The sequence below is a fragment of the Cygnus olor genome, chromosome 2 (assembly GCF_009769625.2).
Source record: "Cygnus olor isolate bCygOlo1 chromosome 2, bCygOlo1.pri.v2, whole genome shotgun sequence".
Lineage (NCBI taxonomy): Eukaryota > Metazoa > Chordata > Aves > Anseriformes > Anatidae > Cygnus > Cygnus olor.
In genome coordinates, this window is record NC_049170.1 from 30784227 (window position 1) to 31035592 (window position 251366).

At 36.3% G+C, this 251366-nt stretch overlaps 1 protein-coding gene and 1 long non-coding RNA gene across 5 annotated transcripts; one reads left to right on the forward strand and one right to left on the reverse strand.

The window, feature by feature from the left end:
* Window positions 1-36278: 36278 nt before the first annotated feature.
* AGMO (alkylglycerol monooxygenase) lies at window positions 36279-233171 on the reverse strand. 3 transcript variants are annotated; one of them, XM_040548951.1, is made up of 14 exons: window positions 233017-233171; window positions 227334-227464; window positions 214985-215136; window positions 155526-155629; window positions 149605-149700; window positions 135994-136060; window positions 134413-134478; window positions 134212-134291; window positions 132943-133077; window positions 132293-132409; window positions 123867-123949; window positions 122631-122736; window positions 50502-50602; window positions 36279-36734 (listed from the first exon to the last, which is right to left on the reverse strand). In XM_040548951.1, exons 1-13 carry the CDS (start codon window positions 233143-233145, stop codon window positions 50543-50545), a joined length of 1326 nt encoding a protein of 441 aa, XP_040404885.1. In that variant the 5' UTR covers window positions 233146-233171; the 3' UTR covers window positions 36279-36734; window positions 50502-50542. The 3 variants fall into 3 exon arrangements, with proteins under 3 accessions (XP_040404885.1, XP_040404884.1, XP_040404886.1); XM_040548950.1 differs by lacking the exon at window positions 50502-50602; XM_040548952.1 differs by lacking the exons at window positions 36279-36734; window positions 50502-50602 and adding an exon at window positions 81966-82062.
* LOC121065839 lies at window positions 49358-56868 on the forward strand. Of its 2 annotated transcripts, XR_005817349.1 has the most exons (5): window positions 49358-49493; window positions 50508-50741; window positions 53355-53463; window positions 54106-55140; window positions 56545-56868. It is a non-coding gene; the product is annotated as an uncharacterized LOC121065839 (long non-coding RNA). The 2 variants fall into 2 exon arrangements; XR_005817348.1 differs by having other exon boundaries at window positions 53355-55140.
* Window positions 233172-251366: the final 18195 nt, after the last annotated feature.

Genomic DNA, 251366 nt, shown 5'->3' on the forward strand with positions numbered 1-251366 from the left:
GAAAGCATTGTCCAAACACTTCTTGAGCAGGCTTGGTGCTGTGACCACTTCTTTGGGGAACCTGTTCTAGTGGCCAACCACCAGTGAAGAACTTTTTCCTAACATACAACCTGAATCTCCCCGATGCAGCTTCATGCCATTCCCTCAGGTACTATAACTGGTCACCAGAGAGGAGAGACCACTGCCTGCCCCTCACCTCCCCCTCATAAGGGATCTGTAAGCCACCATGAGGTTTGCCCTCAGTCTCCTCTAGGCTGAACAAAGCAAGTGACCTCAGCGACTCCTCACATGTCTTCACCTCTAGACCCTTTGCCATCTTTGTAACTCTCCTTTGGACACTCTAACAGTTTTATGTCTTTCTGCAGCACACAAAGCTACACATAGTACTTGAGGTAAGACTGCACCAGTGAAGAGTAGAATAGAACAGTCATTTCCCTTGACCTGCTATCAATGCCATATCAACTGGGACCTCTCCAGATTCCCAAGACCACTGAAAATCAATTGAGATAGGTCTCATGATTACATCAGCCGGCCCTCTGGGTACGCTGGGATGATAATCCTGTTGAGTCCTGCGTGCTTATACACATCCAGCTAAAGTAGCAAATCCCACACAAGTTCAGGTTTATCATTACTTCAGTCGCAGTCCTCCAAACTGGGACCAACAGAGCCCATCATCAGTGTTGAAGACAGGTGAAAAAGGCATTAAACATCTCTCTCTACTTTGTCTGCATTCCTATTTGTGAGGTTACCACCCTCAATAAGTAATGGACCAATATTAACTCCGGTCTTCCTTTTGCTGTTAGCATACTTATAGAAAGTTGTTTTTTTTTTTTTTTTTTTTTTTTTTTTTTTTTTTTTTTTTTTTTTTTGTCCCCCACAGTACTGGCCAGCTTCAACCACATAAATTTTCTCCCTACAATTGTGCACAGCATCTCTGAGGTCCTCCCATATCATCCAACTTTGCTTCTAGTGACCATATACTTTCTGTCAACAGGCTGAGTATTTCTACCTGGGCACACCTCTCACAGGTGTGCTCACTGCTGCCGGTCACTGACAGGAAACTCAGGGACACTCTACAGAAACTCAGGGACACTCTACAGCCTGAGACCTGGATGGCCACATGTCCTTTCAGTTCTTTCAAATGTTGTCTGAACATTTGTGTGGGGACACACATACACGCCAGCTTAATCTGTTGATTAAAACTATTCAGGGACCATGAAGTGACATGTCTGTGCACAAGCATAGACTACAGTACAGGGCTCCCGTTAACATTATGATATAAAACTCCCACTCCCTTAACCTTAAGTGAGCAGTCTCATTTATGTATATTTTGTATAGTCAGAAAAATCATATATAGTCATCATATAAAATCATATATATTTATAAAAGTCATATAAAGTCATCATTCAAAAAAAAATCTTGGTTTCAAGACTGTACCACATCCTCTGCTACCATTAAAGATTGCTAGCAATCAGTAAGCTATCAGTAGCGGCAGGTGATCTGCTGCTGATTTTACTGAGGTAACCAGTAAAAATATCCAGCCGTTGAAGCTTTCTATTTGCAATTGTCTAAAGACAGCTGCCTAAATACTGAATGGACAACAGAACAGACTGGTCTTTTACTCAGGGAATGTGGATACTCCTAGACACAAGTGTCTTTGACAGCTCAAGAAAGATGTATATGATACTACGGTTCTTTCTCATAGGAAAGTTAACAAACGTTTAACTTATTTGAAGAGAGTAATAAAGGAATTGCAATAAAGACTTGTCTAAAGTTATGCCTGAATTCACTCACCACCTGGTATCCCTAATTATCTGATAACCATTGTTAAACATTGGGGGAGTTTAAGTTATAAGGACAAATCTAGATGAGGAAGTCATTCTTGATTCCACTGACTCAATACTAATAAATGAACATTTAGCCTAACTACCTCCCAATTCATCTATCACAGCAGCTACATGAATTTTGCTGAAGACGCCTATCTAATCTGTTAGTAACGATCTGGTAACATGCAATAAGAAAACTTCCAGTAAACCTTTTATTTAACTTTAGTTAATTATGTATACCCATCAGAAATGTGGGGGAGTTATGAAACCAGCAATAGGTAAGACAAATGAATTCTAATGTGAGTACAGTGAGAGTGGCACCTTCAGATGCTTCACTGCTCTACACCGTTCTTTTATTTGCCTGTGCAACACATCTGCATCAGCTCCAGCAGACTTCCAAATAGGATCATAATTTAGCTGTAAAGAGTTATTTTAAGCTGACTAAACCATTAAGACAGTTCCCAGCATATATTATTTATTAAAATGAAGGCAATGTTTTTCAGAAAATAACAGTGTTCCAACACGGAATAAGAACTGCTCTCTACAGAGAGAGACATTCAGCAGTCAAGATGTGTTGACACAGCTGCAGGACCTGGCAGCTGACCCAGTTTCATATGGCTCTGCTTTTTTCTTCCTCCTTCTCAAGATTTAGGGAAAAGTTTTGGACAGTTTCTCAACTGACCTGACTGTTTTTGCATGCACGTTGTTACAAGACTGCCACTGTCTGGCATAGACAGCTTTGGCCACTGTACTTCCAGTAGTGTTATGAAGTCAAACCAATGCCTGTATTTGAATATAAAGTTGGTTGTTAGCACATGACTAGGTCAAGAGTTGCATGAAGACAGATCAAGTAAGATGAAACACAGATGAATTAAATCATATGGGTGGAAGAGAACCATGAGAAACTCATATTGAGTTTGTTTAGCCAGATGCATCATTGATCTTTTACTTTCCTAAACATGAAAGCCTTTCGTGACAGATATACCATACAACTCAAACAGCACCATGAGAGGAGCAGGCAAAGAGGAAGAGGAGGAAAAGGACATATTTCAACACAGACTCACTAGGATTATGAAATGTTTGTTTTAATTCACTAGTGACCCACCATAACTATTTTGCCTGGAAAAGCACCAGATAAGAAGTAGCTCTAACAGAGCACATATTTTTAAGACAAATCTTCCTTTCCTTTTTGTGAAAAATGAATAATTACCTTATATGACAATCTCATGCTGCCAAGAGAAGCATAAAGAGACTCCAACAGTCAGACTTGTCCCCAAAGCAAAACTTGTAGTTTTCACCCCTCTTTAAAACTACCCCAAACACTTAACATTGTTGTGGCTTATCTTGGAATAATTTATAGAAGCTCCTCCAGAAAACATTCACTTTTATTACAAGGGAAAAAAGGGCAGAAGTTTTGTTCCTGTACCTTTTCAAATTTTAAACTATCCCAAATAGGAGCTACTGTAAGAGATGTATTATAATTAAAAGGGGGAAAAAGAATCTTTACTCCTGTTTTGAGTACTGGTTGATGAATTATTCATCCATAAACAACTGGAAAAAAAATGCACTAGAGTAACCATAAAAAGTAAGGTTCAAAGAAAAGATAGGAGGGTTTTTTAGAAACACTCCCTTGGTACAGATATTAAAAACTTCCTCCATAGCTACCAATTTTTATTTATTAATATTGGAATTTTTTCCTTCCATCCTGTTACATTCAACTGATTTTTGCAACATGTATTTGCAGGAAATTCTCTTATTTCTCACACCCTACTCCTTGACAAATCTTAAGCCAATAAAATTTGATTTAGCAACACTTGCAACAGGTCCTAAAATTTAACCAATAGCATGTCAAGTATTTAATAGATTATAATAGATTTCAATAATAAGTTTATATATTTTAGACACTATTACATAAGCTTCTTTATTTAATAGTGCTATGAAGCATTTTTTGTCACAACTAGAATCAACGCTTTTTCATTGACTTTTGAACTTCTATAACGCAAAATAAACATTCCACATTTGCTACATAACCAGAGCAAAAAAGGTGACAAATTCATAGTTCTCGGCAGCCTTATTAGTCCTGGAAACAGATTATTCTGGGGGGGGGGGAGGAGGGGGTAGTTCCTTCTGGGATCAAGTGAACAGGCCTCTTCTATACCCAAGTTTTCTGTTTCATATGCAGGCAATGAGAGAGTTAGATGTCTTTGAAGAGCTCTGAAAGAAAGTCCTGTATGGCTAAGTTATGTATGTCCTTCCTCACTTGGCAGGTGCAGAATTCCTGGCAGATTGCTAGCCCATCTTATCCATATGTCTACCTAATGGAACATATAAAAAAAACATAAGAACCAATAGGAAAGTCAATCATCCCTTACTATAACAGTCTCCCTCAGTCTAAGAATTAGAGATAAGATGCTGTTAAGATGCATGATAAAATGATGTTTCTAGCTTTCACTTAGTTGTGAGATAGCTGGGCACACTCCTTCTACACCTCAAGAAAGCATCCTCAAAAACTTCTGAAGATGGGCCAACAAGTAGTGAGCATTAGGGAGTCTTAGGGCCAGATCTAAGGCAAGCAATGAAGCTGATGGCAGCTTTATATCTTAAACAATTTTGCCCATCCTCTATCTCCTCTCCAAGGCCACAGAGCTGGAAGCATTATGGACAGTGGGGAAAAGGAGCAAGAGAAGCAACAACAGATTTGCCAGCAAGGACTCCAGAATCCAGAGTATCTCTTTCACATCGTATTATTTGAAATTATTTTTATGTCAGCTTTTTCCTCCTTTGACCCCAGAAGTCTTGAACTGCTAGTCCATACGCCTTTCTTGACACAATTCATCTATGCTCAGGCAGACACACATTCTCAAGAGAAAAAGGTAAACAATACTGTATTAATTTGTCCCAGTTTTTCAGAACTATTAAGTCATTTAAATCCATTTACTATTTGTATAATCCCTAGACTTTAGTTTCTAAAACTTTCTGCTACTGCAAATCACTCTGAGGCTCATCTATGCCTGTGCAGCTCACCTTGAATGCAATATAACCATTCCTTCAGGATCCCCCTCCCCGAAAGAAAGTAACATCTCAGTCTAAGGTGAGAGATAGGTGGAATTACTTCCCTCAAATATTTACATTAGATAGTCATCTTTTCTCTAACTTCTGATAATGGTCTCTACTCTAGCCTTAGTAATCCAAGCAGAATAAAAGGAATTAGATTAGGAGGAAAAAGATTACCCTGTTCTTCCTAAAGATGGACAGCAGCCCTAAACAAAACTCCAAGATTTATATATTTGAACTACATTTCCCTGTCCAAGTCTCTACCAGAGCAGGCTGTATCTGTCCATCTCCATAAAAAGACATTAAAAAAAGTGGATTACCAGGTAAAACTGTATACCTGGGATATTTTCGTACCAGACAGTATGGTATGAAGGGACTATATACCCAAAGAATCTAGATTTGTCTTATGCTCTTGGTGTTTCAGTGGGATTTTGGTAGACTGGGTCACACATTACAGTTTAAGTCAAAAGTCAAACATACCAACATTCTAAAGCTGATGGGAAATCACTGTACTTCACAGAACCCACAAAAGAAAAGAAATTTAAATAACCAGTTAGAGAGAATATGCATTTCATGTTAATTTTTAGAGCTTTTGGAAGATCAAGAGTATGTCAGATTTTTAATAGATGGGCTTTAGAAAACGCTAATAATAAAAAAAAAAAGTTTATTTTAACAGGGTTTATTTTAGCAGCAGAAAAACTGCTGTTTTGTCCCATGAGGATTGCAGCTCTGATGCTTCCTGAATAGATCTTGCCTTTCTAAAATTCTCTTAGCTAAAGCAGTTACAATACAGATTAAAGGCCCTAAAAATAGTAATTCAAAGGATACTTCTGAATTTTAATCTTTCTGATTCCCTCTCAAGGCAGTTAGCATGCAAGAGGACTCTCCTCTCTCTGGAGAGAGGATAAGGAGTGAAGCTGCTCTAAGAAAGCTTATGCCTGGACAGAATGATAATCCTGCAATCATTTTCTATATCTAATGAATCAATATAGCTATTTCTCATGCTTTAAAGTCAGAAAATAGGCTTGAATTAGGACTTCTCTGAACCACCTCCTCCCTTCAAAATGCTAAGCATTAAGACTCCTACTAAACAAGACATAAGGCATAGACCACCTTCAAATACATAATTAATGAAATACTTTCTCAGGGCTAGAAGTGGTTTCTATATACTAGAGAAAGAGTTTTAAAAAATAGCTTTCATACATAATTTTCTAGGTTAACTGCCTCTATTCCTGGAATTACATATATTTTTTAATTGAAGAGCAAATAATTCAGAACAGTAGTTACTATTAAGGTTATCTAAAAGGACAAACTAAACCTTCATTTAGAAATCTTTAAGGAATGGATAGTACTCACCTAGAATCTATACTTGCCCTTCTTTTCCTCTGCATATGTTGTTTGTACAATGCAAAACATAATCCTCTTTCTTCATCTTCACATAGGAGCAGAGAGGTTTTGATGGTTATAACTTATCTGAAGAGTTAATACCTTTCTTGTTGCTAAGAGCAGATATCACAATGTTGCAAGACTGTTGGTACTTTTCTTATTGCCTAAAAAACATCTCAGACAACTCTATGATTTTGAAACTGGAACTGATTTTTTGTTTTTAACCGACACTCCGAAATTGCCTTCTAACTGCCCTTTGATAATTGAACAACTAAGATGATGGATCTAAGGCACTAGAAGACAAGTATCTGGTCAGAAACAATTGTGTTTGAAGACATACCTCTCACCATTGTGAAAGGGACAATTCTGTAGAGCAGAGACACCAGAACCCTTAATAGGTATAAGTTTCTGGAGAATGTGATATTTTGTGCAGTAGCTTCTGAATCCCTTCTGTGGTAAAGCTTGGTATCTATTTATGGAATAATTCATTTGCCAAGGCCATGATATCCTGGAGCATGTAAGTAGTCTCAGGACAGGTGCTCCACCTTGGTTACTTCTCTTGGGTTTGCCTCTTCCGGTGTTTGCACCAAAACCACTACCCAAACACTCCAGTGATTCAGTGAGCAGAGAAACTTTTTCTGTACCAGAGACCATAGTCATTCAGCCAGCCTTACAGCTTGGGCTGTTATCAGATGGTTTCCTTTTTCAGACAATATACCAAGCAATAAACATAGCCTCATACATTGGGTCCAAACACCACAAAGATCTACCACTTCAGCAGTATGAATATGAAGTATCAAAGCCACAACAATTTCATATGGAGAGAATAATTTCCTTACATGTTGACTGATTATTTTAATTATTATGCTGAATATTATTAGGCAACTACTGAGAATTGATTTGGTTTATCTGCTTTACCTATATGCTAAATACACAAGTGAAGTTCCAGTCTTTCATCAGAACCACATGCTCCATTTATGACAACTTGGTTATTTTTGGATCTTTTCCAGTCTATGCATCTTGATTTTACAATTACGCTGCTGCTTTATATAGATCTCCTTTAGTTCTTGATGGACTACAGACATCCTGCTTGCTAGCCTATTATCCAGCTTCTTAACAGTTGCACTTGAAACCATTATTTCAGATGCACAAATATAGCAGTTGTCAACTCTTTCTCCAAATAAAGTTTTAACCTACCCTTTCTAAAACTACTTATTCTAAATACTTGAGAAACATTTTCTAATTAAAGAAAATAAAATACTTTAAGAACTGCACAGGAAGAGACAAATAGGCCAAAAAATATCTGTAGATATCTGTATATCTACAGATATCTGTAGCACGTCAAACTGAAAGGTCCCTCAAGTCCAATGCCTGCACAAAAAGGGACAAAAAACAAAACAAAAACAAACAAAAAAACACACAGCCAAACATAACATAGCTCTAATTTTTGAGAATTTCTTCTGTGGCTGGAATTTACTGTCTACCTGTTGGAGTTTGAAAAGAAAAAACCAATAACCTTAAGCTAGAAAGTCACTGGCATAGGTTCAACCAGAAGACAGGTCATAAGTTTTGTTTTCTGAACCACATTGAACCTAGCGTTCTGTTTACAAGAATTGCGCTCTCATTTCTGTTTGACAGGAGAAAGCAGATACCAACATGAGTAGTTTTTGAATTAGTTTTCAAACCAAAATAATAAATTATGCTAACTATACCATCCAAATTTATTTTGTGAAACATCCTATTGTTCCAAAATGCCAAGGGTTAATAGCAGCTGTACAAGAGGTTATGAGAATCTTCATATAATGTAAGTTTAGGCTGTAAAGAATCATTTGATATGAATTTTTCAATAAGAAATATGGCCATTTGTGAAAGGAACATTTATTAAGATGTTGCTTACAACCACAAAACCAAAGTGACCTCATCCTCCTGAGGAACACATGTTAGGTATCACCTTAATGACACGCATCACTTATGCAATTGCACTAATGGATGTAATTCCCATTAAATAAGAAGGAAATAAGGAGTGGGAGATAAAGGTAGCCCTCAAATGACTACTTAACAAAGAATAACAACTACTTTTATGCTAGTTCATATCAGCTGTCACCTTCATCTACTGGTTATAACTAGGTACAACCATACCCCACCCTTTCTTTTTTCCTAGAGTAACCAAAGATTTTAACAATAAATAATGAACATTAAAAAAAAAAAAAAGAGCTTACATGAAGTCATCAAAAAATTTTTATTTTTATTTTTATTTTTTTTCATTTTTCTGCAGAAAGCAGAGGATGAACTGCAGTATCATTCTTTGACGGTGGAAAAAAAAAAAAAGGCTTTAGTGTGAATCCTCAAGAAAGTTACCTGGTCTACTTCTGCCCTCTGGTAACCAGCCAAAAATGACTAAGAAGATTTAAACAAGAATGCATACTATGAAGTACTTTATTTCATAACTCTGAACCAAGTTGCAGAAGACCACTACAGCAGATGAGATGAGGAAAATAGTCTCAAAAGTCTAACAACTTCATTCACTGAGAATACTGAATTCATATCCCAGTAGCAGAGCATCACTCTGTTTCTGCCTTGTACTTTTAAAGAGTAAAATTACAATCCAAATTAAAATTAAATCCAAATTAAATCAATTTTTTGTTTGAACATTGTTTCATTGTTGCCTGAAGTGGTTTGGAAACATCTCCCAGTATTTTCTGGAGCAGTCATTCATAACTGAAGGCTCAGGAGCATGGCTACTTCTACAGCACAGCTCTATCATATATGGAGCTCCACAGTGAAGAATAAACTTTCATTTCTAATACGTTTTTTTCTTTCATAAAACAAACAAACAAACAAACAAACAACAACAACACTGGAATCTTCGGTACCACCGGCCTTTTTCCGGTGCACAGCCAGTAGTACATTCACTGTTACAGATCAAATGAGTCAAATCACAAGTCTTGCCTTATTGTTTCTGAAATTGCGAATTTTATATCTATCAGCTTCAACAACATCAAATATGGACTATCTTAGAGCCCTGTAGTGGATTCACATGCCAAGGTTTTGGTAGTGGGGGACTTCAGGGGTGGCTTCTGTGAGAAGAATCCAGACGCTGTCCCATGTTAGATAAGGGCCAGTTTCAGCCAGCTCCAAAGGGACCTGCTGCTGGCCAGAGACAAGCCAATAAGGAAGGTTGTTTAGGTCTCTGTGACAGCATGTTTAAGAAATGGAAAAAAACTTCCAGACAGCTACAGCTGGGAGAGTGAGGTGTGAGAAGCAGCTTCCAGCTCAGTGCAGCAGGAGGGCAGGAGGTGCTCCAGGCATGGAGCAGAAATTCCCCTGCAGGCTGTGGAGAGGCCCCCGGTGGAGCAGGCTGTCCCCCTGCAGCCCATGGGTCCCACATGGAGCAGATCTCCACGCTGCAGCCCGTGGAGGAGCCCCCGGTGGAGCAGGTGGATGTGGCCTGGAGGAGGCTGCGGCCCATGGAGAGCCCCCGCAGGAGCAGGCCCCGGGCCGGAGCTGCAGCCCGTGGAGAGGAGCCCATGCAGGAGCAGGGGGCCTGGGGGGAGCTGCTGCCCATGGGAGACCCATGCTGGAGCAGTTTGCTCCTGGGGGATGGACCCCGTGGTACGGAGCCATGTGGGAGCAGTTCTTGAAGAGCTGCTGCCTGTGGGCAGCCCCCGCAGGATCAGCTCAGGAAGGACAGCATCCCGTGGGAGGGACCCCACATGGAGCAGGGGTAGAGAGTGGCCGTGAAGGAATGGCAGATGAAAAGCATTATGGACTGACAACAACCCCCATTCCCCTGTGCCTACTGGGGGGACAAGATTGGGGAGGAGGGTGTTTAGTTTGCTTTTAGTTTCTCACTGTTCTAGTTTGATAGTGATAGGCAATAAATTATATTAATTTACCGACATTGAGTCTGTTCTGCCCAAGACAGTAATTCTTGAGTGATCTCCCTGTTGTTATCTCAACCCTTGAGCCCTTCCCATCATATTTTCACACCCCTTTTCCTTTGAGGAGTGGAAGCGAGAGAGTGGTTGTGGTACAGTTCTGCTGCCCAGCAGGGTAAAACTACCACAGAGCCTACCAACAGAAACTAGGGTATTTTTCAAATACAAGAAGAGTATTACGTACTCCTTTCATCTACATCTCAGGATTTTAATCTTGATCATCTTTCCAAAGGCAGGATAAAGGAATTATGAGAACAGTATCATACATTTTGTAATGAGGAAGTATTAATACCAGCTGTGAATGTATAGTTAAAGAAGTGAAATACCAGAACCTATTTTTCTTTTTTCCTTTTCATAAAATAAGGACTCAAGCACTTTTCCCCCCATTGCGACTTAAAAATGTTTATGAAAATATAAGATTGAACATGATTATCTATCATCTGACTTAACAGAATAATGGTTTCTCAACCTAATAAGGTGAACAGTAAAAACATAGTTGAAGTTCCCATCTCATTCTTTGATTTAAACCTGAACCTAAAACCGATACATTGTCACACTCTGGGGAAAGAAATAGAAAATTAATCTTCCATTGCTGTTATGCCTCTGTTAGCAGCAGGATATGAGGTCACACTGCTGCCTCAAAAACAATTGCTCAACCTCCTTCACCAAGTGCTGCATTCCTGCAGAGTATGAACAGCTTGTCTATGAAAGAAACTCTGGAAGCAATAGCTCTATAAATGCCTGGCCTGTGCTGTTAATAAGGTACATCAGCTGGCAAAAGGTTCTGCAGATGACTAAAGGCTATTGAACAGTAGTTTTCCAGCTTTTTAAAATTGTTCTCTCCCCCACCTTTCCCTTAGAGTTCACCCACAGACAGGCACAAATACAGAGAGAACCGTAAGTTCTCAGGCTGCAAGGTGCAAGATATAAAAACAAGGATTTAACGCCTACTTTCCTCCCTGCTGTCATCCTACAAGATGCAGGATATTGGGGGGGGGGGAGGGGAGGGCGGGGGAGAGGTGTCCATAGGTACCTGCAAAGCAAATACTGCAGCTACTGGCTCACTAACAAGGCTGGGTAGCACTTGAATACCACTATTAAAACCACCCTCAAAATTACTTCTATTTCTTCTGCAAGGTACACAGTATGTCTATTTTATCAAGCTGCTTCTGTGAAAGGCCCATAGGGAAGCCCAGAACAGCAGCTGTGACCGTGTTAGATTTACATAGCCCAAGTTCCTCCTTCTTCCTTTAAAAGGTTTCCACTTACCACCCTCACTGCAGCAGAAGTTAGAGGTCTGTGCAGCTGATAAACTGTCTAATATTGGCAATTTCCAACACCATCACTAAAACTTTTAGCTGCTAGGACTTAACAGCACATCTTGCAGACCATGTCAGAGAGTAAACAGGAATAGATAAGAACATGAAATCACCAAATCTGATTTCTCCCCACAGCCAAGAAAATAGTTTTGTTTTTTTTTGACATCTGAACCAACACAAAAGCAACTATAAATACAACACAAAAGCCTTACAGCAAGACTTTTATGTCTAAGAAGGACATAAAGGAACACAAACATATAATTCTAGAAAAATAATAAAACTTTGCTTTTTGTAAATCAACACCCAGGCTTCTCTTCCTGTCCACCAACCTGGGAGCTGGTCCAGGCTTCCCAGCCCTCAGTGCCAATGGCTAGTATTTTCCTTTCTCAAGTTTCTAGTCTTCATGCAGTTCCTTCTCTGTTTGTTCCCAGACTCTCAAATCAAACTGATTCTCAGATGAACCATTCTGGTCCAATTCCACAAATATCACTCTCCCACTACTCTAATTAAAAAATAAATAAGTAAATAAAAAAAAAGAGAAATCCCCTCCAATTCCAAATTTCAAACCTCTTCTCCAGAGCTGTCAGACTCTCACCTAATCCCCTAATGAATCCCTTTAGCACTTTTCTATCTGCAAAGAGAAACCAAGGAAGCTTTGTGCCTCAGAGTCTGGTCTTTAAGAAAGAGATGTTACATTTCTAGATCAATTTAAAGGATATAATTGTATAAGCACAATTTAATAATTATGAGTCATTGTGGATATAGAAAAAGTAAATCATGTTAGAGAAATCTGGTTACTTCTAAAAAACATTATTGGCCTCGATAAACCAACAAGCTTGACATAGCTGGATTTTTAAAAAGGTTCAGAGGAAATTCAGAATGATGGATCGTTGTTATCATTAAAACATTTTCCATGTGAGTGGAGTAAGTTTTTGTTAAAAATAGGCTTCAAACTTTTCTCCAATGTCAAGCACTTGTGTCCCTCTGTTCACATCTGAAGGTCAGTTTTCTTACATCTAACTCTTTCCAGTCCTTGACCTTTAGTTTTGTTGTTGTTGTTGTTGTTGTTGTTTGTTTTTTTTTTGGGGGGGGGAAGCACCTTCTTTTTCCTACAGAACTGTAATAACTTCAGTGAACTCCACATCTGATGCAGTTGTCTGCCTTCAGGGATCAGCAGTACTAACATACTAATCATTACTCAGAAAGACAGCAGATTGGAAGGAAAACAGAAAGGCAGCTGCTGAGAAGCAAAGTCCCACGGGGTTGTAGATTAACACCAGCAGATTTTCATATTTTATTCAGTGGTCTAGATAAAGCTATAATAAGTCAGATCATTAAATTTGCAGATGATACTAAAATAAGGGGAGTATTTAAGACTCGGAGGAATGTAAGTATAATACTGACATTAACAAAACAGGCTCAGTGGTGAGATAGGAAATTAAATGAGTATTCATTTAAAGTAATGAAAAGTGACACTCTTCAGTAAAAATAAGGCCCAGGATACATACTGAGACAACTTAAGCTATACTGAATTAATATGCACAGAGAGTTACAAGTTCTATTTTTATTACCATTCACATGCATACTCTTAGATGATAGTAACAATACATGGTCCCTACTCTAAACGGATAAAGGATTAATGCAGATAAAATAACAGTCACATAACACAGTAAGCCTAGATGCATATTCCAACAAGTATATTATATTCCAGCATATTCCAAAAAATGCTCCAGAGGACTGTAGCCCCCAATCAGTCTTTAGCAAGATTCATATGAATGACTGTGGACACTATTGCCACCATCTGTGGTTTTCTAGTAATACCCCCTCTGTAAATTTATGCTTGATTGCAGGCTACATCAAAATTCTACAGATAATTCTTGAGAGCATAAGTCCTCAGAATGAAAAAAAGTATATATATATATTCTTTATACAAGATATAGGAACAACTTATTTCTAAGAAAAGAGAAAACCACCAAATCTTTAAACCTCTCTCAACATTGCATAAGAATCACAGAATCATCTAGGTTGGAAGAGACCTCCAAGACCACCGAGTCCAACCTCTGACCTAACACTAACAAGTCCTCCACTAAACCATATCACTAAGCTCTATATCTAAACATCTTTTAAAGACCTCCAGGAATGGTGACTCAACCACTTCCCTGGGCAGCCTATTCCGATGCTTGACAACCCTTTCAGTAAAGAAGTTCTTCCTAATATCCAACCTAAAGAAGAACAGTCTAAAAGCAAAGAAAATAGAAGGAAAAAATGCAGAAGAAAGGATAAAAAAAAGAAAAAGCCAATCGAAAACCAAGAAGAAACCTCTAAGCAAGCTAAAGGACAGAATCACAGAATTACAGAATCGTCTAGGTTGGAAGAGACCTCCAAGATCACCCAGTCCAACCTCTGACCTAACACTAACAAGGCCTCCACTAAACCATATCACTAAGCTCAACATCTAAACGTCTCTTAAAGACCTCCAGGGATGGTGACTCAACTACTTCCCTGACCAGCCCATTCCAATGCCTAACAACCCTTTTAGTAAAGAAGTTCTTCATAATATCCAACCTAAACCTCCCCTGGTGCAACTTTAGCCCATTCCCCCTCGTCCTGCCACCAGGCACGTGGGAGAATAGACCAACCCCTACCTCGCTACAGCCTCCTTTAATGTACCTGTAGAGAGCGATAAGGTTGCCCCTGAGCCTCCTCTTCTCCAGGCTAAACAACCCCAGCTCCCTCAGCCGCTCCTCGTAAGACTTGTTCTCCAGACCCCTCACCAGCCTCGTCGCCCTTCTCTGGACTCTCTTGAGCACCTTGACGTCCTTCTTGTAGGAAGGGGCCCAAAACTGAACACAGTACTCAAGGTGCGGCCTCACCAGAGCCAAGTACAGGGGGACAATCACTTCCCTAGACCTGCTGGCCTCGCTGCTTCTTGTACAAGCCAGGATGCTGTTGGCCTTCTTGGCCACCTGAGCACACTGCTGACTCATATTCAGCCAACTATCAACCAGTACTCCCAGGTCCTTCTCTGGCAGGCAGCTTTCCAACCACTCATCTCCCAGCCTGTAGCTCTGCTTGGGGTTGTTACACCCCAGGTGCGGGACCCGGCACTTGGCCTTGTTCAACTTCATACAGATGACTTTAGCTCTAGTTCAGGACCTCAGCTCTAGTTCACTCAAACACAAAAAATAAAAAGAAAATCCCACACCACTAGAAACAGCAAAATCATTTTGCTTACATAACAACAACAAAAGTAAAAGCCAAAATTGTCTTCTATTAATACTGTTACAATAGCATATCATAATACCTACCTACAGAGTAGAATATTTTTTTTTTTCTATTACACCAGTAAAAAGCCTAGAAGAGAAAGAGAGAGATTCATAGACCCAAACCCCTCAGTTCACCTTGGTACAAAAGCAATCTTTAGTATTGAGGACAACAGGTTCCCCAGCTGTTCTCAGTTTATCCAAGTTCCTTCACCTAGCCCATTGATAGTCCCAATTAGGAACAAGTGCCCAGGTGCCAGCCTTAGACTTTTTGTTTTTTACAATTTTAAGAAGGAAATAGGAAGGAAAAACAATAGCACTGTTAACAGAGAGACATTGCCAAGGTCATGTGATTCATTTATCTAGGAGCTTAGCAACAACAGAAATCTGTGAAATACTGTAATAGTAATAAGCAAATGGATTAATGTAGCATCAAACAACATCTTGAAGGAGATCAAAGTAGTAAATAAAGTGAAACAGAGTGACAAGAATAAGAATAGGTTATTCAGTTTCTTGACAGTAAGAAACACTGCATCAATTGCAAATATCGCATATCTTAGAGCAACATAAGCAAAGAGAAGGGAAAGAAAAGGAAAACTAGCAAAGTTTTTCCTAAATTAATACGGATTAAAATAAATTTCCATTTCTTCTTCAATGCAACATCTTTGTTGGTGTCTTTCTTAAACAAATGACAAGAACTCTGATGTTTGTAAATAACGTTATTCTGAAGTGTTTAAACAAAACATAGAACAGTTACAGAATATAATGAGTTACTATTTAATATTCCCCGAAAACTAAATAATTCATCCAGCTCACACTGCAGGAAAAAAAAAAAAAAAAAAAAAAAGAAAAGAAAAGAAAAAGAAAAAGAAAAAGAAAAAGAAAAACAGTGAATCAACAGTGAATCATACCGGTAAGCAAGCTTTCTGATTTCAGTTTAGAACACACAATTTGATATGTTTGTGAAAAGAATGCATCACAGTAAGTGTATCAACATAAATCAATTCAGGAGTGATATATAAAGCATTACACCACATAAATAAAGCCCACAGTCTGTGATGTGAGCAGAATAGATCCTGCTATAATATCACAAGTTCTGAGTACTCAAGGCAAAGCCTCAGTTAAATACAAACTTATCAGAGAATAAAACAGTTATGAGCATGGTAGGTGTGAGGATGCCAGAATCACTTGTATTTGGTATATATGGGTATATCATCCTTCAGTAGTATCTCATTGCTGAAAGCACCAAATTCCATCTGCAAAAAAATTTTCAATATCAAGGTCATATTCCATATGAACGTATACAAGTGACAACATTGAAGCATTTAATTTAGAAACACTATTTCCCATGTAATCATGTAATGTCTCAGAAACAATAAATACATGCTAATGGCTACTTCTTAGTAGCAGCTACCGTGGAAGTCAAGAGAGGCCCCCAAACCTGAAATTTTAATTTCACCCCACTTTTATCTTTAGTGATACTGCCTCCATCAGTGCTCCTGTCCAACATACACACAATTGAGTTCAAAATTCCTGTTCTTTCTCATTTTGGTTTGGTTCAAATATGGGATAAGACCTTCAGGTTTTCTGCACTGAATGATACCCAGTCCAAGTGAGCTTTTGTTCAGCTGAATAATTCTGATTTTCTGCTTTCAAGAATTGATGAGAAAGTAAGTACATATTTCATTTTTTCTCTCAATTTATATTGTAAAATGGCACAAAATGCTGAAAATACTCTGTTCTGGACTAGAGGGAAAAGAAACTGATATTACAGGCAACTGATTATACTAGTAAGCAATTCCCAAACCTATACATTCAAATTTTCATTCTAGATTTATCAATGACTGATTTATCCATTGTACCTGTGTGCCTCTCAGTCATGTCCTAACCACATACCGGCACAAGACATGGCTTTCTCCTCTTCCTCCGTCCTCTGTCTCTATGGAGCAGAGAACCAAGTACACTGGCCTGAAAGCAACATTTCCTGCATCCCCAGTCTGAACAAGAATAATTAGAGTCTGTTAATTGCAGCTACCTCAGAATCTACAGATATGGATATACAGTTGTATTGTATCTTAGTCTTCACTTTGCTTCTTTGAGAGACGAATAATTTTGTAGTCTCAGAATAGCCTCATTGCCTTCTTCTGAGTGTAGATGATTTGAACTGTATATAGTATTATGGTATTATGGACAGGATCTCATCAATGTCTAATAAAAATAGAATTAATGCTGTTTAATCTGAACAGGGAATTTCTGACTTAATACCTTCCTGAATAAGTCCTTTCTCATTTACAGCCCTTTAGAGACCCCTGGAGCTGACTAGCAAGCCCAGGTCTTGATCATTTGTGTTTTGAGTTAACAGCAGATTTTTGTCGTTAGTCCTTCAGTGAATGGCATCAAAGTTCATATTATTAAATTTCAGCTATTCTATTTGTTAAGATTACATCTTTTTCTGTCTGTCTTTCATCTTTACCAGCTAATTTTCATTTGTGCACTCAAATATTGTGTGCCAAGGTAATTAGAGAAAACTTAAATAATATTAGCCCCAAGACTGAATTCTGAGGAGTTCTGCTACTAAATCATGGTTTTCTTTTTGTCAGTACCTAGGAAGACCAGAACATGTGCAGAGACCAAAATTTCCCTTCTACCGTAGTTGCTTAGGAAAAGTACAAGATTTTTGTGTTGAATAGCCCATGATAGATTTTTTTTCTTATTCCATAAATTCATCCATAAATCCAAATTAATTTTACTCATTTTTTATTTATAAAATTTTGTAGCAGTAAACTTCACAGTTATGTCAAGTGAAATAGTACTCCATTTTCTTTTGAACCTAAGTTTACAACTTTATTTGATGTTACCTGAATTTTCCAATATTAAAAAAGTTAATAGTTATCCCCTGTTGATGCCCTTTCTACTTGCGATTTCACAGAACACAATAGTCACATCATATTACAGAGCACAATCATATTTCCTTTCAGCAGGCTTTTCTTGAGGCTGTGTATTTAGTCATCCATTTTGTGTGTTTCTTTATATGCCTTACAATTCCTGCATTTATCATAATCTCTCCCAGTTTGGCTAACAATTTCCTATGTGACATCATATAAAATTGTTTGTTATAGTATTGATAGTAGAGATGTATTATGTTTTTCATGTGTAAGCAATCAGTTACTCCATGTAGATATGGTAGCAATTATCCTGACATTCTCACTTTGTTTAAGCATGCCACGTTTTATTCTACTTCCTCTTTAGCCTCCACATTTTCAATTTTTCTTTCTCTTTTTTTTTTCAACACTTTTGAATTCTATTGAGGTCAGGATAACGAGCATCAAATTAATTCAATCATATTCTCCTTTTATTTAATAGAAATATAGTGTTTGTTGTTTTCCAGTGTTGAAAGCATCCTTATTCCTTCATTATTTTGGAACAGAGAATAATGGGTGTCCAAAGGTGAACTCATTAAACATTCTTACTTTTGCTTCTAAGTTGTTATTTCCTTTTTCATATATTCAAACTCATGAACCATCCTCATTTTGCTTTTATGTTCTACATCTTCTTTTTAATTTAAAATTTAAACAAAACATTCATTTGGATTTCTAGACATACTTTTTGAATTTATTATTCCATCCCTTTTGCAACTTCTGAACTCAACATTTTGCAGCTCTCAACTGATCCTTTCTCATGTCTGACTTCCTAGACAAAGTTCTTTTTCCCATTCCTTTTAGATTTTCTCCTAGTATATGATTATTCATCAGTTTTCCTGTGTGTATATGTTCTTCCCTAGATTGTAGACTACACGTAATTTTTTCATTTTTGCTTTAAAGACATTTTTAACCATTCTTTGCCTCCTATCTGAGACATAAACAGTTTCTGAGTATAGCTGAGATCACCAAGATAAAGCTTCCTTAATTTATAAATATAAAACCAAATCATTAAATACAAAGTCCATTCCATATTTTCATAATGGCAGTTTAAGTTGTTCAATGACTGTACTATGAAGATAGAAAGACACTGAAACAGGACAGGCTGCAGCACCTCTGGTTGTATGACCTGTTTAGGAGGGATCATTACTTTGAGTGCAGTACCTTTCTAAAACATTGCATCAAAGTTGATCTGCTGTGTCAAAGCCAACATGCTATCCCTGCAGCCCAAAATACTGGGGAAATTGGGAAAATACTGGGAAAACAAGCAGCTAGGTGACTTTGTATGGAGCTGAGGTCCACCACACCTGAGAATAACACCTGTGGATTTAACAAGACAAGACAGACTGTGGCATTATTTCTCTGCCCTGTGCTCTCAGGCCACGATGTTAGAGCAGGTCCAGAGGAGTGCCACAAAGGTGATCAGAGGGCTGGAGCACCTCTCCTATGAAGACGGGCTGAGAGAGCTGGGGTTGTTCAGAGAAGAGAAGACTCCAGGGAGACCTTATAGAGGCCTTCCAGTAACTAAAGGGGGCCTACAGGAAAGCTGGGGAGGGACTCTTTATCAGGGAATGTAGTGACAGGTCAAGATGGAGTGGTTTTACACTGAAAGAGGTGTGATGTTTTTACCCTGATAGGCAGCTAAACTCCACCACAACCACTGTCTCACTCCCCGTCGTCAAAGAGGGGGAGAATTCTGGGGTGCATTCGAAAGATTGTTGCCAGCAGGTCAAGGGAGGTGATCCTCCCCCCCCTACTCAACCTTGGTGAGGCCACACCTGGAGTATTTTGTCCAGTTCTGGGCTCCCCATTACAAGAGGGACATGGAACTACTGGAGCAACTCCGGAGGAGGGATACAAAGATGATCAGAGGACTGGAGCACCTGTCATATGAGGACAGGCTGAGAGAACTGGGCCTGGAAAAGAGAAGACTGAGGGGAGACCTCATCAATGTGTACAAATATTTGAGGGGAGGGTGTCAAGAGGATGGAGCCAGTCTCTTTTCAGTTGTTCCCAGCAGCAGGGGAGGCAACAGGCACAAACTGAAGTACAGGAAGTTCCGGCTGAATATGAGGGGGCACTTCTTTACTGTGAGGGTGACAGAGCACTGGCACAGGCTGCCCAGGGAGATCATGGAGTCTCCTTCTCTGGAGATATTCAAAATCCGCCTGGATGCCATCCTGCACAATGTACTCTAGGTGATCCTGCTCAGCAGGGGGGTTGGACTAGATGATCTTCAGAGATCCCTTCCAACCCCTGCCATTCTGTGATTCTGAGAAGCTATGAAGAAAAAGGATTCAACGTTTGAGATGAGGACAGGGAGATCACTCACTCACAAAATACGGTCTTGGGCAGAACATATTCGATGTAGGTAAATTAATATAATTTATTGCCTATCACTATCAAACTAGAACAGTGAGAAACTAAAAGCAAACTAAACACCCTCCTCCCCAATCTTGTCTCCCCGGTAGGCACAGGGGAATGGGGGTTGTTGTCAGTCCATAATGCTTTTTATCTGCCATTCCTTCACGGCCACTCTCTGCCCCTGCTCCATGTGGGGTCCCTCCCACGGGATGCCGTCCTTCCTGAGCTGATCCTGCGGGGGCTGCCCACAGGCAGCAGCTCTTCAAGAACTGCTCCCACATGGCTCCGTACCACGGGGTCCATCCCCCAGGAGCAAACTGCTCCAGCATGGGTCTCCCATGGGCAGCAGCTCCCCCCAGGCCCCCTGCTCCTGCATGGGCTCCTCTCCACGGGCTGCAGCTCCGGCCCGGGGCCTGCTCCTGCGGGGGCTCTTCATGGGCCGCAGCCTCCTCCAGGCCACATCCACCTGCTCCACTGGGGGCTCCTCCACGGGCTGCAGTGTGGAGATCTGCTCCATGTGGGACCCACGGGCTGCAGGGGGACAGCCTGCTCCACCAGGGACCTCTCTACAGGCCGCAGGGGAACTGCTGCTACATGCCTGGAGCACCTCCTGCCCTCCTGCTGCACTGAGCTGGGGGGCTGCAGGGATGCTTCTCACACCTCGCTCTCCCAGCTGCTGTTGTCCAGAAGTTTTTTTCCCTTTCTGAACTTTGCTGTCCCAGAGACCCAAACAACATTGCTTACTGGCTGGGCTCTGGCCAGCGACAAGTCCCTTTTGGAATCATCTGGAACTGGCTTTTATCTAACTTGGTGCATCTTCTGGACTCTTCTCACATTGGTCACTCCTGTAGCTCCCTTGCTACCAACACCTGGCTAAGTAAATCCAGTCCAAGAGGGTAGGTTTAGATTAGATAGAAATTACTTGCTATTAGGGTGGTGAAGCACTGGAACAGGTTGCCCAGAGAAGCTGTGGATGCACTATCCCTGAAAGTGTTCAAGGCCAGGCTGGATGGGGCCCTAGGCAGCCTGATCTAGTGGATGGCATCCCTGCCTATGGAAGGGGGTTGGAAGCAGATGACCTTTAAGGTCCTTTCCAACCCAAGCAATTCTATTATTCTGTGATGTTCCAAGAAGCTTATAAGCACAGCTTTGTACAAGTACAGGCAGGAACATTTCTGAGCTTAATGCACCCAATTGTGTGATAGAAGAACAGTACTGAGAGGCTTAGGGACATGGTTTAGTGGGTGACATTGGTAGTAGGGTGATGGTTGGACCAGATGATCTTGAAGGTCTTTTCCAACTTTAATGAGTCTATGATTCTATGATTCTATTCAGAGTCTGCTTAGGAATGGTCAGCCATATTAAATCGCCTGGCTATACCAAAAACACATATATAAAAGTCCTCTGTGGTGTCCCTACATACTGGATATGTATTTGCTGGGTTCCCAGCACAGCACAGATTTTAGGGAGTTAGGTCTCATTTTAATTAAATAAATCTCTCCTTTAATGCTTAAATTTAGAGAAAGAAGCTTTTGTTTGTTTCTTCTCTTATTCTGTCCATGTATTCATTTCAACAATCAATGATCTTGAAAGCACTGTTAGATGGTCAAAAGTGATACTGCATCATTTGCTCAGTGAACTGATGTCACTGAAACTGCTTATGCAGTCAAATGGATACAGTACCAAAACACAGAGTTATTCTTCTCTAGCAGCATTTGTATAGAAAAGTCAAAATATACTGGCTAAAATACTTGATACTTTCCTGTACAGTCCTTTTATAGAGTCTTTTAAGACACCAAATTATATGATAGAATTCCTATTAAATAAATGAAAGGTGAGACGAATTTTGATATATTTTCATTATAAAAAGTATCTTTACAACGTCATTAATACTTTAGTTCTCCCTCAGGCTCTGTAAACGCTGAATAAGAGTGGAGAACATAATGCTGGCTGTAAAAATTGAACATTTCTCACCCAGCAGCAGGAGAAATGATTATATTATTTCTATGAGAATAGTAACTGAAGATATTATCAGTTGCTTTATTTGGTATAAGAGAGGGTTTATACAGAGGCTTGAAAAATATGCGGTTCAGAAAATAGTCAACCTGAGGCTTTATCAAGTACTCTTGCACTGAGATCATTTGAGTCAATTATGTTTGCTATTGTAAAACCACATTTCATCTCTTCATTTCATAGTAGGATCCCTGCCTGACTAGCTCCCTGACTGACTTATTATCACAATGGATTCAATAAGGTGTAAGCCACAGGGAAACTACCAACTGAAGGTGCACCAGGATAAATATGAGCAAAGACGTATCCTAAGATATGTGAAACAACACCAGGAAGAAGGGAAACATAACTAAAACCTTTAATTGTTTGGGAAAATAAGTTTCCTTTAAAAATTAGAATTAACTGAAATCAATTCATATGGGGAGAGGGGAAGGGAGGAGAGGGAAAGGAAAGGGAGAGGGAAACCAGCTACAAAACAAAATAAACAAAACAACAAAATCTGTAATCTGAGACAGCAGAAAAATCTGCTGCTTCTTTAATCCTTTGAAATTTTAAATTCTTTACCATGTCCCTGTGGAAAAGAAGAGATGGAAAAGGCCCCAAAGTCACAACCTCTAGCAAATAAACACATAACTTTAATATAATATCAGGGTCTTCTCAGCATTATGGTTGCGATGTCATGGAAAGGCATAGTCTGAGGAAAATAAGGCCTGTTTCTCTGGTGTGCACTCTGGCACAAACAGTACAGAAACAGGCTGTCCTGGTGACTGCATGCCACTACATAATCTCCTTGTACATTATGAATCTCCAAATTTCTCTCAGAGGTTTTGTGAAATAGTGTTATGCAGTACTGCCTACTATTGACACCAGGGACTTCATTCTAGACTGTTCCCATGGTACATGTACATTTTAAAAATGCAAATACACTGTCTAATTTATTGTAATGTAAATACATTGGTCACAATGGTTTTACATTACATCCATTTTCACTCTGAAAACAGAACTGTATCAGTGACCACTGGTGCTATTGTGATGTACAAAGTCTCTGGAAAAGTCCAAGACCTTTGCCCCATACTGACAATATAATCCAGAGCTGTGAACACGGGTTGCTTAGAAAAAAATTGAGCTGTTTTCATTATAAATACTGTGGAAGTTTTTGTTCCCCAACAGCACAGGCTTCAGTTGCTTGCCAAACCTTTGCTGACTGTCTTAACTGCTATTGTACCCACTCTATTAGAGTTGATCTTTCCCATGCTTTCAAAGTCTTGCATGTATCTACAATGGATTCAATAAAATTATGTATTTCTGAAAGAAACTTTGAAGTTACAGCTTTGGTTCATGACAGCTGGGTGAGTTTCTAAGCTCACCCATCATCAAAGAGAAAGAGGCATATTTTTGCCTCGAAACTAATGTGAACTCTTGCCCCTTTTATTCTTTTTTGCACTGGTATTTTCATTCTTGTATATGTTTTGATGACAGATATGTATCTGCTTTTGTTTTAACTGAAATTTTTAGTTGTCAAAAAAATTAGTTTTACTAATGTAGCTTTGGATTTTATTTTTATTTTTTTCCAGAAGAATATTCTTCAAAGCTCCAATAGATGTCACTATCAAAATATAAAAGAGAGCTGGTTGTGTAATGTAAATAGAAAGGCAGAAGGAAAGACTTACTCCCTGGACTGCTACAAATACCAACATGAGAGCAAAATTCATTAAGCTAGACATGGAATTGAGGAGCTGCCATCCAAACAGTTGCATGTCTTTTCATTCTTTAAACTCTCACTATTAGATCAATAATATCTATTGATTTCATAGAATATGAAAGACTGAACCTACTGAGAGCCTGAGTTAGTAAGCACTTTCCTGTTTGCTTTTTGCTCTTTCCTGATTCAACTACAATGAACGTCCTGTGTTTTCTTTAGCCCACTTTGTACATTACTGCAATATCTTTTAGAGGTGCTGTTTTTGCCTGTTATTTTGGATCATGTCTGGAGTAAACTGTCTTTGAAGCTTTACTACGGCTTTTGGAATGACATGTCAAAATATGATGGTGTTCCTTAAAATAGATAAGTAAAGCTTATGAGTAAAACAGTTTCAGAGTTATTTGCCCAAACTGCATAAATATTTCAACTTTTGTACTGAGCACACAGATACTTTGCACTCTCTGTCTAAACCCTAAAATTCTTGGGGAAAAAGAAAAAAAAAAAAAAAAAACACAACAACAACTTATTTTTGCGTGTGTGTGTGTGAATATTGAAACAGTTCATTGTTCTGAATCTCTTTTTAAAATGTTTGGAATAGTGTAGCAAAAACCTGTATAGTTACTCTTTTAGCTCTGCTACACAATGTTGAGATGACTGCACTAGCTCTACTGCCTTGGAAATCAAGCTACTTTAAAAAAAAAAAAAATCACGAATAGTTTGTAACCCTCTAATTCTTATGAATATACCTGTGAATAAGAGTCTTTCTGGCCTTAGGGGAAAAAAAAAAAAAAAAAAAGTACTAAAAAAAAAGTCTTTATAGGCCCATTGGTTGAATGCCTTTCTGATGAATTAGTAGGCCATTTTCACTGGTGTAAGTTTTGAAAACTGTACCACAAGATGTCAGTATCCAATGCAAACAGCTCCCATGTTCATGCCTGAAGGCGCTGTGTGCTCTGCTTGTGAACCTTGTTCCAGTTGGGAGTTATTTTGAGTAACAAATATGTCCAAAATGTTACTAGTATATTTACAAGCAATTGGCTGAAGGACTAAAGAGACAAAAGCAGCTGAATAAGTTGTAGAAAATGACTTGCCCATTACTTTTTTAGAAAGTTCTTTATCTGAAATCCTGCATCTGTAAATTAATTTAGACTCAGGCACTTGGACACTCAGACACTCTGCTAGTGACAAACTAGCTTCCGCTCCAGAGAACCTTTATATATTAATGCAAATATCTTTGCAATAAAATTCTGCCCTAAGCAACAGAACTTCAAATATGCCACTACACTTACCTTTTAAACCATTTCTTACAGGGAGTTTGGCTGAACCACAGTTTAATGAGCTTAGGATGTGAGGCATTTGAATGAGACAAAAAGGACAACCAACCAAACACAAAGGTCAGTAGAGCTACCCAATTTATATCAGCCAAGGATCAGGCTTTTCTTAGTACATCACCGTAGGAGTAGAACCATACTTCTGCTTCTTTCTCATCTGCATAAAAAAAGGGGGGGGGGGGGGGGGGAGGGGGGGAGGGTGGCAGTGGTGGTGGGTCAAAGACCAGCTTTGCTTTGGGCTAATGGGAACCTCCTGAAGATAAAAACATCAGCTCCTGCTGGAGACCACTAAGTATGAGCACACACACTCCAGCTATCAGGGCTTCTTCCCTCCAGAAATGACAGCACCTGAGCACATATAATCTAGAATTAGCTCTTACGGAACACAGCAAGGTGCTTTTTCATTTGTTTTTCACCTGCTGTTTCTTGTTAAGGGTGTTTCTCTTTTGTCTGTCATTAATCTTCTCTGATGTGCTACTAACAGCAGGAAATTTATGTGAGACTCCCTCCATCAGCTCTTTAGAGCAAAGTAGACCTCAGGTCCTCACACACAGTGCCTACACAGTTTACTTGGGTGACAGCCTCCAGAGATCTTGTAAAATGGGCAGCCAGAAAGCAGATAGAAATTGCACAGCATAATACTTCTTGACTTTTAAGAAAATCTTGCATGGGTAATCCATACCCAGGAATGTGATGCTAGGGTTCTCAGCTTATCTGACTGTCCCCATTTATGTAATTTTCCTGTAGAAGGTGTAAGCAAGACACCTTTCAAAGCATCCATTGAGAAAAAGTAAAAGTCAGCAACATCCAATACTGATTGCCACAGCACAGCAAAATCATTAACAGTATTCTATTGATCAGATCTTCTCAAACATTTGGAATACAGACTTTTATATAGCTTATAGCTCCATCCGTAGCTCTGAAAAGCTGAGGAGGAAAAAGGTTGATAGGACATCCAATGCAAAAAAAAAAAATTTCTCCAAACAAGCAAGTAAGTTGCAGAAAGAATTAAATATATATATACATATATATATATCTAGCTCAATTCTCTCTAATCAGAAGCTACTTTCTAGAGGAATAGAGTGCAAGAGGAACCCATGTAAAATTATTATTTTGCACCTTTTTAACCTTTGTGTCTGCTGCATATGCAGTCAGTAATAACTTGCAGGTTGTAACTGCAGTTACCCAGAAATACTAGAGAGTAGTCAAAAAAATATATGACTATGCCTCCTGGAAAACACAAAAATGTATTTACATATCCTATTCTGTGTGAATTCAGACATAAATCTCCACATTTTAGAGACCAAATATGTGTCTTCTAACCAGACATGCCCAAGGTCTCAGGCACTAATAATTCTGTTGCTCTGAAATCTCCCTAACAGGAAAATGGGTCTTATAGTTGAGTATTTTCCACAGAATATATTTAGACTACATAACTACATTTTCCATAAGTTCCAGAAAATCTTCCAGAAAAAACAAAAACATCCCAGTGCACATTTTTGGCAATTTTTACTGAGCTCAAACTGTGCAACTGAATTTGAAGTGTTGAGTTACTTTTACTAATATTAATAATACAGTGATCAATATTTTCTAGCTCTTATTAACAATACAACTGGTTATCAATGCTGTTTCCCCTTAAAATCTGACGGCAAGTCACCTCTGAATTTCTTCAATATACTGATAAAAATTAACAGTTACTTTTTGTTATGCTGCCTACAACTATACTATTTGTGAAACAGTATCTAGAGGAAATACTATTTTAACATTTTTTTCTTTCTGAAAAAAAAAAGAGAAAAGAAAAAAAAAAAGATTGTTTTAAATACTCTGCCTCTGCATGTATCAGCCAGAAGCGATTTCTGCTGATGATTTACAAGCCCTGTATATGAACCTGCACATACATTCTGTTAAATAGGAGAATTATGGTAGGTAATGTATTCATAAAGCACTTTAAATGGACATTGTTCATATCAGTTTCATTGGCCAGTGCTACATCTTGCCTAATCTCATTATCTTACTTATAAGTGCAACAGAACCTGACAGGACCATGAAGACATGCATTGCAAATACATCACACATGCTCAAATCCACCAGCATACCATTTCATCTTCTTCATTAAATTTTTCGTAGAAAAATCCCTGGTATGTATTAGAAGATCCATGTGCTTTATACTTACCTAAGGTATAGCGTGATGGAGAACTTGAACCAACTTCTTGAAACCGAATGAAAGAAAATAAAAATAAAAATAAAAATAAAAATAAAGTATAAATATAAATATAAATATAAATAATAAATCAATTGGGTGATTTCTTCAGACAGCCTCATGGTGATGAAAAAAAAGAATGATGGCATATGAAATGGCCAAAGGATTGCTTGCAGACCATCTTCTCTGGTGCACCTTTTCTTTTAAACTACTTTTGAATGAAAAAAAAAAAAAAAAAAGATAAAAATGGCTTTGTGCTATTAATTTCTGTGTGTTATAGACTTGGAACTGCCAACCTTCTGCTACATTCCCTGCCACAGCTTGCCTGTCTTCTGCCCCAACGGTGTTATAGACTTGGAACTGCCAACCTTCTGCTACATTCCCTGCCACAGCTTGCCTGTCTTCTGCCCCAACGGGAGCCTGCTGTAACCTGTGTTTTTTACCTCACTCTGCCACTCTCAATGCTCAAGTCCACCTCAGCTTCCTCGCCTGAAAACACTGAAGAAGGGAGACTGAACACCTTATCTTGCTTAGGCTGCTTGCTATGGTTAAGAACCATCTCTATGAATGCTCAGATGCCTCCCAGCCACACTCAGAGATGAGTTATTTTTCATGTAACATTGTAAGAGTTTGTGATTCCTCAGGGAAAATATTACAGGCTTCCACAAAGAGCTGCAAAGAGGGAGCTATTACTAGTGTACAGGAAGTTTCCATAGTCCTATAATACTCAGGACTATGCTAACTAAATCCTAACACAGGGCTCCCTTGCATGAAGAAATCCTAGAATAAAAAATTAATTGAGCAATAATTCTACTTCCATTGCACAAACCATTGTTCTTTGCTCTTCATTAACAAAGGCCATTTACACACATACTGCAGTCTAATTCCCAGTATGTGCTTCACTGTCAGTAGCTTTCTCTCCTGTATGAATGCTCAAAGGCAGGAAGGATTAACAAAAAAAAAAAAAAAAAAAAAAAAAAAAAAAAAAAAAAAAAAAAAGACTGATGCATCCTCCAAGCTGGACAGCTGATTTTCATGTTCTTGTTTTCCTTGGGTGGCATTGAACCCAAGGATGAGGACTGTATGAAATCCCTCCATTGTCAAAACCATCAGAAAATTGCAAATGGAAAGCATGGTCCTTCAGTTTTGGACTGGCCATCTGAAGTTTGAATTTCACCTTGCTAAAGAAGAACATTAGGTAAAATCTGTCCTAGCAGTTTCTCTATATTTCTGAAATGATCTCTACTTCCTAAATGGTATGGTGGTATGTATGCTAGAAATAACATAGGCATGAAGGTCCTCTTAGATTTTTCTCATGAATAACAGAAATACTGCTGACAAGGAAAAAAACTAAAGTATATATTTCATTATTATCTATGAAGATATGAATATATTACTCCTCCCTAATACTGTATTTCAGGGGAAATTTCTTATATAAAAGAAAATCAAAGGTGATCTGACTTCCAATGGCAAATGTTGCTGTTAGAATCTCAGAAACATCCCTTTCATTTCTTCCACCAGTCCCTGATCACCAGGCTTCCCTCTGTTAGACATCACTGTGAAATCCAGTTTGTGGCAATGGATAGGGAACTGGGAGTGTTTACAGTTTTCCAAAAGTAAGCGTGTTGCTATCTACATTGCTGCAGTATGTAACACCTTACCCTTTTTCAAAGCATTTTCTTGCTCTGTGATTAAAAGAAAAATAAAATCAGTGTTTTCAAAATGATTAATGGTAATGACTCAGCCACGAGTCATGAGTGGAGAGAAGGTAAAGGACTGTTAGATCTGAAATCACAAAAGCTAGTACTTGAAGCAAAGAAGTTATACTATTATCTTCAAATATCAGGCTCATGACCCCAATTCAGATAGACATCCAATAAAAGACATGATCACACACAGTCAAGTTAATAGGTTATTCTTCGATCTAAAAAGTGTAGTTCAATTGTCTTCATACAGTTTTTTTCTTTCTTGGCAAATATTTCTATAATGGCAATTTATGTGCTGATAAAGTACTTCAAGGTTTATGGAAAAATCTAAGTAGCAGAATCATCACAAGTTCCATAGTGTTCGAAATGTTCCATGATCTTCTTTATTCATTTAATCTCTTTTTAATCAAACATCATTGCTACTGGGCTGCCTTTTTCTGCTATAGTAAAATCAGCAGGCTAAAATATAGTGCATGAAAAACTACAGCAGCACATCCTGAGGCAGAGACAGCCAGTGACAGCTAAAGCACATCACCGAAGGGACAAAAAGTAGCTAGAAGGAATTAATACCAAAAAAAAAAAAAAAAAAAAAAAAAGGAGTAGAAACTGGGAAAAGGACAGTGCTGTTGCTGGAGTGGAAATAGGTAATGAACCATTCGAGGAAACTAGACAGACACATGAAATAAATTAATGTAACATTAACAATGTGTGAGCAATGTATTTTGTGTCTTGCTAGAACATAGTGGTGATGGAAATAAACAGTTATGAAAGTAATCACCTTTAGATAACTATGTTTGGATCTCACCTGTGATAAATATCACTTCTCTGTGGGTATGAAATGTACTTTTAGGTACCTCTAAATGTTAAAAAAAAAAAAAAAAAAAGATAAAATAAAATAATAGTAATAAAAAAGCAGGAGACTTTTCTTTTGCAATGATAAATAAATGAGAGAGAGAGGCAGAAAAACTGGAAGAACAAAGGAGGAAGCATTAAAAATATAGAAAGGGGAGGGAGGAGAGGATTCATTTTGTATCACTTTTCTTTGCCAAACCATAAACACAAGGACACTCAGCAGTTCATTCTTACTCAATGTTTCCACATTTTTCTGCTGTTTTCCATAGGTGGGGCAAAAACGACAAAGGACCAAGCCAAGTTTTCCATTGGCCCTGATATTAATATGGAAGTGCTGCTCCAATATGTGAGATATCTTATATTTGCTTTACCTTGCGGTTTGTATCTGAGTTTCAAACTCATTATTTTTTCTTGTTTCCTTTTTAGAAACACAAAACCCTGAAGTCCATAGTACGTCTCTTGTTTGCTTTGACCAGAACTGCTGAGAGGGAGAGGTAACACTATGACTTAGTTCTCTGCATGTGCAGAGAATTACTGAGGGTAGTTGGCCCTTGGAGTGCCTGTTCTGTGGCATAGCACTGGCTTTTGTGTTAATCCCAAACTAAACACAAGCCAAACAGGCCAAACACAAGCAGGGAATCAGGAAACCCAGGAAAACTCTGCCTCATGGTCGTTATATATTCTCATACTAAAACCAGAGGATTTATGGAAAAAGGAGAGACCAATAGTTTTTTCCCATGCAGCATTAGCTGTCCCAGGAGTTAAAAATCATTGGTCAACCCTCATGTAATTACTAGGGTGGTTTAAAAGAGAAAATATTTTAAAATATTACCTATTAAAATCTTATTATTTGCATCTTAGATTTTGAAACTTCTATGGCTCTTGTTTTCAATGGTTAGAAACATTTGTTAATGAATGCAGATAATTAAAATAAAATAAAATAAAATAAAAGCAACATTTACAAGATTCCAGGAGGCAGAGTTTTAAGAAACACTATGGGTAACATAGTTTGCATAACACAGCAAGATGCAGCAATGCTTTGAGTGTTCTCTGAAAGTTATTACTTTCCTTGATGAACTCCATGTCTGAGCCACAACTCTTTTTACCAGAAGTTAAAGAGCAAAGAAGAAAAGTCTGAACAACTCTTACCCTTTAGTGCCACTCAGCCTACCTGTGTCTAATCACATAACATTAAATCCTGAACAATCACAGAAATCTGTTTGCCTGTAAAGAGGAAACTTCAGAATAAGTCACCTGATCATCTCCTTTCTTTTAGATAATGGTTTAGGTAACAATGTCCATACTCCCACAGACTTGAGTGAAAACTGGAAACAGGAAAGACAAGAGAGAGGGATTCAAGTCCAGAGTATCTGGTATGTATAGCTTGCAGCTGTAACTTCCTCTGTCACTTTATCAATCAAAGGGCTCTGATTTTAACGTAACACAAAGAACACCATCTTAGCAGTTTACAGGAACAAGCCATTGTGCAACTACACTGCTTTTAATTAACGCACTGTACCAAAGCTTGAGTTGCAGGGAATCATTCTTGTTTCCATACAGGGAATGATCTGATCCTGAGGTCAGAAGCAAGGTTTTTGGTGGCTTGAATGGCACTGGGTCAGGACTCAAGTGAATACAGGATTCAGCTGCTTACTTCTGAATTTTCAGTGACTTGATATTGTTCTGTATGTAGTTTGGGATGTGCATGCATATTCCATGCATAGGGATGTGACCTTACAACAGCTGGAAAGAGTAGGGGAAATCACTCTTGCTGAAGGGGAAAAAAAAAAAGGAAAAAGAAAAGAAAAAAGCATCTATGTTTATCTATGGTTCTCTCCCAAAGATGTGTGCCACCAGGGAGTTTAACGACAAACAAAACCAAAAGGAAGTCTTGAGCAATACTGCAAATACTACAATTGTGATTGATGGGGTTTCTCACTTGGACATGGGGTTTATACTAGGGTTTTAGCCTGCAGGTTATTTGTGTTTCCAAGGATATGGAACAATGGCTCTCTAAAACAAAAAGTTACTTGCACAACATCTGTTAATTAAATATATATTTCACTAATACATATATTCACTAATACCCTCACATAAGTCAGTATAAGAAGGACATCAAGGCCCTGGAATGGGTCCAGAGAAGGGCTACGAAGCTGGTGAAGGGCCTGGAACACAAGTCCTATAAGGAGCGGCTGAGGGAACTGGGGTTGTTTAGTCTGGAGAAGAGGAAGGCTCAGGGGAGACCTTATTACTCTCTACAACTACCTGAAAGGAAGGTGTGGGGAGCTGGGGGTCAGCCTCTTCTCCCAGATAACTAGCAATAGGACTAGAGGGAATGTCTTCAAGTTGCACCAGGGGAGGTTTAGGTTGGAAATTAGGAGACATTTCTTCTCAGAAAGAGTAGTCAGGCATTGGAACGGGTTGCCCAGGGAAGTGGTGGAGTCACCTCCCTGGGGGTGTTCAAGGAAAGCTGGACCTGGTGCTTAGGGACATGGTTCAGTGGGTGACATTGGTAGTAGTACGACAGTTGGACCAGATGATCTCGAAGGTCTTTTCCAACCTTAATGATTCTATGATTTGACCCCATACAATTGTTCAAACTTCACAACATGGTCAAACACCAAATAAATAAGCAATGAAATCTTACAAATGTGAGGGGAGAAGGGTGGATTACCAAAATGCTACTAATATATTCCATTGATAAGCACTGTTTGTAGTTAGCATTTAATTCATTCAATTAACTGTATGTAATATATAATGATGTCTAATTTAATTCATTGTCCACCTAGCCTACAGAGCCTCCTGATTACTCAAAAACAGAGACCTTTGAGATGACTGTTTCAAACTATGTTGCGTCTATAAAGACAGTATAACTAGATCCAGTATTGGTATTAGGTGCCTAAAAAATTAAATAGTTTCTATTAAAAAATCATGATAAGCAACTTGACAGGCATATAGCTACCTATCACATAGTTAGTAGGAGAATGATGCAGTCAAGAGTGTTCCTATGAACCTCTCCATGAAACTTTCTCTTCTCTTGGAAAGGCAAACACCAGCTTCCATTCTGCAGCCAAAGATTTGCTTATACGTACCTGGTAGATGTTACTATAAAACACAGGAGTCTGGGACACCCACTAGAGGACCAGGCTCTTTGAATCTTCAGCCAGAGGAGTCACCCTCTCTGACTCTTGTGTTGTCCAGTATGCAATGGGAAGAATATTGTTTCTTTTGTGCACTTTGCTTTCAAATAACGCATACACAATGGCAGCAGTCATTGGAAGTAGGAAAATGGGGTTTGAAATACCTTTAAAAGAGGAAATGTATTGGGCCTCTGTTTTAATGACTAAGTTGCCTTCATCACCAATTTTTTATAAGGTATGCAGTCCTGTTAGATATGTCAGATGTTCCCAGTGATAGATTCCCCCACAAAATTTGGCCAAATTGGGGTGCCAAACAAACTGAGGAATGTTTCATTTCCAGATTCTCATCAAGCTGAGATATGAGACACTTTTAAGGTAGGAGAGTAAAGTTTCTGTAGAGCTCTGTCTCCCTAAGAAGGCTGTAGCAATGATATATTTAGATTATACTTCATGCCTGTATTTCATATATTTCATATATTAGAATTGATCCCATAAAAGTGCAACTGTATTCTCTGGAATAATACATTAGTTAAACTAGTGTTCCTTTTGTATTTGTCACTAGCTTATCTATGTATTTATTTATTTATTTATTTATTTGTAGGCAACTGATAGTAACTAGAGCAAGAAAATAGTGTTTTATGTAGTAGAATAGATCTATTAGATTAGGATCATTCTAAGGTCTAGGAAGAGAGCTTCAAAGAACATCTAGTCCAGCTGCCTGACCTCTTCAGGACTAATTAAGTATTAAAGCATATTAAAGCATATTAATGCGGCCTCACCTCAAGTACTGTGTGCAGTTCTGGGCACCACAGTACAAAAAGGACATTAAACTGTTGGAGAGTGTCCAGAGGAGGGGGACGAAGATGGTGAAGGGTCCAAAGGGGAAGACATATGGCGAGCGGCTGAGGTCACTGGGCCTTTTCAGCCTGGAAAAGAGGAGGCTGAGGGGGGACCTCATCGCAGTCTACAACTTCCTCGCGAGGGGGAGTGGAGGGGCAGGGTACCTATTCTCCATTACCACCAGTGATAGGACCCGCGGGAACAGTGTTAAGCTGAGGCAGGGGAAGTTTAGGCTGGACATCAGGAAGAGGTTTTTCACCAAGAGGGTGGTTGCACACTGGAACGGGCTCCCCAGTGAAGTAGTCACTGCACCAAGCCTGTCTGAATTTAAGAAGCGATTGGACTGTGCACTTAGTCAGTCTAAACTTTTGGGTAGACCTGTGCGGTGCCAGGAGTTGGACTTGATGATCCTTATAGGTCCCTTCCAACTCGGGATATTCTATGATTCTAATGAGGTCATTGTCCAAATACCTCTTGAACACTGACAGGCATAACGATATTTACATCTTAATCTGAATTTACCTTTAAAATCACATTACTTTAATTACTTCAAGTAAAAAATGGCATTCATTGGGATATCTTCATAATTAATTTAATTCAGATCCTCGTTATTATAATTTAAAGACCAGAATTTTAAATGCAGATTTTCTGTATATTCAATACATTTGGTAACACAGAATGTTGAAAGTCCACTGCAGGAAGTGATACAGAGACATATAGAGCTTTACCTTAGTTGACCAATTAATAGGCAGAAGATGCTAACTCATTATCCTGTTCCTGTCTTTTTGAAGAATTTATTGTGGTAAGAAAACTGACTTTCTGTATGATTCTTCATTATAGTACTCAGTCATGATATTAAATCGACCTCAAAATATTCCTGTGATGTTGCTATCATTATTACAAAATTTGAAAGCAGAGGTACACTAACTGATGGAGTAAATTAAACAGTTAGTTGATCATGTTGTGATGTTTGGAATCATATTCTGGAATTTTCTTAAATATCCTATAAAAATTTTGTAAGGAAAAGATTCCAGATGTTGTACTTTGATTATGGTGAGAGACATGATCAGTATCGATATCACCCCCATTCCACAGATGGGGAAATTCAAGCAAAGAGATAGTAAGTTTTGTGGTGTGTTAATCAGAAGATTATACTTCCACTATTAGTCCCAGAGGTATATAATTGTATTTATCCATTGGAAGGCATTGGAAGCTTACCGTTATGTGTAAATGATTGAATTAAACTTTTGAACAAGTATTTAAAATCTGATTTCTTCTAGGGCTTTCAAGGGCTATTTTTTTTTTTTTTTCATCTTATTATATAAAGTGAAGATCTACAAGTAAATATTTATACATACTGTCGGTTTAGGAAGGTATGATCCTTACTTTGCAGGTATTAGTACTTCTAATCGAAAAAACACTTGCTTTCTCAGTTAAATATTTCACGTTCTTTGAGCAAAATGCAAAGCAATAGACAGAAGTCACTTGATCTAAAAATGGAGTAACTTAAAACTTGGGTTTTAAAGTAAGCATTTATATAAAATTAGGCTGATATTATCACTAGACATTGGATCAATTTCATTTATACAACATCAATGCCTTTCTGATTATTTATTAGAAATATCCAATTATGTAGATAACGGCATCTGTTACAGCTAAAGACTGAAAATATTGGTTAATTAAAAATAGGATGGCTACATCTGAGAACACTGTTAGCATGCCATTAATATTCTAAAGGAAAATGGAATGGGAAAAACATAATTCAGGTATTATTACTAGTTTGAAGCATGCAAGACAGCCTACATTTTTTAGCTACTTGACTTTAAGCACTTCTAAAAGTCTTGGAGCCAAATAGAAGTTGGAACAGTGTGAGGAAAGAAAAACAACCCAGCTCCAGTATTTTTGCCAGTCCTGCCGTTTGGAGACTCCCTTTACCATTTATATTTAATTTTCCTATCTTAGTAGAAACCATCTTTCCAGCAGCTCCTGAAAGATGTGCATCTCCCCTGAGATCACCTCAGCAGGAAATTACCAGAAATTAAGGGCCCAGCCTTGCAAATATTTTGTCACATGAGTAACATTTGTCAATGGGATACTCATGTGCAAGTGCTGGCTCAATCAGTGTCTAAAGTTGGCAACTGCAGGTGTAGTCCTTAAATAATTCGGTCTAAACTGAAAGTCTGCATTATACAATGCATATATCAGCCAATTTTTCTGAAGATGTTTCAATTCATACTACTCTGAGTTATTTTATCATGCTGGTTTTATTCATTTTCTTGCCCCGACTATCCTCATGTAGCCGTATGTTATGAACACTGAATTGGGCATGACACTGAGATTCTAGTCTACTCCAATCATTATGGAAAAACTGACATTCACATATTTTTATGTTTAGGCTCAACAGAGAGACAGTCAGTCATTTTATATCAGGTTGCTAAAAACATGATTTTAATTATTCCTATTGTGAAAAATACTTTTCATATATGATTTAATACTAATAAAATTACTGTAAAATGTCATTAGTTTCACATGGTTTCTAAGACTTTTTGATCCCTTGAATGAAAAAATATGCTGTGAAAGAAAATTTTATTTAAATTGGGGGGTAAATTAAATATTTTTAAAACCCAGAAATAAATGCACTTTCCAATGAATCTTTCAAACCTTCATATAAAATCACAAATCTCTCTTATCATATGTGAAATGACTGCAATTCAGTAAGAGTCATAGCTGATTAATTCCAAGGAACTTAGAAGGTTATTCCAAAGTGCTGTATCCATAATTAAAGTGATGTTAGTTCTGTTCTTTCAGGGATGTTTATCTTTGGAAGAAGTGATCCGTTTCATAACTTGGGTTCCCCAGAATGCAGTGCAGAGGGAAAACAAGACCTATAATACAGAATTCAAAATGAGAAACATTGCATAACACTTTAAAAATATTTATCTGTAAACATAAATGGGTGAAAACACAGAAGTCTCAAGAGGAAAAATTACACAAGTTTTCTAGGCATACTTATAAATTCACTTCAGGAATATATGCTTTCTTTTTATAGTCCTTTCTATTGTGTACATTCTTGTTTTAATTTGTTCTTTCTGAATGGTACTAAAATAAGATAACTTGCAAAGTCTGCATAACCTTTCCTATTTTGTAATTGGGTCTGGATTCGGAGTACTCAGAGTCACTTATGATAAGACAGGGGAATAACACCAACTGTGGTAGAAAGAAGTAGGTGCAAAAATTTTTTGTTTGTTTGTTTGTTCGTTTGTTTTTTCAAGTCATGCCTGAAGATTGCTAACACTGCAAGTTGCATGGTAGTGTACAAATATCCAAAGTAGTCTTAAATATTGTTATGGTTTTGGCTGGAATAGAGTTAATTTTCTTCACAGTGGCTCACACAATGCTGTGTTTTGGATTTTTGATGAAAACAGTTGTGATAATACAGCAATGCTTTTAGTTGTTGCAGAGCAGTGCTTACATAGAAACAAGGACTTTCCTTGTGCTGCCTTGCCAGTGAGGAGGGTGGGAGTGCACAAGTTGCTGGGAGAGGACACAACCAGGACAGATGACACAGGCTGATCAGAGGAACATCCCACACCATATAGCATCATGCTCAGCAATAAAAGCTGTGGTGAAGGAGGAAGGAGGTGGGAACATTCAGCAATAGCATTTGTCTTCCCAAGAAACCATTACGCATGATGAGCCCTGCTTTCCTGGTAGTGGCTGAACACCTGCCTGCCAATGGGAAGCAGTGAATGAATTCCTTGGTTTGCATGCATGGCTTTTGTTTTACCTAATAAACTGTCTTTATCTCAACCCATAAGTTCTTGCACTTTTACTTTTCCGATTCTCTCCCTCATCCCACCTGGGGAGAGTGAGCAAACTGTTGCATGGTGCTTAGCTGCTAGGTTAAACCACAACAATAATATATGGCAAATGAAGTGTTCTAGCTGCAGTACTGTAGACAGGCATTTATTACCCAACCTACTATTTATGTCAAGATACAAAGTAGATTTGAAATAACTTAAAGACCTAATACTGTTTTTCTTGTCCTTGGCTCCATGCATCTTTTTGTTAGTCAATGAATTTTAATAACAGATTTATTATTTATTATTATTATCATCATTATTAATTTCTTTGTCCCAAATTACTTTGGGATAAGTACAAATATTTGCAGGGCTGAATCTAATTCAGGTAACAGTTTTGTCTAAAAAAAAAAAAAATCTAAAAAAAAAATAAATAACAGGATAACCATTTGTGTGCATGTATGTATGTGAAATGTTTCATTTTAATGTTTTTCAATGAAACTTCTTAATTTCACATTTGGAATAAAGTTCTCACTCAGAAAACTGCAAAAGTATGACAACTGTGTTTTACTGAAGTAAATGTGAATTAAACAAAACATTGCTCCCCTCCACTATGCCTTTGTGCGGCCCCACTTGGAGTACTGCATCTAGGTCTGGGGCCACCAGCACAAGAAGGACCCATTAAGGTGGGTCCAGAGAAGGGCCATTAAAATGATCAGAGCACCTCGTCTATGAAGAATGGCTGAGAGAGCTGGAGATGTTCAGCCTGGAGAAGGCTCTGGGGAGATCTCATTGCAGTTTTTCAATACTTAAAAGGGGCTTATAAAAAAAGATGGAAAGCAACATTTTTCATGAGCAGATAATGGTAGGACAAAGGAGAATTGTTTTAAACTGAAAGAGGGGAGATTTAGATTAGATGTTAGGAGGAACTTCTTCACTCAGAGGCACTGGAACAGGTACCTCAGAGAAGGTGTGGATGCCCCTATCCCTGAAGGTGTTCAAGACCAGGTTGGATGAGGCCCTGGGCAACCTGATCTACTGGGTGGCAGGGGGGTTGGAACTAGGTGATCTTTGAGGTCCCTTCCAACCTAAGCCATTCTATAATTCTATGATTCCATTTGTCCTGGAAGATATTTTTTCAAGGTGATTTTTTTGTTTGTTTGTTTGTTCGTTTCTTTGAAGGGACAGAGAAAATTTAAAATCAAAGGAATTTGGGGATCGAGTTATAATAATCCTTTTTTTCACGTTTATCTGCAATCAAAAGGTATTGACTAGGACAGCTCCAATTTTAACATTATCATTTAACAGTCAACATTCAAAAATGCATGGCCCAAAAATCTACTACTGTGCTCATCCGCACTCATCAAAGTACATGAGATCTGAATGTCCAAAATAAATAATAGATGACCATAATATCTAAAAGGTACTAATTCTGCATTCATTGAAGGCAATGTGATGGGATGAGATCTGATCCTCCTCAGAACCTATTTGGGACAGGTACAGCCTTCACATAATCTGTACAGTACATACTTAGTAGCATGAGATGGAAGTAACACAAAATAACAACTAAACACAATTCCATCAAATAAAATTAAATTCCCATTCAAACTTGATCAAGACAAATTCACCTTAACTACTCTAATTGAAGGTTTTAATTCTACTTGACCAAGGGTAGGCCAAGCAGTAAATGCTGTCTTTAAAACTTCTGATGACACTTGTCAGTGCTCATTTGTGGTCTCATTTTTAAGAAAGGCTCACAAAACTCTCACCAAAAGACTTGTTTATAAGAGTTTCAGACCTTCAGGTATGAAAGATTTAACATTTATTTTTCTATATATTATTGCAAGCACCTTGTAAAATTTGAGTAAAACACTGCGTGGTTCAATTTTTCATGTATGGAATGGAGAAACTTTTAAGTAGTGCTTCAGGCACATACTCTCCATGTTTTGTGAGATGCTTTATTTCTATACTGTGGTGCCCCTGTAGAGAAAAGCAATTACAAATAACTATCTGTATTTCTGATTTGTCTGTTATGTAACTAGGATCTGTGTGAATTGTCATCTAGATAAAACGACATATATAGCATATTCTGACTGTAGAAAAATTCTTTGTTGTGCTATCTCTAGAAGCAGATCTTATCTATTTGTCATAATTAGTACTTCTCTGAACCACTACTGAAGTCCTTTCATTCCTCACCTCAGAAAGATCACTCCTATCCCTGGAAGATGCATTAAATTTAGAAGTATTCCATTTTTCAGAAGAAGCGCATTTAAGCACATTTAATGACTGAGGCACAGGGCATTTGTAGGGGATTAATGACTGCTGGGAGATGATGATCACCTGAAAAAGCACAGCCATGGGCCATTAAGCCCAAGGAAATATCCTCAGCTAAAGATGGTTATTGCTATTAAATACTGAAAATGAAACAAAATAATAATAATAATAAAACAACATATTGGGTGAATTTTTGTTTTAAAGATAGAGTGAGGCAACTTCTTCTTTAATTAAATTTCTCATTGTGAATTTCTTAAAGTATGCAATCAGTGCCTGTGGGGGCATATTTCAAACTGCAGTTGTTATATCCAGAATGAAAAACCACATACTGCACACTGGATCTGCAGAACTAGTTTGGCTTCATGATTCTATAAAAGTATTGATTCACTGCCTATCAATGTCAGGACTGCCAGTACTCGATGGAAAGTAATGTGTTCATGAAACTATAATTCTGTAAGGTAGAGGGGGGTGGAGGAGCGGAACATCAGGGAAAAAAATTAAGGGGCCCCATCCTCCCTCACATGACAGCAGTTCTGGCCAGCTCTACTGCTATAATGCTGACCTATAGTGAGCAGAGCCAGCTGTACGGAGCTACCAAGCAGAAACTTGCTGTGGAGGTTGGAGTTCAGTTTCTTCTGATTGCTGCTACATAATTTAGAGTTGCAAGGTTTGAACCACTTGAATAAATGGTGCAATCACATGACGTCAGTAATGGGAAGTCAAGCTAACACATGCCAGAATTTTGAGCAGACAGGAGTGTGGGCAGCAGGAAGCAGCAGAAGAGCATTCCACCAGACAACCTGAACTATTTGTGACTTTTTTTTTTTTTTAAATGCACTAGGCAAACCATAGATCCTGAACCCTATATGCAGGTATTTTGAATTTCCCAGTTCAACATTCTGGCATCCTAACTGCAGTCTTTGTTTGTTTTCCCTTTAGAGTTATCTAAATTATTGTCACAGAAATTCTCTTTCTTTCCCATACTGTCCAAATCCACTAGTATTTGCCTCTTGAAAACAGTATTTATATATCAGTTTCCCAATTTAGTCAGTTTTGAAACTAAAAAGATAGAATTAAATAGTATACAGTCTTCTATTTTTACAATGAGAAAAGTTCCCCCACAAATATTATTCCATAACAGCAATAGTATATGGAACAGTTAAGCTTGAATGCAGAATTTCTCACAAGCGTATATCCAGGAAAGTTAAGCTCATAATGCAAACTTTTTACCACCTTAATGCAAGCACTTATTGCCTTTACCTCTTCAAATAACTACAAATTAATGATAGACTGTCCTTTAGGCCGCTGGAAGAGGGCAGTCCTCTTTAAAATATTTACATCACCTCCTTTCATACAGTTGTTCTGTTTCCAGACAGAAATAGAAATAATACTATTCACAAGAATAAAGCTACCTTAGTTAATGGACTGACTGCAGGACTGAGTCTGCTGTTCACAGGAAATCCCCACTGGAATGATGTAAGTTTATTAAGCTGTAAACTACTTTAAAATAATTATCTAAATTCAGGCACTCACTTCCATGTGACTAGCTTTGCTGATAATCACTAATGCTATTTTCTGCCATTTTCTCTTTGGTAATGGCTTTTGCAGATGAGTTGCCTTGACAGTGTTTTTTGTTTGTTTGTTTGTTTGTTTTTTATCTTGCAGATTTCATCTGGATAGAAGACTTCAGATATTAGTCAAGAAATAGAGACAAGTGTCCAAAGATAGCCTTGCATTAGGGAGGGGCTGAGGCTTTAACCACAAGACCTCAGAGATCCCTTCCAACCTAAATCATTCAATGTGTCTCTGACATTTCTCTGATTCCGCCCAGACATGTTCACTTCAAATTTCACTGCAGAGACAGTTTGCACCTGTCTGCACCTGCCCAACAAGTTGACTGTATTGGGGATACATGACATGTGAACAGACATGTTAATGAAATTGAATTATCTGAACACCTCTGTATTTGGTAAACTATTCCTAGCTCTGGAAAGGGGTCAGGAAAATCAGCACATCCACATCATTAGGTTGACTGATAGCATCAAAAAACGGACCTGGTACTGGCAAATGTGATAAATGATGAGCCCTCTCAAGCTGATGCTGCCAACTGTTTAACTGATACTGAAAATTAAACAAGACTAAGGTTCTTTTTATATTATTTATCTACAAATACAATCATGGCTTCTTCAAAGGCACTAGAAATAATTTTAATGAAAATTAAAAATTATTTTTAGGCTATCTGACACTGTTTCTGTGCTGAAATACACAAAGGAGATGGAAAATATGTGTCTCAGAAGTGGGGGAAGCAGTTCACTATTTCTAGATGTTTGGATTTGGGTGCATACATCTTCATTCTCAGTGCCATGTTTTGAAATGAGCAATCTGATGCTAGTAGAGAAATGCTATGGTATTAGCAGCAGATCCAGAAATCACTCGTCTTGTAGAGTGCACAGATCAAGAAGACGGCACTTACAAAAAAAGTTGTAATAACAATATTTGGAAAGGGAAAAAACTAAGAGCTGGGCTGCCTTTTTTTTTTTTTTTTTTTTTTTTTTTTTTTTTTTTTGTGAGGGAACTGTGGATAGAAGGCATCTACAGTAGCCTCACGGCACTCATTCGAGATTCCTGCAAAAGTAGCAGGATGTCAGGAAATTCTCCACAAGGGTTCATCATACACATTTAGATTGTTGGTGCAGCACACGTCTCAGATTCAACATGTCCCAGACATAGAACAGGGTGTGTATCAATAGATTGCTAGCACACACATGATTAAGCCAAGTATCTCCAACCCCCACAAAAGCATATTGGCAGTGGACTCATGGACTGGTTTCTTGCTAGTATGATATACCTCTTTAGTTTTATACTTCATTATTAGCAGATGATGAGAAAATAGTAGGGAAGCAATATATACATCTCATATCTATTCCGTTAAATGTTTTAATCATACTTCTTTTATTAAAATATGGTTTGAGACTCTAAAGCTAGATAATGCCCGAAAACGTAGGGCGCAAATCTCCCATACCTGAAAAGGATTATGTTATATACTCAGGAAAGACAAAGAAAGATATGAAGAAAGGATATTCTTCAGTTGCTTTCACAGCTGAGCACATCCTCACTATGAAATGAAATACACTGCAGAGATGCTTGAGTTAGCAAGGACATTCTAACTGCTAAGTGTCTCTCAGCACAGCACCAGGTTGACAGACTCTCCTGGCACTGCACCTGAGCTGGTAAATTGTATCCCTCAGCTAAACACACGGGGATTTTCACACAGGCAGAGCTATTGCAGTTCTATTTAGACCTGAGGCAGTTTATGTGCATCCAGCACGATATCTTGAATCCCACCACCACACTGCCTCTCAAAACATTTGTATGTGTATCCTATTGAATTGCTACCTATTATATTCCTTCCTTGGGTCAAAGAATAATCCACAGTCTATGCACTAGGATTAAGAAGGTTTTATCTCATTCCTGAAGAGACAAAACCAAAACCAAAACAAAACCCCAAAACCAGGAAGCTCTGCTGTCAGTCGTGAATAGGAACTTCAAAGCGTGTTAATAATCATTAAACCCTCACCTTACATAGAGCTAATGCAAGCTAGAGATGGTATCAACATTATACTCATTAACATATACATAAACTCTCTGCATGCTCTTCAGTACAAAAGTTGCCAAAATGTTTTACTGAAATATCTGAGAATACTTCCCACAATAAGTTACCTAATTTCACCCATAAATTCCTACATCATTCTAAAACATTTAGACTTTCTGAGTTGTTCTCTAAAGAACTCTGTTAAACAAAATAAATCTTTCTAGATGTTCAACAAACTTTTTAAAACAACTTCTGCACCAAGTGTGTTTCATTGCTTTTTAAAATGAATTCTAAGAAAATTTCCATAGTAATTATAAATTTTTGATCATCCTTTGAGCTTAAAAATCTCATAAAAGATGCAAACATATTATATCATTACACATTCCAGGTCATAGTATTATTTTATAATTTCTGTTTTGCATTCTTTTATATTGCTTTAGTTTCTAGGAAAAAAAAAAAAAAAATAAAGGATAATCTTAGTTCACAGTGTTATTCCCATGGTTCCCAACTTTGCCACTAACCATTGAATTGTACCATCATGTTGTTATTTCATATTTAACTTTTCAAATGATTAATTCTGGCAAACCACAACTTGCTTTCACTGTATTTGCTAGTCTTTATCATAAGTTAATTCTCAGCTCTATCTACTTATTAATCCTATCTTTATGTCCAGATGCATGTCAGAACACCTAGTGGCTTCATAATATTCCTAAAACCAAAACTATCAAAATCACATGAAAAACATATCACCTAAAAACATATGTCTGAAAACTGAATTTTGTAATTCTTTGCTTTTGCTTTCTGATTTTACTTGTAGTGGTTAGATTTCTTGTTTTCAAGGTTTTTAAATTAAAAATTGTGTGCTGATATACGAATCTGTGAGCTTCAGTTTCAAAAACATGACAACTAACGGCCCTGCTCAACCTAGAAACTTCTACCAATAACTAAACTTTTGCTAGAGAGTCCAGACACTGTGCCATCACTGAGGGAACTCCAGTACATACTCTGAACCCCTCTTGGCTGCTGCCATGTCAGCATCCAGCTCCATATCTTGTTCCTGATGAACAAGAGTGATGAGCATCAGCAGAATGGCTCAGTCTCTGGTGTTCTAATACTACCTAGATTTATCACACTAGACTAGGTTGAAGGGAGCACCGCTAGAAGGAAAATTAGTGAAATAATGTTTTTTATATTTTTAACAATACAGTACCAAAAAAACAAGTTCACAGATCAACAGTTTTAGAACTTAATTCAGACTTTCACCTTTTTCTATGTCTGTTTTTTCAGCTTTTTTTCCCTCAAATTTGAGAAACAACAGGTATAGAAATAATTTTGTTAATTACTGTATTTTAAATGAAGAAATTAAGCTTTCATAAAATTAAGAAGACAAATGTTAGAAATAACTCAATCTGTAAATATACTGGTTTAATGTTTTGACGGCCAATAGGTCAAATGAGATTGAAAAATTTATTAATAGCTGTTCATTGCAGAAGCAAAATATTTGAGATAGTCCCGTCTCAGTTTGGCAAAAGTTGTTGAGTTTATTTTTTTTTTAAAGATTTAAACAGGAAGTACACCCATTGAGATGAAATATCGCATTTACTTTTATGCCTGTCAGCTGCTGTGGCATAATTACATACACCCCATTGCATCATTTATAGCTCAAACACAAGTTGGAGTGTAAAAGAGATATCTGCAAAGAACTATTTCCTTTTATAAAATGTTATCTAAATTATACGTAAGGAACAGTTTTTCCTCCCTCACTGAAGAAACATGAATCTCATTCTCCTTTAATCAGCAGTTTCCTGCAGATATCTTATATTTAATCAATTTTAAATTGTTCTCTTTAGGCTTAAAAAAATGAATGCTTTTAAATTCAATACTCCATATAAGAAAGACTGGACATGTATATTGCTGTACATGATAAGAGTAAGGGTATTGTTTTTATACAGTCATAGGTTTAAGAAAAGTTAATATTGCTTAAAGTTAATAAAGTTAATAAAGTTAAAAGTTAATACTGCTTAATCCTTCAGTGGATTTTTTTTTCTTTACTTAAAACATGGGGCAAATTAATTTGAAAGAGCCTATGCAGGATGGACCTGTCCTTTATGCCTGCATCCTCACTTGAAAATATGGGAAAATTACAGCTACAACACAAAATGATTGTAGTTTGGACATAGAAGAAAAATTGATAATCATAACATTTCAAAATTTGGATCACCTATTACCTAGCTGTGTAATATTCACCTAATAAGTACCTACAAGGATAACTAAATCCGTGCAAGCCCTTCATTTTTATGTCAGTTTAATACTCCTTGACCTTGCAGGAAGAAGATTGTGTCTAATCTCTCCATCATTAGCAGGCATAAAATATTCTATGTTTCTATACAGATGGTGTCATTTCAGAGTGTAGATATTGTGCATAAGTGCCTTGAGTGTGGTGGTGAACAAGACCAAGAGCACTCTATCAAACCTTAGAGATCTGACAAAGGTGTCTGCAAAGTGGGAGAGTGGGAGATCTCTTAGTATACTAAATATGTTCTTGAGAGAAAGTTGACTAGGTACAAGCTCTGAAGTGGGAATACATCCGCTGTGTGAAAAATGAAAAAAAAAAAAAAAAAAAGAAAGAAATCTCTGCCCACAGACATTAGATCACTGACGGGAAAACTTTGCTGCAGATGTTGAAAAGAAGTGATGGGGAAGAGCTGGCTACTGTGACTAATGGCAAATATGAAAGAAAGGAGTAAGAATGTGCAGAGAGGGATAAAAAAAATGAGTGACAAGCAGAAGGGATTTCCAGTACAGTGGGGAAAAAAAAAAAAAAAGTATTCAAGGAAGACTGAGAGAGATCAAGGCAAAAAGTCATTTGAGACAAAGACTTCTTCTGAAAGCCAATACACTGTAAGGAGAAATTAATCCCTTCACTGAAACAATGGAGAGCATAGAAGGCTGTTCTCAGCATTTAAAAAGAAAATAAAGAAAAAAAAAAAAAGGTCTTTTGAGCAAAGGAAATATATTAATTGATACCCTAAAGGAAAAATTTCTCCACAGAAGATACATTTTCAAGTTAAAGATAGACAGAACACACCCATCCTGCTGGCCAACCGTCTATTGAGGCCAAAAACAGTAAAATGTGACAGTTTTTAAGTTCCAAGGAAAAGAGAAATGTTCTGAGGTCAGTCCAGCCCTCTGTCCATCACCGTACAAGGAAAACCAGATCTCTTTCTGACTGTGTGTCACTTTCTTGCCATACTCTCAACATACTCTTTCTGTGTTCTGGCTTGTTGCTTCTATTTTTGTCTGGAAAATTTCCATTCCCAAATCTCACTATCTTTTTTGATAATGTAAAAGTTGCTGTTGTGTTATTAACCACAACTATATTCAAATGGCCCAAGTCATTCACTACAGTAATGCAGAGAGGATCTTCCTACTCATTATGTCAAGCCATTGCAGTTGTGTTATTTAATTAGTCTATTAATAATAATAATAAAATGAATTGAATTGATTATTGTGCAGGAAAATCCATATGACTTTCCACTACGAAAACTAGGGGAATACAAGAAATGAAACTTCTACATAGAAGGTACAGAACTGACTGGAAGAAAAGATCTCCAAGAAAGGAAGAATCAATGAATCAATTATTATATCACAAAATGAAATGATTTAAGTGAAAAAATAGGCCCTTATATAACATTTCTAACATTAAAAAGCTATGGAAATATCCGTTTTTTTTTCTATTTCTTTCTGAAGCAAATGTGTAATTTAATAGAAATGAAAGGTACTATAATTAAGAAGAAGAAACCAAATGCACAAATATGAATGACAAATAATGTCATCAGACAATCAGAAAAAAAATAATAATGGAGATTTGGAGCAGCTCACAAACAAAACATTTCAACCATAAAGTGCTGATGCAAAAATATGCCAGTATCAGTGTGGAAGATATTAACAGGAGTGCTTCATGTTACACACAGTAATTGTTCCAGCCTACTCAAAGCTGATGAAGTCTTTAAGGAAAACCTAGATAAATTGGACATAGTCCTGAGGTAGAAGACAAACATGATAAAACATTTAGAACAGTTGACCTGTAGGAAAGCTTGAAGAAATTCTACTCTGCATCTTTGAAATAAAATAAAACTCAGGAGAAGCCAAATCTTCTGAAATATACAAGAGTAATACAGAAAGAAAAGATAAGAAGCTACTGCTCAAGGTAATAAAAACAAACAAACAAAATCTTTTTGAACTAAGGTTTTCATACATAATAACTAAACCCCTACTGCCTGGAAGGATGGTATAGCATTGGAATCAGCTATGTAAGGAAGCTGTGAAAGGTATATAAATGACAAGATAGGCATATGTCTATGGTGTAGCTGTACTTGATCCTTCTTTCAGTGCAGACTCCCTGCCAGACCAGTATTTCTGTTTATTCACAATGAATACAAAGGAACTCTTCATCTCAAACTAACATTTGCTAAGACCATCTACTTTGCCAACAGCAGTTAAGATGAGACTGCTTAGTGCACAGAGCAACCATTACTTAGTAAACATTTTTGCAATAACCAACCTTGTGCAAGACTTCACTGATTTAATTCTCAGATGTCATTGTTGCTTTAATAAGGGGATGAAAAGCAAATCTGCTTTCTGATTTTGGATAGGTTTGAACCTGCCATATCAGAGGATCATAGGATTATTACATTTAGAAATCATCTTGCATTGGCTTTTCAAATACTAGCTGCAAAGACTGGTGGCAGAAGCATGAGTTTGCTCACTCCAATTTATACACAGCATAGTCTCTGCACTAAAAATATGGGACTGCATAGTGAAAATCATCTGCTTCTAAGACTCTCAAAGAATCAAGCTATTATAGTGAAAGCCTGGGATGCTGGGATATTCAGTTTGCATTCTTTGAAAACATGATCCAGACATGATTAGACATCTTATGGCAAGACTCAGTCTTCACAGCTTCTTAGCTGCAAAACAGAGACAGTATTTCTATCTCCCTCCAAATAAGAAGTACTTTCCAGTCCCTGTCCTACTAAAAACTAAGAGTTTCATGAGTGAACTAGAGTAATGTTGAGAGGATAAAGACATATCAAAAAGACATAGATTTGGCACTTCATGATTTTTTTTCTGTGACAAGCTTTATATAAATAATTCTGAATCTATAGTATTTTTTTTTTCTCAACAATTATGTGCTTGAGTAAACACAATGGTCATCTTTAAAAATCAGATAATTGAGTGTATTTCTTATATGGCTCCAGCTATTGAGCAATCTTAGTTCCATAACTCATGGTGCTGACCACATGAAGAGCTAAAAATGGTGTGAGAAATTGTTTCCATCTCATGATTACGTTGTTTTAAAAAAGTCTCAAGTCACTGTATCATAAACAATTGCACAATGTTGAAAAAATATCAATCCAGACTTCAGTTCTATAGAAATATATCATTTTCCTAATCTAAGGATTTGTTGTGTCCCCCCTCCCCCCCAATGTCGAATCCTATATTAAGAAGGATGTTGTGCCCTAAATATGATTCTGTCTTGGAAAGGCTACTTGGTATTGTTTTATTTGTATGTCAAAGGGAGGACTGAAGTCTCAACAATTGTTAACCTCTCCCATGGTGTGCTAATAAAAGGTCAGAGGCCCACATGTGGCTTGCAGCCTGGGGAATTTCTCTCAATGTTCTGCCAGGGATGGGACCGCCCGAACAGATTCTCTCATAAGTTTTAAGCCATAAACTGCATCCAACTTGGCTCACTGTGCCAAAACTGGACCCAGGGGTATCCAAAGTCTTGGCTGATGGGAAAAAATGAGTGCTTCCTATGAAAGCCACAGCTGTTTTCCTGAGAGAGAGAGTGCACAGATGCTCAAGTATTTCTCTACTTTCCGTTTCTGACTACCTGTTCTGGCACCAGTTCCAAGAAAGGGGGAGGACAGAGGCAGGCATCCAGCTGCTTTCAGTAAGCCCTGGCAGCACAGGTACTGATTACCTAAACACTAAAAATGTTCAAAAAGCTTCTTTTCTTTTTTTTTTTTTTTTTTTTTTGTTTGTTTGTTTGGAGGGGAGGGGTGGGGAGGATTTCAAACTGTGAAATAGGTGAGAGCATGCACTAATGTTCCCATCTTCCCCTCTTGAGCAGAAATTTAGTGATCAGGATAAAGACCTTAATTATTAAAGCAGAGACTATTTAAGGAAAAAAAAAAAAGTGATGTATTTTGTTGAAAAGACATTACTTAGAAGTGGGTATTTTATATACATCTATAAATATATATATACAAAGGGAAATTCAAAGGTACATAGAAAATACATGTATCCTATGTATTTTCTAGAAAGATTAGTGTCCTCAGACTGTAGGCTGAATGCCATAATATAGATTTTATCTTGAACTGTAGGGTGATATTTATCTTGAGTGTAACTCTCTGAAGTCAAAAAAAATACATACGCAAAGTTAGATTTTGAAATGATTTTGCCCAGGATTGTATATAACATCACCTACCTCATAAATTCCATTGAAATCACATTACATAGTGATGTACATATAGTAACTGTTCAGTAATTATCCTTATTTTTTTTTTATATTTATTTTTTGTGCATACATATTGACGGTCAATGACTTTTTCATAGATATAGTAGGTCAAATGTCTATCCTTTTCTTCTGAACAGGTTGCAGATATGTTTTGTGGCCATTATAATGACTCCCTTCAACATTTTTCTCTAGTAGCACCTTTTGAAGTATTATATGTTTCTTAACTGGATAAATCTCCCAATTAAAGCTCAGCTAATTAATTTACATCAAATGGAGTAGTATATAGTTTTAGCTGATACGTAAAGAGCAGAACAGCACATAAATGTGTTCCTGGATTTAATGATTAGCCACTGCTCAGTGAATCAACAGAATCACTACCAGTTAAGCTTACAGTTCACCAGATCATTTGCTTTTAAGGACAGCTTTGTCATTCTCATGCACAGCTGCACCTGTTTTCTACCTGCAGCGCTCAGTGAGTGCCTGCTCCTTCTGTCACAATGTCTATGAAATGAAGAAACATCTGTCTGTCAACAGTGGAAACAAGCAGATGATCAAGGTTTTCTGTAAAAAGATGAAAAATTCTCTGGGAAAGAGCAGCTCTATAAAAGTGGTAATTCTTATCAGACAATCAAAAAGACATTCTTCCATAAGTCATCTGAATGATGTTTGCTTAAGGATTCACAGCAGGCTACTTGAACAGGTATGGACCAATCTTCCTAAGGGCTTTCCCTCTCCTTCTCATTATTCATCAACACTTTTTCATTTACATTCAGTCCCAACTTTTTTTTTTATGCTTTTGTTGACTTGATCACCACCCAGACAGCAGACACTTCAAGTCAGTCATCAAACTATGTTCTTGTACTAATGGCTAAACTGCTCTCTTAGCCAGTGCATTTCCCAGACACAGAAATAGCTTTGGTTTGACAATTCCTCCAAAGTATTCTTTAAGTGATTTTTCTGAGCTCTTACTTCAGACCAGAGGAGCTTTAAAGCTGATGAAGTCAAATCCAGCGTGGTAGATACACTATTTCTAAGCCATAAGGATAAGAAGTTAGATCCACTCTGAGTGGTGATCTCACAGCTCAGCCATGCAGGCTGTTGCTCCCCCCTTAGAGGTGGAAACCACTTGGCGAGATGGATCATGTACGAATTCTAGGAACAGAATAAGACTAAGTGTTTTCACCTGACCAAACTATGAGAAGTCAGTGAGTCTGAGCTGGTTAGAAAGTCACAAATTCAGTAAAAAAGTTACTGTACTTGAGCCACACATTGCCCAAAATTGTTCACATGGGGAAAGAGCTATGGGAATTTTGCTGCCTGTATCACTAACTTGAGTCTGCCCTGTCTCTCTTTCTCCCTTGCAACTCATTTATTGCACTTCCAAATGGATCAGTGTCTTTTTGTTTTCTTGTCCAAGCCTTTATAACACAGCATCTGTGTTGTAAAGCACTTAAAAGAGAGCGATAACCCTTTTTTTCTCCAAACTAAATGACGGTCTTCAAAATGTCGGGTGGTTTCACACAATATAAAGTGTCCCTGTGTGACAATAAGAATCAATGCCCTACTACCTATTTAAATAAGAATGTCATAATTTTCAGTTGTTTATTCAGGATCAAACAGGTTTTGTTAAAAGCTAACTAACGTAGGCAATAATATATGCTTATCTCTAGTTTTAGTTTAGTTATTTGCAATATTTTTGCTGTGCTAGCTTTTTCAATTATTTTGCTATCCTTCACCTAATAATGAATTGTTCCAATTTTTATTGAAAGTATCTTATTTTTTCTTTCAAGAACTGTCAGACTAAGTCTTTTGCAGTTACGCATATATCAGTCAAATCATACTTTCAGCAGCACTATAAAAACACAACACTACTTTTCTTTTTTGTTGAAAGCCAGCATACTGAATTACTGAATCATACAAAAAACGTGGAAAATAAATGTGTCATCATAAAAATCATTAAAGCAGGAGAATGAAAGGGGACAGGGTTATAGAAGCATAGACATATTTCTAACAAATTCATACATATGTGACATATGATCTAATCTTGCAACCTTTATTCACAAAAGTAATCTTACTGAAGTCTATAGGAGTACTCACATAAAAAAAAAAAAAAAAAAAAAAAAAAAAAAAAACAGGATTAACCCTGAAAGTCTGAAAGAAATCTACTTGTTTTTTTTCTGCTGTAAGAACAAATATTGCATCATAAAACAAATGATGTCCAGATGAGTAAAATAGCTTAGCAACAGGATAACCTTATAGAAGACTTACAGGCACATCCATAGTGATAACAGATAATAGGACCTGAAGAGAGACTATCAGAGACAATTTGGAGTATAGCATCTGAGTCTCCTCCCAGTTGTTAAAGATAGTATTGTCAGATCCCGCAGGAAGATTAGTCTGTATCTAAAGGGATTTACTACTGATATTATAATATCACCATCAGAGAGAATTGATTTTTGGAATAAAGGAGAAAATAAATCATTTAAAAAGTGACTTAAAAGCACTTCTAGCTGCCACTAGTAAGAGAAAATGAAATGAATGAGCTATGAATGAGATGAATATATGAATAAGCTTATTACAGGCTGCTGTATTATGTAAATGCATCCAGAAACAAAGAAGAACGTGAAGAACCAAACAAGTTTGGACACAGATGTTGTATTTTTGAATAAATAAACATGAGTTTTTCATTTGCTAAGCCCACACAATGATTTAATTTTAAACAGATAGGTTTGTTCTATCTGTAAGCTTTCCGTGGGACCATATTACAGGGCTGATTCTGATCTGGATCAACATGCTTAACTGTGCTCACCAGGCCATAAGCCATGGTGAAATAGTGGGCAAATGCAGCATAGGGTTGGCTCCCAGGGGATCTCTGCATCCACTCAGGGTGAGCTGGACCTGACATCTTCCACAGGCTGCTATGGAGGTGTGGCAAAGGCCACTTTGCAATGATATGCGTGTGTACAGTCTTCCAAAACAGTCCATGAAAGGCTTAATTGTAAAGTTCTTCTCCCTGACACATATATAACAAGGACCAGAAATAACTGCAAAATGGAAAATATATTTTTACTGTTTTTGTAATTTTGTCCAATGTTTTCTTAATCTTATGAATTCAAAGTCTGATGATTCCTCTGTGCATTTGTATTCATTACTGCAGTATGAGTAGCTGAAAAATATTAGATAAAGAAATAACTTTTATATATCTTTGACATATATGATTATGTTTTATTTTTTTGTTTTGTTTTTACTCTAGAATTGGTGAGAAAACTATGCAAACCATATCAGACCTATATTAATGATTTTATCTCCACAGTTCCACAATCCCTTTATGAAGCGTTTCACTGGGATATATTCATTTAAAGAACAAATCAAATATTCCAACCTGATGGTGTAAAAAACATAACCAGGGAGTTGTGCAGAAGGTGTGGTTGATTAAAAAGGAACCAAATGTGTAGTATGTCGAGTATCTGGAAGTGGGAAATAAGGATAAATGTAGAATTATCATTATTCTGTCAAAACATACTGAAGTTTACACATAGGATTGATCTGGCTGGAGCTTATTACAGACATGAGGAGTAGGGGACAATAATTTATTGATCCAAAAAATGTAACTATGGATTAGAGTCTGTTTTCTTCTTTTTGCATTGAAAAAATGCATTTGAAGCTGTTTGTTATGTTTGCAATGAAAAGTTAGCTATGTTTCTGTGAGGTATGTTTAGATTCATTTTCAGAAGAAATAATTTATTCAACAAATTTCAACTCTTCTGTTATACACAAATTTTATGGGACCAGAATGACCTCACAATAGATTTATTAATCAAAATTATTATTACCACCTTATTGTGGTGGTGTACTCCTCCTGCCCTGCTCCAACCTGACCTTTCACCCATACCCTTGCTTGGGGAATAACCATCGGTGGCAGCCGTGATAAATGCATATGGTTGTTATAGCAGAACTGGACTCAAGGTGGATTTGGGGAAGATAGATCCAAGGGCTAATGGTGCATGCACCAAACAAATATGGCTGATATACAAATATGATGTGATACTATTCAATCATCTTAGCCCATAAATAGAGGACAGCCCAGAGCCCACTGAGCTCTCCTGTACTGCAGCGGGCTTCATGACAGGATCTTACCCTTGAGCACGGACCCCTCTCAAGGTTACTTCTTGAGATCAAGAGATTCCTTACCTGAGGCAGATACTTGGTAAGTGACCAATAACTAGCTTGCTGAAACTTTGCAAGTAATTTGCTAAGCATGCTGAAACTTTGTAATCTTTGCTAAGTGATAAGATAAGGATTGATTTGATATAATCCTTTAGGCATAAACTGTTGAGTCTGGGATTGGGATGGGATGTGGTCACATCTAGATTCCTTGGAATTTGGATGGCAAAAGGGACTACTCCATTCTGAACCACATGACTCAATGTAAGGGGTCTTCCTGACACTTTCAATCTGAACCTGTCCTCTACTCAGTAAATAATTAAGTGACCTTGCCATCACAAATCTTGTTAATGCTGCTTTTACCATAAGAACTTTCTAAAATATCTGTCTTATTCATGATTAATCTTTGCTAAATCACTATTTTCTTCAATAAATATATTGCTGCTTCCCTTTTACAAGTGAAGTGCATAATTACTTTTGTGACACTTATGAATTCTTCTTTTCCTACAGATCAGTCCTGGTTTATTACAAATGGTTGATGTGTCTGCACCATATTATTAACTCTATTTTCTATTATATCTACGTTAAACATATGTCTAACCTTGTATGAAGATATCCTGTTGTATTCTAGCCGTCTACCATGTACAAGTTTGAAAAAGTGCTTGAAAATTTTTGGAAAGGCAGTCTCCAAGTAACCTCAAGGACTGCCTCTCGTCTCGAGTCCAGTTGAGAATATGTGGTGCATCAAGTCTAATACAACAACTTTTATAGCTAGTGACAACTAGGTAAAAGCATGCACAGGTTTAACAGTATCCAACCACCCTGATTCTCCAGCTGAAATAATCAGACATTTGCAGCTTTGTTGACTGGGAAAAATCTTTGGCATAAAGATATAACAAGACTTTAATTCCTATTTCTGAAGACATTGTAAACAGGTAATCCACTCTACTCTTATTGCTCTCTCACATAAAGCCTAGATGGGAGCAGCATCCTAGCATTGTCTGCATCTATGAGTTTATGTTTGTAGATATCCCATGTTAAGCTTACAAAAGTAGGAACAAAAAAACAGGCTCTTGGGACACATCACAAATAAACATATAAAGCCCAGTGAACACTTGCCTCGCCCAGTGAACACTTGCCTCATAGCAACATAGCAGCAATACAACTCTCATAACTTCATGCTTGCAGCTCTCCCAAAGAAAATGCTCCTTATTTTATAGCTCCATGGTTTTTGTTTTGTTCTTGTTGGTTGTTTTTTTACCTTTTTTTTTTTTTTTCACTGTTGTATTCACCATCTTGCTACTACACCACCAATAAAAATAAGCAGTAAAAAACTGCTGTTTTCAGCTCTCCCTTCTCCAATCATTTTATCTTGTCTCTCTCTCTTTAACCACAGCAGCCTGCCTCAATCTCTGCTGATACTCATGTACCAATGTTTGGTCTGGCATCCCACCTGCAGTAGGAACCACATGAATGGTTTTCTCATATAACAACCCATTCCCTCTCACACACCCAATTCCCATCCTGGACAGCATCCCATGAATACATAGATGGTAATAGCATATCAGAATAAATCATGGGGCAAAAGGTCAGAATGGATTTTAGCCTATGGAAATAGTATTAAAATTTATATACTCATAATGATCAGAGCCGACAGCTGGACTTTTCTTAGAGTACAAGAGCTCTCTATCCCCATTTGTAAGAAAACAAGCAGGGAAGGCAGAAAGCATGGCTGAGTCTGCTGGTCAAACTGATATGTAAGAAGAAAATGCACAGGCAGTGGAAGCAGGGACATGTGGCCTGGAAAGAGTACAGGGATGCTGTCTGGATGTGTACGGATGGGATCAGGAAAGCCAAGGCACAGATACAACTGAATTTGGCAAGAGATATGATGATTGACAAGAAAGGATTCTGTCGGTACACTGGCCAGAAAAGAAAGGCCAAGGAGTGTGTACCCCTTCTGATAAAGAAGAAAAGAGGACTGGTAACAGCAGACATAGAGAAGGCTGAGAAACTCAACAACTGCTTTGCCTCAGTCTTCACTTCCAGTCAGGCTTCCCATGGCTCTCATTTCCCTGAACCTATAGATGAGGGCTAGGGGAGCAAAGTCCGTCCCACTATAAGTGAAGAGCAGGTTCGAGTCCACTTGATGAAACTGAACAAATCTATGGGGCCTGATGACATGCATCCCAGGGTCCTGAGGGAACTGGCTGATGTAGCTGTCAAGCCACTCTCCATCATATTGGAAAAACTCTGGCAGTCAAGTGAAGTCCCTTGTGACTGGAAAAAGTGAAACATCACTCTTTTTTTTTTTTTTTTTTTTTTTTTTTTGAATGTAGAAAGGAAGATCTGGGAACTACAGACCAGTGAGCATCACCTCTGTGCCTGGAAAGGTCATGGAACATATCCTCCTGGAAACAAAGTTAAGTCACATGCAAGACAGGGACATGATATGAGACAGCCAGCACGGCTTCACCAAGGGGAAATCATGTGTGACCAGCCTGGTGCCCTTCTATGATGGAGTGACTGCATCAGTTGTCAAGGGAAGACTGTCCAATGTTATCTATCTGGACTTCTGCAAGGCCTTTGACGTGGTCCCACACAACATCCTTATCTCTAAATTAGACATGGATTTAAAGGGTGGACCATCTAGTGGATAAGGAATTGGCTGGATGGCCACATCCAGAGAGTTGCAGTCAATGGCTCTATGTCCAGGTGGAGGCCAGTGATGAGTGGTGTCTCTTAGGGGGGTCCATCCTGGGACCAGAACTGATATCTTTATCAATGAGATAGACAGTGGGATTAAGTGCACCCTCAGCAAACTTGCAGATGATGCCAAGCTGAGTGGTGCAGTAGATAAAACAGAGGGAAGGGATGCCATCCAAAGGGACCTGGACAAGCTTGAGAAGTGGTCTCACGTGAACTTAATGAGGTTCAATAAGTCCAAGTGCAAGGTGCTGCACCTGTGTCAGGGCAATCCCAGATATGAGTACAGACTGGGTGGATAACTTATTGAGAGCAGCCCTGCAGAGAAGTACTTGGGGGTTCTGGTGGATGAAAACCTTGAAAAGAGCCAGCAGTGCGCTTGCAGCCCAGAAGGCCAACTGCATCCTGGACTGCATCAACAGAAGAATGGCTAGTAGGTCAAGGGAGGGGATTGTGCGTCTCTACTCTGCCCTTGTGAGGCCTCAATTGGAGTGCTGTGTCCAGGCCTGGGAACCCCAGCACAATAAGGATGTGGATCTGTTAGAATGGGTCCAGAGGAGAACCACAAAGATGATCAGAGGGCTGGAGGATCTTTCCTATGAAGACAGGCTGAGTGATCTGGGGTTGTTCAGCCTGAAGAAAAGGTGGCTCTGGGGAGACCTGATTGCAGCCTTTCAGTACTTAAAAGGGGCTTATAAAAAAGATGGAAAGTGACTTTGTTACACTGACAGACAGGGGTAGAAAAAGGGGGAATTGTTTTAAATTAAAAGAGGAGAGATTTAGTTCAGAAAAATTCTTCACTCAGATGTAATGAGGCACTAGAACAGGTTGCCCAGTGAAGGTGTTGTGTCCCCATCCCTGGAGGTGTTCAAGGCCAGGCTGGATGAGGCCCAGGGCAATCTGATCTAGTGGGTGGCATGGGGTTTGGAACTAGGTGATCTTTAAGGTCACTTCCAACCCAAGCCATTCTAAGAATATTACTAAACTTCTTCCTAAGTGACGTGTTCTCTTTGAATATGGAAATTTCTTTATATTGGTATGTCATTAAAGACCTGGAGAAAAAATGACTAAACAGAACATTATAAATAAATATGCATACAATAGAAATACATTACATACATCAGTTCCACAATCTGAAACTCAAATTTACAGAAGTTACAGGGGATATGGGTATTAGAAACATATGGTTGGAAGAAGTTTCTGTATCGTCAATTTCAGTTCCCACAATGATAAGAAACCATATAAATAAATATTTTGTGTGGGCAAACGTATGGAACATAACACAAGCTAAAAATATTTCCCCAAATGCTTTGCTAAACTTTAATCTGTAATAAAATCACAAAATCTACAACCGTTATAGAACAAAAATATCAGGAAAGCCATTGTCACATACTAAGAAGCACACAGAGTGGAACTACAGATCCTCAAATTCCTGATTGTCAGAACCAGCTTTTACTCTTCATGCTCTGGCTAAAATCTAACAACACATTACAGAACAGAAATATATTTTCCACACAAGAATGTCTTAAGTGACTAATGTAGCTTTGGAATTTTCTGGGAGGAACATGTTATAAATTACATAGCATTATAGTAATTCACATCATTAATTTTTATATTTATTAATTCACATAAATTAATTAATTATCCCTCAGAGTATTTTTCTGGTTTCTGTAAATAATTGTGTGGCCTGCTAATCCATCACAAAAGATTTACCGTGTAGGTTTATTTGTGGAATGCTTAGCTGAAGCAGCAACTCGATATCATAGTGACAAATGCAGAAAAAACAATACCCTTCAAAAAAAGTGTGTGTTAGAAACATTTCCTTTAAGTTTTCTGTACAGATAAAATAGTAGTGCATAACAGAACTACAAGTAAAATAAAATAATAGCAATTTGCATAAACAGGTACAACATTTCAACAAAAAATGCATATAATAAACTTCAGGTATTAATCCTAAATCTTTTATCTTATGAGAAAAAAAAAAAATGATGCTAGTCATCTGAATGGTCAATTTAAAATGAGAAATTTGTTCCTTTCACATAAGAAAGGCTCGGGGAAACACACAGCCGTCCAGGTCTTGGGCTGCAGGGTGTGCCTGAGTCTTCTGTCGGTATCCGACAGCAGCGGCGAGGGGTATGCCTGTGGGAGGTGTGCCCAGGTTGAAGAGCTGCTCAGCCAGGTAGCGGAGCTTCGGGAGGAGGTGAGCAGGCTCAGAAGCATCAGAGAGTCAGAGAGGGAAATGGACTGGTGGAGGTGCTCTGCCCTCTCTCAGACAGACTCAAGCCTGCCATAGCACAAATGTCTCCTGCTACGCAGAAGACAAAAGTTTCCTCATCCCGCCAGGCAGCAGGAGGGGACCTAAGCCAAGGGGGGGAATGGAGGCAGGTTCCTGTTCGGGGGGGTAGGCGAGCCCTGTCCCTGCCCACCTCACCTTCCCATCTACCCTTATATAACAGGTACGAAGCTCTAGAACATGACAACCAGAACAACGAAGCAGGCGAAAGCCCATCCCGGTTGGTGAGGATGCCTAAGGCAAGGTCCCCTACCCCCCACATTGCTACATCAGCTCTCAAAAAAGAAAGAAGGGTTATTGTCATGGGGGACTCCCTTTTGAATGGGACAGAGGGCCCAATATGCTGACCGTACTCTACCCACAGGGAAGTCTGTTGCCTCCCTGGGGCTCGGGTGAGAGACTTCGCTAGGAAAGTCAAGCGCCTGGTACAGCCCACCGACTGCTACCCGCTACTGGTCTTTCAGGCTGGTAATGACGAGGTAGCAACAAGAAGTCCGAGAGCGATCAAAAGGGACTTTAGGGCTTTGGGGCGACTACTTAAAGGATCAGGGGCACAGGTTGTGTTTGCCTCTGTCCTTCCGATAGGAGGTGTCGAAGTTGACAAGCATGAAGTGGTTGAGTTTAGAATTTATGGTGACAGAAGGAAAACTGCCACCAAAACTTCAGCCCTGGATGTGGGGAAAGCAGACTTCAGGCTGCTCAGGGAATTAGTCAGCAAGGTCCCCTGGGAAACTGCTTTTGAAGGCATTGGTGTCCATCAGTGCTGGTCCATCTTTAAGCACTGCCTCCTAAAAGCTCAAGATCAGGTGATTCCAAAATATCAGAAGTCAGGCAAGCGGGGCAGAAGGCCGGCCTGGCTGACCAGGGATCTTCTACTGGAGCTAAGATGAAAAAAGAAAGTGTACGGCTGCTGGAAGGAGGGTCAGGCGACGATGAAGGAATATAGGGATGCTGTTCATGTTTGTAGGGAGAAAATTCATGTGGCCAAAGCCCAACTAGAGTTGAAGCTGGCCATGTCTGTGGGAGACAATAAAAAAGTTTTTTTTAGATATGTGAACGGAAAAAGGAGAACCAAAGAAAACATAGGTCCGCTACTAGATGGGGAGGGTCTCCTCACAGACTATGACATAGGCAAAGCAGAGACATTTAATGCCTTCTTCGCCTCTGTCTTCAACGCTGATGATGGGCTTCGGGACCCAGGGTACCCTGAGCTGGAGGACCATGACGGTGGGAATGACAAACTCCAAACCGACCCTGAACGTGCGCGGGATTTGCTGCTCCACCTGGATCCATACAAGTCCACGGGTCCGGATGGGATTCATCCCAGGGTGCTTAAAGAGCTGGCAGACGCCATCGCAGGACCTCTCTCAATTATTTTTCAATGATCTTGGGAATCTGGTGAGGTCCCATTCGACTGGAAGCTGGCAAATGTTGTGCCAATTTTCAACAAGGGTAAGAAAGAAGACCCTAGCAACTACAGGCCTGTCAGTCTCACGTCAGTGCCTGGTAAAATTAGGGAGAGGATGATCCTTGAAGTTATTGAAGCACACCTGGGGGACAATGTAGTCATTGGTCCCAGCCAACATGGGTTCATGAGGGGTAGGTCCTGCCTAACAAATTTGATTTCCTTTTATGATAAGATCACCCATCTAGTCAATCAAAGGAAACCAGCTGATGTGATCTTTTTGGACTTCAGCAAAGCTTTTAACATGGTTTCCCGTAGGATCCTACTGGACAAAATGTCCAGCATACAGCCAAACAAAAACATCATACGATGGGTGAGCAATTGGCTGACGGGCAGGGCTCAAAGGGTTGTGGTAAATGGGGCCACATCTGGCTGGCGGATGGTCACTAGTGGGGTCCCTCAAGGCTCCATTTTAGGGCCAGTCCTCTTCAATGTCTTTATAAATGATTTGGATGTAGGACTAGAAGGTGTTCTGAGCAAATTTGCCGACAACACTAAACTTGGAGGAGTTGTGGACTCGGATGAGGGTGGAAAGGCCTTGCAGAGAGATCTGGACCGATTGGAGAGCTGGGCGATCACCAACCACATGAAGTTTAACAAAAGCAAGTGCCGGGTCCTGCACCTGGGACGGGGCAACCCTGGCTATACGTACAGACTGGGCGATGAGACGCTGTAGAGCAGCCCTGCAGAGAGGGATCTGGGGGTTGTGGTTGACAGAAAGTTGAATATGAGCCAGCAGTGTGCCCTGGCAGCCAGGAGGGCCAACCGTATCCTGGGGTGCATCAAGCACAGCATTGCTAGTCGGTCGAGGGAAGTGATTGTCCCGCTCTACTCTGCGCTGGTGCGGCCTCACCTCGAGTACTGCGTGCAGTTCTGGGCACCACAGTACAAAAAGGACATTAAACTGTTGGAGAGTGTCCAGAGGAGGGCGACGAAGATGGTGAAGGGTCCAAAGGGGAAGACATATGGCGAGCGGCTGAGGTCACTGGGCCTTTTCAGCCTGGAAAAGAGGAGGCTGAGGGGGGACCTCATCACAGTCTACAACTTCCTCGCGAGGCGGAGTGGAGGGGCAGATGACCTATTCTCCATTATCATCAGTGATAGGACCCGTGGGAACGGTGTGAAGCTGAGGCAGGGGAAGTTTAGGCTGGACATCAGGAAGAGCTTCTTCACCGAGAGGGTGTTCGCACACTGGAACGGGCTCCCCAGTGAAGTAGTCACTGCACCAAGCCTGTCTGAATTTAAGAAGAGATTGGACTGTGCACTTAGTCACATGGTCTAAACTTTTGGGCAGACCTGTGCGGTGCCAGGAGTTGGACTTGATGATCCTTATGGGTCCCTTCCAACTCGGGACATTCTATGATAAGAAAACAGTATTGCGGTTCAAACTGATGACGGATCAGGTTGAAAAAAAAATGTTTAGAAAATCAGATATCATTTCATGAAACTGCAGAGGACTTTCTTTTCTAAAAAAAAGAAAAAAAATGTTTACAGATAGCTTAAAATAGGTGCATCTGGTAATGAAGTCCTTTTGGGAAGGTTAAATTCCGTTTACGGTTCCTTTCCCTGAGAAATCAATCTTGCCTGCTTGGCATTTTATAGAGTGGGTACTGTATTTTGTAAAGTACGTGAGAGTGGCATGCTGCAAAAGGTGATCACCTTTTCACATAATCACATAAACTAATCACTATTTAAGTCAGTTCCTGCAGGCTGGCACTTGAAGCTTGTTTTCATTTTGGGTTGCAGTTGAAACCTCTCTGTAACAAGTATAGAGAAAAATCTTATTTAAGTCTTTCCTGAATCTTAGGTTGGAAATCCTGGTATTCTACTGTTAAGAGTTTAGTTTTGGTTTAATGGTGAGCAACAGTTTATGAGTGAGGATATGGAAAATCTTGCCACTAGTCAGACTTTTTAGATACCTAACTAATCATTTGTGAAATGTAAGCACAGTGAAATTAATTGTCTGGAAATCTCATCTGAACATATTAGCTGCTTTTTATTTCCAGATGGTTAAAACTGTTAAATCATTTAGAATTTGCATCTTCATCTCATTTGTCTATATGTACATAAACATGTGTATCTTGTATGTAGATGTTACTATACACATATCTTTAGCTTTGTAAAATCGATACAAATGATGTAAAATCATAATAGCAATGTTTTGCATGAATTCCACATGGGATAAATGGCAACAAATACACACAACTGTGGAGAATTAAGCACCAATAATGAAAAATAAACAGTGATTAATTTTAGTGGTTTCAACTGTAATTATTTTATTTTTTTTAAATAAAAATCTTACCTTCTAATCTTAGCTATGAACTAAATAATGATGTTAATGGGATTGCATAAATCAAATTTATCCCTCATTTTATTCCCAATTCTCATTTACATGAACTCGGAAGTCCTGCCAGAATGACGAACATTTTATATTAAACACAATCAAAATGACCACTTTGGTAATGTAAACTTTCAAATGTTCTCAGTTCTGTATTTTTAAACATGCTCTGACCTGTTAGTTTGTCTGCATTGCCACCTGGAGGACCTCATGGCAAAATCAGGTCGATTTCCTTGGGTGAGATTCTGTGTTAAGGCTCTGGGAGTTCAAGCAGTCTCATACTGCAGAAGGAGACCCCCTCTGGTTCCCTGCTGCTCCTGGCTGAGGGAGAACTGAAACACTCCAAAGAGAGCCTTGAACATGTCTAGCTAGCCACGCTGGTTAGCGGTAAACCATGTAGACAGGAGATATCCTTCTCACTTCCCCTCCACTCTGCACTCTTTTCTTGTACTTGTTGGATTACTAATTGTTATATTACTATACACATTAGTATTTATATTATGTTAGTTGTCTTAATTATATAGGTCTGATAGTAGTTTGCAGTTAGCTACAATTTATGCATGTGTGATAAACTGAGAAAAAGAGGACATAGATCCTTGAAAGCTGCTGAAAGTAAAAACGAGAAGTTAAGGTCTCTAGTCCAGCTGGAACTACCTAACATAATGAAAATTAACTAGAAAAATTCAGTCAAGAAATTGGTTCTCTGGAAAAAAAATAAAAATAAAAATGAGAAAAACAAACAAACAAAAACCACAACACAACCTGAGGGAGATCGACAAATGGTTGCCTTTTGAAACTGGTGCTTAGTCTGAGGCCTTAGACTTACATAACAACCTAGAACAAGTGAGCACACTATCTGAGAGCATCAGTGATTTGAAGAATTTTGCATCTCTAGGTAAAATGAAACTTCAAAAACAGGCTGCAGAACACACTCAGGTAAGATGTCATATTTGAGAAGGAAAATAAGATTATGCTACTTTGAATGACTGTAAAGCCAAATCCTACATAAAGCTAAAGCAAAATGTTTACTCAAAAGTAATGCAAATAGAAGGACTTCACAGAAAGTTAGAGAATAATATGTGATAACAAGAGACAAACTTTTTTCTTTTTTTTTTTTTTTTCTTCACCAAAACTGCCATATTTGCAAAAAGCAAAGCATTTCAGAAAAGCCTTTTTCTATATGTCCCCTGAAAGAACGTAATACTCCGGACATATTTTGGTTGAACAAGCTTAGCTGGTCAAGATAGGTGTGATTCAGGGCAGACCAGTCACCCCACAGATCCAAGCCATGCTGTATTTGTGAAAGGAGTAGATGCTACCCAACACTCTGAGACAAGGCTGCTGCAATAGGGAAGAAAGTGTTTCAGAAGGAGGAGGAGGATCAGTACAAGTGAAGAATTCTCCATCAGAATTCTCCAGGAGATAACTACAACTAGTGGTGGAGTTGTAGTCACTGAAACCAGTTGCCCAGAGAGGCTGTGGAGTATCTTTCTCTGAAGATACTCAAAACCTGCCTGGATGCCATCCTGCACAATGTGCTCTAGGTGATCCTGCTCGGCAGGGGAGTTGGACTAGATGATCTTCAGAGGTCCAACCTCCACAATTCTGTGATTTTGAGTATTACTGTGAATAAAGAAAACTCTTATTAACCTTAAGCTGGACACTTGTACATAGTGTGATACCAGACGTCTGGAAGGAAAAAATTAGTCTTATTGAACATGGATTTAGACCTCATGCTATATACTGTGGGTGACTGTGAACTAGATGAAACAGAGAGCAAAATCTTGGAAAGTCAGAACAGAAGTCTTCAGCAGAAAACAGACAACCTGTTATAAGTAGGAAAACATGTCATACCCTAGGTAGCATTGAAAATTTCAGAAGAATAATTGGGAGAAAGGAAGTGAGACAGGAGGTGAGACAGGAAAAATCATGAAGGTATTAAAATAACAAGAAGGCTTTATCTCCAAAATGTGGAGAGACAAAAGAAATTACTAGCAGAGTGTTACTATGGAAGTTACCTCTTCTGCAAGAGGGCATTGTTTTGGCTGTCTTTCATAGTGTCTGTGCATGAAGAACCTCCCTGTGGCCTGGTGAGAGGCCTGTAAGGACACTTTCTGTTGCTCTTAACCAGAGTGGAGTATCTTTGGTTCTTGATCCTACCTCTTTTCCAAAACTAACAGGGACAGATACTGTTACTATGGCCAAAACCTGGTACCTGCATTGGAGTGCATAGGTTACATCTACACCAGTTCTCTTGGGAGACAAAGCACTAGTTGGAAGTGAGTGCTGCCAAGCTCCTCATGTTTCCACTATGTTTAAGTAACAGAGAATTAATTTCGATGTAAAAGTTTGTATCAAATACTTAGCTAATTAATTGCCAGTGTAAGCATACCATTCCTTTGTAGCAAAGACTCAGATTGATGGATGTGGAAGAAATTCTTGTCAAATATTCTATAGTCTTAAAGGACGATGGATGCAATATAAAACATGAAGAATATAAAATAAGAAAACCTCCATGCTCTGACAGAAAAAAAAAAAAGAAAAAAAAAGAATTCAGACGATGGAGGTGAACAGGAGAGATGTAGCACAGAATAAAGATTACAGCCTCCATGAAACAGTATGAGACAAACCAAGTTTAGCATTCTTTAGTTTGCTGTAACTACTAATCTGGTTTAGTATTATGCTGGATCCTCCTTATATTTCTTCTACAGATTTCTACACAGGAAATTAAAGTCTGTACTTACTGTATGTCTTTTTCTTAACCGTAACTGTCAGGGTTCTGTTAAATTCTCTTTCTTTAGCAAAAGAGTGATAAAAAATAACAAATCAATAAGCTGTTTGAGACAGATGTGGTGAAGGATTGATTTGGAGGCCAGAGATTGTTACCTACTGACAGGAACAACCTTTTTTTTTTTTTTTTTTTTTTTTTAAGTAGCGTACAGTAAGGGGACAGAGAAGCGCAGTTGGGAGGATCCCTGAGAAAAGCTTATACACTGGCTAGAGAGAGAGGAGACAATAATGGGGAGGGGGAAAAAAGGAAGAAAAGGAAAACGGAAAGCAGATAGAAGAGAGGTTACATGGGATGAACAACAAATAAAAAGACAAATAGATAAAAGGAAGGAAAATTAAGAAAAGAAGAAATAATAATGGAGAAATAAAATAGAAAATGGAAGATGATGAGAGAACTAAAAAAAAAAGTAATGGTTCATTCTAAAGGTGTGCATCCATTGAACAATAAGTAGATTAAAATGAAAAAAAATAGAGAGACTATCTTTATGTAGTGTGCATATATTTCTGCTGGTACCCTTCCAGAATAAGGGGTTTACTGGTGTTTAATAAGGCACAGGTGTATCATGCGGCTATGCGATCACCCAGCAGCAGATGTAGTCATTATTAGTGCTGTCCTGCTGCCTGCATATGGGTTACCGCAGGGTGCTCTAACCTGTTTTTTTTGTTTGTTTGTTTGTTTTTGCAAGGGCAGCAGTTTGTCTGCCATTTCATAAAACAAATTTCATTTGCTAGAAAAAGGGTTAAATTTAATGCAGTTAGACAGCTGAGCAGCTGCTTTCATGATTTAAATAAAAACAAGCTGAAATCCTTGCTGTCAGCTCAGTGATATATGACTCGTAATGGGATGTTTCCAACCTTTTCTTCCATATGGTCGCCTACGTTAGGTAATACACACAGCCTACAGTGCAACCAGCTTCCCAGAAAACATCTGGGGCCCATTCCTGCTCTGTTAGCTTCAGTGTTGCCTCCCACAAACACAGATGATTCATAGGACAACATCCCTTTGGTTAAGGATCAAATTAGGACGTTTCATTGATAATTTTATCATGTGTCCCAACTGGAGTTATGGGAAAATGGAACTCATTCAAAAAAAAGAGTTTCTCCACACATATCTTCACTCTCCTATCTGTAGTTGATAAAGTTAAGATTTCAGAAACAGGTTTTAATCACTGTTTAGGAAGAGGGGAAGGAAAAAAAAAAAGGACTAGCCTATCTCCTGTGAGGAATGCATTTCCGTTTGATTTCATCTTCTCTCTTGCCTAATTTTAGAGCATTCTCCCCTCCCCCTTAAAAATGTGTTTGCTGACAGGAAAATCATAACATAATACTTTTTTTTTCTGGAAGCTGAAATCAAAACCAATTTCTTTTATTGATAAGAGATTAGGATCTGCTGTAAGAAAATTATTTCATGTGTTAAAAAATATAATGGAATAAAGAGAAAATGGACAGCCTGCCCTGGAACTCATGCAGTGATACAGGTTTACTGCTAGAGGTCCTGTTAAGAAAAGACAAAACTGGCAAATATCAACCTACAACTTCTCTGGATTAAGTCCTCCAGATATTCATTCAGTAAACTGTTTAATTATCTGTTTTTGAGAATTAATGCCTTGGTTGGTATCTATTAGTTTAGTTTTTGTGGTCATACTTTTGAACATAAATGACTGATGATGCTGGTATTTATGCAGTAATTCATTGATTTGCACAGATGGTTGCCCACACCAATCAGTGGTCTTGTGTGAACATCTTTAAATCATATTTTCCAAAACAGTTCAAATTCAATATGAGTTGCTTTGGTGTGATGCATCACCCCATTATTATGAATTACAACAACATTAAAAAAAAAAAGGCAAACCAAAAAATAAACAACAAGAAAAAACAACACAACTGAGGCATGACACTTTCTGTCTAATCAGATTTCAAAATGTTATTTTTCCTCTCAGAATTTTAGTGAGTGACATAATGCACATAAGAAGGATAATTTAATTAGTTGATTATTATTAAATAATAAGACAGCAGCTTGCAAACGCATAGCTAGCTTCATTTAATATTGAAGCTTAATACTATTGTTTCAGATAAGTCAAAATGATATAAAAATGCCCAACAAAAATGAAGAACTTCTCAGAATGACTCTTTTTTTTTTTTTTTTTCTTTTCTTTAGCACATTTATATTCTGCCTGGGTACTAATATACCATTAAAATGTTTAAAAGAAAGGATCAGATTTTTGTCCACTCCTTATCCCAGAGATAAAATAACATAAAGCATAAAATGACAATATTTTCCCAGGGACAGAATCACACAAACACAGTCCTACATTGTGTTTCAAGAATCACACAGCTACTTTAGGATAGTACCGGGCCACTGACATATATATCAGGACAATCTGCTAGCACTGTGGAGATGCTGGGTCATGATCCTGCCCATAAGGAAACAAGAGACTGACTACTATAAGGCAGAGTGGATGTAACTAGAGACAGGCCTCCGTAACCTGAGCCTTTCAAGACTTTCTAAATCATGCTGGGGCTGGCGATGCTGGTGCCGGTGCAGACCAGAGTCAGTGCTAACAAAGACTTACAGCTGCCCGTGTCCCAGCTGCCAGTTCCATGATGTGCTCAAAGGATATGCAGCACACATTCTCACCCAGTGTGTAACTAGGATTTACAGAAAGAAAAATCAAGGGCTGCCTTTGTTTCAGAAAGTCTGGTTGCATTTTTTGTGCAAAGAGCTGCTGGTGCTTTTGTTTTACTGACACTTAGAAATTGCTGAACAGTTCAAATTGTGATTGGTTGTGCTATAAAATCTGCCATCTGACACCACGGGATGTTCTGGAGTGGTAAAAAAAAAATGTACATGAAAGAACAGATGGAAGGTTTGTTAGAAAGCTGTTACTTTTACTTGTAATTTACTTAAGTCATTTTTCCTCCCATTGACTCACACAAACTCAACGCTTGACTCACTCTTCTGTGAACTCAAACAGTGTTATGTTGACTTGTTGGCAAATAGAGAAACTCAAATTTACCAGCTCATAATCAGCAGCTCAACAAATTGTCTCAAACGATGTTATGGTAGGTATTATAGACAAGCTCTTTTCAGGTTTAAGAAAAAGCGTATCAGAATTTTTCATGTCATTTAGACTGCTGCAAGTAGTAGTATTCACGGCAGTCGTTTACCTTCCAGCTTTGAAGAAAGATATTTCACTTTCTCTCTAATAAATCATTCACTATCAAGGACTAAATGTAATTTAAATCACTTAATCTTTTTCTGCATGCGATGTTAATTTTTATCTCTTCATGGATGCACCTTTTATACTAATAAAACACAATATTATAGAAAAAAAGTGTAAAAATATAAAGTTTAAGTGTTTGTTATCAAATTCTAGCACTCATGCTATTGAGATAAGTATTATCTCCACCAGAAGTGACTTATCATATGGAATGTCAACATCTTATGATGCACAGAGAAATTCTTCCCAGTGAGTGTATCCTCCAGTGCATTGAATGTAAGGCTCCTGTATCTGGAGAACTAAAGTGGTAGAGATAGAAAGCAGAGTGACCATACCATTAGCAGTGGAAGTACTAAAAAGAAACTGATCAACTTTCACAGTATACGAGGAGATCCGAGTCAATGCTCATTCCTACACTGCTGATGCTTGGGAACAGCAAATCCCTTAAAATTCCACAGAAAGAAAGTGGTTGGACCAAGGCAAAGAGGTCTTGGGTGAAAAGAAAGTGTGATCTCAGAAAAGATAGGTCAAAAACCTCTTCCTTTTGTTCTTTGAGTCTCTGTCTCAAAAAGCATAGAGGACAAATAAGATACATGATAAATACTAATCTACCTGCTGAAAGTCAGATATGCTTACAGTAAGCCCCAATATATTTGTGGCCATCATCTTCAGCTTGCTTTACAGCTGCCTCAGTGACTGAAAAGCTTTATGGTGAACATCATGCCATTTCATGTCACTTCTACTTTAAGAACCTGAGTAAAATAATATTAACCTAAAGTTTAGGTAAAAACTTGTCCTGGTTTCAGGTAGGACAGAGTTAATATTCCTCCTAGTAGCTGGCAGGGTGCTATGTTTTGGATTAGAATGAGAAGAGCGCTGATAACATGCTGATGTTTTAATTGTTGTAGAGCAGTGCTTACACCAAGCCAAGGACTTTTCAGCTTCTCGCTCTGTCCTGCTAGCGAGCAGGCTAGGGATGCAGCAGGAGCTGGGAGGGGACAGACCCAGGACAGCTGACCCAAACTGGCCAAAGGGGTATTCCATACCATCTGACATCATGCTGAACAAGATATAGGGGTGGCTAGCCAGGGTGGAGGGGGGGCCGGCTGCTCGGGGATAGGCTGGGCATCGGTCAACGGGTGGTGAGCAATTGCATTGTGCATCACTTATTTTGTACACATTATTACTATTAATACTATTATTATTATTATTGTTATTATTATTATTATTGTTATTCTTTTCCCTGTCTTAATAAACTGTCTTTATCTCAACTCACAGACTTCACTTTCCCGTTTCTCTCCCCCATCCCGGAGAGGGAGGGGGGAGGGTGAGCGAACGGCTGTGTGGTGTTTGACTGCCAGCCGGGCTAAACCACAACAAAACTAAATCTAAAATATTTCTCCTTTGCATCTTTTCACTTATTTTTATATTATTTCATTATTCCTAGGAATCAGCCATGACAGAAGGTCAGAAGAAATACAAAAATTAAATTAAAAAAGAGAAACAAACAGCAACAAAAAAACACCAGAATGATGAAATAATGAACAATGAAAGCACAGATACGAACTTTTCTAATGGTGCTTAACGGTAAAAAGCCAAGACAGTGGAACTGCATATAAAGCACAAAAACATGCATTCAGGTAACTGAATGTATACAAAGCAAAAAGCATAACAATAAGACCTACTTTATTTTCCACATAAGAGGGTATGTAAAGTACCATATACACAGAACTTTTCTAAGTTTCTAAATTTCTAAGACAATTTAACCTATTTTACCAATGACCTAGCTTGAATGAAGAAATACTCTCATGAGGCAGAAAGCTTTTCCATGAAGAAAAATATCTATCTAAAGGATATCTGAAAGACCATTTAACTCAAAGAGGAATGATAAGCATGTCTTTCTCAGAAATATACATACATCTGCAATTCTTTAAGATTCAGCTACATGCACATAAGCACATGCAAAACTTGAAGCAGATGACAGATTTAGAATGTACGAAAGTAACCAGAAGGACCAGCAAACTAGAGAAAATTCCCTTTCTCTCTTGTGAAAATTAGTATGTTCCACAGGACTAAACCCTGAACTGACTCATGTCTGTAGTCCCACGCTCCTTAATGATACAATTCAAAGAGGTAACAGGGGACCAGGAACAGCAGCTTCTGAACACTCTTATTAATTTCTTGTTATTGTACACTGAGGTAAGCAACTGAAGTGAAGAAATGTAAAAATATTCTTCTCCTAGAATAACGAGTTCCAGCAACTTTTTTCATCCGCTTAATAGAGACTATGGTGCAAGAAACTTTGGCAGGAAGAGAGTTACCTAATCTGAAACATTCTGTTCCTGCCTGAAATGATTATCAGGATACTCACAGGCTATATTCCTTCATTTCTAATCCTTGAGATAATTATTTTCTTCATAAGAACAGATTTTTTTTTTTTTGAAGGCAAAGATCTATTTAGCGTGATTTGTCATATCACTAACAAAGCTCTCAGACTTTATATAGAATATAGATATTTTTCATAGTTTAAATAATTTCAGAGATAACCATAACTCACTGCATTAACCTTTGGACTTCCCAGCCCTGAAAAGTAATTTATGAAACACCCAGGGCCACAGTAACTTCACTGTCCCATAAACTGCTCTCAAAAGGTATATGTACAACCAGTTAAAAAGAATATAGTTCAAGACATGCTGGCTATATTCCCTTCTCTTTGATCACCACATCTTCATTATCAGGGTTGAGGTTTTGAAGGTGACCTTGAGTCATTTGCATTAGTCTATGATTCAATACATTTTTTCACTGATGTTTTATTTGCGCTGGTGAAGTTTGAAAAAGTAGCAATTTTCAGTACATGTTCAAAAGTTAATTACTCTGTTGTACTGAAGTTCATTATAACAGCCTAATTATCAGATAGATTCTTTATTTTCCCCATCTTACTTTTTCCCTCCCAATATAGATATTTTCTTGCTGATGCCTTTCAACATATAATATTGCAACCAAAATCCAGAGTACATAATTGGTTTTCCTTAGCAAGGTTAAGCATAATGATTCTTATTTCAAGGGAAAAAAAAAAAAGCAATAGAAAATATTACCATAAAAATGCTATTCACTAATAATATATGTTAATAGTGATAAACTACCTGCCTGGTAACTTAGTAAATGACACACAGAGTACGTATCCTGAAGCCTGGGAGTTCATAGCACTGTTGGGTGGAGAGACCAGGATACTTATGGGAGGGAACAGAGTCAGGAGTGTAGGAGATAATTCATGTCTGGGGAGGAGATGTACAGGATTTTTTATTTTTGGAAGATTTCTTGAGGATAGGAAAAGACTTCAGCAACAGGAAGGTCAGAAGGAAACAGCTGGCAGATAGGTATGGAATAATATTCTTGAAGCAGGCTTATGCAACAGATCCAGGATTGATCAAGTTAGAAGTTAAGGTCATAGTCCTGCCAGAAATAATATGCTTTAGTGAGAGGAAATGAACAGAAGACATGGGCACTTTACTCCGGTGCCTCAGAGAACCTTAACAATTACAACTGGGCATAAACAAACAAACAAAATCTTTTAAACATTTTTTGATTTTTTTTTTAAAAATAGAGTTCTGCCTTGCATGGACAACAATGGGAACTAGGAGCCAAACACCTGAAGCCATTTACACCCTCAGATACCCTGCCTGAGTTGTTCAGATTCCATAAGAAACACACGAATGTCTAAAAGTATCAAAGCAAAACAAACAAACAAACAAACAAAAACAACATTCATTAAAACAGGTAGGTAGACAGAGGTGAGAGGCACGTAAGCTGCTCAATAGAGACCGGCTTTCTTCTTAAAGATATAAAAGCAAAGGAAAATCTTTCTTAATCTTAACACTTTCAACTCTGAACTCTCTTTTGGATCTGAGTGCCTAAAAATGGCTACTCACCTTAAACAAAGTGTTGGAGATTATTGTACCTTCATGTGTTGTATCTGAACTTGACTGGTATGCATTTAAATGCATTTAAAATGCACCTCCCCAGGTGGCCAACTCCTAAGCTTTATGGACAGCTGTCCTCACAGCATTAAGCATGAACAAGGGCTGAGGGCAAGTGAAGAGTTTTGTTCTAATGCAGAAGCTGGATGTAGTTGCATGAAAAGTAGTCAGTTTCTTAAGTATATTTGTGAAAATATTTCTGGTGATATTGTGTACATGAACATATTTAAATACATTTAGACATCTGATAAAAATATCTTGAAGTTAGCATAATACATTTCCACACATTATATTTCCTTAAATTGAAAAGAGAACTAGTCATTTAGAAAGCAGTGACACTTACGCAGATTACTCTAGCATCCAAAATTTACCACATATGCATGCTCATCTGTCTAGAAGTTAATTTGAAATCTTTTAAGTGCATGTCAGAGAAAAAAAAATCAGGGGGTGATTTGGTGGGGTGGAGGGGGGTGAGAAAAAAAAATCATAGGCTTAATTAAGCACAATAATTTATTGAAAATAAAACAAATACAAGCAAACATCTTGTGTAATGAAAAGATGTTAGTCAACTTTGAGTTGATTGAATTTTTGCAAACCAATTAAAAGATTAATGTTTTAAAAAGCCTAAGACTGGAAGTAGATTGACTATTTCATTTTAAGCAGTGGTAATTTCTGTAGCTCAGGAGTAATGATGAGGTAGCTAGTGTAACTCAAATTTGAATGCAAAGTGTATTGTAGAAGCTCTATTTTGCATTCAAGACACTAAAATAATATAAACTGTATGACTGTAACATGGTGGAATTTGGCTCAGAATTTAAAAAAGAAACTCTCTCCATAATATGCAGTAAAGGATATCATATTTAAATAAGTTTAAGATGTTTTCAGTCTATTCCATTTTACTCAAGAAAGCATTTTTTCTCCAACACAACATAAAGAACTATATTTAAATAAGTTTAAGATGTCAGCCAGTCCATTCTGTTTTCCTTTAAAAAAAATATAATTCAACTGTCAGTAAAGACAATTATAATGTTTCTCAAAGTTCCCATCAATGAGAATAATGAAAATACTGTTCCTACAAGACCTATCCAACCAGAGAGGAAAAAAAACTACATTCTAACATGATAGACAGACAAAATTGCCTGTAAGAGTAAAATTAAAGGAGGAAGCAATATGATAGTTTCACAGGTTTTACACCATAATTAAATGCCAAATCAAATACATCTCATACTTTTTCAATCTGCCATTTTCAGATACCTAGAATAATATGACTCAGCAAAGTGTCACCTTTAGCATTTAAAAAAAGTTAAAAAAAAATTATTAACTCCTCCACACTCTCTCCCACACAATATTTTTTTCTGTACCTTCCTTGTTAGTAGCTAATCACAATTTGAAATCACAGTGCATTTTGTTACTCTGCCTGGCATGAGAATCTTATTATCATTCCCTGTATCATAGACTCTTGTAAGATTAAAACACCCCCTCCTCACAATAAAATAAAATTAAATTAAAAAATTCTTCTAAGATACAGGATATTCTTATAACAACTTAATACCTCATAAGGCATCTTGCATTTTATATTCACATCCTACACTTCACATACCTTAAAGTAATATCACGATACTTTTAGGCTACAGCAATACAGTACCTTTTAGAGCACTGAGGTGCTTTCTAAGAAAAAAGGATGTGTTCTAAAGGCACAAAATTAGTTCTACTGAAAGCAGAATATCTGAACCTGGGGAGAACCCATCACAGCTGCTGATCTCAGCCACATGAACTCAACAGATCATCATCATCTCCCTCTCATTCACTGCCATCTCTTATTTTAAAGCCTAGCCACAAACCACCCCTAATCTTTCATATGCACAATGAAATCAGCCTTTGTCCTTCCTTTACTTGCTTGAAAGGTGTATGTCCTATGCAGTACTTTCACTTTGTGATATGCATGCAATGCAACATCAGGTAACCTAAATATTCAATAGTTGTCTGGATTTTTTTTTATTATTATTTTTAGCTTTAGCAGAAACAGCATTTGCAACATTTCTTTCTCCTCAGGCCTCTCAGTACTAAAAGAGATGTCATAATGCAGCAAGAAGCCATGAGAGAGCAGTGGACTAAGATATGAGTCTCATAAAAAACAATCAGACAGAGTATTCTCAACAAGAAAAAAAAAAAAAAAAAAAAAGAAAAGCAAGTTTTAGAGGGAAGGTTCTTTTTAGTGAAATGAATCTAAATCCTAAAGAACTGTTTTACTATCTCTACGCCTTGTGGAATCTAAATCCTAAAGAACTGTTTTACTATCTCTACGCCTTGTGACTAAGTGCTTTTTACCTTGATTCTGGTGAGTGGGGAGGGAAAAAAAAAGCAACTGATTACTAATTTATTTTTTTTTTATCTGTGAGACTGAGTCAATATAGACATACATTGTACGAATTTATGGTGGTTGTGTGCTAACCTAAACAGCGTAGGCAATAATTTTTTCCTGACATGAAAGAAATTGATTTAGGTGCTCTGTCAATGCCACTGGACATGATAGTACTGCAAGTCGGTGATTAGGGACAATCCTGATGATTCTGAATAAATATTACTTCAGAATGGGCATGTACAGATGCTTTGAGACTTACACAGAAGAATATGTCTGAACTAAAATGCAGAAACCCTCCCTACAAAACAAACAAAACAAAACAAAAAAAAAAGGAAATTCTGCAGGCAGTTAGGGTGTCTGCAGTTCATGGTTTAAGAAACAATATATACTTTTCTCATCTTCAGATTAAGGAATGCTTTACAGGCATCTTTATAAACCAGAATGAACAAGGAAATTCAAAGGATTATATTAAAAAAATCCACCATCCCAGAAGAGGTATGGGACCTTCTGCTGCACTGCTAGAACTCCGGTCATTTGGAAATAGTTTGATAGACTGAATGATGTATTAGAAAGAAACATGGATTTATTTCATGCTCCTGCAGTGCTGAAACAGAGAATGGTTTTGTTAAGTAGGTGATTTTTCTACTCTAAAAGCCCAGTTTCATACTAAAAAAGGACCCATTTATGAACTCAGTTATACAGTCACAGACTCATTTCCTGTCTTTATATTTCCAGTTTGCTTTCAAAGTTATTCCCTTCTGCAATTTGCCTTTTAAAGGAATAAACTGCTATTGAAATTGTGGGGGCAGAAAAAAAAAAATCACATTTCCTCCAATGCACTTGTGAATTTCATTATATGTGAAAAGCAGTTTTTAGCTGCAGAAGCCAATATTGCTTAGAGGAAATCGAGTAGAGGGGCAGCTGGAGGTGAAAGGCTAGTGTATACTTTCCATGACCTGTCAAGCTGAAGCATACGCATGTGATGTAGGCCACTTGCAACGGAGTGAACCTAAAAAAGGTGGGAAGTTCTCCTGGTGTCAAGGGAAAAGCCTTAGAGAATGAGCTGAAAACATTTGCAACAAATTGGCAAAGTCATTTGAGTTCGATTTATGTCTTGTGTTTCAAAGTGGGTCAAGAATTCCCTACACCCCGTACATCTAATTTCCTTTCTCTTTAACTAAAAAAGGGCATTGATAGGAGTGTGAGGGAAGAGGAACTAAGTAGGAGGCAGTGAGTTTTTTGAAGGTAGAAAAGTGTATCCACTAGAAAAGAGAAAGCCTTCCCAAATACAGAATTTGTGGATAATTCAGACCACCAAAACTCAAACAAAAATAACCTCCCCCCAAAAAGACGTTTTTACAGAATGCTAAACTTCAAAAATATTAAATTTTCAAATTATTCCACTGGTACTAAATTCACTGCTAAAATATCAGGGATTAAATTTTATATCAGAAAGCAAAGAAACAGCATCCTAAATTTCCACAAATTCTTTATTTTTTTATTTTTTTTATTGCAAGAACTATGTGGCAAATTATAATTAGCAGCATTGCCTTTTATTCTACTTCATTTGGAACAGGAGAATTAGGGTAACATAGTTTATTTGTTTTATTCAGTGTGCTTTGATTGACCTTTTATTGATAGATTGATATTTTCCTAATGACTGCCACAGATTCTTAAAGGCCAATCGTCAAATTTTCTATTTTTTTTCTCTGCACGAGAAAAGGAGTACATAAAATGCCTTAATGATCTTCAATTTGCAAAGGTGTGCATCTTATCCTACAGATACAGTTTCTCATCATGATATTTTCATTTCAGTTAATTTCAAAGAATAAGTTAAACACAAGTTAATTGAGAGTAAAAACAAGTCCTGTCTCCTCTTTATCATTATAACTCTATAGATAGCTCTACCTGAAATAAACAATACAGCTTCTTCTTCTGTGCTTCAGCTGTATGTATACTGATTTTCTTTGGTTTCCAAAATCATTTCTGAAATGCTTCATGCATACAACCTTAGGAAGAAATTCTCAAAAAATATATTGAAATAGGAACTCAAGTCTGCAAATTTCAAAGTTTAGATTTGTATTTGCACCATCTTGATATTTTAATGCATATATTGTTTGCAGAGCAAGTATAGAAACCAGCAGATAAGAGACTTCCCTTAGCACATATGTTTTCACAATGCATCATACTTGATAGCTTCAACAAAGCTAGTTGTATTTTGACAAACTTCACCCACAGACACAGGTTCAGTGCATTTTATTTGTGACAAAATTGGACCATTTCTATTTGATTGATTATAACTATTATTAATGCTCAAATATATGTCTGCAAATTATACGAACGTTTTTTTCCACTCAGAAGCAACATTCAGGTGCCCAGAAAACTGATGGGGGTGAAACAAAGGCTACTCCTTGTAAGCATCAGCATTTTGGAGAAGTTCAGGGTTGTTTTATTAATTAAGATGAAATACTCATAAGAGATGGGAATGTCCATAGTAGAGCCAGCTCAACCACTTGTTTGTTGACATATCCTCAGAGACAGTGAAGTTGAGCATTTAGTGATACGCAAAAGATGCTAAGCAAAAATAGTATCAGATTCCAGCCTTAGAGAAAAAGAAAATCTGAGTCCTATACACACAAGAAAATAAAAAAGAGCATAAAAATCTTGAAAATAGGGCCAAAAGTGTCAGGTAATAGAGCAGCAACATGCTTTCACAGATCTCTGACTACCCTAGTCTTGGCCTAACTCCCAGCTTCAGAAGTTGGATCAAACTAACCGTCATTTTGCCAAAGCTGATGGAAGCTCTAAAAATGTAAATCTGAGCTGCAGTATAAAAGTGAAAGAATATTTCTTGCCTTATACAATTTTTTCAAAGCACATAAATCTTAAAATTAAATGCTGGGACTCTTTGCTCTGTTTGGGCTATGCAGCAGCCAAAATAGGTTACCAAAATTAATGGAAATAGGGCAGTAAGCTTTTTCAGGATTATAATGTGATGCAAGTGTTGGGTGGAGTGATGACAAGTCTACTGCTCCTCTAGATATCTATTTCATTTTTCTGCACTCAGAAGTTGCACATAGTTGTTCCATCTACAGAAGCCAACAAATTCATGCATCTAGATTTTCATGAAACACAATTTGTCAATCTACTCCAGCACTAATTATCATTTACTAAATCCTCACAACCAATCTTGTTTATATATTTATATATATATATATAATGTTGTATATGCATTAAAATATTAGGAAGCATAGTTTATGAAGGTAAATATCTTCTAAATTAGAGGCTATTGATAAGCATGTGCAACCCAAAACCCTGCAGATTTTTTTAAAAAGTTGGAAGGTTTAAAGTAGAAATGCAAAGTTGGTGGCTTACACTTACATGTGACTAAGGTGAGATACTAGGCTGAAAGAAAATTGCCCATTGCTGGGCAAATTTGACTTCTTTGTAACCTTCTGGGTCAAGTTATGGAAATACTAAGAAATGAAGGATGCCATACACAAGCGTTTTGACAAGAAGCATATAAGTGCATTAAGTGTGTTATATTATTGTGACATGAACATCGTAGTTAATTTATACAGAGTAAATCTAAGCTGTTTTGTACAGTAACAGCAGGTTTTACAAGAACAACTAATACTTAGTTTAATGACTGTCTAAGTTGGTAAACTGATCAAGACAACTTCAGCAAGACACTTATAAGATGTATATACAAAGCTATATATATTTTTTATATTATATATATATCAGATGTAATAAGACATTGTGTACACGCACTATACATGGAAAATATTTGCACGTAACCCAATATACTATATAGAAACCCTTTTTTATTTGGTTGTTTAAAACAAAAGAGAATTGAAGAACGTGTCCATGTGAATGCTTGTTTGCCTAGCATTATTCACTTCAACCCCAACACCTTGCCAATGAGTTATGATCTACTGCATCTTTTATAAAAATAAAAATCCTAATCCATTTTAATTTGGTTTATAATTTTTCCCTCGTTCTTACACATTAAGGTCTGTCCTATCCCTGGACTGTGGAAAATAGATTCTTGTATTCTTCTGGCATGATGGAATGGTGTGTAATGTTATGGTGAGCCTTAACAGGCATCTAGGTTTTATTGTAACACAAATATTAATAACATAGGGTGGTGGTGCTAAATCGGTAAACTGACTTTAACTGTTCTTGTTATATGAATCAATATATCAAAAGCTTGGGCTCATTTGTACTGAGTATGGTTTCCCAGAAGTAATGCCAGACTCTCTTGATCCTTTTTTTTTTTTTTTCCCTCCTTTTCCACTTGTTTTCTCTGTGAATAGCTAGGTAAGGAATGAAATGCTGACCCAGTTAAAACCTAAACCAACTCTCTCGGTCTGTTTGATAAGGTCTTCAAAATAGAATAGAAAACTCTGCTCCTCAGAGCCTGATTGCAATAAGGGACAAACTAACATGGAGGCGGAAGAATAGAGCATAATGTGACAAACTCAGTTGGATGTTTATAAGGGGGGGAAAGAAAAAAAAAAGCGAACTCTGGTCTCAGTTGGTATCAATATTGACTTTTTCCTGTACTTAGGAGGATGCTAAGATGCCGTGTTTTATCATAAGTATACTCTAAAAAGCAAATCTCCTGATCATCCTCACTTGCTGAGCTTTGATTCATATTGCACCTCCACAGTGTTAAAACTGGATTCCTCTGGGGTGAAACTCAACTGGAAGATGCCTTCTGGCAGGACACTCAATGCTCTCCAGCTTCCCTATTCCCAATAGGGAATTCAGTCTACCCACCAGTCTGCATTCAGTCTAAAGCAAAACATGCACAGTGCAAACTCAGATCCTCAGCACCAACCAGTTTGCTCTAGAGATTAGTTCCTATTGTGCTGCACTACTTTATAGCGCAGAGCTATATCACATAAGCACCCGCAAGAGAAACCCTAAGACCCATCAGTTGTAATGATGCCTCAAAACAAACAGTAAATCTTGCTTTCTGAAGCAAGTGCACAGTATAGTGAAGAACACCTATTATTTTTTGGAGGAAAACTAACAAAAACTACACTCTTTAAAAACAGAAAAAAGCATCGGACATGTAAGCAAATGCATTTCTTAGATGAAACTTCTCAAAAGCTTATTTTGTTTTCACCCTGGAAGCTTTGTATTCTAACTTTTGGGATCAAAATGGATAACTATGGAGTAAACAGAATAGAGAATGACATATCTTCTAGGAAATGTTTATAATATAAATTTACCTAGAAGTGTGATGTTGCTGACAAACGCTGGCAAAAAAAAATAATAATAATCAGTCATGAATTAGAAGATCAGTAACAGAACTTCTAGTGTGTTACCTCATTCATCCATGAAAGAGGAATACTCAGTGGTGAAAGCATAATTAATATCCTATTTCCTTTAGGGTCAATAAAACACAAGAATAATAAGAAATACTTGTAACATTGCCTTTCTACAGCTGAAAAAAAAAAAAAGATGAAATGGATTACTTTAAGATAGGAAAAATTATAACAAAGGATGCAAACACTTTTAACTCAGAATCATTCCATTTAAATGTCACTATTTTGAATAAACATTCCTTTTCTATTAAAAATGAAGAAATATTCATAATATTAGGTTAAATTATATTACTGTGATATCATATGCAACCAAAAAATATGTATGCCTCTGAAATTCCAGAAACAAACACTTTGAGCATTTCATTAATATTAGTTATAAATATTGGATATCTCTTCAAATTTATCTTAAAAAAATATGGAATTAAATTTTTGCATACAACACAAATACATTAAAACACATTCTGCAGTTACTTTAGTGTCTGAATATAGAACAGAATTAGTAGGATTGGTTAGGAGTGATTCATCCCTTGTTTTGGAAGCGTACATGAAAGATGAAGGTATACAATCCAGAAGTTCTGAACAAGGAGTGTTGAACAGCTGTGCTGTTCCCTCTCTCAGAAAAAAAAAAAAAAAAAAAAAAAAAGAAAAAAGTTCATATCCCACCCAGGGAGAAGAAATGACCCTGATAAAGAATGTAAGTGATCTTGTTTGACCTGTGACGCAAGACTAGTGCTGACCTCTACCGCCTAACCACAATACATGTTTTTTGTTATAAGATTGAGCAAGTGTGCATTGCTGAAAAGGAATGCAGGGAATACGAATGATGCTGAAAGTCAGGAGAATGAACTATTGATTGTGGAAGTGAAAGTGTGTTTGTACAGGCAGGTAAGAAAGGCAGAATGGATGATGAAGAAGAAACAGCAGGAAAAAATAAATAAAATAAATGTACACATAACAAAACCATTTCTATTCTAGAAAGAAATCAAAGAACATGACACTTCCTTGTTCCTTCCTCAGACTAACACTTCTCTTAATAAATTTTTAAAACTGATATTATAGCATTTAAAACAAAAACACAAATATTGTCCCATATAATTAAGAAAGTACCAAAATGTTAATCCTACTCTTTTAATTTGGTGATGTCAGCATCATCAGCATTCCATATTATTTATAAAACTCTTCAAATGATAAATTAAGTACTTCTTACCCAGCACATGCAGAGCATGATTAATCACTCTCATTCAGAAACCATCCATCCCATTCTTTTTTTTTTTCCTCTTTAAAATAAGCAAATACTCTTTATTTGCCAACAGCTGGATGCATTTTTTTTTTTCTAATATCAGCATAGAATAAAAACCCAATGTTCCTGAAAAAAAAATCACATGAAAGATTTTAATTGTCAGCTTTCTCACATGGTAACGTTAAAGTAAAATAACTTTCCACTGGCAATTTCCACAATGCAACTTTCTACCTGCAGGAAGCAGAACACTTGATATCCAGTCCTTATAACATATTGTCTGTGCAGGTGTTTTGCTAAATATGATTAATGCACCAAATGAAAAGCTGAAGTCAAATTTAATCCATGCAATCTCAAAGCACAAATCAATGCACTTTTTTCACATCCAAGAAGGATGATTTATTAAAGGAACTGTGGAAGGAAAGGAATTTATTAAACGAACTCACGCCAGCTGAAAATTTGGCCTGCAATTTTACATGTGACTAATAGAAAAATTAGAGAATATGCCAATAAATATAATTATATTGCTTTTTTTTTTTCAATAGAAACATTTTTCTTTAATCCTGAAATATAAGCACAGAGGACCAAGAACAAAAGAATAACACTGCCAGGTCTGATGTACAAATCCTGGTAATATGTGAAGCAATCACACAAAGAGAGTCTAACCTGTCAGCAGTCAATATGCAGTACATTTTTAGTAACAGTAAGAATATGTTTGGTGGAGTTGGATGACTCAAAAGACAGGAAATATAACATGGATCTTTACATCTTTGGGTCACAGGTTCAAATGCAACCCCAGGCTGGATTCACAGTGCAGTGCATAAAGTGCCTGCTTACAAATTTGAACCCAGATGCCATTTACTCTAAGAGTAAATTCTACCTTAAGAGGTATGGATGTAGAGGTGAAAAAAAAGATATTCAAAAGAAGGTCCAAGGGAACTAGGACACCCAGCAGGGAACTGCAGCCAGAGTTCCATAGCAAAATACCTTTTTTCTCCATAGAGTAAGCATTTCAATTCAAAGTGCAATTGCATACTTGCGTTCCTAACTGATGATCTCTAGTCTGGAGTCTATCTCCAGAGCCAGGTGTTCAAGGCACCTGAAGTGAGGTGCCCAACAACGGGGTGCCTCGAAGTATTGAGCAAGATTAGCTTGTTCTAAAATGTAGTCAGAGAAGCATGTGGTGATGTCTGTAAAACCTTTTACAAAGTCTGCCTCCAAAAAATTTGATAAACTCAACAGATAAATGGTTTAGGAAAATTACTTCAATTTTGTCCCCAGCTTAGGGGAGTTCACACCCATATTCATTATTTTTAATGTTCCAACTGCCATACTAAAATCTATCCTGAGAAAAAGAAAATGTTTTCTCATTCCTCCTGTTGAATTTATATCTCTATACAGGAATAGAATAAGAGAGTCAAGAAATGAGAGGAAACCTTTACCTGAAGAGGTGAACGTGACTCTACAGAGCACAAACTTGAGAAATCTCAATTCTAGTCCTAGCTCTTGTTGCTGTTTATGCAACTTCAGATTAAATTGACATTCACTAGGTAAAATACAGATAAAGTCTGCTGATTCAGGTACTTCTCTAGAAGTGTTATTTGTCTCTGCAGACAGAAAAAAGGAAAAAAAAAAAAAAAAGAATTGCACCTGGTTCTCTTTTTGCTTCCTGAACAACTTCTGTCATTCTTAACCTATTATAACCTATTATACCCAAGGGAAGAGAAGGAGAAGTACCAAGTGTGTGTGCTACAACAAAAAGGATGCTGCTGCATCTTGAAGGGATCTTGAACCCGTCAGTGTCACGAGCACATTCTGTAGAAGTATACTGGAATTGGGGTCCCCATGGTATAGACAGGGGAAGTTGGTCTTGGTCTCCAACAGAGTTACACATGCTCAGACTGCAGCAGGCCTCAGCAAGCAAAGCAGTTGAAATCTGGGTACTCTCAGCATAAATGAAGTTTTCAATGACAATTTTGTACTTAGCTGATTTGCATAGTCCCACTAGAGGTTGTAAAACCTTTAGCCATCAGCCTAGTCTAGCCTTCAGTTACCAATGTCTGAAGTTGCTGCCAACTGACAGAACATCAACAATTCATGAGGTGAACATAACTGTATTTGCAAAAAAATTCCCTACCAGTTCACATCTCTTCTTCTAAAAGAGGTTCTAAGCTTTCATCTGGATGGAAATAAGGCACACTGGCCATCTTAGTGTACAATGTTTTTTTAAGCCACATTTATTTCAGTATCTTCATTCAGTAGGTAGCCCAAGCATAAATATGCATGTGCTAAACAGAAAGTCTATAAATACCTGTGTGGTATTTGAGGAACAAGCTTACTTGTTTAGCTCTTTAAGTGAATACTTAATAACTTAATAACTACTAAGTTTATTCTGTATTATAATGTCGAAGTATAAAAATTAATACCGCTTGTAACACATCAGAAATTCTAATAAATAGACTGGCTCTAGAACAAAATTTTCAGGTTAAGGTGACTTTTAGTTCTGATATTTTGCAAGTGCAAATAATTGAAGGATTAAAATTTCATCAGCAATTACATGTAAGCATCATTAAATTTATATGAATGTCTGATTTCTGAGCACACTGAAATTCTCAGAGGCCCAAGTGATTTTAGTTGTTCCTTCACACTACATATTCCACTTTCTATTTCAACTATCCGCAAATCACTAAACAGATACAATACAGGAATAAATTTTCAGAAGTTAGCATCCTCCAAATTTTTCCCTTATTTGAAGTTGGTCTTTAAAAGTAGACTAGAATGTACACTGACATTGCATCACCACAGAAGGTTCAAACAAACTTAAAAAGCATTGAATTTTTCTAATAAATATTGAAAGAAAAGCAAAGTAAGTTACGTTGATGTTTCCTACGAGTTTCATCTTATAGGAATCACAGCCTGTGAATATCATCCATTTCTCTTTCTGAACCTCTCTTAGAAGTATCCAAACTTCATATTAACCCTATCCTGTTATTTCTCCAGCAAAATCTTGCCAGTGGATTTCTTCCTTCAGTGAGTCTGGAAACATTTCTTACAGTTACTCCTTCATATCTCAATGTGTTCTCTTTGTAAGATATTTTCCATAGCCATTGTATCAATTTAGTTGAATAGTAAAATATATTTAAAAAAAAAAAGAAAAGGCTTCAAAAATACTATGGTATGCTACCTTTCCCACTAAACATGTACTTCCTATCTTACAGCAGACCCCCCTGCTCTTGAAATTAATTAGTGTTCTTTGCTACAAAAGAAGGTAGCAACACAACAGCAACACAAGGGATTTTAAGAGTTTTTTCTGATTTTATCAAGTTCATCATCATTCAAATGTCAAAACAGCAATGTCTCTTTTTACACCATATTTTATATAATGTTAACTTCTTCTGCCCTAGGGACTTGCACAGACACCTCAGCCTGATCTCCAACAAATGCAATCAAAACTCTTGACATATCCTGAGGTTGAATCCATTAAAGTGTAAAGACTTTGACATTTTGGAGCATTCTCTTTATGTTACATTGACAAATGGAGGGGTTTTGTGTTTCATTGGTTAAGAGGGAGTCAGGTTTTAGTTATTTGAACCTGGGGTAACTTCATTCATGGATCAAAAAAAGACCTCTTGGGGCTTCCAAAATCTTAATTATTTTAGAGCTACAAGGCATGATTTGGTAGAGATTTGGGTAATGGGAAACATATTCTTCTGGGATCACTTCACTTTGGGGAGCTTTCCAGCTGTGAAACAGGCTCTCAAACTTAAAAGCTCTCCAAAGCTCTACCTGGCCCCAGGCCCAAATTTCCCTGTAACAAAAGTTGACTCGTAGAAGAACTAATGTAATGTATGCAACCAGAAAACTGCAACATTAAAGAACTGCTAAGATTTATGATAACACTAAAAGTTGTTACAGTGTTTTTAAAAGGTCCGCTTTTCACATTTAGGATCAGAAGACTGTCCATTTTTATATAATTGCCACATACCTAATTCCACATGCAAAAGTGACAGTTATTCTATTATACAAGGTATATAAGGAGGTTTGCACATGACAGTATTAACTTATTAAAATAAAGTGAAAGTTCCAGTTGTTATCATTCAGAACGATAAATATCATGGCTCTTTCTACTTTAGAACTGTTTTGCTAAACTCAGCTAGTACTCTGGAAAACAACTTGAATGCAAACGGCTCATTTATTAGTTAATGTAAACAAATAAATAATAACTTCATTGAAATCTCTGGGTGTCTGGCATTACTTCACATCATTTAAACAACACATTACTTTTGAGACAAACTTTTTACCAAAAAAATATGGAAGACAGGCCACTATTGAGCACACTAATAGTAATTTTACACTGTAAGTACATGTAATGTTAAGAGATCTGCCCCATAAAACTTGGGATATGAACAAAGTGGAATTTTCATTAAGAATTGTTTAAATTGAAAATGTTTCTATTGCTATCAGTATGAATTTTATAGGCTCAAATCTGTTTAGAAATGCACAGAAAACTTTAGGGGCCAGAACAGACATTCAGTCTAAAGTTCAGTTTGTGCTTCAATGTAATATACACACACACACACACAAAAAAAAAAAAAAAAAAAAAAGACTTAAAAACAACTGATGGAATTATGATGAAATTATATATATATATATATACATATATATATATACATATATATATATATATATATTTAAATATAAAAGAGCCATTAGGCTTGAGGAAATAGCACGTGTACTGAAATCAAACAAACAAATGACCAAATTCTGATGTTATGACCATCAGAAAAGCATGCCACAGGAGAAATCCTTCTTCTACCCCTTCTTCTGTTGAAGTCTATGGAAAGACTGTTTCATGACTCCACTTGATGTCTGCAGCCCACAACTCTCCTGTATTTAAGAACTTCACATCAACAGTCTTTCAGTGTCTCTATGATCTCTCCTCTAGTCCTCACCTAGAAAAGTCCTTCAAATCCTCTGTTCTACTCTGTAATGATGATTTTTGAAAAGATCCCTAGGACAATGACAATGGTTTAAATTCAGCACTATGAGTGACTTTGAAGAATATGAATAAGCAAGTATTCTCCTTTGATTCTGTCCTGGCCCTTCTTTTTCCTTAGTTACAATGTCACCTCCTTTTGTTAAAAAATCTTCACTTCTCTGGGAAAGCACACCAACTAGGTAACTGAACAGTAACAAAATCTAGCCACCTCACATTGTTTATATATACAGTAATGTTGGGGATCTGGAATACCTTTCAGAATAGAAAAAAGCAGAGGACAAGCTTACCCCAGGTCTGTCCAAGTGAAACCTGCCTGTCCTGAGAAAGAACAAATAAGAATTCGTTTTCCTTATCCTGCTTGAGACTGTGGTTCACTAAGATGAACATTTAGGTAGGAAACAGATTTATTGGCTTAGGAACAAATTGGGTTGTAAGCTGTCTCCTTGTGAAAGGATAGAGAAACAGCACAAATGAAAAATGCTCCTGGAATTGGTAGTGCTATAAAGTGTGGCATGCAGCCATGGGAATGCCTTTTTTCTATGCTCTCCTGCTCCGCAGGATCAGGGACATGGGGAAGGGAGGTTTCAGATGGTCAGGTATGTAATTCACTGGGCAACCTATATCTAAATGAGTTTATTAGTTTAGGTTTCTTTCTGAGCAGAAGTGGCTAGCCTGCTCTTGACAAAAGCTTATTAGAAAAAAATATATTTGTCAAGTGCCAGGACTGAGCCAGTAATCCAGGTTGCAGGCATCCTGTTCAGTGTCTCTATTTATGGTACAGTACATCTACAACCAAGATAAGCTGTCACAGAGAACTTAGAGCAGATTGTAAAAGCAAATATTGGTAATAAATCTAAAATCTCAAAACAGTACTATGTGGTTGTCTAGTACAGTTTTAAGAGGAATATTTAAATTATTTATTTAGTTTTAAACAAACATGTATAGACATTGAGAATAAGGGAATTCAGAATTCATTTTCAGAAAGGAGAAAAGTCTAGAATTGACTTGAGAGTCTTTGATAAGAAAGATATGGGACAGACCTTTGAAAGAAACAAAAGAGCATGGCATCTCATCTTCTTTGTGAGGCTGGAGGGGTGCTCTACATAGAAGCACTGACATATATGTGTGTTAACTGAGTAAAATAGAACATAACGAACAAGCAATATATGTAAATTGATATAAAAAATATTTGTAACATTAAAGTGAATTTATTTGACAACTGCCAGATTTCTTTTTTTTTGTTCTGCTCACTGCTTAAGATTAAGAACTTTAAGAAGGAACTATTTAGTAAAATCAAATGGTTTATCTAGCCCTGTATCCAATTTATAACAGTGGCCAAAAAAATAGTGCCTACATAAGAATATTAGCACAGGACAAACATACAGTGATATCTTTCTGGAACATCCTCCCAGCCTCCAGTGATTTCCAATCCAGAAAGCAAGGGGAAGATTTATTTGAAAGATGATTATTGCATGACTTCTATTGCTAGAGGCAATAGTTGATGTACTGAGACAGCTGCTTCATATACAGTCTAAATTCTAAAAATTATCTTCATTCAGTAAAAATTAGTATGTTAATGGAAATATTATTTCAGTGGCTGCAACTGCACTGCTCTGAGCATGCAGACACGGGAATGAAAGGTCTGTGCTGCATACACCACCCAACAGACATCCTTTATATCCTGACTTATGATCTCCTGGAACATTCACAGTCTACAGGGCAAGTAGGTCTGACCAGGAGCTTCAGAGATGCGCACAGACAACACAAGGTGCAGTCCCTGGGAACATTCACACCAGCTACCAAGAGCGGTGCTGAAGCTGCTCTTCACATAAGATGGACTTGCCTGTCACACAGACAAAGGTCCTGTTGGACTTGAGCCTCAACAAAACTTGCATGCCAAGTTCTATGAGTGAGACTGCACACGTGCAGGTTTTCTGCAGCCTGACACCAAGGAATCAGAGGACTGAGCAGTCACACAGCATGTCCCTATTCCTACAGTTACAACCACAGATGCTGCTGGTCCCTAGTCCCATTAACATGGGGAGTTATCCTAAGCCCTAGGGGTACTTCTGTTCTATCTAGGCTTGCTTTAAAAGAAAGTAATTATCATCAGCAGCACCATTAACATGTTATTGGTCATAAAGTTGAACAATTTCAATAGAGTTATCTTTAGATTTTGTTTCCCAGCATCTTGCACAGACATATTTTAAAAACTCCCAAGGAATTAATCCAGAAAGACAATTCCACAAACCATAAATTAGACCCGCAAGTGCTACTGAGAAGTCACTGTGTGTGTTGACCTGTCAGAGCTTGTGCAAGGTAAGAGCATTGTCCAGCAGTACCATGGGCAATACTCCTGGCCCTCTAGCAACTGGTGAAGGATCTCCAAAACCAATAAACCAATCCCAAAGAAAGAGCAAATGGACAGCCTTTTTTTTTTTTTTTTTTTTTTTTGGTGTGAACAGTTAAAAACATGTTTCTACTGCTATGCTACTATGCATATGTAGTTTCTATGGCTACTGAGGGAGCACCTAGCAACTGCATAACCCAAACTTTCACAAGTTGTGGAGGCCTAGACAGATTGTATCCATGTGTCCATGAATTTATTTCTTAACAAGACACTAGAATTTAATACATGAATTGTAAGAAGGGGAGAAGACACCACTGAAAACAATGAAAGAAATAAACAAAAAGAGCAAAATCAACAATAAAAACACTCTTGAGATTAAAAAAGAAAATAAGTGAGAGAGGAAGAGAGTTTGATGCCCCATGCATCAGTCAGTAATCAGTATTTTGCCAAAGTTGCCCTGCTTTGATGCAACATTATAAAGGTACGTGTTTCAATGAATGAAAATCAGGCTTATTTCAGCATTGCTTATACAAGCTGGCAACAAGGTTCTGCTAAATTGCAATAAGCCCTACCTAAACTGAAGTAAATGTGCCCAAACCAAGTTTTAGAGCAATATGAATTCAGCTGCTGCAAATTCTGTGTGCAGAAAAGCCTGAATGCAATATGCAGAACTATGACCAAAACTTGATTACTATTTCTCTTTGCCCATGCACATCAGCTTCAAACCAAGCCAAGATTCATGTTCACAATTTTATTCATGTTCACAAATATTATTAGAGAACAGTAGTCCCTCATCTTTAAAGGCTCTTGGTTCAAAACTTTCTCCTGGATTTTGTTTCAGGAGCTATAGGAAAGAGACTCAAGTGTCAGGTTGCATTTTCTGAAGGACTTCCTTACATCACAGGTAGCCACAGCAGGAGTCTTACAGACTATTGCTCCCTGACACTCTGATGTCACTTTTTTTTTTTTTTTTTTCCTACTTGAAAGAAGAGCAATAAAATCATTTAACCTGATCCACAGCACCTGTTGGACCACAGTTCTAGGTATGAAGTTTCTATAATTCAGGTATTTGAAATCAGCTTTTTACCAAGAACATATGGACAGCAAATTATACTATTCTGACAATAAAAAAAAAAAAAAAAAGTGTGTGTGTGTTATTCATCATTCTGTACAGCTCTATCTCAAACAAAGATAGAATTGTACAGCAAACCTGGACAGATCCATACACCCACAAGGGACCCCATCCTCCTTCAGCGGGTAAGAAAATTTTCATTTAAATAATGTTTGTAGTTGTGCTTATACTGAATACTCACATATCTTGAGCATTTGAATGCGACCAATGTACATAGCCATCTGTACCTTTTTTGTAGTCAAAACTGTAAATCATATTCCACAATGAAATAAATCATCACTCATTAGTTACATGTCCAATAAAATCTCTCTCTCTTCTCTCTCTGGGTAGTTCTTTCAGAAGCAGCTGCAGCAGAGAGCAGCTATGTACCTGTACAACTTGGCTTATGTTTGGTGGATCAGGTTTGGTTTTTATTTAAATATTTCTTTACTCCAAATTTTATTTAAACAAACATTAAAAGCTTTCAAAAAGATTCAGTTGTAGTAATTCAAATCCGTGGTTATTTGGGCTCCTTTTTAATGGGATGGTTACAAACACATTAGCAACAATTTTCTTTCTTTTCCCCTCCTCACTTATAATTGGAGAGCACTGTCCTAGGCATTGCTATGTGAGTGACCTCTGCCCCAGTGGTCATAGCGGAACAGTCAGATCTTTGTCCATTTTTCTTTTCAGCTATTGTGATGTACTTTCTAAGGTCATGCTCCATGTACAATTTCCTTTTCCCTTTTCTCGTATCTGCTCCTGCATGATTTCTCTCTTCTCACATAGAACTAAGAACTCAAATCATAGAATCTCTTTTGATGATTTTATGAGACAACTGCAAGTCTGCTAATACAAATCATGAAATATTGGTTTAGGGGCTATTTTGGAATGTTGGCATAATGATTATAAAAAAGCATAAATCATGCACTTAGATGTAACTATTCTGCAGCATTATGAATACAAACGCTTATAGGGATGTTATAACAAATTTACAAAAACTTTTGTTGTTTTAGACTTATTTTCTTACAGAAAGTTATTCCTATACCTTTTGATAAGCAAGCTGAGTCTTGCAGTCAAAAAAACGTTCAGCTAATAGTGACTTGAGGGACACTTGTAGGATCTGATTCTTCAGGAGTTACTCATGTACATAATGTTAATAACGTATGTAAACTTTTGCAGCAGCAAAACCTCAGTTTGTACATTATGCACATCACCTCATAAATTGTGTTGTACAAGCACCGTTTCCAGCATTTTCACATTTTTTTTTTTTTTTTTCAGCCCATTAACATACATTTTTGTTGGTCTCTAATACAGACACCTAAAAAAAAGACAGGCATTCACTTGCAGTGTGAATGTACACATGTGAGGGCTCCTTGGGCTGCAATTTGCTTGGTTCAATATGGAAAATCTGGCTGGGTTAAAAAAATCGTTTGGCCTTCAGCCTGAGAAGGTTTGGCAAAACTCGTGGTTTATAGAATTTCTGCTGCCTGCTGCTTGTGTTCCAGGCAGTCCAATGCTTCATAATCTTAAAGACTTCTGCTTTAGTAATTATTTTTACAGACTTCTTGATAATGCCAATTAGTTGATTCTCATATGATTTAGTCCTTACTGCTTATAAAATGACATTTAAAATTCAGTTCAGTAATAGATGGTGAGCTGCTCTGAATATTTTAGTTAGTTTACTCTGTACGTTTAACCTATGGTTAAAGTAAAATAATAAATAAATAAAAATAAATAAATACCTGCACAGATTTGGAACACATGAAAGTCTGCTGCCTTTGCTCAAGGAAACTAGAAAAATACTCAATGTGATACCGAATCTTCATAAAAGCCTGCATTTCTATTTCAAGTCAACTTTGCTTACAGGACCCTGACAAGAACAAGCTGTTATTATTGAAAACTATATCCAACATCTCTGCTGCTAAATAATTTATTTTATTCAGTATGAGGTTTACTATGAGCAACTGGCAAAATCCATACTATGAGTCTTGTTTATAACGTAAGATTTAAACTATAGTGACATTTTTGGGGGAAAAGAAGATTGAGCATGATCTAGCTTGTCCATTAAACTTTTTTACTATTCCATGATTTATTGATAGAGAAAGTGTTAAGGCAATAAGAAGGAATGATTCTCTTTATTTGTTTTTAGTGCTGGGGGCAACACAATTAAAATATGAAAATATAACTTGATGATTGGAATAAGAAGAAGGACTAATAAAGAAATAAAAAGTTTGTTTTCAAAAAACTTAGAAATTTAATAGTAAGATATCACGGAAAAATTATCTAAGGGGGAAAGCAATTAAGGAGTGTTTTTTTGTGCCCTAAAAGAAACAATATTAAGGATGTTAGTTTAAAAACAAAAACAAACTAAAAAAAAAGCACCTCATTATGGAAAAAGAATATTAAGGTTCTCTAAGTGACAAACTTTTCCTGATTCCAAACACATAATGGAATACAAAGGAAATATTGGAAACATACTATGACAAAAGGTCAAATAAACTATACATGTAGGTATATAAAACCTCAGAAATACTTACATAAAGTGTAACAAGCAGAATTGTTTGAAAAACAAATTCAATCAAAGAATAACACAGGAAAGGACAATAGAAAGAAAGAATTATTAAGCTTATATATTTTTTTAATTGTAAGAACAATTAAATATTGAAATACATTGCCTGGGGAGTCACCACCACTGAAGGTCTTTGGATTGGATTAGAAATACATCAGGATGTCTCTCAGGAAGAGTTATTGACCTTGTCATGGGGATGGCAGAAGGACTGGGGTCTTTTTCAGTGGTTCATCCAGCCCCACAGTCCAGCGTCCATTCCATCACTTCTGCATGGCACTCTGCACCCTTCAAACCTCAACCCTTCACCTCACTTACCCTGTTTCTAAGAACCTGTAGCTCTCTGTCATGGTCTTTTCAACATTACATGGAGGGTAGACCTGGTCCATCTCACTATATTGTATTGCTGTTGGTAAGGCAGGGAAAGAACTGGGCATGGGACATGAGGAGAACCTAATGAAACAACAGTCAAGGCCTAAACAGAATTGCAATTGGCAAGGAAACAAGGGAACTGAGTTTCTGTGATGAGTGTGTAGAAGGATAAACAGGGCGTGAATGCACAGGAAATACATTAATTAACATAAAATCACTGCTCACACAAAAGTGCAGTGCATTATCTTCACTAAACAGTGTTTTCCTTTTTAAATATCTGTTCAAAGATTTTATTAAAAGTTGGACTGCTGCTGAAAGAACTATGTCACGTTGCTATAGAATATAGTTGTTTGGTTTTTTTTAATTATTATTTTTCTGAAGGAATTGTTTGCAGTTTGCAAAAAGCCATCAATAAATAAACTATTTTTCCACAAGAGCAAAGGCCATCTGCTGCCTGAGGAAGCTCAAATCTGTTAGCATTGCCAACAAAGTAATATAGCAGTGATCACGACATGTTAATGTGATATTCCACCCAGATAATAAAACATGCATTACACTGTTTCACATAACTGTATTTTTCCTCATTTTTTTTTAACCCTTTTCAGAAAAGAAAAAAACAATTATATTTGGTGCCAAACAATGGAATTACAAAGGAATTTTTAAACAGGTGTAATATTTAACTGAAGGTTCCTGGTCTATGGTGACTCATAAAAAGGGCAAGTAATAGAGGGGGGGGGGGGGGGGGAAGGTTTTGTTGTTGTGTGCTATTTGAAATGCATTTTAAGTATCATTGAATCCCTAGGGGTGCAGTTGGCTAAAACTGCTGCTCATTTCTTAATTAATGCAGAAAACAGTGTGAGGCTAGAGGGCAATCTCAGGGTTGTTTGTATATTCCTGATCCTACCTCTCATCTGCTGCACAGAGTGGTGCCTCTAATGCTTTTTGACCAAGGAAGACAGCCAAGGCTGAAACTGGCAGGTTTCCCTACGACAAAGCTACTAAATACTAACTGCCTAAATTCTGTCTCGCTCTGAAGCAGCGGGACCCTGGAAGCCAGCAGAGTTTCCTGCCTTGCCCTGTCCCTGGGATTTGCTTATTCTTAGCTCTCCAAGGGATGTGGAAAGTCTCACAAGGTGATCAGTGTCATAAAGATTTTGGACGGCAGTCATGGAATCATTCCTGTCACTATTACTTAAACCATCTGCAGCTTGACAACACTTCTGTAGTTATAACTGCCCCTTAAGTAGGTGCAAGCCTGCAGAAGTTACTTTTATATGGCTGTCATTCTTGACTTTAGGAAAAGACTTCAATAACCTAATAATCTGAGAACCCTTCTGATAACAATGTCATAACTTCCAATTCCGTATGAAAGCTTCTTATAAGTAACATATATATTTGAAATCTGGCATGCATAAGATACTCATATTCACCTGTGTACCTACCATAAACTTTACTGTGAACAATGTAGTAAACAAAAGTTCACATTTTTGTCTGAAGTATGGACACATCCATCCATATTTGCCACTTGAGCTACATTACTGTGCAAATTAGATAATCAGTTTCCTACAGAAATCAGTTTTATTTGTTTATTTCCTGAATCAGATGGCAATTTCCTGTTTCCTTCTGTTTAATTGTGATCACTGATGGCTGATCTACATTGAATACCAGCACTTTTCACAAAACTTAAATTACTGTATTACCAGCAGATGTCTACTAGGAATTACCTGTGCCATTCTTGACTGCAAACATATAAAATCAGAAAGTCAAAGTTTTGTGGAAGACCAACATTTAGAGTTCGAATGAAAAAAAGCCTACAGTCCTCTAAATCTACATTAGAACTCCTTCCGTCATAGGTGCGTTTTGGTAAAAATAACAATAACAATCAGATATTATGCACAAGAATTTGAATGAGCATCACACCCCTTAAATTGACAAGTCCTTTCCACTCAAGGAAGCCCTGAACCAGCTATGGACTCTGTACAAAAACCTTCCGTGTATTTTTCTTTCTAGTTCATTCTTGAACTTTTGTAATCTTATAGGCTTCTGTCCTGTGAGACCTCCTAACCACAGTCTTCAGTACACAACCCACCACCTGGGTTGAAATTCAGTCTTTTTCAGTTTTTTTCCTCTTTTTTTTTTTCTGCTTTGTATGTGGAAAATTACTGGATTTTTTTTCTATTTTGTTATATTTAGACTACAGCCATTCTTAGATCTTTAATTCATGTTTTTACAGCATCTTATGAGAAGTTCCAAGGCCAAAGACACGTTTTGTCATTAACTACATCCTTTCACTTTTTTATTTTATTTATTTATTTTGTTCACCACATGACACATTAGCTTTAGTTGATGGTAAGCAGCCTAGAACTTCTTCATTTGTCTTTCCATGTAAGCAATGCGTTACAAGCTAAGGTCCATCACGAAACCTGGTAATAATAGCATGTATAAACTACATGCCCAGATATTTCTCATTGCCAAATGAGCTAACAATTGTGCCTCAGCTGTGGATTCCCTACAACTAGAGAGTTTTGTACAGCAGCCCTTTTAAATTCAAAAGTTTGAGAATTTGATGGGGAAAAAAAAAATCACAAACAGAACCGATTTTTAAATAGTACTAATTACGATGTACCAAATATTACTTCAGGTATTATTATTAATGATAATGCTTACATTTTGCATGTCTGAAAACTACAGAACATTCCAGAGTAGACAAAATTTGTAATTTTTAACAGAGGAATCAGTTTATTTTGCAAGATCCTGTAATACTTAATTCTTACATATTTTTCAAGTATTTTATTTTCTTAATCATAATATGGCAAAGCAGTTGTGATTACAAACATGTTTACTTTGAACCTGCAGTGCTAACCAATATATCAAGAAACATCAATATCTCTGCAACTGCTAGTAATTTGTGACACCACATCTATTTCTGTATTTTTGATAGGCAAACCAAACTCGGAAGTCTAGAGGCAAGAGAAAGGAAGACTGATAATCTTGTTCATCATTATGAAAACAAATACTAGTTCATTTTTTATTCATTTTCTATGATACTTACTGTACACTACATTCTTTGGTATATACATGTATGCCACTATACATGTTAAATATTTATCTATATTTTATCATATACATCTTACACATACATAAAAATACAGTAACACATATTAATTTCATTTGTAGGTTTATATCTTTGTTCTTTTTTGTTTTACCTATTCATCTCAAATGTGTATTTTTATTCATGATAGATGGGTATTCATTTCAGTAGGGAGTAAATAAATGACCTTCTCATCATACCTTTGATTTTTAAAACATTTCTTCACTATTTAACAAATGGTTCACCACATTTCAACTGAAGTGGAAAATGTTAGTGGTTTGATAAACGTATTTTACTATAACATTTAGCATTATGTATTCTCATGATTTATTTTATAATCTTACTGAATATGTTCAATTGAATTGCTAGAATTTATTGCAAAAAATAGCTAAATGTTTCTGTTTGAAATCCCTAAGATAAAATTTTATGAAAATACACATAGCATGTTTCCTGAAAAGTTTATCATATAGCAAACCTGAATAGAATTTTCTCCTAAAATTTGCTTCCTAATTTGTTCTTAGCCTTTGATGCAAGAAAGTCTCAGTTTGGTCACTGCATGAATGTTTAGGGTATACACTAGGTTGCAACATTTGAATAACTTCACAGAATCATTATCAACAAGAAAACTTATTGACAAAAAAAAAAAGCTTTCTATAAAGAACTGTCATTAAAGCATGTACTAAATTAAAAAATAAAATTCAGTTTATAATAATGATATAAGCCAATGGCTATAAGAGACATACTTTTGGAGAGTGGGAATGAGGGGCTTTGACTTGTGGAAGGACCTTCTAGTAGTTAGAGTCATTTCCTTTATATTAGATCTAAGCTTCATTTCATTTTTAATCCAAGTTTGGTTCCCACACCCTTTTATAACTAGCACGTGCTAATGGGACATTATAGGAAAAGGCTTATATGTCTCTCGGGGACAGCTCCAGGAAAAGGCTGTGATGACTTAAATTAGATGCCACTACACCAAATTACAGTCAACAATCTACCACAGAGATGTCTATGCTTTTTTTTTTTCCCCTCACCTTTTTGAAATGAAACTACATCTGCTATTCTGTCTTGTGTCATCAGCGCATTTGAAAATTCTCATCCTTCTATAAGCTAACTCAGGATTTTCGGGGGGGGGGGGGGGAGGGGGAATATACAGGTCTTTCTGTGAAAGCGATATATATGTATTTCACAGTATTGTCAAACCATTATTGTATGTAATGTACAAGTATGTAAAGTACAAGAAGGAAAAAAAAAAAAAAGCCTGATGGAACACCATCCAATGCATTTCCCAGTAAAGGAAGTCTTTACAAAGGTTCTTACTGCTCTCTTCATACCTCATTTCATTCAGTCACTTCTGGCTGTGCAAGTTGAGCGCAGATACAAACATTAGCCACATCAGTGACATAGTGGTTACACAATTCACAAGAAGATAACAACAGATACCATAACACCTATGCAATAAGTTCAAAGAAGGTCCCATTTTCAAAGGTAAAATACCAGTATTTTTACTGCCATACTGGCAAAGTAAGATGGGCACATAGCTACACACATCAGTTTTGCCCTCACCCTTTTATATTCAGAAATACTCCTCCTTCACTACCCTTTGAATTCTGCTGCTTGCATAAAGAGAAGGTATTATCTTTGTTTGCCTTTTTGTGCTCTACACTTTCTCCTTCCAAATCATCTCACAAGTGCTATGATTTTATTGTTCATTTCCTGTTGACTATAAAAATTTTCTCTCTGGAATTTTTTCATACTTTTTTTTTCCTTGTTTCCTTGCTAGCCTGTTCCACCTACCCCTGCCCTTTTGTACCTGCCTTGAGACTGTTGCTAGCTTGCAGATTATTTTTGAAAGGGCTACTCTTGTCCCCTCCCATCCCATGCCCTGAATAACTACTCTCAACTGACTTCTGTCCTTCTCAGCTAGGTTTACTATAGTTCAGCCAATACGTCCATTGCATTCAGTAGATTATTTCTTTTTAAATAGTAACGTTGCAGAACTATTACCATGATGTCAGTTCTCAGATAAAAGGTCCAAGCAGAGGTAAATTCTTTACATCTTTTCTTTCACTTTTTTTTTCCAGCATAAACAGCGTACTTTTTTTTGACTACAGAAATATTTTCCTTATTCTCCCACATTAACACAGAAATATGTACTTTCAATATGTAAGACGTACTAACCATTGCAGTTTCAAAACTATTGTCGTCAATTTAATATTTTCTTTGGTAAACTAATTTGTTAACTTGAAGTTCTGAAGTTTCTAACTACTAGACAAACCATGGCACAGCAATTTAGAGATAAAATAAGAGGGGAAAAATATCATTTGCTCTCCAAAAAATTTTATTTTGCATTTTGATCAGGAAAGCAAGAGGCATAAGACCTTTGTCTCCGTGGCCTTACTGTAACTTTAGTTCAATGGGATTCCAAGGAATACAGGAAGATTTATTAATCCCCCTAGGCCTGTATTTTTCCCCTCTTCAGCCTCTTGTAGGTGGGGTTGTCCATTTTCTAAAATCCTCTTAGTAGCTGAGGCAGTGGAATCTTAGGCTTTAGACTTAATAAAGGAATTCTTTTCCCTTGGGTTTGCAGCACTGAGAAGAGGTGTAAGTTCAAAACCAGAACGAATGGAATCATTTCACATCTTTCTTTATTATTATCCACTTCAGGTGACTAGAGAACACTGACAGTTGAGTCAATAACATGGCATCAGTACAAAAACAAGCATATTTCAGATACTAAACTATATACTAATTTACTAATGAGATTTTAATTTAAAATGACAATTTACTTCCATACTGCCACAGTGTATTGAAAAGATTTGTTTATACACCTAATGAACCGTAATTTAGAGAGCTGTATACGAGTGCATTACTCTGTGGAGCTCCTATGAGTTCTGCATCCCTATTTAAGTTTTACTGTACCAAGTGGTAATTAATTCTGGTCATTTACTTTGACAGCTTTGTGTCAGGCAGCCAGGTGTAATGTATAGCATATACAGAAAAGCTAAAACATTGAGATTTATATCACTGTACATTTAAAACATTAAAGTAGAAAATATTAAAAACATCTCTGATTTATGGTTGAAAAGGCAACAATATGGAGTTTTGTTCCTCTGTAACTCCCCCATGGACTTATGCCTAGATTTAACTGATTTGGATAGATAAATGGCAGGGGGGTTACTACAGAGATCCAAGAAAATGCAGTGCTTTAAAAGGACTTGATTCAGCTTCAAGTTCAGTGGCTATCATTCTGTGCCTGAGGTTAGATGTACATGCAAAGCCGTAAGCACAGTTAATTACCAAGAGTAGCAAAATTCTTCTGTCTTATTTTGCCATCTGTTTAATGCTTAATCACTAGGCTATTAACTAGTAGATTTTCAATATAGAATTTCTTTTCCTTAATGCATCTAGTAGTTATTCATACAGGGGTTAAGACACTTGTCTAGACATACCACAAGGCAGATTTGGTTCCTATCATTCTGTAATCAAACTGCTTACACCCTAATAGTTTTGGGTAGAGGAACTTGCAAAGCATATCAATAGTACTGTGACATTTCACTCTAAAGAAGACTCAGTAAATGTATACAGCTGCATTATTCCCTCTTCAGAAAATCTGTTCTTATTTATAAGATCATGGTCCAACTCCCTGCTCAAAATTTCCATCAGATGGCTCCATTAGGGCAGGAAGCTTGAATTTGTCTCAGTGGTGATTTTTCAGCCTGGGAATGCTGACTTAACGCCTCTGCTTGAGGCCACTATTCTCCACTTGAAAGGCCTGTGCCCCCAAACTGTTATCTATGACTCTTCCATCCTCCCAACAGCTCCCCTCCTGCTAATTTCAATTTCTGTTCTCACAGAACAGAAATTCAGAGACTTCATTATAACAATAATCTGGCACTAAGGGACATGATTAGTGATAGGACTCGGTAGGTCAGGTTTATGCTTGAATATGATGATCTTGAAGGTCTTTTCCAACCTAAATGATTATATGAATACTATCTAATACTGTTTGAATGATTCTCTGAGGACTTCCAGGGCAACTTCTACTTTTTACCTGCTTTCAGTACTTCCTCTCAGCCACAGTAAAGCATCTGCATGATCTATGAGAGGGACTAGTGTTATGGAGGTCACAGATTACTCCTTACAGAATTTTAACGCATCTTTGGCTGAAAATCATCTACTTAGCAAGAACAGTGACTATTAATATATTCATTTTGGGTAGACCTATCAGTTTACTATTTTGCCACAGTCAAGTTCTGCAGCAAAAATAAGGGTTTCAATAAGTATTATAAAAAGTCATACACTTTTTTTTTTTTCCCCGCATGAGCTTACAACATATAATGACAAACAAATTTACAGATTAGAGACAATTGCTGGCTTTGCTTTTAATATATGCCTTAGGCCAGCAACCATCTATAGGTTTCTGTTTGGCTAGCCCTTTACACACTGCTTCTGGAAGAGGCAGATCCTGAGAAAGGATTTAAAGGAGGCATTAGTAAGTAATAATTTAAAAGGTGAATTCAGTGAAAGAAAGGAGTGCATGGACAGAATGAATTCAAATGCAAACACTCAGGCATAGGCTCAAAATTGAACTCCCTTATGAAACAGGAGGTAATGGGATACTAACTCCATGCAGTGAGGCACACAGAATTTTAAGGGACCTGAATATTAAGGCAAGAAGTTTGAACTCTGCATGATTGGAGTTGGTGGAGGTTCAAGAAAAAAGTGGTATGATCACAGTTATCTGGCAAACATTACTACATCATAGTTAGCTCCCTTCAGGGAAAAAAAATAAATAAAAAAAAATCAAAATATTTTCTTGAATTAGATTTGGTGATTCTGGTTTGTGGGAACACAAGTATGAAGGGCACATCGAGCTCATGAGTGGTTGTCTTCCTCTCATGCTCTTCCTACAATCTTTTGAAAAATAAATCTATCAACACCACAGTAAATTAGTACTAATTTATATACACTTCCCAGCTGAAATCATCTGCTGATTATACATGATTACAAACACCTTTGTTTTAATAATGAAAATTACCTCAATGAATAAGATGTATGACACATCTCAATCCAGATTCACTAAAGTTATTTAGACAATGTGAACCTAAAGGTGGAGAAGATGAATCTGCTCCACAAGGCAAGGGAGATTGCTGTTAGAAACGAGTAAAGAAGCAATCATAAGCATTTATACAATTCCTACACTTAGATCTAAATTATTTCCTTGGATATTTACACTCCACACCTCTGAAATCCTTGGGAATTAACCAGCAACTGCTAGGGTCAAAACCCAGGTTCTGCTGATTTTAAGCACTGTGTTGTGTTAGTATGGTTAAATTTAGTTTACATCTGAATTTGGAAATAACAGAGTCTAGGGGAATTTCACATTCAGAGTTCTTGTCAGATTTGGCCCAGTTAATCCTTTAATTGGATGATGAACTTCCTAAGTATAAAAACAGAAACTGAACATATTTCTGATATAAGAACAAATGGGGAAAATAGTGTGTGCATAAAACTGGTAAAAATCAGTGGATTTAGATTTAGAAAATACTTCTAAAGTATTGAAAAAAAGGTTTTAAGGAGCTTTGTTCATTTTTGAATAGAAAATAGAAACCAGACACATTTAGCTACATTATTTTCCGTTAGTATGGATGATACAGCTGACAACATTTAATGAGTTTCCCCAAATTTATTTCAAAGTAGTGTTTTACAGCTTGAAATGAATACCAGTGCTGGCAGGTGTCAAGACTCAATAGCAATTTGCTTTCAGAGCAATGATGCAAATTACACACTTGAATTCTACAAAGAAAAGAACAGCAGTAAAATACGGAGTGACAGTACTATGAAGTTTGCAAGAAGTGTGACGGATCACTTCCTGATAGATCTGGTTTACCAAGCACAACAAAATCTTAGTGACTAGCACTGAATGCAAAGTGTACTTAAATTTTGCTATGAAACTGAACATGGTAGGAGCTGAAAAACTTACGTTTCCTTCTATTTCTGGACTCTAATGATTTTTTGCCCTGATTCAGCATTTTTTCTTGCATTCTTTTTACTAAACTGAATGCTGAAGAGCAACTTTTCCAACCCCTTCCTCACTCTCAAAATGATACAATAGAAATCGGTTAAATAGATAGTTCTTTTAGTTATGTTATAGCAATATTAAGATGAAGGTAAGGACCTACAAGTGAGAACTAGTGTAAAAACTGTATAATATATATAAAAGTAGTGCAAGTTTGTACCATTCTTAATAGTTTTTTAATACTAATACTTATTTGGATTTTTGTTTGAAAAATAATTCCATAAATACTTTCTCTGAAGAAGTAACAAGTCTGTAAGAGTTACTTGATATTTTTTAAAAATGTCTTATTAACCCTAAAAAAAATAGAAACAGCAGACATAATAAAGTTAAAAACACAGGGTGAGCAGGGGAGATAAGTAAGTGAATTCAGACATATAAAAGCTTCTCCATAGACAGAAAGCATTTTCAGCATTTCAGACCAGTAAGGTAACTGCCTTGTGTAAGGGCTCAGGTTAGTGGAAAAGAAAATATAGACTACAATCCAGCAAAGATTCAAAACACATGCTTAACTTCATGCACCTAAATAGTCCCATTAATGTGAAGTTAAGCATGTGTGCATGTCTTTGTAGGATCATACTCAAGTGATATCCCTTTGATGAACGTTGCTTCCTGTGTTAGCAGGGAAGAGTGTTTGATCAGGCCAGCATGGGGTTAAGCGCCCTTTATCTTTCACCTCTCCATTTAGAGGACCCTACTATGAAGGTGGGGGTGAGGATGAGGCTGAGAAGCAACATCCAGCCATGAAGGTATATAGATCAAATTTTGGTTATTTTAAGAAAGAGAGCCTCTAACACCACAGCGATTGCAGGTTGAGTTGTCGGATTTGTATTCTGTGGATTCCTGAGCTGCCTTGGGTTTCAGAGAAATTCTTAATTTTTTTTTCTTTTCAAATATTATACCTAATTATTAGTATGGAAGTAGCTCTGCTTTTTTGTTGTTTTTGTTTTTGTTTCTGTTTTTGTTTTGTTTTGGTCTCCAGATTAATCTTGTTGTGCTAAGAACATACCACTTATTTTATTTTCTCTTCCCCTCCAGCTATGATTAGAGGGCCATTTGTATTAATACCCACAACTCCTACCCTGCCCCCACTTTGGATTTTTATTGCAACAAGAGTGACTGCAAAATAGTTGTGTAATGTATCACACTAGAAAACTGTTAGCCTAAACTGAGCTCCAATACATTCCTGGCTTGTAGTTTCTTCAGGAGTGTTCACTACAATAAGACTAACAAAGCTGTCTCTGTGACATGTCAAACGTAGAGCTTTGTGTAGAATACAGAAGAGAAACAGGGAACTGCGTTTCTTCCTACCTTGTAACTTCCCATTGCTTAAGGCCATTCATGGTGTAATTGTAGAAGCTCTTTACAAATACAGTAATCATACCTAATAAACGCATTATAGCATGGGTATTCTTGGATGCACTTTCTATTCAGTTAAACTAAGACAAGAAAGATTCTATCATTTGCTTAGTCACTAATTTAGCAATAGGTTGGAATGGATCCTCTAAGTTCCTATTCTAGAAGTAAAGAGGTTGATTTTTTTTCCCCACCATTTTTATTGAAAATATATTTTGTTACACTTCTTCCAAACAGAAGTTTATGACTGTATATAGCTACTGCATTATATTCTGCCTTAGAAAGATGCATAACTTGAGTATATGTGCCACAAGGCTAAAACCACACATGCTTCATAAAATGAAAAAGTCAAAACATATGAAGTATATCAAGAGAGAATATGAAAGAAAAATTAACAAAAGGACAAAATGAATCCACCCTAGATCTTTTGGTGAAGAAAACCAACTCAGGTTTATTAATGGCTGCCAATATTCAGTGGCTATGAAAAATGTTGTCGATCCAGAATAGAAACAGAATAGAATAGTAAGATGAGAAGTAGAGTGAAAAAAAAAATAAAAAAAAATTAATTTATATTTTAATATTCCATATTTCTTTCTAACATTTAATATTCCATTCTAACAACAGTGGATTTGGATGCATTTAAGTAAGGAATTGTTATTAAAACTAACAACTGACTCATTATATATCACTTAAATTGTAGCATCACTGAATTACAGCTTGTGATTGCTTTGCATATTCCTAACTTTACAGCTAACACCCCTTTCCAGTTTTTATTATCATCTCATTACTCCCATTCTTCCTTTATGATGTTATGGTGACTAAAAAATATGTGACTAGAAAATACCAGTCTTTCATACTTCAATCCCTGACTTCCCCTGGGGGAGTGGATTACTGCATCATAATACTGGTATCTGTTAGTTAATGCTGTGGGCTCCTCTCAACTTCAAAGTAAAGATATTAAAGGCTCATTTTCCACTACAAGGCAGGTGTATTTTTATTAGCTCTTTTTCAAAATTGCTATGACTTCACTTGTGGATATCCCGCCAACAGCCATTATTGAAAGCTGGACTATAATTGCTAAGGAACATGCAATGTCTGAAGCACTAAACCAGTGTTACTGCAATCCTCCAACAACTGACTGAAACCAAGTGTTACATCATTAAAGCTGAATTACAACACACCCATGGCGTGTTTTCCATGTGTGCTATTTTAAACAATACTAGAGAAAAACCTGGCTATAAATTCACAGATCCCCAATTTGTTCAAAATTCATGAACAATGAGGGCTGTCTGACAGGCTCTGTTGGCTCTATTTTAGTCAGAAATGTCACGCACCATAATTAAATGTCTGTTTGGCTTTTATTGGAGATGGAAATGCTAGCTCTAGTTATAAATTTAAACAACCTGTCACAAGGGGAGACTCCACATTTGTATAGTTTAGGAAAGTTTAGCAATTGTAATTGCTCCAGGAAAGACAAATAAACTAATGGAAACTGTTCTATTTCTTAATTGGCTTTGCATAGGAAAAAAATAAGCTAATGTGGTTATGGTATAGCTTTCATCTGGTTTGGACCAACTTTGCTTTAGTAGAAAAAGTTAGTGCACCACTACTTTCCGTTGCTGTTGCTTAATTTTCACTGAGAAATTAACTGAAGAGTACAGTGATCACAACTTCTAGGTTAAGAGAAGATGCCATTGACAAGTGGCAACAAAATACCATCAGTCTTCCAGAAAAATGTTTAATTCGATTCAGCACTGTTCACCCTGGTGTTGTCCAAGTGGAAATATTTTGCCATCACACTGGTATGCAGAGGCTATTATAGTTTAAGCAAATCCTGCAATTTTTCTACTCAGCTTCAGAAATTTTACAGTGCCCAGATTCCAGTGGAAAATATTTGATCACTCAAATGCTTGGACAGAAATTTGTCACCTGGAATAGAAATCAGGGTAAACCTGCCAGCATCCTTATACAGACAGGCTCTGCAAATATATACTAGGCAAGATCTCTGCCAAATAACTTGTGTCTGGCCAATACCACCTTTCAAATAGTCTGTGAATACCAGTTGCCAATAAAGATTCATTATACCATGTATAGGTAAATATTATTTTAGCTTTTGCATCTACAGTTTTAAGCTTACACAGTAGCAATTCATTTGCTCTCCACATATTACCTGTCTGCTAGTTTTGGTGTAGCAGCCAATCACAATATTCACACTTCTCACTAGCAGCTAAACAATATTCCTCTTTTACTTAAAATAGATCACAGTCAGATGCGAATATTTCCAAGTTATGTTTTTCTCTAACAGACAAAGTCAGTACTATGGCTATTTAAAAATAGTAATATCATATGCAAGTTTTATTATCATGATCTAGAAGTCTTCCTGCTGCACTGCTTTTCATGAAGATAATCATTTCAGGTTCCAGAAATCAGGTTCCAGATAATCCAGAGGGACCTTGACAGGCTTAAGAGGTGGGCCTGTGCAAACCTCATGAGGTTCAACAAGGCCAAGTGCAAGGTTCTGCATCTAGGCTGGGACAATCCCAAACACAAATAATCTCTCTGTGTGGAGAATGGATTGAAAGTAGCCCTGAGGAGAAGGACCTAGGGGGTTGATGAGAAGCTCAACATGAGCCAGCAACATGCACTTGCAGCCCAGAAAGCCAACCATATCCTGGGCTGCATCAAAAGAAGAATGGCCAGCAGATTGAGGGATGTGATTCTCTCCCTCAGCTCTGCTCTCATGACACCCCACCTAGACTAGTGCGTTCAGCTCTGGGGCCCCCAGCACAAGAAGGACATGAAATGAGTCCAGAGCAGGGCCACAGAGATGATCAGAGGGCTGAAGCACCTCTTCTACGAAGACATGCTGAGGGAGCTGGGATTGGTCAGCCTGGAGAACAGAAGGCTCCAGGGAGACGTCATTGCAGCCTTCCAGTACCTAAAGGGGGCCTGCAGGAAAGCTGGGGAGGGACTCTTTGTCAGGGAGTGTAGGCATAAGACAAGGGAGAATGGCTTTAAACTAAAAGAGGGTAGATTTAGATTAGATATTAGGAAAAAAATATTTACTATGAGGGTGGTGAGGCACTAGAACAGGTTGCTGAGAGAAGGTGTGGAAGCCCCATCCCTGGAAGTGTTCAAGGCCAGAATGGATGTGGCTTTGGGCAACATAGTCTAGTGGCAGGTGTCCCTACCCATGGGAGAGAGATTAGAACTAGATGATCTTTAAAGTCCCTTCCAACCCAAACCATTCTGTGATTTCAGCTGGGTTCTATGATCTTTTGAGATCTAAGTTATGGAATCTAATCTATGTATGATGTCTTCTACTTCTGAAAGCACATGCATATATTAAATTAATGCATACACATACACGCTATCTCTACACTTGTTCACAGTGAAACTTTAGAACCATTCACCCAGGCATAAATCCTTGAGGGGGGAAAAATAAAATAAAATAAAAACAGTTTAGAAGTAGCGTGTAACATTTACTTTCACCATAAATGTTTGACTATAATTCTTTTTTACACTTTCATTCTCTCTCATTTAGAAGAAACACCAAATCAGATAAACTCCCTTCAGAATGCTCTTTTTCAAAACTACACCAAATTTACTGTTAAGAAACTCCTTAAGCATTTTGTGTAGATTTAATTTTCACCTAAGATTTACCAAATTTCACCTATTAGAACAATGTGAGAACAATCTTGTGAATAGCTATTGATGTCTGACTTCTAAAAATGCCATAGCAATACAATTTAGCAATAGTTTTTCCCATAACATTTTCCCATTTACCTGACAAACCATACTGCTTTCTCCTTTCCTTTCTATTACATCCTTTCACACAGCTTCATTTTCTCCCCTCCTCCCATAAGACTCCCAGTTTCCTCATGTCTCACTAGCAATCCAGTTAGTTTAAGCTCTCTCCTGAAACCTTTCTTTATTGTTCATATATTCTTTCATAGAGACAGTTTTTCCCCTCCCCTATGTACATATACGTGTACAAGCGTGTGTGTAGAGAGATAAGAAATTAAGTTTTGCCCAGACTATATATACTATATATTTTTATTCTATATATATGTCAGCGTCTATATATTCTAGCGTATACCAGGCGGGACAGCTAATGGCAAAGATTTAACTCCTTTTTGGCACCCTGATCTCTAAATCTTCTGGCTATTAATTTGTCATCAGCATTGTTTACTGTATTTTCACCACTACTTCAATTTATTCTGGTTTTTCCAGAGACAGTGCTGGCTGAAGAATAATTATGCCACACATAAATCCTCAGTTGATTATTTCTGACAATAGCAATAGTTTGTAGTATTAGAGCAATCTATTGCAGCATGACCAGGGATCACATTTGGTCCCAGTTGCCAGGAAATTTCATTTTCACGTGCTCCAAAATAAGTAAGTAAATAAGTCACATTACAGCAAACTCACCAAGAATAAATCTATTAATATCTATTGTATACCTGGACTTTTTCTTCAAATATATTTGTTTTTTCTTTTATTCAAAATATCTATTGTTTAGATCTTGTATAAATCTATAAAAGTCCATTTCATACCATTATGCTCAGTATGTACACCATTTTTTCTGCCATTATATGTGGCTTAGATACACCACTTTTTTTTTGTGCAAGCTATGTCCCTGTTTTGCGTTTGTAATCCTCTAGATAATATTACCTCCAACACAAACTCTATCATCTCCATGCATATTCCACTCTCTTTGCCAAGACTCTTCCCTTCTAAACCCTACAAACTACATTGCAGCCTTCCTGATATTTGTGTTTGATAGTCAGATTAGGTTACATATAGTTGAAATGATTTATATTCTCTGCTTTCAAACAAGTTTTCCCTCCTCCTTTCCCTATAAACCAGATATCATCACTGTTTGTCTGCCCATCTTGATTTCCATCTCTCCTGAGATCACCACATCCAGATGTGCAGATTCTTTCTAAATGATATACCTGAGATAATCACTCTTATTCATTCACACATACAGGATTCTCATCCAAACCCTTGTCTTCTCATATCTCCAGTATAAACATCTTAGCAAACAGAATTGCTATATCTCATTAATGCCTGCCCAGAATGCTCCTGAAAAAAAATTGTCTTAGTCCCTTTGGCAAACACTGGTAATATTGATGAAGTATAGCCACTTGCAGCCCAGTCTTTCATTAGTGCATTAAAATACTGATTTGCTGCTGTAGAGCGAAGGGGCAGCAAGATCTTCAATTTATTGATGATTTGGATGAAGGAATTGAGTGCACCCTCAGTAAGTTTGCAGAAAACAAGTTGGGTGGAAGTGTCGAGCTGCTAGAGGGTAGGAAGGCCCTGCAGAGGGACCTGGACAGGTTGGATCGATGGGCAGAGGCCAATGGGATTAGGTTCAACTTCGCTAAGTGCCAGGTCCTGCACTTTCGCCACAACAGCCCCATGCAACGCTACAGGCTTGGGGGAGAGTGGCTGGAAAGCTCTGCAGAGGAAAAGGACCTGGGGGTGCTGACTGATGCTCAGCTGAACATCAGCTGGCAGTGTGCCCAGGTGGCCAAGAAGGCCAATGGCATCCTGGCTTGTATCAGGAATAGTGTAGCCAGCAGGACCAGGAAGGTAATCGTCCCCTTGTACGATCTTGGCCTCTGGTGAGGCCGCACCTTGAGTACTGTGGTCAGTTTTGTGCCCCTCAGTACAAGAAGGAAACTGAGGCCCTGGAGCATGTCCAGAGAAGGGCTACGAAGCTGGTGAAGGGCCTGGAACACAAATCCGGTGAGGAGCGGCTGAGGAAACTGGGGTTGTTTAGTCTGGAGAAGAGGAGGCTCAGGGGAGACCTTACTGCTCTCTGCAACTACCTGAAAGGAAGGTGTGGGGAGCTGGGGGCCTGCCTCTTCTCACAGATAACTAGTGATAGGACTAGAGGGAACAGCCAGGGGAGGCTTAGGTTGAAAATTAGGAGACATTTCTTCTCAGAAAGAGTAGTCAGGGATTGGGACAGGTTGCCCAGGGAAGTGGTGGAGTCACCGTCCTTGGGGGTGTTTAAGGAAAGGTTGGATGTGGTACTTAGGGACCAGTATGGTTCAGTGGGTGACATTGGTAGTAGGGTGACAGTTGGACCAGATGATCTTGGAGATCTTTTCCAACCCTAATGATTCTATGTTTCAGGACCTCTTCAATACAGCAAGTGGCAAAAACATCCAAACAGTAAGAGTAATATCTCTAAAGCACTAAATTAACAGCAGAAAAGTGCTTTTCCCTCTAAATGGTTTGAAACAGAGAGAAAAAAAAAATCATACCTGGAAAGCATTTATTTTTAAACCTGATTGGCAAGGAAAATATTTTAGAGATGTTTATCTTAGAATGTAATAACATTTGTAAGGAGAATATAATTGTTTGCATTAAAGGGGGGATTTATTTACATTGATGATGCTACGTTTTTTCCTCTGTTATCTTAATGGTAAGAGCAAACTGAAACAGGAAAGCAAGTCACTGAACTACCAAATTTCATCTAATAACAAAGCAATCTATTCTTCCACTCAGCAACTTACTTCAAAGTGCATATACAACCAGAATTTTTCAATTTTTTAGCTCCCATTAAAATAAAACAATGAAGTGTTTCATGTGTTTCATGTAATGCTAAGCATTATTTTTAAGCTAAGCGGTATGAAAACGCTGCATGAGAATGAGCTCCAGAGAGCTGGCATTCCTTAAAAGGTACAGTACATGAGCAGTTACCATGCATAATTATATAATTACACTTGATGGCAGCAATAGCACATAGAGAAGACTATTAATAGCATGTACAATCTGAAGAAATCTCATGAAGATGAATATCTTCCAAAATATGAAAAAGTGGCATTTTGGTGCAGCATATTTTAGTTTTACATTTCAGCATGACAATTACCATGAAAGAAAGGATCAAAGCCAAATGGCACAGCTGGCAGCTTGAGAATAATTTAAGAGGTGTATGGCAATAGCTTTTTGGTTTCAGTAAGATGGACTGCATTAACTGTAATAGGGAAATGGTGAAGAAAAGTCATACAGCATTCTTACCTGGCATAAATACAGCATTAGTCGAAACTGCAGTTTTGACTACTTCAAAAAATTTGAAGGGGGAAAACTTAAGATAATGAATAAGAACAAAAGCAACATTTCCTCTGTACTTTGGGACAAAACACCAACCCAAAACTACATTAAGGCTTAAATCAGCAATTCAGGAACTCATGAACACTGAGAAATATAATAAGCACGTGCCTACAGTATATACAACCATGGTTCTTCAACCTTGTCTCCAAATTATAAAGAGATAATCTGTCTGCAAAGACATGACTATATACTTCAGAAATCAGGGCTGCTGGGCTCGAAGGATGTAATACAAGCTATGCAGGTAAAGCTCTCTAAACCCAAGGCTCTTCTCTCATTTCCTGTAATATACTTATTTAATAATATAGCAGGAATGGAATCACAGAAGCAACTTCTTTGAACCAGCTGTGCCCTGAATGGGCTGGAGATGGTCTACCAAGTCTTCCCACTGTCATTTTCTTTCATCCTGCTGTTGACCTGGCTAATATTTGAATATGCATTTTATTTTATTTTTCTCTCCCCCGGCAGTAATAATGCTACATTTGACTGTATACTTTATGGCCACCAATTTCTAAGTCTCCTTTCAAAGAAGACTGCACCTTGGCCTGAAGGGAAAAGTGTGGCCTGTCTTAGCAGTTTTCCTTCAAACAGATGGACATTTGGCAGAAGATCCATCTTTGTTTCTATTAAGCATAGCTTCAGTTCTTTGCAACTAAACTAACAGCACAGTTGCCTTTCTACTATAATTTTTCCAAGACTATTTGTATTCTAAAGACTGCCTAAAGGAGGAGGCAAACATTTGTCTGTACATGAACACTTCTGCAAATCAGAATCTCCACTGCCAAATGAATTATGGGTTCTCTGAAATTACTGGCATATAGGCCCAAATACATGCAGTCTAACACATGCAAATTTTACAGTTGCAATATGCTTTTGTGTGGTTTAACAGTATGTGTTACTGCACATTACAAAGCAAAATAAAATCACGAAGTCCACATAATTTCATCTATGCAAAGATCAAAATAAAACAGCAGAGGGGGTAAAGTAGTTAATAGGGGAGATATTATGTGGACTGTCCAGGAAAATGGAGAGTTTTGGTTGCATGCTGCTTTCACAGCTATTATTTTTGTTAGTTTTGCAATCCAATGCTATAGATTTTTATTTGATACTAATAAGTTCTGAAAGCCAGAGTTTACAAAGCCAAAAGAATAAACCTGGATCCACTAATGATCCTGTTTTCCCCGTTCTTAACTCTCCGCTAGCCAGAAGTTGAGCTGTCAGTGCTACTTCATTGGAAGGGGCAGATTTGATTCTTCCAGTGGATTGAGATTTTTCTAAGAACTTGGCAGAAATTAGCAAATTTATCACTTTAGAAGGCAATAGTCCAATTAGATACTTGAAAATGAAGTTAGGATGACATCAATTTATATAAAAAGAGAAGGATAATGGAATAAAGACAGAAATAAAAGTTGAAAACTAGACCCCTTCATTTAGGAAAGTCTCAAATATTTTTTCAGTGTTTATATAGATAGATTTAAAAGCATATGCCATTGTTATCATCCAACTGCACTTTCTAGACTTCTGTTCAGAGGTCATGGCAAATTATACCCAGTTGCCCCCTAATTTTTAGAACTTAGGGAGCTGTTATCTCAGTTGCTGATAAGTTGGTAACACATTTTTCTGTCTCATTTACAAGTCTGTGACAGCTGAATTCCTGCTTTTGACACATGATATGGTCTGGAGATGTGTTTTAATGAGGCCTAAATAATCCCAGAAGCTAATTAACACTTTCAATAGTATTTTTGAGATATTTGGAATGGGCTTGTTTTAGACCAATACAGTCATGAGGAGCAAAGACAACTCAATAAGATATTAGAATTAGACTCATACTATGCTAAAAAGTACTCAGTTGAAGCCCACAGAGAACTGAATACATACATATATATATATATATATATATATACACACACACACACACAAACACTAAAAAAAAAAGGCAATATTAAAAAATAAAAACAAAAGATAATTTGACTTCATTTGAAAGTTAGGAATAAGAAATGATCAGGTACTCAACTAGGATGATGACAGCTCTGTTCACCACTTATATATAATTGGAGTAGGCCCTTTTACATATGCAGAAAGACAGGTATCTGCCCCAAGATTTTATAATTAACTAGACTGTTTGAAGACAAAGGAAAATTAAGATAGGTTTGGAGATGCATAGGTATAAACCAATTCAGTTAACTGCCAGATTCCATTTCTTAACAGTCTGCTTAACCACCACTTTTTACCTAATATTTGACTGTTTTTTGTAGCCAACTTACATGAAGTCAACAAGAAGAGAAATAACTACATCTAGATTTGTAGTCACATGCAGATGTGCAATGAATTCTGGTAATAGCTAAGGACAAAATTTAGTAACCTTTTCTCCATAAAATCTAAAACGTTAAACCAAAACCAGCCATTTTCAACTGTGTATTAGCTTCTAATCAGAAAAATAAACAGTTTATTCTGGGCATTTCATGGGCTCCACATGAAGATAAACCAAATAAATTCTGTCAAGACAGATGTGATCACTGTTGGAGGGGAGATCTGTATTATTTTGCCTTAGTTTCAGGTAATATCTAGAACTTTGTATGTACTTTTATTTTTTTCCCCCATAACACCTATTTCCAACTTTTGAGTATACAAGGTGTTTTGTATGTTCTGCATTTGGGAATCAGTTGTTAAACACACCAGTTGCTAATCTTCTTTCATCAGGCAATTTTTATTTAGCATTGACAAGAAAAGGAAATTTTAAGACATTCTCTTTGACTTGCGTAATATTGAAATATAAAAAGAAATACAGTATTTTTGCTTTCTCTAGATTCCCTGACTCTAAACATCACAGAAAAGAGAATTCATACAAAAGAATGATAAAACAAGGCGGTAATAAAAAATAAATCACAGCACAGATAAAGTGAGCAGTAGATCAATAAGTACTATCTAGCTAGAATTTAGCATGCAACAGCCCAAACATCACAAACCAGTTTTCAGTGGTTATTTCAGGTGTTACTAACAAAGAGAGTCTCGATTTGTGCTGTTTTTCCTTTGATCTTCATTGAAAACTACTGTCAAAAATGGACTGTGCAAAAATGAATAAATAAATACAAATCCAATAATCAATTTTAATAAAATATACTATAGAATGTTTTAAGTTAATTTGTTCTTTCCTAAATACATGTGTTTATTTGGCTCTCCTATAACTTATATTACAGTCTGATTCTGTGGGTCCCACACAGCCATTATATTCCCCAAATGCCAAATATTCACAGCTGCCATGTTCCATTTACTCCTACAAAGTAAAATAGGACACTTACAGGAGGAATAAACTTGTACCTCCACCTCCCTTGCAAGACATATACATTTGGGTAGCCCTGCTTTGCCTGCCTTTTCTACAGTTAGGTTTTCTCTATTTAAATCTCATGCTTTTAACACTAATGCTGTTTTAAAATTTTAAAATTTAAAAATGCTTTTTACACTAGGCTTGTTCTTTGTGGCCACCTTGTATCTGCCAAACAGAGATTTATTCTGCATCAGAAATAGCTGGCTTAACTAAAGCTGTCATCTCCTAAAAGCTAATTCGAACCTTCTGCATGTTGTGTTGAGGATAAAATTCAAACTAAGTCATCTGCCTGCATGTTGTGTTGAGGATAAAATTCAAACTAAGTCATCTGCCTTCATGGTCTTGGTAATATAGGCACAGCTCCTCTCTGTTCGTAATTAGGACAGTTCCCACCTGCCAATTACAATGGTTTTGGTGGCAGGCTATCTGATTTTGGCAAGAACTCTACTAAGAAGTTTTCCACATTAGGTAGTCCTACTAAACACACCGATACATGAGAGTTCTATAGGTTAACAACAGCTATGCCACAGAGCCAATGCACACACTGGCCATACGTGGCGAGGCTTGGAGGCTCCTTTCTCCGGGGTGCTCTGCACAGCTGGGGGACACAGTCTGATGCATGCATTCAGGAGGCATCTTCTGCCTCTCCCCCAACATGTGCATGAGTGGGGAATCTCAGCAAGTAAGCCAGTGCCTCTCACTCCTCTTACCTTTGCCTTTGTCCCATTATGTTATGCTATACCTTAAATCAACTTTGAACATAAAATAAGTAAGAAAGTACAAACTGATCACACTGGCTCTGTCAAACAACATGAACCTGCTCTGACTGCATTTGCATCACCCCTACAGAATCCAAAGCAGGCAAGGTCCACCCCTATGCCTGTCTCTCACTCTAGTTTATGTACTGCTAAAATAGTAATGCAGAGATGCCTCAGTGCACGCACAGATGACTATACCACAAACAAGGAATCCTCCAAGAGACCTCTCACTGAAAGCACTTTTTTTTAGGCTGATTTTTTACTTCTCTTTAAAGTGAGAAAGATAATAATTACAGTACGGCTTCCCCTAATAGTGCTACCTCCACAGGATAAATCCAGGTATGAAACCAATGTATTTGTGTGTTAACAACAAAATTGCTGTTCTACTGGAGTCATAATTGCACAGACACGTATACCCATGTGGAGTAACTCAGTTGTCACCGGAGATTTATACGAATGAAGCAATTCACTGCTATGGAGAAGATTTCTATTATAATCCATGTGTTATTATGATGCAGAAAAGAATGCAGTTTGATGGGGTTTGTGGCATTCCTAGCTTTTAGAAAAATTATGCTTTGACTTACGAGCCAAACCAGTCTGCAATGCAAATCAGTGACAATGTGCATGAAATGGCACAATTTCATCTTTAGGACACTCAGATGTATAACTGAACATTAATAATTTCATTTGGCATGACTTATCTTTGAAATGTAAATGTTGCATACAGATACAAGACAATACCTAACTGCTTTGGACTCAGAATGGTCATAAAATAAACTTTAGAATTATCAATGTGAATGTTACCTTTCTATTTACTTATTTAGCAGTAGCTGAAAATGAAATGTAAAATTTTCAGACAGTATATGTCAATGTGTATATTTTTTGCACCTTTGCTTCATCTTTGACTACACACTTCTGATTTCTATTAAGTATGACTACCTTCTTGTCTTGTCAAGCAATTAAAGTGACAAAAGTAATAGCAGATGCCTCCTTCATAGTCAAAACTACAGCAAGCAGGCCATAGCTTGCATTTTATTACAACCAGTCTATACAGCCTAATAATTGCAAGATAATTGAAAAGATCCTGATAATAAACAACCGGTTTACTTTTTTCAGACAAAATAAATATATAGCCCAATTTGGGCTTCATTTTAAAGACACATTAGATGGTTTCCAACTTGTCTTGATTTTTGTTTTATTTTATGATTGTAAATAAACCCTGGAAAATTCCTTCACCGATTTTACCACCTGAAACTGCAGCTGTTGGCTGACACTATCAAAGCCTCGCAATTCCGAACTCACGTGCAAATCTCATCAAGTGCAGACACTTCTAATTGATTCCAGAAGTTTTTCTTTTGCTAAGATCAGCGGGCAGAAGAAGAATAATGAGCAGCTTTTAAGCAGAGGGGGAGGGTGTTGAGGCTCAGGGAGTAGAGATTTTAAAAGCTCCAGCTTGACTGCTCTGCCAGAAATGCGGAGCAATTTTACGGTCAATTGGCCAAAGCATCTGGAACTATACATCATAGTCTGCAGTTGATGGTGGTGAAGCCGTCTCTCAAACTGGCTAAATCTAAAATCAGTAACGACTCTGCTGTCACACCTAAGTGGAAACTAACTTAATCTACTGCCAGATTTTACTGTGACTTTTTCTAAGGGACATTATTCCTTTCAGGGTAGTTGTCAGGAATATTAAAAGTCCAGTCCACTGCGTGGTATAGCAGACTTTTCTGAATGAGTCTAACATAGAAAATACAGATTACAACTCGTGTTTATTTAATTCCATGTGTGTTGACAAGGCTTTTTATCATAAGGCAGTAGTTTCCTTCTATCCCCAGCTTCATTTCTAAAATACATTTCAAATACGCCAGCCAATCTAGTTAGAGCACAGAGACTGCCTAAATGCTGAGGTCGTAAATCATAGCATAGGGCATGGAGCTTTCACCTTAATGGAAACCAAATATAGGATATGCTGCACTTTGAAATGTGGCACAGATGATCATAATGAGCGACCAAGGAAAAATGCTACAGAGCAGAAAACTATCGTTGATGTGGAAATAAGTTCTTATGAGTAAATGTTTGTTTTAAGTCAGTACTCATAAGTCAGTATTCTGATGCTGGTAAATTACACTAAGAAACAAGTGAGGTAACAGCAAGTCTTTGTATGGTGAAAGGAGAAGTAAGTTGTGTGGCAATATATCACATTAAGAAGGACTGCTGTGGAATGCAGAGTACAGTGCAAATCAGTTCTTTAATAAACAGATATTATGTATTTCATCCAGACAAATTAGCTGATATGCTTGTAAGAAATACAAGAATTGCACAGAAGACCAGAGAAGCAGTCCATTTGCTACAGAATACTGTCTCCAAAAACGTTTGGAACAGCTGCATCTACAGAGTTTAGATATTCTGGAGGAGTAAATAAATAATTTGACCACAAAGAAGTTCATTTCTGTTTTCATTGGTTAATGGTTGAATTATGCCCTGCAGCACAAGACTCTATATATCTTCCACAGTTGGTTATTTTTGTCATGCAACACATGCCCATGAGAAATGGAAAACAAGTACTTCATTTAAAATATCACACAGGTATACATCCTCCCTTTTTCTCTCTTTTCCCCAGTGAAAGTTGTCCCAGATCTTTATCCTTCCTACCCGTAAGTAAATACATGACTGCAGACGCTTTCATAGCCAGGCAGCCCAGGAGGCTGCAGTGTAGAAGGGGTCTGGATGAACAGACTTACTCTCAGATTAAAAGACTTAGTCAAAACAAAGGTAAAAGATAAACAAGAACATCAAAATAGACATCTGTATTGTTCTCCAGCTCCTAGATCCTAGTCCTTTAGCTTAAGAGTCTCAGTACTGACTTGCTACTACTATGTGAGTTGGTGAAAATATTCAAGACAAGAGTTCCAACAACATGTCAATGGCTCTCATTTCTACTCATTGCTCCTCATTAGTATTACTGTCAAATAACAGCCAGTGCTTGACCAAAATCAGCTCATGGAATATGCTGGCTGATGCCAAACCAGAGCAGTTGGATGGAAACTCTTTGAAGAGGTGTACCATCATCACAGATTTATTTTTAACACACATATTGTGCCTGCTGAACTGTCACATAACTGAATGCACAAGCAATGTTTTCTGCTACCTCCAGGTGGTTAGGAGATCCCAGGCCCAGTCTGACTAAAAAAGATTTGGCATTAGTAACACACATGATCCTCACATTACACAGGCATGAAATAATCAGCCTAAAGAAAACTAACTAGTATAGGATGTTGCAGCACAGACTGTTGAACAGAAACACATTAGCCTCTCAGCTTGCTGTTTATATCCAGTCAAATAGAATATCTCTGTCCTTATCACCAAGGTATCCTGTGACCTCCACCCAAAAAAAGAATTCGCACAAGATCTAAGTTCATCAAACTCATGTTCCTTAAACACCACGTCTTTCAAAAACCAAAACAAACAAAAAATAACAACGCAAAAGAACAGAGAGCCTGCTCCTTTTGCATAACCATCAATATGAAATATATACAGCACAAGGAACTGAAAATACATGCTGACAAATGTGCAGAGTTCCACCTCCCATAAGAAGAAACAATTACTTTTCTAACTCTAGTAACTTCTAATCGTTGTCTTTGCAAAAATGGAAGAACACCAAGAGAGAACTCTCTTGGAAGGGCTACAAATATAATAGTAATGAGAATTATACATTTAAACAATAGGAACAACTAGATAATTTTCATACTGAACCAAGACTAGTAATCACATTATTTAATATATAATTTCAAAGCATGGAATATCACATTTATTAGTGCTTGAACACAGTAAACAATCATAAAAAGATTACAGCTTTACCAAAAACAACAATTCTTCTTTCTTACCCATCTTTAGCTGCATTTTACTTCCACCTTTCATTGGTCTTACCATTACAAAACTTTCTTGCTCCAAAGGAAGTTGCATCAACTGACTTACATGAAGATAAACCTTTGGCTGCATTAGTCAGAGAAGCCTGGTGACCGAATTAGCTGGGTAGTTTGGGTGAGGCTGGAGCAAGAGGGAGGAGCTGCTTCTCCTGATGGAATTGCAGGTGTTGGCTGCTTTTTTCACAGCCACCTGTGCTAATTTAAGGACAAAATGGGAAAGGCTCCCTTCTTCTTTGCTCTGCTCTTCTCTCCTCTCTCTCCTAGTTTTCTCTCATTTCTGTATTTTCTTTTTCATTTTAACTCGGTAGGTCTTCCTCCCATGCTGTAGTTCTGATAATTGTTAGATGTGTTTATGAACTGCTCTAATTCACTAAAATGGCAGAAGGCTATTTGCAGGACTAGAGGTGAGGCAAGAATGAGTTAAGAATTAGCTGTTTGTATCATCGGATTTTGTGAAACTCTCCACTTAGATGACTACAAAACTGTACCTTCATCAAATCCCATAACAGGCAATCATTTGAAGTTTTAATCACTTTTTTTTTTTTAATAGTTAAAAATAGTATTTGCTTCCGAAATCTTATCTAGTGGTTATAAAATATTAATGAGGAATGCAAGTTTATGAAGAAAAAGGTCACAAGAAAAACAATATGTACTAACAGGAGTCACATAATTTTTCACTAACAATTCAACATAATGTATGGAAAAAATTGTTCTTGCGCTTTTCTGCTGTGATGTGCATGATTAACTTAAGAATGTTGGGACAGAATTATTTGTTAAATTCTAGACACACTGAGTACTGCCATCATGCCTCTTGCAGTTTATTTTATTTTTCTTTATCCCTAAGTGCACTAAAATACACATATATTCAAAAAAAAAAGTCAACATAAATTCTTTTACATGGTGTCCTATATTCATTATTATTGTCCATGAATATTGGACTACGAATGAATTGTTTTTTGGTAACAAATAAGAATGATGAAGTAAGAAGAACATTATTTAAATATATTACTGACCATAAGTACTAAAAATGTAACATTAAGAAGATCAAAGTCAGTTAAATTTGAATGTATATTAAAGATGGAATATGTATAGATGGAGGAAAAGAAAGATTAAATAAATGGTTTATTTCCTACCTCTCAAAAATTGCAATTGGATTTGAAAGAGAAGTAGAGCAAAGGAAGTTGAAAACCAAGCAGATAAAAATTACCAGGAAAAATGCAGCAAAAATTTGCTTATGAACCTCACAAGATGTTCCGAGTTATCTACACTATTATGTTTAATTATGAAGGGTAGATAACCTCTCTAAATGTTAAACAGAAACAATTTTTAGGAAAAATTTTATACATAATTTCCAGAAAAAAAAATCATTTATTATGCTTTCTAGTATCTGCTGATTCAAAATGATCACATCAATAATAATTGAAAATATTAATATTTCAATACTTTTCAACATTAATTGAAAAATTTATAGTAGTTTCCCTACTGTTACAAGAATCTTTTCTTGTAAATACCATTATACCAATACTGCTGTCCATAGCAACTTTCCTACCCTGAATCCAAAAATTGAATAATGTATTGACAGCACATGAGCAAAACCCAGGACAGTAAATCAGTTATTTAAGATGGGAGACTTTTTAATGTCATCATAAACATCACTAAAGCTTATTAACATTACATTAAATGCAACTCTCTAGCACTAACATATTGGAATTCTTCAGAAGCATTATTTATTCTGGTTGCATTAAGAGCAAACAATTTGGAAGACACCTATTTATTAAGTATTTTCAAACAAAACAATGTGAGCATGTTTCTCCTGTTTCTCATTTTAAATGAACTACCTAGTCAGTGCCAAACAAGGCACTAAAAAGAGTCACAGAGAAATACAAATATAAAGAAGAGAAAAAAAAATACACAATAAATCAGAGGAAGGTACCTCTGAAAGAGGGAACGGATAGGGAGGGCAAAAAGGTTAAGATTTTAATGACAGATACAAATAAAGAACAGAATAAGAAATATTTTATTTTCTTCAAGACAGAATAGGAAACCATCTAGCTTCCTCCAAACAATAGAAATAACAACCTGAAAATTTTGCTCCTACTCCTTTCATAGTAAGAGAGCCATTCATGCATACGCAACTCAGCAAGGCAATAAATACAGCTTTTTTTTTTTTTTTTGTAATTTAGAGGGTATATTTAACATATAACTCTTCGCAATTTCAGTTAGAATACCTTAGTACCTAAAGTCAGAGCTAGTACTATAGAATTAATTGCCAAATATTAAAAGTCTTTGCATCAAGTCTATCTGCTAGTCAGTAAATCCTAAAAGCATTTTCCAAAAGATATTTAAGCAAGTAAAATCTTTAAAATATCTGCTGAGTTCTGGCAGACTCTTATCAGAGGAATTCAAGAACTCTGATTTACACACCAAGTTTTGACAAAATAACAATATTGGGGAAAAAAATAATTCTTGATTAGTGGCATTTGTCTGGCTTTAAATATTGTCCAATAATTATTGTTTCCTGTCCAAAGAAAAAAGAAAAAAAAAACCCTACATAAGTATAGTGTTTTTTTTCCATTCTCCTATTGCCTGACCTCAGAGAAAAGCAGGAGAACCAGCACCACTACCAGAAATCTATTAGAAAAGTTATCAGCAGCTATTAATTTTGGAGCTGTTTCAAGTCAAAAGAATCCTTTTGAGTTCCACCAGTAATAGGTCTGATTCTTGATCCTTATTATTGATTTTATTTTTCTGGTTTTAATCCAAAGGTTAACTTTCTGATAACAGTTCTACTAGTCTAGCAAGGTTCATAACCTTGTTGACAACCAACTTTGCTGCTGACCAGCAGTAGGTATCTTGGGAATGTCATTCAGATCAGAATCATAGTAATGATTCAGTGTTATCCAACTCAGATTATATTAAAAGAATTGTTTTAATATGAATTACCAATTTTGCTGGAAAAACAGAAACAAAAACAAAAACCTACCAACAGTGTAGATTAAAAAGCAAAAGTCACAAACAGGATAAAAATACGTCCTATGAACACAAAAATAACCATACCTAATAAGATAAAAGGTCTATTTAATCCAGTATCCTATCTTTATCAATGGCTAAAAGTCTGTTCCTGATGTACTGTATAAGTACAGAGTGATATATTTGGTATTTAAAACTTTTCCAGCCTCCAAATTTCTTCAGATTTGTTCCAGCGAAATGTGAGTTAATCAATTCAACTTCAGGAACAGACTTCTGGTATTCCGGTCAACCCATATAGCAATAATACAGTATTTTTGCAAGGACATATAAAGAAACAGTTTTCTGACTGTTTTTCAACGTACATGGGCTGTAGCAAAGAAAACAATAATTTTCTTAAAAGTAAATGGCAGAAAGGAATAAGGAAATAAGAAAAAAAAACAATATTATATTCAAATAAGGTAATAGAAATAAAGAAACGAAATGTAAATTTGTAATGTTATCATTTTTTTTTCCTAAAACAGAATGAATCATAGAATAGCTCAGATTAGAAGGGACCTTAAAGATCATCTAGTTCCAAACCCCCTGCCATAGGCAGGGATGCCATAAAAATAATAACAATAATAATATAGGATCATCAGTATAGATACTTAGAAGTTAATGTCTTACTTCATATGCACAGTCCAACAAAGAAAGCTGATTCCTTAAGTAGCCAAGTTTGTATACACCTAAGAAGACTGAGCAGCGGATGATTTCCAGAATTCCTGCTTTGGGCCTAAGAACAAGAAATAATTCATGTTAATGTTCTATCTTTTCTTCTTTGTTGATTTGAGTGAAATAGAGGATGTAAAAATAGTCTGTGATGTCCTGCACTTGCATCAAGTCACCTCTCTTAACCTTACATTTTTACAGCATATGGATTTTACGTTCAGCTAGAACACTAAATTTGCTGTGAGAATACATATATGCAAAGAATATATGTGAACTCACACAAGTGTAAATGTGTCTTTTGAAAAATTACAACAGCAAAATTCTGAAAATTGCTACCTGAATAGCTCAGAATCTTTTCATTGGTCTATTTCTGTAAATTTCTACTAATTCACTTTACTAAGACTGTTAATACAGATCTCTGGTATATTGACAGACTTTTACCCATCCTGAAATAAACTTTCAGTAGATACAAGCAAAAGGTATTCCTTTCCGAGAAAATAAAATAAAATAGAAAAAATAGTAGGTGCAAAAGAAGGAGTGGCACAACAGTGAAGGTTCTATTACACATTTCTATTTTAGCAGGGCAAACAGTTTCTCTGTAGGAAATTGTAGTTGTTATTTACTTTTCTGTAGTGTCACAGTGCCTATATGGACTACTTCCTTAGTGTACATCTCACTGAGCTGTTGTTTTTCTTAAGCTCCAATTTGATTTGAAACCATAATGACTAAATTTAGTCTAAAGTCAAAGATTTAGACTAAGGTCTATCCCTCACATGTGTTTGAGTCTAGTCTTAGCTATACCATGCACTTTTCATATACTGTCAGCCTATCTGCCACCCACGGCATGCTACATGGGACGGACACAATATGTCTGAGCTTAAACGGCCTTGGGCCAGTCTTCAAGCCATTTTGACATGCCAAAATCTCAAAACCAGAGATAATGACCCAACAAATGCTAGCAAATTTGAGCATATGAGCAACCAGGGCTGCAATATAAATATGGCCATTAATTGCTATTGGAGCACTCCTAGTTATTATTTGTGTTATCTTCTAGTCAACAGATAGAAACATATATGCCAGAGTACATCTATAGTTCTTTATCAATACATTTTTTGACACACTTGAGATTTCCATATAATAACAAATAATGCTTAAAAACAGAAGAAAAAAAAAACAAAAACTTTTGTCTCTTGCCTGTTCTCCATAAGAAATCCAAAAGAGGTCAGGGACAGAATGATAAAGAAAATTCTCAGCAGAATAGTTCCCTGTGATAACACCTTCAAAAAAAAAAAAAAAAGTAGAAAAATATTAATTTAGACTAATTTGCTGAAGAGAAACTAAATTTAACAGAACAGCTTCAGCTTCCTCACTCAGTGATGTTAATGTCCACTCACTCACTTTTGATGTAATTTGTTGTTTTATTTTACAAAGATTTTCAGTAAACACCTTTATAGTTGCCACTATTTCCAAAATAATAATTAAGATATATCCTTCTGTACTATGTGTTTTCCTGAAGTTACTTAATTCCCTTATGCCTTTGTCCGAGAGGAAACAGTCATATCTCTAAGTTAAAACCACCTCAGCCCTGTTCTTTTTCTTCATCTTACGTTACTGTCTTTACAATTGCTACCTATGAATCCCAATGAATACAAAACAAACAAACATAAAAAAAAAAATATATTGGTGAGACTAAGAATTCAAATGATGTGACAACATAACCATATTTTAACAAGAAACAACACTGATATTACAAGAAACAACATTGATATTGTCCCTTCGTGACAACTCAACACTTGTTTCCCAGTTCAGCAAAACTCTTCAGTTCACACCATTGACTTTAATCAAACTTAAAACTTTTAAACTTTAACATGCATTTGGACAAATAGCAGCATGAGGATTTATGTCTTTAACATTTACATCTAAGTTATTTTGAAAAGCCTTTGTTTTTTTCACTGAAACAACAACAATACAGAACTAGTGGATTTTGCTGAGTTATAAGGAAACCTTTCTAGTTTGAATAGTTTTATGAACAGCATCTTGTACTTCAAGATTACAGGCATTGAAAAAATAAAAATCTGTGAATGTCTGCCTTAATTTCAATAAACTCCACTTTGTGACAAGCCCGCTTTCCTTCAGTGGTGGCCCCTACCTCTCGAAGAGATCTAAGGTAAGTATCTGTGAGTGTGGGAGGCCACAGGAGAATAATCTCAAATTTTACAGCTGTGTGAACTTACAGTGCCCATGTTTGCAAAACACATCAAACCATATGCTCAGGCTGGGTAGGGTTCTGTTTTAAAGAAGAATCACAAGCACCTACTTGGATATCCTTAACAAATGGTAACTGAACAAAGAAAACAGCATCCCAGTAACATGCACACTAAACAGCAGTCTCAATAGTTTACAAGCCAGAACACACTTCTCACAAATGACACCTGTCAAGTCACTCTATTGCACAGATTTATACAAGGATAGATCAAATTCATTACTGGATTGCTCCACTTACAGTCCATTCCATCCTTCATTATGATAAACTTACAAAACCTCAAACTGATGATTACTATTGTTGTCTACTTAGATGAAGACTTGAAGAAAGGATACACTACACTTTTCTTACACTCACCCTGGGCATCTGCTATTGGTCACCACAGAAGACAGGATATTTCTAGAATCCAAAAATTCTACAGCTCTCCTAAGGTTAAAAGATTTTCTGTTGTTAACATGAAGCAATATGCGTTGAAGTGACAAAACTTTTAATTTTTTTCTTTTTTTTTTTCTTTTTTTTCTTTTTCTTTCTTTTTTTTTTTCTTTCTTGTTATAAAAATAAGCACAGACTCTATTTAAGTTTAATAAAAAGAGTAGTTCTTAAACTGATCATCTAGCCACAGTAAGTTCAACTCCCACTTCAGCTTCCTGTAAAAACTGGGTCATACAAAAATTCAAGAAGTAAAGCAAGCAAAGAAAAACATGATTTGGCACAGACATAAGGGAACTCACCCATAAATTTCTTAGAAATGCTTTGTTATGTTTTTCAATGACTGTTTCTTGTCAGATAAAGGAATTTGCCGGGGAACTGGGACTGGAATTCAAGATTTTTTCCTCTTTAGAGACTGTCCTCACTTTTCAGTTGTAGAATTGCACCTTTTTTTTAAAACCAGTCCTGGCCAGGTGGGTCTGATTTTGTTTTGTGTTTCCAGTGCAATGCACTAGCTTCTACAGACTATCTTTAAAATGTCCCTAGACTGATAGGGCATTGTTCTGAGGAAAGGAACATAAGGCCTTAGGTAACAAGAGAACTGAATATCAAATACAAATTTTGAGGATGCCATGTAATTTTTGAAGAGTTCATGTAGTTGCTACTTTACAATATATGGTTAAAATCACACTTTACAGAAAAGGAATGATCTCTGCAATGGTTTTGAAAAAAAAATGTTAATGTTTGTCTTCAGGGAAGGACCCAACAGCACCTGTTGTGAATGAATATGAGTGTCTCCAAGTTCCAGTTTTAAAAAGCTGTGTATTTTCACACTTTTCTGACCTTCCACTGTTTCTGAGTTGGCCAGCATTAGACAAACAGCTAAGTCCTAGGCATCTGGGTTTCCTTGTTATTCCAATTTCAGAAAACTAAGGTGCTGATTAAGTCTACCTTTCTTTAAATAACTGGAGTGCCTAAAACCCTGTTATTAATTTAAGCTTTCTGTGTACTCAGTGGAGAGAGTGCATTTACTGAATGATTGTTTCTTGCCATTAGCTAGAAAGTAAGCATAGAGGTGAAAGTAGGTATAGCAGGCTAAACTTTCCTAGATTGAGCCTTGCATTTGAGTGGGTGATAGAAACACTTCTCCAAAATAGACACATTTTGGGCATATTTTTATTGGTGTTTTCTCTCAGAACTTCTTTTTTTTTTTCCTTCCCTAAAAGATATTTTAATTTCCATTTCTAAAAAAAAAAAAAAAAAAAAAAAAAAAAAAAAAAAAAAAAACACAAAATAGACTCTCAGAGTTAACATCTTTGCAGGAAACAATAAATTTTTTTATTATTCATTTTTGGTGGATTATTCATTTTTGATGGATTTTTATTCATTTTTGATGGATCTTGATAAGCTTGATAATGTTGACACTGTAATATAGTAATTCAGATTGCAGCTTTCTCTCCACAATGAAATAAAGGAGTGAATTCAAGAATTTGGACCATGAACATGCAAACTTCACTTACTCAAACAGTCTCTCTAAGACGTGCAAAACTAGAGCTTGAAATTATCATTTGACTCACCAAATTTATCTAACCACAGAAGAAAAAAATACACAGATGAAAAAATGGAGACAAAATGAAAAAATTGAAATTAAGTTTTAAACATGGATTAATTTCCATGATTAATTAATTTCTCAGTTTCCAGGACAAAAAAAAAAAAAAAAAAAAAAGGAACAGAAATACATTTTAATGTATATCAATAGAAGCAGAAAAACAACTGAAATAATCTTATGATTTAGGAAAATAAAATTCAAATATAAACAACCTTTTATCTTTTAGGTTAAAATGCTATGTGAGGTTCTTTGATTATTTTGAACTACCAGAGCCAGGTATGACCATATTTTATGGATTCTCTTTTTGAGGTCAATTTCTGTTTATCTCCCTTTTCAGACACTCACTTCAGAACCACAAGATTTTGAATGGTAGCCATTTATAAAATTTCTTATAGTTCAATACCATCTGTGTCTCAGAATGTGAAAGACTGAAGGAATCTAAAGTGCAACCTGCAGTTATTTGCAATCTCATCAAACTCACACAAATGCATAACAATGTAAAATCTTGGTACTGTGATGCAGCCTTCAACTTCCTAAGTCCTTTGCCTTCTGAAGGCTGAGGGGTGAGGCATCAAGCCTTACTGGGAACTGTGAAGGTAGAAGGTGTAAGTTACTCTTCACTATAGATACATGTATCATACTCACATGGAAGAAAAAAAAAAAAAAGCGTGCAATGTTTGTTCATTTGTGTCCTAGTCAGGGACTACCAAGAAATTTGTGGTGAAATCCACCACAATGCCATTTGGGAGTAGGAAGAGTAGGTATATTGTGGCAAATATAGAAAAGCTATCTGGAAACAGCTACAGTTTTGTGAGTTGGGGTCGAGCTCAAAAATCTCCACGAATCTTCTCCCAGAATATCACTATCCATCTTTTTTGGCTAACAGGCAACATTCTTAAACTATTAACAACCAACTAATGTTTAAAATAACAAAATAAAATAATATAAATAAAATAAATAAAATAAAATAGCGTTATAATGACACTTCTTCATACTCAAGAGTTTTGGAGATGTATTTGAATTTTGCTCTTCAGTTGGCTCTAAGCCAATGATGGCACTGGAAAGCAGATCTGGCAGCATTTTCAGCAATAGATATCTTGCCAACTAGTCTGTCTGCAGATTTACCCATTGGAGAAAGGGAACTGCCATCACCTGAAGGAACTTTTACTGAAACACAGACATTTGGTGCAAGTTTGCAAACAGCAAACCAATCATACGGCATACATATCTATTTATTAGTTTGCTTTCCTAACTTGCTCTTTACAGTTCCAGTGGTATAGTTACATACTGTCTTGATTCTCGTATTTATTTTCAAATTTGTATCACCCTATGAACTGGATGCTGGCAGCTGTGACATCCATTTTCCAGGCCTTACTCTACCAAAATCAACATTAGTCAGTAGATTATATCACTAAACTAAACATCTTATATTAAATCTACACACTGCAAGTTGCACTGTGAAAAGAATGTGCTTTTTACACCTTTGTTAGTACTAGCATTTTCAACCCACTTAAACATTATTTGAATGGATGTATATATAAAACAAATGAATATTTATATACTGGAGTATTTGCATAAACAGAGAAGCCTGTTGGACCACAGTTACAAGTCAGCCACAACTTTGCAATGTGGTTATTGGCTGTAATCAAACAGAAAAAAATATTTTTGTTGGATTTTGATTCCATTGAAAGCTCTAAAAAATATTTTGGAGCCTTAAAAAAGAAGGAGGGTTACAGAATTTTGGGAAGTTTACATTGCTTTTAACTGACAGATTATCACAGCATGTATATAAATAGAGAGAGAGAAAAAAAATCTGTTTAACCAAGGAAATATGCCATTCCAAATGTGCATTTCGATGTAAATTGAAAGATTCCAAAATGACTTTTATATTTCAAAGGACTCAGATTGTTTTATTCCTACTGAAGAATAAATAACATGAATGCATTTTCTCATCCTATTCTCTTCAGTGGTTCAACAGAAAAAGATGTCAGGACATTTCATAATTTATCAGGTGCCCTGCTGTCATATATCAGATACTTTCAACATTCAAATGATACATGTTAATACAATGCTATGGAACCTGTGTTCTTAGGTGTCTTTGTATGCATTTTATTTTAACTGAGAATTCCTAAAAAAAAAAAAAAGAATTCTTAGCAATATTACTTACATGATACTTGTTGATGTCCTATTGATTGGATATATTAATTTTGTTCTCAACTTTCAAGAGACCTATCTTATCACTTACTAGTTTTTGTCTAATTGAAACTGCTCTTATATTCATAGCTTTATAATCATAGTAAATGTTATAGTATCTATCAACAATAAAAAAAGACACTGCAAAAAGTGTTTAAGGTATACTTCACTTTGATTTATGTGATACATACAGTTCCGGAGCTATGAGACTTTTGCTTTGAATGTACCGCAGTTTTACACTCCTAGCACTCTCTCTGGGACTGATCCAAATCCCATTATTTCAATGAGCTTTGGATCAGATCTAGATGTGCAGAACTCAGAAGTATTTTTTTATTCTCTGGATGTAGTACAGATTGCTATATAGAAAATAAACACTGTATATGCTCTCCTGTGGAAAATATATATTTGTTCTTTCTTGTTTTGCTCTTTTTCTATGTTAAAAATGTAGTTCATTCAGACTGAAGGTATACAGTTGCTCTTTGCATATAGAGAAACTTAACACTTCTACAGGGCCTGAGACCAAACACGGAGCAACTGTAATCACTTGAGAAATGTAATAACTGTGTGCTGCATCTTATGGCTATTATGAAATGGAACTTATACCTAAAAATGAGGAAAACAGTTAGCTTTCTCCATTTATGGAGCTATGCCACAGTTATGACATAATTCATAGCCAGACAGAAAGTTCCAGTTGTATCCATAGACATTTCATAATTCAGTGTAGTGGAAAACTGATATTGAAGAATGTTTTTTGCCAAGTAAAGTTATTCATACACAAGCTTCCTTCTCATGACAGCTTCCTCACTGTACTGTAGAGCAATGCTGGAACTCTGTCTTGGGACCAGCACTTTCTACACCCACGCCAAAGGTTTATGTCCTGAGATGAGGTGCTTCCAGTCCCCTGTGCTCTCCTTATCCTTACTGCCTTATTACCCCACAGTTTTCAGCAGAGAATTTTCTAGTTGTTTTGCTACAATAAGTTTATACATGGTGGATGTATACTTTTCCGCTCTGTATTTGCAAGAATTTAATGATCATCTGGGCTTTGGGTGCATTTTTCAACTTCCCTTATTACTATTCTTAAACAGCTGCAGTTATCAGCAGAGAAAATAATTTGGACCATCCATTTTTTCCTTCTCAGACCAGAAAAAAATACAAAAGGAGAAAAGAAAAATTATGAAAAAACTCATGAACAGACTCCTTAGTTCTTGCCATTAAAAGCAGTATCAACAAAGTAAAGAAAACAAACAAGCAAACAACAAAACACTTGATTTGATCCCTAGAAAAACATGACTTGCTGATCATATGCAGGACTCTAGAAGCATATCCTGAAAATCTTGCAAAGGCTTTTCTCGATGTATGAACACTGGAATTAAGTGCATTGTACACCTTTTTTATTTGGGAGGTATTAATGCTCACCTTTGGATTAATTTCCTGTCTTCAGAAATTTCTCAGAATAGACTAAACTTCAGATGGTTTAGTAATCTCTAAATTCCTTGCAGTTGTGGTGTGACTTTTTATAGAGATGAACATGATGTGTAGAATATTTTAATGTTAATCAGAAGAGAGTTCCTGAGCTACCTTTTGTGTTCTTTCGGAATGCTATATAAAATGCTTTTTAAACATTTCTCAAAACCAGCATTGTTGTACTGGTTTGATGTGCAACTCAGAACATGTCTAACCTAAACAAACAAACAAACAAACAAATAAATAAGTGGCCTGCTGCCATGTCTTCCATTATTGCACATAAAGACCCTTCTCATTGCCCTTCTTGCAATGGGATGTGAGAATTTCTGAGTTGAAACTTCAACATTCAGACAAGGCTTCTGAAAACTTGGCAATACTTTGGAATCCTTTGAACATGTTTAGATACGCAAAATAGACTTACTTCCAGAAATCCGCCTGGACAGATTCAGACATGTCATTCAAGGCATCAGGGCACAGCAAGAGGAGCTGCTCCCCACACAAGCGGCATAGTGGCCAGCAGCAGTCCAGTGGGCTGGGCCATGGAGTCAGGGAAAAGGTCACAATCCAGCAAGGTAGGTAGGGGACAGTAATTGCCATTGGCCAAGGGCCAGAGATTGCTGGGAAAGCATGCAGGGATGAGGCAGGTCCACGGTCCAGCAGAGGCTGATAACCCCAGGGGGCCCTCAATGCCTTGACTGCAGGCCTGTGGCAATGTCTGTGACACAACAAAAAGACCGCTACTTAACCAAGCAGGAATGGGAAAGAATATAAGAAGGGCAAAGGACATTTTATTAAATGTATGGAGTTTGTGGTGGCTTTGGTAGGCTTTTGACTGATTTCAGGGACACTAGGTTTATGCATTCAAATTATGCTAGTTAACTAAAAGATTTTCCCTTTAGTAAAGTAGAAAGAGTTTTCAAGGAAGGAAGAATGAAAAGGTAGTTGGAAAGGTGTGTTAATATCTCACTTCTTGTAGGTGGAGAAGGCCTCATAGTGCACCTTCAGAGACCACACATAGGGTAACCGTGTTGTGTTACTAGCGAGATCCTGTCAGCCCAAACCCGTGGTGGGAAATAAGTCCCTCTCCCTGCACTTCTGTCAATGCTGTTGCACATTCAATACTGGAAGAGCAATTTGCCCCAAGGCAGTGGTCCGCTAACTCTGAACTCATGCTGAAGATTCCTACCTGCAAGCACCACAAGACCTTTGCAATCCTCCTTCTAAAGCTTGGACAATATTGGAATCCAGAAATGTGACCAACCTTGATATCTTAAAACCTATATAGCTTTAAGTCTGAGATATATTCTTCCTTTCATGAGGTCCTAAAACCTGAAGCAGACGCGTACCTTTTCTGCAGAACATTTATTATTTTTAATTGAATTGCTTAACTTAAGCACATGCATCTGTAAATGGTTAATAAAGTTATTAAATATTTTAATTAACATGTTAATGCATATATAATGTTATATTATTATATATTTAGCCATTTATTATTATACTTTTTACATACTTTATTTATGATTATAATAGTTAATATATGATACAGGCCTTAGAGTTTCTTTATTAGAGGACTTAGATTATGCTTTATTATTTAAATATGTCATGAGTCATATTACTGTCAGCATGAGATGCTATTACTCAAAGATATGAATTACTTACAGTCACAGTAGCAAGAAGGTCAATATACAGCTCCATTATCACTGCAAAATGCACTACTGCATAGCAATTAAGGTAAGCTGGTACTCTTGGGTTGAATGGAACTTCTTTTCCAGTGATCTGTATGAAGCAAAGCAGATAACAGCCTTCAACATTGACACAATCCAGCCTGATATTCCTTAGTATTCTTTGTAATTACAAACACAAAAGGGTTAAGGGACATAGATAATTGCTCAGAGATAATCTACCTTCAAATACATGTAATACCTAGTGTGAGACAGAATTTAAATATGTGTGCATGTATGTTCACAGCTGAAAGAAAAAGAGAAATGACCTTACTCTATAGAACTATTTTGGAAATCTCTTTAGGAAATGAATAACGAAAAGATAAACGAGAAGATACATTTTTTCCTTAAAATAAAATAAAATAATAAAATAAAATAATAATAATATTAGTAATAATAATAGTAATAATAAAAAGTAAAACATTCATTTCCTTCAGTTTCTTTTCCCATTTCATCTTCCCCTATGCTTTATGACTGATAATTTGCTAATTTAAAATAGCATGTGTAGAGTTTTTAACATTGATCCAGTAGCATTAAGAGGTCCAAGTAAATTACACAAAACTGAAAGCCTCTGCATGTTATATTTACCACTGGGATTTCCTCAGGAAGGCCAAGTCTAGGTTTGCCTGGTCCCCAGCCTGGCCCTTTGAATAGGACAGAAAGCTTATTGCAAAATCCAGGTGTGGCCCAAAACGTGTTCCAAATATGAGCCAAGGGACGTAACTGAAAAAAAGAGCAAGTGATTTTTCAGTGTTAGTAAAATAAAATTTAGTAAAACATTATATTTTACTCATTCTTAGCTTTCAAATAAAAGGTTTTGAAAGTCTGTAAAGAGAATAAATTAAAACGAGAAGTTCAGAAAACCTGACTGAAATAGGCAAGGGCTGTATCAGGCCCTTGGTTCATAGTGAGAATTATGATGACTTCTGCTCAGAGGAAATTTTCACTTTCTTGTAAGCAATCCATAGTATTTAATGGTATTTTGTATAGCTCTATTTATGGTGGTTTTAAACTAGAATTTTGTTACTGGGACCTTGACATGATATACTCTCAATTCCTAAATTCCTTAGCTTCTGTCTGGAACATATATAATTGCACAGACTGTGGCCATCCTTCCAGCATCCAGCCCAGACACCCCTTTGGGTAGAATCTCATTCACTGAGATACCTCATGGGGTATGAAAAGTCCCCATGAAGAAAATGGGGACTTATTTACTCCTCAGTCTCTGAGGTTTTTATGGAGAATTTTTATCCAGCTGAAGAGGAGCCTGGACCAAGAATTCCACCAAGAAACATCATACTAAGATTTTTTTCTTCATTTTTAAACTGCATTCAAACTGTGTTACAGCTTTTGTTGAAACCATGATATATAATGCTGTCAACACAAATCATTCTGTAGTATCTTGAAGAGGAAATATTCAATACAGATAAAAATAGATAGTAAAGATATCACACCATGGGATTATTTATGAAATAGTAGTATTTAGAGAAGACATAAACAACAGTGTTTTTTTTTTTTTTTTTCCATCTGTGCTTCTCTGCATATTGCTCTGTGAATGGCAAACTGGACATCATTCAGTGGGTAAATCACAGACCTGTTACATCTCCATCATAATTAGTTAATAATTTTACTGTATTGTACTTTCATTATGGCTCTACATGCTCTATATATGTTCAATGCAGCGAGTGGAATTTTTTTTTTTGTAATGAAATAATTAAGATTAATAAATGAAGATAGATTAACTGACTTGTGCAGCAATACAGAGTTAACCTCAATTGTGCCTAAGAGAGGAGTTTTTCTGAACATCAGTGGCTGTTGAAAATACCAGTCAGTGATACAAACTGATACAAACTGCACCTGGAGCAGAATGGGTTCGAATGAATTTACTGGATGTGTTAAGCCATATACAACTTTAGCATCTTCTGCTTCAAATGTTCCTGAAGGAAAAAAAAAAAAAAAAAAAGAGCAACCAACAATCAAATTAAAAGTATACTTATTTTTGTTTGACAAACTAACTAAAGATAAGGAAGAACATTTTTGTTTGTTTGTTTTACCTACCAAATATCCTGTCCCAGATAATGAGTGTGCCACCATAATTTTTGTCAATGCAGTAACGATTTCTGCCTGTAATGAAAATCATTGGCAAGTCATTCCATATATAAGAATATGTGTGACTTAAATATGAAGGGAAATCTTAGCATCAACTTCTAATCTAGTTTTAAGTTGTAGTAGGTTAGCTACCTTTTATGTGTCTATAAAATGTCTTTTTTCTTATTAGGCATATAACTCTCTTTCTACTCAGATTCAAATATACAGATCAAATGTGTCATATCCCAAATTTCTGTGAAATAAAAAGATTTATTTGGAAAGTAAATTTAGCTAAAATATATATTTAAAAAAGGAAAATTGAAGAGCAAACAAAAAAATCACCTCACCAATTTATACCTAAGCAAATATATACCAGATATATTTATGCACAATCATCTCATTAATGGCTTTCGTCTATGTTCTATGTCATGTGTCTGATCCTGTCTTTATTATTAACTTCAAGATGATCCTTTTATCTATTTGCTAGGGAATGCATTTGTATATGAGCCATCCTATCAAAAGTATGAGAAAACCCTCATTGCTTACACTGCTTAAATACCCCCAACTTCGCGGAGTTTGTTTGGAACAACTGTACAACACTTGATCAGCTCTAGAGTGATTCTGCTCAACTCTGATCGGGATCAGGCTCAGAGGATTAGTCTGGATTTACAGCAGAGCAAACAAGAGCAGAGTGTCTCCCTCCAGGATTACCAGTACTTGTGCAAATTTTAAGGATTAGACACTTACAGCACCACAGTCTTTTTAAAGAGTCTACAGTGCCATAAACACTTTACACACGGAGGATATAATAAATATTAATAACATCCTCTGTACATATGACTGCATTTGAGTCTGTTTCAAATTATTTTGCTCTTCCATGCTGCTATTACATTTCTCCTTGTTATCTATGCACGCTGAATGAGCTAATGGCATCTATGAAACCCACTCTTATTCCACAGCTATGTTCCTGGCATTTTTTATGATGCATTGGAGTTATTAATCAAATTTAGATGTTCAGTACTGTCTTTAATGGTTCTGAATATTGATGGAAAGTCATATCAGCTGCCATATACAAGTGTGAAGTGATATTTTTCAAAAATTCAGACAGTTGGAACTAAATTCCACTAAAACATTTAACAGCTCTACTTCGAAAAGAAAAACGTATTTTTGCATATTTAGTGTTTGAATTTGAATGCAAGAGCATCTGTTATTGATCGATAAGATGATCATGTTTTAGCAGTCAGGGAAGTTGAGATATTTTTCTATCATTCCTCATATTTGCAAGTGTTTAACTACTTTGTTCAAAATCTTCAAATTATCTCATGTTACCTAGGCTTAACTTCTGCTCGGTAATTTATCTCAAATGTAAAGATTTAAAAACTAAATTTAATTTCTAAAAACATTTTTTCTTTTAATACTGTGCAATTTCTAACATAAGAAAGGCTATTTTTGAAGCAATGATCAAAATTAAAATTCTTGTATAAAACTAAAATAAAATTTTAAATCTTTTTTATTACAGTACAAAAACTGACCATGAGAAAAAACACTTACCATGATGAACTCTGTGATGACTGGGAGTGTTAAGAATCCACTCCAAAGGACCAATATTGGTGACAACCTGGAAAACAAGTAACGTTTATATAAGTTTGAAAATACTGTATAAAATCAATAGGAAAGAGGGAAAAGAGGAGGATGAAAGGCATATAGAAGATGTTTATCTTCAGGAGACTTGCCTCAAAAGATGAGAATGCAAATTTTTTGCCTCAACCTTTTCACTGTGTGAGCTACAATGATTTTCAACAACAAAAAAGTGAAATCTAGTTAAATGAAAGTTAAATTATATATATTTTTTTTGATCAAGCATCATATTTTCTTTTTATCTTTTATTATTACTTCATGATTCTATACAGATCATTTCACTCACAATATTTATCTGTATCCATTGGCACTGTTCAAGTTCCAGTGTAAGTCTTTAAGACGTGAACACTCTGCCTCACAAAATGGCTGGCACTGACCCAGAAACAACCACTTCTTCCTTCAGTACCTTTGACTGCTTGTCAATACCCTTCTTTTACCCAAGCAGAAGCAGCACAACAAACCTCATTAGGGAACTGATACTATTTTTTTTCTTTTAAAATCAGTTTAACTGGATCAGTTCCTGAATCTGATCCAATATATGATCACAAATACTCACATGAGTTAGAGGTGTAAGAAAGTAGCAGCAGCAACTTAGACCAGTATAAATTCATAGTGAACCTGCAAGCTAAGTCAACGATTCAACAGTACAAGAAATCCAGCCTTGATCCTTTTAGTAACAGACCAGAAAGTGTTGATTGCCATAAACTCACTCTAATGATTCAAGTATTGTCAGAAAATGCTGATGAGTTAAGTTTGTATGAGCAGGGTTTTGTGCTAAATGAGGTATTTGCCTGTATTATGGAGCCAGAGGAAAGCTAGCATTAACTTCAAATCTTTTACTTTGGTTAGCTCAATAAAAGCATGTGGATACCCAGACATAGCAACTATTCCTTAATCCAAAACACAGAACTATCAGTCAAAAATAGATGCAATCACTGGATGAGTAAAAAGTGTTTGTGGTCAGAATATATCACAAAATGGTATCTATTTGCCATGTCTGGTTATGACCATAATGTCTTTCAATTAGAAGAGAAATAATAAAAAATAAAATAAAATAAAATAAAATAAAATAAAATACTTACACACTTATACCTTAGGAAACAAAACACAGAACTTACCACTTTAAAAAAATAATAATTATAATTTTAATACTCATCCTGTAGACATGAGTGATCTGTAATATATAAATAGAGATAATATTGGCAGGTAACACACTAAGTAGATAGGCAGCCACTCATTACTCACGAGAGCAGGCCTGTTCTTTTAAATAACTAAACATACAAAGATTTTATTCATATAAAATTTACTGGTAAAAGTTCTAAAAGATACCAGTTCCATTTCTGTCTACTTTCAGTTCCATTTGTGCAAGAGAAAGTAGATCTGGACTCAAAAAGTAGACACAGGACATTTCATCACATGAATTTAAATCTTTGTGAATAAAGCAAATATAATAATTAAATGAATAAACAATTTTGTTTATATTTGCCTTTCATAACATAAAAATAACTTCTAATTATCAGGTTAAGCAGAACATTTTTGTAAAGAAAGGAGTATAGAAATGAGAAGATTCTTCAGAAAGAGAGAACTGTAACATCTGGAGCATCTGTCTCAAAATCCTGCACACATTGGCTGGAAAAGCAGAACACTGGGACAAGTTTGTTTTGTTTTGTTTAAATCAGAAGCCAAGGACAACATAAATAGGGCCATTTGTATTTCTCAATACTCCCTCAAAATAAGTTCAAGCTTTAAAAGACCACCTAAAGGTGAGAAACAATTCATCATTCATGCTAGCTTAATTTCCCTCCTCTCTCAAGCAGAAAATCCCACTGTTTTAAACTACGTGAGATGTAACCACTAAATTAATTTAATGAGATGAATGTCTTGGATTGAACTACAGTCCAACACCTAAGAGAACAAGGATTTATCTCTAAGACTGCACCTAACTTTGACCTACTTGGTTTCAGTATATTTTTAGCTAACTATTTAAACAACTTTTTTTTTTTTCTTGGTAAATATAAACTAAATCTATGCCAGGAGTGCAGAGAATCACTAAGAGATAGCAGTCTTCACTTTTAGCCTACAGGTAAATTATAATAAATGTCCTCAGAATGAATGCCTTGAAGTATTCAATATCCACCTGATTAATTTCATATTTTTAAATTAAAAGTCATTCTTCTGAAAGTTCATATAATACTTAGGTATGATGAAGTAAAACTTTACATTTTGAGCTTCCCTGAGGATCTCAGGAGTTTTAGTACAATTTTAAATGAATACTTCTGGCTAATCCTAGAGAAAGCATTTCCTTTGGAAAATGAAATGTGTCTCATCCACTTAAAAGTGAAGAGCCCACCATACAGTCTTTTCTGGGGATGGTGACAATTATAAGTCTCCTGAAACATCTTGCCTTCAGCATCATGAGTGATTGATGCCTGGGCCCACTTTGATTCAGCAAGGTTACCTCCATTAAGTGGCATATTAGCTACATGCTGATAGAAATATTGTCCGAGATAACAATGATGACCACATGTCTTTTAAGATCAGAGGTGGCACAGTACTCTGTACCTGACAAGAAAAGATCCAGCATGTTGAAATTAGCAATACATAAATCAATACTTTGGCTAAAACGCATCAAAAATACATTTCCATCAGATATTTAAAATGGTACAGGATGCTATTTCTAGAAATTTGCTTTGCCATCAGTAAGTTTACTCCTATATATTTTGAACATTTCTAAAATAGAAGAAAAAAGCTGTTATAACTGAAAAACTTCTGGTTCCAAAAGGATATAATTCATTCCAACAAGGAGAAATATATCACCTCTGGAAAGGTGGATTTTGAAGCTTCCTACAGCACCACGATGTGAAGAACATTTTTGTTGATTTTTGTTGAATTTTTCTATCTTCTGCCATCTTACCACAGGTAAAACTCCTACGAGCAGATCCTTCATCAGAGTAAATTGTGAAGGGTAGGATAATAAGATAATTTTTGCCAGGGAAGATTCTGTGCTCTATGACCCTGTTATGTGAGGCTGAAAGGAGCCTACTGAAATCACAGTGAAAGGACTGGACTTTGTAGGGATTCACTCATAACAGGATTTAATGTGGTGTAACAAGAGTCCACATACAAACTTTGTTTCAGATCATTTTACTGGAAATTAGTTTCAAAATTAAAAAATGTATAATGGAAATGTCATTGCCCAATATCTCTGTTGACTTTACTGCAAATCCTTTTCATACTATTGAAAGGAAAAGGAGTCTACTTGTGAGTGTAAAATATTCTTGTCTATATCAACATCTTGCAGTTATCTTGGGAAGACAGAAAAATAACTATTAGAAAAATAGTTATTTTCTAGAAAATAGAAACAGAAAAATAATTATAACTAAATTGAAATACCTCAACTGTTGTCCAAGTATGATTTTATCAGTATTTTGACCAATATGGCTGGGGGAGGTGGAGAGAGGGGTTATGGTTGTGTTTGTCTCCTAGATACAGACACCTACTGTTCTAAATCAAGCCCTGCCTCCAATTTTTCCTCTCAATTAACACATCATGTGCACCTCAGCTCGTATGCCAGTGACCCACAGATGAACTGCAGCAATCCTGCAAAACTATTTTCCCGTTTGCTTTGTTTATGTTTTAACATCCCATAGCCAAAAAATAAAAAATAAAAATAAAAAAAAAAAATGACAAAACCTTACAAATGGATTTGATAAAATACCTGTGGATCTGATATGTAGGTGTCTTATGTAAATCACTCATAAAAGCCTTATAAGATCTCTCCTGAAAACATATATTCCTCCTTTTTCTTTTTTTCTTGAAAAAAAAAACAACAACAACAAAAAAAACATATTCCTACGTTATTGCACTGAGGTATTTCTAAACAATAAAGCAGAATTATTATGAGAACACTTGAAGCAATTCCAAGAGCAGTTTAAAAAACAAGACAGGATAAAATCTGCAGGCTTAGAAATTTTTCCACATATAACTGAATGAGAAATAAATCTTTTTTCTATAGTAGTGGTTCTTATATAAAGATGTTTCCTTTGTGACAGCAATCCCTAACTTAAAGGAAAAGAACATTATGCGATATCTCTTGCAACATGTAAGCACCTCCGTTTGCGGTCTCAAAGTTTGTCAGCACCAAGGGAAATCTTTATTGCCTGGTACCTGCACCACTTCAATGTAGTTCTTGTTTAAATAATGAGAAAAAATCGTGACATGAAATCCAAGGGAAACTTTACATCTTGTGTAACAACTCCTCCTGTCACCACTACAACATGAATCTTTGCTTAACTCTCTTTCAACATGAATGTTAGGAAGGAATGTCGTCTGAGTAGAGTAGGCAATGTTACAGTAAAACCATTGGTAAATAAAAAGTTTAACTTTTTTTTTCAAGTATATGAAAAGCCATTTGTAGCAGAGCATGACTTTCAAGATTGTAGTGTAACTGATCTACAGGACAGGAGAAGGTAAATTCATCACTTGAGCATCACTAAGGAGCACTCTGAACTTAACTCTGGGGTTTTTGCTAGACTAGTTGGTAGTAAAACAGGTATTACAATTGATTTCCTCATCAAAATCCAGATAAGATTTTTATTCTCAGTACATAAATCTATATTTCAGACAGTCTGGTGGGGAAATTTAAAAATAAGACCCTAATAACATTCCTCAATAGAGCTGCTGTGTTAATTCAGGACAACACACCCATGTATTTATACAGATGGCCCTCGTGATCATATTTGCCATGTGAAATCTCTACAGGGAAGCTAGGGAAAGGCAGAACTCCTAGGATATGTGCTCGTCTGCCCAGTTTCACACTTTGAAATCTTCGGCAAACCCTGATTTATACATCGCCAACTGTTTTCCTATCTGATTAGGCAGTTTTCTACTCCAGTAAGCATGTAAAATGGATGTGTCCAAATTTCCACACTGAGGAGCGAAAAAACAATATTTATAGTTTGGAAATAAAACAAGCTAAATGAATCAGGCCTGTTGGGATCATAAAGAGTTTCATAGGGGGATGATTTTCTGATAAATTTGTATTTTAGGAATGGGAGGTAAAAGCCTAGTTTTAATGTATAGTCAAGTTTAGGGTATGTTTATATAATAAACACACCGACTTTAGAAATGTATTTATAATAAATTATCTTGAAGGCAGTTACTGTTGTCGCTTTTCATTGGTTTATGCCTTAAACGGGTTAAGCTTTGAATCAAATTGACATCTGAGATGAATATTTCAGCTAACACTTTCAATAGGTGGATGCAACTTTTTTTTGTTTGTTTTTAAATGTCTAATGAAGTCCTCCTGTAGGAAAGATGAGGATATATAAGATGTTTCAATCAGGTTGTCCACTAAAATGAAAGAAAACCATCACTAATGGATTATTGTTTTAATTGCAGCATTACAAATAGCAGAGCACAGAGAAAGCCACTCTTTCAGTCATATATCAAGTTAAGGATTTTAAACAAAATCAAAGAGAAAAATTGCTATACAATTTCAGTATTTTTCATCAGCTTGACAAATACATGCTGGAAATTGGGGGGGAGGGGAGGAGGGGAGGGAAGAAAAAAAAAAAGAAAGAAAGAAATCATATGCCAGCCTTGAAACAAACCAAAATATATTCAACTGCAGCTCTTCGCCCTTCTCTTTAAAAAGACAAAAATATAGTCAGCATCCTACACCTTGTATTTTTAATAAATAAATGCCTTTCATATTTTCTTTTACTTTTGAAGCCATAACTGATTAAAATAGATTCTCAATAAGGACAAGCTATGAGCAAAACCCAAGGTTAATATGTGCAAAAACACTAAAGAGATGGAAAATTAGATATCTTTTGTTTGTTTGCTTCTACAGGGCTTGATCTCTCTAACTTATGTCCACATTATTGTGGTATTCTTTCATTATTTTATTAACTTTACTTGGTAAATAGGTTGTTTACATTTTTCTGCAGTATTCAAAAAGTACTGAAATAAGCTGCATCTCTAAGTAGCTCATTTTACTTCCATCTTCATAATCCTCCACAGACACAATTGACATGAGTCATCTAAATAAAATTATTGAGTATGATTTTTGGTTTTAGGGTTTCTGCAGAGAGATTAATAATAGTCAGACCCACTACTGCGACCCATAGCTGTCTGTTGCAAGAAGAATCTTTGGTGCGAGGACCAGAAGCCAGTGCTCAAACTCAAGGACTTAATAATTAGGATGATAAGTCAAGTTCCTGCTTACATTCTTGTCCCATAAACTTTTCATTTCTTGCCTCACAAGTGACCCATCTCCAGCAATGGAAGGGAATAGTTCCCCTGCACAGATTGCTCTTGAATGAAAATGATCACAGAATGGTGAACTGCTGAATGTGTTAAGCAAGCTCATTTAAATGACTGATATTTTTAAGTCTCTCTTTATTCTGCAGTTTAGTTAAAAGAGAAGCTAGATAAGAATTAAAAACTTACCATGTCAGGGCACTGCTAGGTAGGCTCAGATATAAAAAACTGCTAAGGAGTACTTTTAAAACTTAGTTTAAATTGGGAGGTTCACCCTGGTGCTACTAAGTTGTAAAGTTGGCACTTCTTATCACCATTAAGGTCATAGGTGCTAAGGAAAGAACTCCAAGCTTCATGACTCTATATTTTTATATAAACAGTGATTAAATAGTGTTCAAGTGCAGGCACAACACTTGACAGGACAGGAGCACTGTGCTCTCTTGTGAATGTTTTATTTTCTCTCTCTTTGTTATTCTTCTTATTTAAAACAAAAAGAAGATACTTTAAATGTCTAGAAAGATTTTTTTCCCTCTTAATGGGGGTGTGAAGCAGGGAAAAGTGGAAGACATTTTGCACTTATTACTAGTATTTTCACTTAGTGATAGTGATGTTAGCTTTGTACTTTTCTGCTCTCTGAAAAGTGCAATGATGACAAGACTTTCATCCTCTAGGTTGGTCAGAAAATCTATTAAGTTATTTTGGCACACAGTCTGGACTGAAGTAGTAAGATCTGCTTCTTAGAATCATGGCAGAGTTTTATTGTCTGTATTGTGTACATATTCTATCTGGACCTACCCACAATAAATGCTTGACTTTCAGTTTGTGGCAGATGAATAATGATTTTCTGAATAATAATAATAATAATAATAATAAAAACAAACAAAGAAATAAACAAAGAACAACCATCATCTATCAGGAATGAGACCACAACTTTCTTTTGAAAAACATTTTTTTTCCTTTATGCAACTCAGTGATTGGCTCATTTCCAGTTCATTTTAGAATAATTTCACGTATCTTCGTAACAGTGAGAAAATCCAACTCTTACAAGCCAATAGAACGTCAGATGATGCGACCTGTTTCTAGCAATCCCAGATGAATCATCTGGGTCACTCCGTTATCAGATATAATCTTAAATATCAGACTAGGAGAGTGGCTGCATATCTCACCCGTAAATTAGGTCCATTTTTTTAATGATTTTTTATGATTTTTTGCAAAAGTCTTGTGAAAGGCTTGGGAATTTATATTAATCCTTTGTAACCTGAATAGGACAGATGTGTGTGTTTATGATTTGAAGGTGCAAAGTGCAATTAGTGCACTGAATTAAGTGACTGAATTAAAGAAAATAAGATTGTTCTTTCACTAAATGAGCCCACATATTAGAATACAGAAAATGAAATTGAAAGGTTTGGTTGACATGTGCTATTTGAATTCAAAATGAATTTCTAGTGAAAAATTCAAGAGAGACTACAATTTCACAACTATACTCAATGCATTAGATTACTGATTTTACCTTTTACTGATGACTCTATCTATTTAAAAACAAAGCAACAACAACAAAAAAAAAAAAAGCCAAATACATTTATCTTGTCCAGCAAATTAAGTTAGTTAATCACGTTTGGTTTCCACTGTGATCCATTTGATAGCACTTCTATACCTTTTTTTTCCAGAAAAGTTCTACACATTAAGTTGAACTCATTACTCACGGACCTTATAGGAACTATTCACCGTACACTAAATTAAGGACAAATATACACCTTTGCAAACTTAGGGCCTTGGGAATGTTTTTATTTTGTATTTTATTTTTTTTACTTGCCAGCAGTAATCCTCCTACTCCACAAAATAGCCACAAAAACAAAATCATTTTCCCATTGCAAAGACTTGTACACATTACAGTCAACTAAATTTTGTTAAAATGCTTTTTAAAATCAAAATCTTATTTCTTGATCAAGAAAATACCTTTCAGTTTTAAGGAACAGATTACTAAATTCACTAACTGAATACAGAATCATAGAATAGTTTGGAAGGACCTTAAAGATCATCTAGTTCCAACCAGAGTTGGAACTAGACCAAGGTTCCAAACCTTCCACTGGATTAGGTTGCCCAAAAATCCCATCCAGCCTGGCCTTGGACACTTCCAAGTACCACAACTTCCATGGGCATCCACAACTTCTCTGGGCAACATGTTCCAGTGCATCCCCATGCTCATTGTAAAGATTTTTTTCCTCATATGGAATGTAAACTCTATTTTAAAACTGTTACTTTTTGTCCACTTGAATATCTTATCTATTGTCTAATGCTGTCACTTATTTATCACATTGTCCTAAAGATATTAGATACTTTCAACTGCCACCCATTGGACTTTTGTCTTAAATAGTTTTTGCTTAAAGAGACATATATGTCCTCTAGATTTTCAAGATATGGTTTTTCAAGATAAGCTTTTGATATTGATATGGTAATCACAGGTGTACTGCTTCTTAAAAGGAGTACATATATTTGTATGTATTTTTATTAATGTTACTTGTCTTTTTAATCTTTTTTAATCTCCTTATTGACTACTTACATTTCAAAAAGCATAGAAGACTGTTTCTGTCTTCCTAGGTAAGAGTTGATGGAGGTAGGGACTTCCGGACTGGGCCACAATAGCTCACCTGGTACTGACAGCCAATGGGCTGTGGATGGCTTGGTGCCAGAAACAGGATTCCTTTTCATGAAAGAGTGAAGCCTCCACAATTTCCTTTTTTTTTTTTTTTTTTTTAATTAAAGAAAACAGAGCAGAAGTCAAAGCTAAAGAAGCTCGGACCTGCACACAGCACAGGAGTGTCCTACTAAAATCATGCTTTCTTGTGATTTGGAAATAGGTCCCATGGTTTTGAATGGGGGGGAGATGGCAAATACTATATACTTCCACAGCAAGCATCAGCTTTACTGAATCAGTGTTTTCTGATTAAAAAAATAAAATAAAATAAAAAATTGGCTTTTGTAGTGATTTCAATTCTCTTTTGCCAGCCTCCATAAGGTGTCAAAATGTTTCCTACTCCTTTCTTGTCTGTTTTCACCCATGTTACTCCTGGTTTATAGTAGCACTTTTTCTGCTTTGATGAGGAAGGAAGACAAACATGAGAAAAGAGATGCCTTAAGAAACCTGAGTTCTATGAGTATGGTAAAGAGCATAGATTGCAGTCTTTTCCTAAATGAGAAAATTAAACAGAAACTAATGCATGTCAAAGATCACACAGACAAGGAATAATCTACTGCCACAATTAATATGAACAGGGATTGATTCAGTTGATATTTTCCAAATACAATTTGACATCTCATAAAAATTACAGCTAAACCAACAGAAACTAATTTCTGTTTTTCACAGGTGTCTATCAGGTTATAAACGCACCTAACTTATTGGTTGTAATAAATGCGTAACGGAAGGATATAGTTTAATATGAGCCACAGACCTTCTGAATCACCTGTGAAAATAAACTGAAATAGAGTATTTCTGTCTGTCAGTAAAAGTCCTGAAACATTTTGTGGCTTTTGAAAAATTAGATTTTTAGTGTTTTTTGACCAAAGGTCTTTTTTTTAAAAAAAAAAAAAAAAAAACTTCCCTCATGATGATGTCTAGATGAGAATGGCCTAGTCATAGAAACATTTCTCCCAGTCCATTTAAGGCAACATCATTCCATTGACGTGATAGGATTGGATTGAACCAAAAATTGTTCTCTCTTGATTTATTGGGATCCTATCTTTAGCCATGATTTAAAAAAAGTTTTCTTTTTTTTTTTTTTCTTGCCTCCTTTCTCATTTAAATGAGCTATTATTATATTTATTTCAATACCTGAGTGTTATTCAGAGATTTAAAAAAAAAAAATCTTTGGAAAATTTGTGATATTATTTCCGATTGCCATATATACAGTGTGATAATGCAGAGAAGCAATGAAGAAAAAAAAATATGGACATCAGATAGCTGAAATTCTTCTAATTGGTGAATATAGTTAAATGAAAGTACATAACTTATTTAAATCACATAGCCATTTTCAGTCTAGGATACCCACCATTTATTTAATAATTATAGAAATGCTTTATCTGTATCAATAGCCCCTTCTGATTTTGGTGCTAAAGATCTTTTATTACTATTAAAATTTGGTATAGTATAATCCTTGTTCATAGTGTTTAGAATCCTGTACTATTTTACATAAAAGGCCAACAGCTTACCAAGTATACAGGAACTAGGGAAGTCTGAGACAAAGAGTAGGTACTTTTGATATTTGTGTTTTGGTATACTGTCTTTGAAGGAATATATGAGCTACTTGAGTTAAAATAAAATGGACCATGCCTGATATTCTGATAGGAAAGCAGAACAAAAATTGACATGACAAATATTGAAGAAGGCCAAAGCTTTAATACAGGAAACTTCTCTGAACATTGTTTGAAACAACAAGTTAAAGTTTTGGAAAATATCAGGGATCATACTTTGGCTATGAATGTTCGCTTTTGGCTGAAACATGACATACAAAGGTTCAGAATAGCACAATCATTCTTTTTTAATTATTAAATTCAATTTGAGTTATTTCTTTAAACAACAACAGCAAAAACTCAAACCTAGACTAAAATAAAATATCTTCCCTCAGAAAGTTTCGTACAATTTCATTCTTTGCTATTATTTAAATATCATGTATCTTTTCTTTCATAAAACATTAAATTGTGCACAACCTATATTAAGACTTTCAGTGCTATGAAAAAAAGAAATCTATTACTATAGAACAAGGCATTTTTACTGTATCTTACTAGATTTTATTTTTCTGAAGGACGAAGATGTGTAATCAAAAGCAGTGAAGTTATGGTTTCCAAACATTCTTGACTAGTCAATATGGGACCAAATTCTGCCTAAGGAACTATCAATACTGATAAGCAGTAATAGAAATCTGAGGATAAACTGATCATTTCTTAAATCCTCTTACATTTTGGAAGAAAACTATTACATCTTGTAATGGCAGAATATGACTGATGAAAGGCTTCTCCATTGGAACCCCTAATGACACAAAGTGCCACACTGTATCAGCAGCCAGTATGGGCTCCCAGAGGACGCCAGAGCTGCTGGGGATGATGAATCTGGTAGTGTTCAGAGCAAGGTTTAGCAGCAGTGAGAACCAGGATCACATTTTCTATAATGTGGCAGGCCCGCAGCCCTAGGGAAACCTCATATGTTGAGGAGCTGATGGAACTTGGAATTACATAAAGGATTTTTGTTTTAGTAGAATGTAAGATACTGTTAAAAGTCAGTAAAATGACTATTAGAAAAAAACATTAGAGATTTCAAACCTCTAAAACAGTTAAATTGTAGCAGTTATCACAAACAAAAACAAAGTGTAATTGTTAAACATCAGTTTAACTTCATCAAAAATACTGGCTAATATAAACCTCCATGGCTACAATAGCTGCTACTATTTCCCTTTCTTTCCCTTCTTTTGTCTGTTAGGTCCCTGTCCTCGAGAGCAGGAAACATGTTAATAAGTGGTGTAACCCTATTTCTATTTTGACATCAGTTTTGATCTTAAAGCCTAACTTCAACATATTTCAGCTGATTTCATTTGCACTACAAATTCAACAACATTAAGAATATCTCCTTTGTAAACAAAGATCTATGATTAGATCAACTGGATCAGTATAAAAGATACATTGTTTTCCTGCTGATACAATAATTTAGTAGTAAAGAGTACTTATCTTTTTATTGTGACTGCAATTTATTCCTGTTTAGACTATGGTCTAAACTTGGCACATACACTATGAAATTTTCCTCTAAACCCTGTGAAGGATTTAGCACTTTAGAGGGGTGTAGGTAATTCATAAGCCTCTGAAATTAACTCTAGAAACTTTATACACGCACTGTGACACCAGTGCCAGGATTCATTCAGTTACTGCTACACACCAAAGCATTAGAGGCATCTCAGATGAGGTAAGAATGGCTTCAGACAGCAGAGAAGAGGTAAGCGAGGCACATATTTTGCTTGAAACACCATAAAAACGGTTTGGAGATCCTAAGATAGGGTCAAAGAAACTTTGCTACCATGAGACTCAGAGAATTTATTTAGTATAATTTCAAAGTGTTGGATCAAATTTCCTCCAAACATTTTGACAACATTAACTGTGTACTGCTTGAGTTTATGCCAGTTCTGGTGATATTTGTTACATTTTATTGTAAACCTTTGTTATTCATTTAATGTTGCAGAATATGAGACACATGTTAATGGTTTTAGAAATTTGCCCAATAGAACTGTAATGCCAACAATAGAAGTTTGTTAATGGGCCACTGTAAGTGCTTAGTAGTTGTAAGTACATCTTAGGTTTTTTTTTTGTTTGTTTTCTTTTTTTATTCTTTTTCTTTTTTTTTTTTTTGTTAAGCAAGCACACAGAAAAGAGAAAATAAAAACAGTAATTTAAGCAACACAGTCACATAAAATAGCAAATAAATATATATATATATATATTTTTTTCGAAAATAAATGTCCTATAGATGGCATAATGATACTACAGAGGGAAAAAAGCATCTGAGTAGTGAGAGTAATCAAAGGAGTAAGAGCGTTGCAGAGGTAATTGGCCTGCAGCCCAGCAGGGGCTACCGACATACATGCTACTGCCATATAACATGCAAAACTTTTAAACACCTCTACTGTAGTGAGAGTGAAAGGCTGTCCAGCTACCTGAGAAGTATGGAAAACTACTTACAAATTACAGTGGGTAATTAACTCTGTATGTATGTAAAATACATTTTGCCTATACACTTACAAAACAAATAGGTGCAGTCATAAGCAAATAGCTATTAGATAACTAAATAACATTTTTTCATCTGAGAACTCTTGTATTAAAAAGGAAACAATATCTTCAGTTTTAACTCTAAATGGTCTTTAAGAAGTACTGTTATTTGGATATTTTTCTCTAAAATATTTATCTTAGAGATAAAATCAGTTTCAGTATCTGCCAGAAATATTTAATAAGCTGCAAGATAGGAAAATATTGTATTAAAATATTAAAAAGTTTTGATTCCTTACAGTTATTATTATTTTTTTTAATCTAATTGGGACCAACTGGCCTCATTGCTTCTTATAAACTTAGCAATATATATTCAGCAAAAGGAATAAAAATGAACAGATGTTTCTCCTTAAAGAAGTCAGACAAAGATTTTTCTTACACAATAAATCAGCTGCTAGTAGATTTCCAGGACACTGCTCCAGGCTAACTGTTTAGGTATGGCTTAAAAACCTAGTTTACCTCTGTATGTATCCAAAACTGGTAAAGTAGATTAAACTGTAGATGAACAGCAAATACTGATGGTGGAATGAAAAGAGCCATTGGCAAGTTGAACATCTGAAAAATTAAAAAGAAAATATACGTTATATTTATCACACTAAAGTTGTGGTGATATAATGAAGTACAATCTCAGGAGCTCAAAGCATTGCATAAGGTAATTTCATCTTCTAAAGCCTCTGTAATGTGGACATTATATAGAGTACATACTGATTATTATGTTACTGCTAGAGATGGAAAAGCAAGTGGGACAAATTTCAGTGAAAGTGATTTACCAAAAGTCATAAAGTGAGCAAGCAGCAAAATCAAGAAAAGAACTCAAAAATCCTGAGATGAGATATTTATTCTTTGCACTAGATGTAGCAGGCAGCAACATATCCTTGACATGAAGGCTTTACTTAATGGGGAGAATTATCACAGAATAAGCAAGGAGGGAATTTATAGCATTATAGCCTTTCCATCTGAACTCCCTCCATGAGCATCATCAGGATAAGGTAGTTTGCTCCACTTTCAAAATTAATTACAAATTCTCACCCTAACTTCCTCACAGCATCTCTCTTGATGCCCTGATACATTGCTGGGTTCTAAAGATGTGCTGGCATGAAAATAGTTTCAGAACATTGCCTCCTTAGGAAACATGTTTTCTTACAGAGTGGAGTCCCAGTAATTTCACAATTAGTTGCTTAACTGGCTGAGCAATAGGATGAGACTTACAAGACATTCACATGTAAGAAGTCAGTCTGCTTTCATCAGAACAAAGTTGTGGTTTTTTTTGTTGTTTTTTTTTTTTTTCTACCTGACCTTGTGTTACACAAGCTGCACTGAGAAATTAATCCTTCCCTAAAGTACAGATTCAAATTCCTATTATCCTTCTCACAAAATCAAGTCTTTGAATATCAGAGAAAGCAATAAGATAACCATGACAGGCCTCCTGAGCCATAAATCCTTTTAGCATAGGTCTGGAAAAAAATGACACGTATTATATAGTATTTAATTATGATATTCCCACAGTTTTTGTCAAGAGTTCTACCCGATAGGTAAGACATCAAGCTGGGGCTATGAAACAAATGCACCCCCATCCCCTTGATATGACTGATGCTCTTGGGAAAGTCACCACAGTGGTTTCTCACTGTCATGAGTACTAAGGCCCTCCAATCCCAGCTTGGTCTGCAGGCTTCAACACTGGAACAAGACCAAAGCACTGGAAAGAAACCTTGTTTTAATCAGTCTGATTCTTGAAGATTGAAGCGCTTGTGAAATATTTATGAAACAAACAACAAAAAAAGAAAAATATATTCTTGTGAAATTTTCACATTCAATCCCTAAGAATCACTTAGTCTAAGTAAACTCACAACAGTTCATATGAACTCTTACTGAAGGTGGGAGCTAGTAAATGCCATCATGAAGGTGGGGCATTTAGGCATGAAATTTTGGAGTAGAGGTAGGTATGAGTTAAATACTTAAATACTGAGTAAATACTGAGATACATAAAAAATGAGTTAAATACTTAATGCAGATCCGACTGCCTTATGCACAAGATTACCAAATAGAAGAACTGTTTTCAAACACATGATTCTCCATGATCTGAGACAGAAATGCAGTGTAAGTCTCCCACAATTTAGAAGAAATAACCTCAACACTGGCATAGAGTCAGTCTCTTGTCTGAGATCCTTTTGCTTCCTGCCACCAACCTGAGCCCTCTTAGTATTTAATTATTAAAATTATTAAATTATAACAATTATATAATATAAATTATATATAATATATATATATATTATATATATATAAGTATATATATTATATATGATTATAATATAAATTAAATTTAATTATTAAAATTATTAAAAGTGGGGGAAGCTCCAAAAAGAAAAGACTGGAAGATATTTGTCTCACAACATCTAGGGTGCTGGCATGGTTTTTCTCAAAGGTCATCTTACAAAGAAGCCAATGAAGAAGTAGGACACGTGGCTGGTAACGCTAATGCAGTTTTCTCTTATTACTGATTGTACCTGTCTATTGACATGATAAGAGCAGGAAATTTTCAAAAGGAATGGAGAGGAAGTTGAAAATAAAATAAAATATAAAATAAAAAAATAAAAACAATAAAATGAAATAAATAAAATAAAATAAAAATTGTGTTCAGATTATGCATGGGATTGGTTGCTGGATTTAAAGTAGAGTTAAAGATGATATGCTTTTTCCCTAAAATTAACATAGGCAATTTGACAGTATTTACAGATGACTCAGGCAAAGGAAGGATCATATTCATATTTACTTTCTAACCTACTTTTCACAATAAGTACTAGAAATACTCACCACCTGCTAAGTGGTGAGATGAGGAAAATTTTATATAAATGTATAGGTAAATTTCAGATTGACAAGGGAGAATGCTTTCCTAACTGCCTCATGTTTCCTTGCAGTGTAAGCTTAATTTTGGACAGAAAGGATTTGAAAGGTCATTCACAAAATCAGAACCCACAGGGAGAAATGAAAACTTATCTTAAAAAAAAAAAATTTAAATAAATAAATTTCCTACTTATGGTTCCACTGCAACAAGATCAATGTCAGTTAAAAAAAAAATAAAAATCACTAAGTACTTTTTCACTGGAAATGCCAATTCACCAAATCAAAACTTTTCATGGGAACATACCAGCTTTCACTAATCTGTAGGGAAAATCTTTCCTGGCTCAAAGATGGAATTTCTGGTCAAAACTCAAGAAAAAATGTTTATCACACTCAGATCTTTTCCCACTTGTGGGTTCAGCAACAGAGATTGAGGCAGAGCCACAGTAACTGATAACCTGATGGGAAAGGCACTTATTGAGGGGGTGGAGAGGAATTCATATCTGGGGCTGCTGCATCACAACTATGCCTCAAGAATTAAGGCATCGGCCCTTTTGGAAGGATGTGTGTCCACCACATTATTACATGCTCTCTGAATTGGTCATGCCCTACTTTTCTGTCTCTCTTTTGTAAGCAAAAGCTTATGAATGCTTTCAGAAAGAAAGAAAGGGAAAAGTCTGAAGATCCTGAGGTTTAGCAGAAGGGCTTAGTTTCCTGCACAGATCCAGTGCTGAGCCCACCTCTCTCCAGGACGTGTCTCTGGGGCTACCTGCTGATCTTTCAGGCTCACCATCAGCACAAAGTGAAGGGGTTGTGGGGCACAGTGAGGATCCACGGGAAAGCTGCCTCCATGGCAGCTCACATGGGGTATACTTTTGTGATGATTCCTCAGGAAATAAAGGTAAGTATTAAAAAAAACATCCTTTACAGATCCAAGACCTGTCAGACTCCTCAGTAAAAAGAAGTCAACTTTGTGATTCTGTGCTGGAAAAAAGTGTTACCCATTACCCTTTTGAAATTTATATACAAACACTTCCATTGCATTAAAATCAACAAAGCATAATTAAAACCTTAGTACAGTTTAAAACTATCAAGTTATTATGGATCTAATATTTGCAATTAAATCTTACCCTTGGAGGAAAGTTAAGAACTGGTATTTAAAGAATTAAGCCATAACTTTTCAAGGTGTATATGCTACATTCTTCTTTCACAATTACACTTTAACTAGGTGCTTCATCAGTAGCAAAAAGGTATAACAACCTTAGCATGCTGATGTTCTCTTAAAAATGAATATACATTCTTTCCATCTATTTCCTCCCCAAATGGACTTCAAAACCATCTCTCAGTCTAACACTAGGTCTGCATCATCTCTCCTCTACTGGACAAAGGGAAATGTTTTGTGTGCAAATGACATGAAGTAATAGACATTTGGTTCCAAGTTCAAGAGTACATTTCACACCACTGATTGTAGTTAAAGCATGCTTTTTTCTTTTTCATTTCAAATCTTTTCAGTCAGCACAAGCACAACCCATAGAGACCGATATTCTAATTTATTTATCTTATACTCCTTAACTTAAAACACATACATAGCTGGCAACAGAACAGTCTTAAAATCCCACATCATCCACCACAATATTCTCACAGTGTCCACAAAACTGGATTTGAAACTGCATTCAACAGTACAGATTCAGTGACATAAATCATTCCCAGAGATTAACTAAAGATTTCACCGGGTTTCAGCTTTGAGGCATCTTTGAGGCACTTGACAAGTCTGGCAGTCCAAAATAATAAAAATAAAAATAAAAATAAAAGTGCAAGAATTAGCAGGAATAGTGCTTGTGCACATTTAGGCTTTGAAAGGTGTAGTAGTTTTCTTTCTCCAAAAGTTCCAGGGAGATGAAAATCCCCATATTTATACTAATAAAATGTTTTGGTTAATATCAAATATTGGCAGAAAAAAACTGCACACAAAAGTATTATAGATTCAATGTTGTCTTCCCTTTGTTCAAAGCAAATCAATTTTAAACGCACATATATTATTTGACAAGTGATACTAGTGTGGTCCTGAGGATGGTCTCTAGAACCTAAGATTGCCAGACACCTTGGCCTTCCTGAATATTTTGTACTCTCTGAGGTATCATCCTCAAAACCACTCAGGCAGACAATATACTCATAAACACACCCATATGTACACACACAGGCTTTTTGTCTTTTTTTAATTATTGTTTTTGTTAATCATTTGTACATATGGTCCCAATGGGTAAAATGTTCAAAGTTAAATCTTTAACATGGCAGTATTTACACAGAAAGTGGGGCTGTGACAGAGATACTTTGACTATTGTTCCTTACGGCCATTTAAATTTGCGGCACTGCTACTAACATCAGATGACTATTTTATGAATAAAAATAATAATTTACAGATAATATTTTAAGAAGCAAAACTAAGAGAGAGTTTTCACAAGTTCTAGAAAAGCTCATAATTTTTTTGGAACCTACTGCTTAAATTTACTAATGTTATGTGCTTGAAACAACTAAGAACAACAGACTAAATCCATTCTCAGTTATGTGAACATAAATCCAAACTTCACTGAAGTTAATGGAGCTACACTGGATTTGGATTTTTGTGAGCACACGCCCTTGGGTTTGAGTCATTTGCTCATAGGCTAGTCATAGAGATTCACAGAGGACTGTAGGTTTATTCCACCATTAGCGTTATACCTCACTGCAGGACAGCTTTTATATATCTTCTAACTACAAAAATATATTTAAAATTACTTCTGAAATCTAATAATAAGAGTTCAAATTTTGAAGTTTTTATACTTCAAAAACAAACAACAATGAAAAAAAACAATCTAAGAAACCACAATATGAGTTTAAAAAAACAGTCATAAGAGAATATGAGAGAGCAGCTGTTGAAAAGCAGCAGTTACCTTGTGCCCAAAAGTTAAAACTGGATAGTATGTTCAATTAAATCTGTAAATGAGTACTTATCTTAATTTCTATTTGATGCATACACAGATCATTATTTACAATATATTTTGTCTGAAATAAAGCTAGATAAAAGTGGCGGCATATTTCTTTGACTTACTGGAGTGCTGACGTATTACATGAGCAGATACAAAAATAAATCTGTTTGCATGTCTAAAGCAATCTTTTCTTATTTCTCTGCTCCTTTCAGCTACGTGGACATATTCTAAAGTAGGTATACTATATTCTGATCTTCTCCTGCACTGATGCATGATTAACTAAATAATTTTTTTTAAAGTCACATTTTTCCTGGAAAGTTATGAATATATGAAAAAGAGTTAAAATTACCCTTCTTAAAATTAATTAGTGTATCACTTTTCAAGTTTGCTATAAAATCAGTAATGAATGTACTTTTAAAGCTTATGACTTTCAGATTCTTCAGTTTCATCTGTGCTTTTCAGTGTTTAACATCTAAAATAATTTACATGTTTTTCTTTGAAGGGAAATAAACACTGTATTTTCACTTTTACTAAATCTTGGTGATATTGTTGTTTGTCAAATCTTGTGCAACTTACCCAGGAGGTGTATTTCTGCAGTACAGATTGTCTCAACGCTGTGAATAAGTTGTAATCTTCAGAACTATGATGTACCTGGTGTGCTGCCCACAGTATATTAACCTCTGCAAAACACATAATTTCTAATGAGGCATATACCAGAGAACAAAGCAACATTTGTTTCCTATGGCCTTTTTTTTTTTTTTTCTTAAGCTAAAAGGAACTAAATCCCCAATTTACACTTTGCTATTATACCATAGTATAATATAGTATAACAAGAAATAAAAACTAATGTCCAGAGATGAGTTTGGTTAGACCGGGTTACATGTCAGCTGACTGTTTAAACAACTTAACTGATATCTGCTGTTATGCTTATGGTTTTCACATAAAAATCACATAAATCTTCAAGTCCACTTGTACCCCAGACCATGAAACACAACTATTGCCTGCCCACTTCTTTTCCACAAATGGAAAAACAAATGGCTTTTTGCTCAAAACTGCTGGAAACTCTAGATTCAACTAAAGGAGAGCAGTTACTCTATTGTGTTGTGGTTCTAAAAAGTTGCTGGAATAAGTGTAAAACCAATTCCAGTTGTGTTCTGAAGGCATGACACCTCTGATGTACTAAAATGAAGAAGAATACTTCAAAATCCTAATAGTATTTCAAGGCATTTTCTCTTTAAGTGCAAATCTGGGTGGCCTCATTGCAGTAAATATTTGTATCTGAACAGTCTTAAGTGGGAGGTTATCAAACAGAAATGAAAGCCAAGAATGTTCATGGCCATCAGATATAGTGCTACAAGCTATGAAGAAGATGTTAATTATAGCAAAATGTGAAAGTGGGTGGCTAATGCAGACCAAATAATGCTTTTTTGGCATTATATAGCAGTATATATATATATATTTATATATATATATATATATGTAGCATGAAACTAAATTCAAGGTCACATATATTTCAAAGGATGAAACGTACACAGCCTCAGCTTATTACAGAAATTAAAAGTTATCTGGCTGACCATCAACTGCATGCTGCCATTGCCACTGACTTCTTACACCAGAGCAATTAGAGAAGTGCCCTTGGCAGATATTTGAATTTAATTCACAGAATGATCTTATAGTGTGTATTTAATCAAACAGTTTAGGTCTGGTGATTAACATGTTCTTGCAATGTGAAGCACTGCCAAAAAATCCCCTTAATGAATCTTAAAGTGTCTTCACCATTTCATGGGACTAAACAGTCTTGTAACAGGAGGTAAAAGCCTTACATGTTAGAAATTAAAATTTTAAAATATAATGAATTTTGATGGATTTTTGACAGACTACATGACATCATTTCTGAATGTCCTCTAAGTCCTTGAAAATCATTACCATTGCTGAATTAAAACTCTAACTTCATCTATCATAAGCCTCACTTAATATTCAATCTGAGAATTCTTCCTTCTTTAAACGTATTTGTCCCTGAAACAGCAAATCTTCTCCATATCAAGAATTAGTAATCTCTCTCTCTAATAATAATAATAATAAATAAATAAATAAATAAATAAATAAACGATCTTAACTCATCTCTCTCTAATGAGCTCACTAGGAGATGAATTATTCAGGTGAGCTTCAGTACTCAATTTGTATTTGAAATGTTTCCCAAGACCTCGACAGAAGCTAAATGAGTGAACAAAGCATCTGAAAAGGTGGAGGTTAAAGACCTGTCTCCTTAGTTGTTTTAAAAGCATTTACTTCCTATCACAAACTGTGTGTAACACAAGCCTCCACTCAATGAAGTACAGCTGTACAAACAGGGTACAGTAACTGGATCTTGCTTCTTTCCCTCAGTCATTTTTCAGCATTGTGAAAAGTTCAAGGAAGGGAATCTATGATGATTTTTACAGTCTACTTTCAGTCTAGTTAAGGTCAAATGGTTTTCAAAATGAATTACTAAACAGGCACTTTATTAGCATTCATTTTTCAGTTAAACTGCCTCTTACACTAGCTAAATTACGGAACAAGGTAACTGAATATTGGTATAATGTTAATCTTTCAGATGTGCCAGTCAACTTAAATGATCTATCATTCAAAAATACACCACAGGAATATTAGAGACATAAACAAACAATTATGTCACAAGCAATTTAACTGCTAAAGCCATTTCTGACTTTTTCTGCTACAGTTAAATGAATTAAATCCTCCTCCTTAATCCTCTTTTTGCTGACATCAGTGGCACAGTCTATGTTAAATTCCTTGACTTAACAGCGTTGATGATCAGAAATAATTTTTGTCCTCAATATTAATGGGAAGAAACTGATTATCTATAACTTTTATTTGAGCAGAAGAATAACATAAGTAAGTGTGAAATGGATCACCCCAAAACTCAGTCTGTAACCATTAGCACATTAAAAATAATTATAGCCATTACAGCTAAAAGACTTCCCACAAATGTAAGAAACAGACCAAGCACTCATCAAAGAATACAGCTGATTGCTCACTAACCATCCGAAACAGAAACAGAAAAGTATGGGTCTATAAAAGCGTTGTGCTTTCACTTTTTCATTCATATGTAATGATGATTACTTGAAATAAAAAGAAAAAAGTTATTTGAATTAGAATGAAATTATAAAAGATTGTCTTATGCATTTTCTCATGTTTGTTACTATATAATGACCAAAAATGAGAGCAAGAGTGAGATACAGATAATTTTGAAACTTTTTTTTTTTTTAGAGAATCCATGTACAAACCAGGAAGTATTACAGTGTTTTTTAGATCTCCCCAGTTTAAATTCATGAGTGAAGACACAGGAATAAAAGTAGGCAATGGAATTGCCATGTAGACAATGCTCTAATGAAATTTTGACTGTTTTCTAAGTTAATGTGATTAGTATACAAAATTAAAAAAAAAAAAAAGCAAATATGCACAAAACCTCTATTTTTGATTCAGGAGAATTAACATCATAGAATCATAGGATAATTCAGGCTGTAAAGGAGCAGAAGAGATATCTCGTCTAACCTCCTGCTCACAACAAGAACAACTATGAGGTTTCTGAGGGTTAGTTGGGTCTTGGAAACCTCTGAAGACAGAAACCATACAAACTCTCTCCATAACCTGTTCCTGATTGTCCTCACTAAGGAAAAGTTTTTTTCTTACATACAGACAGAACCTGTTTTCTTCTCCATTGTCTCTTGCCTTCCCACCATACACTTCTGCAAAAAGCCTGGCTCTATCTTCTTGACAAAAGATGCTTCATCTATGCTGCAAAGCTACTTTTAGGTCCCCTTAAGTCTCCTCCTCTCTGATCCAGTTCCCTCAGCCTCTCATTTTCTTTCTTTTATCAATAGAATTCACATATCAGACTAATGATAATAGTACAAAAGACAATTTTTTATTTTCCTTTAGGGTTATGATACAAATCTCTGAACTACTCTCAGCCCTCTGATTTTACTAATTGCATGTCTGAGTCTGTGTAGACCTGAAGAGCTAGAGAGAAAACTGAGGGCCAGACGATAACCCTTCCATCATCCAGAACATCCTATATAGCATCAATTTTCTTTCCTTCTTCACCTATCTAGATGTTACCATTCATTCTCTTATAAAAGTACATGCTGATTATTTCAGGGTTTATATTGGCTGGCAAGTGAAAAAATTCACTGATTCTGCACAGTGATAACAGCAATGTATTAAGCAATGATTAACTCCAGTAGCAAGACATTGTTCTGTTCTTCCCTGTATCCAAATAGCACATCAGGCTTCCACCTACTAAAACAGAACACAAGAAAATCCACACCATCAAAGGAAACCCTTGCTGTGCTAGGTTATAATTTGTATAACTTTTCTCAGAACTACCTGAAATGAAAATGCCATCTTTATCTTCTATTAGACATAGGTCTTCATTATGCAGAAGGAGACTACTAAATTTCCTTCCCACTTTAATCTTTCTTCCTTTTGGAAAAGCCAAAGAGAAGATGTTATCACTTCCTTCACCCCACCCTTTTTCCCTCCCTCCTCATCATAAGTAATACATAAAAATTCAGTTTCACACACCATCACAACCATATCACAGTAGTATGAATGATTCCACCGAGCTTTATTTTTTTTTCTACTTTACATTTTTTGTTTTGGCATTAATCAAGTCCCTTTCAATGAGACCAAAAGATAGATCCAACACTTGGGCCATATTTCACTACTGAAGTATTTCCCTTGTGGTGACAGAAACTGGTCACCATACACATAAGATTTCTCTTTAAGAATACATGACGTGGGAAGTTCAAAATGAGCCTTTGTTGTTGTTCATTTCCACAGCTTTCAGTGATTTCCACATCCCACTAAATTAACAACTGGAGAAAATATATTTGCCAAAATACCCAGTTGTAATTTCAATGAGCCATGTCATTGAAAACAGCCATTTTTCACAATCCTCAAAATCATTGAAATGGTAAAGATCTGATGGTTGGTAATTTCTTTGTAACTTTATTACACCTGAATTTCTGGACATAAGATAAACCGGGAAGAAAAACAAACAAACAAACAAAACACCTACCAACAAACAGATGGTTTAGGAACGTTTCCATATGATGAGTCTTGTATAGTCTCTGTTCTCTTTAAGTCAACACTGATTGTAGCTAAGCAAACAGGTAAAACTTTCCCCTTAGCATCCAGTTAAAATTAAACAAAACATTCAGTTTGACTATGCTTGACACCTCTTACAAGATTCAGTGTTGAATTGCACTGGGTATAAACTAAGACAAGAACATTACTTGTCCTATGCCACAAGTTACCGCTTTGTGATGAACTTCACAAAACCAAGGAAATGGCAAGAAACCCATCACCCAGTGTGGCCCCTGCTAACCCCAGCATGACAACAGCTACTTCTTAGAGCAGCTGTGACCTGCTGATACTCAAATGCAGGTACTCAGTCCTGCATTCACCTACAAACAATAGTTAAGGGATCATGTCATGAGCCTATTCTTCTCCAGAAAGTGAGGATATTGGCCTAGAAAGTGAAACTTCCAGTCCTTCTATATGCCTTTTACTCTCCCAACAAAGGTAAAATAGAGAGGAATGAATGCTACTTAATTTCTTCACTAAACTACTAGCTTCACTTACTTAAAAAACAACTGTGTGATTACTCACTACCTTCCTGCCCCGCTCTAATTGATTTGTTCCATTGATGCTTCTGAGATCTTTGAATGGATCCGTTCTCATAGAGGGTGTTGTTTGTTTTTTGTTTTTTTTTTCCCCAAAGGTTCACCTTCCCAGCTGGATTCCACATTTGCATTGGATGAAAAACCGCTGAGACAGCCAGGGGGTTGTCACTAGGAAATACAATTACAGTTTGTTTGTTTTTCGTAAAAGTTGGCTTAAGAACTGTGTCTTGGGACACTGAGTGAATGCCTTTATTAAAATTGAGAAGTCACCCTCAAATTCATTCTATCTCACATGAAAACAGAAATCTTTATACAGTTATGATGTAGACCCTCTTTTCTTACTCTTCTGATCCAAATTTGCTTTATGTTTTTCATTTAAGTGTTCAATAAGTGTTGCAAGATAGGTTATTTGCCAAAAGCCTCTGCTTCCTTTGTATTACAAATTTAATTCTTATAGGAACAAATTCTTCCCTCAGTTATGTTAATGTAAGCAAAGAGCTGCATGGGTTTAAAGAAAACAGGATAAGATCCAAGGAAATATCTGGAAGACATGCCACACACAAAGAGCGCATACAGGGAAATATACACATCTTTCTTTCTTCTTTTTTAATAAGATCTTTTTCTTACATTGTGGCCTTGGCTACAGTAAATGTTAGTAGTTTGCATTCTCGGGATAGTCACACATGTAAATCAAAAGACTACCTGTAAGGAGAATTGGGATTGAGTCATGTATTAGACATCATTCACAGTATAGCTTCAAACAATTTTCTGGACTTTCATCTTTTTCACATTCTTATTGGAAAGCACCTACATGTATGTGTACCTGACACAGACCAGTTTTCAGCAATTAGAAAATAGGAGTTCCGCTGCTAGTTAGCATAAAAGGAAAAACAGACTATGTTAGCCTTTGCTACCAGAGTTTGTGTTTCAGGAGGATAAGTGGAACAAGTCAGAAGTACGTCTTCAGCCTCAGCACAGTCTATTCATCTTTGGTCATTTTACAATGAAATATATTTTATTACACAGGTAATTCCAGCATAGATAATCATTTGGAATATCAAACAAGCAGTCTCAAACAGAAAATAATGCTACCATGTGACACTCTACATAGTTGCAGTCCACCAACTTAATTAGGAATTTTCAATAAAAATTCAGCATCTGATTCTTCTGTGATGTAAGATGTGTGTGTTTTTTTTTTTTTTTTTTTCTGTGTTTTATTCAGTACTCTCTCTGTTTTTCAGTCCTCTTCTTGAATTACTGTGTGCGGTCAGCAAACTATTTAGTGAGTGGGCTAACTTACAATCAAGTAATACATGGTATATGCTCCCATGGCTTATAAGCCAAAAACTGGAGCAACCTTCTACAGAACCTGCCTCCAGAATCTGTGCACAAGCCAAAACCTCCTGCTTGATCTCCTGCCATACCAGTTGAAAACACAAAACTGCTCCCACACAAAAAATCCACAATAAGATCTGCAAAACTTAAGATGCAGAATGGTCTAGGGAAACGTGGGAAGACTCAAGACAAGCCAAAGTATTACATATGCTACCCAGAACAAACAATGGACCAGATCATATAGCCTCATAGCAATAACCTGAGAGGACTGTGAACTATGCTCTCATACACTTCTGAATTTGTAAAGGTACTACATGGTTAGAAAAACAGAGCTTGGCTGGGTCGAAAATAATGGTCTTCTCAACCCATAGGTGCCCTGTGCCATTTCTTGGCATGCTCACAAGCATAGAATATCTTTGGGAAGGCAAGAAAAAGCCACAGAGCTCCCCAGACTCACTGTCTCTTATAGTAGGAATAGTTTCATCAGAAGCTAAGCTGTGTGAATCACACTGCCTGCAAAGTTATTACATTAATGCAAACTAGAGTAAGAATATAAGTTAATTGCAATAGGTCAGTCCTAACCTATGGCCTGTGAGAAGCTCTTCATATAGTTCCTAGGAACTGAACAGTCTCCCTCCATGCATGCCATGGTAAAACACAAGAGAATAAAGTTTATTAGGTAAGGATTCAGAAGTTAATTCACACTGACTCAATCTCTGACTTCACTCATAGTTTTAGTAGCAAAAGAATGTGTATTCCTTCATGGGGAAAGATATGGAGAAGATAAATGACCCAAAGAAATTTTCTCATGCTAATGTGGATTTGGACACTACCACAAAGACAAATAGAAATTTTTCAGAAAATTAAGAAATACAAAGAACGAATGAAGCTTTAGCAACATGTGCACATGTAATCTTTGAAAATAACTGAATATTTGGCAAGTGTTTTTTAGTATGCTGCTGTGTCTCACACACATTCTTCTATACCAACTTGCCTGAACAACCTGTTTCTCACACTTTTCTGGAGCCAATTGTTCAAATTCTCTAGTTGCTTACAGGAGCTCTGTGGCTAGTCAAAGTTTTGTTTGCCTGAGCTTTGGATGATCTCTGTTTCAAGATCTGTATATTTGGACCATGAGGAACCATGATGGCAGCAGCTGTTACACAATTGCTCATCTCTCATAGAATCACAGAATCATAGAATGGTTTGGGTTGGAAGGGACCTTAAAGATCATCCAGTTCCAAACCCCTGGCATGGGCAGGGGCACCTTCCACCAGGCCAGGTTGCCCAAAGCACCATCCAACCTGGCCTTGAACACTTCCAGTGATGGGGCATCCACTGCTTCTTTGGGCAGCCTGTTCTTTTGGGCAGCCTTCTGAATAAATAACTTCTTCCTAATGTCTAATCTAAATCTACACTTTTTTAGTGTAAAGCCATTCTCCCTTGTCTTATCACTACACTTCCTGATAAAGAGTCCCTCTCCAGCTTTCCCATTGACCCCCTTTAGTTCTTGGAAAATCACTATAGTGTCTCCCTGGAGCCTTTTCTTCAGGCTGAACAACACCAGCTCCCTCAGTTTGTCTTCATAGGAGAGATGCTCTAGCCCCTCGATCATCTTTGTGGCCCTCCTTTGGACTCATTCTAACACTGCCATGTCCTTCTTGTACTGGGGGCCTCAGAGCTGAACACACTAGTCCAATTGGGGTCTCATGAGAGCAGAGCAGAGGGGGAGAATCACCTCCCTCGACCTGTTGGCCACACTACTTTTCATGCAGCCCAGGGTACAGCTGGCTTTATGGGCTGCAAGTGCACATGCTAGCTCAAGCTGAGCTTCTCATCAAGGATCCTCAGGTCCTTCTCCTCAGGGCTGCTTTCAACGCATTGCTGGGTGTAAAAGGTTTGGGTATCCTGCTTTCTGTCTGTCCCGGCTTTCATAACAGATTCTTTAGATGTAATAGTCTGAAAACAGCTCCAATTTGTACCAAATTAGAAAAAAATATATATAAAATAATAAAAAATGGTGCCATAGCAGCTTCAAGAATACCTAAACCATAGCGAAAAATCCTGTTTGTGAACACAGTCCCAAGTCATATGATGCATTTTCCAGCATAAGTCTACTATTTAGCCCAAATTCTTCAGTTACCCCTTTTTTTTCAGTGAGGGTTCCTACTGGTTATAGCAAAGTTTATCCACCTGACACCCTTACAGCCTCCTGATTGACTGACATGGTGTATATTAACTTTTGCAGCTCATTGCTGAAGCAACTTTTTGCAGCACTTAGCTCTTTCCACACCGTTTTTACTACAAAGAGGAGCATATGGCTCATTAATTGCCCAACTATAAATCATTCTGTTGGTGAAACTAGATTCATATATTAAAATAAAAACCTGCAACAACTTCCTGTGTAAAGGAGAAGATCCTCAGCAGCTGGTGCAAATTGACTTCATAGAGCTATGCCACTTCATACAAGCTGCAGACTTGACTCAATCTCCTACAAATATGGCTGATTGCAGCACTGGCAATCTTTCCAGCCTGTAGAATATAACTTGGTGTTGCTGAATACTGATGTCAAACTGTAGTACAAATGTGTGAAACATATTAGCTGTGGCCAAATTAACACTCTACTCCTTAGTTTGATGATAAAGAGAACTAAATTAGACTAAATTAAATAAAATCTGTAAATAATAAATTACTTCAAAGAGCCTATCGATATATAAATTTCCTTCTTCAAATCCTTCATAAATATATATATATATTTTTCCTCAAAAGCCTCTGCCACTGAAATGTCAGCTTATGCAATTTGAAAACATATTCATCTTGAAGAATCTTAGAAGAAAACTTCTGGAATTAAATGGAGAAAAAGGAAAAAGGAAAAAACTAATTCTCTTTATTTTTTTTTTGGTAGGTTTTTTTAAAGAGTTCTTATTCTTCTGTATTCTGGGCTGTCTCTACACAAGATTGATGTCTGGTGTCACTGTTAGGAAGTGCAAACTGTTCAGCTTCATTGCAATCTATGTCCTCATCTTCTTGCTCTGCAGGATACCACATACTTTGGCAGGCAATATTCAGATGGGAAGCACTTTAATGGCAGGAATGGATGCCAGTGAAACCTTTTCCCACAATGTTCAAAACTGAGCTTGCATACGGTAAAGAAACATAAAGCTGCAGAATATTAGGAAGAAAACAATAAATGATACTAACTCAGCAACATTAATCTTAGTTTTTGACCCTCAGAACAATACAATCAAAAATGCCAGGGAAATGTATAAAAATAGAAAGAAGGGAAAAAAAAAAAAAGGAAAGGAAAAAAGGGGGAGAAAGAAAAGATGAACTGGAAGGAATCAAAGTCCTGAAACTCAAAGGCACAGAGTTTTCAAAAGAAATATCCACGAGCCCTTCGTGTAAGTTCCACTTTGTAGCTGGATTCCTGCATTTATTTATTTCATTCTTCATTTTTCCAAGTCAGATACAGTAAGAATTAACACTGATAAATCAGTGGAGTTATTCTAGTGTAAAAGAGGAATTAGTTCTATGGAGTTTTCTCCTGCAGACTTTCAGATGATTTATTAACCAAGTTCCTGAATGATAGATATGTGGAAATGCAGATTAGATTTGCAAAGGATTCCACTGAAATTTTCTAAGACTATCAGGAAAGCCTGGGGAACATCCAGGACACACCACACCCCTTAAATCAACTTTTAAAATATACTAGGAAAAAAATATATATATGTTCAACTTTGGTCCCATCAGTTTGCAGATTTGTAAACCATAGAAAAAAAACAGACATACGTTTTAGGCAATACTTACGTGTTTTGTGCTCTCTATGGAACTGATCCAGAACTTACTGATTTTGGTTTAGAACTGTTCATTACCTTTAACAGATTTTGAAGCAAGTTCCTTATATATTATACAGTTCAAAACAAAAGACCATTTGAGACACTTCATACTCTATTTCAGGCATCTAGGCCACCCATACTTGTTTACACATTGTTTTACGAATGTCTCACATTCTTTCTCTTAGAAATAAAAAGAACTAACATAGTAACAGATACTGTGAGTTTATTTAACAGTGATAGATCCACTGCTTATTTACAGTGTATGTGATACGTACAAAAATAAATTTGCATTTGCAACACCGTTGTCAATACTTACTTTACACCCCGATTTCTAAAAGTGTGTCGCTAAAAATAGATATCCTGTGTGCGTCAAGTAACTACTTATTGTTACCTGTCATACAACAGATTGGTTCTGAGCACTATTAAACATGCTGAAACTTCAATAAACTTTTCCATTTATCATTTGAACAAGAAGGATATGGAAGCCATGTAGACAGATTACATAAAGAGACCAGAACATAGGCAACTTAAAGCACACAGCCTTAGTTTAAAGGTGAAAAAGAAAGGGGGCATGCAAGCTTGACTCAGTATTCTACCAAGCCAGGTGACAGCTCATATTCTACATACCATCCCTAGACCCATCAGCTAGGACTATATAGAGGACATCTCTAACAACAGAGTGCAATCTTCAAGGTTCTCTCTCCCACCACTCCTTGCCCTGTCCGTTCAGCAGGGAACAAAGACATGCCTAGATTAGCTCTGCACAAATGCAGGCTTATCTTTATGTTGAAGCCATCCCTGGGGCTACAGCAACATGATCAAACACATTTAGCAAAAAGGCATAAACTGGCCTTCAAGAAAGTCTTTTAATTGATGCTTTCTGATGCTGTCTTTTGGACTTCGACCATGAGTCAGAGGGATTTCTTTATATAAATATTTTGAGGTAAGAGGAAATAGAATCTGCAAGAGAAGCTCCTCTGTGTGTGGTTTCACCAGGCTTCATCTAGTAATTATTAATTCTATTTCAATGTTTGCTGTAAGCTTTGGTAGCAATGTTTGTGGGGCCAAACCTTCCATCAACACTGCCTGCAGACACAGATTCCAGGCCTAGGAGTTTAAGATGAGGGTTGGCTACAACAGCAGCTAACAGATGAAGCTGGAGGTGTGGGGGAGTAGGAATACCAACAGGCTCCTCTGATGCTAATTCAGACTGATTTGTCAAAGAACAGCTATAGCACTTGACCTGTAAAGGCACTCTTTCTACACGCTCACTGGTTTTTGCTGCCACATGTCTTCTGACTGATGTTGCGCTTTCTGACTTTAAAGACCTACAGCTAGTGTCTGGATAATTAGTAGCAGAGCTAACAAAAAGGAAGGGATTTCAGAGACAGAAAACACCAAGTATAGAAAAGAACGATTTTTAACTGATTAATTATGACATTTTAATATATCTCACTGTAAATTAATTTTTTTATCATTTACCTGTTTGCTCTAAGCTATAAAACAAGCTGAGATTAAAAGTTCAACGTAAGATGCATCTGCTGTACTTTATTCTTTCCAAACACACAAAAATAAGCATTATAGCTATGAAGTGCAAGACACAAGATTGCAGACTTACCTCAACCACTAAAATTGTATATAGGAAACAGACCTGCCTAAGAAAAATAGCCTCTTCTGTTTTATAAAGTGTCATTATTATCTGGCAAATGTAGGGTATTTTATTTTAAATACAAAAATAGAAGGTTCTTTGTGGCTTGGAGATCTCTGGTTAAAATCCATAGCTAGTCAAAAGAGCTGACCCAAAACAAGAGAGTGTTGTTGGCCTCTTTAGGCAGACTGTGCCAAACGTAACTCTAGTCTACCAAAAAACTTCTGTTATTCCACAGCCAATCTCCTCCCACAGTTAGCGGGGGAGGAAAGGGAAACAGAGAATCTCTCTCTTTATCTGCAATGTGTTGATTTTTTTATGGAAAACATACTTGTAAGTACAAATTTTTACAGTGTGTTAAGACATATCAAACAGCAAGTATTTATGTATAATTTCATAAGATATTTTGTATGTACGCCAGTACCCATTATCTCTATACCCAGCATGGGAGCTCTCAAAGCCTGTAAGTTAAATGATTACCCCATATTCATCCCAGCACTAACTTACATTCTGAAGTGGAAGGCCTCAGCAATGGATGAAGTCTTTCTTTCAGTTGCTCAGCCAAGAGGAACTCAGCAGCAGCTGAACAGTAACCAGTGGCCAGAGGGAGACACAGCACAATTGTGTCAGTCCAGGCTAAGAGTAGCCCTTGCCAAAACCCCAAAGGAATTGCTAGGAGTTTACACGAGAGAATTGAGACCCAGATAATCAGAGTGTTACAATTTGGAGAACCTGGTGTAACATCTAAATTTCATTTAAACTTAGACTTTGTTGCTTAAACACATCAAGACAGTAGATACACATGTGATCTAGGAGGATATGTAAGTAGGCATTATTTTTCAGAAACTAAACAAGTCATTGTTTAAAATGATTTTTTCAAATTATTTTGATCTCATTTAAATCATATTTCTAATTATTTAACCTCTGCCTTGGAGAAGTAACACATCCAGTAAAAAGACAAGAATTAAGAGACAGGGGCAGACCAATAAATATCTGTGTAAATATTCTGTGATGTCTGTTTCTTAGTTTAGAGGATGAAAATATGAGGCTCAGCAGCTTCATGAGGCTGCTGTTAACTTCTCTGCTACTGCTAAAAAGACCTGAAGTTTAAGAGTCCTAAAAACTCTCTTTATTCCCAAGGAAAATTACAAGAAATGTTCTACTACCACAGAAAAAAGAATGGATAAAAGAAGAATAAATATCTTAGCAGGCTATCAGTACAGATTATATATAGTATATGTGCCTGTTCAACCTAAAAGCAAAATAAACACCTGCATTTTGTAATTGGTCAAGGCAATCATATTGTCACATAAATGTTCACCTAATTTTATCACATCCCTCTTCTAATCATCTACATACTTTCTCTGAAAGTAGATTACAAACCCATGGATCAGGAACATTTATTTCTGCGTATTTGTTGAGCATCCAGGATATAAAAGTCCCAGTCTCTTCTGAGACTTTAGGACCTCCTGTGCTATAAGACCGCATAAGGTCTGAATAATCAAAATTATAAGGAAAGATTTATAAAGGTGTACAAAAGACAGATACATTTGTTTCTGGAATAGGATAGGACTGGTGAAGTAGAGCTCAGTGGAAAAGCAGGTGGTTGAGATTATAATCAGCCAATCAAGCCAACTCAGGCAAGCTGGACCAGATGGCCTTTTTTCTGTTACTAATATTACTTATGTTCCTATTCAGCTGTAAGAAGTTACAAATAGTTTACCTGTTCAGATTTTTCTGACTCAAATTACATAAGATCAATGCTCTCACTTCACCATCACATTAAAAGTTATCATGACAGTGTCTGTAGTTGTATTTAATAATTTACAATGCTGCCTGCCCAGAGGAGAAACTGGTAGGTATATGAGAAGTCTTGTCTTTTACAACACTAATTATGTAGCAAACCATATAAAAATTAAATTAACCCCACACACACACACTCCCTCGAACAAACAAACAAAAACAAAGAACAACAACAATAAAAACCTTAATCTAGGGGACTCAATTCTAGATAAAATCAAAGTCTAAAGTTGAACCATATTTTCTGCACAAAAAAAAAAAAGATGAAATTTTGAAGGAAAACTAATGCGCATGACTAACCTGTAGTCACACAGATTGCATGACACATTAATCGACAACTACACCAACCATGTCTAAATCTTTCCTTCATCTAACATGGGTCACAGTTCAGAGTCTGTAAATTTAACTTCAGGAAGGCATTTCACAGGTGCGAGAATAAATTTAACATCTAAGCTCCCAATTTGCATTAATTTATTTCAAAACTGTACAAGTAATTTCCAGATATAAAATAAAGCTTATTTTAAAACAAACTAAGGTGAGAATGGCTTTTGCATGACATAGTATCTAAATTACTGTTAAGAAAGCAAACATTGCTAGTTGTGAGGCATATTCTGATACTGTAAAAATTCTAATAATCCTCTGAAAATGTTTTAAAATAGCACAGGAGTGACAAGGTTTACATTACTATGACTGGATGCAAGAGCGATCCACACGTATCTTTACTTTCCAAAATAGCTCTCTTCACTGCAATTTGATGTCATAGTTCATAAAATTTATAACAGAGTAAACTGTGCCTATCATATGCCTTATAAAACTTTATAAATTATTCTGCATTTATGTATATTTACATTTAAAATGTCATCTTTGTGGATTAGTCTGAGCTTTGATTCAGCTCTGCAGATGTTCCAAGTGCAGAAGGAAGAAGCCACGTGTTAAACTGCTAAATTCTGATTTACATCTATTGAGAGTCTTTGAGGAAACTATGAAAGTGTATAAACTATCTATATTTATTCTTTGTTTATTAAAGCAGGTAGGCTAGCTTCCTTCAGCTAGCAATATCCATACTTATTGATTGCTGCTTGATTTTCTTGCAAATCTTCCAGAGGAATACCAGAGGAAAAGTTTGAAACTAGAAATACACTACATCTCCCAGTGTAGATCATATTTCAGCTATAGCTTTAACAATGCACTTCACACATTTTCTTGATCCTGGTTCTGCAGGAGATGCAAGCATTTTCACTGACATCTGGTATAGATGGTGGGCTGGTTTCTCTGACATTTATTGTGACAGTATATAGCACATTTTATTTAAACATAGCTGGCTAGGCAGTGGAGTGACAGGATAAATGAACATAGTCAAAGCCAAGCTTCTGAGATGATGGAAAGAAGGAGACCTTCCCACGGACACAGAAAAAAATTGCACAGGGATGTCACTATAAATTTCCTTGGGCTACACCACCCCACCCTGGTATGACACAGTGGGCAGGCTACATGGGTTTTCACATCTTTTTCCAAATCGCCTCTTTTCAATGTTTTTGAGTATCTGTATTCAGAGAGTTTTCTGGTTCTAGTTTATACATGTATCTGCTGTTCTGGTTAGGCATAACTTTGGAGATTGGAAGCCTTCCCTGTATTCTGCCATTCTCACATTTCAAGTAAAGTCAGATGGGCAGTTATATCTCAAGGGTCCTGTTAATTTGGGACCTGTTACATATGGAGATGTGATTATTTGTGCATTCAAGTGTTTTCTTCAATCAGGATCATGGGGATTAATAAATATTTCTCTTATTTTACACATTCTACAGTCTCAGTAGAACTTGTATAAACCACTGAACAACTGAAACACGTTAATATTTATCCACGTATTACATCAATTAATCCAATCTCACTACTTCAGCATGACAAAATAAGCATTAAATGAAAGAAATTCAGTTGCAAGTGCTTATTATGCAGCAAAATATACGGAGAGGTAGTTTGGTTGAATTTTTCTTGAAAGCCACAGCCATAATCAGTATGTGATCATCTGACTAAATATTATGTTAGTGTAATGTATGTACAGATGTTCATTAATATAAATTTGATTCTGCCTTTGCACATTTTAAATAAGATATTTATTCTGGACTAACAAACCTCACCCCACTCCCACCCTGTTTTTATGCAGCAGAGAAAAATGTTCATCTAAAATCATTCTGAATTTTGAAAGGAAGAGACACTTGAAAAGTGAAAAGAATCAAAGGGGCACAAACAGTACTTTATCCATCAGCCACTCCAGTCTTTTCTATACCTCTTCTAACATATTTGCAAAGGTATCAATATTCTACTTAACACTTAGATCAACAGATGAATATGCACAAAATGGGAAGTACATAGCAAGCACATTTCTCAGAATTCTCAAAAACTCTAAATGAATAACATGGCCACAACACTCTGTTCACAATTAATTCATCTCTTTTCTTCCAGTAGAGAAATCAAGTGAACAAATAAAATTGTATTCAGATCTCATGATTTTCCACTTCCTAACCAAGGGAAAAATCTGTTTAAACAAAATCTATGAGAGGGTTTGCTGTGAACATAGGAACATAGGCAAACTCTTCTTAACTCGTTAAAGATATTTTCTCATGAACAGTCTCTCTCCTTTTTTTTTTTTTAATTGCTTTGCAGCCTCCATTTTAATCCATTTCAGAGAGAAAAAATCTATCTATAATTCTTGCTATTCTTTGTACAATTGTCAGCTCATTATAAAAATAAAAATATAAATGCTAATTCAGAAAAGTGATCTTTACATTATTATTTCTGCATTTTGCCTTATACACTTACACAGCTAAAGCATTCTTACCACTACCTGTTTTTATCAAACTAGAACAGACAAAAAGGACATACAAATTGAGCTCAGGAAAAAAAGTCCCTTTTGCAAGCAGCTTTTCAGATAAGGCTTAAGTCTGCCAAGTGCTGAGGCCTCAACTATGTACGTATAGTAGCCTGTCAGTCTTCTCTTGAACTGCAGTGCCAGACTACAGCAATAGGAGATAATAAAGTCTGTGAAACAATGGGACTCTTTGGAAATCATTAATAAATTTTCTTGGACTTGAACTCTATAAGAATTTCACACTTTTTGTGTCTGATAGGTGTTGGGAGCTTACATATGAATTGCCAGCCTCATGACCCAAGGTTTCTGACCTCATGCAGCAGGTCATCGGGGAAATTTACAGGTGGGGTGGTCTTCTTGCATTTTAAAGAGTGAACCATGAATGACAATAATCTGCATTATATTTTCAAATGAATCAAGATGATCATCAACCATAAAGATCTAGAAGATTGTTCCTAGTTTTTGCACTACAAAAGTCACCCTTAGAAGCATACTACATTATTTTTTTAGTTTATTTTCAGGTAGGAAAAAAAAAGTGCTGATGGTTAAAAAAAAAAAAAAAAAAAACCTAACCTACTGAAAAATATCAGGTTATATCAGAAAAAATCAATGAAATCGTTACTGAGATACTGATATAGCTACTCTACCTTGAATTTTCTTTATTTTTTTCCCCAGTCATTTACCCCAGATCTATACAAGTTAATTTTTCGAGTGTGAAGCCTAATGTTTTATTCTTTGGACCTCAACCTAATCTCTAAAATGGCCAAGCTACTGTTCCAGGACTGTAAGAGCAACCTGCCAGCTCCAGTTCAAACAGTGCTGCTGATTTTCCCGGATATGGCCTTGTCCTACCTCAACAACATCCTCAGGGGAAACTCTGGTCTAGAATTAGGCCATTTGCTATGACCCAAAGTGATGATTATGGTAGCCAAAGCATGGTCAAAAATATTATTTTATATCCTTGACCATCCTCTAATGACTAGTAACGATCTGGACAAAGCACAAGAACACTTCTCTGCTCTTTAACTATTCACTGTCATTTTGCCTGTCGAAATTATATGTTTCTTTAACCTAGCAAGTCAGTACAAAACCACATAAAAGAAACACAGGCTATGGACAATACACAAGAAGATAAAGTGTGAATTTTAAGCTCTTAACAGGATGGCTCTTTAGAAGAGAAAGTTTTACAGATATAAAACCAACAGAGCTGAGCAACACGTACATAAGATTTTGAGTCCATACAAATGTTGTACTCTAAATTTCTATATAAGTATGTTGCTATGTGTTATCTAATGATAACCCTTCTGCAGTAGAGTCACACATTGGTAAACAGGTAAAGGTTACATTCCTCGATTTCTGACATCAAATTTTAGTTGTAGTAGTGACTGGCTATGAACATGGATCCTACCCATAGCCTATTTTACTAGGCCAGTTTTCAGGACAACAAAACTTTAAAAGTTTGAAAATGCATATAGGGATTTGCCTGTGGTCACTATTTTGGATTAATGAATGAGCCCCAGAACACACTGCACATCTGATGAGATCTCCAGCTGCAACCCAGAATTACAATTTATCATGGATGAGATCTGCTGGGTTCTATTAGGAAATGGTTTTAGAAGTAGGGGAGTGAAGATGTCAAAGGTCATAGCCAAGGGACGGCTGAGAAAGCCCATTACGATTAAGGCAGCCTTACACAACTGTCATGAAAAATTTTCAGCTCAAAATACATCTGTGCAACCAACCCTACCATACCAATTGGGAGGACAATGACCAAAAACAAAAGAAGGAAATTATACCATGCTCTCTCATTAAAAGTACTTTCCACAAACAAGTAGAATTTTACAGGGCTTGACTGAATGAAATGATGAGGTCATAAGGGAGAAGTTGCAAGGGGAAAGCAGAAGGGATAGGTCAAATCCTTTATAAATAAGCATCAAATATGTATTTGCTATGTGTGGCCTCAGTGCTGCTGAGGGAGCTATGAAGAAAATCCTCCATGAAGAGAGGCTAGGGGATGTAACTTAAGAACAAAGAAATCATTAATACTAAAATTCCAAGGAGACTTTAACAGTTGTAATATTAAGAACTTATATTTTATAACTCCATAAAGTATGCACTTTAACTATTTACTTACTAAGTCCAAAATATCTTCATTTCTTTATAGCTGAAGGAAAGTACTAAATGACTTGGTTAAGTAGTTAGGGGATAGAATTAACTTAATGCTATAGACAAATTATAGTTTTTATGAAAAGTACCCTTAACTTCTAAAATAGATCATGGTCAATTTGAATATGTCAATATTTTAAAAAATAAGTGCTAATTTAAAATAAGCACATTTCTTTCAGTGGAAATTTGAGTTAAAAACAGAAATTATAATAACAATAAATAAATAAATAAATAAATAAACATAAATTATAATAAGACCAACTGTCAACAGCACTAATGGTAATAATTAAGTACAAAGTATAAATTATCTTGCTAACATAAATCACTGCAGCCAGTCACACCAATGGGTAGCATTCTGCAGAACTGTGCAAACTTATACTAAAAGTTGTACTAAACCACACTTAAAAACCATGATTTTAAACATTTTATGCATATTTATAGAGATTAAATTATTCTCTATCACAAAATTAAATATTAGTGCTTCTTGAGTAAAAATGTAATTTTTCATAGATATGTTGTGAGTTTGTCCTACTTAGTAATTATCAGTAGAAATCTTGTTCTTCGCTCATTTCATACGAAAGACATTAAAAGGCACTGGATGTCAAAGTCAAGGTAAAAAATCTTTAACTTACTTCCTACAAAAGTTGTGAAAGTGGACATATATACTATTTTAACTAGATGAGGTGACTCAGAGGTGGTAACAAGGGTAACTATATTATCTGTAGTTTAAGAATACATTTCTTAGAGCTCTGAATCTGAAACCCATGAAAACAATAAATATGCCTGTTCTTGGAGTATGCTGGATTAGTAAATTGAATTCTCAAGAAAAAAGCTGATGAACACCAAGCTAACAAAGCAGTCAGGGATGGCAGAAGTGGCAGCTGGACTCAAAGGAAAATAAAATGTCAGGGAACGGTGTGAACAAAGGAGAATGATAGTGTGTCAGGACAACCACAAGGTTGTGGATTTGTATAATTTCCCAGCAACCTGCTTGGTGGTGGACACAAGATGATCTGGAGTGGGGGAATCAGTGCTGGTCCCTTCAGAAGCAGATCACAGTCAGTGGGGCTTTAAGTGATTAGACAACTAAAGCAAAACTCAAGAGGCAGTTCCTGTCTTATGGCAACTAAATATGATCACCTGATTTCACAACATGCAAACATTTTTGGCATTGAAAGACAAATGGCAGCATCTAAGTTTGAAAAGGTAAGGCAGACAAAGAAATAAAAATTTTATGAAATGATGTTTCCCATACATACATACAAACAAACTTATTCTGTTAGCCTTACTTATTAATCTAAATATTGGGCCGATGTTTTTGTGCATCTGCACAGACATGACCATACTGCATGTTGAGGCACAACCCCCATACATATGATTTCCTCTGGAAATTACATAGGAAAAGAAAGATCCATAGTGGGTTCAGAAGGATCTTTTAATGAGGCAGTTATCAAAGATGACAGCACACATAACAGCCGCTTATGTAAAGGTGATTCACTTTACAAGTGTTCCTCACATACAACAAAGATGGTTTCAATATTTACTTTTAAAATAATTCACTCTCCTCTTACCTGAATTTTACTTAACTTACTTTATTGAATATTTTTGTTAAGCTCTTTCCAAAGGTCTGTTCTTCAATCAGACTTAACATGTATAGAGGCATCATTTTTCTTATGCTGGAGATCCAACGGCTGCTTTTATTGCTATTTTGAAAATTTCACCTTATCATATTCTACTGAATACAATTTCAGTTTTAGAGAAAAAAATGATTTCTAGATGCTAGTGATGTATTTAAAGATCCGTGGAAAAAAATGGGATTTTGTTCTCTGCCTTCCACTTCAATTTCTTTCCCTGTGAGATTGACAACAATAAATTAACACAGGTCCTCCTAACTGATAGACACTTCTCACAGTTTCCAAGAAAGTAGGCAATTTCATCAGTGTCATTCTCACAGCTAATTTCAATTCTTAATTTCAAAAAATACTCTAAAACATATATTTTCAGTGTAAAAAAAAAAAAAAAAAGATTGGAATTCATTTGTAGAAAAACTGTCATTTAAAGTTGTTTAGCATTAAGTTTATTTCTTGCTAGGATTAGAAAGTTGAGGGTTTTTTCTGGATTTAAGGAAAAGAAAAATTGGAAGGAAAGATTACTGTTTACAGTTAAAATTCTGAATTCACTTTTCCATAAGCCAATGACCTCAGCTAAATTAATAGTAAACGTAAATAACAAATAAAATGTATACCTTCAAATTTCAAAATTTCCTGTGCCCAAGAAATTCAATTTATTGTCAACCACATAAACAACTGTTGTAAGCCAGTAACACCAACAACAAATTTGCTGATAACAAAAAGGACAATCTTTCTTTTGAGTTTCATGTTATTCTGACACATCATAAAATAAAACATAGCTATCCCAACTTTTTAATAATCCAAAACCCAGAGCAAATCATGGTATCACAGTTCTACTGATTTCATGAAGTTTAGTATTTATTGAAGCTTTGTACAAGCAAAATTTGCTGTAAAAAGTTAAAACCCTATGTTAAATATTTCCACACTCTTTCCTCAACACAGAAATTGGCCCAAAAGCTCTGAAATGTCCTCAGCATGACATTGCCATTTTGTATCTTGAACTCAAAACCAAGCTTAACCATAAATGAGGAAACACTGTTGTTGCTAAAATAATAATAATAACAATAATAATAATGACAATAATAATAATAAAACAATTTTTTAATAATAGCAATAGATGATGAAAATATGGCTATATTTCCAAGTAAAATCCAGATCTTGGACTGTGGTTTTAAATGTGTTTTTATAATTTTAATATCAGCCAAAACTGTCAGTGTTGCAGAAAAAATGACCAGATATTTTTTGTTTGTTTGTTTGTTTTTTGATGTACATGGGACTCTTGACTGGGATTTTAGTTTCAAAAAACTCCCACAAAGGAATTATATTTAAGAGAGGCAAAGATTTCCCTGCAAAATTTTAAATGTCTCTCTCTAAGTGATGAAAAATAATGACAATTTAGTTGCAGTAACTTGGAGTTACTTTATTAATTTTCAATTGTCACTACAACAATAATTAAAAGACTAAAATAACAGTAAAATTAAAGAGAAAATGATTAATAATGAAAAAAATCAAATCGTTCAATATCTGATTTTTATCCATCACCTCTAGACATTTTAACCCATCCTTGGAGAACAGTCCCTAAGAAGTTAGGGAAGACCAATAAACATTATGTTAAATGAATAAGAGTAAAAAGCAACTACATTTTTTTTCCCCCTGATGATTTTAGAATGCGTATAATGAACCTGGGTCATATTTGCTAGATTTTTGCATTTTTTTTCCAAAATCACAACTCCAGAAATTTATTGTTTAAATATATTTCTAATAAGACTGAAGATTTTTCTTTGGTAAAAAAGAAGGACTAAGAAGTAAGAATTAAGTAGTTGTACATGTTAGCTGTCACTCCTATAAATGTGTATAGCACCTCTTTATGAATGGGACTGTGATCCCTGTGCATCCCTCAGGTTCAAATCAACAGTCTAAGTGCTGAAAAAGTAAATGTTATTTCCATCTACTTGTGAAACTGCTCACAAGCCAATGCTAGAACTTACAAGACGTTTGATGGGAGGACAAATAGACACAATAAGTGAAGAGCCTAATATAATCAGTTTCTGGAAATTTGTTTTTCTACTTTGTCAAGCATAACATGAAAAATGAGCACAGAAAGCAAAAGTTCTCATTAATTTTGATATATTTTGGAAATTGTCTTTGTTTTTATGTGATAAAGTTTTATACTTGACAATAAACAATTTATATTCAAATATCACCATGTGTCATCTTTAACACTTTATGCATGTCTATATATTTAGATATAGACAATTACTGATGTATTGGTAGTGTATTATCAGATCTAGATTTGTGAAATGGAAAACAATCTATAAATTCTAGTTATTTTTGTTTTGTAAGGCAAGTGATTTCTGGCATCAGGAAAGGGTTGTTAAATAAATAAAAAATACCAAGTCTTTTAGGATTATTATTATTTATTTATTTTTTAACTTTCTGGTTATTTAGGTAAGCATAACCAATATTATTAATGGCATTCAATCTCTCTATGAGCACAAACCAGTGTTAGATTTCTAAGACAATAGCCTGCCTGGAAGTACTGAAGAAGAAACCTGGTGAAAATGGAAATGTTTTCATTTCACTATCTTTCCTTCCATTACAACAAATTACTGTAGATGCCAAGTATCAAATTCAGTACCTGGAAATAAAATTACTTCAAACTTGCACCAAGCATATGTGCCTGCTTTACTCTTAACCATTTACCATCCAGAGGAGCAATGACTTTCATTTTGGCCAAGTTTTTTGCACAGCTAATACTGTCCTCATTAAATCATCTATCTCCCTCTGTGCCATTAAAATAGAAATTAATAATAATAACAAAAACAATATTAATAATAAAGATACCCTACATTAGGTATGAAAATCAGTGAATTTGCAAGATAAGAAAAAATTGGAAACTGAGCTATTGAAAGGAAGTGAAAGCCAGGTTAATGGAATATATCACATTTCTTTAGTGAATAGTTATTGAGCTGCAATTATTTTGAAAAAGACACAGTGTTCGTGAGTAAAGGCCGTTGTTTACTCTGAACATCTTTATCCTGAATACCCAATGTTTTCAGATTATGAGCATATCCTAATCTTATGTTCACCCTTATTTTACAGTGTCCTCTTACAGATCATCAATGGGAGCAAATAGAAAGGATGGTTCAATCATTCCTCATACTGATCTGATCATTTTGGGAGTGGGAGGACTTAAGCTCTCAGGATAGCTTACTCCTGTCTGGGAGTCATTCCATGAATGATGCTTTCATTGCACACATCTGAAAGAAGTGTGCATAACACATGTTATAAGTCTAGCTGCAGTAGTCAGGAATCTTGAATTTTTTTAACCCAATAACTCATGTAAATTCATCATCAGTTAACAGAAAGATTAGTCTGTAGCTGTGGAGATCCTAGCTGTAATAATTTATTCATCTTCTTGCATTAGGGAGGCCATAAAGCTTTAAAGATCTACCTCTCCTTTTCACTTTTCTTGATTATATTTCCTGTTTATAATCACCATTGTTATAGTTATGGAATCAAACCTTTTCAGTTTATACCTCCTCGGTTCCTATTCATATTTGTTAGGGGATCATAGTGTTTTGTTTTTTTTTTCTGCTTGACTTCTGTCAGCCTACATATCTTCCATTTCTTTACTCATACAGGATGGAGTACACAGCAGGCTATACTTAAATCTGTACTTGACAGTAACAGCCTTGAAAATAGAACCATAATCTTGCATAACTTGGTCATTATGACCTCATGGAATATTTGTTTAATTTTTACATCCATAACTTTGACTATGTAAATGGAAATTGTATCTTTTTTTTTAAAAAAATAAAGCTGTAAGACTGTTGAATTGTGCTCAGACCATCCAGTAATGAATGATTATAAACTCTGTCAGTTTAGCTATCACAGTAAGCTAAAGGAGATAAAAAGTTACTATGCAACTGTGGATTCACACCTTTTATACATCCTTGCACAGCTCATGGGAATGCGAACTCATATTTAGACAACAGTCATGAACTGCATTTTTTTACTTTGCACAAAATCTATAGATAATCAGAATTTCAGAGACATCAGGTTTGCAAAAAATAAATACCATAATTCTTAATCATCCAACTAGAACTGATGAAAGAAGAAAATCATCTCTGAAGTACATTTACTGAGTTCAGTTGAATAATACCAAGGATAGATTAAACATTATTTAAACACTATTATGTAAGCTGCTGATTTCAGCATACTTTGAAATGTATAATTATTTTAGAGTTTAACGGCATTGAAAGGTGAAATATATTGTTTTGACTCTTTTTTTATTTTACTCCATCCAAGTATTACTACAGAAATTCTGAATTATATTTAATGGACGATAAAGTTGAAACCTCCAATTTTATACTCCTTTGTCAACTTACCCTTTAATAAATTATTCACTAAATAAGAGCTACAAACTATGAACTCAAAAAAAAAAAGTCAAAAAAGTCCCATCTGCAATGTGCAGATGAATGTTTAAAGGAAGAAGAAGAAGAAAAAAAAAAAAAAGACTGTATATATGTGCAAGACAATGTGGAGTAGAGTGCCAGTTGTGTGAGCTTGCACTCTTGTCAACAGCATTTTAACTTCTGGGGATTAGGCTGAAAGTTAGCACTTGTATTCTTTTTATTTTCCTTTAAGAAAAAAAGACATTGCTTGATGTGAAGGGAAAAAAAGAAAAAAAAAAAAAAAAAGGAAAGTAAAAGGAAGCCTTATCAGGGTCAGCCTTACTCCTACACTCAGCAAACGCAAACTTTTAAACTTGCTCAACCATAATTCTTGTAATGGTTGAATTTACAAGTTACACATTCCAGATGTGAGGCAATAGGAGAATAACAATATGGAGGCTGGATTGGGGATCTGCATATGGGCATGCAGTGTTTTTTCCCATTAGGAATTTTTCCCACATTTATAATAATGAAATTGTGAATAATGTAAAACAAACAAACAACAACAACAAACTAAATACAAAGACCAATATTTTTAAATTATAAACAAGAATAAAGTGTCTTTTACTATGATTCACACATTAATTTTGGAAGCTGGTAACTATAGGTCACACCATTTAGTTCAGAACTCAGAGGAAAAAGCTGGCAAATGACTTCTTTTATTAGAATCATTTTGAATCTTTGGAAATGTAGCCAGCAGGAACTTAGGATGCAATGGAGTTCAAAGTTTGTGTGGGTGTATGCTGTAGTGAAGTAAAGAATGGTGATCCAGGCTGCTTTTACTTGCCAGATACAATTTCCTTTCTCGATATGTTTCTATGGGTTTGCTTTTAAAAAATAATAATAATAATAATTAAAAAAAATAGTTTATTTGCCAAATTGGCTTTAGCTGGAATCAATCAAGCAGTACTACCAGAATTTTAAGTTTCATGTAAGAGAAAAATAGCTACAATGGCTGATTGCTGTCTTTCTTATCTTACCCTGAAATAGCTAAATGCAAACCACACAAAATGTACATAGATAATGTGAACATGTATATATTGTGTGGCTACATATATGAATTGTGCATACGTAACCTAAGGTCAAGCTCAAGATTTTCAGATGTGATCAGTCTCTAAATCCACGCATTGGCAAATAAAAACATCCTGTTCCTGCAAAGCAATGTGCTCCTGGGGCTTCTCTAGAAAGTATTTGGTGTGGCTGGAAACACCCTGGAAATAGGGTTGGGCACGCATTTGGGGCTCCCCAAAGACACAGATAATCCACTGCATGTTGAATGAAGCCTGAATCTTTTTTTTCTTCCTCCTGCTGCAGCCTTTCCGCTAATCAGTCAACAGGAAAAGAGTTTATACCTGGGTCAAGTGGGGAGAAACTCTGGAAACACAGGTTCCTCCAAAGGGATACTGTTGGCAATGGAAAGAGCAGGGAAGAGCTCTGATGCCTGGGCCTGCTATTCCCAAGAGACCTGCCTTGTCCTCACAGCCTGTTCCTCAAATGCCGTTCCAGAGTAGTTGGATTTCATTGTCAAGTCCTCCAACCCTTCTGCGAGGACACATGCAACCATACAGACTCCCAAGAAAATGAAAAGAAATGGATTATTTTTTAGCTCCCTGGCTCAGCAGATTCTGCAGTACAAAAGCATGTAAGGTGCTTCAGAGGCTGACAAAAAAATTTCTCTGGATTTCTAGCACAGATTGGTAAAATCAGCCCAGATTGACAATTTTATACATAGCCATCTTGCTGGGAATACAGACTGAAATTTCATTTTTCTTTGAGCAGATGACACTCTCTATATAAGGTAAATGGACACAGTTCTGGAGTTGGCGAAGGCCAGCTCGGTTAACTTACATATGAAAACACAATGTCAGCTTCTTCTCAAATCTGGATAACTCAAAAAGCTTTTTGCAATATTTTCTCTAGTCTGACCCCTAGTTATGTCTTCTAGGTCATCACAGGCTGGCTCCAAAATCCATCAGTCAGCACCAACAACATTCATTACTTTGTGACTTTAGAAGCAGAGAGTAAAGTGGTTTAAAAGCAGAGGCTTGAAATAGAATAACTTCCAATGTTTGCATATGGCTATACCAGACACTCTATATTCCTAGGAAGAAAGATATTCCTCAAGTCTTTGTTTTTGGACTACTCAGAAATAACAAATACCTAGTTGTAAAGGAAAGATTTTTATTATGTTTTATATAAAGAGTATTTTATGATGTATTGTGTTTTGGAAGAGTTATTGAATACAAAATGGAAAGATAACTGCAAAAGAATCCATGTGTCCTTCTAGGAAATCTGAATTTATTACAGACAGAAAAATCTTCACTTTCCTTTTCAACTTTAAATTAGAAACAAATAGATAAAATAAAATATTCATTTCCCTTCTGAGTGTCTTTATATTATTAATTTTTTCAAGCTGCCAGAAGATACATTGCTAACAAAAAGCAGATATATTTATTCTATCCCGCTGGGCCACTAGAAGTATATGTTATACGTTTATGAGGAGGCTTTTCTCATATGCTAAGGGAAGGAATGTACTAACAATACATATTGGAAATTTAAGGACAAACACTTCTTGTGTTTAACTGATCAGAGCTTTTTTTGTTTGTTTTTTGTTTTGTTTTGTTTTTTTAACCACAACCTGCTTGGGAAAAAAAAATCTGCTAAAAGCAAGATTAATTTCAGAGTTCCTTTAATTTTTAATGATATATTGGAAATGTGAAATAATTCCAGCTGCTTACACATCATTTGGGTCCTGTATGAGTTCATTTGCTGCATTCTGTTAAGCTTAATTTTACATCAAATAATCTAAATACAAATATCTAGCAAACATAATAAACACATCTGTTACTTTGAAAGGTAAAGTAGAAAATAATCTTATAAAATGAAACAATGACAACGTATCTAGTTACCAGTATGTGTTAATGTTTTCTGGGCATGACCAGAGGCTATTCCTTCCACTTTTAAAATTTTAGTTTAGACTAAATGAAAAGTCAACAGTCAGGACAAGGGGGAATGGGCTAAAGTTGCACCAGGGGAGGTTTAGGTTGGATATTAGGAAGAACTTCTTTACTGAAAGGGTTGTTACGTATTGAAATGGGCTGCCCAGGGAAGTGGTTGAGTCACCATCCCTGGAGGTCTTTAAAAGATGTTTAGATGTAGAGCTTAATGATATGGTTTAGTGGAGGACTTGTCAGTGTTAGGTCAGAGGTTGGACTAGGTGATCTTGGAGGTCTCTTCCAACCTAGATGATTCTGTGATTCTGTGATTCAGTCTGTCTCCTATAGAATTAAAATTATGTGTTTGTTATCTAGTGCAAATTGTTACCTCAGATTTCATGCTCTGTTATTTTATTATAGATCCACATAAACTCCTAAAAAAGTAGTGGACTAGTCTAGCTCAGAGTAGTTTTAATTTAAAAGGGATTTTAAGACAGGTGATAAATTTGAGTTTATCACACTTTTATGTAGCTGATGTATTAAAAATAACTTCATCCAAAAGTTTCACATGAAAGTTCAACAGTCAAACATCATCAAACCTTTGTAGCAGCATACTGAGGATAAGAAAAAACAGCAACACGCTATCAGAGTTGCCATTTATCAATGGAGCTGTTATTCCAGACTTCTCTCGGTTTCCCTCCGGTAGGATGCTAGGGAATTTAAGTCCCAGTGGCAAGTTTCTAATGGAACAACAGGACCATTACTGCATTTATTTATTTTTTTCTGATGAAAAATAAAACAAACAAACAAACAAAAACTGCCTGCTTTCTCACTCAAATAAATAAATAAATAAATAATAAGAAAGCAAATATGACTGTGTGAAAAATGCTTAGCAATCACAGCAATCAGTGAAACTGCAACCTGAAAGGAGGCAGTGATGTGTCACCTCTTCTAGAGCTACCCAGCATCAGTACTTGACTGTCACAGCTATGAAAAGCTGAGGGCTCTCTCTGCAGACTCAGTGATTTCCTTGGCAGTGCTGAATAACATACGTCTGCCACAATAGATGTAAGTATGGGGATTTACAGAGGGATGTGCAAATTGGCCAAATCCATCCCCTTCTTTTACCCTGGCTGCACTGGACTCATCCTGCTTCAGTTTTCACCTGGGGATATGGAGAGGAATTGCTCACTGTGGGAAGAGGAACAGAGCTGAAGGAAGAAGTCAGACTCCATGGCAAAGCCCATCTCGTTTGCTATAACCATTGTGGTGATCATGTGTCCCTTTTCAACTGGTCTTCCCCTTTTCCCTCCTGTATCTCTAGCCACCACTCACTACTGCTCCCTCTGGCACTCACCACAACTTTGTTTTGTAAATTACACTCAGCAAGATAACTCAATTCAATTAATTTCTGTTTGTCACTGTAAAACAAGAAGTGGGACTGTAATCCTTGGCTGTGTCAGCTGCTTAGTTTTCCTTTTAATCCCAGCTTTTCCCAGCATGGATATCATTTGGACCCAGTTTTACAAATGCAGTCAGAACCGCAGTGAGAAACACCTAAAAGTCAGACATGAAGTTCAGAGAGTGCTTCTATCCCTCATCGAGTGTATAGGGAAAGGTATGGATGTCCAAAATGGCAGGCACTGTTCTGAAATGGAGACAAGCAAAAGTAATCTTCAAACAAGCAATAGTCAAATTCTGCCCTTCTCATGCTTTAGCATTTCACTGCAGTCCTAAATCTGTGCTTTATATGGGAAAGTACTATTCATCATCTGAAAGGCTGCTGCTTAAGGCACTTAAGTCATCCCATTGGATACGGATAATTGTTCTCTTTGGTATGATGGCTAGGGATGTTGCAGTGCAAGCAGTAACAGCTGTGTAGGTGCAGGGACTTCTGCACTGTGAGTCCTATCCACTCAGGGGTAGGACCATGAAGCCAGACTTCCTCCCAGAGCATACCAGGTTTTTAATTTCTTGTCATTGCAAAACTGCTCAAAAATTCAGCGTTTTGCTTACACACACTTAAAGACCAACATAAAAATACTAGAACCACCTCTGAAGATCCAGTACAAAGAAGAAAGGAAGATAGATTGCACAATACATAATTTGACTGAAAAATGTGAAAAAAATATTTTTAGGGACATGTAAATAAATGAATATTAAAGATACTCTCTGCTCTCTAGTATGCTTTGCTTTATTTTTATTTTTTAATTTTTAATTATTTATTTATTTTTAATTCCTTGTGTATATATTCATGCATGTGTCTGTCTTTTGGTGACAGCTCGGCTTATTTGTCATCTGCACAAAGTGTCAGACTATTAGAAGGTAACCTACCCACATAAAATTCTGCACGCAGATACACACTTTTCCCCTTGAATACTACTATGGCTTGCTTATAGCCAAATACTCGTTATGAAGAAATCAACTATGTAATGTTCTTACAAAACGCTCATATGTTAAGTCCATGGCAGAGGGAATAAAAAGAAATGTAGTTTTGTTTTTGTTGGGAGGGGGAGGTGAATGGGAGGAGTGGGTTAGCTCCCAGCCCTTCCCACCAAGTACACTAAATACATAAAGGAAAAAGCTTCTTCTGTTTCTGCATGGAAAAGTATGTTTTGAAAGACAGTTGTGCTGCTGATACACATATAGCATGAAAACATGCAGCACGAAACCAACATTTGGGCCTTCAACTGTGAGAAAAGTCTTGACATTTTTCACCTTTGCAAAGTCAGGTCATCTTCAAATGGCATTCATGAATCACTGTTTCCTGAGAAAACAACTTAGATGTAATTCACACATATATGCCCCCTTTTGACAGCATCTTTTTACACATGTATGAAAATAAGGATCAGTATGATACAAGAAAAAGTCATCAAAGTTACATGGTCTAAAATTTAAACCATTAAATATAGATCATTAAATTATTCTATAATTTCTAATAGCATATTTGATAAGGACAGAATAGATAAAGAAATTCCCTTAAAAATAAAAAAAAAAGAAATATGTCTTTAAATATATACATTTAAAACATACATATATATAGTTATAAATATATGCATATATATATACTTCTACTCATGTTTGAAAAAAGTACTTTGAAAAGAACATATACTCTTGGAAGGGGATCGTTAATATCACTTGTGAGGCAATGAGATATTCTAGTTGTGAGGACCATACAAAAGCATTAGCATATGAACCACTGTACAACTCAGATAGAAACAGGCTTCACTAATGGGTGAACATTCAACTCTATTTCCCTGTATCCTTTTTACAGGTATGCACATAGAAGCTCTAGTACATGTAACTGGAAATTCTTTTCAAGAAACAAGGGTATTTGTTAGAGCACTTTTTTCAAATGTTGAAAAACAAAGACTATGCCAACTTTTGTCAGTAAGGAAGAAATAGGAAATCTCTCATTTTATGGTGTAATCTGAACTACTAACTGAGATCCTTTAGGGAGGAAATTTCACATTGCAATTGCAACCTTTTTGTAATAAATAAATAAATAAATAAATTCAAGATGAGCTGTTGAAAACTCATTAAAATCAATGCAACTCAATAAACTGTCACGTGCTTCTACTTTTAAACACAGTGAAAACTGTAAAAAAGCAGTACAAAATCAGCTTTTATAGCTTTCTAAACTTGTTCTGGATCAGAAAGTGCAATGCCTACTGCAAAAAATAATGAAAGCAGCTAATAAACCTTACAGAAAACAGTAGAGTCAAGCACATGCAAGCAATATGCTGAATAGCTGTTGATTTTCTGTCTGCTGACTGACTTGAGATCTTGTCACCAGCACAGTCAACGGGGGACGAAATCCTGTGGAATTTGCTGTGTGATGCTGGCCAAGCAAAACAACTACTGGATCCTAGGACACTGGACATGTCACGTGCTGTCATCACAGATCATAGTGCTGTTCTCACTCTGATACCAGCAAAGAAGTCTGCTTTTTATATTAAATGCAGGCTCCCTCAAATCAGTTTTCATAAAAAATTACTTGTGTGCAACAGTATTTAAATCTCCAGCAATTACTCTGATTAAGTCAAGATGGTCCCTTTCTTCATTCAACAGTTTATACAGACTACCTAACAGTTAGATAAAATATATATCACAAGCCATTTTATTTTGCATTTGTCATGGTTCCTCCTTCCAATCTCATCACTTAAATCACAAACAAAGTATTGGGCATCTCCAAAAAACTTGTTGCCAAAGTGCAACTTGACATATCTAGTGTACTCTGAACATTTACTGAATGAATGTGGTTTTGAAAGCTGTCAGTGGGCCATGCTAATATTTTTGCAGGATTTACAGTATCAATGTATTTTACAGAACCACATATATAGTATATGCATTCATTTCCAATATCTACAGCCCACAATAAAAACTGGAGTGGGGTGTCCACTGAATCTCTTGTTAATAAAAATAAAAATAAAAAAAAGCAGAACTTTATGTAGATATGTTTTCCTGCTAAATAAATCTGGATATTTGAGGCTCCATCTTAAAGCATATAAACCATTATGTCAAAACATCTTTGGCTACTTTTAAAGGACTATTGCAAACTATCATCTGAGTAGTTACCCATGAAGATTTCTTACAAATAATGTAGTTTGTTTATTTTGCAGTATTTGCAATTCCTTAGTAAGGCCACAGACACTGAGCAAGACGGAATGTTTGGTAAATGGAGTTTTCTGTTCAATGTCTTGCTTTGTTTCCCTTTGGCAGAAGGAAGTGATTTTTTTGTTGGTGGTGGTGCAATTACTACGAACTGGAAAGCAACTCTTCTTAACCTGGCTTTGAGAGCTGAACAGGTACAGTTTAGTATAATAAAATGTGGGGACCCTCTACCCTGATCTGGGCCCCTAAATACAGAAATATGATGTGATACATAGAACAGTTGTTACTAGCATACAATTTATTGATTGCACTCCCCATAATATAAAAGATCTGTAGCTGGCTAAAACAAGGATCTCCTAGTATGGCAGCAATATACATTACAAATCGTAGCACCTTGATTTTCTCTTACTTGTTATAAGCTGTTGTCTGCCCAGAGTGCATCAGGATCGTATGTTTGGCAAATTTCAAATTCTGTAACAGTTGTGAAATACTTGCCAAAATACAAAATAGCTTCAAACACATTAAAGGCTCACACCCACAAAAAGGAAATGATTAGTTGTCCCAGAACATGTTCCTAGTGAAATTATTAGATTTTATTTTCCACTTTAAAAAAAAAAAAATCCCTACTCAGGTTCAAAAGTTATGGTGAACTTTAGTTAACAAGAATACAGACGTTGCTCATTTTGATCCTTACTGACCTATATAAATCCATACACTGGAAACAATGGATTTTTTTTATTATTATTATTTTTTATCATTTAGGTGAAGACTGGAAAGAATGGGAGTGTCAGGGCATCTACAGTGAGAATTATTGGGCCAAATTCTTTTCCTATCTACACCTTTGTGAAATTTGCTATAAAATAAGTGGTGCAGGCCACAGTAAGAAAATACTAACAGTTAGCATAAATAATTCAATCTTCACTTCTGAAATAATGAAGTCCTTTTCCTGATATGCTATCTTTCATTTTAAAAACCACATTTCTCCCGTCTCCTAAGCTTCAAATGATTGTGTAAAAGAATGATACTGGCTAAATCTTTAATACTTGTAATCTTTCCGTCAAATGAGCATTAACTCTTTTCAAATTCTTCCTATTCTATTTCTTTTCTTCCATTTAAAACCTGTTAGATTTCTTTTCAATTCCTTCCCTGGCATGTAATTAAATTGTACTGCACTGCAGGACTTGTGTTCCTGATGATGGATACTGTGAATGATAATTTGGTCATACAGAGAATAACCTACTCTGATTTCGTTTAATTATAACATGTTGCATAAAAACTTCCAATGTACAGTAAGAATTTCCTGAACTATTGAACAAAAAAACATGGGGTATAATATGAGGAGATATATAATATGATGAGATGTCAGGACAGATTTACTTGGAGGGACATTAAGACTGCCCATTATCCACTGTTAGTTTTGAGCTCATTCATTTCTAACTTGAATGATGAAGCAGCACCCAGAAGGATGGTATCTTTCCCTGCCAACCAGATCAGCCTGTGTCTTCCACTGGATAACATTGTCCCAAGCTCACAGCTATACACCGACTATCGGTTATCACATTTTCTGGGTGTATACTGATGTACATGTATTAATTACATTTTGACTGCTCATTATGCTCTATTTCCTATTTCTTTCTCCTGGTCTTGATATAAACACACAAAATTAGCTCTTGCTGACAATTCTGGTTTCTGTAAGAGAATCCTGAGCAGAATTTTTACAGGATTTTAATTTCTTTTTGATTAAGCCTGTGTGAATTTGAACTCTTAATCACAGCTCTTGCCAACATTTCACGTAAATTGCAAAGCCAATCAAGTCTTGCTCATTTGTTTTCATTATGTTTCACCTCGTGTAAATTTTCCACTTGGGGAAATGATGGTATGCTGAAATGTTAAAATAGCAAATAAAGAAAGGAAAACTTGCGCTAGAAATACTACAGCACATAAACTCTACCAACATACATCCTGCTCCTGTCCCAGCTCCAAGGGGGGAAAAAAAAAAAAAAAAGTCTCCCTACTCAATTCAGATGGCCTTAAAGCTGGTCCTGAATACTTGTCTAAACATTATACTTCCATTTCTTAGTCCTTCAATTTCTTCTTACACAATAAATATGGATTTCAGTGTAACAAAACTAATTTCCACCTGTTTATGCACAACTGCACGGAGCTATAAGAGGAAAGTTTCATGTACAACCCCAAATTAGGGATTATGTGATCTCTAATACTGCTGCAACACAAAACAACCTAAATTACACTGTAAGCCCAGTTAGCTCAACTAGATAAGTCCTGTGATTTTTGGACTTGAAAAGTGCCTATCCTATATGTAGTGTCACCAGTACACATCTGGCAAACACCAATGCTCGTGGCTTCAGCTCTGATGGAGTAAGACAGGCTATGTATATCCCACATACATATATATCATGTTTGAACAGGTGCAAACATTAACCACAAAGAAGGTTTCTCAGTTTCATTCTGGACCGTGAGACTGGCAGCATCCCATCTGTAAGGAGCCAGCTTCTTCAGCAAGCTTCTTCAGCCAGCTTTGAGAAGGTTCTGTACAACAAAGTATCCAACTCAAACAATTACCAGATGATAACAACAGAAAATGGTCTCCTGTAGGTTGACCTATATTATATTATATTATATTATATATCTTGTCATCACAGCACAGCAAATATGTGGAAAGTCAAAAAAAACCAAACATTTATATTCTAGCCACTCTATATCTTTGTTTTCTATTCTAATCATCATCTTGAACTATTAGTATATCACTAAGAGAGTTTTTTCAACAGTGTTTTCAATAGCATTTAATTAATTAATGTATTTATTTTTAGCAAATTGCTACGGCTTTAAGAATTTATGGAGAAGGCCATGAGGAATCTAAAATTAAAACTGTTATTAGAAGCAGTTGAAAGCAGGCAGTGAACTGAAGCTGTGCCTTGCAATCTTGGCTATTGTTGTATTATTGCAGAGTCTCATAGGCAGCCCTCACATGTACAGTACAGCGACTTCACATCCTGGCTCTTTTGATTCTTTTGTCTGCCCTCCAACCTGCACGGCCAGGAACTTTCACTTGAGAAAGATTTATGAAGCCTCCACTAACAAGGTCAGCCCTGTTATATCACCAGACAGCTTCTTCTTAAAAATAATAACATCTATCCACAGCTCTGCAGGGCTGTCTCTCTTGGCACCCGCTCTCCCTGTTTGTCTTAACACAAAGCCCTGGGTTCTAGCGCGGGCAGCCAGCAGTTCCACTAGGCACAGTAGCCCTATATGCTGCTATCTGCCAGACTGGTGTTGGCCGAGATAGCCCACACCTCGAAGAATCTCTCTGAGTTTCTAAAGGCTTGTTTTTTTGTAGCTAGAGGGGTTATATCCTTATATATTTGGAAAAGTTTGGAAATCCGTGAAGTCTGTAATACGTAAGAGACCCTCTAGAGACTTTGAATATACTAAATTATTGTGGAAGACCCTTTATTTTTATGTGGCAGTCACTAATATTACTCTACTACTTAGGGCAGTCACCCTGACTGACAATCTCTTGTCATTTCAAATAATTCTTCTACATCATGTTAAGTTACTTTCAAGGCCCTTATGACCTTTACAGTGCAGGTGGTTTGTCTTTTTATTCTACATATCTTTTGGAAGAGGGAGAAAAATGACTTTTTCCCCCCACAGTTGTTAAATATTAAAAATAGGTAGGGAAAATTATTTTTACAGTCATTTTCCCCAAAGCAGTTCATGCTTAGAAACTTGGACAAATCCTCAGATAATCGGTCCTACTCTGTATATTTCTTAATAACATAAAAAGTTGAACTAGGTCCCATTCCTCCCCTCCTGTTTAAGAAAATGCTCTTAAATTTGTTTTATTTATTAAGATTACATAAAGTGTTTCTTTCACAGTAAGCATTCCTAACAAGCTTAGTCCCCTGTGCTGGGAGGAGAAAGACTCTTTTCATGGATACTCAGCCAAGGGTTCCTGAGAGTTAATACTCCCACTCTTCTTCTTTGAGTGTCAAGGGATTTTTAACATCCGCAAAACAGACAGGAACTTGGTTTTGTGCCTTAGGAAAAGAATGGATTTTTTTTTCACCACATACTAATCTGCTGTACAATTACCAATAAAAAAGTAATATTCTCTGCTATAAAATGAACAATGTGCAAGAAGCATTTATTGGTAATGTACTGCAAAAGGCATAAGGAATTTAAATCAAGGTTTAAAGTGAATATGGAAAGCAACAACGTTAAAAAAAACATAAGCAATAGCCAATGAAAATTATTTAAATGATAAATAGAAGCTTATAATATGAAGGGTATTGAGATATCGCATGCTAAATTGTTCGCTTTTATAAAATACTGATGGCTAGTATAACTAGTAGATTTCATTCACTGTATCAAATGCCATAAGCATAGTTATAGCATGTGCACATAAAAGCAGCATTAGTTACAATGAGCTCTGTGTGGGAGCATTTCCCTTCACAAATCCAGCTGGAAGACAGGGCCTTTATTAAACTAAAGACTACTGCTTCTAAAGTCTAATAAGACAGGTAGAGGGACTGACAGTTTTGTCACTGCCATGTCCATTTACTTTATACAGGAGTGGAGGTTAACCTGTCTTAAATTAGAATTTTTGTCTTTTTTGCCTTTTTTTTTTTCCAGTGAGAGAGTAGATCAATGAAATAAACTATTAGCATCACAATTTTAAGAGTGATGAAATGAATTAAATGAACGTTGTTTCCACAAAAGCTATTATTTTGCTCAAAGAGAACAAGAAACATTAATGGCACTTGAATGTTTCATAATAAATCCATCTTGAACACTAACTGGAAAAATCTTTCATTCAAAAATATATACATACATTGCTGTTGAGTCAGAACCTGGCAGTAGTAAAATAACACTCATATTGTACAAAATAATATTTTTGTCTCTTTTGAGGCATTTCACATACAGAAAAAGGTCTTTATAAAAGTATTACCTTTTGAAACATGCTTACCTTTACAAAAAGATTATTAGCAATTATAGAATGGATAGACTAACTCCTGCTCAAAACAAAATGAAATAAAACCCACCAAGTGTGAAGACTTTCTTAAGTGGCTGGTTACTACAGGTTGGGTAGAATTACCTAAGCTATCTTGAAACTAGTTATTTGGGGTACTGCAAACCAAGGCAGAAAAAATTAATAAAAAGTGATTCTCTTTTGTCAGAAGGGTCTTAGAGTTGGCAATAAGTTCTGTGTTTCCATGGCTATCAGAAATAAACCAGCTCGATTAAGTATGTTCCCTTGAGTAGCAGATAATTAATTCCACAAGAGCAATTACTACAGAACACAGATATTCTGGAAGAGATAACGTTCTTCATCCTCTCAGAGGAAAAAGTATTCCTTATGTTGTTCCATTCAGACATGAAAAATAATACACTGTCATCCCTTAAATCCAAACTTTTTAAAAACATGTCAGAAAATGATGCTCAAGTCTATACATTTTGCTTTAATATTTTATTCTCATATTGATTCAGCATCACAGCAAGGATATTGATTCAGGATCACACAACAAGTTGGAAAATTATATTGATTATTCTTTGGGTCACTGCACTGATCTGCCTCCCTCACAGGTTATCATGCTAAAAAGTATGCAGTCTAGTGGTTCAGAAGTCCATGACTGTTTAAGATATGACCTGAAAATGTGACTAGTAATTCTCTTTGGGCTGGCAAATGGAAATCTCTGATTCTGGTTCTAGAACTACTGACAACCCAATGTCTCCATGATGAGGGGATCATCAACATAATTTTAAAAAATGTTTTATATTTTATAATTAAATACAATCAAAAATGTATTGAACATGACATAAAAATTGTAAGAATATTGTCTAATAAGATCCTCAGCCATACTTATTTTTATATGTACAACTTAATAGTTACAATTTAGTAGCAGTTGAAAAAGTTAATACCTACACCAAAAATCACAACGCTGTTCTGAAGTTTTCAATACAAACAGGACATTGACTATCAAAAGTTGTTTGCCATCCAATGCTTGTATGACTCAATTTTAAAGATGTATTTAGAAGAAGCAATATCTTTTGTTACCTGAGCAGCCTCACCCCTCATAGTTTCATTTGTCTCAAGTAAATATTCTAAAATAGAAAATACTCCATATATTTATAATGTTATAAACATATAAAAATAGCCATCTATTAAATGTGCACAGGTTCAAAAACATTTTTTCCTGCAAAGATGACTTTTCCATACTTCCTCCACTACGGCTGGATGTAAAGTACATTACAAGTCACAGTGCAGTAAGGGAAAGGCCCTCCCTTCTAAGCCATCAGGGAAGTGCTAGAGCCTCAACACGTCCCTAGTAATATTTCCGCTGACCTTTTCCACACGTATGGGAGGCTCCAACGCAAATGACCCCCTAATTTCTCAAGCAACAGCAGCAACTATTCTCAGTCCTTACCTTGCAACTGTTCACAGTCTCTTGCCCAAAGTAGTAAGTCAAATTGTAGAACCTTCTTCTTAAGATATTCAACTCATACATTACCACGCCTATTTCTTTCTCCACAACAACTACAGATATGTTTGTACCTTTTCCTTAGGTCACCTAATCTTCTGAAGTGATGAGAACTCTGAATGATGGAAATTTTTTTCACTTTATCCCTAGTGCTATCAGGGAGCCTACTCCACTGTTGTACTAATGCCACAGGCTCTTCAGTAGACACTATTTTCAATCCTTTCTAACAAAGAAATATTTAAATATCTGCTTTGTGAAATTACCTCTCAAAATGATGGTGTTTCAATAGACTTACATACCTTGAAAATTAATTTTGGTACCTAAATTTTTAAGATCTAGGTTTAGGTACTTGCTGCTGTGTTGTTCTAAAGTGATTATGTATTTAGAATGAACATGTGATTAAACTTTATCTAAATTTTATATAAAAAAATGATTCTACATATTTTTTAAAGAATCAATCCCATCAAAATATTCAAGGCACTGCAAAATAACCATTTACTGTAGTAATTACTCCCTGTGCTGCACAGTAAAATTAATGCTTCCAGCAAACAAATGATATGTGAATTCTGAGATATTATTGTTATTTAAGATTCTTATTGTCCCTTATATTCAATAACAAGTGTTAAATTAAGTCCTTATTCCTTCATTTCTTCTGCTTCTTGAAAATGAAAAATAATCTTATTTTGTGCATGCTGCATGTCATTTATATGGCTGAAATCATGATTATATCAAAACCTTAGCATGTTGCTTCAGTCAACTAGAACATTAAAGTTTCTGATTCACTCATTAAATGAAAACAATGCAAACCCTCTCCACAAATAAATAAATAAATAAAAATATATACGAAAAATAAGCCAAAAGTAAATCTTCTAGTCTTAAAAACAATTAAACTTTCTTTTAAAATGTTTTGAATTGACAGGACTGTCTCATTTAATTGGAAGCCTCAAATTGTAAGAAAATTTAAGTTCTTTAACATATTTTCAGAATAAATGAAGAATAGACAACTCAAAGAAGACAGCTGTATATTTTGACCAGAATGTTTGTGATCTGAAAAAATTGACTTAAGTCACAACAGTGTTTTAAAATACATTTTTTTCAAATCATAAGAGCAAATATATTAACAAGTAATAAAACAGGAGAATTAAGCATTGTTGCTAGTTTTGATTTTGTACTTTCAACAGTAGAAGTTATTTTAAAATTATGTAAAAGAATACATAATAATAATTTATTATGTCTGTAAAAATAAAAATATTTCATCTTATGAATAATATCTTATTCTGTCTAATGAATTGGCAAAAAATAAGTGCATAAACATTGGCATTTTACCTGAGAACATATTCATTTTTTGAAAAAAGATTGAAGAATTATTTGGGGAAAAAAAAAAAAAAGAAAAAAAAAAGTATCGTTACTGAACAGAATGCCACAAGGACATGGAGGCTGAGCTTATTTTGAATCTAAAAATTTTACTCTTTCCGTGTCAACTCCAGCACTAGTCACAGTAGCAATCTTGTTCAGTGTGAAATTACAACTCCCCTTCTACACAGTATGCCTAATTTATGCCTACCTGGAAACTCCTTGTGGTGATTCAGCTTTTATATTAATTCTATATGGTAACATTCCAATTTTCAAAAAGGTTCTCTTCTTTTCTGTCTCCCTTTCATTAGGTTATGAGACATTCAGGTTGCGACAACGTAATTATGGGTACCGAACTCTGGAAAGGCTCATGCTTCTGAGAACTCTTGTGACCTCGGTCCAATTTATTTTATTAAAAACGTATTTCATCTGGGTTATAACTTCATGACTTTTCACCTCATGTACAGGGAGTCACCCTGTTCAATCCTCCATAGTTCGGTAGCATTATACCTCACATACACACCAAATCAAACATAGCCAGGTCAGCTGTAGTACTATCAACATGATCTGCTTTGAAAATATGATCCTCAGATTACTATTGTTATGAAATTTTACTATCCGTGTCACACCACCAGATTTATTTGGCACTTGCAGTCATGACTTGTTCTTCCGGAGGAATTCCTCTATAATTGAGCATTAGTTATTGTACCATTAAAATACAGAGTTTCCGTAAATTTTAAACAGATAACAGCACTTTCTAGCAAGTGTTTTTTTAGATACAAGTTTATTACCTAGTTACAAGAGGAAAAAAAAAAAAAAAAAAACTCATTGGCTAGAAATGGCCTTCCTTTTCTAGTTTAAAAAAAAAAAAAATGAGGTTAACAGAAAACATCCTGCCATTGCTCCCAAAGGAATATTCCACAATTACAAAATGAGAGAAGGCCATTTCTGAGTGTAAATATTTTAAAACCTAATGTAATAATAAATAGTTATCCTACATACTTTTTTCTGAGATGATCTTTGGTATATTTATACTATTGGCATTGATTTTTATAAGTATTTTTATCTGTTTCTTTCATTTGTAGTTGCTGGTTTTAGGTTCAACATTATTAACAATGGCAACGGTCCAGCATCCTGGTAGAAATATGCAGTGGGCACAGATTGCTCTAGTTCGAGGCCTTACTCATATTTCAGATGAGGAGTGGGTCTGTGCAACTGTACTATTATTTTTCCACAAAAACACCAAAAGACTGCGATGAATAGGCTCCTTTCATTATTCTCTGACAGAGGAAGACTGAAAGGTTCATGGCGAATTGTGTCCTCACGTAAATGTCAGGACAAAGTAAGACTCCCTGCAAAAACGTTTTCTTTACAGTCTTGGCAAGTCTTACCCTAAGAAATACCACAGAATTGTGTTCATGATGTCAGACATACTTTAGTGAGTACAAAGGATTAAGGTTTTCTATCTCTTCACTGATCCACTCCCTGCTATGGGAAGTCAAAAAGGCAGATGTTAACTTTCTGCTAGCTTTCCTTAAAGCAATGCTTGGAACTGTCACACTTCAGCTCTTGAGTGCAGGATGCTATTTGATCAAAAAGACTGGCAGTTAGACATCTAACATAAACAGCATTGCTTACGGAAATCTTATTTCCATAGGAACACACATATCAAAAGCAGAACAAATCTCTCAAAATCAGTAAGTGGGGATATGATTTTTGTGATTTTACCCTGTAGACTCTGCCAATGCAGTAAAATTAGATGTGAAATTAACAATTTTAATTTGTATTAAGAATAATATTCCTGAAGTATCAGATTAAAATACTTTTTTTATAATACCATACACTAAACTGTAATCAGTATCCCATTATGTGCTTTTTTATAAAGTGACATTTAATAGCCATCATATTATAAATGTAGTTAATCAACCTAGCAGATAACGGAGAATTTATGGACTTATTCACAATTATGGATAAAAGCCATGAAATTTAAAAGAAAGAAAGAAAAAAAAAAGTTAATTTTGACTTTAAAAAAAATAGTAGTCAGAAACTTAATTTTAAAATACTTAAAAGCATTGCAAGCACAAGTTCAAAAGTAAATAATAAATAAATAGAATAATCTAAGGTTAAACTCGTGACTTGCCTAAAAATAACACCAGGCAGGTTTGCAATGAAGTTACTGTGTCTAGTGTATGGGAATCAGAAGTGTACATTAGGTCTACACTGTGGCTTATTTTTACCCTGTTGATATTTAGCATTCAAAGCAGTTGCCAATACAGCATTCACTTGTGTCAGACTTGTGGACTGCCATACTTTGTTTTTAACTAGCATTCCAAAATTTTCTTTAGAGCAAATCACAGATATGGTAAATTTCTTCCAGAACTAAATATCATTCCCTGCCTATGGATTTAAATCGACAATACTTAGTAGCTACTCCCATTTTCTATTTCTTCTGGCACAGTTTAATTCTGACTTTAACTCTAATGCATTACTTCTGAACCACATAGTAAACATTTTCAGCAATGATATGGGTTATAGAAACAATTTCTGCTAAAGTTAGCAGTGGTCTTGTAATACTTTGGAAGTTAGAGAAAGTGTCCATTTCACTGTTGAGGCAATATGTGTCATGCTGAGCTTTCCTGTGTCTGACATAACATAGAATATGCACTTTTTTCCCCCTCTAGAACAAACTAGTTTAATTAAGTCATTTTCAGTTTAACTTTACTTTGGATAAATTGTGATCAAATTAATCCTGACAAACTAATAAAGATTGAGTCAATGTTTGCATGTGTCACCTTTAAGGAAATATAGCTTTCAAGAAGGAAATTTAACAGCTGCTTCTGGAGGAAGCATCTTTATCACTGAGTCAGAGAGGAACCAACTGTTTAGCATAATTTTAAAGGCAACTCCTCTGTCACAGGCATCATCATTCAGTTGATGTGTAAAAACAATTTATAAATATTAGCAATCATCTGGCATTTTTCAAAAGAACAGGAAAGTTAATCCTGTTTCCTGACTGAGTTGTGCCTTGCATAATTACATTCTGACTACCTAAGTTCCCCTGCAATTTCAGTTAATTACAGTATTATTCTTACTTCCTGTCCTAAAGTTATTTGTGTAGTAACTATATCCTTCTAGAGTGGAAGATGAAGTAAGATCTGTGAATTATTTTGATTAATGTGCAAAATGTTGTGCTGTCACCTCACAGAAAATACATTATATATTGGATATTATTCCCACCTAAAAAATGTGTGAAACTTTTTAGCAATTATATTAGCACTCAGTAGCGCACCTCTCAAGGGATGCTTCCATCACTTGGCTAACAGATATAAATCTATATGTAACTAACAAATATTTATACACCTATTTGTTGAATGTAAGCAAATGAAAAAAATTAAATATCTCTAAAGAGATGTTCTTGTGAAAATCTTATATAAAAATGTGTTCCTCCACCACTTGCCATTGTCTTCTCCCTCATAACAGAGAGTAGAGGACAATTTTACCCAACTCTTCTGATAAAAGCTACTATTTCCAGTTCTATGTATTGAAAAACCCTTATATTCTTCTGACAGTCATAAGATTTTGAAGAATAAATTAGGAAGTGGCTAGAGTGCTTTCAGCACGAGGGGGCTGCCCAAACCATATTGCAAAATTTCATTTTAGCAGTATGCAAAAAAAAACAGGATTTCTTAGTGCCTGATATGAAAAGAGGACTTGCCTTCACTTTGGGTGCAAACTCTCACTTTGTAATTAACAGCAAAATTCCTGCAGGCTTTTTGGGACAGGGCTTTATCCCTTCACTATGCCACGCTGTAGCCATTAATGAATCCATCATAAATTTTCTCATTTCACATTAACCTCAGACCACGCCTCCTCATTTTGTCCTGACTCTGCACACAGTACTCCACACCACCCCAATACCTAGTGTTTTCTGTCACATTCCTCTGCTCCATCCATCCCTCTTCACGTTCTCCCCCACACCCAGTGGTATTTCCATATCCCACTTGCACACTCAGATCAATAGCATTTTCCTATCTGAATATTTGCCTGCCCATTTGACTTTTCCCTTTAGTTATTCTTGTGGTATGTGAAATTTCCATTAGTGCTTTACCTGTGAGCCTGTTCACTATGACAAAAATTACTTCAGTCCTCTTAGATGTAAGAAAAAAAAAAAAAAAAAAAAGCAAATGTGTCCTACAGGCACAGAAATCAAAGCCAAAGGAAAAATAATTTCAGAATGATTTCAAAACCTATACTGCCAATAAAGTTGTTGAGACACAGTAACATTGCAACAGCTGGCAACAGACATGGGTCAATAAGCCACCATGTGTTTGAGAAATAATTAGTTTAATGAGCAAATCTGAAATAGGTGTTTTTTCTCTCTATTGTCCCATCTCCCCACCAGCATGAAGAAACCACAGCTGTAAGTGACAAGGGTCCAGCCTCCTGCCCACCGAGGAGATGCTATGCTGCCATGACCACAGCACCAGATGGGGACAACTTCCAAGTGCCACTGCATTCATTACTCAACCTGTAGCTGAAGAGGTTATTCCCTGGCACTTTATTCTCTCTTGTTGGAGAAAAGAAGCTGCCCCAGGAGCAGGGCTGAGCTCCCAGAACCAGAATCCCCAGACCTTCATAGGAGCAGGATAATACCACTTCCACAATTAATTTTTCTTTGTGGTAACTATCCATCCCTCTTCCTTGTATTTTCTTCTCAACCATGCTTCTTTCTTCTCTATAGGTAAAGACTTGTGACACCAAGCTTTGTGTCTGGTGATACATCCAGATTGTTCTGTCTTTTAGCATCTTTCTTGACCTGAGTACACAACATTTCAAAGCAGCATCAGGAGGACTACACTGAAATTGAAATAGTCTATCTCTACTTGCTTGCAAAGGCCAACCTTCAGGTCACCCTCTAGAGCCTATTTGTTCTTATACACAACTGGGAAGAAATGAATAAGTTGGCAAAGAAGGAGTTGGACAGCCTTTGAGACAGGGATTTCTGGAAGTCTTTTGTTTCTTTCTAAAGAGAGACTGGACTTCTGTAATTATATGGTTTTTATGTTTTGTAATGTTTACACACCGACAGGATGAGAACACAAAGAAATCTACATAAACAGAATAAACAAACAAACAAACAAAAAACCTTAAAGGCTGTTTCCATTTAAAATTACAAGCTATACCAATTAAGGGAGTTTGCAGTGCTGAACCATTCTGCAACACTGCCTGTCCAGGAGAAGAATCACGGTTAAACAATTGTAAAAGTTTTCAGTTTAAAAAAAAAAAAAAAAAAAAAGATTTTACACTCTTGACATGGTTGTTTTGGAGCTCCTAAAGGAGGGGGGAGCTGATATGATTTCATCCCTTCCCTTCCCATCACATCCCTTCCCATGCACTGCAGCTTGCTACACAGGCTCCAGCCTCACCCACTTCCCTGGAGTCCTGTGGGCCATGGGAGCTCTTTAGTCCTAAGAAGGAAAGATGGCCAGTAACAACACTGACGTGCTAGAGGAAGGGGCCTCCACTGCTTTACTGCTGGTCCAGTGGCAAGACCCTCTTATCCCTCATCAGCAGAGGAAAATCCCTTCCACATTAAGTACAATTATAGGCGAAAATTGGCTGCCAATTTTTGAAAATCTGTCCCTTTAAGTTTTAAGGGAGCTGGTTTCCTTTTCAATTTTAAATATATCTCACCCATATGGGAATAATACACAATCAAATCCAATATTTTTCCTACTGCCTAGCAGCTAAGTTATTTACTTGACTTTAACAAGACTTTTCTTTCCTCTTCCCAAGTTTGAGAGCAAGCACAAGCTGAGATGAGCTGTGCTGCTGTATGAGCAGGCAACCGCTTCCAACAATTTATTTGAAAAGAAGCAGATCTGTACGTTAGGTGGGAAAGGGAGAGACTTAGCGTAGGCGGGGGAAAGAGGGGAAAAAGTCAAGGTTTAAATTTTTGTTGTCGTAAATAGGCAGCTTGAAACATGGGAACAGAAAATAGGAAACTTTCAAAGACTGGACACACCTATTTCCTACTGCTGGAAAATTAAGACAGTTCCATAAGCTGCATCTCCCCTAAATTAAAAACAATGCACAAAGGGTGCTAAGTTAGCCATGCAGACGTAATGACTTTTAAAAAAATTCCACTTGTATGCTATGTAAATTTGCATGTGCAACCTGCATCTGTTCTTAAGAAATTACATTGAAGGCAAAACACAAAAGTTTTAGTTTTAATCCCTTTTTTCACAGATTGTAGAGACAATTTAGAATGTTTACTATTTACAACCTTATTCTCAGAAGACACAGGTAGAGTATTCATGCCTTCCAAAATGTAATCTTATACATCTGGCCAGCAAACATCTGGATATTTATCTTCACTCATCATTTCCTTCGGTAAGTCCAAAAACTGTCAGTTATTTCAGCTGAGATTCAACCCAGGGGAGTACAAAAAAAAGTTACATCCTTCTTTTGTCCAGGTTTTATAAACTGCTTTTTACCTTTTTCCCTGGGATATCAGTAAGTATAAAAATAAGCAGTCTGGATTCTTTTGACTGTAGCTTTTATTCTGTGTATATGTACTTCTATAGCCACAGGGAGCATACATATGCAATTGTATTTATTACATAGTCATATTTGCAATGTATGCAAAATCTCCTACATCTTAAAACAGACTTTAAAAGTGTTCTATATTTTACAAAGAATGGAGAGAGTAAAATCCAGAAGAAACTACTCAAGGGACAGGTAGGAATTGATTTGTGAATAAACTATATAGCAAATATTATTCCAATCAACTGTTCACATTTGGGATAGTTACAAAACAGGAAATGTGAGTATCAATTTTCTAAAAAAAGAGAAGCTGTTTTATGAAAATCGTCTTCCTGTGCCGTCCTTCTCCCATCCTACAGAGGTAGAATGAAAGTCATCTCCTTTGCGAAACACTTTGCAGTTTAACTACGAAAAAGCCACTGTAAGAGATTTAAATGCTATTAGCAAACACACATATTTAACAAAACAAAATATAGATCAATCATTTCAGAGGCTATCTTTCCTAAATGACTGTAGTTTTTCTTACTATTCAGTAATTTAAATCTATATCTGACTTCCAGTTTTCCATATCATAATCCTATTATCCAGACTGAAATTACTTTGCAAAATGTTTTGGACAAAAAATAAAGAATTCAGACTAGGCAATGAGTTTTTTGAAGTTTGTTCTTTATCTGAGGTTTCACTCACTTTTCCTTTGTTATTTCTTTGAACCAGCTTCTTGCTTTCCAATTTAACTCTGCTTAGTGAAATTGAAGTGCTTTTAAAATAGTGGTTAACTTAAAAAATATATCAATTTTTAAAGAAAAAAAATTCTTAAAATTCTATCATTTCATATGAGTTTATTTAATGTATATTGCGTGCATGTTGCACACTACCAATTGCCCCATAGGAATGTTGAAAATATTCCTGATTTGAATTTATTTTACCCATATGGCCAAGGGAAGCTGTTAATGACATAACAAGCTTACATACTTAACTGTACATTCTCCTTAATACATTTAGATTCACTTTTCAACTTTAAATCAACAAACAAAATACATAATTAACAAAACAGAATTTATAACAATAATAAAAAAAATTAATTTCACTTCAGAATGAGTTGGTAAGAGACCAGAAGATTTGAAAAGTGGGGAAGACTTAAGAGCCGTCTTTGACAAGTGTGCTTATTCTAGCCTCATATCACTCCTAGTTAATAAACAACTCATATACAGTTCTAAAAAACAAAACAAAACAAAACAAAAAAACAGAGGGCTATTTCCTATCAAAACCATATTAACCTAAAAGACAGTTCTGGGTAAAAAAACTCCTTTATTTTTATTTTTGTAACACCATAGATCACATTACTGTCCAAAGTAGGGTAAAAGAAACCAGCACCATAAGAAGGATGTATTTTGGATCTCAGCATCCATATGTGTTAATAGTGACTATAATTTAAAGGAAAATATAAAAGCATGTAAAATATAGGGTGCACATAAGAGCATATACTTTCCTCACACTACTGCTGAAAAAAAAAAAAAAACTGTCACAATTTAATAGACTTATTTAGAGTTGAAGAAAAACACAAAAATATCATTAATTTCTGAAATGATTCCTTATGAAAGCTTGTCACATGCAATAGTGTTATTACAACATAAGAATCTGTGCTTCACATTTTAGCAATAGCTTTGCCACTGCTGAATTTAGAACTATAAAATGGAGAGGTATGATCAGAATGACAGGGATGCTTGTGATATATATTCTCTTTATAGAAAGGAATTCTCCTTATTTTATTAAAGCTAAAAGTAACAAGGAAAAAATCTCATACATTTTTACAAGCTCTGGTGCCCTGGTTGCTCTGCATTGTTTCAAGCAAAGAATCCTACCAGCCAGATTTACTGATAGTCTATGTAGTGACTGCCACTTACATGTCCTCGTCAGTAAGGCTGAGCATGACGGTGCTATATCAGAAGAAAAGTTTCTTAAGAGTTTCTATAAAGTTAAAATAGCGATAGACCCAAGAGAGCAAGACCTCAGTCCACTTCTGGACCCTGCAAAACCTTACATTTCCTCACATGAACATAACAATACAATTTGATTATTCACAATTTTTGTTTGCCAGCAACAGTAAAGTAGAGGCCAACATCCAGTGTTAAAATCCAAGTGCTTTGCAAAATCCAACTATGAATATCATAACAGCTGAGTGATACTTATTTGGGGTATCTGCCTTTCATACAGTTTTTCATATGAGAACATTGTAGACATCCTTCTTGCAATGGGATGTTTGCGTTCTATCTAGAGTATGCCTTGTTTTTGTTGTTGTTTTTATTATTATTATTATTTATTTTATTTTATTTTACCTTTATTTTAAGGTAAAACAAGTAATTTACTTACAAAATATTTAGCCTTGATGAATTTATTTAGATTACCCAACCAATGAGATAACTTAATTGAGCAGTAGTATAGGTTGTTTAAATGTCTTTGGTTAGGAAACAAGTGATTAAAAAAAAAGGATTTAATGATAATTTTAGCTATTAAAAATAGAAAAAAGCAAAATTATCTTTAGCCTTTTTTTTCTGTTGTTGTTGAGTTATCCACCAGTATGCTATCAATTCAGATAATGTTTGATGTGGAAAAGATTGCTACCTTTGTACTCAAAAAACATTTTTGGAAGTTTAAATACTTTAATTAAGGCAATAAAGATACAATGAAGGAAACATACACCCAAAGAATATTGTCCAGATACACTAATGGTTTGTCTGCTCTAAACACACTTTAAATGTTAACTGCCAATCTTGAAATGTATAATAAAGTATTTTAAATGGTAAAGGCCTCACCAGATTTTTAGCAAGCAAGAACTATTACAGACATCAAGCTTCTAGAAATCTGAGTAATTAATGCTCCTGAAAAGAACATCTTACCATTTGGGGGTTAGGGTGGAATGCAGTTTTAGTCTGCTTAAAAAGTCATTTCAGAATTTTTACAGATAGTAAAATAAATAAGAAGAAAGAAAAAAAAAAAACACCCTTTACAAATAATCAAGCATTTATTCTTTGTAAGTAGTGTACATTAGTCAACAAAAAATAAGGGTGTCAATTAGCAATAGAAAATCCAAAATCTTTTTTTTTGATAGTTAATTCTGAAAAATCTAGGACAGATTACACATGCTTGGAAATATTTGTCAGTCACATCAGCCGAGACTATATATAATCAAAAACTTCTCTCTATAAACAGGCATAAAATGTTTTCCAATGTGTACCTGTTCATACTACTTAAGATATAGAAAACTTTGCATAAAGAACATATGTTCTTGAAACAAATGGAAATACTAGTATTTCTGGTACATCCCTGGTCTTAATACTGGCTGTTTTTAGCAATGCCCCACTAAGGAGCAGAAGGACATCCCCAAGCCCTCAGAGTGGCTCATTGCCCCAAGAGGAAAGCAGGGTCTGTTTCTGAGCTATGCCCCCCAACTACAGAATCACCTACACACCCCAGGGGCCACCTTACTTCCTCCCACAGGTAGACGGTGAAGAGTGACACAGGAATGCTCCAAAGCAAAGTTCTGCACAGTTTTAAAAGTGATTTTAAAGACATTTCAAAAGAGCCATTTGAAATTGCAAAGTACTACAGGTCTTCACAGTGCCTTTTAGCTAAAATGCAGCTTCAGAATGGGGATGCTGAGAGTTAGTATTCTACGTGTTTCTTTCTCCATTCTAAAACTATACAGACTGACAAACATTTTTACTAGCACAGCAGGAGAAACAATTTTTATATTTTTTTTTTTGTAACAGGAAAAACACAAGCATCAAAATGGGCCATCTGTTTTAACAATGCCTTTTATTTCTCTAGGATTATGCTTCTGCTTTAAATCTAACTGAAAAAAAAAAAAAGTTACCACTGATGCTGTTTGATAATTACATGATGTGTACTTTTGCTCTAAACCTAATTCCTTACAATCACATTTTCATATAAGAAATTTTAAAAAATGTTTTTATATTTGATACCTCTTATTGCCGATCTGCTGATTTCAGCGAATTGATCAAACACAGAAGGGGCATAAAAATGAACCTTGCCCCTCCTAGACTATCCAGAACAAAGCCTTCTAGCAAGTATGCAAAGATGCTGTATCAGAAATATACAGCTAGCATCTCCAAAGTCATTGCAACTGGTTTAGGGTAACAAGAAGGAAAAAAAAAAGTAAAAAAGAAAAAATAGGAAAAAAAAAAGTGTTTGGATGAGCCTAGACAAAATGATTTGTGTGCAACTAATTTAGGAAGTACATACTTGTTTCTGTCTAGGTTAGTAAGAAGTCTTTAACTGAAATAAGTAACATGACTTAAAATTAGATCTAGGGAAACAAGAATATATTTTATCTGGTGCGTTTTCACTTACTCTAAATATATGTTTTTAATGTAAAATACATATTGAACGTTTAAAGCAAGCAAAAATGTATGTTTGGAAGTTCAAGGAAAGCAGGTTCACTTATGTCTCTCTTCTTTTATAGTTTCTCTCCTCAGCTAATGAAGTTATCTGCTTGAATGTGGTTCTGTAACAACAGAGAGGTCAAATAGTATATAGAGAGCTATTCCAAACTTTTTTCCAGGTGAAACACCCTAAAAATAAAATCTACAAACTATTGCAGAAATACTTTCTTCTTTCCCACAATCACTACTTGCAAAAAGGTTCGATTCAAAGCTTTGATAATTCTCACTTGTATTTCTTAAGGTACTACAGAACCATAAAGTGTTATGCACTGTTTCATTGGTTTTCAGCAGCACACTTGGAAAACTATGTCAAACGAGCTGTTTCTCCACAGTGTTAGATACTTTCATCCTCATGTCTCCACTCTGAGACTACAAAGGGATTTTTTTCCCCTTTCAAAATACACATGCACAGACTAGAGGGCAGCACTAGCCAAGTTTATGAATGTGTGAAGTCAGCTGTCTTTCTGAATGGTCGACCCATACTAGTTTATAGCAAACTTTCTTCTCCCACTTCACCCTAAAATATACTGTTTTAAGGGATTCATGCTCAATGACACTTCTGTCTGGTTAGTTTAATAGTCAGGAGCATGACCATAATCGCAACAGCCATGTGTGCAACATATCAGTTTTTTCATTACAACTGCTCATTTAATCCACACATTGTACATAATTCCTTGAGGATCTCAGAAGACAGTCTTTTGTGAAGTGACTTGGAATTCATTTCAAGCTTCAGAAACTTTAGGTTTTACCACCCTAAAGAAAAGTTTAGGTGAAAAAGAACAGAGACTTTCCCTGTGGTTTAAATATTTAAGGATATTTATTTTACATTTTCTAGTGTTTTATTGTAAAAGCATGTTACCAACTTGCTTTTGTGCAAGCAGATCCAGAGCTTTTTCACCAGTCTGTGCACTCAGGGACAACTCCAGGCTCTGAGTATAGGAAAAAAATGAGATTGCACCCTCCAGACACCCATAGGTACCTCTTGTTAATGCATGTCTATATAGAGAGCCTTGACAAGGCTGATGTATTACCTAAATCCCCAAAGCAGGATTTCAGTGATACTTAAGAGGAGCATTAACTTTGTGCTGGACCCTTTCCCAGCCATAAGAAAAGATGGCTAACAAGGAAAATGGAGGAATACAGTTTCTTTTTCATTTTGTACCGGGGAGCTTGCCAGATCTCTTGATGGTGGAAGCTTGAGAAAAGATAAACAATGCTGAGAGAAGCTGGAATTACCACCTGAATTTTTGCTATAAAAATTATGTCATAACAGAGTCAGCTCACACTTTCATGAATAAATATTTCATTATATTTAAGATTAAAAGATACATGGTCTCTGACATCATCAAAACAAAAAAGCCTGTTTTTATTTTCATATCAAGGCCTAATTCATAACAGCCATAGACATCCATTTCTCCCAGTATCCTGTGGCCAAAAAATTAAAAAAAGCAATTACCATGTATTTACAGAAAACATGCAAGAATCATGGCAAGTGCGTTGTAACTTTGCTCAATGATACCTTTCCATCCTCCAAGAGCAAACAGCTTATATCTTCTTGGGTTAGATGTTGAACCCAGATAAACAAATTTAATGCCTCATCTATAGCAATGATCCATGTCCTACTCTCCACCTTGGAGCACAGCCAATATTCTAAAGAGCCAAAAATCACCAGTCAATCACTTCTTCTGCAGTCCAACCTGTCAGTGGATTTGTTATTACCATCACTCTTAATAACCTCTGGCATATAGCATGCTTAGAAAATCTATTCACCTGTAAACTTCTTATGGATATTCAGAAATGAAAATTAAGCAAAAATAATCCAGTAGATTTCCTCTCGTTCCCATCTTCTAAACTTCACAGAGATTATGGAAATTTTTCTCTTATTTTCTCAACTTTTAAAGCAGAACAGGAAGGAGCTTGTGATATCTGCATGTGCCGCAACAAATTTAACAGCCTAAATAAATCAACTTCACCCCAGATCAGGACATTACTCTTGCCAATATACAAGAAATCAGTCTTTCAGACAACAGGAACTTATTATGAACAATAACAACCTGAAAACAATACAAGCAGGCTTCTGTAATTTTACAGGACCTTAGACCACTACATGTCAGGAAACTTGATTGCAGCTGAAGTTTTTCAGGTGAACCTTTCTTAAACCAAAATATACACTTAATTGACAGAATAAGTGTCATCATTTGGTTTGATTGACTCTGTCTTTTACAAACGTATTACTCACTCTGAAAATGTTAGGATACATGATAAAGGAGCACCTCTTATTTCTGAGAAGTAAAAGAAATGTAAAAGATGTGGTTGCAAAAATAAGCATATAGAAATAACAAATGATGATATTTACAGTGGAGTAGGAAGGCAGCGGATGAATCATAATCACATGAACTCTCTATTTATTTTTAATTCATGTTATCCTGTCTGCAGGTATTAGACTAGCAACAATCAGAAGACAGAACAAAAAATATGAAAACCAGCTATTGCTTTTGCTATTTTTGTGAGGCTTGCAGAGTCAGCAATTTAATATCTTTCTCTCCCAAGCCTGTTTAAATCATAAGAAAAAACAGCTACCAAAATGGCAAAAAATGTTTTCTCTAAAATTCACAAGAAGAGAACACTTTTCTCTTAATCACTGGGTACCAATTCCCCTTGCAATCAACACAAGCTGTGACAAGAAAAAGAGCAGAGCTTCATTCAGTCACTTGACAGTTCCCCAAGGAGTTTTTTTGGTTGTTGTTGTGGGTTTTTTTTGTTGTTTGTTTTTGTTTTGTTTTTAATCTTTCATTGGGTGGAATTAAATTTGTTTCATTCTGGATAATCAATATAACTCTGAATTGCTAGTCAGGTAAACAGTGGCATTTTGCCAGGACAAGCTTGAAAAAAACACTACCCTTGTCCCCCCAATGAAGCCTTTGACATGTAAAAGAACATGCTCATTTATTGCATTTCTAGAGGAATACAGGTTTTTCTGAAAAAAAAAAAACTTGTTGTTTCTGACCATGTTCTCAGTAACAAAAGTCAGACATCATTTTACTATAATGAATTTCCCATAAAACTAAAGTCCTTTAAATCCAAAATTATTTCAATATACTATCAATTCTTAATATAAAATATACTTAACAAGTCCATTCTGATATACTGACTTCAGATAAGCACATTATAAAATGCAGATGGAAAGGAGCACTTCAAAGGCAGGAATGGGTCAGATAAATAAAGATAGTATGATCATATGATTCCAATATACCCTCCAAAAAATGAGTGGTAAATGTAAATGCTGAAAAGATTTTAAGCCCTGCTGTCTTTTCCTTTAACAAGCTTGAAAGTTCAAACTCATCTTTTCATTTAATAGCAAACATACCATTGCACTAGTGTCCAATGTGCTTACATATTAGTATTATTGCTGAAGACTATGTGTATAACTAACTGAAAGAATAGGACTGGATTTTATTGTCACCTCTTCCCATTATTTTGACAGCATGAATCACGAACATTGCCTGCCCTTATTTATCCACAAACGGATCACTCTGTTTCCTGATGAGATGAGGTACCTGTCTCTGCACTACTGACACAGAAAATCCTTCTCTGCTCTTCCCAAAGTCTCCAGTTACCCCACAGATTCTGCACCAGCAAATCTGGCTTATGCTGTCTCTGTCCTTGACCACTGGGCAGTTCCTGCCCCATAGCTAAGTTGACCCCATGATGACTGAACCAAGTTGTTGGTTCTCATTGTTAAAAGAGAAACCCAACATGACCCGCCCCCCCTTTTTTTTTTTTTAATGAACTATTTTTTCAGTGATTTTATTTATATAGTCACCTCACAGAAAGTTTTTCAGAACTGGCTGGGTATGGTAGGGAAGAACAGCCAGAAATTTCTGCAGGCAGCTCTGCTGCTGAAAAAAAATTCTCTATGAGACCGTAAGCAAAGATGTCTACTGGGAGAAGAGGTAGAAGCTATGTAAGTCATGTGTAAATAAAGCAAAGAGAAATCCACATTCTCATCTCCTGCCTTGCTGAACTTTTGAAAGTTAAAGCTTCCAATTCTTGGAAATCTTAAAAAGAAATCCCCCTCAGCATCCTCAGTTGAGACATTTTGCTACAGATCCGAGGCACAGCCTTTTGAGGGGCAAAATCAAAATGAGTGTTTAGAGTTTCTCCTCTGTCTGCCAACCCTTCAGAACCTGGTGTTGGCCAAATGGTCAGTCCTGTGGGTTGGAAGAATCTGAAGAGCTCAAAGACTGTTTCTCCAGAATATGCCCAATTTATTTCTCACCCACCATAAATAAACAGAGAAATATTAAGAGGCAGGCCGTTAACTCAAAACTGTATGTAGCAGCTGGGGAATCCAGCTAGGATATACTTATCAGCTGAGGTCTATTTTACACGCTCCGCACATACCTCGAAGCATCAGCTGATATTGGCTCAGCCTGTTGCTGACAGGGACCCTGTCACGTATGCCTCACGGCGGCTGGAAGACGCCAGCGGACAATGGGCGAGCACGGCTGACACGGGCCGCCTCGGGCCTGGCAGAACAATGCAGCTGCTGCTGAGGTTGGCCCAGCTGAAGGAAACTCACTTCTCCCAGGTTGTCTGAGGGGAGGGACACTGAAGCAATGGAAATTCCCCAGCAGTAAAGGAGAACAAAAGAAGAGGTGTTGGAATCTGCTGTTAAAAAGAGAGAGGCTCTCTGAACCTGCTGGCTGCCAAACCCAGAGAACTTCTCCCGGGGCCTGAAAACAGAGAGAAGGGTCCCCAAACTGACCACAAAATCCACTGCTCAGCACCAGTGCATCCATTAGTGACAGCTCCCTTGTTTTTGCATGGATCTGGAAGTCTCTAGATTTCCTCCCCTGATTAAAAGGTGTGGCTGCTTAAGAAATTAGTTTACAGAGCCTCTAAATTCCTTACTGCCGCTGTCATATGTCTGCAACAGGAGTATCGGCAAAGCCAGAGCTCGGGAAGGGGTGTGCTCCACCACGGCTGGGGCTCTGCACTGCCCTGGGACCAGAGAATCCTGCTTTTTAGCAGGAATAACTCTGCAAGGACTCTGCACCTGGAGAGGAAGCTTGAGGAGTAATCCATATATGCTAGATTAAAATATCTGTTAAAAATCCCCTAAACCCACGCATATCCTCCTTGTCCCTGTCCCCCCCCAAAAAAAAGGAAAGGAAAGGAAAGGAAAGGAAAGGAAAGGAAAGGAAAGGAAAGGAAAGGAAAGGAAAGGAAAGGAAAGGAAAGGAAAGGAAAGGAAAGGAAAAGGAAAAGGAAAGGAAAAGGAAAGGAAAGGAAAGGAAAGGAAAGGAAAGGAAAGGAAAGGAAAGGAAACCTGTTATTTTACAGCTTACTTTCTTCAGTAGTATCACCACAAGCAGTGTTTTTTTTATTGAAACAAAGGGAAAAGTTACGGTGATATATAAATTCACTAAAACACCAAGAGAAAAAGCAGTGGCTAACTAAGCATTCCCATTGACTGCCATGGCTTTTGGATCAGGCCCAGAAGAATGCTTGAATAAGTGGTGAAACATTTCATTTTCTAACTTTTTAGTGGCTACTGCAAACAATGGAAAATACAAGCACATACTTAGAATAACTCTATCCTTTAAAAAAATGAGATCACACCTAAAAATACTTCCTCTTGTTGCTGTATAACTTCAGTTTATGATAATAGCTATTACACATATATAAGTGAAGAGGAAAAGAGAGATTCCCAAGTACTGGGTAAAAACATGAAACTGTATATTAGGGTTTCTACTACAGTAGAAAGAAGTACTACAGAAAGAAGTTTCTACTTTCAGCCTATTCTTTCAAATAGCAAAACAAACAGTCCACTTATTGGATGGACAACACAAAAATAAGATAGTAAGTAGACAGGAGTTTGTGTTATCAAATAATTGCTTAGAGATAGGAAAAGCTATGCGATGATGATGCTTTGTAACAAAATTATTTTGAGTACTAACAGCCTGAAAATGCATCTGAATTTAAGTTCTTCATTTTGAAACAATTAGTGTTATTATTTACATCCCCACACATAAGTCCACACAGCTTGAATTTCCTGGGATATACATATGCTATTAATTTCTAACTTAGCTCTGGGATCCAAGCCTGAATCACCAGGCCCTGTTATTTTCTCGTTCAAGGGTATGTTTGTCCACTTGTAGTAGAGATTGTTCCAGTGCCTCCACTTCTCAAATCGCAGAGGTATTTTCCAGTAAACTACATTTTGCATTTTAAAAGCATCTCCTACATTCAAATTCTCCTTTCCAACTTCTGAAGCAGTCGACTTTTGCAGCTGTGTTGCCCTGTTACAGATTTCATCGCTTGACCAGAAATAAGGCTGTCGGTTAAGCTAAAACGTTCATTTTAAGTGATATTCTATAATGTTGCATCAGTTCCCTGCTGAGCAGCACATACCTGACAGCGAGAAACATTTCTGCAACCTCCAGAAGACTAAATTAATGTTTACAGAACAGCTCAGTGCTGACCTTCTTAAGACACAAACAACATTTTGTTATGCGGTTTCCACAACTTCACTACATACTGAGAGAATTGTTTTGGATTTTAATTCTAAAACGGCCAGAGTGATTCATTTCAAAGCGCACGGTCCCAATGTTCCTCTCAAAATATAGAAAAGCAGATGAGAGTGAATTCAGAATTGCTGTAGGAACAGAAAAACATGGAACTGCTTTAGAAAACATGGAGCTGATCCTGCTCCTTTCTCTGGCAGTGGGAATTTTACCACTGAATCTGGTGAAAGTAGAGCCAGGCTACTGATTTTCTAACACTTTCAGGTAATTATTTTTTTACTTAAAAATGCAGGAATATCCTCCCACCTTGGTCCAGTTCTCAGCCTGAAGTTGCAGCCTTGCCAGCACTGTTAATGTCATTGTTTTTGAAGCATATTCCCAGTGTCTCGCACGCCCACGCAGGGCTCCCAGCTCCCGGCTGCGATGTCCCCCCAGCACATTGTTCCAGCTCCCCATAACTTCCTCACCTCCCACCATGTCCCCCCCGTGAGCCCCGTCCCCTCACACCATTGTTGTCCCCCTGCACCCACCCTGTATTGTTCTTCCCACCCGGGAGGGACCCTTCCTACCTCCCACTCCCCCCAGAAGCTCACGCTCATTTCTCACCCACTTCCACGTACTCCACTGACCTATTGGCATCAAAATGTTTTCCCTTTTCAAAAGTGCGTTACATAAAGTTTTGTTACTAGATTTTACAGCTTTTGTGGGCTGTGGGCACACTGCCTTGAGAAGCCCCGTCCAAAGTCTCTTAAAGAGATACTTATTTCGTTGCTACAGACTTTAGATCAGATCCAAAATTAGGAGTGATACAAAGCATTGTTGCATCTGTGCGCAGAATACAAATGGCTATAGCAAAAATGTGTTGTCAGTAAGAGGAATATATAATGGATAAACAGAGAGATCGATATTATTACATCTTCACAATATACATGAATAGAAGTAACTGGCATGATTTACATGGCCTCCACTGTTACACTAAATAACAGTTGAATCCCTTCTAAACTCTACATTTTCATATATACGAGCAAGTACGGTTAAAAATGTACTTCTTTTTTAAAAAAAAAAAAAAATGATCACCTTTAAGTCAAGTGTTAATTGCAGACAATTTCTAAAATACCTTATAAATATAAGTGCATATATATATATATGTATAAAATGCATGTGTATTTATACCTATACATATAAAGTGCAGAACCACTTTCATTCATTTGTCAGTTTAACAATGATTGAATGTTAAATATATGTACACAGAAGCAGAGGAAGTTAGCCAGATGTCCTGTCATTATTTTGGCCACCTTGCTTTTTATTCCCCTCCATTTTGTATGAAGCTGTATTTTCCATACAGGCACAAAAGGATACTATGCCATACAAATTTCATTTATTTATCATTTTTTCTGTGATACATTTCTTTTTCTGTGGTGCTACTAGCCAAGAGATACTCCTTTTTTCTTTTTCTTTTTTTTTTTCACAAAACTATATCTATTGCATAAAAGTGTGATGTACAGACTTTTTTCCATACTTAAAGTACAAGTGAATCTCTGCTAAACTTTGGAAAGAGAGCACCTAAATTAGATTAAGTATAGAAATGAAAATAAATACCTCACTTGATTCATAAATAATTAACACATTTTGTATTTTAATACAGGAAAAACTCTAACTCTTACCATGACTTATGCGGTGAAACCAGTAGTATACGAAGTCCACTCCCAGGAATGTCAAATACCATGTCCATGGCGAATCCCAGGGCAGTTCAAAGAGTCTGTAGTTATTCCATACATAGATATAACTAATTAAGTCGACACTTCTGAATAAAACACTGAAATGGAGAGACAGAGAGTGTTATCAATAATTTTGTCAACTGCAATTACAGAACTGTTTTACTGTATATTTACTATTGGGAGTCTTTTTGTAAAGCATATAAACAGTGCCCAAGTTCCACAATCTTTGTCAAGTAATACCACTGTTAACTTCAGTAGTACCATTGCTTCAGGTCAGTGAAGTTTCTAAGATCAGCCACTCACCACCTGCATTTTGGTATTAGGTATGCTGAAACCCTTAGGCAGTCTGTGCTGTGCAGTGTTCCTGTTCTCACAGGTCTGGAGAAAACCCATCCTTACTAACTTGCAAGTTAGAAGTGAAGTGTAGTGGCAATCATTCTCAAAAACTAACTGTAATGTAGTGTAAAATAAGTAAGGTAAAATACTTTTACAATAATATTGTAAATATGATGAAGTTAGGTATGGGACTGAGGATGAGTAAGAGAAGTTGTTACAGTTTAAGCTCAGTATCACTTGAAGGGAGAGACTTCCTCCTCTCCAGTTCCCTAGGGATAGTTTCCTGTCTGGTTAGTCAGCTGAGTTCAGCATCCAGTGGGATTTAATACCAGGACTGTCACAAGGAAGGCATGGGAGCCCATATTCAGGATGCCATGTGTCTGTCCATGTCTGCTCATTTTTTAATTCTGTGACGCTTCTCAGTGATGCTTCTTCCCAATTCTTGTTTCACCACCACGCCCCCCCTGCCCCGCCCCCTTTTTCAGCTTGATTATTTTTGATACAGATGATTTCAGTGATTTAGTTTACAGCACAGCCCCCAAAATACTTGAACCTGCAAGACTAAAGGAGGACATATTATACTCCTTCTCCTCCAAAACCTTGTTTCACACACATGAAAAAATTCAGATACACCTACTAGTAACGCAGAATTGTGAGAATTGTGTTGTATGTCCCTGAAAATAGTCTGGCCATGCACTGTCTTTTTTTGGGTAGCTGCACTGAAACATTAGGGAACCCCAGAAAATGTCACTGCTTCAGCTTATGAACCATCCCCCATGCTCTCACTGAACTTTTTGGTCACCTCACCTTCGTATTTTTGCAGAAACATCCATGCAGTACTTTTATGATTCCAGCATTAGCACTTTTTCCCATAATGGTATTTTGAATGATATTAGAAGGAAACATTTTGAGAGTCTGTGATGATAGTTTCTCTATTAATGAGGAACAAAGTCAGTTGAAAATCCCAAGTTCCGAATACTAGGTAACAAGCAGAACATTACCACACCCACCATATTATCCTAAAAAGCTGAAGCCTTACAAGGAGTTGTTGCTTGGGAAGACAAGAACTAACATTTTCCCCATAGCTAGCTGCCACATCTTACCTGCAACTACCTCATTCCTACATGTACTACAAACATCCCAGTTTATCTCAGACAACAAAAACAAAACACAACAAAACCGACACAGTTTCATTTTGGTAGCTGGCAGATGAAGAATTTCTCTCGAGTTGCAAAGGCAGGTGTATCTGCCACTTCAAAAACAACTGAGCTATGCCCAGAAGTTGGGCCATACACACCTGGAACATGTTTAATTTTCATAAGAGCTGTGTTCTAGAAATATTTTTAAAGAAGATTATATGTGTCCAACCAGATTTTTGCAATTCACCTCATGAGGCATCTGTAAAGTTTAGTATAAATTCTCAAGCACTTTCACAACAGGTCAGAAGGGAGCTGATATTATTCAAACACAAAGAAATGGGCATTTCTTAACATCTTTTCAATGACCAGGAAATTTAAAACACCTTTTGCAACATATAGTATCAGTTATTATTAGGTACTGTTTTCTTACTTTATTCTTTTGCTTTTATTAACATATAATGCCTTTGCAGTACATCCAAAGATATGTGGACGGGTACATTTCCTCCATTTTTGATCAGCTTTTTGTATTTCACCCTAGAGTCTTTTCTTTTTTTTTTTTTTTTTCCACAAGCTAAGGCCAAGGTGTAAAACTTGAGCTAACCTCACAACACATTTTTTATATGTACAATTTGCTGTAGAAGTCAGAATTTGCTTATTTTTCCTTCATGCTTGAATCACAATTCTACAATACATAACGCTAGCTGATTACTGTAATTAATTTGGAGTAATCCATCATATCACTATGCAATGCTGGAGAAAGAAGAGTTGCTTAGCTAAGTATTTAAAAAAAAATTTACAGTGTGATAGATAGGAAAGTCCAGAGCTTGCATTCAATTAGATTCTGAAAGTTCACTTGGAGTTTTAAAGGTTTATATTGCCCCTTTTTTCTCCCTCAAGCTACATTTTCACTTCTTGAAAACACTGAAGAGAACTTAAGAAAACTTTTTCCTCATTTAAAAGTAAGTTTTTAACCATAAATATGACAGAAGCAGATAGGTAGGACTTTTGTCATCAAGCCCAATCCTCTGCATAAGGAGTGATAAATCCTAGAACACACATACAGCATAGAAAGCCTTATTATATACATTACATAGATGTATCTTGGATTTTGAATATTTCTGCTGAAAAAAAATTCTTATTATGTGCAAAGAATGCACTTTTGCAACTGTTTTGACTGGGGGAGGGTTTTCATCTCTCTGTTTTTAAAAATCATACATATTTTACTTAAAGGTGATTTTTTTATTTTTTTTTAAATAAACCATTTCCCCCTTCTCCTTCCACTGAGTCAGATTATCACTTCCTCTAATTAAAAAAGTCCAAGAAGGAAATTCTGGGAGATGAACTCTCCATGTGGACATGAAGATCTACTTACAGTAGATCCCAATGGAATAATGAAAGATGGAAAAGGTGAAGAAAACTCAACTAGATGAACACACAGCTGACCCCTTGCAAAGAATACCAGATCCTGTTTTGCTTCCTCCACCTCACAGATCAACCTTAGAACCTGAAATTAGTTTTCAGGAAAACTCTTCCATGGTCCCCAGGACAGTTTCCAAAAGTGAAAAGGATCAGGGAACAATAGGTGTTGTCTCTCCTCTGAACATGGAGGAAGAGTTGTGTGTTGAAAGTGAAAACCCCAAGGAAACAACACAGGCTCTCGCCACTGCTGCAGGCACCCCCTCGCATCACACTGGGACTCAGCCTGGGGCCCCTGAGCTAAAAACACAACTCTACAGCTGGACCTACAAAACGTCAGCTCTCAAGAGCTGTAACAGACTTGCATCCTTGGAGGTCAGACACAGGAGGAAACACGTTAAGACACCCCGGTCACAAGGTTATATTATCATTAAAAATAGTGAGATATTACAAATACATTGTTTCCCTGGGTTAAACAAATTCAGTTGTCCCAGCCTGATTCATACTACATCAATGTAAAATTTCAAAATGTTGAACAAAGGCAGTTTCTACTCTGTAATTGGAAATTATTCAGGCCATATATGTAACAGCAGGATACATGAATAATTAAATGCTCTGTAAGCCTTTGTTTCAGAGTGGAAAGTATAAGGATTTCCATTTCCAATGACACTCAGAAAGCTTTCTTTTCCAGATGAAAAACTAGCTCCAGTCACAATTGAAATAAACATTTTGATAACAAGAATTCAGTAAAGAGCAGAAGGGGGAAGGAGGTAGAGGAGCCTTGAGAAAACGTCCATTTGCAAAACAAAGCAAACCTTCCTGCAACTGAAATCCCCTTGTATTTCCTGTACAGGTGCCAGGTCTTGAACAGACACCCAATTTATTACTTTGTCAGCTGACTTATTAGGGTTGACACAAATCAAGCTGAAATACGCCTGACATACTGCAGTCAAGGCTTTTTTCACGCTTTAGCTCAAAGCCAAACTTTCCACAAGGTGGAGGGAAGGGGAGAGAGAGCTGTGGGAGTTCTATTCCCTGTTTTCTATCATCAAGATGAATATGATCCTCTCCCATTCTTAATATGCAAAACCAGTCATGAAATAACCCAAGGCTAAAAAATAATTCACCAAAATGATACAGCTGGGAAATGATTATCAAGCTCTGGAAAGCCCTTGATTACAGGAAATAGCACCTACATTTTGAGAAAATATTCCCACCAGACACAAAAGCTGAATCAAAGCCTCTCCTCTTCCTCAGTATGGCTTTATTCTCTGGCATTTTAGTCTAAATAATGCAGTTCCCACTTCTCCTCAAGAAGAAAAAAAAAAAAAAAACTACCAATGCAAAAAGAAATAAAATAGAGGTGAGTTTGGTATCCCTAGCTGTATTAGGTGCAGTATTACATAAGATTTCATCTGACAGAGCAGACCTTTTCTTCACCAGACCTGTTCCAGCAATCAATTAAAAATCTGATATTAAATCCTTAAATATTTTCATGAGGAGTTCCACTCCCTTTAGTAATAAAACCCATGGTAATAATACCTCTTGCCCTAAATTTATATGCACTCCTTTGTTAAATTTAATTACAAATTATCTTTAAAAGATTTCAAATACTAGTTTAAATCCTTCAGTACAGCTGAGTTTCTGTCATTGTAGCTTACTCTTCTACCTTTATAAGAATGGAAGTTTCATTTCTTTAGACCTATTTACACCTTCCCAGCACACTGAGCAGCAAATTGTGTTCTAGTAAATTCAGGATGTGCAATCTTGGGAGATTCTAGAACATTCGGTGAGGGAACAGACCTGAATTTTTAATATTTGTTTAAATAACAACATACAAGTGTAATACAAATGCTTACTTAGTACATTTTTTCAATAAAGGATCTGATTTTGATCTGTCTTACAGAATAGTGACTGTTCCACTGAAGTCAGCAAATTTGCATTAAGGTTTGAGTTAGATTAGTAGAAAACTTATTATATTCTCAAAGGTCATGTATAAGCAGAAGTTATGAGGAGAGGGAAAGGGTTATTCAATTCAACCCTGTTTTGTTCTAAAATTATCTAGAACAAAGGAAGTGATAACAGATGACTGTTCCAATAGTCTGTAAAAATATAGTGAAATAGCTTCAATGACACATCATAGCACATTAAATGATGAAATCAGAAGAAATATTTGCATGAGATTTTCTAGTGATCAACTTTTGTAATACTTCTAAACTTCTATAGCCATAGTTTGCCTTTGTCCATGATATATGCAGTGGTGCAAGTCTGTTATTTTCAGTTCTGTAACACTAATTTACAGAATCGTAAAGAGAGATTTTTCCCTGATTTCCATAACTTCAAAGTGTTGTCCCAGCAAACTATATTGGCCAGCTTTAAAAATGCTACCCCTGTGCTCCATCTAGTGGAATCCTGATTTAAACTTACTATATCTTTTAGCAGATAAGTACTTTAGTCAGAAGAGTACTCTAGACAGTTTAGAGTTAGAGGGCTGAAAAAAAAATAAAAAAAAAATCATCAGTTTTCATGCATTTATCTTAGTGAAAAATACAGAAATACAGAATAAAATATATGCAATATTTAATGGGTTTGGGAAATTGGTATATTTTGTGAGCCTCTGATTATCGAACTTAATTAATAACATATTTTTAATAAGGGTAAACTCAGTTAACAGTCTGTACTTTCACATAAGAGCACAAATGTATCTGAGAACAAATGTTAACAGCTTGTTTCTGTTTCTAGAGACACAGCAGGTGTGAAACTGGGCTCTGAGATTCACAAATTTGCTGAGACATTTACTGGGTCCAGTGTCTAGAAAATAAGTAACGATGCAACACTGAAGATGTAGATAAATATGAATTCTGCAAACAGCTGTCTCAACGTAAGAGGTTAGAACCTAAAAGAGTAATTGGCTTTCTGACAGGCTTGTGTGAAACATGGAAAGCTCTTGAACATTATAGTAGGGACTACCAGTTGTTTCAGACAATTAGTTTGAGAACATCCTGACTCTCCCAAGTCTGTCTCCTAAATTCTGCTCTTTAATGTTTGGTAGCTTATACATCATTTCATTAGAAACTCCAGAGTTCTAAATTCTGGCTCAGAGCTTTCTTTAGTCATCACCAAAAAGTAGCACAGTACACACGCCAGGCTGTCCACAGCTGCTAGTTGGTACTCCTGTGTTGTGCCAGCAGTGCTGCTCACACAGGTGCTCTCCAGCATGTTTCAAACAAAATGAACCAAGTCTGCAAAGTTCTGCATTTTAAACCCTTGAAGGTAATGCTGCTGATATAGCCAGGGGAGGACTCACCACTGACAAGAGGTGAGATAGTAACAGCGGAGCAGGGAGGTGGCAACGAGCAGGCAGGAAGCTTTAACATCTTTTATGGGCACAGCTAGATTTGAATTTGTCCAAAGCCACAGTATAGCTTATACTAAATTTATAAAGCTGTGTTAAATTGATTCACCAAGATGACAGCATTAAGCAAGATGATAGGATTAATTAACCTAGCCTTTACTGATTTGGTCCCACTCAATTCACTGATGATGAAACAGCTCAACAAAAAAGGGAATTAGACCAAAGATCATTCATGCAGACAGTCCCTGTCACGAGCTTGACTAAATTAAGTTAGAGAATTCCCTTCCAGAGTCAGGTTTGCCTGCTGAAAGCACTGCCAGCTCCAGTGCGCAGCACTACCTGCTTTCTGAAGCTGTTTATCCTACTCTGACTGCTTTACCTACGGAGAATTAGTGACTTATTTCTAAACCTGTTCTTCTGACAGAGCTGTGAGGGCTGTGACCTTTGTCAAAATGTGGAAACAATTACCAGAGTATATTGGACAGTGCAGTCAGGAGGATATTCTTACGAAATATATAACTACAAAACACTATTTGAAGAGTGGGAGGAATGGGGTGGTGAGTAGATTCTGTCTCTTCATGCTTGTTACCTATTAAAATACTATTTTATGGAAACATCTAATGACAGGTAGTGTCTAAATTGCCATAACTAGCTGCTACAGGCATACTGGTGTCTGCAGTTTCAGCGGAGCCTAAGCCAGCCTAGCTGCTGGCAGCCAGTCTCATTTGCCTGCCTGTCTCTGCCTTAAGCAAAAACCTTATTGCTCCTACACTGAACTGAAATAGCACCTTACTGAACTGAAATAGCACCGTACTGAACTGAACCTTAGCACAGGATCAGATGAACACCTGAACCAGCACAAGATAAAGGAATGACTATGTAAATGAGCATAGGAAGGACAGAAGTGCAGTAGCTAGAAGTTCAGTTGGTGTAGGGGCACAGCAGCCTTACTTGCAATTTAACCAGGTTAAGTGATTACCTTTCCAGTTTGGCCCCATCTGCTCATCACTGCCCAAAATCTGGTGGTTACCAGCCATCAGACCTGCCAGCATAATTGCATGCATAGCTGCTCCCTGACCCGGCTCTGTCAAAATGAATGCAGCTGAGCTTAAACACCTCTTTTATAGTTCTTGGGGGGCTTTTGTTTCTGCTTTTAGCTGGATCACTTTGTCAGGACCAGGTTAGGGAGCAATTAAATGTGCAGTTATGTTGGCAGATCTGAGGGGGCAGCTGGATCAGAAGCAACACATCTGACCATGCTCTAAGTAAACATCTGTCCAAAGCTTTAGTCAAGCAGATGTGGAGAGAAAAATTTAGCTAATAAGTCTTGAAGTGAAAATATAATTTACAAGACACTGCATGTATCAAATTTTCTTCTAAGAGATGCAGTCACTAATTTATGAGCTTATAATTTTCTGCATTCATAAGTGTACTGAAGTACTAGTAGGTACATCAGGAAGCCAGGACATACTTTAAATGGATGCATCCATGAAGGTGAGTATTTTGTTTTGTCAAGGACAACGCTAGTTCCATGGGGTTGTGAACACCTTGCACCAACTTGAAACAAATGCATTTTAATCAGTTCTGCACACTGCTACTATTAAGGACTGAAAGCTTCTGTTTTCAGACTGCGATTTTGCATACATTTTATGTGGATAACTCAGTAATACTACAAAAAAAAAAAAAAAAAAACTGAGTATTTGTTATCCTGCACCCCTGACTGCTTTTTTTCCATGCTCATTTTTTGTTTTGCTACAAGATTGTGAACCATGGTAAGAGCTGATCCAGGTTAGTATGATGGGGGTAGGGAGGAGGGTGTGGTGGTGCTGGATGTGTTTCCTGGGCCACTTCACTACAGGGTAACACAAATGCTGATGCCAGCAAAAGGGGAGAGAAAGATCAGAGGCAAGAATATGCAAATAGAAGTACAAATCAGGCACGGGTCCTTCATTTGGCCGCAGTGTTTGCCTAATATGCACGTGAAACTGCTTCTTCAGTATTTCTTCTGCAGAAAAATTATTTAAAATCCAGATCACATACAAAATTGAACCGTACTGGTTTACAGGAGAAACAAACTCTATACTCCTTTGATTCTGTTATTGCTGATGAGCAATTTTGAGGTGCATAATAGCATGAACTATCGAAAAAACATTTTCTCATTCCCTTCTGATGCTCAGCACCACTTTGGAGAACTTCAGCCTCCCATGTTTCACAAAGCCAAACATTTAATATATAAAAATTTTAATGTTCACTTTAGAAATGGGAAAGTTCATTGCAGATTTGTTGACAAAACTGTTAGACATATATATATATATATATATATACACTTTATAAACTCACACACAGTGTGACTGTGTTGCAGAGCTGAACACTAAAAACTGGCAATTGAGCATGACCATAAAAAATGGAGACTTTCCCAACTAGTTTGAAAATGTACCTACCTCAGTTATCCCCCAAACACTTTTTGATTTGATTTATGTTCTGCTGCTTTAAAAGAAGAAATGGGCCAATATGAAATAATGCACATACTTGTATAGTGGATATTTATACCCAAAATAAACTTTCTCTTGGGAGAATATTTTTAAAGCAGCATTTCAAGTCTCCTGGCAATGGTTTGTTAGAGAAGTTTGTTATTTATTTAGAATAAAAGTTCTCAGAAATTTTTAACCACCAACATTTAAGATGCAGGGAGTAAGGTTAGTAATTCAAATGTGTCCCTTTCCCCCGAACTACTTTTCATTGCATATAACATTTAGCATTCATACATGCAGAGGAATGTACAGTATGTGTTAAGGCAAAGAAAATTATATTTTAGAAATGTATGTGCTGTTTTACAAGAGGTAATATGTATACACAAAGCAATTCTACTTTCTATATGCTGTTGAGTCTAATAAGCCTAAAAACAAACCACATTGCCTTTTCTGATTAGACTTTTCCTCTTGCACCTACATTTTTAATATTTGGCATAGGAATATCAACAATTTACGATTTGCATTTTCTCCAACAATGAAGTAAGAAACACTGAATAAATATTGTTTTCCCTCAAGAGATGCAGCACTTGTTATACAGACTGTGAAATGGAAAAACATACTCGGAGGCTGAATAATTTTTCCATACAATGTAAAGACCTCATTGCAATGATGCATCTGAAGCTTCATTCTAACTAATAGACTGAAGCCCGCCATTTTAGATTCAACCACAGATTTTTTAAGGAAGTGGCAAACCATTGCTGCTAGTTGAGAAAATGAAAATTAGTCCCTGGGAGAGGATACAATCAATGGTGTGTTAATCTAACCTTCAGCTGTTAATGATTTGCACTACTATTTCCCCTGATGCTGTGGGTTCTGCTGAAATATTGTTTTAGCAGTTTCTGTCAGCTTTCCCTACCCTTTTTTCTGCCTGAAAGGGAAAGACTGAAGTGAAAATCTTAGCAATGGATTGTGTGTGCACTTTTTTTTTTCCCTTTTTTTTTCTGACCCATTTCTTTCACACCATGGAAGCAGAAGACAGAAGGGTAAACTGTTTCTTTCTTTCACATTCAGTGAGAAATTTCAAAGCTTTGTAAAAGATTTTTTTTTTTTTTTTTTTTTTTTTTTTTTTTTTTATAGAACTGCTGAGAAGGGTCTTGTGTTTCCAGCCAGGAGAGCAATACAAGTGACCTGGAAGAGACTTCTTATGCTGGTGTATCAATGAATAAGTGTACTGATGCTGCCGATTTGCCTGATCCTACACAGTTTATGTCCTTAAGGATCATTTAGTTCACTCATTCAAGGTAACTTTACAAAATAATTCTTATCCAAAAGAAAACTGCCTAGCCTACAAGCCAAATTCTGCAGCAGAGTACTGAGTGCCAAAATAATAAAAGTACTCAGCACCTTGCTAAGCTGCATTCCACACATGCAACATTAGTTTTCTTAACAAGCATTTGTTCCAGGAATGAGTGCCTCTGAAGCATTTTAGTATTCTTAAAATACAGCCAAAAGACCTCACAAAACCATTCAGACTTCCATCACACAAACCTCAGTCCCCCTAACTTCATTAGTCCTGAATATTTCAGATAAGAAAAATAAGCATTCAGCATGGTAAATCTGAAGTATATGACTGTCTAGAAAAAATGTGTAATTTGAAGAAATTATATTTGAATGATTTCAGTTTTAGCTGCATGAAAACTAGAGTAAACTTTCTTTAGTGGTGTGTTTCAGTGCATACAAGTCTAATACTTTATATAGTTTATTATGGCTTAAAGTATAACACAAAATTGAATGTTTCTCCTTCAAGATCATGTTCACAGATCTTATTAAACGTGTACAAAATAGTTTGAGTATAGATTGCTCACTAGTTGCAAAAAGTAGCTTCATGCAACTCTCCATTTAGATATTACTTTGAATATTTCTCATGCTGAAAGTTCTTGTCTCTTATTTCAAGATATATAAGGAGTTTGGGAGAGTGTCTCTAAGTGATATTATTTATCTACCAAACTCCCTAAATGACTTCATTCATGACAGTTACTAGTGAAAACTAAGATGATCGATCACAAGTTGTCTTTGTACCTAAATTAAAGGTATATAGATCTTATCAAAACTTTTCCTTTATTACAAAGGTTTTTTTAAATGTACAAATTCAAACATCAATAGACTACAAATTGGGTGATTTACATATTTCAAAATTTAAGTGTGAAGAAAATAGACGCTACTTGACAGTATGGATAATTTTTTGTTTCTGTGCTCTTTTAATGTATTTTAGCAATACCTTGGTTTGTAAAATTTGCAATGACAAAAACTAGGGATCTGTAAGTATCAAAGACATCATTGCACTGATTCAAAATATTCAGGATGATCAAATGCATTACCCGTATGTTTCTGTGTGGCCAAATATAAGAACATATTGCCTATGAATGAGGAATGCAAGCCACAATCTAAAAAATATATATATATTTGGGGATGAAAGATGGCTCAGAGGACTAACATGGACCTGTGATATATAAAGGGAGGAACAACAAGTAGAAATAGAGAACAAATGACTTCATTATTTGGCACTGATGTAGCAATTTCTGAAATATGGAGTGCACTTGAGACATCAACATTAAGAAGGCTGAAAAACTGTAGAGGATTCAGAAAAGAACTGTGGGAATAATTGAAAGACTTCAAAATATACTGTATAGTCAAATTCAAATAATTGAAACTTTTCTTCATGTAATGAATAGATTATATGCAACAATGGTAATCTGTAAATTCATACATGGAGAATAGAAACTGAATCCCTTTCTAACAGAAAAGATGTAATAAAATCTATCATCTGGAAGCTCATATTATGAAAAGGCAGATCCAAGACACAATACTCAGAAGCATTTAGAGCTTCTGAAAAGCACTTAGATCATTTTATATAAAGAATTTTCTGGATTCCCTACTATTAAATATTTATTAGTCCATAATGTATATTTCTTTAAAACACAACTCCATTCACCATGAAGTAATTCACGTTAATCTTATGACCTCTGTGCAGGAGAGAAAAAACAGATGATCACGTTTGCAACATTTCTATCAAGCATTAAAACCTCTGAGAATTCCACTGAACTCAAACAAGATTATGACTGAATTCAAAGAGCTTTGAATCACGTGTTTATTCACATTTCTATTTGGTTATATGCATGCAATTTTACTTTAAAGGCTAATGAATATAAAGGACTTCTTTTTCTCTCCTTTCTGCAGGTTAATAAAAAACCTCAGATTTTAACATAATCTAACCTAAGACACAGCTAACTGTAGTCCCAGAAACAGCTAAAGGTGACAGCCAAGATCAAATATGGATGAATATAATTGGAACAGGAAAATATCCTGCAAGTATCATATTTAGTCTTACAGATTAGAAAGACATTCATGCTCTTTATGCAACTTCATTTTAGCAAAGTAAAATCTAGATGCTTTATTTAATCACTTTGGGTTAGCAATAACAATTTCAATATTTTAACAATTTCAATACATAAAATTCTCTCTTCTTCCTTCTCAGTGATTAACAAACAACCTTAAGCTAATATAACACATAGACTTACTCTGGCAGTCGAGACAGGATACCTAAAGAAAGAGAACTTATGCCATCATTGATTCGACCTGACAGCTTACGCTTCTGAACCCAGCTGACAGCAAACTCCAACACAATAAAAGCAATGAAGAATGGAATACTCTGAAAAAGAAATGGGAGAAAAGCAGTCACAACACAAGTAGGATTAGATCGGCCTTTTCAGTTTCCTTTAGGAAGAAATTCTTTACTGTGAGGCTGGTGAGGCACTGAAACAGTTTGCCCAGAGGTGTGGATTCCCCATCCCTGAAAGTGTTCAAGTCCAGGTTGGATGGGGCTTTGGGAAACCTGATTTAGTGATCTAGTGGAATGTGTCCCTGACCCTGGCAGGGAGATTGGACCTAGATAATCTTTAAGGTCCATCCAAACATATGATTCAAAGAGCAGCTTATGCATCCAGATACTTCTCAGGTTGACTTGCATCTTTCTAGCTACTATTGCACCCTGATAAATAAAGTAAAGCTCCTCATGGACCCTATAAACAAGAACAACCAAGGCTGCCAAGGAATAGATACCACCAGAATAAATCCAATGCACTAACTTCATCCCATATTACTTTCTATCGTCTGCACATAAATTATTAAATGGCATCAAAACAAAACACAAAAGCCTTTCCAAACTCATTTCTTATATTCAAATAAATGAGTGAAAGCATCAACATTTGCGGACTCCTCTAACCCCAAGGTAAAATAGAATCTGCTTTCAATTTGATATGTAAGCAGTATTTGAAAGTGTTCAGCCACTGAATTTGGCATCCAACAATATTATCTGAAAGATACATTAGAGTTACTTTCTGCTTAACATATCTGTTGCCATGCTTTTTGCTGCTGATAGCAACAGCTCTTCCATATGCATTTTAAGTAGAGAACCCATGAATTATGTTAAATAACTATGAAACAAAGTCCAATGTGGGCCATAACACCTGTATTCTTTCCAGATCAAGTAGCAATGGTGCTCCCTTTTTTTTCTTTCGGGTTGTACTAGCTGTCAAATCATTTACTGCCTTTCTGAAGAAAACTATAATGCTGTGCAAGACAAACATTTTTCACTCACAACGCTGCTCCAGTCTAGGATTCAGCTCACACTGTATATCCTGAGTCCCAGATCAATGGACAAGTTGAAAATGCCCAAGAACAGCACCCATTAGAGAATGATATGGATGTGACCAGTGGGGTAGGACTGGCAAAAATTATTGTGAAAACACCATGTTTCATCAGACTGATTGCTACAGCTGTTCTCAAATTTTCATCAGCATCAGCAGGGGGGAAGGGAGGAAGGTGGGGAGGGTAAGATTGAACAGTAGTAGTTGGCAGAGCATTTATTTAATTATTTATTGATTGATGTTGGAGTCCTAATAGCCCCTGCAGTTCATGGGAGGAAAAACTGATGAGGCAGTGACAGCACATCAGACACCAAGACCACCACCAGAAGGCCTGCAGCAAGGAATATAGGAAGTAGCTATTTTATTTGCATCAGATCTTTGTGTACTTGAATGTTCCTTAAACCACCTCCCTTGCTCTGCAAAAAAAGTTTAGGTGACCTTGGAGAAGTTCAGACAACTCATTTTTGCTGGTACTAAGGCATAAAATTCACAATGCGTTTTTTAAGGGATAGAGAAGTGCAAGACCTCTGAGACTTTATCCACTCACCAATATGGGAGACATCACACTGCTAGACTGGTCCCTGTCCCCCTTAGTCTTTTTTCACTGTCCCATTCAAGTCACTGCAAACATATAGATCCACTTACTGAAACCTTCCACACTGCACTGTATGAGAGAGGTTGCTTCTGCCTATACGTTTTTTAATGGAAGAACCATGTTGCTTCTGCAAATGCCATTGCATTTTGGAGGGTGCTCATTTCTGTTGCCAAGTGAGATGTGATCCGGGAATTTCTACCAAGCTGGGACACCAAAGAGACTAAGATGGATATAGACCAGATTGCTCAGTCGAAGAAGAATGGGATGATTCAAACCATGCAAGCAGAGAGAGATTTATAGCGTCTAGGAAATGTGAAAGTTCATAAACTGCAGCAGCTCAGGGTTAGGTTACAATAACAGATGAACAGAGATTAATATCAACATGGCACTTTTTAATTTAGATGCCTAGCTTGCACTTTAACAGTGCTTTAAGTATTTAAAGGCCTGTTTGGGATACACACTAGCTGATGATAGAAAACATTTTGAAAACAAAGCTTATGGATAAATCCTAAACAGCAAAACCAGCGTGGTAAATCTTTGTACATTTGAAATCAATAAAAAAATACACTCTATTAGAGGTCATTGAAGCATCCTAGAAAAAATATAAATGTTCCTTGTTTTGCTTTAACTGCTTAATTTATAAGATATTTTTTTTCTAGTTGATATAATTAAAAAAGATTCCTAAATTACTAAACAAGCCAGATGACCATGCCTGTACATCCATAAGAGATAAAAATGGTCTTACTGAGAACCACTAAGAAAGATTTTACCACAAAATTAGGAGCCAGCTCTAGCACAGACTATAGACAATTTCAAAGTCATGCAATAGCAGAAGCTGCACTGGAAATTGAAAGGGCTCAGGGCAGAATAACTGGGATCTTTTATTCAAGAAATGAAAATAACGTACAGGAAATATACAATTCCTGTATACTGCATGGCAATTCACTTTACCTAGCAACTTCTGAAATAGTTAAAATACTTGGCTTTGTACTAATACAACTTCTTTCCCATCGACTTCATTAAATATTTTCTTCCCTCTGTGAAGTTGTGAGACAGCCAAATATTTGACAACACTTTTTGACTGACAAATAGGGAGTGTCATAGCAAGGAGGATAAAGAAACATTCAAACAGTCTTAACCTCCTGCCCATCAAGGAGTTTGAGAAAGGAAGGTTTTATGACATACCTCTTGGTACCTAAGATATTACTACCTCTCTTCCACACACCCACATTATGCTGTGTCCAAAGTAGATCAAAGAAATCAACTATATCAAAACTAGTATATGTTATTTCTGTGAGCATAATACCTAACAGTTATTGTCATAGATCAGGATACTATCAAGTTAGATGCCATAAAAACAGAAGGAAAAGGCACTCCTTGTCCCTAACAGCTTATCATCTTGGGATGAAGTGTAAGACAGCAGAAGGATAACAGAAATAATACAGGAAAAATGGAGGCAGTCAGTAAGGCAGACAAGTTTCAAGTAGCCTAATCATTAGGTTTTTGGTTGGTTAGTTGGTTGTTAGTCTTTTTTTTTTTTGGGGGGGGGAGGGGACGAGAGTGTGGGGTAGTAGTTAAAATGACAATTAAGATGTTTAAGGAACATGAGGGGGATAGGTAGCTCCTACATATCCAGGAAAAGTTTTCAAGTATTGTCCCTGCAAACAAAGTGGCACAAAATTAAGCAACAGCCACTGTTGACCTCATGGGTCAGAGATGGAAGATGGCCCCTTTCCATATCTTCTGATCTACAAATGTTTTACTCTGTTACCAGCTGCTTCCTTTTCACCCATCACCAGAAATGCCTAATGGGGATTTGCACTAGTTTTTGTGGTTTATGTGAATAACTGATCTGTAACTTGAAAGTCTTACTCTGAATGCTGAATAAGAGGGTTTCCCTTACAAGTAACCAATTCTTACACAGTGCAAAGGACCATTTTAAATCAATTTCTACTTCATACAGTTGCAAAAAATAATACTAAGTTGAAAGTCAGCATAAATTCATGATTTTATTACAAGCCTTGAAACAGTTTGTTTTCTTAAAGTCCCAGGTCCTCATAACATAAGATTCTCAACTTTCACATAGAATTAAATAAGCAGGTTCTGTGCCTCATTATTTAGAAGCAAAGCCTAAAAACGTGGACTGAGTGTAAATGTGAACTTAATCTTTAGGCTCTAAAAAGCAGAGAGTAAACAGAAAAGAAAAACAGTAAGTATTAAATTTAATGCTTCCATTTTGGGGCTTTCAGAGGAAGGAACAATGCACTCTCTTCCTGGGACTGACTACAATCAGTAGACTAAAAGTCTACTTTAGTCTACTAGTCTACTAAAGTAGACTAAAGTAGACTAAAGTCTTTTCTGCACATAAATGATAATTCCAGAAGGTAACAAGAAGCAAAGTGAAATTATGTTCATGAAAACTGTACACACACAAAAAAAAAAAAAAAAACAAAGAGAAGGACTCCCTCTGCCCATCTGCAGAACATCAGAGAACTACAGTCAGAGAATACACTGCACAAATTAGACTAAGCTATGAGCCTAAACTAATAGTTTAAGCTATCAGACAGCAATTATAGCAAAGTATAACTATACTGAAAAACCTTTTTAGTGTAACTTTTGCTAGGTACATATTCCCTTACAAACTTATCACAAGGGAGTTGTACAACAGCAGAAGCCTGCAGACACTTCTATAATGCAAAGAAGTACCAGGAATCCTTCTGCAGACTTTCATAGCTGTCTGCCCTATATCAACAGTCACAGGTTAGGCCAAGGTCTGAGCTGAATATTGCCCAGGTCTGCACGGGAGAAGGAAGTTCAGGGATGTTAAGGAACAGCGCTGGCAAGAAAATGAACGCTACTCAGCTGAAAATGTGGGAACAGTAAAAGGGATTGAGATAAGCACTAGACAGAGCTGGAGGAAGCAATCAGTTGACTAGGCAAAACTGTCAAGCTCTAGACAGACTTGCCTGACCATTGTGCTGTAGCTTTGTTGCAAAATGCCTCTGAGAGCAGTCCATCGACCAGACTTTGTATACACAGGTTGGATTTGCAGCAGCTGTCTGCTTACCCTATCCAAAAGGGCAATGTTTGCTGATAACCGCCATCAGTAATGGGTTGCTGAACACTGACATTCCCAGAAAGCTGCTGACACTGCTGTACCACTCTGCACAATCCATGACACCCCCATTACAGCCCAATAGCAGCTACTGCACAGCAGTTTGAAATATGTGCCAAGATATGTGCAATAGGTAGGACAGAAGGGAGCAAAGGTATCTCCTGGAAAGCAGACAAGCCAGTAGGGCAGGAGGGGAGGGAGGGATACGCTGATGCCAAGGGAGTTCTCACGCCTGACCTCTGTACTCCTGCCTTGAAACTTTAGGAGTCTGCACTGTCCCAACACAAATATTTGTTCTCATTCTCTTAAACAATCTTTGTGTATTTTTTTTCTTTTAAATAGTGATTCTAAATATATGTGTATATATATATATAATTTTTTTTTGCTTGCTTGCTTGTTTGCTTGCTTGAAGATCTGCAAGGTAGAAGCCTAGCCTGAATAGCCCAACACAGTATCATGCTTTCTGGTTTACTCAGTTCAGTTTGCTGTCATTATATCACTCAGCTCTGCCAATGTGAACAATGTTAGCACCAACCTTCAGATGTGGGGTGCTCCTCTGAAAACTGGTGTTGGGAGAAAGCATCCAAGCCTTCACTTAAAATACATTAATAGAATACTTGGCTACACAGCCAGCAAGCCATTAATAGAATACTTGGCTACACAGCCAGCAAGCCCAGGGGTGAAAGCAGACAGAGAAAGACAACGTACTTAATGTTATTTTAGGTGCTCTCCTGCAGTCATCGCTTCCCCAAGCCTTTGAAGAGAGGCAGGCAGTGGCTGCGCGCAGGGTGGGCGGAGGGGAGGGATGGATGCTGCGGGGGGAGAGGAGAGGAAGGGGCTCTCACCTTCTCCACGTAGTCGGGCACCTCCTCCAGCGTGCGGAAGGAGCTCTCTCCGGGCGGCAGCACGTAGAAAAGAGCGCGGAGCTGCTGTCCCGGCGTGGTGGCCCGGGGGCCGCCCGCTGCGCTGCCCATGGCCCCGCTGCTCTGCGCCGCGCTGCGCCCGCCCCGGCCGCCCGCTGGGCTCTGCGCGGCCTCCGCAGGTGCGCTGGGAGCGGCGCCTGCAGCGCGAAGCCACCGCGGCCGCGCCTGCTCTGGCCCCCAGCCCTCCTTTCGCTTCTCCTTGGCGCTGGGGGTCTCGCAGCCTGCTTTCGGGAAAAGCCTCTTGTTTCTCCTTCAACCGTGCTGCTATGCAGATCTTTAAATTATCGCTATTATTTTTCATTGTCATCATTTTTTCAGTGGATGGCCAACTTCTCGCACACTGATCTGCATTTTCCTTCTCACCCTCCAAAATCCCTAAACAGCAGAGCTCAAGATACCCCTTTTCAACTTTTCCACCAAAAAATATTGTTCAGTTTTTGAGCCCTGCATAAATGCAGTTTATTTATTTATTTATTTATTTTAAATCAATATGTTAATATTTTTGAGAAACAAGGCAAGGTGTGCTCATCAGCTCCTTTGTTCAGCTGCATGGGGCAGCCAAGCACTCATCCTGTTCAATGTTTTTATTTTTTAGCTTTAAGAAGTGTTTATTGTAGCTCAATTTTATATAGCTCAGATTAATATAACTATGTTGAAGGCAGACTCTATCAGGATTTCTTTTAGAAACGAGTAAAAAACAGGGAAATATAAAGAAACAGTGAAAACAAATGTGTGCTAGTGTCCTGTAGAAAATGACTTATAGAAACAGGAATAAGAGGCTTTGTACATTCAGTCCGTCAATCCAAAACTCGGGAGAATGCATTTCCCTGTCAAATGTTTGTCAATCACCCTTGATATTATTGGCATTAGTACAAATAATAAGCTTTGTGATAAAATAGATTGGCCAGAAATAAAATAACACGATGTCCCAATGACCTCTTCCTCTCAAATGTTCAGTTCCACTTAAAGCCTTTGCAGAAGAAATGGACTGTAAATCCTGCTGTAAAAGATTTTGCCACATTTAAAATCCTTCTAGTTATTAAACTAAGAAAAACTGTCTACCTTGAAACAACCCCTATTTTTGGAAAGGAACTATGACAGGTAATGTGAGCTGAAATTTTTTATTAAGGAGAAGAAACATATGTAGAAATTGGCATTAAAATAATTAAAGTAAAGCACATTTGCTGTTTGTAATCATGTTGCAATTTGAACAACAGTTGAGGTTTAGATTTAAACAATATTCTGCAGTTTGAACAACGTAACAATACAATAGTATGCAAATGTCAAATTTACTGGAAATATTTTATGTTAAGCTGAACAGAGCATGACTATTTGAAAATGAAATATAAACTAGATTTTGGCATTCTCTTAATGTGCATCGTTTATGCTAGTACTGTAATACAGGTAAAATTGATTAACAAACTTATTAAAATTTTTAAAAGTATAGCTTAGTGTTCTCAACTCCAGTGTTGATTAACGGTGATTTGTGGTTCTTATAGAACTCTAGCTATTAACATCTAAAATCTCAGTACATTGACATGAAAATTTTAAATTCAGCCACCATCACACAGATCTACAGCATTCTAGTTAGATTTTCAGGGTGCTAAAAGTCCTCACAGGCAAACACACATGATAAAAAATGCTTGCCCGTTCATTTAGGTTAGCCTTGGTAATTTTACAACATTAATCTCACAGTCAGGCTGCTTGGCCTCCCCAGAACCAAGATGCTCAGTTGCACCATCCCAGCAGCATGCTGAGCCACTCTTTGCTCCAGTGCTCATGTTCATCTTGGTCCCCTGTCAGCTCACAGAGCTAAAGTGACCAAAACTGGTCTATTCCTCTCCCCCCGACACCCCAAAAAAAAAAAAAAAAAATTTATCAGTATTATCTGGGGACTACTCTGAGATGTGAGAAACAATTGCTAGGGCAGGGAGTCCATGGCTACAAAAGGTGAGACATTTCAGGTAAGATAGAACCACTATTTCATAGTATGCCCTTCCAGGAAAGAAGATAATCCAACAGTTTTTTGGGACTCAACACTTTCTTAAAAATTATTTTGGGTCCCCATTTCAGTGTAAATTGTCACTCAAGTATCACCACACTGAAATTCTCATATTCAAAACTAAAATAAGCAATTTGGATTTGATTATACTTTACAGGGGAAGCAGATGTGTTGTGCTTTCCAGCTTCTGTGTCCAAGGAAAAATAGATGATAGCACTACAATAGCTACACCTCTAGTGAGGAGAAGAAAAATTTTAAATTCTATCTGGAATGCCTGAGTTTTAGACAGACGTCAGTAATCTGGCTGTACAAATGTAGCTGATGTTCTCTATTTAAGCTTTGAAATTTAGCATGCAGTTTCCAGTGCTCACTCTTCTCTTTATTAAGAAAGGAATGGAAAATTAAACATCCAGGAATGTTGCTTGAGTGGAAGTTCTAACCTTCTAAAAAACAATGTCTATTCAGTGACCTTGCATAATCTCTTTTTAGCAAAAGATGACTTTTTTCATTTAAATATTTCATTTAAATATATATATATATGTTTAACAGAAAAAAAAATGGAAGAAAAAAAAAAAGTATTTATTTCCCATCCTGTGCTGCCACCAGAAATGCAGAAATGATGTTCTCTCTGGAGATTAGGATTCTGCTGTTGACTAGTAGATCATTCCAGTAACTAAGGCAACAAAAGCCTCTGTTCTACTTAGAGGAAATTGGGGAGCTGGCCTAACATGATCTGTAGGTGGATCATATTTTGTTTTCTCTAAAGAACTCCATCCCACCCACTTCATGAACAGAGAACGCCCAGACACTTCCTGTTTGGGTCTCTCTGAGCACTAAGCCAGCACTAAATAATAAACTCATAAAGGGAATTAGGGCAGGTTGAAATTGGGATGGGCGATATAGTCTGCCTTGGCAATCATTCACAGCAACCTGAATCACATCCAGAACTGAGCTGGGCTTAGAGACTTCTATTTATGTAGTGATAGCTTTGAGTATAGAAACACTTTATGTAAGTATATTGTGTAAATTAAATAGGGTTTTTGTTTGTTTGTTTGTTTGTTTTCATGTATCTAAGTATTCGGAACCTTTATTCAAGCTTGGCAATGGATGTCATTAGGGGAGTGCTAGATGCAATAGTGTAATTATTATAAAACTGGTATTATGAAATATTTCAAATGTGTTTGCCAGTGATAAACCTTACATTGTATAGCAATTTTGATTGTTTGGGGTTTTTTTACAATTATTCAAGTTTTTGTTTCTTCACATTAAATAAACTATATATATTAATATGCAGCTCTTAATAGCAGCATAATTGATTCCAGAAGCCTGAAGACAGGGATGTGCTATATTAATCAACATCAAACCAAGCAGTTAACTACTCACTACAAACTTCAGAGTTGTTTCCATTTCTTCTATACAGGACTGCTAACCATAGAGCAGTGCTCAGATGTGATAATTTTCAAGTGTTTGTTCAGTTCACTGTGATTTGTTAGCAAAATCAATTTATTCAAAGGTTGCCAGAGAAAGTAATAGACCCTTCAGGTGATCTGCCAGAGAAACTTTCTGTGATACTGTTCTTAGAACTGCATCCTCTGTGTTTCTTTGTTATTAGTATCTATTCTTGATCATATTGCAGGATTTTTTATTATTATTATTTATTTTATTTTATTTTAAACAGTGGTGTGCCTGATATCTTTTATCTTTCTCTTCTGGAAAAAATATTTTTGTTATCATTCTTAAAATTTCTTAAAATTTCTTATATTCCTTTCTCTGTTCCCTAGTATAATACTAACTGAAATAATTTGCACCTTAGACCGTGGTTCCCCACTGCCAGCTGCTGACTTTCTGTTAGAAAATGGACAGCACTGCCCTTTCCCTCCCTGCTTCTAACAGGACTCCTCAACTCCTTACCTTCCCCTGGCACCAAGACTGACAGGATTTCACATGAGTTGATTTACCTCACAAACTCACATTGCAAGAAATTAAGCCAGAAAAAAAAAATAGTTTTTATACTTTACTACTGCTCTAGTGAGCTAATTGGCTCATGAGAGAGTCCAGGGAATGCAGAAGTTGGCATGAAAGCCCAGAAGACAAAGGACAGGACCACACAGCTACAAACCAGAAATGGGAGGATGAGGTGGAAACAGGACTTCTTAATTTCAGCAGCAGCAAATTATTAGATCAGATGAACAGCTCATGGAGTCACTGCCTCCTGTGCATTTGCCAAAAATATGGCTTCAGCAGGCTATCATATGTCAGCATGCAACTACATCCAAACAGTTGACACTTCCTTTACATCACCACTCCAGTAACTGCCTTTTTCATAGATTTTTTTTTTTTTTTTTGGAAAGCCATTCTCTAGCAGGATGGAAGCTTTTTCTGTTATTTGCTTATTTGCATAACTATGTATGTTATATGCTGTGGTTTATGGATGGCTTTTGGCTGGATAGGAAAGAAAAATATTCCCTGTTACCCCCTATTCTAGCTCCACATGTGAGTAGGGTATGGAGCATCCATAGGGAAGGAGAGGAAGATGATCTCCATGGGATTGACAAGGGGCAGCCATGCTGCAAAGAAACTGGAAGTGTGTAGTTCAAGAGGTATAGAAGATGGAAGATGAGAAAGTAGTGGTCTGATTAAGGCAGGAACACAACACTGCCCCAGAGTTGCAGGAGGAAGGCTCTCCTGGAGACCAGAGCTTTGCAGAATTTGTTGCAACACAGAAAGCCAGCTGAGGCTGAAAGATGAGAAATACAGGATCTGAAGGTAGTGGCCCACCCTATTAGAACACAGTGAGCAGCAGGGGAATTGGCATTTGTGCTCTGAATTTCTATTAGTCTTCAGTCAGAAAAGAAAAAACTCAGTTTTCAGTTTTTCAGAAATACAGAAGTATTTCAAAAGTTGTTTTGTTTTAGTTTCTATTCTGAAAAAAAAAAAAAAAAAAAAGAGAGAGAGAGAAAAACCTCTTTGGTGTGGTTGCTATTCTGACTGCAAGGAAGATGGGGAGGGAGGTTCATCCCGAAGTTCTGACTGATTTTTGGGAGCCAACCACAAGCAGAAAACCCTCTAATATGTTTGCATGTTAGCCTTCTTGAACAGTGCTGTAATGGCAAGAAGTTCCCAAGAGAGCCTAAGCAGTGGTTTCAGCCCTCCCCCACTTCCAGCTGCACACTGTGCACTCTCACTGCTTTCCTTGTGTAAGCTGGGGTGGTCACTAGAACTGAACTGAGCCATTTTAACAAGCTCCATCAGCAGAAAAGTTAGCCCAACAAAGCAAAAAGCTAAAAATGTCCTAAGTTGTTCTGGACTGAAGTCAAGAGACATTCACATGGAAAGGATGATCAGGAAAACATGGCAGTCAAGGCTTTACCCTGATTAGGAAAGCTTGGGAACTTCCGAGAATCAAGCTGATCTTGGTGTCTCATGTCTAAATTCTGTAGAAAGATTTTTCAATAAACAGGCATGTGGGCTGACTAAATGATTGTTCATCCTGTCCACATGCCTCAGTTCCTGAGCTGTTGGGCTGCACATCTGTCCATGGGTGTGCTCCTAGGCTGCCCTGTTCATCAGGTGTTCAGCTACCAATTTGCATAACTGGTGAACTCTTAATTAGGTCAGTAATTGGCATTCCCCAAAACTGACTTCTTTGACTGCTTATCTCTGTGCAAACTAAAGTAGCTCCAACAAGTTGCTTTAAGCCATAATACCGCTTTTAAGTCCCACATCATCTGACTTGCCTATGCCCAGTTCTGATGCGGACACAGCTGCCTAGTGAGTCAGAAAGCAGTCATCAGGGTACTCAGTCTGAAAAACAAGTCAGGAGTTTATTTTAAAGGTTTTTATTCTATTTTATTTTTTCTCCCCTGGCATTTTCTTGTCTTGAAATACTTTAACCTTTTGTTCCCACTGAGGAGAAATGTGTTTTGTTTTTTTGGTGGGAGAGGGGATGGGATGGGAGTTACTGGAAAAATAAATTCCATCTTCAAGGCAGGCCTATCAAGTAACTTTAGAACAGCCTGCCCACCTGTTGTGGGTGTTTCCAAATTTTATTTGGCATGCTTTGCTATGCAACTTCTTGCACTTTTATTACTGAAAATCTTATTCTAGTTTAGTTTATTAGGAACACCAACATTCAAGATGCTACACAGTACATCAGCTTATATAGAACACAAACTCAGATTCTGGGTAGATATCTTGAACATCAAGATCATTTGATCAGACATGTTGCAACTTATTTAGTAGGTCTTTACATTATGTGACCAGTGATTATAAATGATTATTTGTTATAACCAGAATAGTCTCTTTCATGTATTTAAATTAGGAGCGTATGGGTATCCACACCAGGCAGATCTGAAATTATGAAACATCTCAACACATGAGTTATAGCACACACTAACACTTTGCTGCTTGTGTGTGGGCAGAAATCGTTTTGGTCATTCTCGAGTGGAAGCATGCAAAATGCCACCATTCAAACAAGACTAGCCAAAACACTGACATTTTTAGCATAAGGAACAGTCCTAGAGAATTACAAAGATTATGCACATATAATCTTCGAATTTCAGCAGAAGGATTATTGTCATAAATGACACTGGACAACTTTTCAAGGATACATTATGGTACCAACAGAAGATGTACTTAATAAGAAAATCACTGGGTAAAATTCTGAAGTTTGAGATGTTCAAGTACCGTTTGGCCTTAAATCAACATTTTTTCTTTATTGTAAGAAACGGCATAATTTCATTTCCTGAGGATAATCACATAGTTTCTGTTCCTTTCTAGCCTGAAAATACCTAGTTCTGGAGGGAGAGATTCTTTTCTGTGGATGAATTCTTTAAATAAGCTACAGTGAGTTATAAATGCTGAGTGCAATTAAAGAGTTTCAACAAAGTAAATACTAAACTGCTTAGCTATCAAATGGACTAGAATACCTTTAGAAAGATGGAAATCCCTTTTTATTTTCTTCTAGTAAAGTTGCCTCTTGCAAGAAGCCTCCAGTGACAGCAAGCCTGGTGGGAGATGGGCACCCTAGTGCCCTCCACAGAAGGGAATGCGCAGCCACTGTTTCCTACCACTCTAGGACTAATGCTCAGCTCTGGCTCACCTTCCTTCATGCTCTCCCATGGCAGAGATTTTTCCCTTGCCTTGGCTTTGAGAAACTGCATAAATACAATAAATTTAGATCTGGTGGCAAAGAGGAGCCTCTCTCCTATTGCCCAAAACCACAAGCTTCCAGACTCTATCCATGGAATCCACCACCCATCCAGCCACTCACTCACACTCCTTCCTTACATAGAGAACACAGCTGTTTCTCAAAATGCACCAGGGTCCCTGTCCATCACCTCTTGTCATCTTTGATGCTACACAGTCATACTCTTCCTCCCACTGCTCCTTTACCCAGTGCCGAGGTGACTCTGCCAAAGATCACCTCCGAGGATGAGGCCACCCCCAGAATGAAGCACCAAATATTCCCCACAACCCAAACAAACGTGGACATTGTTTGTCTGCTCCAATATTTACAATGCACTGCCGGTAATTTATCTGTCATGCAGTGGGGACCTAGCCCTACAATGCTGTGCAATACCTGGAACATTTCCAGTGTGATCTTCATAACCAAACTGACAGTAAAAGCTGAAATTTGGACTGACGAAGCATTAAAACTGGAACAATAAATAATAATAATTAAAAAAAAGACTGCAAAAAAATGCAGAGCGAAAATAGTGCCACCAAAATAAATAAATAAATAAATAAATCAACCAACCAAGCAAAACTCTATAGAATCCCCACTTCTCTAGACAATTGGATATTTAAAGCAGAAATTTAGATAAAAGTCTCCAGACAAAATAGCATATGATAAGGTTAATTAAAGATTACCGTAACGGATAAGCACTGGAACTGTCTGTTAAAGTTTTTAATCTCTTAATATTTTTTCATTTTGCAAGCTTGAAGCTCATTTCATGCCCTAGAATTTTTAATATGTTATGAAATGCAAAAATAACTCTAAAAGTCATTTGATAGAATATTGGAGCATGATCAATCAAGTTACAAATAATACATTAATATATGACACATTTTACCATAGGAAAGGAGCTTTTTTTTTTTTTCTTTTTTTGTCCTCCTTTTGTATCATGAATACAAATGAAAATATAAATAGAAATTTAATTTATTCATACACTTTAGGGGAAAAAAAGACTATTCACTACAATATTCACTTATGAAATGCCTATATTTTTCTCCTTCATACTAGTTCCAAAATTTAGGTCGCCATATATTCATGAATGTTTCTAATCTCTTTTTATGTTCAGGGAATGAAATAGGCTTCAAATTTGTGTGTCATAAGTATGGAATGTATTCCCTGATATTTGGTTGTGGGGAATCCTTCCAGTGTTACAGAGTGACTTATACAGCAGCTGTGATCAAGATGTCTGTAAGTTTTTCTTTTCTGTGCTGTTTACCTGTTCAGAAACTCTTACTGGTTTAACATCTGAGCCAAAAACCAATCAAAACAGTAAGATTTGTATGTGTAGTGTTTGGGGGGGTGATGAGTGTCTTGTGGGGGTTTTGTGGCAATTTTTCAAGATTCTGGGAGACAAAATAGTGGAAAATTAAAAAAAAAGATTTGCAAGAGTCCAGATGCAACTATCTGGGTCAGTTCTATCTACTTAGGATAGGTTTGCAATGAATCAACACCATAATTTTGACATGAATCATCTCTCTAGTTTTTAAGAGACTGATGAGCTACCTCATCGGTGCTGCTCATTCTTAAAAGATTACAAAATCTAGCACAATCTGCATAAATCATCTGAATAAAGCAATATAAGTTATAAAATGCATCATTTTGTATTTATCAATTAAAAAATTTTTTTTGCATTGACTTCACAGCTCTCTGTAGTGAGTTGTAAATTGGTGAAGTTTTTAGACCATGGTTCTCAATCAGTAAAACTGCTGCTGACTTGTTTGAGCCACTTCTGTGACATTGCTAGTCCTTTGTTATGGACCACAGAGAGGCAAAACTTTGGATTTGGAAAACAGTGACAGGAAGAGATGGGATGGGAAGTGGGTAAACCAAGAATAAACACCAACTTTCCTCCACCAACTTTTCAGAATTCAGAGAAGAATGTTAATATTAAAACCAGAATCTCTTTGAGACATTTCACTGAATATGGGTATACCTTTGGAGTCCAGGTGTTGTCACAAAGCTGAAGGAATATGCAATGTGTCTCCAGTTCAGCTCTCAGTATTTTTTAAGCTTTTTTACCTTTCAACCTGAGGAAACACTGACTCTTACCATAATGTAGTGAGGAAGGAAAATTGTCAATGAAATGCTTCTTAGAGGATTCTTTTCCTTTTTTTTTTTTTTTTTTTCCTCTGCTAGAAACTAGATGTAGTGATCACATACAGATCTGTATTTACTTCAGTGCTACATTACTGTAACTGAAATTAGAATCTGGACTGAGATATTTGGTGGTAGTTCTGAACTAGTAGGTATGCAAATAGGGTGTAAAATGTTGATATCTGTCATATCCAATAGTTCTGCTCCAGTGAAGCACATTCCTACATTAATTCCCTCCACAGACATGTTGTGTTGCTGACATTATCCTACTAAAAATGTCTTGGACCTTATGCCAACTGGCGTTACAGAAGCTAACATTTTGTTTGCCCAGATGAAGAGGGGAGCACTCACTACATTGTTTTCCTTAGCTATTTTGGGCAACAATTCTCTGAATTGTTCCGTTGCTCATGTTAAGTAATTGACCTAGTTTTGTTTTTCTGAATCACACCTATGTGAGATACCAAAGCTACTCCAACAGAGTGAAAACAACACCAAATTTTATCAATTTCCTCATTTAAACGAGAAACAAAATGTGAAAGTGGCATCCTACTTTAAAACACTCTTAATATTTGTTCATAAGTTTCAATTTTGCTTTGTAAATGTTTTCTTCTGTTGATGATGAATTCGCTTTGCAACCTGATTTACACTGAAAACTAATTTAAAATACCAAAACTGTCCACAGAACAAGAACAGTATTTTTCAAAAAGCTCAAAGATTGAGTACTCTATGATCGATCTTATGTATGTCATAGGTGAAACAGATATGAGCTATAAAGAGTTCTGGTGAATCCAGTTAATTAAATCCAGGGGAACAATTTGATTTATCTCAGATATATCACTAAGCCTTCACCTGATTTTTGTAATTCACAAACACACACAAAAAAATAATCTGTAATTTCCTTAAAAATAAGAATGCCTTATTGTCTTGAGCATCACAGCCTCACTTGTAAAATGAAATATCATGTTTTATGCCAGATTAGGACATGTTTGTACTTGAATTGGAGAAGATCAAGGTGGCAACTGAGGGACTTTTTTTTCCATTGTCATCCTTTCTTTTCATTCAAGATAGATATAATACACAGGCATGATTTTATTGATGATACTCTGTGGAGTTTGCCATTGCTCTGTTGATATGTGAAACATAGTATTTAAAATATATTACATAATATTTATTGTTAACAAAAATTACACAAGTATTTCATACAAGTAATTATTGCAATCATATTTGGCTTTCCCAAATATTTTGACTTTGAAAAAGAGATCCACAACATAGTTTTCCTTCCAGATAGGAGAAACTAATAAACTGGAGTGAAATCCAGTGTCCTGATTAAAATTCTGTTTTTTAATCGCAGTAATAAAAGCAGTAAGAAAATTACAGTTGTGCCTAGATTCATCATTATTCACATCCACTTCTTCTGTTGTCATTCTCTGAATTGTTAAACAGCTGTAAATGTTCACCTCAGAGAGAGAGCACAGCAGTGATAGGGAAAAAGTAGAGATAATGTGTTTTTATGGTTTGTATAAAGCTGCTTATAACTTTCAGCATGATTATTTAGGAGCTGAATTAAATGTCTGGATGATACCATAACCTTTACACATCAAAATTTGTGAACAACCTACTCCCACCGTGGCCCTCAGAACTCTGTCAGACTCATCAAAACATTCCCAAAGGACTGTTCAGTGTACAAGATTTTTGTTATACTGGAATGATTTTCTGCTAATCTGAGTCAATGGAAGGTGCTTGTATGTATTTGTTAGGAGATAATAGTCTCCAGATAGAATGGAAAGAAATCTTAGTATAGGACTGAATGCTGTTTTCACAAAGTCATTCAAAAGGCCGGTGTAGGATAGACTCAGTCATAAATTCATAATAAACTCATGGCTTCATCCTCATTTAATCCATTATGTGCACAGGTATTGAATGGATTTTAGCCATTAACATGTTACAATGGAGGAAAAATTTCAGTGTAGTTTTCAGCTTTGTTTTCCTTTTTTTTTCTTTTTTTTTTTTTTCCTAACCAAAATGTGTTCAGTTAAGCCTCTGTTCTACAAATTTGGTGAAGAACTTACTCTAATGAGTAAAGGCTGGGATTCTGACGGCGTTCAACGTGGGCCAAGTAGGGGTTTAGTTAGTTAGTTAGTTAGTTAGTTTCCCCCTTTGGTTTGTTGTTTAAAGAAACGTCATTGGTATATTTCAATAAATGTATTTGTACAAAGTCTGCTTTTAATTTCAGGAGATCCTAACTCCAGCTTCATCAGGCTTATCTTCGTGCTATTGCTGGATCTTTAATTCTTCTTTTGTTAGTCTCTTAAGAGTCTGTATAACTTTTAACAGGAATCTGACTGAGCCAAAAAGGAAATCATCTCAATAATGCTGCATGCCATTGCTTTGTGTACATCTCATTATCGCAATATGCTAAGTCAGTCAGAGGCTATGCATGATATTGAAAACACAAGAGGAAGTCCTTATGAAAGTAAAACTGTTCTTCGTAGTAGAAGACTGGTAGTTCAAAATCCTCCAGATGTCTGAGGGTTGATCAAAAATATAACAGCACTAGATATGCAGTTACTTACGGGACTGCTCTTTATCTCAATGTCATATTGATTTATTCTAAATATTTTGTCAAAGGTTCTGCATAAAATTGGGGGAAAAATGGGATTGGGATTACTTTCGTCACTGTTAGAGCAAACAATTCAAAGCCTTACTGTCAAAAAGAGTAAATGTACTTGTGTTTTCCTCATCTTCATTTTTTAAACTGCTAACACTGTCATTCATTCTGAACACCCAGATTAGAAAGAGTAAAAATACCATTTATTCAAAAGACCTTCTGAAAACTTCACAGGAAAAGAGGAAGCCTTGCATTTATACTCATAATCCCTTACCTCCTAACAACACTCATCTGCTGGAGAGAGAGAAGTGTTGTAACATCTGGCTCAGCGTGGTAAGTTTTCATCTTCTGTTGGGAGGGCTGATGTCATGTAAGGAAGTCAGGGGAGCAGACTAACTATTGTAAATGAGAGGCAGCAGCAGTACTTATCCTGGGAGCTGGGACTCGTGGATCAGTTGAATGACTGCCTGCAGCCCCCATGTGTTGATTCTGGCCCATTAACCATCCTATTAATCTTCAAAAAGCTTTAAAGTGTGAGTGTTTGGGAGAGTGAGTATAGGTGAGAATTTGCAGGTGTCATTCACATAGTACAGCCATCTTCCTCTCTCTTTTCAAAAAACAGTTCTCCTAGTCTATTAAAGAACAGAAGGAAATTCTTTCTACCACCATTTACCCTGTCTGAAGTTTCTGAGAGTATCAGGATTTTTAATATTTTGCAAGACTGCAGTAAAGATGTAAAAGAACAGAAAGTAAGCTTATAAGAATCAGAAGAATATTTGTTTTGGAAAATTTATACGCTTCATTCAACCCACATCCTTCAACTTTCAGTTTTTGAGTGTCACCACAATATACACTGCTGCATGAGTCATCTCAGTCCTGTATCAACCAACATTTCAATTCTCTGTAATATTCTATTCTTTTGGGAAGGAACAAAGTATGAGAACTGGGCAATTTTAGGCAATTCAAAGGTTATACTATGCTTGACACCTGACTTCACTTTAGTAACACCTGCCTGAAGAATAATTAGCAGGCCACTTTTAAATAAAGAACTTCCATACACCACAGATGGCATTTTTCATACCAGACAGGCAACGATGTATGTTGGAAGTAAGCCAAACTGTCTGCAAAAACTGTGAGAAATTCAAGACAGACATCTGAGTGAAAGGAAAGTTTTACCTTCCTCAACACCCCTACACACACACACCCCTCCAACATTCAGGAACATCTGTTCGAACCTACCTCTGTATAATGTGCTTTATTTTTCTTATCTACTAATGCTACAAATTATAGCAGAAGGAAAGCAGCATAGCAAGTTTCTTCTATATTGGTTATGAAACCTATGATTTAATAACATAATGTGATGACTTGCCAGCTATAGAAATCCAGTATTATATGACTCTTGTCAGAATCAAGAACAAAATTTTCTTAACTGGCTAGTAATATGGGGTCCTCAACTCACATTTCCATAAAGTGGTCCTAATTTCCAATGTGTACTCGAAACTTTGTTGAAATCAGGATACCGTGTGTCATAACAGAGGCACAAAGTCAACAGTCACTTTGGAAATTATTGGCTAATGTCTTAATCTTGGACTGCTCACTGATTTGTATGAACTTTTGTGTATACTTTGGGTTAAATCCAAATCCCTGTGAAATCCATCGTAATCTTTCCATTGCCATCCATAGGCTTTAGATGAGGTCCTTTGCTTCATTGGAAGAGTTTTTACTTCTTTCTTGCAAAAATATTCTGTATAAAAAGAATCCTGAGAACTCTTCATAATATTCAGTCCTCAGAATCACATACCTTATACATATATACTAGTTTTAGAAAAGTAACAAATCTATGTTGCATTTATTATCACTTATAAATTAAAATCTGTGAATTTTTCTGCAATTCCAAATAAGTATATGCATAAGAATTATAGAAATACATATTCAAAATTATTTACAATATGTCTTAATTACAATCTTTTTTTCCCCAATGTTAATTTTTAACTCTCTTAAATGCATTTCTGTGGTGGTTGCATAAAAATTTTCTAAGGTCACTTTTCAAGACAAATTTTTAATTTGGGAAAATGCCCATTTCAGTATTTTTTCAGCTGTGCATGTGACTTTCTTGGCAAATAATGCAGTAAGCATTCAGAATAGGCATATTTCTAAAAAACCTTCAGTCCATAAGCAAAAATAAGTAGCATATACAATGTCTCTATATTAATATAGTGATACTAAAGATAAGAATATGTCTCTAAATACTAAACCACTTTCATTGTTATCTGCCACGTTCATTGCTTCATATGGTTTTGCAGTTGAGATAGGTCAAACATGCACACTCTTACAACATGAAAGATATAATATTTTCATGTGATTATAAGACAAGAAAATTCCTAATGAAAACAGTTGTTGTGAAGTTTACTTGATGGATGAGTGTATCTGAAACTTGTTGCTCATGAATGTAAACTAACTTTTTCCAAGGTTCCTCATAATGGATGTTAAATTTTCAAAATCTATAAATACAATACAAACAGCAGAAAGTATTTATGGTCAAATTTTGTCTCTCTCTTGAGCGTAGACTAATAATTCTATTTTGTTAGACATCACAACTTAATATTTAAATTCAAGTACACAACCTTAATAGATTTAAACTTAGTAGGTAAAAAATGTATATAATAATGATATTTCTGCACCAAAAAAAAAAAAAAAAGTATAGAAAGAACAGGGGTGTGGTAATATGCTTTATTCCAGGCAAGAACAGAACTAATTCTGTCTCTATTACTATTTAATGTCCTAGATCTTTTTTTTTTTTTCTATCTAATTTCAACTATATTTTTCATGTGTGGTTTGAAGAACTGTGTATTTACTCTTTTGTGTGAATCGTCTGTCAACAAAAGGATTCAGGGTCTCAGGAGTCATCACAGAAATCAGTCAAGGACCAAATAAGACAGGCAAAAAAAGAGAGAGAGAGACAGAGAGAGACAGAGAGAGAAGAATGATGAAGTCTCAGAGCACAATTTGTAGGACACTGAAACTAATCCCAAAAGGCTTGCTGAGACATTGACATAAGGTGACCAGTACAAATTATTTGAGTCTCTCATAATTTGCCCAGTAAAAGTATTTTGAAATTTACCCTTCTTCAAAGACTTTTTGGAGTCTGTCTACAGAAAAGCACTGAAAACTAAAGGAACTATTATTACTTCCAACTATGACTATTATTTAACGAGCTCTTCATTTCCAACACTTCGCGGGGTCTTCTATAGTTGTTGATACTAACCAAGTTTAATGCCCAGATGATTGTTTCCAACTGAATGGAAGTAATGTTTCACCAAATTTCCACAGATAGGAGTAGTGACAGTTCAGATGCCAGGAAAAGGACAATGGCTAACAAACTTGCATGCAAAGCTTGGGCAGAAATAATAAATAACTGTGAATTCAGAAACTTCTAATACATTTGGTGTTTATATAGATGACTGCGATAATGTCTTATTACGCTATATGGAGGCCCTGTATAACAGCCAGAGGCCTTAAATTACATTGAAATTGACTCCTATACTGCAGCTTTCAGCTGTAACTTACATCAAAAACTATGGGTCTTAAATGAAAATTGATAGAAATACATAAAAGCGAATGAGCTCTAGTAAATTCTTATTAATCTGAAGCAATCATGTTCATCAGCCCTATGCCAGTTATTACAGCCTATCAGGTACATTACCTTTTTTGAGTTAATATAAACATCAGGTTGTGTACAGAATTCTTCCTTTCAATCCAAAAACATTGCATAATAATATTAAATTACAGTACATCATTGGTTAAATATTACTCTTTAAAATTTCTCAAGTCTTGTAGCTGATCTTAAATACTGCATGTAGGCTATTAAATACAAGCTCACCCAAGAGACATAAACTGACTGAAGCCAGGAAATTCTAAACGAAGGCTGAAGCTGACTTTTTGTCCCTACCTTATATAACTATGTTTCCTCATAGCTACTAAGAGTGCATGTCCTAACCCTGTTTCTTTCTTTATTTGTACAAATAATATTATTGCAGCAGTCAGAGTCTTCATTTAAGAAAGCCAGATACATAAACTACCTTGAAATGTGGTCCGTGGTGGAAAGACATAAGTATAGAATCACTCTTTAAGCTCTATTTTTGACTATTTTGGATCTGATGAAAAGAAAAAAAAAAAAAAAAAAAAAAGAAAGGATAAAAAAGGTTTAGGAAAGATAAGTATTTAATGAAAATCCCAAACTACTTCCATTATGTGATTAAATAAATCATGCTAGCTCACAATGGTGTTATTTTAACCATACCTCTTGAAGAGCTATTGTCAAAATAAACCTGAAAACAATAAAGCCATAGTAAACAAAAAGACAAAATGAAAAGTCAACAGACGTAAAGGAAGAGAAGGAAACCCTATAAATACTGTATAGACTTGTACCTCCAAGGCAGAAGAAAAAAAGAAAAAAGAAAAAAAAAATAATTCCAATCATCTAACATGGCTGAAAATTAAACTGTTAAACATTACTCTCTTTTTGCAGTCAGATTTTCTGTGTTTGTATATGTCTATCTCTGGCTTGGTGATATGCTGACAGTAAATCATCAAAGAGCAGTGGGCTCCGGCAGACAAAGTAACAAAATTCATGAAGGATAAGACACAAATGTGATTAGCCACTCTATATTATCAGAAACATGTATATTATCAGGAATATATATATCTATATCTGTATTATCAGGAAAATATATAAATATATATCTACACCTATGTTATCAGGAAAAGATATAAAACAAATTAGGTTTCATACCACTTCATTCTGCCACCAAGTGCCTGCACAACCTTGGGGAAATCACAATCTTAGTGTATGACTGTGTCCATCTGTTAAATGGTATACTCTAAGCCATACTGTATGACTAGATTGGTAGAAGAACCCTCTGTTAGTCTGTAGACAGACAAAAAACATTAAATATAAAACAAAACTTCAAGTTTTGCCTTTATCCATAATTGTTCTCAGCAACAAAATTATGCTAAAATTTTGATACAAAATCATAATATGTTGCAACAGCTGGTTGATCCCAGAGGCTTCCATAAGCTAGTTTTTGAGTAATTGGAGTGTTCAGAACAAGCCCGAACATCATCTGCACTGATGAGTCCTAAACAGACCTGCTACCCACAAACCAGTGTTAAAGAGCAGAGGGTTCACTGCTGCTCTGTGCGGCTTGAACATGAGCTAGCTGAAATCTGGAAGAAGCATGTCCGGACTTCTGTGAGGCTGTGCTTGTAAGTAAATTCCTTCAAAACCATGGTAGGAAGCTCACTGCGCTTAGACTTTATAGCTTCAACCTCTGCCAGTGTGCAATCTCTACACCATATTGCACTTCGCAATGGTGTGCCCACAAAACAGTTGTTTAAAGCCACTGGAGGTCTTTAAATAGTCTACATTCAGTTAGCGCCTTACAGCCACATTCAAAGTCTTAACTGCTTTTAGAACATGGAAGATGATCAGTTTGTTAGTCTCCTTTTCCCCCCACTCCCTCCACCCCTCCACCCCAAAATATAATGTTACATAATTTGGTGTTCTGTTTGAGATTTATCTAAACAAAAACATCTAAGCAAAAATTCTCCTCGCACTTTAAATCCATTTGCATATTTCTTTCCCTTCTCTCAGCTCTTTAAATACCAGCATATTCAGCTAAACTAAGAAAAAAAAAGAAAGAAAAAAAAAAAGTCCATACTTCTCAAATGGAAAAACTTCTTCCTGGTAATGAGACTATTATAGCTCATGTTTGCCCTCATCACACATATTGGCTGCCTCCCCACTGCAAGTATCCTGATCAAATCACGGTGCCACTCACATAATAATATATCTCTCAAAATGCCTTAGGCTAGGAAGACATTTCAGGTAATGTAAATAAAGCACTTCCATTTGTTCTGTGAAGTGTCAGCTCAAACTTGCCTAAACACTTTTCAGGTTCAGTCTTAAACTGCATATGAAAGACAACTACAATTGATTCTGTAAGCCTGAAAAGGTACTTTTGGCAACTACAGTATAAGAAAGGTAATAATATTCTCTTACTTCTTTACTAGCTAAATGAGTCACATAAAATTTGACTAAGTCTCTGTTGTCAAAATGGGTGGTATTTCAAAATTCAAGATGATTTTTTTCAACTTTTTATTATATTTTTTTTCATTTTGAAATTTAGCTGTAGTTCACTTAGCAGGGAGAAAAACTAGTCAAAAATAAAAACTTTTAGTCTGGATCACTTTTTTTTGTTTTCTTTTTTTTTTTTTCACTTTGGTAATCACCAGCACCATTCAAAAAAACTTTCCCATCCAGCCATCAAATG

What these genes read in the sequence shown, in the direction of transcription:
- AGMO (XM_040548950.1), bottom strand. Translation starts at nt 233,145, where the DNA reads ATGGGCAGCGCAGCGGGCGGCCCCCGGGCCACCACGCCGGGACAGCAG. An exon ending in AGTTTTGGATACATACAGAG is followed by an intron (nt 136,061 to 149,604) that starts GTAAACTAGGTT and finishes CTTGTTTTCCAG; the next exon opens with GTTGTCACCAATATTGGTCC. An exon ending in TCGAACCCATTCTGCTCCAG is followed by an intron (nt 133,078 to 134,211) that starts GTGCAGTTTGTA and finishes TCTTTTTTTCAG; the next exon opens with TTACGTCCCTTGGCTCATAT.